Genomic DNA, 250,998 nt, shown 5'->3' on the forward strand with positions numbered 1-250,998 from the left:
GAAGTTGATGGTGTAGCTGTACCTGAAGTTGATGGTGTAGCTGAAGTTGATGGTTTAGGCCTTCGAATAATAAAGCTGTCGAAGGAACCTTTGCACAGCTGCTTTCTTTTCTCATTATACATCTTTATTTAGAGGTCATTTGCATTTTCAAGTCCCTGTTAATTTTAATGCTTTGTTCTGTTATTGGATCCACTTCAGAAAATATGTTCATTGCTTGCTTCATATAATATCCACAGACCTCTCGCCTTTTTCATATCGTTTTAACACATTTTGTTTCTCGGCTAAGTTTATACACTTTCTTTTAGCTTTTGATCCAGCACTACCATCACTTGCTCTTTAGCTAATGTTGAACAGGAACACAAAAATGCCGTAAGCAACCTGAGAAAGTTTTTCTACTTTTCCTGTTCAGATGCGTGAAAACAAAAGGCCCACCAAGCTGCAACTGTTTATACTAGTGAAGTTGACTTCACCACTCACAAGCCCAGCAGCCTCCGTGCGCAGGCCGTGTTTTTTTTATTTTTTTGTATAATACATATCCGGATTTAATTATTATTTATATGAAAATGTAATTTTATTTTTTATTCCATTTTCGTCGTAAATACAAAGAAAATAATGGTGTAAATTGAATGGGTCCTAAATTAACTAGGGTCTTAAATATGAATCATCGTTAGTAGAACCGTCGTTATCGGAGGCTGTACAATAATGCTATTAAGAGGTACGGGTATACCTCATATGACATTGTTGAAGCCAATGAGTATTTAACAAGCTTAATGATATTTTCATTATAAAGTAATGTCATGGCTTTCTCAAGAGCATTATTTTCCTTCTTTTTACATTGATACTATCTAAATTATAAACAAGAAATGTATTAGTCAATCTCCAATCCTAAATAAATAACCAATTAAAGCATATTCGTCAACTCTTCCTTATACAGTGTTACCAGAACACCCGCCTCACATCGTGCAACTGAATTTGGACGAACTTCTGCTGTTGACTGTACAACAAGATTTGTTACTCAAAATACTGTCTGACCCCTCCTACTTTAACCACATATCTTGGGGTCAAAGAGATTAAACCTACAACACCTACCATGTATTAGGGTAAGATTATGGTTAAATAAAAAAGGTGAAGCCTTTACTCACAGCCAGTAAACCCTCAAATTTAATCTTGTTAACTCATTTGTAAAACCAGAAGGATTACATGTTGAAGTTACATCTAAGGAAGCAAAAGACATTAATTATGGCAACTAAACACACAAGCAAGTGGTCCTGGGTTAGGTTAGGTTAGGCAGGGTGAAACTGTGACTAAGTTTCTTTACAACACTTGGTTGTCTACCCAGCAGTAACTGGGAAAATAAATGTTACTCACTTGCAGATTGTGTTCTGGGGTTATGATTAGCTACCTATATACTGTAGTTGGTACATTGACCATTTTTTTTTTATTCCATGACAGTGGGTCATGCAGCTCATAAACTTAAGGTGTGGTTGTTGTGTTGGTGACAGCTTCTAAACTTTAAAGAAATTCATGCCAAGGTGGACCTAGGGGTTGGCCAGCCTTGAAAATGAGGGGTAACCATTATTACATAAGCAAAAATCCTAAAATGTTGGGTTATAGGATCCAACAAAAATATGAGGTCACTTGAACCTGAAGCCTTTTTCTGGCATACAATGCATCACTGTATAAATGTGCAATGGCATGGCAGCATAGAATCAAAGCTCTTCATTCAGCAACTATCTGTTCTTCTCTACCCACACAAGGGATCACAGCTCAAGATTGAAGAAGCCACAAGTCTAGAAAACTGTGAGGGGAAACTTTTTCAAAGTGAGAGTTGTGTACTCTTGGAACTATCTGCCAGTGTTGTGACGGCACCGAGTGTGAGCTCTTTCAAAACCAGACTTGACCAACACTGGAGCAGGTTCAGGCACATTCAGGAGCCGGTGCATGTCCAGTACTTGCCAACAGTGTGTAACAGTGGTGAAGAGGATAAAAAATATATAATATATTCCTAGGAACCTAAGGAACAAACTAAAAGATTGACACAAATTTCCCAATCCACAGCATCAGTCATAAAATTCAGTTATATGAACTACTTAGTTATCACTGACTACAAGCACTCTAAAAATAGTTGCTGAACTCTTATGTCTGATACTTTCAAAATCTATTTTCAGCAATTTCTCGGACTCTTTTTAAACACCCGAATGAGTATAAAGGAGGTCATATAAAACCCCTTTCAACAAGTAAGCACAGTATATAAAACTAAATACATAAAATACAATAGTTGTCTTTGTAAAGTAATTATGGTACAAAGAAATTAGAGAAGCAAATATGTGGATACAAGGAAAGATTTGTGGAGAGAAAAGAATCACAGTAGAACGTCAATATAACACAAGATAGGTTCCAAGAGAGGTCCTTTAAACTGAATTCGCACGAAATTGAAGTGTTGTTTCAATGGAATAATTTAGTTTGGTATTTGAGAGAAACACAAAATACTAAAAAGACTGAGAGTCTACCCAGATGCACCTCAGCCCATCTCCTAGAAAAACAAAACATTGTTTTTTGTTGTATTGTTAAAACAAACACTCATAAATCAACACAGCTAAAATTATGGGATGCAATATGGTCTGTTTACTGGCTGGGAAGATGGGGGTGATATGTCTGACAGTTGATGCCAAGGTCTAGTGCTTATTTATTTATCTGTCCTTTAGAGTGACTAAGTTTTTCTCTTATAAAGTGTCACTGAACTGACATGGGAGAATATAATTAACATTGCTGGAATTCTTATAATATAGTGATTAGTTTGAATATAAACATGCTATAGCTCGCATTAGACATACAAATTTTAGTTCTAATTTAAGAATTTTACTACTGTACAAGGAGCAAAAATTTTTATCTCGTGCTAAATATATGGCGTTTATATTCAGATTATTCGCTATCTTGCAAGGATTCTAGCAATACAAATTATATTCTCCTAACTTTAGTCTGTGACATTATATAAGATCAATACTTTAAGCCTAAAACACCAAACCCTGGCTGGGAAGATGGGGGGGAGGAGGTGACAGTGACAGTTGTGTCAAAGATCTAATGAAGTATTTATTTGTTTATTTATGTCCTTTAGATTGAGTTTATGTTTTTTGCTTATAAAATGTCACAGAAGTGAACAGGGAGAATATAATTTACATTGCTGGAATTCTTATAAGATAGTGATTAATTTGAATATAATCATGCTATAGTTTGCACTAGACAAAAATTTTAGTAATCATTTAGTAAATTATTTTGAGTACATGTACAGTACAGCTTTGCCCTTAGGACAGTGTAGCGTGCCTAGAGAAACATTAGGAGCAAAATGTTAAACATAATGCGCCAGATTGACTAGCGCAAAGTAGGAAAGATTCGCTTTAAATTAAAACATTTTCCTTAATTGTGGGTGTCGCTTTAAATCAATAATCTTATATTGAATTGCTTTTAATCGACGTTCTACTGTAGCAGGACCAAGTAAATTAATGATTGAGAGAGAGGTAAATAACTGGACACCAAGTTAAAGAATGTTGTTACAGTATACAGTGTTAATACTGTACTCAGGAAAAACAATGAAAGAATCTAACATTCATTTCTCCATTTCCCATCTCTACTTGTTTCCATCACCTTTGTACGCATTAGCTCCCTGACTCGCCCCCAACTGACACCCACATCTCTTTACAGTATCTTTTCATTTTAAGCCTTCATAATCTCTTCAATCTAAGAGACCTCATGTATTTTAAAAGCTCAAAATGCTAATACAAGTAGATGTCAATTGTTTTGTCTAGTGCAAATTATAGCATGTTTATATTCAAATTAATCAGTATGTTACAAGAATCCCAGCAATGTTAATTATATTCACCCAGGTCATTTCACTGGCTGTTTATAAGAGAGAAGCTTAGTCACTTAAGAACTGATAAATATACACGCGTTAGACCTGGGCCTGTGCCAACTGTCAAACGTACTGCCTCCCCTCCCCCCACGCCCCCTCGCTCGCTCCCACCCTTTCTCTCCCCCATCTGCCCGGCGTTGCTGGAATCCTTGTAAAACAGTGAATAATTTTAATATAAACGTCATGTATTTTGCTCAAGAGATAAAAATTAATCACCTGTATCACATTACAGTAGTGATTTAAGAGTAAAAGTGTATATGTACGTATATAGTATTCCACATACACGTAAGTATAAATACAAAGTTTATGTGATGATCGGACAACGTCCATTTCGGTTAATGCCACGTTTCCAAGAACGTATCCAGGAGGGTTAACCAGCGTATGGCTGTATATATATATTATATTATTTTTATGTCCATTAAGTGAAAAAAATTAAACAAGAGGTCTGTCTGTATAATATTTGCAAAAAGAATTATAAATATTAGCTTAAAATAAATATACAGTACAACTTTGTATCAATTGTAAAAGCATAAGTATACTCACCTACAGAGCAGTATGTTATCTTTGTCAGAAGATTGTCTCGTGTCACAGGTTCACCCTCTGCAGGTGGAGGCTCAATGAAAGTTTGGCACACAAAACATACAGTAAGGTCCACACGAACGCATTTCCCATCATTCTGGAAAAAAAGGACAAAAATTTTATATATACATTCAGGATGCCCCCCCCAAAAGTAGAAAAGAAAAAAGTAAAACTGTTTTTACACCCAAATAAATTTAGAAATGTAATAGAGTTTTAATCCTATGTGATGTAATATCTCTGTTAGCCGGAATCCCTCAAACCCAGAAATATCCATTAGCTGGAATTGAAACTTGATCAGAAAATCATTCCCAAAGCCGGAATTTTCAAAAAATTTCCAGTTTTAGGAACAAATTTTTCGAGGTTGAAAATTGACAAAATTTTCTGAAAATGTCTTGAATAAAGATTTTGGGGGGGGGGGGGACCTGCCCTAACTCAATGTCAGGTGAAGGTAAGGTAGGGGATTAGTGGTCTCATATTACTGACCTGCTGATGGAATGTCAGGTCACCCTTTTTAGGGAGGGGAATTAGTGGGTCTCATGACCTGAAGATGTCTTCAATAAACACGAAACCTTAAGTATTTTTAGAGAGATTGTGATAAGTATAAATGAGCAAAGTTGTATCCCTTCAACATTACATTACATATTATTTTAAAATATGGAGTGAGAAAGCAGAAAGGTGTGAGTGATTAGAGAGTTGGAGTGGAAAGGAGTGATAACATGCACCAGTGTTGCCAAACGATAAGCTCCTCAAGAGCTGATCTTTTAATTCGCCTCCATGCAGTCACACAACAAGACCCTCACTGGATGCTTGTTGTCTAATTCCCGGGTGCGTGTGTGTGTGTGTGTGTGTGTAATAATAATAACAATAATAATAATAATAATAATTAATGGTTTGTTGAAGGAGCGTGGCAGTCGGAAGGCTGAAAATATACAGTTGCATAATTGGGGAATGGGTTTCTTGATTTACAAATAATATACAAGTAACATAAGTGATACAAATGTTATATATAATAACTAGGTGGGGAGAAGGTCACACTACAGGGTATTTCAACATAGTACAGGTTGTACCTCTCTAGTCCGGCAACCTCAGGATCCTGACCGGTGCCGGACCATGGAAATTCACCCTTTTCCTGGACAGATAGTGACTTGCGCTTAAGTTAGCATCACTTTCACTGCTTCGTGGTCTCTTTGAAGACATATTGAAGGGTTAAATGTCGTACAGTAGCTTCTCAAATTTTACGAGTTTTTAATTCACCGTTTTTTATTTGGACACACAAAAAAACCCACTTCATAATTAAAAATATTGACTGCGGAAACTTGAATTTCGACGGGTTTGAACAGCTCGCCAACGTTCAGACGACGTGCACAATTGTGTAAACAGCGTCATTTCTCTTATGTACAAAAGATTCATTATTGTTTATTACTGAATGTCTTTTTTATTGAATTAATGTTTATGTGTGCAAAATGAGCAATACAATTCAATAATAATACGTAGAATATTAAAACACACGAGGAAATGAGACAGCATTGTTTTCGTTGATAACAAAACCAGTGACTGACTGGTTCTACATATAAAACAAGAAAATAAGACCCTGGTTGAAGCTGTAGTAAAATTAATGTAAAAAATTAATATGGTTGTTTTAAATAATGTTATTTAATGTTAATAAATAAAACAATAAAAGTAGCAAACCATTAATGTTAAAGAAAAAAGTGAGACTGCGCGTATGTAAGTGAGCACATGTAAAAACATATCGTCATTACTCTACATAAGAATATGAAAGCAACACTTATTTATTGTTCATATATATTGAAGGGTTAAATGTTATACTCTGTACTATATAGACGAACAGAGAGAGAGAGCCGAACTGCAAGATGTAAATGAACCTTAATTTCTCGCGGCTTTGTTGTTGTTGTTTTTTTACGGGAATTAGCCCACCCAGGCACAGGTCACCACCCACATTGAGCCTAAGGCAAAAAATGCAATACTCCAGTAATAATAATAATAATAATAATTCAGAAAAGTAAAAAAAAAAAAAAAAAAAGAGAGAGAGAAGCTTCTTATCTACCTATTGGACAAACTAAAATCGTTCCGGACCACGGGAGCTTCCGGACCACAGAATGCCGGACTAGAGAGGTAAAACCTGTAACAGTGTGTTATCGCCACGCACAAATTGTGCGCACCGGCCACATGTTAAGTGAAGAAACTGTTTATAACTCAGAATAGCTTACTAAGCGAGATGGAGCTGGTAGCAGCTGTGTGACTGTCTGAGGGACAGTCTATTGCCTTCTACTGTAAAGGCAACATCTGGATTCTCGCCCACAACATTTTCCTGCAGGACAATATATTTGTTCTCGTTGGTCGAACCCTAGACCCCAAAATGTGAGTGTGATTGTGAACTGTTGAATCCTCTGAGAACTCTAAATAACTTTAATAAGTGTAATTATGTACTGTATATTGATCATATTATTCAAACTGTGTCCTGATGTACCATCAGTTGTTATATGTGAATTGTATTCAACAGGTTTTGACCGAATTATGCTCATCGCGTCAACGACAAGGGTCTTATTGTCCTCCACAAACCAAAATTGCTCCAATGAGCGATTACAGTCAAAACGTGGGTCCTACAGTCTGCCGATACAGTCTACTGAGAACTGGCGAGTGACTCGACCGTCAACGGACCTTCAGCGGGGCCCTTCCCCCCGGCACACCCCGCAGGAGAGCGGGGACGCCTTTGTGTGAATTCGTGAATCATCGACTAAAGTGTGATGCCTATAATATAATAATAGTTAACCCCAGCGAAAAGGGGATTGTAGGTTGAGAGTGTGTATAGCACTCGTATGTGTATGTAGAGAAGCGTGACGCCTCTGTAGGTGGGTCCAGTGTCAGAAAGGACTGGTCTTGGTGCCAAAATTGTTCGTACGGGCGCGCGGGAGTGTTATCGTTCATTCCAGACAGGCACGCCGCCTGCTGGGAGGACCGCGTGTCAGGAAAGAGTGAACTCTGTGTCAATAATATTCGTGCGAACATGCGGGAGATACAGTGATCAAAGCGTACCAGCCAGACTAGATCAAGTTTAAGAAGGCTGGTGTGTGTGTGTGTGTGTGTGTAAATAAGAATGAGTGTAGTGCGCTTTCTGTTAGGAAATAAAGGGTTGTGAAAGTTAGGTAACGTTGTGTAAGTAAGTAAGGGCGCCGCAGTAGTGTTTGATACATCAGTTGTGTAATGAGTCCCTACAGTGATTGTGGGGTCTCTGTGGTCGTGTTAAGTGTGACATCACTTACTGCGTATGGCACGTCACGTACTTGAGGGATATCACTCGTGCATATGTCACGCGCTTGTGTGACGTCACGCGTGCGAATGGCACTGTTTGTGTAAAGTCACTCGTGCGTGTGGCAGTTTGTGTGACGTCATTCGTGTATGGCACTGCGTGACGTCACTCGTGTGTATGGCACGCATGAGTGTGTCACTCGTGTGTATGGCACGCATGAGTGTGTCACTCGTGTGTATGGCACTGTTTGCGTGACGTCACTCGTGCGTATGGCGCTGTTTGTGGGCCGTTACTCGTGCGTATGGCACTGTTTGTATGACGTCACTTGTGCGTATGGCACTGTGTGATGTCACTCGTGCGTATGAAAAGCATCAGTGTATTGGGTTTTATATCTAGAAGTGTAAGCAATAAGAGTGCAGAGGTCTTATTGCAACTATATCTTGCGCTAGTCAGGCCGCACCTCGATTATGCGGTTCAGTTCTGGTGCCCTTATTATAGAATGGATATCAATTCACTAGAGTCGGTGCAGCGAAGAATGACGAAAATTATTCTGGGACTTAGAAACCTTCCATATCAGGATAGGTTAAAGAAACTAAACTTGCATTCCTTAGAAAGACGAAGAGTGCGGGGAGATATGATAGAAGTATTCAAGTGGGTGAAAGGAATCAATAAAGGGGATATAGATAAAGTTCTTATAATATCCGAGCAGGATAGGACTCGGAGCAACGGATTTAAGTTGGATAAGTTTAGGTTTAGGAGGGAGATAGGAAGGAACTGGTTTACAAATAGGGTGGCGGACGAGTGGAACAAGCTTAGCAACTTTTTAGTAAGTGCGGGAACTCTGGAAAGTTTCAAAAGGAGGCTAGAAATATTCATGGATGATAGAGAGTGGTAGTAACTCTCGACAGGAGCTGCCATGCACACTTGCACAGGCCAACCGGCCTATTGCAGACTCCTTATTTTCTTATGTTCTTATGTTACATCTCCAATTGTGTGATATCAGTGATTGTGGGACGTCACCATGAGTAGTAGCCGATACTAAGCATTACTGCATACATTTATCGAGCAAGACAGATCACGCTCGTTGTTCTGGCAGTCATGGACATGGAAGGGAATGAGTAAAAAAATTAGGCAATGTCGCGTCACACCCACCCCGCCAAGGCAGCGTGAGATAAACCTGTCTCCTGAGAAGAGAAGGAACCACCAGACGGAGGGATTGAGGGCCAATTATGTGAGCAATACCAACAGACGCAGCAGATGTTTGCTCACATGACAGCGATGATGCAGAACGTCACCAAAGGTATGACTCGACTACAAAGTAAGGGCAGCATAGAACTAAGTGATAGCAAAGCCAACCTCCAGAAGGAGGACCTCAAAAGAATAACTCAGGAAGCCATAGCCACTGAGATACTGGCTGATGCAGCATCATACTTCACCCAAAACATCATAGATCCGGAGCGGCCTTCTACACCCAAGGTCAGACCCTCCTATGGAGACTTTCTAATGACTGCTCCACCCTACAAACAGAGCTGGTAGCAATCTCAAAGGCCCAAACAAACCACATTCACCACCTTCTCCGGGTCATCACATGATACCCACCACCCACATTGCTTAGCAAGTATCCTCCCCTACAAGTGCGGACCCCAGTTCAAGGGGCGCGCCACTCCGAAACTAACCACGTCCAAGAGTTGGGGTTGGTGGCAAGTGTTCACTGACCGATGGTCCGCTTACACTTGCAAACCTGCAGTATCCTTTCATATCTGCAGGTAGGACCACCTCCATCCCAAATCCGGCCTGGCTGCTCCAAGAGCTCCAGCCGGAACCACCAAACGGGCCGCCTACAGACAAAGGCCCGCGTCGGACTACGGTCCGACAATCTCGACAACAACAACAACAGAAGATGGCGGAAAGGTGTTATCACTACCAGAGACATGACCTTCCTCAAACCGAAACTGACGAAGAAACGCTATATACTCCAAGAGGACTCCTAGCGCTCACCTTAACCGTGGAGCCGGGAACATTTCACCAGGGGGAGCGCGGAAGTACTTCCGAGCATCAAGCTCACTCACCGAAACCACTAACGTTGATGAAGGACCAAAAGGACAACCCGCCGAGGTCCGAGGGCTGGGTGAGAAAACTGTTAGAAATTATGAGGTTCTCTCAGGCCGACGCTGAAGTTCAGCAGCGGAACTTGTGGTGAATACTGGGAGTTCAAGGGACCCTTCGGGCGACACGTTGGGATGCCGCAGATACTTGATGCTTTGAAATTAGAGACACTTTTCGTCGCCTACGCCAGCTCTGCTAAGGACGCTTTGCGAGGATGCCTGCAAATACAAGATCCCAAAGCATGGTACAAGGAAGCATTGGACATATTAGAGAAACGTCACGGCAACAAGCACACTTACGTCTGTCAGCTAATAAGGTCCAACTGTGAGACTAAATGACGCGAAAGGCCCCCAACAGTTCTCAGACGAACTGTGGAATTGCATGAGGAACTTGAAGATTCTGGGAGAACTATATCAGATTGACAAGTATGAATCAATACATACGTTAGCTGAGAGATTCAAGGGAAAGATAAGGGACGACTATGTGGATAAGGTGCATAAATACCAAAGGAAGCAAGGGAAGCCTCCTGGGATTGAGTGGATGTTGGAATTCACTATGGATATGGTCGACAAGGTGGAGGAGGCCCCAAGGAACAAGGACTGGAGGAACCAAGCAGAATATATGCAGACTCACCCTCACGCCAATCCTCATCGAGGCAGAAACTTGTGGGTCTGGTGACATCAGGAATAAAGACAACCAGAGTAACGGACGATGAACGCTGCTCATTATGCCGCGGAGATCACCTTCTTCAGATGTGCCGGACATTCCTCATCATGTCCACAGGGAAGCAAACTTCCCTCGTAAGGGAAGAACGTCGCTACTTCGTCTGCCTGGGTCGTAATCACCGGATAACGGAGAGCAGCCAGAAGATGGTATGTGGTATAGATGGATGCTCTGGAGTACACTCGAGGCTTCTGCACTTCACGGGAGTTCCGACGAGCAATGGCAAGGCGCAACGGGGCGAAGTTGAAAGAGAACACCAGACCAGTTTCCAAAGGGTGAAGAGAGCAATCACTGGGGGCACTTCCCTAATAGACATATCACCTGACCACAAGCGACCTAGAATGAGTCAAATGAAGGCCATTATGCCACCACCGGAGTCAGCAACTAGTGGAGCTAAATCATGGAAGACCGAAGCCGGTACAAGCACCATGGGGAAAAGGACTGGGCGTACACAAAGCGTGCTGGTGACCACGAATAGAGGAAATCCACATAAATAGGTCAGAGAAACCATAACCAACAACGGAATTGATGATCGGCGTGAAGAACCCAATGATTGCGAATTGTGATGGCAAGAGTCCAGCAGAGTCACACTTCCAATAGTGAAAGTCAGGATGGAGGAGAAGAGCCAAGAGGAGAAGGAGCAGTGGTCACCGGAGCTCTCTTGGATTCAGGCAGCAACCAATCATACTGCACGCGTAGTCTAGCTAAGCGGCTGCAGGCAGAGGGAAGACCAGTTTTTTTTCCTCTCCATTGGCACGATCATTAAAGAAAGAAGTAGTGTAAACGCCGAAGAGATCAGTGTAAAGGTGGTTAGCGTAGGAGTAAAAAAGAGCCGATCCATCACTATCTCCTAGGTCATTGTTGTTGAGAATCTACAGTCTTCTCTGAGAGTTTTCGGTCAAAGACACCCAAGACGTTAACATGTGGGAACACCTCCCAGGTACTGCACTACGCCAAGCACCGAAAAGAGTGGATCCCCTGATAGGTCTGGATGTACCACAAGTATTAGTGCCGTTAGAAGTAAGGACCGAGAAGGACGGAGAGCCATTTGCAACACGCACCCTTCTGAGCTGGACTATAAATGGACCGCTCAGAGTGGTGAGCCGTGATCAACCACTTTGTCGGAGTGGCAACATTAAATTTGGAGACAAATCTGGAAAAAACAAGTCAGGCACTTCTGAGAATTTTTACCCAGCCTACAGTAACGATGATCCCGTCCCTGTCGTAGACAAGAGAGTCCCGATGCAGTGGTCAACGTCAATTACTCAAGTGGACGGACACTACAAACTTCCAATCCTGTTTCACCATGAAGAACTGGAACGCCCAGACAATAAGAAGCTTGCCGAACAGCGATTGGCGGGACTGAGAAAAATGCCTCTAAAAGAACCCAGGGCTCTCTCAGAGGTATCAAGAAAAGATGTGACGTCTAGTCGACGAGGGCCATGATGAGCGAGTCCCACATCAAGAACTCGGTGTTGCACCCTGGAAGACCTGGTATCTCCCACACCACCCTGTGTTGTATCCCAACAAGCCAGAAAAGGTGAGAAAAGTTTTGATTGTGCAGCTGAATATGAATCGATGTCATTAAACAGCCACGTGATGCAAGGGCCAGACCTTAACAACAATTTGATGGGAGTCCTCATCAGATTCATACAAGGAAAGGTGGCACTCATGGCTGATATCGAGGCAATGTTCCACTAAGTGCGAGTAGTACCCGAACATCGTGACGTCTTACGATTCTTATGGTGGACGGACGACCAGCTGCCAGGGGCCCCACCACTTACCGAATGACAGTGCATCTCTTTGGAGGTATGTGTAGCCCTTCATGCGCCGGATATGCGCGCTACAACGAACATTCCAAGATTACAGGGAAAGTCTCCATGATGACATCAAGAAAGCGAATCGTAACTTCTACATTGACGATCTGCTTCTCTCAGTAGATTCGCCGGGGAAGGCAACGATAATTACCCATTGACTGAGACAGCTGATGAAGAAGGGCAGATTCAGACTTACGAAGTGGGTCTGTAATCAAAAGGAAGTCCTCAAGGCAATTCCACAGACAGAGAAAGCCGTGGGAGTAAGGGAAGTAATTTGAAAGACGACAGGCTCCCCACTGAACGAGCGCTGGGAATCCTGTGGGACCTGGAAAAGGACGAACTAGCGGTCTGGGTCCAGATCCCTAAGAAATCGGAGACGAAACGAAGCCTTCTCAGTATGGACAGCTCCATATATGACCCACTGGGACTCATCGCTCCAAACGTCACAAGAGCCAAAATTATATTCCAAAATGAGTGTAGGCGAGGTGCTGGGTGAGATGAACGAATGGATGAACAGAACAGGGTGGCTTGGCGAAGATGGCTAGATGAACTTCCTAACCTATCACGGGTACACATTCCACGGTGCTACTCACCCGAGGATGCAAATCCAGTGGCTGCCGTGCAACTACACCACTTCTATGACGCCTCCCAACAAGCGTTTGGAGCTGTATCGTATCTGAGGACCACGTGTGAAGATGGAACCCACCATATCTCCTTCGTGTGTGGCAAGGCCAAGCTAGCCCCTCTGAGACAGCAGACCATACCTCGACTCGAGCTCTGCGTAGCAGTACTGGCTGCTAAGGCAGACAAACAACTACGACGAGAACTTGAATTACAAATAGACAAATCAGTGTTCCGGACAGACAGTACGGCAGTCCTTCAGTACATACGAAACACCGAAAGACGCTTCCATTCCTTCGTGGCCAATCGAGTGGCAACGATACACGAGGACTCCGATGCGGAACAATGGCACCACGTGAAGTCGGCGCTGAACCCAGCCGACGACGCTAGTCGTGGACTACATGGAGCAGAGCTCAACGAGGAGGGCAGGTGGATTCGGAGACCTGTTTTCCTCTTGTTGGAAGAGGACAGTTGGCCAAAGAGTCCAATGAGGATTCCAGACCTCACAGACAGAGACCCAGAGGTGAAGAAGGAAACCACGGTGCTGACGACAAACGCTGACCAGGGGGAGGGTATCCACGATGTAAAGGCCTGGGACTTAGGGTAGGAAATCCCTTACCAGACTAATCAGGATCTTAAAAAAGGAAAGTCAAGGACCATGGTTTTCCGAGGAATAACAAACAACCATTTGAGATTGACATCTCTTTACTATAAAAAATATAACACAAAACTCTGACACCACTCAACAAACATCAAATAACAATTACGGGAGTCAAACAATTAATGGAGTTAAACGATTAATGGAATCAAACAATTAATGGAATCAAACAAATTAATGGAATCAAACAATTAGTGGAATCAAACAATTAATGGAATCAAACAATTAATGGCAGTCAACAACTGATAAAATCGAACAATAAAAGGGAGTCAGCAATTAATGGAATCAAACAATAGAATCAAACAATGAACAGATATTTCCTACGGCAGCGGCACTGGGGAAGGTTCTGGAACATATTGATCCACTCTCAGGGGAATGGTCCTCACTTGAGCGACAGCGGCCGATGTCTTGATATGGCAGGAGAACACCAGGGCACAGACGGAGGAGATGAACTGACGGTCATGGTATGGGGTACAGAGGATTGATAGTTGATGGGTGAAGGTCTGGGGACACAGCCCATGAGTCCCGAGCCTTTGATGAGATCACAGCCAGAATTTGACAAACAGCGGGGGAGGTAGTGACTGCATTGAGGCTGAGAAGGAACTGCCCCGGTGACACTGGTAACAGCGACGTTATTACCTCCATCCACACCCCCCCCCCCCCAAGTGGGGGTCGCGCCAGCAAACAAGCGAGTAAGCAGCGGTAACGAGCAGGAAAATCGTTTCCGCCCTTACACTCGATAAGCTATGGGCCAGGTATTCCTCGTGGCATCGACTTCTGAATAGCGTAGTATGGATTAGAAGGTTTTATAAAATGGCGGCTGGGGAAGCGAAAGAACAAACATCACCGAAAACATCGACTCAAGGTCAACAAATTGGAAGATGCGAAGTTAGTCGTCTTAAGATTTATGTAAAAGAAAGGATTCCCTCGAGAACTCGGAATGTTACAACAGGGAACACTCGTGGGAGGTAGCGACATGAGTCGACTGGAACCTCGTCTAGACTCAGAGTAGGCGGCCGACTGAAATATGCTGCTCTCCACCCAGACCAGAAGAATCCCATACTGTTGCCGAGGGACAACAGGATCACGGGGCTCATGGTGAGAGAGGTACACTCGACTAGAGCTGGACACTCAGGACGAGAACAAACTCTTGCCATAATACGTGGGACATACTGGATACCTAGGTGCCGCAAATTACTCGACCGCACAATACGTACGTGTCTGACTTGTCGGAGAAGCAACTGGAGACCTACCCACCAACGCCAAGCCGACCTGCCAGAAAATGGAAGCATGCCCAATTCATCATGGACCAATTTTGGAAGAGGTGGGTAAAGAAATATCTCCCGACACTACGTCAGTGACAAAGATTCTTCAAAACTCGCCGTAACCTCCACGCTGGGGATATCGTCATCATCTCTGGACAACCCTTCCCCAGGAGTCAGTGGATGCTAGAGAGAGTACTGGAGGCACTACCGAGCGCAGATGGCCTAGTGCGAAGTGTTAAAGTGAAGACAAAGGACTCAGTGTAAATAAACCCAGCGACGAGACTCTGCCTGTTGGAAGGGGTCGTAGAGTGACTCTAATGGTAGACCGTAATTTCGTGTGAAGCCCGACAGGGGGAGTGTTATCGCCACGCACAAATTGTGCGTGCCAGCCACATGTTAAGTGAAGAAACTGTTTACAACTCAGAATAGCTTACTAAGCGAGATAGAGCTGGTAGCAGCTGTGTGACTGCCTGAGGGACAGTCTATTGCCTTCTACTGTAAAGGCAACATCTTGATTCTCGCCCACAACATTTTCCTGCAGGACATTATATTTGTTCTCCTTGGCCTAGTCCTAGACCCCAAAATGTGAGTGTGACTGTGAACTGTTGAATTCTCTGAGAACTCTAAATAACTTTAATAAGTGTAATTATGTACTGTATATTGATCATATTATTCAAACTGTGTCCTGATGTACCATCAGTTGTTATATGTGAATTGTATTCAACAGGTTTTGACCGAATTATGCTCATCGCGTCAACGACAAGGGTCTTATAGTCCTCCACAAACCAAAATCGCTCCTATGAACGATTACACAGTGCAAAAAGGTAAGATTGACTGGGAGTGAATACACTGGTTGATTACAAGTTATTGATAATGTTTACAATTGTTGGGACTGGGCTGTTCTTTTCGCTATCAGTTCCTGCTTGTATGGGCTGGATGCGGTTGTGGTGTTGAACAGCAATTCTTGGACGAGGGATCTCGGGTGGAAGTAGGAGCCGGTGTTGAGGACGGTGCAGAAGTTTCTCACCAAACTTGCAGATGAAGTCGTGGTGATGGTCAGAGAGAGCCGAGAGGGTCAGTGTGTCGAGCGCTTCTTGATATGTGGAGTAGGAAGTGGAGAGAATAATCTTGCATGCCCTCTTTTGCACTTTTTCTAGGTGTTTACGTTGTGTGGCATTTAGGGAGGAACTCCAGGTAGGGGAGGCATAGGTGAGCTTGGGAAGAATGAATGTTGAGTAAACACTGAGGAGCTCGGACGCAGGAACTCCAAGGGACTTGAGTGTTTGAGTGTGTGTGTGTGTGTGTGTGTGTGTGTGTGTCTGTGTGTGTGTGTGTTTGTCTTGTGTGTGTGTGTGTGTGTGTGTGTGTGTGTGTGTGTGTGTGTGTGTGTGTGTGTGTGTGTGTGTGTGTCTGTGTGTGTCTGTGTGTGTATGTCTGTGTGTTTGTGTGTTTGTGTGTGTGTGTGTGTGTGTGTGTGTGTTTGTGTGTGTGTGTGTGTACTGTGTGTGTGTGTGTGTGTGTGTGTGTGTGTGCTGTGTGTGTGTGTACTGTGTGTGTGTGCTGTGTGCACATGTATCACATACATGTGCACACAATACTAATAATGTGTGTGTGTGTGTGTGTGTGTGTGTGTGTGTGTGTTTGTTTGTTTTGAGCTTGCCAAGCACACTGTAGGATTTGATGAAGTTGATGAAGAGTTTGTTCAGGAGTCAGGTGGTGAGGTTGTAGTGGACTCCATCCCCTACAAAGGACGACTGAGCCCCTGCGCGCCTACCAGCCAATCAGCGTACAGCCAGCCGTGCCGGTAGACCTACTCCCCAGTGCGGACGCACACGTAGCAACGCTAGGACCAGAGTGCCTGGCCTCCTCCTCTGTGATTGGCCCTCTCGCTACGCTCACCCCAAATCCTGATCCTCGTAAATTGTATAAATACGGCCATGCCTGGACAGGGAGAGCATTCTACACTCGGCTACTGGACCAGCAACATCTCTCACAGCTCCTCACCACTCAGCTTCCTCAGAAACCTCCTCGCCCTACAGGACCTCTGAGCAAGTTTCTCCTCACCTAGTCACTCCTAAGCACTGCGCTGTACAATAATATATATACAGAAAGCGCATTGCGAGTTTCTGTCCTACCTCATTCCTGAGTGTGAGATATCTACATGTACGTACATTTGTGTGGCCATACAAAGAGAATTGACAACTGGCCACATACAGTACGCTACAAGCTGTTGAGAAGCGCTTGGCAACACTCATTTCCACTCCAACTCTCTAATCACCCACACCTTTCTGTTTTCTCACTCCATATTTTAAAATGTCATGTAAAGTAAAGTTGAAGGGATACAACTTTGCTCGTTTATACTTATATCTGCACCTGTACTTACCACAATCTCTCTAAAAATACTTTAGGTTTTGTGTTTATTCAAGACATCTACAGGCCATGATACCCACTAATCCTCCACCCATGAAAGGGTAACCTGACATTCCATCAGGTCAGTAATACTATGAGACCACTAATCCCCCATCCTACCTCCACCTGACATTGTGTCAGGTCAGGTCAGGTCCAGGAGACCCACTAATCCCCCACAGCTCCATGGGAGTGGAAAATAACTGTCTTTGCTGTAACACACAGCTTCATTCATGCCCATATCCTCGAGATTTTTAATTTTTAAATATATTTATATCACCAAGCTCTTAGATAAACTATTCTAGATTACTATAGTAAAGAAATGAAGTTTCTAACTTAATTAGAACTGTATTTACGGATTCCAGTAATTTAGACTCGAGGAAAACATCAATACCCAGAAACATTCTGGGAAATTGGGCTAGTATCTGTCTGTGCAAGATGCATATTTTAGACACTCGGAAACTTTTCCCAGTAACCGGAAAAGGTTCAGGGGATAAGGAATTTTTCCAGGTTTGAGAAAGTCATCTGGTTATCCGAAAATCTCTCATCCCCGGAAGTGCCCTGCATCAACTGTTCCAGCTAACGGGAATGTCAATGTATTATGAGAGGTGTTAAAGCCTGTGGTATAATTAGTGAATTTATGCCTCATGGTTTTTTTTTAAATTGGTATATACGTAAATCTAAATGTATAACATGTACTGTAAGTGCAAGTCTGTACCTTGTCTTTGGTTTATATTTACTTTTATTACTGTCCTGCACCATGGATGAATGTAAATTTTTATTATTTTTACATTCACTTCCATATCCAAATTGTAATTGGTATCTTAGATTATGTATGTGACAAGTTGTGTTTATGGTCTTCAGATCCACACATAAATATTGCATGTATCTGATATTTTAGGTGTGTGATCCCAAGGTCCACTGCACCCATGTTATAATTATAAGTCATTCATTAGTTTCCCAAATTCACATATTCACCAAACTGTCAGTTTCAGAGATGTGTGACCTTGAGAAGTTCTAACATGTTTTATAAATCTTCAAATTCCCAATTCCTCTAACAAAAAACATCATTAAACTATGCCTGAATTTAAAGGGTCAAACCATGGCAGAGCTCACTAGTTCACTCACTCAAATCACATACTGCTCAGTAATGTCTCTGTTAATCAAACAAAGCACCAAAAACAGACAGGCAAATAGCATCATGGGTACTGGTGTTGAGGAAAAAAAAAAGGTATTTGTATACAACAAGAATTTCCAGATTTGAAAATTACAAAAAATATACATTTAGACAAAGTAATTGTAGTCATTAATATTTTTAAAGTGGCCCTCCTTGATATTTGACACTGACTATGTTTTAGCTTCATTCTAAGTACTTTTTTTTGCACTGATCCAATATTATAATAATCTGCCAACTGAGACCTGACAAAGTCTCTCTGCAATTTCAGCTGTCCAGTACTTTATTGAACTACTACTCGACAAAAGAGCATGGAGTGTACAATAATGTCTTGTTGCTCACAAAGAATTAATCGTATTACTTCACTATGACTGACAAGTATCAAGTCTTTGATTACCTCCTATCAATTACACAAGATATTTTCCATCTATTCTGTCTACAATACACACTACATTCACATCCCTTTTCCCACATATTAGTAGATCAATACTTACTGGAGCATCTGGGTGTTCTGTGGATTGGTTACAAACGATCCACGTGTCATGAGCATTTCCATTGGCCGGATCCGTGGAGGGTATCTGTCGTATGTGTGACCAGAAGAGAGCATCACGCTGTGCTGTTGGCCAGACTCTCTTATGTAGCTGCAGGAAAATCAGTGTATCATCCGATATCCTGTCCAGAACTGTCATTTGTTCAATACTAGCTGAAAAAGGAAAGGAAGGTTGTAAATATAACAACTCACTATCATAAATTTACATTGCAAATTACATACGCAGCAACATTTAAAGGAGCATAATAGCTAACAATATTTGACCAGAAATATACCATCGATCTTTTAACTATCCCAGCATGCTAATACATTTCTATCCTCCTTATTGTGTTGCTTGCATACTATGACTGACATAGAATACATGGATTACTATGTCCTCCATAAATATTTGCAGAAAATCATCGATTCATAATTTTTAAAGAAACAGCTGGTGCAGACAGGTGTCTGTTAAATTTATTCAATTTGCCAAACACCGAAGATAATATAAGCATAATTTTTGTTTAACCTTTCCTCCATTCTTAAAACTGAAGGATAGCAAAATTATTTAAATAGTATAGTACAGTCGGCCCTTAACATACGCGGGTTTATAATACACGGATTTGCAAATACGCGGATTGCCCCGCCGGAGGAATATTCTGTACATTGAAGTACAGTTGTACCCCACTTAACGCGGTCAATTGAACCCAGAGGGTCCCGCGTTAAGTGAAATCCGCGTTAAGTGAACAACAGAACATATGGGATTAATTCCAATAGAAACCGGCCCGACCCCCAAACTCCACTTTTTGAAGGCACATACCTATGTTGTAGTAAAAATAACATCTTAATTTTATGATGGTACATGCACACAATTAATACTTAAGAGAAATAGAGAAATACAGTCGCCAAGTTAATGTCCATTCAAATAATGGACTCAACTCCCTCCCCCTCTCACACTACACGCTTGGGGAAAAACCACCTCCCAAATTTTAAGGAGATATAACCTCAAACTAAAGTTAGGAAAATATAATTGACATTGCTGGATTCCTTGTAAGACCAGGAATATTTTGAATATAAATGTCATATATTTGGACAAAAGATACCATAGTTACCTAGAGAAAATTTTTATCTAAAAATTGTAAGTTTAAAGCAAAATATATGATGTTTATATTCAAAATGATCACCAAATTATAAGAATTCCAGCAATGTAAATTATATTCTGACCGGGTAATTTGTATGAATTTTATGAGCTAAAACAAATATCTTCAGTTAATAAAAAAAAAAATAATCTTCACAACACTATCTGTCAATCAAAGTACCCCACCTTGCCTCCCCCCCTCTTCCAACCGCGCGGTCAGTCCCAACCCTCCCCCCCACCCCCCACCAATCCTCCCTTCCAGGGTTTTTAACATTTAGTATTAAATAATACCTCAGATTAAAGTTAGGATAATATAATTGACATTGCTGGATTCCTTGTAAGACCAGGAATATTTTGAATATAAATGTCATATATTTTGCACAAAAGATACCATAGTTACCTAGAGAAAAAATTTTATCTAAAAATTGTAAGTTTAAAGCAAAATATATGATGTTTATATTCAAAATGATCACCAAATTATAAGAATTCCAGCAATGTAAATTATATTCTGACCGGGTAATTTGTATGAATTTTATGAGCTAAAACAAATATCTTCAGTTAATAAAAAAAAATAATAATTCTTCACAGGGTAACAGATGGTCGGTCGGTCGGTCCCTCCCTCCCCCCCACCCCCCACCAACCGTCCCAAGGAGATGTGTGGGATAACCACTAAATTTTAATAAATAATACCTCAAACTAAAGTTAGGATAATATAATTGACATTGCTGGATTCCTTGTAAGACCAGGAATATTTTGAATATAAATGTCATATATTTTGGACAAAAGATACCATAGTTACCTAGAGAAAAATTTTTATCTAAAAATTGTAAGTTTAAAGCAAAATATATGATGTTTATATTCAAAATGATCACCAAATTATAAGAATTCCAGCAATGTAAATTATATTCTGGCCTGGTAATTTGTATGAATTTTATGAGCTAAAACAGGCAGTCAGGCAGGGTGGCGGGTGGGGCAAATCTAAAAATAGCGTCTCGGACACTCACCGCGTATATGTGGAAAAAATCCGCGTTAAGTGAAAGTTCAGCTTTGGCAAGGCACCGCGTATATGCGAAAACGCGTTAAGTGAAACCGCGTTAGGCGGGGTAAAACTGTAATTGAAGTACATTCAAATCGCGCGCCATTCAACTCGCGCGACACCGAACACGGGACACCGCCCGGTCCCGCAACCTCACACACACACGCATAGCTCTCCCTCACTCAGTTAGTCTCGCTGTAACCACGCTTGTGTTGACATCAGCATTGTAGTTGCAAAAATATTACATTTCTGTGAATGTATTATATCAAGCACAGTATGAATAGAATATCACTAATATAAGAGTATTTTAACCGAAAACTACTAAAAAACCGAGTAACATATCTTGAACATCGGAAGGTTAGGTAAAATCTTTTGTTTTCATGTAGTTTATCCTAATTTACATTGAAATGCATTACGTTTCAGAAAAACTACTATTTATTTCTGAGAACATGGAAATGTAATATTTTGCTGAAATGATGTACGTATTACAGTGGAAAGTGCCGAAAGCAATGACTCGCTTTCTTTCTTTCAAAAGATGTTACCGTAATCGCTTTTCGAATGGTTTTCAGTTAAAAAACTGTTGTATTACAATAATATCCTATCCTAATTCACTTGTGATGCAACAGTTTTTTTTAACTGAAAACCATTCGAAAAGCGATTACGGTAACATCTTTTGAACGAAAGAAAGCGAAAGTCATTGTTTTCGTCACGATTTTATCCCACTTTCCACTAATACGTACGTCATTTCAGCAAAAATATATTACATTTCCGTGAATGTAGTATATCAAGCACAGTATGAATATAATATCATTGTAATATAACAGTATTTTAACCGAAAACTATTTTACATTGAAATACATCACGTTTCAGCAAAACTACTATTTATTTCTGAGAATATATTCATTCAGGCACAGTTTAGGTAAAATATACATGTGCTGTAACATTTTTTTAATTGAAAACGATTCGAAAAACACGTACCCTCTAGCCCTGTTCAAGGAAAAGACTGGGAGGAGATGTTTGGTGCTTAAGACGATGACAAGGAAAATGATTTTGATGGATTTTAATAAAAATATTCAGAAAGACCCTGGCACTGTCAAGGAAAGTGGCTGCTGAAGGCTTCCGGGACATGGCAGAGGACGAGATTAGGGAGCTAATTGAAGAGCACGACACTGAGCTGACCGAGGAGGATCTACAGGAGTTAGTAGACTCAGGCAAGGAAGAGGAAGCGAAAGGGAAAGAGGATGAGGAAGAGCACCAAGAAATAACGTTGGGGAAGTTGGGGGGAGATGACCAGGAATATTGAGGCACTGAAAAACCTGGCCTATAGTATGGACCCCTCCATGGTGCGTGCCCTGAAATTCATGCGAGGGATGGATGACGTTTTCGCTCCATACAAAAACATCATGGAAGAAATGAAAGAAAGAGACGACAACTCCCCATCACCATGTTCTTTGATCACCGAAGAAGAGATTTAACACCATCAATCACTGGCGGCAGTGAGGAAGCAGCTGAATCCACAGTCGCCCCCACTTCACCACCCGTTACGGAATTGAGTGACGATGAGCCCGATGACCCCCGTCCTGTCGCCGAGGATTGGTACTGTACAGTAAAGTGAAATTTTTATCTCTTTTTTTTTAATAGCTTTTCTTGCCATGTTTATTCTTTGTAAAAATGCACAGCACAGTATAGTTCAGTACTGTACATAGGAAGTGGAGGTGCAGTTATTCACAAAACATTTGTGTTCGTTGTCGGCAGTAGTGACGGTGAGGAGGGAGCGGAGGGAGCGAGTTGGGAGGAGTGGTGACCTTGGAAGCGGGAGCAGGGACGAGTGGAGATGCCAGCCAGTACATTACGGGTGTATTAATTGTTTTTATAGCTATTTTTGCATTTTAATATTAAGTATTGTACATTACGTTTCAACAAAACTACCATTTATTTCTGAGAACATGGAAATGTAATATTTTTGCTGAAATGATGTACGTATTACAGTGGAAAGTGGGATAATATTGTGACGAAAGCAATGACTTTCTCTTTCTTTCGTTCAAAAGATGTTACCGTAATCACTTTTCGAATGGTTTTCAGTTGTGGGATTATAAGGCTAATGATAGAATAGAATATTATTGTTATACAGTACGAGTACAACAGTTTTTTAATTGAAAACCATTCGAAAAGCGATTACGGTAAAATCTTTTGAATAACGAAAGAAAGCGAAAGTCATTGTTTTCGTCTTTCCTCTGTAATATGTACGTCATTCCAGCAAAAATATTATATTTCCATATTTATTTCTGAGAATACTTATATTCATTCAGTCACAGTTAAGGTAAAATATACTTGTGATGTAATATTTTAATGAAAATACGGTATCGTAGTTTTCTTTTGTTTCAAATTTAATTAACAAAGATTGATGTTTCAAATGTAATGAACAAAAATTTATGTACAGTATCTATAAATAAACTTTAAAAAATGAATACTTTGTTTTTACATCGTCCTGTGCTACCATACCATGGATTTGGCTACTTTGGGCTTGCAATGATGACGCAAGAGATGTGCCCTGGCAACTGTACCGACACTCACAGCTGGTGGTGCGTTGGTGCATCGTTTCCATTGTTTACTGGTAGTTACTGGTAAATATTTTTCAACCTAACGAAACTATTACCCGTTTAGAGGTCGACCCCCAATTTTTTGCCAAATAATTTGGTCTTAAAAACTTGAACTACACACAGGTATATACGGTAAATAAGGACATGGGGGACCAGGTTTTTTTTTTTGGGGGGGGGCAGCACATATACGCAGATTTTTATCATCCATGGGTATCTCTGTTACGTAACCCCCGCGTATGTTAAGGGCCGACTGTACTGTATATGTAGTTTCTCTCTAATTACTTTGGTAACTATAATCATGCCGTTAAATTGTGACTGATTGACTGACCATCACCTGACGTCAAAATAGCTGGGGAGAGATACTTACAGGCAGATTTTCTTACTGGATCACCGAAAGATAAAATTTATATTTATACAGTAGATACAGTATATTCTTTCAGTGAAGAAGAGCCCGGAAGGATAAAAAGCATCATTCACTAAGTGACTTGAAAGCAGAGGATATCAGTCACTAAAGATCTACTGTTTTCCTAGTTAGAAGATGAGCGTGCGTGGTCGCCATCCAGACCGTATAAAAATTTGCCCCAAACACAATATCTGAGAGACATAAACAAAATAAAAGTCATTCGATTTCCTCACCGTGCTAAGAAGTATAAATACCAAATATAAAATCCTCGTGGCACTTAGTATTTCAGCTATTACAACACAAATTAGAAGAGCTTTCCTTGTGCATATTTACAGCTGATTCGCCAGGCAAGAAAATGACGGTAGCAGTGCGTGTGATGGAGGGTTTTGAGAATTGCAATTAAATGCCAGGTAGCAACGTTTCCTTCTAGTATTACGTATTTAAGTAATTATTAGATGTTTTAATTGCCTGTATGTTGGCCTGGCGAGTTAATGCAAGGCATTTACATACCTGGGTATAAAGCTAGACGTCCCATGCTGGACTATATCACAAAAACAGGTTTTTAGAATTTTTTTTTTAAATTAAATAATACTTACTGTCCCATTCAAATCTAACATCAGGTGACCAAAAGTGGTGAGCCATCTCGTGTGCTGTTGCTCCTCGTACTTGATGCACAGCTTTGAGAGGATCAACAACCAACCCATCTTCCTCTAGTTCACGCCGATACATCTTCATCTCGCCTTCCTCAGCAAAGATTTGCCATATCCCTCCTTCAACACCTTGTTGAGCATAACCTAGCTGCTCCATTGTTAGTTTCTCAATCTGGCAGAGGATGTAATATATTTTCAGCTTCCTAATTCACAATCATAACATAATTCACATTATTTTTCCATACAGCATGACAACTGCATTTCCATTAAGTTACTTTATAAATTCAAGATTTTAATGATGAAATATACAGTGAATCAATCATTGCCATCATCATCATCACTGCTTTACCTCCACCTTCTTCACTTGTGTGGGTTAGTCATGATTACCTGATAGTGTGGCATTCTGGCTGCCATCAGGCAAATTTGTAACAAGTTTTATGGCTGGATGCCTTTCCTTTATCTAAACTACCTGTAGGTTGTGAAACACATTCAAAACAGTTACTACTATTGGAAACTTTCATACCTCATACAAATTTCCATAAAACTTTACCTGTGGCCAGAGAGGATGTGTGGCTGCAGGTTTCTGAGGAGCTGCCAACTGTTTCTGTCGTAGGCGTTCCCTGAATTCCTCTTCTTCATCCATTTTGTCCAAAGCAGATTCCACAGCATCAAAGAATTCGTCTTCTCCTATTACACTGTGTGGCCCTTCCTGCAATGAATCACAGCATTGTTACTAAATAATAAATTTTTACTGTCAGATATCACTTTAGTACTTCCTTTATCTATATACAGCATTCTCCTGAACTTAGTCATTATGTTAAATAGATACAAGTTAACAAAATTACTTATAAATCAAATGTAACTCTTGAACTTAATAAACCAATTCCAGACATAGTATTTCAGACTTATTTTCAGTGATTTTCAATACAGAGACAAATACTCTCCAATGTGTTTTCATAGAATAGTTTTAATATAAAACCAATTAAAAAAAAAACATGAAAAAAATGGGGATTACCCCTGAAATCTAATTATATAACTAAGCTTAAAAAAATTACTCAAGAATATGCCTACTAAGCTTCCAGGCTTTGGAACCAATAGAAGTCCTAGTCTTAAGCAGTTGGAGCTACTTAAAAAATCAGCCCAACTTCCGGCCCAAAAAGAAGTCTGAGAACCTAAAGTTGTCAATTAGGGCTGGGAGCAAATGAGTCGAGATTAAGCATATGCACTATCTGTTCTTATACAGGCCCAATTTGTAAAGAAGGAGCCAATACCATCCTCATAATTGGTTGACCTCCAAGGAACCTCCAAGGAAAACCCCAAGGAGGAGGGTTTTTATGAAATGGATTTTCAGAATTAATTCCCCATTTTCAGCCTGATGCCTGTTAAAAATTATCCATAAATATAGAAGTCTTCAAAAAATAAAGGCGAGGTAGAAGGAAACGCAAGAGCTGTGTAACACACACCCCAGTAACTCAGCAAGAAAACTATTTAATTGGTCCTGTAACTTCCATTTAAAACCTTTCAAGATTACTTTCAGGACCAAAAACCTCTTTCTTAAATCCCTTAAATTAGGACAGTCACCCATCTGGAAATCATCTGACAGACAAGAAATGGAAACAAAGACTGAATTAAAACTTCTACCTTGACCTGGTGATATAAGCAGATAATGAAACACATTCACTCCAGAACACCACAGCACCACCCAGAATAAAAATGGTTTCCCAACTGCTGCTATATAAGAGGACAGGACATGATACATACAATACATCATTGCTTTCCTCTTTACAAGTCTTTCTAAACAATAAAGGAGAACAAAATTTAATTATTCCAGCAAGATAATGTGATGAAACAGTCAAGTCATCAACAGGGTCAAAAGAAAAAAAAGTAAAAACTCTGCCCACTTGATGGCACCACAAATAACTGACAACAGAATAATGCACGTGAATGTAGAACACAAGTGAAATTGCACTTGCAACCTAAGCAAAGACATACTGAAGTTACCAAACATTGTAAACAGTGCAATTGTCATGTAGCATCACCACAGACTGTACATCCACTAGTGCTATATAAAAGGTATAGGCTTGACTTACCTTATAGCCCAACCTGCTATTAACAGAAAAACAGTTGATTTGGACCTGGTACTAGAAATCCAGTATTGCTGACAACAAACAAAAACCTCCTTAGCTCTCAACATTCATTTCCCAAGGCAAGGGTTACAACGGGTCAGCTGGACTAATTAGTGTCAGCTGTAACGTTATAGGTTACCCTGAGGTGCATCCCACAAATGAGATGAATAAATATACTGTATAAGACTGTTAGGGGTGACAGTAGTCTATAAATATATATATCTTGTGCATCCTCCTAATTAGTAAACATTAAGACTAGTTCTCAGTTTTATCCACATTGTCTTTTCTGTGAGAGGGGCCCCCCCACCCAACTAATCACTTAAGCAGTGTTTCTGCAACTGACAGGTACTAAATATTTTTCTTTTCACTCCAATTTGAGAAAAAAAAAATTCTTACCAATTGAATCAAGCATATATAATAGGATTCATGTTTTTGCTGTACTGTACAATACATTTCAATTTAAGAGACCATCTTATTATACATAACAGTACAGTAATATGATCCCCATTAACCAATTTATTGGGCTATTTAGGGACTGACATTTTACTAACGAACACTCTAAATCATTCTATTTTCCTCTTAATGTAGAAGTACTAAGTAATATACAGAATCTAGACCATATTTGATGAATGGTATATTTCTTTCTTATATAAAAAACAAACCTCATAATCTGGTCCTCCCATGACTACCATTCTTCTTGCATTTGGTTTTTCTTGTGCATTGTCAGCAAGAGCATACTTTAGCCTCTCCTCCAATCGTTTACGCTTTTCTCCCTCACGTTCCAGTCGCCTCTTGAATGACTCTTCACGTTGGTTCATAACTTCAACACAATGACTTAAGGTGGTCAGGATCCCAGCTGTTGTTGCCTAAAATAAATATATGCCATTTTTAAAAACAATAAATAGTCCACAATTTCAGTAAAACAACCCTTTTTTTTTAAACAATTAAAATACCTTTCATGCTATATTGCAGGGTGAACATTACACCATTATCTAACACACAAACACACAAACACACACACTCAACTCCTACTTTGCTGTCACTCGGAATCGAGTATGACGATCATCCAGTTATGATACAATGTGATACAATGAAATGAGTTATTGAGGATGTCACCTTCATTGGGCAGCTCTGAGGTGACTAAAAAGGCCGATACGGGACTGACAGGGTCGATCACAGATGTTACACGTGTGGAGAGCTACATCTAGTGCGGGAGGGGTGGAGCCAGTGTCTTTCCAGCGCTGGTGCTTGTCTGACCTCGGTATGCAGTCGGGCTAACTCGAAAATATTGACACCTTCTTGTGTGGTGCTCCTCCAAGCGTTACGGGGTGGAGTAATCATCTCCCAGGTGAGGGGGTCGATTTGGCACCCTTTCAGGTTTGTCTGAAGACTATCCTTACACCTTTTCAGTTGCCCACCAGCGTTACGTTTACCATTCGTTAGGTGACTGTAAAGTAGATACTTTGGTAGTCTACTGTTGTCCATGCAGGTAACATGGCCAATCCAATGTAGTTGTTCATGAATAATGGTAACCTTGATGCTCCTACAGTTGGTGTTGGCAAGAATACTGTCATTTGTTCTCTTGACTTCCCAGTGAACTAAGAGGATGGAACATAGACTACATTGGAGAAAGTTTTCAAGTGCCTTGAGGTGCCTCCTGTATGTGACCCATGTCTCACTGCCATATAGCAGGGTGGGGAGGACCACTGCTCGATATATGTTTAACTTTGTAGATAACTGCATCTCCCTACAGCTGAAGACACGGGTACAGTGTCTGCCAAAGGCTTGAGATGCACATCTGATCATGTGCTGAATCTCTTCATCGATGTCTGCGGTGGTGGACAGGTGGGAGCCGAGATACTGAAAGTGGGTAACATTAGAGAGAGTAGTACCGTTGAGCTGGATGGATGGTAGAGGTGTGGCTGAACCAGGGGCAGGCTGAAAGAGAATCTGAGTCTTGCGAACATTCACCTCAAGGCTGAAGTGTGCATACTCATCTGCGTAGGTGTTCAGGAACTCCTGAACATGGGTGAGGTCGTCTGCATACTAAAGTTCAGTAATGGAAGCTATCAACACCTTTGTTCCTGCCTGGAGTCGTCGTATATTGAAAAGACCCTTCATCCAGTACTCGATGTCCACCGCGCTGGCTAAATTGCCACTGGCACGAATAAAGGCCGATTCACACTATCCATCATATATTGGTAACATCACGGATCGACAACGGTCCGTCAAAATTTCTTACATGTAATCAAATGGAGCTGTTCATACCTAACCGGCATGTCACCGTCACGTATCGGTTCGGTTCGGTTCCATTCCGTCACGTTCGTGCTAGAGAGCAGGCGGGAGAGTCTACAGCTTGATATAGTCCTAGCTGATTTATTCACATTTGTTTCACTTCATGGATGAACAGCTCATTGAACTGGTTCACAGATATGAAGAACTATATGATATGTCCCCCCTCCCCCCTCCAAAAAAAATAAAAAATAGCGATAAAGTTTATCAGGACAGACTGTGGAAAATAATAGGAGAGGAAATAAACAAACCAGGTAAGAGATTATCCTTTATTGTTACGTAACACTGCATTGTTTAATTTAACTATAGTAAAACCTCGATTAACCGACTTTTGGATTAACCGTCGATCCCGAACCCCCTAAAAAAATTAAAAAAAACTAAAAAAAAACGGGGATTAGCCCACCCGGGCACAAGTCACTGACCCACATCGGGGCCTGGGGGGCGATAATGTAATAATAATAAAAATGATAATAATAATAATAATAATAATAATAATAATAATAATAATAATAATAATAATAATAATAAAGAAATGCAAAAAATGAAAAAAATCAAGAGTGACAAACAATATACCTGTATGTATGATGTGTTGTCAATAGCAAGAGAAATAATTGAGACCCTGCAATTGTGTGTAAATGAGGCAGAAAGTCAGATCAGCAACCTGGGACTTGGTCACAATTTTTGTGATGCCACATGTTCTTTGACTTTTCCATTTTTTATTCACGGTTTCTGTGCTGGTTCATAATTATTTACTAAAGTGGTTAATGTTTAAAAGCAAATTCTATTGAAATATGAATGGCAAATGAACAAAAATGAATATAGGAACTTCAATGAGGTAGGTTAGGGATAGGTACTTTGAAAATGTATGTTTCATTTCCATAGACTTTATTTACTATTAACCGACCTTTTGGATTATCCGTCGGCCCCTTCCCCCCATATGTGGGCGGTTAATCGAGGTTTTACTGTACTGCCAAGGTATAGAGCCAGATGGGCTGATAAAGAATTGTTTAAATTTCTCTCGCATAAAAGGCACGTTGATTGGCATTTCCCCCTTGTCCAGCCAAACCAGAAAAGTTGTTTTCTAACCTTGAAGGAGTGATGCTTTTAATGTCTGTCATATCTTGATCTCTAATATAATTGTGCAAAATACAAGTTGCAAAAACAATAATGTCAGCATTCTCAGGCAGTACTTTGAGAGTCCTTGAATAAAGTCCAGTACTGTATTCTCCCTCAGGTTTTGTTTCTTAAACACTGGTGAATCCACAGTCTCTTCTTTTTGTTTTTCTCTGCTTCTTCCTCATCCAAAAGAAGTGCAGTAACTGCAAGTTTCTTCTTGCTAAATGAATATAGTGCCATTTTTACTCAGAAGCTACACATCGACTCACCGATCGCTGACGGAACGGTGATGGAAGATGTGAAAGCTCGCAGTTTTGACGAACCGTTGCCGATACGTGAAGGATAGAGTGAATTGGCCTTAAGGAAGGCGGCCAAGAAAATAGAAGAGGGAGTTGGTGCCAGTACACATCCTTGTTTTACCCCCGTTTGGATGGGGAAGAACTCAGACTGGGTGCCATTGTGCAGGACACTGCCGTTCATGCCATAGTGGAATTGCCTTACAATGGCGATGAATTTTGGTGTGCAACCAAAACAGCTAAGGGTTCGTCAAAGGGTTTCCCAGCTGACCGAGTAGAAGGCCTTGGTTAGGTCGTTGAAGGCCATGTACAGGTCACGACGGTGTTATCTGCACTTTTCCTGTATCTGGTGGGCAGCAAAGATCATGTCAGTGGTGCCACGTGATGGTGTAAAGCCACATTGAGATTCTGGGAGGAAGTTTTCTGCCTCGGAAGAATTGGGCGATAATCTTGCCAGCAAGGGACAGCAGCGAGATCCCACGGTAGTTGCCACAGCCTGACCGGTCTCCCTTGTTCTTTTAAATATTGACAATGGAAGCATCTTTAAGAGCTTGGGGGATTTCCACCATTTCCCATATATTCTCCAGGAGAGAGTGGAGACGGCTGGTAAGCAGAGGTCCTTCTGCTTTTTTACACCTCAGGTGGGATTCCATAGGCCCCAAGGCTTTGTTATTCTTCATCTGTTTGATGGCAGTAGCTACCTCATCCAGGGATGGAGGATAGTTGAGGTGGGTCAGCTTTGGATGCTAAGGGACTTGCTGGGTAATCAGGACATCCACATCAGTGTTTCGGTTGAGCAGTGAATGGTAGTGTTCTTTCCAGCGCTGAAGGATGTCTTCATCGTCTTTAATTATGAAGTTAACGTCAGATGAGCGGAGGGGGCCTGCCCCACGAGTGGTTGGCCCATAAAATGTTTTAATATAATTGAAAAATTTGCTCATCTTGTGCTGATATGCAAGTTTTTGTTTCACATGGTTTATTTATAAACCAGTTGTTTTTTAGATTGCGAAGTTCACGCTGGGCTGCCGCTTTCTTCTTGTGGAAGGTATCAGCTTTGGTCCGAGATTGAGGGTTGTTCTGCCAGTCAGTTAAAGCAGCATGTTTATCATTAACGCTTACATTGATTGCCGGGCCATTTTCATCAAACCAGTCCTGGTGCATTCTTCGATCTGGTCGAGGGTCTCTGCAGGTTTTTGTCATGACAGTGTCGAGAATATCCCATTCGGCACTGAGATTTGTGTTGTTTGATGTTGGGTTGTGTATCAGCCCATGTTCGAGCTGCTCTCTGAAAGCATGTGCTACTGCTGGATCCTCCAGATGCTTAGTGCTAAAACCTCTTCTGAAGACTTGCTGCATTTGCCATTTTGGGGCAACGTGAAGTGAGAGCTTGGCTCTAACAAGCTGATGATCAGTGTCATAGTTGTCTGAGCCACACATGGCTTGGGTGATGAGGACATCTCAGCTATCTCTTTTTCTGACAATGAGATGCCATTGTTTGGATCATGGGTGTTACCACGAACCCTTGAACTTGTAGGCTTGCCTAAACAAGGTACAGTGGTCCCTCGGTTAACAAACGCCTCGGTTAACGAATTTTCGCTTAACGAATTACCTTCCATAAGAATCTTCAATTCGGTTAACGAAAAAAAATTGATTAACGAAATCCTTACGAAAATCACATTTTGTTTTGAACATCAGCTGATAAGCTGAGGAGGTACTCAGCCAATTCAGTGATCTCTTCTATGTTTACATTCAAACTAATCACTATCTTATAAGAATTCCAGCAATACAAATTAAATTCACCCTGGTCACTTCTATTAAATTTTATAAGCAAAAAACAAAAACTCAATCTAAAGGACATAAATTAACAATTAAATACTTCACACCACAGGCGCCAACTGTCAAACATGTCACTGTCACCCCTCCCTCCCTCCCTACCCTCCACCTTCCTGAGAAACGTTTGGGTAAAAAGACTAGGATTACAGGTTTAAAAATAAATAATACCTCAGACTAAAGTTAGGATAATATAATTTGCATTGCTGAAATCCTTGCAAGACAGGGAATAAATTGAATATAAACGTCATATATTTTGCACAAAAGATAAAATTTTTGCTCTCCCTAATAAAATTCTTAAATTAGATCTAAAATTTGTATGTCTAATGCAAATTTTAGCTTGTTTATATTCAAATTAATCACTATCTTATAAGAATTCCAGCAATGTAAATTATATTATGGCTTTACTTTGTATATACTTTTCTGTGAGCTGGAACCAATTACCCAATATTGTAACAATGGTTTCGGTAAACGAAATTTTCGGTTAACGAATGACCTTCTGGAATGAATTGTGTTCGTTAACCGAGGGACCACCGTATTGGTGATAGTGAGGTTGTGTGCATCACACTTACTGAGGAGTAGGCCATTGTGGTTACTCTTGCCCAGTCCATTTCTCCCAATGATACCGACACATGTCAGCATCTCTGCCAACTCCGGCACCTCATTTTCATCTCTCAAACCCGGGAAAAAATCCTCCATCCCCGGAATTTTCCGGGTATCGAGAAAATTCTTTCGGAATTTTCCAGAAAATGTGCCCCTCGGAAAACACTTTTCCGTGTTTATTCAAGACATCTTCAGGCCATGAGACCCACTAATCCTCCACCCAAGAAAGGGTGACCTGACATTCCATCAGAAGGTCAATAATATGAGACCACTAATCCCCCACCCTACCTCCACCTGACATGCTTCAGGTCAGGTCAGTTACAAGACCCACTAATCCCCCACAGCTCCATGGGAGTGGAAAATAAGTCTTTACTGTAACACACAGCTTCATTCATGCCCGTATCATATGGATTTTTAGTTTTTAAATATATTTACTTAAAACCAAACTTTTAGGTAAACTAATCTGGATAATTCTAGTATAGAAATGGAATTTCTAACTTAATTAGAACAGCTTTTACAGACCCCAGTAGTTTAGACTCTCAGAAAACATTCCCTAGCACCCAGAAACATTCTGCGGAAGTGGGCTAGTGCAGTTTAGACACTTAAGAAACTTTTCCCAGTAATTGGGTTTGAGAAGGTCGTCTGGTTGTCCAGAAATCTCTCATCCCCGGAAGTGCTCTGCACCAATTGTTTTGGCTAACAGGGCTATCACTATTGATATTCAGTCAAATTGACCAAGGGCATCTGAGAATGCCATGAGATGTTGTTTCCTCTAGAGTCCTTATGCCAGCAGCATCTGGTGTTCTTAGGGCTCGGCAGTCACCCATCCAAATACTACCTATACCAAACATTGCTTAACTTCACTGATTGGACAAGAAGCGGTGTTTATACATTACTAAACCTTGTTGCAAAATGTGCAGCATAACCACACAAATAATTTTCTCTCAAAATTTTTCTTACTCTATATCTATCTACTGAGCTAAAGTGAAAAGAATTCAAATTACTGTACAGTACTGACCTAAGCAAGAACAATAGATATCCAGTTTTCCAGTACCTATGGGGATTGAGAGGTGCTGATTAAAAAGATTTTCTGGTTAGATAAACCTCATTCTTAGGATCCCCCCAATAATCTTACAATGCACAGTGCTACAGGCTGACCTTGCAAATTCATGTCTCAGAAAAATAAACTTCTTTCACACTTTTTCCACTGTATATTAATGATATAGCTTAGAAATAAAGAAAATATAAAGCTATAAAATAAGAAAAATTAAGAGCATGGGTGTGTATGTGTGGGAGTGGCTGCACGTGGAGGTGGTGGGTTACTGTGCTTTAACTGCGTGGCCGCGCTCCCTCCCAATGTGACATCATGGCATACGCACAGCCAGCGCAGCAGCCACAGGTCTACGAGTCAGCTGGGTGACTGTCTGAACTGTGTCATGTTGCCCAGAAGATGGTTTGTGTGTGGAAGGAGATTTTTTTATATATAGAATTTGCATTATTGTATTTTGTGATATGCTAATTATTGATTTTATTGTTTATCATAGCAATAATTATGGCAGCTCATTCCTATTGTGTGTGGTATTCAAACTTATGATTCTAGCCGATTTTGGAGGAATTTCTACAGTATTTTATATTATTATTTCCTTTTGGTGTCGGTTACATGGATTCCAGATAATTGGGATTCTACTGTACTGAAATTGCATTTCCAATTTCTAACTCTATACATGACTGATTCTAAAGACCGTTCTCCAGATAAACTCATCCACACTATTTTATCAACATCTTTTCAATGGTAAAAAAACCTAAAACCAAGAGTAACTTATTAGCTTGCAACTTACCTTGAAAGTAAGAGCTTCTCCACGGAAATCTAATGCATAAGCCCCATGTTTCTGCAGAGATTCTTTGTTCACATGAGGGTGAGGATGATGATCAGGTGAAAATTTCCTGCCCCCAGCTTTAGGAGATTCTCCAAAGCCACATTCAGCAGCCACAGCTAGTTCAACAGCACCATCTTGCTCTGTATCATGGCCATTACCTGTGGTACAGCACAGTATATTTAAAATCGTAAATATAGTACAGTACTGTACTGTATCATTATATATTAAAACAAGCAAATTTATTTTATCCAAAGATCATAACCCAAAATATCCTCTCTACCTGAACTGCCAGAAAATTTTTTAACAAATATCAAAATTAGTTAGAACTTCCTGAAAACAGACCTGAGTGTACTGGTCACACAACATACAGATGGGTCTGAAAGCTAGCAGTAAGTTTTTCTGGCACTGTAGAAATCCTTCCCTCCTATCCAGAATGCAGTGCATGCTTCTGCTTATATTTGTTCCTATTTAAGCAAATTACTGAATTTATCAACTCTGCTGTTGCAGCACCTACAACTTTATTTAGATTTTTGTCCAATTTATTTTGAAATCTCTTAGCACTGTATTTTTCCACAATATTTTTTTAGGTTTTCCAATCATATAAATCAAATACTATTTCAGTTCTTTTTGAAATGCAATGAATTTAGGAAATAAAAATTAGCTCCACATAACTCCATACTGTACTCCCAATAGCCACAATTTAAAAATTAACAATATTGCATATACAACCCCACAAAATAGATGAGATCTACAGCAGAACCTCCATAAATCAGACTAATCGGGGCAGACCCCAGTCAGAAAAATGTGAATATATAGGGGGGGTAGAGATAACACTGCTTATATGAACTGTTTAAAGAAAATAAGTTGATGTTATGTTATTACTGCACTTCAACAACTCAAGTCTTAAGGTGTATAACAAGGTTATTAATAGAATATTACATCGAATGTGAAACAAAACTCTGTGGGTTGAAAATCAGACATATAAGTCTGGTTGTCAACAACTGTTGTAACTGAGATGATTGTTATTTACTGTAAAGTGTTATATGTAAGTAACCACAGAATTTGTCTTATGAATAAAGAGAAAACTGTATACTGTACAGTACTATAAAAATAAGAACAAATAAGTGTAGGAGTATATTGTATGTGGAAGACAAATGTTTATCTGGGAGCAGCTGGGGGAGGGAAGGAGGGTAGCATGGGTGGGTGCTCTCTCCCCCAAGATTCCTTTAACACTTCATTATGCAGTCTCACCATAATTCTCATATAATTTAGGATCATTTGGTACTTACTGAAGATGTTATATTAATCATGATGAACCATAAACTATAAGAGGCCAATCATATGAGAATATAATACTGAATCAATAAATAAATAAACCTGACAAATGTGGCAACACCCGGTCAGCCCCAGCCTGCTAACATACTCAAGTGTCTTAGTTCTCAGTAGGCCTATAGCAAATCTGATTAGACCACTGTACAGTATTCAGTAAGTGCTGTTTATTTAAGATTTTTTTATTAATCATCCCCATTTCTTTTTCTTTTTTTATTTATTTTTTTTTTTTATTTTTTTTTTTCTGGTGACCCGAACATCTCAGAGTCCAAAAAAAGCGAATTCCGATATATTGAAGTCCGATTTATCAAGGTTTTACTGTACTGTACAGGTACCGGACTATTTGACCACCAAGATTGGTACCTGAGGTGAACTGGTTTCCTGGATTTACCATACAGCATTTCTGGTTCTGAGGGAGGGAAGGAAGGAGGGAGGGAGGGAGGATTTTATGGACCAATCACTCATGGCGCAGCGCCCCTCTGCTCATCCTACAGTAACTCCCTAATTAAAGATGATGAAGGCATGCTTTAGTGCTGGAAAGAGCACTACCATTCACTGCTTAACAGAAACACCAATGTGGATGTCCTGACTACCTAGCAGGTCCCTCAGCATCCAGAGCTGACCCACCTTAGCTATCCTCCATCCCTGGATGAGGTAGCTACTACCATCAAACAGACGAAAAATAACAAAGCTTCAGGGCCTGATGAAATCCCAGCCAAGGTGTATAAAGCAGGAGGACCTCTGCTTACCAGCCATATCCACTCTCTCCTGGAGAATGTATGAGAGAAGGACAAAATCCCTACCATGGGATCTCATTGCTGTCAGTAGCTGGCAAGATTATCGCCAGAGTCCTCCTAAACAGACTCCTTCCTGGGGCGGAAAACTTCCTCCCAGAATCTCAGTGTGATTTTAGACCATCACGTGGCACCACTGACACGATCTTTGCTGCCCGCCAGATACAGGAAAAGTGCAGATAACAGCGTCGAGACCTGTACATGGCTTTCATTGACCTAACAAAGGCTTTCGATTCCGTCAGCAGGGAAGCCCTCTGACAGACCCTCAGCTTGTTTTGGCTGCCCATCAAAATTCATTGCCATTGTGAGGCAGCTCCACGAAAGCATGAATGGCAGTGTCCTGCACAACGGCACCTAGTCTGAGTTCTTCCCCATCCAAACCTGGGTTAAACAAGGATGTGTCCTGGCACCAACTCTCTTTTCCATTTTCTTGGCTGCCTTCCTTACTTGTGCCAGTGCCAATTTACCCAGCAGGGAGGACATCCAGTACTGGGTGAAGGGTATTTTCAACATAAGACGACTCCAGGGCGGAACAAAGGTGTCGGCAGCTTCCATTACTGAACTTCAGTAGGCAGATGACCTCACCCTTGTCGCTCACACTGAACGCGACCTACAGGAGATCCTGAACACCTACGCAGATGCGTATGTACACTTCGGCCTTGAGGTGAATGTATGCAAGACTCAGATTCTCGTTCACCCTGCCTCTGGTTCAGCCACATCTCCACCATCCATCCAGCTTAATGGTCCTACCCTCTCTAATGTTACCCACTTTCAGTATCTTGGCTCCCACCTGTCCACCACCGCAGACATCGATGAAGACATTCAATATCGGATCAAGTGTGCATCTCAAGTCTTTGGCAGACTCCGTACCCGTGTCTTCAGCTGTAGGGAGCTGAAATTATCTACACTACATACCTCCAAACCAATCAAGCCAAACATCTCTACCTTTGAAGCTAAGTAAATAAAAATATTTTATTATGTTAAAATTATTATTTTTAAAACATTATAATAAGTATTTTGTCTCAATGAACCACTGGAGTGAGTGTGCACCAACAACAGTTGCTGCGGACCACCGGGTCACTGGCACAACCTACGTTGCCTCAACACACCGGCCCCAATGAACTTTAAGGATCTGAGATAACTTATAGTTAAATAATTTCTTAATATAATGTATTATTAAATAATTAACATATGTTTCTAAGGTTAAAAGATATCATATAAATTTTTTTTGAGTGTTGTGTACAAAATCATGGTCCTATTTCCATTCTTTCTCATGGGATTAATTCCCTGCATTAAGTGGATTCATTATCAGAGGCGCTTTACCTGTCCCAGTTAATCGCAGATAACGAGGAGCCCCTGTACTGTAATCTTTTTCTCTTCTATTTTTAATTTCTTTTTATCCTTATTTTTTCGTCCCCTAGGCCCCATTGTGGGTCGATGACCTGTGCCAAGGTGGGTTATTCCCCGTAAAAGAAAAATCCTCAGGTACTGAGTGGTTAGGCAGTATGCACTGTCACAAACCACTCGTAAAAATGCTGGCGAGAGAGTGAGGAGAATCACCCATCATGACAAACAAAGACTATGGCAATGCATTGTTGTTGGAGCAAAAAATTAATTCTTTTTGACTTTCCTTTAGCTAGCCTTTAAAATGTGTTAATAGATGATGATAATAAATTGGGGTAAATTACCACAAAAATTAGACAGAGGCAAGTACCTGTGCTACACACAGATGTCGGCTGTTTAAAACTGAGGCCACCGAAGCAATACCAATAGAAAAGCATTGTGGCCAGTTTCAAAACTAACCAGTTTAAAAAACAACCGTTTCTGGTAAATCTGGCTTCCTAGAAACCAGATAAATGGCCGAGTACCTGTTATATTTCTTCATCTACTTGGATTTTTACTTTAACTAGCATTGCCTACTTCATATTAGCTTAGGAATAGTGTACGTACCTAACTTAATGTTACCATCCGTAACGTCTTTCTAGTCAAATGGAATGTGTCACACCCCATGGATTTTTAACAGAGGAGGTTATATTGTATCTCATAATATATATTTTTTATTTATTTCAGCAGCAAAAAAGAGATAGGAAAATAATGATCCATATCTTATCACCTATAAACTAGATCTGTATGCAGTAGCTTTTTAACACCATTACCCTCCAGTTATCAAAAGTGACTTCCACCTACAATAATTTGCACTCAAAATCAATTGGGGTCCTTCTCCTACCCACGAGTAATTCCTCGGCAGAAGTGGTGGATAGTACTGTACAGGGGAGGGGATCCCCGGGTTACAAACGGGTTCCGTTCCTGAGAACGATCGTAAGTCGGATTTGTACGTAAGTCAGAACACATACTATGTGCATACTGTACTTACAGAATAATGCTTAAAATTCCACTATATCATAGCCTAGGTCCTTATATACCTTATATACCTCCTTAAATTAAACTCTAAGTTCATTTTTGGGCAGAATGGATACTGGTTGACCAAATAATATCACAGTAACTTACATGTGGCATCAGTGTTCTTCAAATCCTTGGCAGTGTCAGCACAAACATCAAAATATGACTGTAAAGTGTCCATCTGCCTTAAGAGAATATCTCGGTAGGTCTCAAGCTCTGCTAACTTCTCTTTCAACCCTAAAAATTAAAAATATCAGACTATTTGTAAAGAGTATCTGATAGATTTAGATTTCATATAACAATAACCTGTATTTTGTAACTACCTGTACTGTACATTATTTCATATAAAACATATGATTTACTTATTTTATTTTGCATAACATAAAATTCATTTATCAAGTTGCCAACCCACACAAGTTAAGTAAACTTAGGTATAAGAACATATTGTAGCAAATTACTGTAGTTGTGTTTGGCCTTCTTAAAGTAGCTTCAAAATTCTTACACCATAATACAAAATTAAACTATTAATCTAAAGGCAGCAATATACAGCACAAGAACTCAATAAAATGAAAGTAAAACTGCTGTGAGATTGCGAAAGCTCACTGACCTTTTGATTTCTTAAGTGAAGAGCCAGACGTTGTGGAGAAGGTGTTGGAGGTGAGTGAGATGGTGCTTCCATGTCGCCGAAGACCCTCACTTTCCAAATACTCATGAAAATATATGAGCAACAATCTTAGTCAATTAAACTGAACATATACATAGGCCTAACTTTTCTTTGTATTCATACCAAATAACGTGTCACAATTTTCCAAAACACACATAAAGAAACAAAAACTAACTAAACATTAAACTTGAGTGTGATTAATTCAAGAGTACAGTACAGTACTCTAGTGAGGGATATGTATTAAAAGATAAATAAACAATGCATTCACAATTAAAGATAAATATCAATCAAAACCTCATCCTTTAAAGCCATACACTGTCTTCCCCTTATCTTACAATGTTAATAATAATACTGATATTAAAAATAATAATGTCTCAATTGAGTCCACCTTCTTCAGGGAGATGAATAACCAAATGTATATACTGTACGTACAATAAATAAGCTGTCTATGAAAAACAGAGCCTAAAAGGAACCTTCACATGTGGCTCTAGATTAAAAAAGGCAATATGGATCATTAATGTTATACTATACAATGCCATATTTGAGCCAGTAATCAGAAGTAACAATAAGTTGTCAAAATATTTCGGCTCTTCCAACTTTATGACTTTAAAAGTCATTAATAACATTTGTCCTGTAATTAAATTTTTGCTTTCATTGGAGTAGTAGGAGTTCTTGGGAGGTGAATAGATAAACCTAATCAATCTGTGCAGGAGAAACCGGACTTTGCTCAACTGATAATTAACACAATTCGTTCCACAGTCGTTCGTTAACCGAATCTATTATTTCAATGGGATATTGGGTAATTGGTTCCAACTCACAGAAAACATACATACAAAGTACTGTATACCGGTAATAGAATTAACAAAACATTAAATATGAACTAGATACAGTACAGTGTACTGTACAGTATACAGTACTGTACAATAATATATAAAAAACAATAGAATACTATATTTTAACTTACTTTGAGGTGTGTATGTCGTATTACCGACAGCTTTGTTTACATATCAAACAGCTGATTGTAGAGGTAGTCGATGATGACATGCCATATTCTTTACAGAGTGCATTGGTTCTAATGCCTTCTTCATGTTTCATAATAATTTCTGCACTGTACTGTATATTATCATTATGTGAACTAAATTTCAGAATGACCAATAATTTTAATGTAAAAATGCAAAAATATTCAAGAGACCAACAAACTGGATGTTCACTGCACTGTAAACAAAGTTAAACTGAGAAGCGTTGTTGGGTGATTCAATCAGCTGATGAGCGCAAAAAAACTGTTCCCTATACAGTACTGTATATATTATCAATATGTTTACTAAATTTCAGAATGACCAATAATTTTAATATAAAAAATGCAGAAATATTCAAGAGACCAACTTTTTTTTTTTATTTACTTCATTGGAAAACGAATGTAAACATAGAACCAATTACTGTATTGGCGGACTAGCCGATCAGCTGATAATGATAATAATAATAATAATAATAATAATAATAATAATAATAATAATAATAATAATAAAAATAATAATAAATAAAAAATAAAAAAATAAAATAATAATAATAATAATAATAATAAAAATAATAATAAACAGTTTATTAATAGAGTTGCAGCTGGTGGCAGAAAATATACAGACTTACATTTGAGTTAGTTCGTTAATCGAACTGAAAATCCTTGTAGGAGCTAATCCGTTAATCGAACCGTTAGTTAACCGAGGGACCACTGTACAGTATGAGTACAGCTCCTACCTGACTTACGACCTACTCGACCTACGTCCACCCGGACTTACGACCTGCTCTCCGTAACGACCATCCTCACATACAACCACGAGGTCGAGACCAAAAAATTTTTCAAATGACATGCGCATTTTCTCTACCGAAACGTTTCCGTCCCATACGAGAGCGTGGCTTGGGTCACCGCGTGGGTACAGCTCCCAAGCAGTAGTATTTAATTGACTTTATAATGACTAGAAAGCGTAGAAGTGAGAGTGGTGGTGGTGCTCAGAAGAAAAGGAGACAGTCAATTACTTTTGAGACAAAAATGAAGATAATAATGCAGTATGAAAACGGAAAAACTGTAGCAACAATTTCACACGACCTAGGCTTTTCGCACTTGACGATATCCACTATTCTGAAGGACAAGGAACGTATTCGTAGTGTAGTGAAAGTATCAGCACCTATAAAGGGAACTATAATTACGAAGAAAAGACAAGGTCCCATTCACGATATGGAAAAATTATTGGTGATATGGATGGAAGACCAAATACAGAAGCGTGTACCCTTAAGCCTGTTAACCTTACAGGCTAAGGCAAGAAGCCTGTTTGAAGCCTGAGGAGCAGGCAGGAGATGAGTGCGAACAAACCATCACAGCAAGTCATGGGTGGTTTAACAGATTTAAGAACCGCTACAGTTTACATACGTTAAGGTGAGTGGAGAGGCAGCTAGTGCTGCTGTTGGTGCTGCCGAAGCTTTTTAGGAGGAGTTGGATCGTGTGATTGTGGCAGGAAATTATTTGTCTGAGCAAATATTCAATGTGGATGAAACTGGATTAGTGTGGAAGCACATGCCTGAGCGAACATACATCCACAAAGAGGCGAAAACAATGCCAGGATTCAAGGCATTCAAGGACCAAATTACACTTCTGTTGGGGGGGAATAATGCTGGTTTCAAGATCAAGCCCTTCATGATCTATCATTCAGAGAACCCCGGGTCTTTTAAACATGTCAGCAAGCACACACTACCAGTGTTTTATCGCAGTAACAAGAAAGCCTGGATGACCCTAGTACTGTTTGAGGATTGGTTCATGAATTGTTTCATTCCTCGAGCGAAGGAGTATTGTCTGCAACAACGGATTCCATTCAAGATTTTGCTGATTTTGGATAATGCTCCAGGACACCCACCACACCTGGACGACATGCACCCTGATATTAACCCTTTGGATGCGGCATGCGGGTAAACCCGCAAAAAATATTATATTAATTAAATGCGACAAGCGGGGATATCCCACGGCCTTGAAAAAACTTCCCCAAATGAGACGACATGCGGACATATTATGTATTGAGGTATAGGAGTATTTCCTGAATGCAATATAGCTTATTTTTGTACTACTGTATTTTGTTTGATATTATCTGAATATGTAATACATATCTAAATTTGCTGTTTAGTAACCAAATTGATTAAATTTATTTGCCATATACCAGACATTGATTTATACCAATTTCCTGCATTTTTGGGTATAAATGTCATTTTTTCTCTAAAATTTGCACACATATGTGAATTTTTGTTCCAGATTTGGAAAATATACTAAAAGTTCTCTAGGAAAAACATATAGAAAATGTGATTATATGAAATTCATTTTTGGCAGGATAATTGACACTTTTCAGGAACCGCCGCGAAATTTAATTACGCACCTAAAGGGCTAAGGTAGTGTACATTCCACCTAACAATACCTCTGTCATCCAACACATGGATCAAGGTGCTATTGCTGCCTTTAAAGCAAATTATTTACGTACGACCTTCGCTCAGGCTGTTACTGCTACTGAAGGTGAGAAAACGCTCAAGAGAGTTTTGGAAGGACTACAACATTTTGACATGTATAAAGAACATTATTGCAGCATGGGATCAGGTTACACAACAGTCCATGAATGGAATATGGAAGAAAACACTGAAAAGACATGTGAACAGTTTCAGAGGATTTAATGAAAATGAAGTTATTTCTGAGATTAGTAACAAGAAAGTGGAGTTGGGTTAACAGCTGGAGTTAGAAATTGATAATGAAGATGTTGAACAGTTGGTTGAAAGTGTAGCAGAAGAGCTAAGTAACGAGGACCTTATCGAACTGGAAGCACACAAAAATGCAGAGGAAGAAGCGAGTCGAAATGTAGAAGAAGGACCTGCATCCCCCAAAAAATTTTCAGTGAAGCAAATGGCAGAGGCATTTGCTACAATTATTAAGGGGATGCAAATGTTTGACGGAATGGATCAAAATTATGAGCGTTTTGACAAAGTTGACAGAATAGTCCAAGATGCACTTGCTTCCTACAGGGAAATTTGTAACAAAAAGAAAAAGCAAACTGTGCAGTCTAAATTGGACATCTATTTTAAGAAATCCCCCATTGCTGTCTCCTCACACCCCACCAGTGCTGCCTCTTCACTCCCTCAAGATGATCCAATACCTTCAACCAGCAAGTTTCCCCTGTACATAAACCTGTCTGAAGAAAGCGACATTGATGACCCACCCAGCCCTGTCTCCTCCTCTGCTTCATCCAATTAATATAGTCTCCATGATCCTGTAAATAGAAAATTATGGGGGCCCCGTGTGCATTCAGCTGACTACATTAAAGGTAAGTGCTCAGTCACACTGTATCCATTCCTCATTATTTATTACTTTTACTGTACTGTATTTCATTGTAGATTTTGTGTTTTTTTTTTTTTGTTTTTTTTTATCTATGTCCGACTTACGACCTGGATTTGAGTACCTAACCCCGTTGTAAGTCGGGTAGTAGCTGTATACAAGCATGAAGACTCTTTGTCAATCCAAAACCTAAACCTCTTAACACCACAAAATGTGATTATATTTTTTTATGGGCAAGTTCATCTGCTTTCTGAAACTTAAACTTGTGTCAAAATGCACACTGAAATTTCTGATATCTTCAAGCAATGCAGCCTCCAAAATCAAGTAAACCAAAAACATCACTGATAATATTAGTCAGAATGCTGCCAGTAATTATGATTTCAGTTTTACAATCATGCAACTTTCATTTCTCCTTGTCACCCATCACCTAGATCGATGTCAACCAAAAGAGATGCCGTTTGGTCCTTTGTCTGCAATGTTCATTGTTGGTAAAAAATTGTGTATTATCCACATAAAAGTGGTACTGTACTCATCATTATATGATTCCAACAGAGACAAAAACCACAAGAGTAAATGAACCCTGTGGTACTTTGCAAAGAGGTCAATTCAGTTACATACTCAGAGTACAGTTCACTAACTGGTGGATAAGACTCAAGTAAGAATAGAACACTCCCTTGTAAGACAATAGTTGAAAGGTCACCAACCAACATTTGGTGACTGACAGTATCAAAACCAGCTAATAGATCAAGCAGAATCAAGAGGGAGGACTTCCCAGAACAGGTTTTAAACACCAAATTATCTTACACATACATGCATCTGTTTCTGTTGAGTGAAACTTTCTATAGACAGACTGACCCATGGGAATTTACTTATTTCACTCCCATTGAGGAAGTGAGTGGTCAAGGTTAGAATGCTCCATTACTTTATACAAAAAAATAGGCTGGAAACCAATAACTTACCTCATTTTCCCTATTAAGCGCTAGTTTCTGGAGTTTAGTTTGAACTAAAGTCTTTGTAGATAACAAAAAAAATATCCTATTCTTTTTTCTTTTCTTTTTACGGGGATTAGCCCACCCGGGCACAGGTCACTGACCCACATCGGGGTCTGGGAGGCAAAAATTTAATAATAATAATAATAATAATAATAATAATAATAATAATAATAATAATAATAATAATAATAATAATAATAATAATAATAATAATAATAATAATAATAATAATAATTGTAATAATAATTCAGATAATTAACATGTACAGTGGTCCCTCGGTTAACGAGCGCCTCGGTTAACGAGATTTCGGTTAACGAGTTACCTCCCATAAGATTCCTAACTTCGGTTAACGAGCAATCCCTCGATTAACGAGTTTCTTACGAGCCGACCTCAACATGTTTCGCTTGCACTTGGCGGTCAACCAGCTGTAGTATTAAGCCGCCAATACAGTAATCGGTTCTAGGGCTTAAATTCCTTACTATTTTAGTAAATATCAAGAAGTTTATACTATTCAATAATTTTAAAAGTTTAATATTAAATTTTTTAGTCATTTTAACAATTATTGAACATAATTGAAGGTAAGATCTCTAGTTTCTGGCGAGACATCCAGCCTTTTAACTCACCAAACAAGCGTTAATCTCTCTCTGTTTTCAGTGGAGGTAACATCTTGCTTGAGACTCTCTTCAACTAAATGCTTTTTTTTTCTGTGTTTCCAAGCAAATTATTGGTCATTTTGAAATTTATTTTACAAATTGACAATACATAGCGCAGTGCAGTGTTATTTTAAAGAAAATATTCTTTATTTACAACTACAGTAGTTTAAACTTAATAAATCACGTGTTGACATTGTTTGAATCCAGCATGGGGCCAAAGAGATCAAGAAAAGCGATTTCAATCCAAACCAAGCAGGAAATCATTAAGAAACATGAAGAAGGCATTAGAACAAATGCGCTATGCAAAGAATATGGCATGTCGACATCAACTGTGTCGACAATTCTTGCACAGAAAGACAAATTTAAAGAAGTGAAAGTGAGAGACAAATCTACCAGTGTTTAAAACTAGATCCCTAATTGCAGAAACTGAGAGGTTACTTCTCATCTGGATTAGGGAAAAACAGATGAAAGGTGATTCAGTTTCTACTGAATTCATTTGTGAAAGAGCCAGGGAGATTTACGAACATTTAAAGACAAATCAACCTAGTTCTTCAGGAACAGAATTTGAAGATTTTCGGGCCACCAAAGGCTGGTTCGAAAAATTTAAGAAAAGAAGTGACATTTTCAGTGTTATTAGGCATGGTGAAGCTGCTAGTGCTGATAAGGAAGGGGCAGCAAAATTTTTAGTGGAATTTAAAGAACTGATGGAAGAAGAAAATTATTTCCACAACAAGTGTTCAATGTAGACGAAACTGGGCTGTTCTGGAAAAAGATGCCCAAAAGAACATTCATCAAGAACATTCATCACCAGAGATGAAGCCTCACTCTATTGCTTGGAGCCAATGCTTCAGGGGATTTCCGACTGAAGCCTAAGCTTGTCTACCACTCTGAAAACCCCAGGGTGTTCAAGCAACATAAAGTGGTAAGAGCAAAGCTTGGAGTTTATTGGAAGTCCAACCATAAGGCATGGGAGACAAGACAGCTCTTTAATGAATTGGCTGTTGAGGTGTTTTGCCCTTCTGTCAAGAGCTACCTAACCACCAATAAACTCCCTTTAAAGGCTCTTCTCCTCATGGATAATGCTCCTGGTCATGACCCTGAACTTGCCAGAACTTTGGAGTATCAATTTGACTTTGTGAAAGTGTTGTTTTTGCCTCCAAACACTACATCAATCATACAGCCAATGGACCAGAATGTGATCAGCAACTTCAAGAAGTTGTACATGAAAATGTTTAGGAGGTGTCATCAGGCAACTTCCAATGATCCTGAACTAACACTGAAACAGTTCTGGAAGACACAATTCACCATCCTGGGTACGTCCAGGGTGTCATCCGCGAATAATAGAGGAATGCGAAATAAAAATCCGTGAACTTGGGGGGGCCCCCCTGTACAGTATATGCAAATAGCGACTGTGTTAAAGATACCGACTTGGACAATTTTATTTATCATCCGATTTTCATGATTTTTATATATGTCATGTATATCTATACAGTATTGATTATATCCAAATTTAAAGCATTTTGGTTGGTTTTTTTTTTAAATAATCAAAATTTCAAGAAATTTCTTGTCGATATTTCTCTGCTATCCCACAAAGAATTTTCTTGCAAATTATTTATGTGATAGTTATCAACATGATTAACAAATTGTTGGAATAACCTCTTTTTTTTCTTTTTTTTCTATTTACAATTTTTTCTATTTTTCATTGTACGTATACTATATTCAACCTCTCATATTCTATATTTTTTTAATAACAAAAAAGTGTGACAAAAAAATTCTTCGTATTTCTTTGCCTTTTCAATTGAAATCTTAATTTTGAAAATCGGTCCATAAATAGTGGAGAAATATCTGAAAATGTCTATAAAAAACATACTTTTGAGTAAGAGCACGAGAGCAAGGGCTGTGGCAGGCAATGAATCTACGTCTGATAGCTAAGACAGACAAGAGCACACTAGCTTATCGTATTTGAGTACTATTCCAGCTGCTCCTCCTTCCTTCCTCCACATCACAGTAACATAACAGAAAGATGCCAGATAGTGCCAAAGAAACCAGAAGTAAATTAACTTTTATAGATTATTTTCTATGAATATTTTACTTGAGCACTAGACTAGAGGTTGTTGAAACGCAACAGAATGATCTTAAGCACGCACGTGAGAGTGGTGGTGGTGGTGGTGGTGGGGGGGGAGGGGGAGGGAGGGGGGATTTAACTGTCCATTTAATTGCCAAATCTCCATAAATAACTATGAGATTGTGCGAGTGGCTACTGGAAGGGTGCATAAAGCTATGAGAATTTGTTGAATTTTTTTATTATTTTAAATATTTTTCGACCATCTCGCCTCATGTGGTTTCCTTAAACTTTCATTTGGCTTCTTATTTACTGGTTTGGGAATACAGTATTTTTTGTTGAAACTTATTTATTGGTATTATTTTTATTCATTCCTCACATTTACTGGTACTGTATATATTATTTTAAGAAAACTTTGACTACAGGAGGAAAATAATGTACACACAAAAGTTTTTCCCTAAATACTCTCTGCTAAAATAGGGGGTGCATCCTATATAGGCGTGCATCTTATATGACGTAAAATACGGTACGTTTAGCCGCGGATAGCTCGGAATTTGATATTACTCGGAGTGACAGTAAAATACTCAACTGTAAATTATTTTTTATTATTTTTTATATAACTTACAATATTCCGAGACATGATGACGCAATCTCAGAATGGCATAAGTGCAACCCACAGAAGATTGTGGGAGGGTCTGCCCGATCAGCCGTGCAATTACGTGTCAGAAGGCCTAGTGTAAAGATACCCACCCGCAGTCACTCTACTGTACTTATTTTTTCACGTATTTTGTGCAAAGTGCTATTCCACCTGCAGGGAAAATTTAACCAGTATACATGTACAGTGGCTAAAACAACTATCTGTGCAGGTGGGGGTCGACATGCTCCAAAATTTTACGTGTGACTAGTGACAGCCCCCAAAGGCCAAAATTTATCGTCCAAGGTCTCATACTGTTTCCCACAAAGGATGCACAGATAGTTGTTTTAGCTACTGTACAGTAGTATTTAAGTGAATAATAACAATTAAATCTGATGCTGTAAGAGCTTACAATACAGAATTATATTGTACTATATACTGTACTGTTGTGCAGTGAACCCCATCACCACCTCTGACACTAGCCAAATGGCACCACAAGCTTGAATTATCCCCATTCCTCTCCTCCAGTGCTGTTAAGTGTAATTTTTTTTTAAGTTTTCTGATTATGGTGGGTTATTTTGACCAAAAAGTTGGGTATTAGGGTGGGATAAAAGTGCCTTGATAACTCGTAAAATTAGATAACTTGGAATGGTTAGAGCCCCATATATTCCAAGTTATCAAGGGTTACTTCTGGACAACACTGATCTGATAATGACCAAAAGAAACTACTGTACTGCAAGTCCTAACCAAAAATATTTAGAGAACACTCGATCGCCTGTGCTGATTTAGTAGTCAATGCAGTGAGTTTCAAACAGTGATTGTCTTGGGTGTGTGAAGGAGGCTTTGAAAGGAACGTCTAAAAATATATACATATACAGTGGGGTATGCTATAACGAACGGATCCTACTACGAATATTCCTATAACGAACGGTTTTACCTATAAAATTGAGAATGCTATAACGAACGAAACTCCTACAACGAACATCATTTAATTTTTTTTTTTTCTAATTTATTGTTTTTTATTACAAATATTAATGATATTCTTTATTTCAGGGGTTTAGATGCATATTTATGCACTTTTTTACAATTTTTACAATTTTATATTATATTTTTCAGTGTTAAGTGGTTGTATTTGGGGGCCTGGAACAGATTAATCCTATAACGAACAAGGTTCTAGAACCAATTAGATTCGTTATAGCATACCCCACTGTAGTTGAATTAGCTACTCAAAAGTGAATCAATATATGCAAGAGGCCTTCTTACCTTGTGCTGCTCAATAGCATCAACCCACTGGTGCTTCTCCTCTTCTGTGTTAGTCCGCAGGTACCACACACAGTCATTCAAACAAACGTCAAATCGGCATTCATCTATCTCGTGAGGCTGAAAATGCAAATAAAATAAAAAGAGTATCTGTTACTGCACTCACAAAACTTTTTATTTATGTTTCATAAGATTACCATCAGTAAAGTATGAACAAGAAACAGAGTAAAGCATGGCAAAGAAGATTTCAGGATGTGCCATCAACAGCTTTGGGAATGGGAAAAAAAAAGAAAAGTGATATATGCAAGTGTACTGTACATGAAAGTGAAGTTCCTTAAACTCTTTTGTATAAATACATAACTACGTTTCTAGAGTATCTGTACAGATGAGTCAATAATGTGAGCAGTACGGTATCAATAATATCAATAATTAACTTTAACTGTATTAACCCTCTCTCGCATGCCAACGCGATTCGTGTCATACTCATGATAAGACCAACTTCGCCAGTGACACAAATCGAGTCACCAAACTTTAAAAAGCAACTCTCGAGGCCCATAGGAAGGGACCATAATGATAAATGCACAGTATTATCTCAGCAGTCAGACCGTGAGTGTGGCCCGTGTCCACTTAAATTTCCATAACTCTGTGCGGGCTGCCTTAACTCCTGGATTACAGTGCTTACCCTACTACTTGAAATAATTTCTTTTTTGTGTTAGATAAGTGAAGTGATGGTTGTGTAATGTAATATTTTTTTCATATTTACAGAGAAAATGTTTCGGTTTCAAGTCATTACCGTATCAGGCTATACAACCTCGTTATAGTGACAATGTCTGGGAAAAAGTCTCTGAAAGAGGATGATTTTCTAGAACTCCTGTTTAGGGATAGTGAGGATCAAGTGGATAGTGATAATAAAGAGCCTGACAGTGAAAATGATCGTGATAACAACAACGAAAGTCACGAGTCTGAGGGAGAAATTGTGTTTGTTGCATCCACGTTATCAAGTGCCTCACCACCAGACTCCCTCTACCACCACCACCGCACCAACAACGTACCACCCTCACTCTTCTTCACCACAACCTTCCACATCCCAAACACCTCCTTCATATCTCCTGCCTTATGCAAGCCTCATACCACCCACTACCTCTCAACATTTAACAGGAGAGTCCGGTTTAAGGTGTAGGTGCTTTTAATTTTGGTCGATTATTATGATATATTCTTGTCATCAATCAAGGATCATATGTACATCAATTCTAGCCCCATAGCTCCCTTCTACCCTTTCAAAATTTTCAACCCTCTACACATTTTCTCACATTTGTCTAAATTTTCAAGGTATAATTTCTCCATTACTTCTTTCTATTTTGCCTTAAAATTGATACCTGTAGTTCTAAGAGATCTTGTATCGCCACTGAATTGTCCAGGGCCATTTGTTTGTTTTTGTCTTTGGTTTTAAGAATAAAAATTTCAAGTTTGGTTGAAATTTTGTATCAAAATATCAAGATAAAATATTCAACCAAAAATAAATATCACAAGATAGAAAATATTGGAATCTGTAGTTGTGTTGAGGAAAGGTTCTTCCTGTGCTGAGTGTTTGTTTCGCTAAAATTGGTCACAAACTGGCAGAGAACTGTCAGTCTGAGTGTTAGAAAAGTTCATTTTAAGATACAGGCCAATAAAGTTTCTCAACCTTTCTCCCCTGTGTAAGTGATCATTCTGAGCCAATTTTACATGTAATATCTTGTTTGTTTGTTTTTGTATTTTTACATCTCCAACTGAACTCCAGTTATATTCTTTATGTGAGGTAGAGGGGAGGGGTGGAAGGCTGGGGCTGGGTTGCCTCAGGTGCCCACTGAGACGGCTGTTACTGTCTTCAGTTTTAGTGGTTATTTTCTTCTTTCATCCTCTTGGATTTAGCAATGCCCTTGGCACGTGCTTCCGTTTGTTGTCTTTTATGTTTTGAATCACATGCCATCCTGATATTCGAGGAGAGAAGCCTGGTACAGCAGTACAGCAGTACTCTACTGCACCAGCAGAGTACACACCTCTCCTTGACAAGGTCCGAGACTCACTGATAACACTGTGTCCACCTCCCTACACTTACCAGAGAGGAAGAGAGTTGCCTGAAATGAATTTCTAAATTTTTTTGTGCCATTTATTCCATAATTTTGGGGGAAATTTTTTACCACAATCATTCATGTCTACCCAAGGGGATGTAGGAAGGTGGGGCGAGGGGGGGGGAAGGAACCATACATAACTGCATAAATATTACGAATATTACCATAAAACTCCATCCAGGTACAGCCATATGCAACATTGTTGCTCGGGATTTTTTTTTCATATTTTATTTTATTTTAATTATTCTTATTTTTTTTTTTCATCGATCTATGCCAGACGCTCCCCTTAATACTTGCCAAAGGAATTTATCTCTAATGCACCAGCAACTGGGGTTTCAATAGTATATGTATTACTAAAATAAGAAAAAAATAAGCATGTTCCATGATATATACAAACAAAATACAGGTTGTACCTCTCTAGTCCGGCAACCTCGGGACCTGACCGGTGCCGGACCATGGAAACTGCCGGACCATGGAAATTCACCCTTTTCCTGGATAGATAGTGACTTGTGCTTATGCCTGGAAGCACTAGCACCACTTTCTCTGCGTCATGGTCTCTTTGAAGACATATTGAAGGGTTAAATGTCGTATAGTAGCTTCTCAAATTTCGCGAGTTTTTAATTCTTAACGTATTTTATCGGAACACACAAAAAAATAAATAAATAAAAATTTTGACAGCGGAAACTTGAATTTCGACGGGTTTGAACGGCCCGCCAACGTGCAGACGACGTGCATAATCGTGTAAACAGCGCCATTTCTCTTATGTACAAAAGATTCATTATTGTTTATTACTGAATGTCTTTTTTATTGAATTAATGTTTATGTGTGCAAAATGAGCAATACAATTCATTAATAATACGTCGAATATTAAAACACACGAGGAAATGACACAGCATTGTTTTCGTTGATTACAAAACCAGTGACTGACTGGTTCTACATATAAAATTGAAGAAAATAAGACCTTGGTTGTAGCTGTAGTAAAATTAATATGGTTGTTTTAAGTAATGTTATTTAATGTTAATAAATGGAACAATAGAAGTAGCTAACGATAATGGTAAAGAAAAAAGAGAGATCGCATATGTAAGTGCGCATGCGCACACGTGAAAACATATCGTCATTACTTTACATAAGAATATGAAAGCAACACTTATTTACTGTTCATATATATTTTAATTAATGTTTCTGAATTTGTTTTTATTGAATTAATGTTTGTGTGTGCAAAATTAACAATACAATTTATTAATAATACGTGGAATATTAGAGGAGACGAGACGGCTGCCGGCATTGTTTATGTTAAAGCTTACAAAACCAGTGACTGATTGGTTCTACATATAAAACTGAAGAAAATAAGACCCTGATTTTAGCTGTAGTAAAATTAATGTAAAAAAATTAATATGGTTGTTTGAAGTACCTGTAATGTTATTTAATGCTAATAAATGGAACAATATAAGTAGCTAACCATTAATGGTAAAAAAAAAAGTGAGACTGCGCGTATGTAAGTGCGCACATGTGAAAACATATCGTCATTACTCTACATAAGAATATGAAAGCAACACTTATTTACTGCTCATATATATTGAAGGGTTAAATGTTGTACTCTGTATAGACAAGCAGAGAGAGAGAGAGAGCAGCCGAACTGCCGGATGTAAACAAACCTTAATTTCCCGCGGCTTTTTTTTTTTAAGGGGATTAGCCCACCCGGGCATAGGTCACTGACCCACATTGGGGCCTGAGGGGCAAAAATTTAATACTCCTGTAATAATAATTCAGATAAGTAAAAAAAAAAAAAAAGCTGCCTATCTACCTATTGGACAAACTAAAATCATTCCGGACCACGGGAGTTTCCGGACTAGAGAGGTACAACCTGTATTAGATATTGTGTTACTTTCTTTTACTATATGACAATCATGCGATGCGGTCAAACGCCCGCCAGCATGTATAAAAAAAATTGCAAAAAACTCTGAAGACTTGCATGAATTTTATCAGTGCCAATCTCTTAGTTATTGTGTTGGCTACAAGATGCAATATAATTTATATCGACATTAAACATTGGCACAAAAATAATAAAAAAAAAAAAATTGCCATTTGAGAATCAGTTGTTTGCTATTTTCTCAAAAACTGTTTGTCATATCAGAAATCTGATTACTGCATTGGAAAGCTCAAAAAATTCTGCTTCTAGCAGTGTATAGTACTTACACAGTTGGCGGTTGTGAATGTATTGGTGTGTATTTCTTTTCTCATGTTTATTAGAAGTGATGAAAAATAGCTATATACGTACTTGTATTATTCTTTCTTTTTCTTTTTTGGCTAATGTTGCAGAGCAATCAGTTATGAAGCTAAAGATATATGACTTATGCCAATAAAAACAAGTTCTGGGGGAAATTGATAAAGCAAAGAAAATATTCACCGTGCACTGTCTCGCCTGCCCTGGGGACCTCAGAGATGTGATCTTGGAACTGGAAAATTTAAAACTTCTCATGCACGAGAGGGTTCAAGGAATTAAGGGAATTGATACTGTAAAAAAAATACCAAAGATGACAAAAATATATTGTTAAATGTATCCAGTGCACACATCAATTTCTGATATGTTCTCATCTGGCCAAAAAATTCATACCTTATAGGATATCTATGAGAAATAATCCTGTAGATACAAGAGTCCAACTAAATAATGTGAGTTTATATTCTGTAAAGGTTTTCTAATTACAACAGATGGCTTACCTTAACATGAGCTTTGTGAACACTTATAGATCCTCGACAGCCAAATGCTGTCTCATCATGGTTCCTGTAGTAGCTCATGGTGCCATCCTTCAGCACCATGTACCGGTTCTGCCAGCCATGTATATAGTTGGTCCATTTGGACACTGTACCCTGGAATATAACATTTGAAGTTACCTACACTGTTGAGACTATAAACCAAAATGTACTCTACATGCTACATGCAATTATGAAACACTTGAAAGGAGTATAGACTAGAATGGAATAACCTAATAATTCTAATGAAATACTGGTAGAACTTCATTACCATATTCAATTTCTATACATATAAGGTGGAACAAGTAAATTACACTACGCTTTACAAGATAAATGTTAAAATCAATAACTCAACACAAATTACTGTATATAACTGGGTCAATATTCTGTGTGTGTGTGTGTGTGTGTGCAAGTGATCCCAGGCCTAACCAGACCAATACTTTGATGGAAGCCAACTCCAGTTCTCTCCTAAACATGTTCCCACTTGACTGTAAAGATAATGAGAACACATTCTGCAAACCAGGTCTTGTGCAGGTCCTTGATAAATCCTTAAATGCCTTAGATAACAAATCAACATAAAAAGTAAATAAAATTAGTCTGGATAATGTACACATACAAGTTCTTAAAGAATGAGGACAGGTTATTATTCCTAGAATTCACCTTTAACTACATTAAAATACATAATCTTGGAAATGCCTCCAATATCAATCAGTCTACAACAAGGATCTTTAAAGAGTCCTACCAAGAAGTTTGTAAAGTCAGTCCTAAGCATTGATATAAGTACAGTACAGGCTTCATTAAGTCCATGATAAAAAGGCAACACTGCAGAAGCAGAGAAGATTATCATCCCCTAACCCTTTCTGACTCATACAGTATAATATATTGTACCAAAAATGAGAAAAAGTCAACTTACTCTAAAAAGGGTAGGGAATATAAACACTTTAGACCAACCACTGAAGGACTACCAGTATTCATTAAGGCTACTACTATAACCAATAACTTTTCCCTCCGAAAGCCCATTTGATATAAGGGCCTCAGGGTAAGTCCTATGCCTTATGGTCTGCCAGTTTAAATACATATTCCTGTAGGACAGTGTAACTTATTTTTGTGGATTAACTTTACACACATTGTTACAGTACTTGTGCACCTAGTTCAATTAAGTTTACCTGGATTTCACTTTTTTTCCTCCATAAACCAATTAATTCTCATTGTTTTTGTCAAAATAATCCACTCCCTTCTGAATGAGCAAAAATTCCTGAAGTACTTCCCTACTTTCCACACTGAAGCACAGAGAAGCACAAAATACCTAGTGAATAGCAAATACTGTAATACTGTATGTGCAGGTCCACTACCCCTAAGAAAAATTCATATCACCTTACAAAACGTCCTTAATAGAACTTCCTATAACCCAAATGTTAAGTATCAAACTGAATATTCTTACTCCACACACCAGATACTGAACTGGTTAACAATACAGTCCCAAAGGAGTTACTTACATTGTGAGGCTGGGAGCTACCCTTGGTCACAAGCGAGCAGGTATGGTCGGCGCCACAAACAACCATCGGCTGAACAAGACAAATGGACCATCATACAGTTGAAATAACTCTTGTACCCCGAAATAAATAACGCCTTTATGAAACTGACATAGCAGGTACTGGGGGTGATTCTTTTAGTGATTCATCAATGAATTGTAGTAATGATGAGTTGGGAAACAAGCAGCCACAGTACATTTTATGATCTGGTTGGCAGGAATTGGAGGGCATCCCTGAAGATTGCATTAGCCACTTAGTCATTGGGAACGGATTCTGGTGAGAATTATGTTCCCGGTGTATTTGCGTTTAATGGTACAGTACCAACATTTACTGTACTTGATATTTGGCACTTAATGTAATACAGTAGATGCTAAAAAAAAATATGTACAGTATTGCAGTATATTAAATAAAAACCATTTTCCCATACCATGTTATAAATTGACACATTTCAAACTAATATTTTTCAGCCCTAAAGCACAATAATAAATAAATATATGGCTAATATTTGAGTCTTGACTGTTGCTAGTTTGGCTAACAATTTTGGTCTCATTTTGCTCAATATGTGATGCTTAATGAAATGTAATATACTGTAGTCGTTTTTTGTGGAAAGGCTAAAAAAAAAATTTTTTCAATATCCAAGTTTGAGAAGTTTTGTCAGCGAGGAAAGTGATCGACTGAAGATGGTATTGTCCCAGCCCCCCGAACTCTTGATCATTCTCCGCACCAGTCACGTTGTGACCATTGTGTAAACACGTGATTAAGGTTAGGTTAGGTTATGACTGGTAAGGTTATGATTTGGTTGTTAGCTATATCTTATTTATGTAAACGTGTTCAGGTATGAAACATCATCCAGGACAAAATCACCAAACTAATAATACAAAAATTGATGTAAAACTTTGTTATTTGTTAGAACACTAGAAAGAAGTGGTTAATTGTCTGGTCACCAAACATGGGGCTGAAGCCAATTTTGGCTTCTCGAAGCCACTTTTGTTTTGTCTTGGCTTTAGGTTTGGCTTCAAAAAACTTTAAGGCTTCAGCTTCAAAGCAACAGACCTGGTTTCGGAATATCTTCTTTACACAGACACACTGACAAATTGTGACATCACAGCTGACCTGATCTGACTTTTCTGTTCCTACATGACCTGACCTAAGAGAGCCCAGGTGTTTCCTACAGCCTCAATGATGTCACAGCTGATCCCTGCTAATGACCTGACCTGACCTGACCTGAACCTCATACAACTACAATGAATGGATAAAATTAATGATAAATAATGAATGACATAAATCACGTGACCGATCGCCCAAGCGGCTAACGAGCCAATCAGTGGTGAAGAGGATAAAAGTAAAAGGTAAAGTATAAATCAAAGAAAACAGAAAATTAACAAGATAAATTGTTGCTATAAGTAACATTTTTCAGTCTAAAAGGGGCCAAAACTTACTCCAATTACACTCAGCTGCAACTGAGAGTATCACATGTATTCCCATCAACATGCAAGGTACAGTACATACAGTACTGTACTGTACGGGCAGGGCTGCATCAAGACATCTAGGACCCTGGCCCCCCCTTAGCCCTCTGCTCTACTTTTTACAGGAAAAAGGAGGACATTGTTCATTTCAAGTAATGGCTATTCATTTGGCAAAATATTTTTATCATGAAATCAACTAATAAAGTATAATTATTAATTGTATTAAAACCATTTCTTGCTAATTTTCCTTTCAAGTTTCAAGTTGGATATACAGTAAAGGTAACTCGTGTTTTACGTGCGTCTGATTTAAGCGTTTTTGGAATAACTCGATTGTTCAATTAACACCAAAAGCTAATTTACACGCACCTATTTTTGAAATAACAAGGTCAAGACAGTTTAAATTTGCCATGTGTATTCACCTGGTCGCCTGGCAGTGGAGTCGCGTGTAATGCCTGGTGAGGTGCTGGTAAATTATTACTATAAAGTCAGTCATATCAACAATTTTAATATTATTATTATTAATAATAATTATTATAATAATGTAATAATAAAGATTATTACTACTAATGATGAAGATAATGATGATAATGAAGTATTCTGTACAACAACTGTGATGACGTCCAGCAAGCTTCCCGCATATCGCTTTCTCAGTTCACACCAGCACTACTTTTTTTCTCTGTGCGCTCATTTGCATTGTGTGTTTATCAGGTACAGTACCTTTTTATTGTTAAATGCTGTTTTGCCCATTGAGAATGTCTGGAAAACATCCATCTGCCTCCTCTGGGGCATCTAAAGCTAAAAAGGCAAGAAAAATAATCGCAATGGACGTGAAATTAGATGTGATCAAACGCCTTCAGAGAGGAGGGCGTGTGTGAGAGGTTGGCCGCGTGCTTGGTTTAAGTGAGAGCACTGTTCGTACCATTCGAGACAACGCTGAGAAGATAAAGAACAGTGCTCAATCAGGGGCATCTGAAAGTACAACAAAAACCTCTTATGCTCCGAGTTCTATAATGGAGCACATGGAAAGGATGCGGAGTATGTGGATTGAAGATCAAAATCAGCGCGACGTACCAGTCAGCATATTGCTAGCCCAGGCAAAAGTGCGTGCAATCCATGAAGAGCTACAGAAGGATGAAGAAGGCCCAGTGAAACCTTTCAGTGCTAGTTCTGGTTGGTTCGCTAACTTCAGGCGAAGATACGGGTATCACAATATCAAGATGAGTGGGGAGGCTGCATCTGCCGATGCTGTGGCTGCCGAGGAATTCATCAGAACTCTGAAGGGTATTATTGAGGAGGGAGGCTACTCTGCAAAGCAGATTTTCAATCCGGATGAAACTACTCTATTTTGGAAGAGAATGCCAGCACGAACGTATATCTCTCGCGAGGAAAAATCAGCACCACGTTTCAAGGCCGCTAAGGATCATTATACAGTACCTTATTGTTTGGAGGTAATGCTGAAAGTGACTGCAAATTAAAACCAGTAGTGGTGTACCACTCTGCAAACCCACGTGCTCTCAAGGGTTATTCTAAACATCTCTTACCAGTTCACTACTTTTCAAATAACAAGGGGTGGATTACTGGTAGTCTTTTCTGTGACTATGTTGTGTCAAAGCTGAAAGATGACTTACATGAATATTGTGAACGTGAAAATCTTTTTTTTTTAATATTAATGTTTGTGGATAACGCCCCCGGACATCCACCTTCAATTCAAGATCTTTGTGAAAACATTCAAGTTGTCTATCTTCCACCAAATACGACATCCCTCATTCAGCCTATGAATCAAGGAGTGATCAGTATATTTAAGGCTTATTATCTCAACAAAACATTTGATGCTGTAGTGAAGGCTACTGATGATGGTAAAATGGCTGTTAAAGAATTCTGGAAATCTTTTAACATTAGAGACTCTATAATGTTTGTTGGTGAGGCATGGGACAAAGTTAGTCATTCATGTATGAATGGAGTTTGTAAAAAATGTGTCCGCATCTTGTGCATGACTTGAGAGGTTTTAGTGTTGAAAGTGATCTGTTAAACCAGAGAAAACATTGAGAGTTTGGCAAAGAAAGTAGGTCTTGAAGAGGTGGAGTTAGATGACGTGCAAGGGTTAGACTCACATTAAGAAGAACTTTCGCTCCAAGATTTGCTTGACTTAGAAAAAGAGCGGGGAGATGAGGGAGTGGAGAAGAAAGAGGGGCCTGAGGTCGTTTGAACTCTAGCAGCAAAGCAGTTGACAGAGGCATTCACTTTAATTGAGCGTGGTTTGGCTATTATAGACGAAGACGATATAAATAATGATCGTAGCTCAAAAGTGAGTAGAAATGTGCATTCGGCTATGCAGTGCTACAAAGAAATCCTGCAAGAAAAGAAAATGAAAACCACCCAAAAGACATTGCTCTCATATTTCATGAAATCTGGCAGCAACGCATCTCAGCCATAGACATCTGGCATCTCCAGACCACAGCCTACCTCAACCACCGACTCGCTCGTACCCTCGCCTCCACCTCAGTAGCCTCCCCCCCTCAACTCTCCATTATGCCACCTTTGTCAAGCAAAAGTTGCCAGTCATCAATGTAAGTGTTATTTAAGATGTATTTACTCTTGTTTTTCCTTTATCAACTGTTTTTTCTTTATTAATGAGTAAGGTAAGAGAATATTTATTGTTCGTACCCTGTATGGTATATGATGGTTCCCCTAACCTGTACCATTTACCATTCTTATGGGAAGATTATGTTTAATTTACGCGTTTTTGAATTAAGCGTGATTTTCAAGAACGTAACCCCCACGTAAAACGAGAGGTGGGTGTATTTATTACCAGCAGTCATACCTCACTTTACGCGGTTAATGTAACCCACAGGGTACCGCGGAAAGTGAGAAACGCGTAAAGTGAATAACATAACATATGGGATTAAATGAAATAGAGACCAGCTGACCCCCAAACTCCACTTTTTCCAACACAATACCTATGTTCTAGTAAAAATAACATCTTAATTTTATGATGGTACATGCACACAATTAATACTTAAGAGAAATAGAGAAATACAGTCGCCAAGTTAATGTCCATTCAAATAATGGACTCAACTCCCTCCCCCTCTTCTCACACTACACTGCTGGCTCTTCCCTCTCTGAGAAATTTTTGGGGGAAAACCAGGTATAGTAATAAATAATACCTCAAACTAAAGTTAGGATAATATAATTGACATTGCTGGATTCCTTGTAAGACCAGGAATATTTTGAATATAAATGTCATATATTTTGCACAAAAGATAACATATTTACTCAGAGTGAACATTATATCTAAAAATTTTATGTCTAATGCAAAATATATGATGTTTATATTCAAAATGATCATCAAATTGTAAGAATTCCAGCAATGTAAATTATATTCTGGCCGGGTAATTTGTATGAATTTTATGAGCTAAAATAAAAATCTTCAGTTAATAAAAAAAAAATATATTCTTCACACGGTAACAGATGGTCGGTCGCCGGTCCCTCCCTCCCTCCCCCCACCAACGTCCCTACTAGATAAATGTGTGGGAATACCAGACTGTTTACCTTTTTAGTAATAAATAATAAATCAGACTAAAGTTAGGATAATATAATTGACATTGCTGGATTCCTTGTAAGACCAGGAATATTTTGAATATAAATATCATATATTTTGCACAAAAGATAACATATTTACTCAAGAGTAAACATTATATCTAAAATTTGTATGTCTAATGCAAAATCTATGATGTTTATATTCAAAATGATCATCAAATTGTAAGAATTCCAGCAATGTAAATTATATTCTGGCCGGATAATTTGTATGAATTTTATGAGTTAAATAAATAAATTATACTTCACCCGTGTAAAGGGGTACACCCACCGCGGAATGTGAGCATCCTGGGTTCTGGCAGGGCACCGCAGAAATGCGAAATGTGGGACCACGTAAAGTGAGGGTTGACTGTATATATATATATATATATATATATATATATATATATATATATATATATATATATATATATATATATATATATATATATATATATATATATATATATATATATATATATATATATATATATATATATATTATATAGGAAAGAAGAAAACACGAAGTTCCCAAGCGCTTTCGTGTAATTCACATCTTCAGGGGTGAGTACAGACTAGAGAGAGAAATACAAACCAAGGTGTATATATACAGAGGAGGGTGAGACCAGGTCCACAATGGTCAGGTATTAGGTAATGACCCTACTAATCTTTAAATAGCACACAACGGTTGGTGGTCAGGTCAGATGGTCAGGTGACCCGGCCTTCTCACCTGGTTACAAATCTTCTTAATTACAAAATTGTCCAGCTTGTACATGCCGTTACTCAAATTCATGTTGAATGCTTCGGTATGTTTAATAAGACTAGATTCTATGATGTTCCTACTATCAATTGAATTACATGGTAATATTGAGGAGGCATTATCCCAGTCAATGCAATGCTTGTTATCCCTCAAATGAACAAACAGAGCATTGGATTCCTGGCCTGTCCTAACACTGTATTTGTGTTGTTTAATTCTAGTTGCAAGATCTTTACCTGTCTGGCCTAAGTAAAACATATTACATTCCTTGCAAGGAACTTTATAAATGCAACCAATTGTGTTGTTGGGGGAGTTCTTGATTAACATTTGTTTAACAGTGCATGAGTTTTTAAATGCCACATTGACGTTCCAGGTTTTTAGTTGTGAAGGAATGTGTGAGAAATTTTTGTGAAATGGTAATATTAAGATATTCTTATGGTCATGGGTGGGCTTGGGATCAGTTCTATAAAAAGTTTTCTTAGTAATGTTTAGGCATTTGTCTATGAAAGATCTAGGGTATTTAAGGTTTGAGCCAATATCAATATATATATATATATATATATATATATATATATATATATATATATATATATATATATATATATATATATATATATATATATATATATATATATATATATATATATATATATATATATATATATATATATATATATATATATATATATATATCAATATATATATATATATATATATATATATATATATATATATATATATATTTAGTATTTTCCTATACAGTACAGTAATCAGACAGTAACAGTATAGTACTCTTACTATTCTTGGCTAATATGGAGGACTTTACAGCCGCTTCCTTACTAACTTTAAGGTGCTGAATCCAAATCTGATCTCAGATTTGCTCCATCACGTAACGTTTTTGCGCTATCGGTATTCCCTATTTTGATGGATTTCACCAAAAATTCCGTTTTCAGAGTTTTTTGCAGGTTCGTGTCTAAAAATTTTGGTGGTTAATTTATATAACATAGTTATTTTGAACTTGTAATAAATCTAACTCCTCTTTTTTATCATTTTCAGGTGAAAACTGATAACCTGGCAATGGCTTCAACATCCCAAAGACGGAATTGCTGCAATGACCCAGATATATTCTGCTACATCTGTGGAAGCTTTACTTTGAAAAGTCAAAGGCGCAACATCACCAGTTTTGAGAAGAGAGTGTACCTCGCTTACTTTAAAGTACCACTTGGAGGCCAGGACAAAAGTTGGGCTCCTCACAAAGTGTGCAAAACCTGCCTGGAAACTTTGCGATCCTGGTCTCAAAGAAAGAATGCTAGACTTCAGTTTGGCGTGCCTATGGTTTGGAGAGAACCAACGAATCATTCAGATAACTGCTACTTCTGCCTCATCAATGTTAAAGGTTTCAATAAGAAAAACAAACAATACCTGCAATACCCAAATATCCCATCAGCCATACGACCAGTTCCCCACAGTGAAGAAATACCTGTGCCAGAATTTACTGAGCTACCAGAGATTGAGGATATAGACGGAATTCACCTGTTTCTACTGATGAAGATGAAGAGACTGATCTTTTCAAGCCATCTGGTGAAGATTGTGAAAAGCCAACGTTGTTTACTCAGTCAGAATTGAATGATCTGGTCAGAGATCTAAATTTGCCAAAACAGTCTGCTGAATTGTTAGCTTCCAGGCTTCAAGAGAAACGACTCTTAAAACCTGGCACGAGTGTCTCCTTTTATCGCAACAGAGAAGAGCAACTGCGGAAGTACTTTCATTCATATGACCAGAGATCCACACTTCCTTGCAACAATGACTGAGGCACAGGCAAGAACTTGGAATGCTTTCTCTAATGTGGTGCGGAACTTCTTAGGGAACAAGAAAGCGGACAACTATCAAGAAATTGTGGAAGAGCTGCTCTTGAGTTTACAAGCACTTGGATGCAGAATGAGTATCAAGGTTCACTACTTACACAGTCACTTGGACGAGTTTCCAGAAAATCTGGGAGAAGTGAGCGAGGAGCAAGGGGAGTGCTTTCATCAAGACATTAAAGTAATGGAAGAACGTTACCAAGGTCGATGGGACTCGAACATGATGGCGGACTACTGCTGGAGTTTGATTAGAGACATTCCAGAAGCTGTACATAAGAGATCGGCCAAAAAGAGGAAGTTTATGTAACTGTAACTTGATCTTAATACTTGCACTATTTCTACCGTACATTAATTGTTTTTTTTTCACCCTTCAATGTTACATTTAAATATTATATGTGCATTAACTTTCCAATTTTATATTAACAATTTTTGGTTATAGAAAAATACAAATTATAATGCTGAAAAAATTTATGTATACATGTTTAAACCATCAATTTTGATCCAAAAGTTTACGTTCCCCAGCAAAAGTGCAATATGGTATATCGCAAAAACCTGATGTGATAGACAAAAACCAAAGTCATATTTGGATTCTGCACCCCAAATTTACTTAAAATCCGTTTAAAAACCTTGTGCCAGAAAAATTTTGTTGACCGGTGTTATGCTAGATTAGGTTAGGTTAGATAATATTAGGTTAGGTTAACTTGAACTATATAAACACTTTTTAACACATTTGCCATAACTATGATACCGTAAGTGTCCACTATAAAACAGTGAAATTGCGGCATTTTTAAATTCGTTCTCTATGAAAAATCAGCAGTTGTGAAGTCGTAAATAATTACCAGTTGTATGTATTGTAGGTTAGGTTATTTTTTTTTTTTTTGTGTTTTGGTGTTTTATTCAAATCTGACCTCCATTTTTGTGCAAATAAGTAGCTTCTGTTACAAATGAAACTGTTCATTTTTTTGGCAAAAAATTTGCACAAGAAATGAAGGTCAGATTTTATTAAAAAAACAAAAACACCTATTATCGTATCATAGCTCGACGACAGCCAATGGACAACTATTTGCCATACGTCCTAGCCCAGTTTTTGGAGCTTACCTGCTACTGTGGTGGAGGACTAAATGATTTCCACACTTAGGACACAGTCATGATGCTGGAAGGACACCGTGAACTTGTAATATTTTTATTGCTTCACTGTCGTTCTCATAAACTCGCTGAATAACATTTAGGTATGGGAGAGAACACATCACATGCCATCACGAAAGCCTTAAAAATTTGAAAGTGTGCAGTGGAAAGCTGTTTCAAAATAATTGGCTAGCCAAGTCACATGACACGATACTTGAAAGTCCCTGGTTGTTATGTTGCGAAGAGGAGGAGGAAAGGAGACAAGTGACTCTGGCAACATGGTGGATACAGAACTATACGCATAAAAATTTGTGAAATACTCCGTTAATATTGATTTGCACAAGAAATTATATGAAGTCGGATGTTTCTTTTTTTCTAGTCTTGTGTCTGTAATATATAAAAATTGGAAACCTGCAGAAAACCAATGGACAAATATTCTTGCATACCTCAACTAGATATATTAAGAGACTTTTTGATAGGAACAAAAGTTGTTCCACTCATTGAGGACAGCTTGTAATTTTTACTTTTGGTTAATATATAGGACTAACCCATAAGCGAGCTATTTTTATTACTGTTTATTTTCTTACAATATTTTCATCAGCGAGTTCTGATATGATAATCATTTATTGTGGAAATTGTTCGTTTCATAGGTAATTAGGCACCTAGGCGTGCACTAGTATATATTGCGGTTGGTAATGAGGCCGCGCTTAGCTGAGGCGCTTTTACCGCGCCCGGGTCAGTTTGTTTTTCAACATGTCATGTGAAGGATGTCACCAATCTTACAAGGTCTAATTTGTGAATTTAGGGGTAAAGACAACGAGACCCTTCAATTATTTAAAGATCATGGCATTGTTCCTTTACAAAAAGACTGTCTATTTTCTCACATTATTTTCATCAATGAGTTGTGATATGATAATCATTTATTGTGGAACCCGCCAACACAGTAAATCCCTCAGCCGCCCGGGGTGCATAGCGTCGATGCGGCTGTATCATCTCATGTACAGAAAATGCCTCAAATTTCACCATGCCATAGCAAGTTTTTTGTTTTAATATAGCAGGGGGCAGAGCCCACCAGTAAGGTAGTTAGGTAAGGTTAGGTGACTTAGGTCTGTTCTTCATACCCACAAATGTTAAGTAACGTTTATTTTTTAAATATCAAATTTTTTGCATATTTCCACAAACAACAACAGTGTCCACTATAATATAACAGTGAAAATCAGGTGTTTTCATATTTGTTTTTTCAATCAATTTTGCTCATTGGTTAGTCCTATATAATACCTTACTTTTATACTTTTATCCTCTTCACCACTAATCGACTCGTTAGCCGCTTGGGCGATTGGTCTCGTCTCTGTTACACAATGTTGGCAAGTATTGGGCATGCACTGGCTCCTGAATGTATCTGAACCTGCTCCAGTATTGGTCAAGTATGGTCTTGAAAGAGCTCACACTCGGTGCCATCACAACACTCTCTGGCAGATTGTTCCAAGAGTTCACAACTCTCACTCTGAAAAAGTAACCCCTCACATTTTCAGGACTTGTGGCTTCTTCAACCTTGAGCTGTAGCCCCTCGTGGGGCGAGCGTCCACCAGTTCCAGGTAAGGACACTCGACTGAGTAGTGCCCTTTGAGATGTTTATACACCTCAATTAGGTCGCCCCTTGCCCGTCTGTTGTATAAACTGTGCATCATCTCAGAATGGGGAGGTAGAAACTTGGTTAAATTCAATAGTAATAAAACTCAGTATTTACCAATTACACTTTCCAAATTAGATGATCTCCCACCAATCACATTTCAGGAGGCTATCATTCTGCCAAATTCTAAAATAGACATGCTAGGCCTCACTATTTCCCCTAATATGTCATGGAAGCCACACTCCACAACATTGCTGAAGCTGCCTCCCAAAAGCTGGGAATGCTGTACAGATGCTGTAGCTACTTCTCTCCTCAGCAGTTGCTTCAAGTATATAAGGGATTCATTTGTCCTAACTTGGAGTACTGCTCTCATATCTGGGGTGGCTCTTCTTCTGTCCAACTGTTAGATAGGGTGGAATCAAAGGCATTTCGTCTTATTAACTCTTTTCCTTTAGTTGATAATTAATCTCTCTTCCCTTTCTCTTCGCCACAATGTTGCTTCACTCTCTCTCTTTTACAGGTACTTTAACGGGCAATGTTCAGTGGGTTTGGCATCCTGTATACCGCCGGCTCATAACACACGTCTTGCCCGCGGTGCCCACCATTTCTGTGGATGTCAGTCACACTAGAATAACCCAGTATAGTACTTCCTTCTTTCCTACACAACCAAACTGCGGAATGCTCTGCCTTCTTCTGTGTTTCCACACTCATACTATGTCTCACTTCAAAAAGCTGGTTTTCCGGCATCTTTGTGGTGTAGATTAATATAACCTTTTCATTTTCTATTTTCAATTTCCTTTTATTCTTATTTTTTCGCCCCCTAGGCCCCGATGTGGGTTGATGACCTGCACCCGGGTGGGCTATTCCCCATATATATAAATAAATAAAAAAAACAAAAACAAAAACAAAAAAACAATGCAGGCTCTTAATCTCTCAGGGTAACTGAGGTGCCGAAGTGCTGGCACCAAACTAATCTAACCTAACCTATCCTAATGTAACCTAACCGATTCCCCGGATGACTGAAACTAAAATGATACCGAAACAGTAGTGGATCAAAAGGAAAAAATAATGGATAAAAGGAAAAAATGACTCATGAAAGGAAACTAAAAAAGGTGAATTTATAATTTCACTGTTATTAATATGTATTTCATAATGTTTAAACAATTCTAAGACATTTTTCTTCTATAATATTTCCACCGGAAATTAAGGAATGGGTTACCTGAGTGGGTAGTGAATGTGGAGACGGTGGAAGAGTTTGAAGCAAAATTACATTAATACTGGAAAAATCAAGAACAAGTATATAATTATAGGGCACAAATATCTGCCACACGCAGCCACCGTCTGAGTAGAGACAAGGCTATTAAGCCGGAGTCACAGGCGTGAGCTTCTTCCAGAAGATCATCTATGAGTATCTTTGAGTATTACCTTTGCTCCGTCACAAGTGTCACCATGTCTTGTTTACATCTGGTGGAGGAGGTCTGACACCCGCTCACGCATCGTTCCAGACCTCCGTGTTCGCTTTTTAAGCGTCTACAGCGCATGTGCGGAGTGTGAATTGGGAGTTTCTTATTGGCTATAGCGATAGGAGTATATTTATTGGGCAAAATTTTTTTGTTTTAACCAATGAACAATGAGTGGGTGAGTCGGGAGCAGAGATTTGAGTTGGAAGAGCTGTGCCAACATTGTGAGAATGATTATTTTGTGCCAATTGCAAAGTTACACCAGAAAAATAGTGAAGCAATTTCTATTTTTTTTTTTTTATAAAACACAGTGTATTACCGAATATAGTTCTTTGTCCACAGTGTAATAACCAGTGTACACTGTGTGAAGAACAACATATTTGGCGGAGTCACAATAGTTTTACAGATTACGGTAAGATGTGGGGAATGAAGAATGGGGGTTAGGTTAGTTTTGTTGGTTGGTTAGTATTTTATTTATTTGAAAAAGAAAGAAATGGAAATCAAATTCGATCGAAACTCATCAAAACCATAGGAAAAACCTATTTTTAATATAAAAATAAAGACTGGTGTGATACTATAAATTGACCCCAAAAAATTACCCCAAATATACATATGACACATAATTCTGAGAAAATGTCATAAATGGTGCGTTAAATTGTTGATACCTCACCTGTAATTCTGTGGGCTGTCTGAGGGCGTAGTGGTGTGGATGGGCGTCTTCCTCACTGTCTTCATCACTCAGTGTCAAGTTCCCATAGTCCTCTGACATCTTGCCTGCCTTCACGCCTTCACCGGTAACTAGATGATCCAACTCAGGTAGAAATAAAGACTGTCATGAGTATTAACTGAACTATTAGAGATCAGTTTACACCTGTCTATGCTGTGAATGATAATTAATCCAAACAATTCCGTCATAAATAACAGTAGACAGAAGCGCATCGTCAGCGGGAGCCAAACCCTCTCACACGCTCCCTGGGACGACGTGAACACCATTAAGGACGTACACACATCAGGGAGACAAGGTACTACAAGTTTGGACAATAGAATATTATTATTAAACTTCCAAATACAACTCTTTTAATTCTTATATGTATTTTTTAACAGAGGAACGTAATATAATAAAATTTGTTATTCGTCTACTGAAGCCACATAACGCGTAGAATCTTCAACATAAGGGCCACATTCCTGAACGAAAAATATTGAGAGTACAATGACAGATATGACAGTCACACTCTTCACTCGTGAACATAAGAACATAAGAAAATAAGGAGTCTGCAATAGGCCGGTTGGCCTGTGCATGGCAGCTCCTGTCGAGAGTTACTACCACTCTCTATCATCCATGAATCTATCTAGCCTCCTTTTGAAACTTTCCAGAGTTCCAGCACTTACTACAAAGTTGCTAAGCTTGTTCCACTCGTCCACCACCCTATTTGTGAACCAGTTCCTCCCTATCTCCCCCTAAACCTAAACTTATCTAACTTAAATCCGTTGCTACGAGTCCTTTCCTGCTCGGATATTATAAAAACTATATCAATATCGCCTTTATTGATTCCTTTCACCCACTTAAATATTTCTGTCATATTGTAGTGGATTTCTCCCCTACAAACGCTTGTAGGTATTCGTGATATAATGTTGTCTAGCACTCAGGATGGATGGAAACTCTAAGGTGGTTTTCTCGTATAATATAAGTTATATGCTAGACAGTCTGGTGCTGGAGGTGCCGTGTGGTGAGGAGCTGCTCAGTAGAGACGTTCGGTGAGTAGCGTGTTGAAGGAGGTAGATGTGCAGGAGCTTCGTTAAAGAAGATGTTGCCTGTTGCTGGCCTCCTGGTTGAATGAATGCTGACAGCGTGGAGCTTGCTGGAGGAGGTGTTGCTTGTTCAGGAAGATGGGCAGAATGAGAAAGCTGGTTGGTGAGGAAGCTCAGAGAAGGACAGCTGGTGGGTCGCCATGCTCGCTGGCGGGAGCAAGGACCGCCAGGCAAGCGAGGAGAAGCGAGGGCTGCCAGGCAGCGGCGGAGGAGGAGGTGTTGCTTGTTCAAGAAGATGGTCAGAATCAATCTCACTGGAGAGACAGAGCTTATATACCCAGCAGCCGTGAGTCATCTATGAGTCATGTTGGGAAAACCAGAGAAAGTCGCCGGTCTTTTGGTTCCGTTGCTAGGTTACCGTACCATCTGGTGTCGCCGCTCGCTTGGTTGCTAAGGAAAGCGTCGCAGGTGGGATGCAGCTACGCAGTTTGTAGGGGAGACGTCCACTACACGCTGTTTGTCACTGCGTAGCCGACCCCGGGAATTCCCCAATGTATGCCTCGTGGTCTGGGTCAACCAGCACCGCCATACTTCACGGAGGTCAACTACTAAGCCACGCCTACCCCCCGCTATTTAAGACCTGACCTCGTGGTGATCTCTCTCTTTCTACCTACACCAACCAGCCAGCAACACCTCCTCCTCCTCCTCCGCCTGCCTGGCGGCCCTCGCTCCCGCCGGCGAGCATGGCGACCCACAAGCTGTCCTCCTCTGAGCATCCTCACCAACCAGTTCTCTCTACCCAACGCTTGTAACCATGCTGCCTTCCCAGCACCAAGCTGCATTGTACATCCAATACAACATGTATACAGAGAGCACATTGTGAGTTTCCTTTCTCCATCCCATCCTGAGTGAGAACCAAATATCTCATACCCCACAATATCTCCCCGCACTCTTCGTCTTTCTAGGGAATGCAGGTTTAATTTATTTAACCTATCTTGATATGGAAGGTTTCTAAGTCCCGGAATCATTTTCGTCATTCTTCGCTGCATCGACTCCAGTGAATTGATATCCATTCTATAATAAGGGCACCAGAACTGCTGAACCGCATAATCGAGGTGCGGCCTGACTAGCGCAAGATATAGTTGCAATAAGACCTCTGCACTCTTGTTATTTACACTTCTAGATATAAAACCTAATACTCTGTTTGCCTTATTTCGAGCATCGCACTGTTTTCTAGGCCGTAGGTCCGGGCTTACAAGTACCCCTAAGTCTCTTTCACAAGTCGACCTCTCTAGGTTGATGTTGTTAAGGCTGTATACCAGTGGTTCTTAACCTAGGGGGCGTCAGTAATTTCCAGGGGGGGGGGGCGCAAGCCCTAGAGAAAAAGTAGGAATTATTCTAATTATAATTATAGTTTTTATTCTCTTAACAAGAGCGTGGGCTAATATTGAGAAGTTTATGAAGAAATGCAAAAGTATCTCCTTATAACTTTAGTTTTCTATAGGCTACTTTTTTTACTTAGGGCTTGTAGTGGATTTCTCCCCTACAAACGCTGTTTGTCGCTGAGTAACCGACCCCACGAATTCCCGTGTATGCCTCGTGGTCTAGGTCAACCAGCGCCGCCTTACATGACGGAGGTCAACTACTAAGCCACGCCTACCTCCGCTATTTAAGACCTGACCTCGTCGTGACCACTCTCTCTTCTTCTAGCTACAGCCGCAGCAACCAACACCACCTCCTCCTCCGCCTGCCTGGCGGCCCTCGCTCCCGCCGGCGAGCATGGCGACCCACAAGCTGTCCTCCTCTGAGCACCCTCACCAACCAGCTCTCTCTACATCACGCTTGTAACCACGCTGCCACTTCCCAGCACCAAGCTGCATTGTACATCCAATACAACATGTATACAGAGAGCACATTGTGAGTTTCCTTTCTCCATCCCATCCTGAATGAGAACCCCAAACAACTTGTTCCCCACAAATGGTGACCCCGGAGATTCGCACTCACACAGGATGGAGGAAAAACAGATCACATTCCCAGTCTTCAAGCAACATGGAATACTGGCTTATCCACCCAGAAGCAGCTCTCATCGGCTCTACAGCTACTGTCTCTACACCGCAGGTTAGACACCCTAGAGCAGCTCTGCGACTCTAAGCAGACAGCCGCTCCTCTTCCTGCCCCAAGCACCACGTCCTACCGACCCCAACACACCCGTCCTGCCTCAGACGCCATCCCGGCCCAGCAGTACCCCCTGTCCCTGCTCCTGACGCGGACCCACACACCCCTCTTGTCTCCCTCAGGTACTCCTTGCTACTGTCTTGCACCCTGCTGCTGTCATGGACCCAGCTGCTGTCATGGACCCAGCTGCTGTCACGAGCCCTCATCCGCTTCTGCTGACGCAGCCCCTGCTCCTGACCCAGGCCCATACACCCCAGCAGACGCATCTGACGACTCTGTACCTGCCGTGAGGGAAGCACAACATTCATCGCCTCCACACACCCTCTTTCTCCCTCTCTTCTCCAACAGATCTTGTGTGTCTAGACAGTTGCCTCCACTAGCGGCCGGCTCATCCATGCCCTCGCCGTTCTGCCTCACATGTGCCATGCAACACTGCAAACAACAAGTCTCCTACACCGCCTGGAGGGAAGGAGGAGGGAGTATTGCAGTGGATTTCTCCCCTACAAACGCTGTTTGTCGCTGAGTAGCCGACCCCACGAATTCCCCAGTGTATGCCTCGTGGTCTAGGTCAATCAGCGCCGCCTTACATGACCGAGGTCAACTACTAAGCCACGCCTACCTATTTAAGACCTGACCTCGTCGTGACCACACTCTCTTCTTCTAGCTACAGCCGCAGCAACCAACACCACCTCCTCCGCCGCTGCCTGGCGGTCCTCGCTCCCGCCAGCGAGCATGGCGACCCACAAGCTGTCCTTCTCTGAGCACCCTCACCATCCAGCTCTCTCTACATCACGCTTGTAACCACGCTGCCACTTCCCAGCACCAAGCTGCATTGTACATCCAATACAACGTGTATACAGAGAGCACGGTGTGAGTTTCCTTTCTCCATCTCATCCTGAGTGTGAACCCAAACAACCCGTACCCCACAGGCTTACCATTTTCTGTACTTATTGGCCCCCCTCCCTATCCCTCGAAACCCATGGGGGAGGGGGGTTTAACTCATCCTGGACCTGTATACTGCTCGTTGGTGACTGGTGAGCCCCGTTCTCTCTCAGTCTTCTGCACCCGTCCGTGGTAATAATTCCTCTTCTATAACATTTACTCAGTTAAGGCTGTTGAGGTATGTTTTATCCCAGTTGTTATATTTACCTAAAAATAGTAAGCAGCCATAAGTTTATTGGTGAATTGTAAACAAGCATGTGTTGCTCTGTTGGTTATTCGCAAGTTTTGAATTCCGTTTGTATTTTATCAGAAGTTGGTGGTGCTTAAAATCATGTGGTGGTAACAGGTGGTTATGGTAAAGTTGTATTTATGATGATATTGATTTGTTTCTTAATAATCATGTGTTTATGATCATGATGTGTTTACTATAATGTTGTGGTGTTTGTTAATATTTACTTAATAATTATGTGGTGGTGTTTATGATCATGTAGTGGTGCTTATGATCATGTTGTGATCATTGATGTTTGTTAATGATCATGTGGTGTTTATGATCATGTGATGTTTGTTAATGATATGGTGGTGTTTATGATCATGTATGATTGTAGTCACTTGTAGTGTTTACGAACTTTACGATCATATGTTTGTTATTGATCATGTGGTTGTGATTATCATGATGTTGTGGTGTTCATGAGCACGTGGTGATGTTTATCTTACCTTACACGTGCCTTATGTTTTGTTCATAGATGCAAGGGGAACGTGGAGGGAAGGACCAATTCCTAGAGGGGGCGTGGTAGTAAAAAGGTTAAGAACCACTGCTGTATACATTGACAGTATTTGTTCTTCCAATATTAAGTACGCTGCACTGGCTGGTGTTGAATTTCATTTGCCATTTTCCTGACCACTCCTGCAGTTTATTTAAATCCTCCTGTAGGGCATTAGCATCCTGCCCTGAATTAATCTGCCGCCCTATTTTAGTGTCATCCGCAAACTTGCTTATGTCACTGCTGATCCCAGTATCGAGATTGTGTATGTAGATTATGAACAAGAGTGGGCCCAGTACTGACCCCTGGGGAACCCCACTGGTTACACAGCCCCATTCAGATTTAACACCATCTTCGCTTACACTATGTGTTCTATCGGTGAGCCATGATTTTATCCAATTTAAAACTTTCCCCTCGATACCATAGCGTTGCTCATAAACATTATAGATGTAACCACCAGTGATATAAATAATTTTGTCAAACCCTTAATTACGTATTTTATCTGTGAAAAAATCCTATTTGGCATAACGTAAAATTAACTGTGAATATCCTCAGATTGTTGTGTAACACCTTGTACACAGTGTGATGAAACAGGTCGTCAGAACCTAACTAGGCTTTATACATCTTACTGTCCTACAGCAATACAATAGGATCTGAAACAAAAGGCTATAACAAAATGAGCTTATAAAATAATGAAACATAGAAGGGACACTCAGGCGTATCATATGTCCCAACGGGACGAAGAAACGGCATTAATTGAGACAATGTGAAAAGGTCCTAGGTGTGTACGTTGACAATGAGCTGAAGTTCTTGCCATTGCGAGAAGGTGAAACAGGCAACTAAATTATTAGGTCCGTCCCTCGTAACGATCTTCAAGAGTGAAGTGCTTCCCAGTCTGGAATACTGTCACCCCGTCTGGTCCCCGAGATATGCCAGGGACTGTTAGTTGATTGAAAATGTCCAAACGAGGGCCACCAGACTGGTGCCTGCACTGAGGCATCTTAGCTACCCTGAAAGATTAGAGCGCCTGAAATTGCCGAGCATATACTACAGACAGGCAAGGGGAACCTAATTGAGGTGCATAAGCATCTCAAGGGGCGCTACTCAGTCGAGTGTCCTTACTTGGAGCTGGCGGTCGCTCGCCCCACAAGGGGTTACAGCTCAAGATTGAAGAAGCCGCAAGTCCAGAAAACTGTGAGGGCAAACTTTTTCGGGGTGAGGGTTGTAAACTCTTGGAACAATCTACCAGAAAGTGTTGTGACGGCACCGAGTGTGAGCTCTTTCAAGACAAGACTGGACTAACACTGGAGCGGGTTCAGGTACATTCAGGAGCCGGTGCATGCCCAGTACTTGCCAACAGTGCGTAACATAGACGTGACCGATCGCCCAAGCGGCTAACGAGCCGATCTTTTGGTGAAGAGGATAAAAGAAAAGGAAAAATAATCAGAGGCGTGACCGATCACCCAAGCGGCAAACGAGCCGATCAGTGGTGAAGAGGATAAAAGAAAAAAAGAAAAGAAGTGACCAATCGCCCAAGCGGCTAACGAGCCGATCAGTGTTGAAGAGGATAAAAGTAAAACAAATAAAACGTACAGTCTGCAACCCCCCTCCCCAACAGCGACAGCTGTCACGCACCACGTGTCCCACAGGTGTAAGTACGTAAAAGGAAGATGAGAGTTTTTGATAAGACATGAGGCATAGGGAATCAGGGGCTATAGAGACCTGAGAATAAAACCCATCAACCACCAGCTGCACACCCTGGCCAGATAGAAAGTTCAGAGCAAGAACTCCTTCAAATACTCCCACCAGGCACGGCAGGCAACAACAACAACAACCATACATGGTTCCCCAAAAAGTTACCAAATCTCAAAAGGTCAATTACCACCCCCGATCTATACGGCCAGGCAATAGACAACATCCCTTGACTAGCATCCACCAATAGGGTCAGCGGAATACGAAATAAGGCCCTCAAAACACCCAGATATGGGATAGGGCAGGCTGCCTGTGGGGTACGGGATGTTGGTTCACACTCAGGATGGTATGGAGAAAGGAAACTCACAATGTGCTCTCTGTATACATATTGTATTGGATGTACAGTGCAGCTTGGTGCTGGGAAGTGGCAGCGTGGTTACAAGCGTGATGTAGAGAGAGCTGGTTGGTGAGGATGCTCAGAGGAGGACCAGCCTGTGGGTCGCCATGCTCGCCGGCGGGAGCGAGGGCCGCCAGGCAGGAGGAGGAGGAAGAGGTGTTGCTTGCTGGTTGGTGTAGGTAGAAAAGAGCTAGGTCACCACGAGGTCAGGTCTTATATGGAGGGGGTAGGCGTGACTTAATAGTTGACCTCAGTCATGTAAGGCGGCGCTGGTTGCTGACCTAGACCACGAGGCATACACTGGGGAATTCGCGGGGTCGGCTAGCCAGCGACAAACAGCGTTTGTAGGGGAGGAATCCACTACAATACTCCCCCCTTCCCTCCAGGCGGTGTATGAGACTTGCTGTCTGCAGGGTTGCATGGCACATGTGAGGCAGAACGGGCGGTGCATGCCACATGTTAGACATGACGGCGAGGGCGTATATAAGCCGGCCGCTAGTGGAGACCACCTTGTCTAGATACACGAGATCTGTGGGAGGAGAGAGGGAGAAGGAGGGTTGTGGACTCGATGAATTTTTTTGCTTCCCTCGCGGCAGGTACAGAGTCCTCAGATGCGCCTGCTGGGGTGTGTGGGTCTGGGTCAGGAGCAGGGGCTGTGTCAGGAAGAGGGTCTATGACAGCAGCAGGGTGCGGGACAGTAGAAGGGAGTACCTGAGGGAAAAAAAGGGTGTGTGGGGCCGCACCCAAGTGCATGGGCCGCGTCGGGTGCAGGGGCTGCCAGGCAGGAGCGGAGGAGGGTCCAGGACAGTGGCAGGGAGTTCTGCTGGGCCGGGGGCGGCGTCTGAGGCAGGACGGGTGTGTTGGGGTCGGTAGGACGTGGTGCTTGGGGCAGGAAGAGGAGCTGGTGTCTGCTTAGAGAAGCAGTGCTGCTCTAGGGTGTCTAACCTGCGGTGTAGAAACAGTAGTTGTAGAGCCGATGAGAGCTGCCTCTGTGTGGATAAGCCAGTCTTCCATGTTGCTTGAAGACTGGGAGAGTGATCGGTTTCTCCTCCATCCTGTGTGAGTGCGAGTCTCCGGGGGTCACCATTTGAGGGGTACGTGATAATGGTTCACACTCAGGATGGGATGGAGAAAGGAAACTCACAATGTGCTCTCTGTATACATATTGTATTGGATGTACAGTGCAGCTTGGTGCTGGGAAGTGGCAGCGTGGTTACAAGCGTGATGTAGAGAGAGCTGGTTGGTGAGGATGCTCAGAGGAGGACCAGCTTGTGGGTCGCCATGCTCGCCGGCGGGAGCGAGGGCCGCCAGGCAGGAGGAGGAGGTGTTGCTTGATGGTTGGTGTAGGTAGAAAAGAGCTAGGTCACCACGAGGTCAGGTCTTATATAGCGGGAGTAGGCGTGGCTTAATAGTTGACCTCAGTCATGTAAGGCGGCGCTGGTTGCTGACCTAGACCACGAGGCATACACTGGGGAATTCGCGGGGTCGGCTAGCCAGCGACAAACAGCGTTTGTAGGAGAGGAATCCACTACATGCTTAGTGCCTGTACCGACACACGTAACTAACCCATGACACAATCCTAATACACTATTAGCTTAGCTAACAAGGAGGGCCACCAGACTGGTGCCTGCACTTCGGTACCTCAACTACCCTGAGAGATTGGAGCGCCTGAACTTGCCTAGCTTATACTACAGACAGGCAAGGGGCGACCTAATTGAGGTGTATAAGCATCTCAATTCTCAAGGGGCACTACTTAGTCGAGTGTCCTTACTTGGAGCTGGCGGACGCTCGCCCCACAAGGAGTCACAGCTCAAGATTGAAAAAGCCGCAGGTCCAGAAAACTGCGAGGGCAAACTTTTGCGGGGCGAGAGTTGTGAACTCTTGGAACAATCTACCAGAAAGTGTTGTGACGGCACCGAGTGTGAGCTCTTTCAAGACCAGACTTGACCAACACCGGAGCAGGTTCAGGTACATTCAGGAGCCGGTGCATACCCAGTACTTGCCAACAGTGTGTAACAGAGACGTGACCGATCGCCCAAGTGGCTAACGAGCCGATCAGTGATGAAGAGGATAAAAGTAAAAGTAGTGTGGTTATCTATGCGAGGCAAGACCTAAGAGCCAGCCAGGTGAGGGTACAGGGAGAGGATGTTTTTGAAGAATCAAAGTGGTGTAAAATTAAATTAAAAGGGGAGAGACTTACTTATTGCCGGGTGTATCTACAGATTCCCGAACTGTAGCATACTAAATCAAAGGAACTTAACCCTAGCCACCTCCTTGTCATCGGGAACGTTAACTATGGCGACATCGACTGTAGAAATGAGACCACGCCAAATGACTTAAATAACCCCGCTACTCTTTTTGTAGAAATAGATAATTCTCTGCTCCAACAGTAACAGCTTTCTGACTATTCTTTTTGGTTACACCGACTTGCTACGGACCACTGTCTGTACAGTATATTTGCGCTGTCTAGGCAAACCCTAAACCAAGGTGACGGTGACAATGAATTTACGGAAAAAAATATACCAATGAACTTTTATGGGGATTAGATACTCAGAAATGTCTAAATCTGAATTCTTGAACTGAATCAGCTCTTATTAAGTCAACAGTGTTCCTTTTCATCCTGCTCAAGTTACTTATTTACTTTTGAAATAATTATTATAAATACATTTAAACCAAAGTAATTTAATAAAATAATGCTCGTGTGAATTCAAATAATAGATTATAAGTATAAATTAGTTTATTTGCTTTATATAGATTTGTGTCAATCAAACTTTATACCGGATGTTACCAAAGCTTAACTATATACTTCTGTAGGTTTAATGTGGTGTTGTGTATTAACTTAACGTATAAATATGCAAAAATTGTCTAACTATTATTACTTTAACTGAGCACAACACTCAGCTGGTTCTTGTCAAGTACCCAATCTATTCATTCTTACCTTTTTTATTTGGTTTCCTTGTTATTATGACTTTCTAGAGTTTTACCTTCGCAGTGGATATTTTGCCGTGACCTGCTAAGTTCCTACTAGCGCTATTTTACCGTGAGTGTGCTCTGATTGGCTAAGTACTTTCTGTTTAATATGACGGGGGTTCCTTCCCCCCACCCCGGCTAAGAAGTTAGGTAGGTTTCTTTGGTTGGTTAGGTTAGGTTTGTCGCCTCTTTTTATAATAACAAATTTCCATGGACAACAGAAATATGGTTAGGTATTTTGGTAAATTTTTACTTTAGGGCATGAGTCCCTAGGGGTTCACCAAAATGTTTTTCTAGTGTATTTTAAACGAATCTGACCTTTATTTTTGGCGGAAATTACTGTACTTGTTTTTGCCCCACCCCGATCCCCCAACATTAATGGGGGAGAGCCTGGGAAATCGGGGTTTTTGGGTGGGGGAGAACACGAAAATGAGTCATCTAACCTAACGTACCTAACCTAACAACTTAACTTAACGTAACCTTACCTGACCCCTAGCCGTGGACCCCCGGTAGGCCTAGCTTAAACTAACCTAGCCTATCCTAACCAAATGTAGCCTAACCAAGGCTGTAGGAATTGGATAGCATGATAGTCTTTCTCGTAAAACTCTGCAATAAACTTAAAATAATCTTAGGAGCACAAATCACATCCAACCTCCACCATGGCCATTGTCAGACTGGTGATTTAAATTCAAATCCGTACCCAGCTGTTTCCTTTGAAAAAATTCAAATGTGATTGGTCGAAAAAAAATCTTGTGGTGAGATCGATACATCATTGGTCCCGATTGGATGACATGATGTAAACACACTCATAATTAACTCGGTTTCATGCAGATAACATCTCTTCACAGAGACGAAGACTGAAAAGTACGTAAACTCAATTAAATTAAATTTTGACGATATTTTCCATTTCTGCCTGGTATATGTGGGGTTCAAACCAGAATAGGGAGATCTAAATGTTTCAGTAGTTTATAACTTTGGGGCGTGCTATGTCCGAAAGTAAAATAAAACTGGTATGCTTACAGCTGCACAATGATCAACTCACGGCAAAATAAATGCCAAATGCCGCCAGTCACAGTCAAATATGATTCTCGCATTGTTCGCTGGTAATGGATGATTAGCCAATCAGAGCGCACTCACGGTAGAATAGCATTAGTAGGAACTTAGCCGTTCACGGCAAAATGTCCACTGCCTTAATTCTTTCCCGCTGATTGCTGCACTTAACAATTTTGTTCTGGCTATAGTCAGATGATTTTATTCAGGTTAGGGAAACCTCTAGGGAAAACTTCTGAGAACACCAATACCATCGGAAGGAATTGTTCAATTTCGTTAATTTTTTTTCACATGTTCTTATCATTACAGTAAGTATTTTTGTTATTATTTTTGTTTCGGTCATCCGTTGAATCTTAGGACTTTAGGTTGGTTTAGATATAGTTCCTGAGTTCTGTGGCTAAGTTAGGTTAGGTTGGTTAAGTAAGATCAGAATCATTCAAAACAGAAGGATGACCGAAACGATAATTATACAGTATTTTCAGAGACGACAACACTACCACTGGAAGGAGTTATTTGATTTCGTTCATTTTTTCAACAAATGTTATCATTATCGTAATTATTTTAAAATAGGTGACATTTATTAGAGCCTGACCTAACCAACCATAAAAACCTACCTAACCTTATCTAACTTACTAGTAAAGGGACCTCTGCCCCCATTGCCGTATTAAACAGAAAGTAATTACACTATTTTAATGTCTGGTGTCAATGAAAGCAACTTTGTTCAGGCATCATGGTGTAGTTTTACATTTTTGTGGATGTGAGAGTACTGTCTGCTCGGACCGAGTGGGTCGGTTGTAAACAAACTGAACAAGTGCTGACTTGGCAGATTTTTCGAAGGAGTATTTTTGGTAATTAGTTAATTTCTTCATGCACATAGACATAATTTTTGTGTCATATGATTAGTTTTTCAGTGTTGTACCCCACAATTTCCCTCATCATTCATGTCCTGCCCACTACAGGTGATTTTTTATCATAGATGGGAAAAAAAAAAAAAAAAGATAAAGTCGAAAATTTTGCAGTGACTATATTTTGTGGTAGAGTCTATACAGGTATATGATATCTCAGACTGTCAAATCATGCGGTGGATCTTTATTTATGTAGGACTTCAGTGGTCGTTCGCATTTACAGTGCTAGAGAACATATTGTATTTTAAATGGGTGCTTTCTCAGTCATCCCTACTGCCATCTAAGGATTAATTCTTATTATATTTAGTAAAGGTGGAAATAGAAAAAAATAATAATATAGAGAGAATACTGCCAATAATCTGGAACAGTATTGCATGCTAACTAGGAACTCTTACGATATTTTTGCTAGCTATTAGCCCAAATTAGTTGTGTACCTTGACTACCTTCTCTAGAACATATCACCATGGAATGGTAATTATTGACGACTGACCCGACAGCTATTTTTCATAGAAAATGAATTTAAAAATGCTGCAATTTCACTGTTTTATAGAGGGCACTGTCCTAGTTTTGGCAGATGTTTTAAAAGGTGGTTATTTTTAAATAAGACCAGACCTTAGTTGATAAGAAAAAACAAGCAGCAGAAGCAGTCTTAGAAGACCTCAACAACCTAAGCAAAGAAACCTACCTAACCTTACCTAACTTCCTAGCCGTGAGGCTCCACCTTCCGGACTCCCTGGCATATTAAACAGAAAGAACTTACTATGGTGTGGTGTAATTTTATGTTTTTTGTGGATGTGAGAGCAGCCACCCGGACACTGTAGCTCATAAACATACACTGGCGACTGGCATCGTTTGGAGATGATTGGCTGTGTACCGCCGCATCACCGCCGAGAAAGAGAAAGTAATGTGCGCCTAGTCGCCTAAATATCTAGCAAAGGAAGCAATTTCCCCCTAAAATTATTATCACATCAGAACTCTGATGAAAATATAATCAGAATATAAACAGCAAAACAATAATGCATCAGCAAGTTAGACAATATTAACCCTTAGAACATAAGAGAAGCTCTGCTGCTAAGAGCCATATATTGCTGAAACATGTTATGTATTGCATTGTATTCCCCAGCCTCTCCCTGGGTAAGCCAGAGAGGCAATTGGGAACATGCACAGTATAAATGTGGGTGAGAGTCCTCTGAAAAGACTATTGTATGTTGCACATTCCTACCTCAGCATTTTCCTGTTTTCTATTTTGGCACTTAGCAGATTATGGTCTGGAGCTCCTCATATATGCTTCCCTACGTAATGAAATCGGCAAAAAGTGCCCGAGCAATACTATTGCTTACGTCACTTTAACCACGTTTTGTCACATCTGTGGAGAGGACTCCAAAATTCACTTGCCATGTCCACCATGTTCATGATATAGCTCAACATTGTTTCTATTTATAGAAAATTTCTCCTTAAGAATATTAAAATATAATATAACTAGCATTTTTGGTTAGGTTAGGTTAAATGGTAAGTTTGGTTTGGTTTGATAGTTGGTAGTGCTGTATCTGTTAATTAAAGACAAAAGAAATCATAAAATTTATATATCACACAAAGCAAATCATTTTCATGAGTCAAGAAAGTATCTATGTTTTATAATTGTGAAAATCCTGAAAAATTATGAGGATTTGCAGTTCTTGTAGTACAGTATTATTGTTGCAATTTTTATTATCCTGAACACTAATCTACATTAATACTTATAGCTAAGCATTTCTTTCCCTCCACGTGAATTGTAAACCTGTACAGTCTAAGTACACTTTATATACCCAGTACTGTATATAGGTGCATCACTCTTTAAAGCAGTGTTACCAAATTAGATACGTAGCAATACTTAATTGTTCCTGTGCACCCAGACCACCTACAGTATTTTCAACTATTCTGCAATAATATATATTTTTTAAACTTCTTCCTTACCTTGAGAAAACTGTAAATAAAATGCTGGAAGTTGAATTTTCATACTTTTATTTTTCCATACTTTGCTGGTAATTTTTCTTGAATTGTACTGTAAGAGACAAATCAGTTAATACCTTTTCTGCAGGCCCTCAAAGAAGCTCTTTTCTTGTGGACTTGGACAGTGAATTTAGCCTTGTTTGAACCCTAACTTTTCTCAAAACCTTTCACTGTACACTATAAAAACTAATATTTGTGGATATTTTTTACCCATAGAAATAGTTGTGTTTCCCTAAACAGGACTTTCACATTTATTATTAATTTTTTTTTTTTTTATATCTTTCAGTGACAGTTACAGATCATAATGGCCCAACAAGGCAAACAGCCACAAGGTCGGGAAGCACTCCTTAAGTCTTACAATAGAAGACTTAAAGATGATGTAAAGTCCATCCTTGATAATTTTATGGGTAAGTGTAAATAGTGTAGTTAAAGTATGTTACTTACCTTTATAAAGTATGTTATATTCTTCTTCAAAGCTGCTGATTTTTAAGATGACTATTTAGAAAGAAAATATTAATTTGGAATTTTCAATTTCATATTTGTGATCAGTTTTGTTAAATGGGGACATATTTACTCTCTTTGCTGTCACTCAGACTAGAGTATGAGGATCATTCAGCATTGACAAGGTGGTGGGAATCTTATTAGTCAAGCACTAAGGTGGCTAGGGAGGCTAACATTGGATCATTCATGTCATATCCAGAGGTTGCATTTGTGCCAAGACTCCTACTGGATTATTGAGAATGTTGATATGGCACCTTTTTTGTTTACCATGAATGTATCCATGTCTTTTCCATTGCCCATCACGACTACTGTGCTTGGTTTTCTTTAAATGGCTACAGCATAGCTGCTTTCAAGGGCAGATCCAGGGGGAGGTCCTGGGGGTTTGCCCCCCTTTTCACCAGAAAATTCCAATATCTTTTCTTTCATGCAGTATTGTATGGCTTTTTTATACAGTAAAAAGTATTTACTATTGACTTCACAATATCTCCTAATATCAAGTGCACATGGCTTCAAAATGACCTCAAAAAGCCCATGCTATTGGTCAATTTAAAAAAAAATTCTGGGTTGGCTCGCTGCGCTCGCCATGTTCCCTTACCCACAACTTCTTGACCCCCCTTTTGATATTCCTGGATCTTCCCCTGGCTTTGGTGGTCTACATCCATCCATGAAAGTAACATGTCTGGTCTAATATAGTTAAAGTTGGATTATGTTAATGAGGATGATAGCATTTGTCATCCTGCCTTCCCAGCAGACTCAGAAGATAGATCAGAGGCATAATCTGGTGTGACAAATGGCAAAGTCAATTCCATAAATGTAATTGTGTTCCATGGCAAGCTTACTTTTCCAAGAAAAGGTATAGCTTGTCCCCTTTTCTGTGAGTTGACCTTCATATAGCAGCCAGGATACAATTGTGGCTGCTATGTTGATGTTATATCTAGACAGCTCCTTTCCTCATAAAGGCTGTTTTCCTCTTAGGGCACTCACCATATTTAGATGGGTCCTAACATTCCATACAATGGCTGTAAGAGGTTCTGTATTCTGTTTGTCACAGAGTTATGTGTGGGAATGGATATACAGTTATGTGTTTTATTTTCTTACCATAGAGTTCAGGTACCTTCACACTGGTTACTCACCCAGGATATTATGGTGTATCACTATGTAGAAATTCACTCCACTACCTGACATTCTATGTGATTTATACTTGATAAATGATGAATTAATGAATTCCATTAATTTACAACATCCATCTAAGTTATTAATTATACTTTGTAATAACCAATCAGTCATTACCTTTAATAATACTGTAATAAGATAGGGATCACAGGTATGGGCAGATAATTGCACTTACATTTATTTGGCAGGGTTCCATACACTGATTTACAATTTGCATGGATAAATGGGTCACTCACAGTTATGCCATAATAAAAGTAATTTTGTAAAGAGGGAGTTTTCAACCTAGGAACCGTACATTTAATTACACTATTATGGATTGTATGGATTGGCTTAACAGAGCCTTAATTCCTCAAGTGTTACATTTACAGAGGGTACTTTACTGGGGAATATAACCACTTAGGTTTACTAGGCCAGCCTGGATTGCTCTTGTTACAAACAGGCCTTCACAAGTGATCTTCTTTTCATGGGGAATAATAAAACCTTGGGTTGGCACACACAGTCTCGGGTCATTGAAAGTCATCATAACGGTGTTGCGGCAGGATAACTATGTAAGGCTTGGGGTTGGCACACACACAATCTCTTTTCACTGACAATCCTGTAGATGGTGTCACGGTAAAGGACTTTGTGTAGCGCCCCGTTCCCTTTAAGGCAGGAGGTTTTAACTAACCCATGGTCTCTGGACCTATTGGCTAAAAATGTGGTTTTGGCGGCGTTAGACACAATGAACAATACAACACAGTCCCCCCCTCCCTCCCCTCATAGCTTGGCTCACATAACCACAAATGAAATAGTGATGATGGAGTTACAGCTCGCCCGGTGTCTTATCTCCAGTAAAACAAACATTGGAGTAGGGATGCGTGAGTAAGCCTAATGCAACCCATGACACGGGTTTGATTTACAATTACATTTTTTTTGTGATTTCTGACTTTTTTGAGATGACCTAACAGGCTGTGACTACTTAGTCAGGAGAATAATAGAATGGCAGGCTATATTTACAGAAGGGGACCTTTTTATGTAAGGAGAGTAGAGTGACTCCTAAATAGGGCTGCTCAGTCACTCAGACAGGACTTGGTTGCATTTCTGCCTAAATCTCGGAATATAAATGGACCTCGTATCTGTACTGTATTGCCTATATACCGATTATTAACTAGGACTCCTGGCTATCTCTATACTGTACAGTGATCCCTCAGTTAACGAGCGCCTCGGTTAACAAAATTTCGGTTAACGAATTACCTTCCATAAGATTCTTCACTTCGGTTAACGAGCAAACCCTCGGTTAACGATTTCCTTACGAATTTTTCCCAACATGTTTTCGCTTGCATTTGGCTGCCCACCAGCTGTAGTATTAGTCCACCAATACAGTAATCGGTTTTAGGGCTTAAATTCCTCACCATTTTAGTAAATATCAAGAAGGTTGTACTATTCAATAATTTTAAAAGTTTTATATTAAATTTTTTAGTAATTTTAACAATTATTGAACATAATTGAAGTACAGGAAACTAGTTTTTTGCGCACCAAACAGCCACTCAACACACCAAGCTTGGCGTCAGTTTGTTTATCGGTTCAGAAGAAGGAACATCTTGTTTGAGACTCTTCAACATAAACGCTTTTTTTCTGTGTTTCCAGTCAAATTATTGGTCATTTTGAAATATATTTTACATATTGACAATATATAGCACAGTGCAGTGTTGATTTAAAGAAAATAATCTTGAATTACACCAAGTGAACTAAAATTTTATGGGTGAAATGGCGGCATGGGGTGACTTCTCTTCCACCCCAATGCCTTCTCTTCTCCCTTCTCCTCCACCCCCATTCTAATTCCCATCATCATAAACCAGGAGTCTTCTGCATGCACACCTCAAAGTAAGTGTACTTTACTGCATTTCTTTTTTAGTTTGTATGTAATTTTTGGTGAGTTGGAACCAATTACCCAAAAACCCATTGAAACAATGGATTTCGGTTAACGAGCAACCTTCTGGAACGAATTGTGCTCGTTAACCGAGGGACCACTGTATATCCCAGTTGCTGCTCATCTTTCTAAGGCTATGATCATCATGAATAAGAGTGGGATGAGCTCAATGGTAACTGCATGTGATTAATGTACCAGTTGCAGTCATGAATTTTGGCTCTCACTTTTCTCATCTGGTGTTGAAGGTAGCTGTAACAAATGGGGAGGAGGGGTGTCATGGTGGACTGCTGATAGCTCAGTTGTAGGATTCTGCCTGAGTAGCATGCCCATTGTGCATTTTTTTAATCTCCCAATGTAATGTAGTTGTTAGGTCCCCTTGTTGGTCAGCCTTTGCTGCTGTATAAACATCTGTTATCCAATGTGCTTGACTGCAGAATGCCATAAAATTTGTTTCTATCAGCTACTTCACCGTGCCTTTCATTAAAAGATGTGATTGAAATCTTATTTATATTTGAGAGTGATTGAGTACTGGTCAATTATGACTCATTCATTATAAAAGTGACAGGCCATTGTAGCAACATCACCATTTTATGTGTTATATTTTAAATTACTGTATTACTGTTTCATGATATATTTCAATTTTTACTTAAAATATTCAACACCTAATACGAAGCTCCTTTGACCACTAACCCGGCCAGCAAAGCTCGCCATCAAACCGTTGTCCATTTCTCGCAACAGCCAAAATCCTGCGGTTTGCTGGGCCGTCTGGCCAGCAAAACGACCAACATGTTGGGAGGAAATTGCCCAGTGTGCCACTGCCTTAACCAATGCAAGTGTGGAAAATGGCTGTATGATAATGATATACAGTCAACCCTCGCTTTACGCGGTCCCACTTCACACGTTTCCACGTTTACGAGGTACCCTGCCGAACACGGAATGCTCACTTTCCGCGGTGTGTGTACCCTTTTACGCGGAGAGCGGCGCGAGCAGGGTGCGCACAAGGTCGCCCAGTCATCAAAACATTACCGAGTTCTTCACCCGCCACCCACCACAGCCGGCCCAAGTCAGTGATAGTGAGGATATGGACTTATATGGACTTTGAGGGGTTTGACAAAGAGGCCCTGCAAGCCTCTGTGGTGGATAGTGATACAATTGATACAAGTGATACAGGTGAGGGCCAATAATCTGCCCTCTGCCTCGGAACCAAGCCCCCATCCCCGTGTGCCCAGCCATCTTTTCTACTAATGTAAGTGTTAAAAAACCTAATATTATTGATATTTCTCTTAATTATTAATTGTGTGTGCATACCATCATAAAATTAAGAAATTTTTACTACAACATAGGTATTGTGTCTGAAAAAGTGGAGTATGGGGGTCGGCCCGGTCTCTATTTCAATTAATCCCATATGTTATGTTGTTCACTTTACGCGGGCCGCCGTGGGTTCAATTGACCGTGTAAAGTGAGGGTTCACTGTATATTGTATAGTAGACATGAGTGTTTTGAAATTATTGTGTCATTAGTTGAATGTTTAGCAAATTTTTCAGATAATTTTATTGGTAGTTTTATCATTAGTTATTTAGAACTATAGTAGATCGTCAGATTAATTCTGGAATGTGAAAAAAATAAAAAAATTTCAGAGATTGTGAAGCTCGGGGTAGTAGAAGAGGAGACACAGATCGGAAGAATGACTCAGGTGGAGGAAATAAATTTCCAGATTCAAGTACGATCTGCTAATATGGTAAGTGAACACATTATGTACAGTATGAGTGAATTTTAACTGTATGACTGGATTGAGTATGGTTTCTATGCCAGTCATACAATTTTAAGACCATACTATTTCTAACAATTTGAGTAGTGAGAATAATGTGGTCTCTTCATAAACTTCGAGTTACAGTACCAGAATTATTGTTCTCATTACATTTAGTCAGTGTCCATCTTTTAGAACCACTTACCTGCAAGTTTCCAAGAACATTTGCAGCCAATGTTCTGTTGTTCTTCTTGTAAATACTGCAATTACTTTAAGCCAATTTCCAGGTCAGAGCAGCAGAATCGTTGATGAAGCTGGTTGCAGATGTTAAGCAGTACCTCATCCTTAATGACTTCCCTTCTGTCAATGAAGCCATAACTCAAAACTCGCAGATTTTCAAAACAAGGAGTCAAGAAGCAGACCAGAAGCTGATGGCATTGCGGGATGACATGGCCTCAGACCTTTATGAATTAGAAGAAGAATTTTATTCCTCCATATATAAAGAAAAGTGAAATTATCAGTCAGTATATTAAAAGGTGAATTCTCTTCTGTATGATTTTGAATAAAAGTTGTTTAATTTTGTATAGGGCAATTTTTTTATTAAAGAACCATAAATAATTCCCATATACTAAACACTCTTTCAGTTAGGAACCTAGTATTTTGTGTACAACAAATGAAGCCTAATGTTACAGAAAGATGTGACATGGTCCACACAATTGATCACCCTAAATAAAGCACTGAAAGTGTCCATCACCTTGTTACAGACACAAATTTATTATTTGCAGCATGCTCTCCAACACATAGAGTGTAGCATTTCTTTGGGAACTGTTGATCGTGTCACTAATTATTGCTTTTATTTCACCAAGGGTGCATGGATTTGTAACATATACAGTACTATATAATCCAAATATCCCCACCAACTGGAATCTGGCAGCGAGGTGGCAATACAGTAAAATCTCGTTACACAAGAATTCGATGATACGAGGTTAAGGAATTTGGACCTTATTCGCTATACTATACGAACGATATTGTTTGATGATACGAGAAGCGAGTACAGTGACCACTTGGGTTAGTTATACTTCAGACTTTTTTCTGCGAAAAAGCCATAATTTTGAGAAACATAATAATGTACTCACTTTGTACTACACTAAAAGACTAAAATTTTTATCTCTTGCCCTTAGGACAATTATTTCTTTTACTTTTTCCACAATACCTGTATGTATTTAGGATGGTGTGTGGCTACAGTGCCATGATAAATCACTATTAAGCATTATTACATCAGTAAATGCTAATAATAACAGTAAATCCAGAGAAATATGGCAGGGAAGGAAAAGAGTTCCACGACTCATTAACTAGCAGTCACATGAGTCATTCCTCTTACCCGCACCAGTTGCCAGGCGTACGATCGAAATACGTTTGGGAGAAATACATATTTTGTAGTCTAATTTGAAAATGGTGACGGATCCAGTGATAAAGAAATTATATAAACCATGTATTTACCTTTGATAACATAATAAGAAACATTGTACTGTAACATTACTAGAGTGAATGAAATATTCCCACAAACACCAATTGACAACTGTTTGTTTCCCACCTCCCGGCCAACCAGCATCCACGGGCCTAAAATATTCTTTGCTCTGTTTACCCAGCCGAGTAGTCGTAACAAGCAGTGACGTAGATGCGCCAGTCCTAGCACCCCTGCTTTACCTGCCTACCGTCCTCCCCCCAGCCACCCTCTCCCTTGGCGCAGTGTTTGAATCTGCTATCCGAGTTTGTCTGCTGGTACTGAACCTCATTTATTAACTGTGATTGCTCTACTGTGTCCTGTGCTGCCTAAGCATTATGCTGCCATACAGTACTTTGGGACTTGCTTATTATTTTAAAGGCATCCCAAACCTAGTGTAGTGCTATAGTCATACCTCCTAAGCATTCAACAAGTTCAACCACCACACCAGTTTTTAAGCGTTCACATGTACCTATTTCTTTCTCAAAAAAGAAAGAGATAATTGATATGGATAAGTGAGGTGAACGGGTATCCAATATTTGCCCTATATTTGGATTGTTGTCATCCACTGCGTGTACACTCCTGAAAACTGCTGACAAGATTATGGAAAAGGCTGGTAGTACTGTGTCCAGTGCAAGTGTGCAGGCTACTTGTAGTTGCGATTGTGTTATGGAGAAGATGGAGAGGTTACTTCGAGTCTGGGTGGAAAACTAGAACCAGGCCTCCATACCACTCTCCTTGGCAATTATTAAGGAAAAAGCATGTGCATTGTGGAGGCAGTGTAAGAATGAATATGACTCACAGGTTGCTAGTGGTGAAGGTGAAAGTGAGAGTGTGGAACAAGGTGCTAATGGTGATGGCACAAGTGCTGGAAGCAGTGGTGATAGCGCCCGTGGTGCAAGCAGTGGTAGACACAAATGTGGTGAAATTACTGTCTGCACTACTTTCACTGCTAGCAATGGGTGGTTGGTTTTGCACAGAGAACATGTGACCAACCTTCACACCTACCTATGTAAGTCTACCTGTTGTACTGTACATGTTTATTTCCCATTTTTTTGTGCCTTTGTACCATATAAATAATTTCAGTATACTGTATACAGTATTACCTTTCTAGGGTTGTGCATATGCAAACTATCCTGGTTAGAAAAAATATGTCAGTGTTGTCGGTGCTCGGGAACGCATCCCTATATAACCCATGTATTATTCCCTCCGTATATGAGTTTTTGCTAAACAAGCAGACTCCAAGGAACGTATGTACTCATATCATCGAGATTTTACTGTAATGACTTGGACACTATATGGACCTGCTTCCTTTTTTTCTCGTCCGCCATCCAATTTCTGTGGTGTAACAGCACTTGGCAGGTGCATGTATTTTTTAACTTTCACACAGCCTGTTTCTCTGAACTGCTTCACCAGTTTCCATATCACTGATTTCGAGGGTTTTGTATGACCACCAGAGCGACTTTTAAATGCAATTTAAAGGATACATTCTTGATGTAAAGTTCAACAAGAAACGCGTGTTCTTCCACAGTGAGAGCTATGGCGTGACCGAGTAAAAACCGGTAAATACCACTGATGAGTCACGTGATACCTGATAACTCGTAGGTTCATGTCAGGTCTTTCTGTAACATAAAGCTTCATTTATGCAAAACATTAGGCTCCCTACTGATATAGTTTTTAGCGTACAGTAAATCCTCTGTTAACATTGTGGTTACGTTCTTGTAAACTGTGACGTTATATAAAACAACGTTAAGTGGATCAATTTTTCCCACAACAAACTTACGAATTAAGTGGGTTATGTTCCCAGCCTCCCTTCACCCCTATACTAGCATGCATTATAATTAAGACAATGTAAACAATTTGTAAATACCTGTATATTCTGGACTGTAAATACATATAGCACAGTAAATATAAACTACAATAATGTTACTTAACATTTAGTATGATATATTATACTCACCGATGGCCAAAGATGAAGCAAGCGAGCGGTGGGAGGTGAGGATGGTGGGAATAACAGAGACCCAGAGGGCCCTCCTTATTCCCCCTCTGCCTGGGGATTGTCTTGTGCTTCTCATGCTATCTGATTTCCTCCCTTCCAAAAAAAAAAGCAGCCAGTGTTAACTGCCTGGTTTGCTGCTGCTTTTCTTTGTATAGTTCATAGTAGCACCGAAGATTCTCAATGACATTTTTTTTTTTTTTTTATTGGGCACCCCCCCTACATCCTTGTGTAAGGTGAAGCGCAGAAGCGTTAACAGCACCCAACAGGGAAGCATGCTAAGTTCATGCTTGCCTTTATGTCTCACGAGTTAAGGGCGTAGGAGCCTGAAGAGTCAGTGGTTTATGTCATGAAATTGGAAGCTCCAACAACTTTCCCAGAATACGAATTCGCAACTTTCGATTTACACCAGGTACCTACTTTACTGCTAGGTGAACAGGGACTAATGGGGGCTAGGGAGTAAGTCCAAACAACTTCCACCGGCCCGGGAATCGAACCCGTGACATCTCGCTTGCGAGGCAAGAACGGTACCGCATCTACCACCAGTCCCCCACAATCCGGTGCACTTTAGTTACATTCTCTATTAGGGTCATCTTCACTGCAAGACTGATGCTTCTCCTTTACTTCTTGCAACTAACACTACTCGCAAAATCACTTGCTGGTCATTTTGAAGCCATTTCAATGGGCAAAGTAGAGCAACAACGTAAACAAGGTGAACATGAGGCACACAGAACACGCGACACATCCACACTTGGCAGAGACGTAAGGGAGACTGATTCTCTGCAGTGACAGTGTACAACATCAATAAGCAAGTAAGGGAAAGTGTTGCACAGAACAAAGTACGATAACGAATTTACATAATGTTGTGTGGAGCTTTGGTATAGAAATAGTATGGACTTAATAACAAAACAACATTATCTGGGACTTTAGGTGAGGACTTACTACAGTACTATATGGAAATTACTTAGGGCTTTTTAATAAAAAAAATCACCCTTTACAGTATATACGTCATTATCACCCCCTTCAGGTTTGTTCGGAAAAGAAGTAAATTACTATGCATCCCTTACATTTTTTATTTATGCTATACAATCATGCCACGAGTGTGAATGACATCTGGATTATGGAAAGAGTAAAGCTTTCCCGTACCATTGGTGGGTGGCCAGCACAGGTCTTGGGAAATGTGAACATTTGTCTGTGACCTTGTCTGTTTGCCAAGAGCTCCAATTAGTGAATGTTTTCAAAGTGGTTGTTGAACAAGTCCTATGAGCCATGACTTTGTTATACGATTCCTATTGTACTGAATTTGTTTGGAGGCTGATTTATATAATCTTTGATCCTACAATTTTCTTGTATTGTGGCTGGTCATTAAAAAGTACTGTGCAGCATTATAAAATTAAAATGCTTTTGGATATGTAAATCTGCTCATTGGTTGTGAATCAGCATTCTTTGTTAATTAGCACTGATTAAACATTTCCATGATACGTTTGACCTTTTACATTAAAAATGACACATAATTCAGGGTTCCTTTCCACCCATCATAACTTTTATGAGAAATTAATAGCTATACAGCATTACAGACCAGGTGAACCCTGAAGTGAAGTTCCCCCGTAACTACTCGCATACACATAATTGCAATTGGCTTTCTTAATTACCGCTAACTGGGAAAAAAAAATTCTGTTTAAGGATTATAATAATTTTTACCTATACTGTACAGTACTGTATGTACAATATTTGCTCATATATATATATATATATATATATATATATATATATATATATATATATATATATATATATATATATATATATATATATATATATATATATATATATATATTAGTACATTAAAAATTCACCCTAATTGAGAATTCAATCTGGACAAATAACTAAAACAGTGAATAATTGCTACTTTGGTCCAATTACACACTGTCTGCTCAGCCTAATTGGCATGTGGCATATTAAAAACTTCTGCAATGGCACAGTTGCAGACAAAGTAAAATTATCACCATGTGGGATAAGATTTGAGTAAGCTAATAGTTGGGTGGAACAGTTGAAATTATGAATGAGAGAAATCACGGTCAGGTGAGAAGGCATTGCCCTTAAGTGCTGTGCAGTTATGAGACACAAGATGACATGTTATTCATGTGTTAGGTAGTAAATTACAGTAGTTGTGTACTATTTATCATTAGTTAGGTAGATTTTTTGTTATTTATGAACCAATTTCACGTTTTGGGGATTTTCTTGTCATTGGGGAACCGCACCCTATTTTTCCCATACAGTAAACCCTTGATAACTCTGCATTTTATAACTTGAAATTTCATATAGCTCGGCATGGATATGGTCTCGGAATGTATTACAGTATAACTCGGGAAATGCCGAGATATATAAAATTATCTAGAATAATCTCAGCATATCTGGCCACCTGCATCACCTACCAGGCACCTGTGTCACCTACCATGCATCTGTCACCTACTATGATGCTTCATTCTTCACCTGCAGTGCTGATAAGTGTTACTTTTTTACATTTAGTAATTCCATGTATACATATCCGAGTCGATAATTTTTTATTGTTGCATTTTTGTAGGGGAGGTGGGGGGGGAGGAGGAGTGCCTCGATACGTTGAAATTTGGGATAACTCGGCAAGGGCAGAGTATGTGCCATGTTATCGAGGATTTACTGTACTGTTCTTTTATTCAATATATGAAAATTCACTTTAGGATTTTTTTTTCAGGAACCTAACCCATTCGTATAGAGAAGGATACTTGTAATATGAAATTTGTGAATGTTAAGATTTTCAGTTTTATGAAGGTCTTACTTTGAAACATGAAATGATGGGTTGTTTTGTCAAAACAAGGGTACCTTTACTACCATCATTATGATCACACCACTACCCCACCTCATCCTACAATCACTACTTGACCAATACTACCAATACCATGACACCATACTACCATTTATGACCATACTTCATCTTTACATAAGCACCAAGCCAATATACCACACCACACCACACTTCTATCATGACAACACCACATAGCCACATATCACCAAACCACACACCACCACTCCACATTACCATTTGGACCACATCACATCACCACATCATAAATGTTACACCACATCACATCACAATCACTACCACGCTACATCACATTACTATCATGACCACACCCCATCTGATCGCTCCCGGACCACCACCAAACCAATTATCCAGGTGGTACTGTAATATGACTAGCAAGGGGCTTACTGCCCACCTAAACTTATCCACTTGGTGATGTAGAGGGTTTTGAGAGATCAGTGCAAGTCTCATAAATACAGTACAATATCCTGTTCTGGCAATATTTGTTCAAGCTCGGTTATGATGTCTCCCCAAACATTAAAAAAAAATAAATATAAAATCCAATGTAGGTCAAAATATGTTGTAGATTTTAGTACATTACTTTGGTAATTTTTAATAATCAAGCAGAATTTCTGAAGTAAAGCAATAAACACTGACAACTGAGAATTGAACATAAAAATCTAATCAGCTCAACTTGTGCCTCTGGTTACTGAACTGTGTAATGTTCCCTGTAAAACTGCTTTAATGTGTATGATAGCCATCAACAATTACGTGATCCACCCAGTCTTTACTGTACTCGGCAATTAATTGGGGAAAAAAAAACTTTATTCAATCTGTGCACTGGATCACAAAGTAGTGATCAGTGTTCCTATTTCAAACACTTTTTTCATCACCATAACATACTAATGCAAGAAGGAAAAAAGTAAAACAATGAAATATGTTTCTATATATCCCATTAAGTAAAGAAATCCAGCTTTTGATGAATTCTTTTGCAAATTTTGTATGAAGTAAATATTTATTGGTTTTCAGTTATCTTCCACCTTGAATAAAGTGACTTAGGTAAAAAATCTGTAAGTACTGTACACCAGCAAACAACAGTGGCATTAACAACTCAATGAGCCAAAAACAAGCACACAACACATAACGGTATCCTACCATTTAATAATATGACTAAGATTAACAGCAGTACCCCTCATGGGTTTCTTGTTTAAATCTGCAGTTAAAGTATCCCGTGTATGCATAGCACCATACAGTATAATATATCCTACATTTACAGCAAGCTGAAAATGTAAAATTATGCTCAATATTTTGATTATTGGCCCATTGTTAATGCTTTTCCATAGTTATAAAGGATGAACCATAAAAAGCCTTTCAGATTACAACAACAGCCACTTACATCTTACAAAGACATACAGTACTGTACTAAGTATTTTCTTCTTGGAACCTATGATTTTTTTTTATTCATTCCAAAAGATATAATGTGCATTGTCCCATACTATCCATAAGCCAAGAAATCTAGTCAAAACCATTAATACCCAAAAGCAGACTAAATTATTTAAAACTGAGGTTCTTAGAATATGAAATTATAGAGATTTAAGAATCTTTTTCCTTTCTTTTTCCATCAATATTGTCTAATGGCAAATTTTTTATCCTTTGACAATCTGTGCAGCTCTGGTCTTTCCTGTATTAATTATGTCAATGTTTTCAAGACAGAAATGATCAGCTGCAAACTTGTGCTGAATATATGGCTCAACAGAAGGCCCAACTGAAAGAGTTTAAGGCAAAACCAGCTTTTTTGTGTCAATCAATCAGATCACTAGTTTTGATAAAACATTCTTTGATGTTTAAGTAGAGGAAGTTTATGAATAATAGGCTGACAAGGACCTCAGCTGTTGATGTATCAGGAAATATGATTTTGTCAATCAATTTTGCTACTGAACCTGGACAGCTTCTATCTTCAAAACCTTGGCACAGTTATTCCAGGTACAACCAAAGCTGAAGAAGTTATTGAGAGACCAGTATTCCCATGTAAAACTACAAATGATTTTACAGTGCTGAGGGGAAAAATCCAAGGCCAAGGCTTCTGATCTTGCCAGTTTCTGATATCTGTGAATCCTAGTTGTCTGAAACACAGGTCCTATTTGTGGGCATTTTTGTTATTTTTTTTTTTTTTTAATTTACAAGGCTGTGTTTCCTAAGGATGTAACTTGCATACTCAAGAGAACATTTCCTTTATCCTAGGCATAAACATGAGGGTAATCACCTGAGCACAAATAGAGATCAACACTACCAAACCTCTATGGTTTAAGGAAGACTAGGATCAAATGTAGTGTTCTCTGTATCCATCCTACTTAAGAAAAAAGTAAGACTGCTTTACTGTTGAAACATTATCTATTTTAATGATCAATAATTTTAATCAGAATGCCATTCCACAGCCTACTCACCTGTATTCTTTCCTACAATAGTTCTTACAGAATAATTTCCAAATACTGTACAGTTACTTCAGTTTTGCACATTCATCTACTTCAGTCCCTCCTTTACTGTTAACCAAATTTAAGTTCCCTTTTGTATATATAAAAACAAGGCTAGATCATGTATGCTACCTCCCAAATCTTCACTGGGTGGTGACAGTGACAAGCCTAGGGCCTTGACAAAAAATTAGGTGAATAAAAATTGGCTACAGTATGTGTATACCAAAACTATAAAACCAAACCCACCTGGCTGCAAGCTCCAAATCTTATTTAAATGTGTAGGGAGAAGTCCATGGTGCTCCCACTTTAACATCATAAAACCAATAAATTGTCCTGATAAATTTTATTCATAGAGCAAGAAAAATAAGAGTGCCTGACAAAACTGTGAAATTATAACACTGATGATTTTCTTGATGTTCTTCCTGTTCAGCATTACAACTGACAACCCACAATTATAAAAATCAAGCTATGGGATGAAATTTATCAAAAGAGAAAGTTACTATTATTAAAGCTATAATATATATATATATATATATATATATATATATATATATATATATATATATATATATATATATATATATATATATATATATACACACACACACACACACATATATATATATATATATATATATATATATATATATATATATATATATATATATATATATACACAATTCTCCGAATTTACTAAATAATGAAAAGAGGCAAGGCAGTGATATTTAGAACAGTTCTAGCAGGACATCACCATCACCCAGTACAGTAATGTTACATAGAATGAAAGACTTAAAAACTTTGATAAAGTTCTTTAAGTGTTTTGTTTTTTTATAATTTATAAACTATTTCATATTTATAAGTTATATTTACATTTACATTTTAATATAAAAACGAGTTAAAATCTAAGTTTCAAATCCTACTTATAAACAAAAGGAAGCAATTCAGCAACTAGTGAGACACTTGGGGTTACCTTTATGAAACCCTTCCACCTTGTCAATTACTTGAAATGTCTATCCAGTACACAATATTTCACAATTCTTTGGCCCACACAAATGTAATCTCCAAACATTATGTATACTAGTTTGTAAAACTTTACACCGACCTATAAAGTTTTTTCTTGTGTTCTTATTTGGCTAGTTCCCTTTTGTATCAATAAACCTGTCTATGTAGTACCTCAATTACCATATATACCCCCATCAAATATGGCAAAACAAAAACAAAAAATTGTGAAAGCTCACTTATGATAAAAAAAAAGTGACCAGTTAAAGAGTGCAAGTGAAATAATATGTTTAAACCAACTGAGAAACATAGGCATTTTAATTTCACTCTTTCCGTTGTACAATACAGTAAACAAAATCTTAAGCCAATCTTCCTCCTATGACCTCTAACATTCCCAATATTGTGGGGTTAGTGAAAATCTTTAACAAATAATTCATATCCAATAGAGGGCAAGTCTAATTTACAGCCCCCAATAGGGAAGTTTACAAGATTTTATCTTAAAGTACAGTACATTATCCCCATAAAAGATATATATAAAGCAAACAAGGAAAAACTTTGACAAACTTTTTAAAATTAGGTTACCTACTGACTTCAAGCAAAAAAAAATGAAGACAGGGAACTTCAAAAAGCTTTTGCATAGGTAATGCGTTACAATAAAGGTCTGTGGTGACAGGACTAACCAATCTTAGTCATGCTATCAAGATCCACCTGTATTGACTGAAAATATCAGAGAAAACCTTACCATTCAACTTTTCACCTGGACAATGTGTAGATAATGATCCCATGTGAATTGTCTCATAAAACTATTTTAATGTTTCATTCATGAAGACTTCAATGTTTGTATCCTTCATCAAATTTTTCCATCAGTTCCATTGTTTCTTATCATTCTCAGATATTGATGTTAGAACTGATATGATGTGCAGAGTTCCAGGTAGGCAATAAAAAGCATATGAGCCCAACATGCAATAATTAAAATTTGACACTAAAACAAAGAAAAATTAAAAGGATAACCCCCAAAATTTTTGAAGCTTGAAGCAAAAGTAAAACTAATATGCCTCTAGATGTATTCTGAAATATTTTGAAAAGTTCTGTAATTTTCTTTTGTTATGTTTTATTTTCCTTCAAAAGTTGATAAACAGTACACCATCATTTATGATTTTAGATAAAAAAAAAAGCATATGCTTCATTCAACACTAGCTAGAACTCTACATAAAAATGCTAATTTAGTATATCAGGGAGTACATGCCTATACAAATACATTTGTCTTGAGTTTTTTTTTATAAATTTCCTTTCAGCAGTGTGAAATTTTTTTAATGTTTTTAAGGTTCAACAACAATGTCAAGAGAGTGAAACTATACACCACAATATTAAAATCAGATATGTTGCTCTAAACATATTAACTATGGCTGCAAAGTTTGAGAGAAAGTTATAAACTGCTGCCATTTATGATGAAGTTAGAATTCATAAGCAACATGAAAATAAAAGGTTTGATGTTTGAAAGAACCTTTTATACTTCCAATGTGAATCAAAAAGAGTATATTTAGACAGTATATATATATCATGGGGGGGAAAAAGCATAAAGGAGATTCTGCGCTTGGGTAATCCCACACAGTGGGACACCATCAAATACAGAGAGAAGGAAGAAGAAGAAAAAGAAAAAAAGGCACAGCATTTTTTACCTTCATAAATTCATCTGAAGTGCAATTCATTTTCATAGTTACAAATGCTGGACACAGCATGAAAGACTTAATTTTTATACAAAGTTTCAGCCTAGCCAAGTCTGAGCAAGGAATCAGTTGCATCTAATATTTCACATATCATAATATATAATAAAAAATGGTAACATAAGGTACTTTTGCTACCTGTGCCAAGAAGTCCTTCCATCGTCCTAGCTGGATGTGGCCAGTGTCCAGAGTCTAGCTTTTAGAACAAGCAGTAGCATACAACCCATATAAACTACACCATTCTATCTGGGTTATTTACATACCAGGCTGTGAATAGCAGCCTTCTGTAGAGGCAAGAAAAGTTTTTAACACCTACATCAATGTACAAAATTCACCGTCAAACAGGCAACACACTGTACATACCTCACTCTGGAGTGAAGTCAAACATCTGGAGGAGGGTTTCATCTGTGAGTGTCAACCTTTAAGGATTTTTCAGTAAAAATTACTTAAATTATTAAAATAAGAAAGAAAACAATGCTGGAATAATGTTTCCTCTCTTAGGCCAACAATCACAGGTCTTTCCACAAATTATGAAAAAACAACTAACAAATCTAAGAATTAAGCAACATAGCTATACTCGTCTGTAGTGTTAGGGGTGCGTTCAAGATACTGTTTGTCAATTAGCAGTTCTATACACTTCTTGATCATTGGGATTTGTGGTGCAAATCTTGCTCGGGATTGGCTGATGACCTGTCGAAATAAAATTAGATTTAAGATCAAGCAAATGATCAGCAGTCACACAGCCAGTACAGAGTGACTAAAACTCTGATAACAATAAACTGTAAAGTAAATACTGTATTAAATAATTACCAAATACTTTCTGGGGCATTCAAACACAAATGAACCAATGCTAAACATCCAACCCCCCACATTTTAAAACTTTTTGATATACAGCATGCCCTTACAATTTGCGGATTTTTAATTTGCGGCCTTCGATTATTCGTGGATGACACCCTGGATGTGCCCATGAATGTCTGCAGGTAGTTTTAAAAAGTTGGCGGCATTTTCACGGCCTGGACGGGGAGCCTGTGAGTTTTATGGCGTCCTGCAAGGTGTCTCTCTTGTCCCAGGTGGCTGGGCCACGTCCACTCACTCCACCACAGTGACAGTCTGGGTCAAACACTTGTCCATTTTGAGCGTGTGCTGCTCTGTTCTCTTAACAACTGTCCTCCTTGTGCTTGTAATGACTTCCAAATGCCCTCAATCACCTTCATCCAGCCACAGGAAGGTGCCCAAATAAGTGAAGAGAGAAAAGGTCATGGATGTCTCCCATACGTATGCCTGGCAACGGGAGTGGAGAAGGGGAGTGAGTGACTGCTAGTTAGCTCATTGTTTGCAATTGTAACTCTCCTTGCTCCCTACCGTATTACACTGGATTTACTGTTATTATTAGTGTTTTTAATAGAATAATGTTTCATAGTGATTAACCATGGCATTGTAACTAGGCAATGTAACCACCAGGCTACTGGGCCAAGCTGTGAGGTGTTATGGTTTTTTCAACTTGTATTTTTTGGGTAAGTATACGTAACTTTCTTCATTTATTTTTACTCGGTTACAGGCACACACCATCCTACATGCATATTGTGAAGAAAGTACAGTATTGCACCACAATTACCAACATTCTTCATGTTGGGTTGGCTAGTTGGCTACAAAAGAAATTCTGTAGGTTTGATCTACATATCGACCCAACTGGAGCCGAGATGCCATTCGTTCTAGAGACAGTAATTTTTACGAGGAAAAAATTGCCACATGGCAACCCAGCCAACCCAACTTTAATAACAAAGCATGGAGTTGACTTGAGGGTAGACTCTCACATTTTTTCTACATTTGTTTCTGATTGTATATATGTATTGTATTGTATGTATGTGTCTGTGTAGACACACACACATAAAATACATACAAATAAATAATAAAGGGAAAATCCTCTCACAAATAATCAGAAACAAATGTATTAAAAATATTGAGTCTCAAGTCCAATCCGTACTTTGTTATTAATAAAGCCCGGAGTCAACTAGAGGGTAGATTCAACACTATTAATATGTTTGTTTCTGATTATTTGTGAAAGGATTTTCCCATTATTATTATTATTTGTACAGGAGGCCTCCCAAATTCGTGGATTTTTATTTTGCGGTCCTCTATTATTTGTGGATGACACTCTGGATGTACCCAAGAATGTCTGTGGGTAGTTTTAAAGTTGCCGGCATTTTCGTGGCTGGGACAGGGAGCCATTCATTCCAGAGACAGTAATTTCCATTACCTGTATTGTAAATACCGTATATCTCGGCTTATAAGACGGAATTTGAACATTAAAAAAATCTGCCCAAAGTTAGGGGGTCGTCTTAATCACCAAGTATAAAATTCTTAACTCTTAAATATTGTGGTTTAGTGTGTCAAGAGTGGTGATGGAAACATCGCAAGCCACTCACAAGGTCCTACCACTAATTATTTTATACTGAAACTTACGTTTGGCAAGCTGGATTCAAATTAAGATTACCGGTATATTAAAATAATAAAAATGTATTATAAACCTGTCTAACATACCGTGAAAGAACATTATACCCCTGTAATAAACACAGCTATCATCACACACCCCTCCCCACGCCCCCCCCCCATTTGCCAGTGAGGAGACAAGAAAGGAAAAGTGACCGCGAGATTGGGCTATTTTTAGCCATGGAGGTGGTCAGTAATGCATATCGGTATATTTACTGACAATAATACTTATCTCCTATAAATAATTAATTTAAAATTTAATTTTTTACAAGGAATATTCAGAAAATGACTGCATTAATTCTTAAAACTACCGACAGTTAAATACAGATGCTTAAGTGACGTCACTAGTGTTTACACTACACCAGCTGGTAACATTTGATGCCATTACTTGAAGTGAATTGGCCTTATTTTAAGTAACTAACCATAAATAAATACAAAAAGTAAAAAAAAGATCAAAAGTGAGAAATAATATACTGTATGTATGTTGTGTTGTCAAAGTTAGAGGAACAATTGAAACTGCAATTGTGTGTGAATGAGGCAGAAAGTCAGGTCAGCGCTGAACCTGGGACTTGGTCACAATTTTCGTGATGCCATATGGCAGCAGGATCTACCATTAGACAACACATTATGCTTCCAATATCTTCCCAGGCGGTAGTATCTACCTGTTTGGTAGCTGCCTACTACCTACACAATTTTTAGTAATATTACTTTGATACATGATAAATTAGACAAACACTGAAAATAAACATCAAATTTAATTACCAAGACTCTTCCCATTGGCAGCTGTAAGAGGGGGAGATGGGCTATTTTTATCCTGTCTTTGTGTCTGAAGTGGCCAGTAATACCATATATTTACTGATCATAATACTTATCTCCTATAAATAATTAATTTAAATTTTATTTTTTACATAGAATATTCAGTAAATGACTTTTAAATAAATAAACAAATAATTTGGTAAATCTATTTCAAGTACAGTGACCCCTCGTTTAACGAACACCTCGATTAACGTAATTTCGATTAACGAACTGCCTTCCATAAGGATCTTCAATTCGGTTAACGAAAAAAAATTAGGTTAATGAAGTTCTTACGAACCGACCTCAACATGTTTTCGCTTGCACTGACCGGGCAACCAGCTTTAGTATCAGTCCGCCAATACATTAATCGGTTCTAGGGCTTAAATTCCTTACTATTTTAGTAAATATCAAGAAGTTTATACTATTCAATAATTTTAAAAGTTTAATATTCAATTTTTTAGTCATTTTAACAATTATTGAACATAATTGAAGGTAAAGTGACTAGTTTAATGCGCGGCATCCAGCCTCTTAACACAGCAAACAGGCGTTAGTCTCTCTCTGTTTTCACTGGAGGTAACATCTTGCTTGAGTCTCTCTTCATCTAAACGCTTTTTTCTGTGTTTCCAAGCAAATTATTGGTCATTTTGAAATATATTTTATATATTGACAATATATAATGCAGTGCAGTTTTGATTTAAAGAAAATAATCTTGAATTACACCAAAGAGCTAAAATTTTATGGGTGAAATGGCGCCATGGGGTGACTTCTCTTCCACCCCAATGCCTTCTCTTCTTCCTTCTCCTCCACCCCCATTCTAAATCCCATCATCATCATCATCATCCAGGAGCATTCTACATACACACTTCAAAGTAAGTGAACTTTTCTACCATTTTTGTTGAATTTAGGAAATTTTCGGTGAGCTGGAACCAATTACCCAAAAACCCATTGAAACAATGGTTTCGGTTAACGAACTTTTCGGTTAACGAACGACCTTCTGGAACGGATTGAGTTCGTTAACGGAGGGGTCACTGTAAATGGAAAATAAGGAAACAAATGTTATTTACCAAGACCCTTCCCTCTGGCTCAGGGTGAGATGGAGGGGAGATAAAGAAGGCTATTTATAGCCCGTCTTTGTGTCTGAAGTGACCAGTACCCTAATGCACCATAAATAATTCATTTAACATTTATTTTTTGCACATATATTTTGTTGTATATATATATATATATATATATATATATATATATATATATATATATATATATATATATATATATATATATATATATATATATATATATATATATATATATATATATATATATATATGTTTGTGTAATAAATGTATGTAGTAAGTATGTACCGTAATCTTTTTTCACTCAAATCCTAATGAAACACCACAATTAGAATACGGTGGTAGCTGTTGTATAAACAGTGGGAACACAGTCCCACCACCGAGACGAGGGAACACTCCAACCACCGATCGTCTCGTGTGAAGCAAGCGTATGAATTAAAGAAAATACTTGCAGTGTGTTTAATATGTTACAGTATACAGTATTACCCCGCCTAACGCGGTTTCACTTAACGCGTTTTTTCATATACGCGGTGCCTCGCCAGAAGCGAACTTTCACTTAACACGGATTTTTTCCACATATACGCGGTGAGTGTCCGGCTCGAGACGCTATTTTTAGATTTGCCCCACCCCCCACCCACAACCCTGCCTGACTGCCTGTTTTAGCTCATATAATTCATACAAATTACCCAGCCAGAATATAATTTACATTGCTGGAATTCTTACAATATGATGATCATTTTGAATATAAACATCATAGATTTTGCATTAGACATACAAATTTTAGATATAATGTTTATTCTGAGTAAATATGTTATTTTTTGTGCAAAATATATGACATTTGTATTCAAAATATTCCTGGTCTTACAAGGAATCCAGCAATGTCAATTATATTATCCGAACTTTAATCTGAGGTATTATTTTATACAAAATGTTAAAATTTATTTTTTTCACCCAACCTTTCTCTTGAAGGGAGGATTGGTGGGTGGTGGGGGGGAGGGTTGGGACTGTCCATGCGGTTGGAAGAGGGGGGGAGGCAAGGTGGGGTACTTTGATTGACAGATAGTGTCCTGAAGAATATTTTTTTTTTTATTAACTGAAGATATTTGCTTTAGCTCATAAAATTCATACAAATTACCCGGCCAGAATATAATTTACATTGCTGGAATTCTTACAATTTGGTGATCATTTTGAATATAAACATCATAAATTTTGCATTAGACTTACAAATTTTAGATAAAATGTTTTCTCTGAGTAAATATGTTATCTTTTGTGCAAAATATATGACATTTATATTCAAAACATTCCTGGTCTTACAAGGAATCCAGCAATGTCAATTGTATTATCCTAACTTTAGTTTGAGTTATTATTTATTAAAATTTAGTGGTTTTCCCCCAAAAATTTCTCAGAGAGGGAAGAGCCAGCAGTGTAGTGTGAGAAGAGGGGGAGGGAGTTGAGTCCATTATTTGAATGGACATTAACTTGGCGACTGTATTTCTCTATTTCTCTTAAGTATTAATTGTGTGCATGTACCATCATAAAATTAAGATGTTATTTTTACTACAACATAGTTATGTGTCGTCAAAAAGTGGAGTTTGGGGGTCGGGCCGGTTTCTATTGGAATTAATCCCATATGTTCTGTTGTTCACTTAACGCGGTACCCTCTGGGTTTTATTGACCGCGTTAAGTGGGGTACAACTGTATTATAAATAAATAAATAAATAAACAAATAAATCGGTAAATCCATTTCAAGTAAATGGAAAAATTTTACTCGACACCGACATTAGTTCCAGTTTCTGGTAAATAGCAGACGCTTCAGTGACGTCACTAGTGTTTACACTACACCAGCGGGTAACATTTGATGACATTGCTTGAAGTGAATTGGCCTTATTTTAAAAAACCAAGGATGGTTGGTAAAGGACTACTGAGTCAGTGGGTAAGTGTCACATTTGGGGTACTGGTCTTATACAGCGAATAGAGCTCAAAAGCTACTTTTTAAATGGAAATTTGGGGGGGGCCGTCTTATGCACCCCGACGCCTTATAGGCCGAGATATACGGTATTCACAAATGTAGCAATTCGAGGCCATTTTGAGACCCAAACCCCTGTGAATTATAAGAGCATGCTGTATAAGGTTATTTTAGATCATGAGTTCACCAACCTATTTTTGGCTTACTATGATTAATGAGTCATGAGATAAAGAGGTCAGTAAAATCAAGGTCAAGATCATGGAACATGTCAAGGCTCTTATTGGTCCCTTTGGGCAAGGCCATTGTAGGTTGAGAGTAAAGTAAGTTTAGGGTATTATATGTTAAGAGGGGCAGTGTAAGTTAGGAGTAGGTCAAGGGTAGTACAAGCTGAGAGCAAAGAAGGCCAAGAGTACAAGCATCCCACAGGTTACGGAAGGTACGAATCCTTGAAAATTTGTCCGTAACGTGAAATTTCATCACGCAAAACCAATTTTCCCATTGACTTCCATTATATAATTGGAGATGCTTTCCCAAGGAAATATTTTTGGCAAAATGGCATAATACAAGCACATTTAGGAATGAAAATATATTTTTTAACACATACAATTATTATTTTATGATATACATGTAATATGATAATAAATATACAAAACACTTTAATTTAACTTAACACAAACGATGTTGAGTGCTACATTAGGTGAGGTGGTGAGGTAAGGTGGTGCAATCGGAGTTACTGAAAGGGAGAAGGAGGTGCACTACTGGCTCCTGCCTCGCCCTGTACAGTATTGTAGCAACCACCAAGAAATCTACACGAAATACAGTAAAGTGTATAATTTCTGTGAATTTTTTTCCTAATAGTATTGAAACAAAAATTTACCCAATTTCCGTAAGGGAGAATTTTTTGTCCGTGTCCCGAATTTACTGGTCATAATTTACAAAATCCGTAGGAGCGAATTTCCATAACCCGGGGGATGCCTGTAGTGATGGTTGAGGGCACTGTTCTTTCTTTATCAAAAATAGAACAATAATTTTAAATTAAACCTGGATCAGACTGTGCTCCTGTGATCAACTTTCTCACTCTGGGCTGTATTTCTTGAGATCATTACAATGATTCTTACTGATCCAGTTGTCTTATGTCAATCTAAACATTCCCCCCAATGCTCTTCACATGTGTATGAGAATATTCTCCACCTTCTTCTCGGGTTTCTAATAAAGATTAACACAAACTTTGCACCCCTATTGTCTCATCTTAATCACTATACTGTACACCAATAATTCATATTGAATAAATGACATCACTTATGTAGCATTAACTGGGTTTTTTTTTAATGTGCACACTATCGGCTGAAGTTAAAATTAAAGGAAGAATTAGAGTAATATAATTTTTCACCAAATTTAAAGTGCCAAAAATGAATGGTACCTAGTAGTCTGTATTTACTGACAATGCCTAAATGGCCATTTTTCTTAAATAAACTGAAAGATCACGGAGTCTGTTGCTTTATATTCTATAAAAACAACTAAGCTTTAGTAAAGGTAATTTTTTTTCTAATTCTTCATATTTCTTAAAAGCCTTTGAAGTAATGAAACTTTGCTGATTTCACAAATAAACAGGTTTAATGGTCTACATCCAATAAGTAATACTATGGTCTTGGCTTCCTCCATGATCTGACCTTGACCCTGATACTACTATCACATGAACTGTTAATTATGATTCAGTGCACTATAAATGAAATAAGTGGTTTCATGGCTAATAATGACCATGTACACCATAATAATTAAAATCTAAGAAAGTAAGGTGTTGATTTGTTGATTCCATTGGATCATATATGCTAGAATAAACCTTGTTTTCCAGCCCACTATTTTTATTAGAGAAACTACATTTCATAGCTAGATGTTGAAAATAGAACTTAAATCATAATATTCATGTCCTCTATATATCTAAGAATCTAAGTACCTACCTGCAATATCTGAAACATTTGCAAAGAAAAATATTTAGATACTTTTATTATCCTTTGCAATGCATTACATTAATCCTCTCGCACATGATGATGCGATTCGCATAATTTTTGTGATAAAACCAACTTTACCGGTGACGCAAATTGAGTCACCAAGCTTAAAAAAAAAATCGCCAAAAATTAAGTTTTCAACAGAATTGTATCATATTTTGATGGGTCATAGTAGCAAGTATGTTCTATCTAATTAACTAATTGGCAATCTCGAGGCTAGGTATACAACCTCGTTATACTGACAATGTCTCGAAAAGTCTCTGAAGAGGATGATTTTTTACTTACATGAATTTTATCAGTGCCATTCTCTTCATTATAGTGTTGGCTACAAGATGCAATATAATTTATATCGTCATAAAACATAGGCACAAAAATAATCAAAACAGATAAAAAAATAAATAAATACCATTTGATATTCAGTTGTTTGCTATTTTCTCAAAAACTATTGGTCATATCAGAAATCTGATTACTGCATTGGAAAGCTCATAAACTTCTGCTTCTAGTAGTGTATAGTACTTACACAGTTGACTCAGACAAATTTGAGCTAGGGGGTATATTAGAAGTGACGAAAAATAGCCATATACAGCCATATACTCGCATAGCATGCCCTGACAATTTGCAGATTTTTAATTCGCGGTCCTCTATTATTCAAGGATGACACCCCGGATGTACCCAAGAATGTCTGCGGGTAGTTTTAAAGTCCGGCATTTCGTGGCTGGGACAGGGAGCCATTCATTTTAGACAGTAATTTCTTTTACCTGTACAGTCAGTCCCCGACTTACAACGGGGTAAGGGACCGACGACCAGGTCGTAAGTCGAAAATGCAAAAATAATACATAGAAAATCTAAAATGGGTGTCTTTTTCTTCTCAGCACCACGAGAACTCTCACTTTTACGCTTGCCAGCCATTTTAAAGGGAATTACAAACGAAAATTTTGTCAGTACACAGCGCGATCACTAACGTTGGGACTCAAAAATACGTAATTTGACAAATTTTTTGTACAACTGTGGCAGTCCTATGGCCGGGTGGTCGTAAGTCGAGTAGGTCATAAGTCGAGGAGTACCTGTATTGTATTGTATACAGTGGTCCCTCGGTTAACGAACACAATCCGTTCCAGCAGGTTGCTCGTTAACCGAAAAATTCGTTAACCGAAACCATTGTTTCAATGGGTTTTGGGGTAATTGGTTCCAGCTCACCGAAAATTGCCTAAACTCAACAAAAATGGTAGAAAAGTTCACTTACTTTGAGGTGTGTATGTAGAAGGCTCCTGGATGATGATGATGATGATGGGAATTAGAATGGGGGTGGAAGAGAAGGAAGAAGAGAAGGCATTGGGGTGGAAGAGAAGTCACCCCATGGCGCCATTTCACCCATAAAATTTTAGCTCTCTGGTGTAATTCAAGATTATTTTCTTTAAATCAACACTGCACTGCATTATATATTGTCAATATATAAAATATATTTCAAAATGACCAATAATTTGCTTGGAAACACAGAAAAAAAGCATTTAGTTGAAGAGAGACTCAAGCAAGATGTTACCTCCAGTAAAAACAGAGAGAGACTAACGCCTGTTTGCTGTGTTAAGAGGCTGGATGCCGCGCATTAAATTAGTCACTTTACCTTCAATTATGTTCAATAATTGTTAAAATGACTAAAAAATTGAATACTGTATTAAACTTTTAAAATTATTGAATAGTATAAACTTCTTGATATTTACTAAAATAGTAAGGAATTTAAGCCCTAGAACAGATTAATGTATTGGCGGACTAATACTAAAGCTGGTTGACCGGCCAGTGCAAGCGAAAACATGTTGAGGTCAGTTCGTAAGAAATTCGTTAACCGAATTTAAGAATCTTATGGGAGGCAGTTCGTTAACCGAAATTTCGTTAACCGAGGCATTCGTTAACCGAGGGACCACTGTATATGTGTGTGTGTGTGTGTTGAAACACACACACACACATTTATAAAATACAGGTAAAAGAAATAATTGTCATAAGGGCAAACACATAAAGGGAATATACATTTCTTTGCACACAAGTAAAAATGTAACCACCCCCCCCCCCCCGTAAGCAAATGTTATTCACGGATTTGATTATTCGTGGCCATTTTGAGACCCAAACCGCCATGAATTATAAGGGCATGCTGTACAGTACTTGAATTATTATATTTTTTTTCCTTATGTTGCAGAGCAATCAGTTACGAAAGATATATGGAACTGGAAAACTTTAAGAGTTTTATCTCATGCGCAAGAGGGTTAATAAGCACAGGATACAACTTATAGAAACACTTTGCAATTTGTAATGTTAATTTACATTCAATGAGACACCATTATTTTCTTGATTTGTAATCAGTGTGAATCCAGTTTAAGAATAGTAAGAAAGATTAATAAAACCATCAAAAGAAATATTCCCATTCAAGTTGCAAAAGACCCTTCAGGAACAAACCCGGTCCAAAAAATTTTAATTGCAGGTTTTCAGATGAAACTACATTTTGTCACTGTGGACATCTTTACAATACAGTGATCCCTCGGTTAATGAACGCCTCGGTTAACGAATTACTTTCCATAAGAATCTTCAATTCGGTTAACAAAATTTTTACGAAATCATGTCAAAATGTTTTCGCTTGCTCACCAGCTGGAATATTAGTCCGCCAATACAGTAATCGGTTCTAGGGCTTAAATTCTTTCCCATTTGAGTAAATATCAAGAAGGTTGCACTATTCAATAATTGTCCAAGTTTTATATAAATTTTTTTAGTCATTTTAACAATTATTTAACATAATTGCAGTACAGGAAACTAGTTTTTGGTGCGCCAATCAGCCACTTGACTCATCCACAAAGGCGTCAGTTTGTATCTCTGGTCAGTGGAGGTAACATCTTGCTTGTGGCTCTCTTGAACATAACTATTTTTACATTTTTACAGTACAATTATTGGTCATTCTGAAATTTATTTTACATATTGACAATATGCTGTATAGTGCAGTGCAGTGTTGATTTAAAGAAAATACAGTAATCTTGAATTACACCTAGAGAACTTAAAATATTATAGGTGAAATGACAGCATGAAGCATGGGGTGATTTCTCTTCCACCCCCACTTCCTTCTCTTCTCCCTTCTCCTCCACTCCCACTTCTAATTCCCATCATCATCATCAACCAGGAGCCTTCTACATCACACCTCAAAGTAAGTGTACTTTACTGCATTTATTTTTACTTTGTATGTAATTTTTGGTGAGCTGGAACCAAGTACCCAAAATCCCATTGAAACAATGGTTTCGGTTAACGAACGACCTTCTGGAACGAATTTTGTTCGTTAACCGAGGGACCACTGTATAAAGAAATACTCTCTTAATTTTCTAGGAAAGGCAGGGGAGCAAAAAGAATAAATACCCAAAGCAGGACATTCATACTATAAACAAACTGTGATCTTCAAGGATGTAAAAAATTTCTAATAGTACTAACCTCTTGAATAAGCATGGTGTGTTTGAGCAGTTTCCGTGCTTTCATTATCCTAACTATTGCTGCTTGAAGGTATAGTTTACGATCCTCCTCAACCGCTGAATGAGTCTGCTCTGCTTCATGTTGCTGCTCCTTCTGTGGCGCCACACTGATCTTGAATTTGGTTCGTTTATTACTGTAATCGGTGTTGAGACGCACAACTGTGTCATCCTGGAGATTCTGCACAGAAAAAAGGATACAAGAGCCTGATCTACTATATGTAAGTCAATGCAAAGGATAGAAAATGAAGATATAAAAACATTGACACAAAGATTATGTTGCTGGAACTTTCATCTAAAAAAATTAGTCATTCCTCTGAAGCTATCTGTTGAATTGTACATGCTTATTCACAATATACTGAACAAATCTTATAACCAAACAGACTTATTTAGTACTTATGCTGGTAGACTGTTGTGTACAGGAAACTATAATGCCACCTTACCTCAGCATCTGTCAAGAGAAGCTTGCTGTCTAACAGTGATTGTAGGAACTTTGTGAATTGCTCTTCATTGAGGTGGGTGTGTGTCTGAAGTTCGCTGCATGTAAGGCTATCCACCTGGGAAAAATATAATATTCTAGTGACTAAACATAATTCCAATGTAAAATAAAAAAAAATTAAGGACTGATCCTGAAATCCTGTCTTATGGCAGAGCCTAGAACACCAATCCAAACAAAAGGAGCCAACCCTGAACAAACTTTCCTGTGGAATTGGTGAAACAAAATTAGAATTGGATGATTATTTGTTATTACAGTACAGTATTATAAAGGGATCTATGGAAGGCTAAACACCTATAGAAAAGATCCAACTAAAAACATTCCCAGACAGAGAATCTACCTTGACAATCAGCTTCCATGCAATAAGGACTGATGTAATGAAGCAGGAAAACTTGTAATACAGTCAACCCTCGCTTTACGCGGTTTCACTTAACGTGTTTCCACGTTTATGCGGTATCTTGCCGAACACGGAATGCTCACTTTCCGCGTTGTGTGCACCCCTTTACGCGGAGAGCGGCTGGCGGTCCTCTTGCGCCGCGCCATTTTTGGATCCAAACCTCCCGTCATCTCTCCCGCCATCCGCCATGTTGTGTAAGCGGCGCGAGTAGGTTGCGCAGTGTATGTCTTTGTTGCGTTATCGGTGACGCCATATGACGTAGCGGACTGTGATTGGGCAAAGCATCCTTACCTCCCTCCCCGCTAGCTGTGATTGGTTTAATGTACTATGACGTGACCCGCCGCGGGAGCGTTCAAGCCCCTTGACCTACCCGCGTCAGTTACACCCCTCCCGGCTACACCGTGTATATCGGTATCCATTGTTCCATAAGAATGGCTTCCACCGGACCACCACCACCACCACCACCACATAGAAACCTTGCATTACCTGGATCCAGCCGCCCTAAGCCAAAGAAGACACGACGTTCCTTAAGCTACGAAATCAAATATAAGATCATACAAGAGTTGGAGAAAGGAACAAGACAGGTTGATCTCGCGCGCCAGCATGGTGTTAACGAATCAACTATCAGGACAATTAAGAAGGATGCAGCCAAGATAAAGGAGCACATGAACATCACAAAGTCTACAGGTGCTTCTATGATCAAGTATTGCCACAACCAGGTGCTTCTCAAGATGGAAAAATTACTTGTGAGCTACTTGGTGCGTCAGGCGCGACGGAACATGGCGGTGGACACGCTCTCAGTTAAGGAGTACACACGTGAACTGTATGCTGCAGTGTCACGAAAGATGGGAATTACAGAGCCCAAACCCTTTAATGCTTCCTCTGGGTGGTTACAGAGGTTTAAGAAGAGGAACAAGATCACCAATATCAACATTGGTGGTGAAGAAGCTAGTGCTGACCGTGTTGAGGCTAGGGAATTTCCTCCGTTTTTACGTGAGATTATGGAGGAAGGACAGTACACCAACGACCAGGTGTTTAACATGGACGAATCTGGTCTTTTTTGGAAAAAGCTACCTTCCAAGACCTTCGTTGTGAAGAATGCCAGCAAGTGTCGGGGCCGGAAGTTGCAGAAGGAACGCATCACCGTCCTGTTTACCACCAATGCCTCCGGTACCTGTAAGCTTAAGTTATCGGTGATCCACACAGCACGCAAGCCGCACGCCTACAAGAGCATGGACATGACCAAGCTAAATGTCCACTGGCTGACCGCATGTAAGGCGTGGATGTTCTCTACTCTGTCCCTCTCCTGGTTTGATGACTGTTTTGTTCCCAATGTGAAGAAATTCTGTGAGCAACAGAATGTGCCATTCAAGATTTTGTTGCTGCTGGACAACGCACCAGGACACTCGCCCCTACTGTTAGATAGTCACCCCAATGTAAAAGTGGTCTTCCTTCCTCCCAACACTACGTCTATAATACAGCCCATGGACCAAGAAATGATCTGTAATGTAAAAGCTGCATTCTCTGCTAAAAAATTCAAGCTCCTGAACGACTACACCAAGGAAGAGTTGCGTAACCTGAGTGACACCAACACCGATAGCAAGAGCGAAGACGATGAGGATCAACAGTTGGCAGAGCAAGAAGTACTTTTGAAACAATTTTGGAGAACATTCAACGTCAAGAAGGCTGTGGACTTCTTGGTGGAGGAATGGGATCAGCTGTCTGTAGCAACTGTTCGTTACGCATGGAGACATGTGTTGCAAGGTATTCTGGGTGTTAGGCAGAGTAAATCTGTGACTGGTGAGGTTCAGACTGTTGCAGTGGCAAAGGACCTTGCCAGAGAAGCTGGGCAGTGTTACAGCTGCAGGCTTCTCTGAGAACACCAACGACGACATCCTGGAGGTGATAAGGGATCCTGATGTGACTACCGACGAGATGGTAGATGATGATGACGTCAGTGAAGAGGCAGGTGGTTCGTCATCCCAAGAAGAACGCCACTTATCCCATAGTAATGTAAGGGGTGCCATCGAGTGTATTGAGAAAGTCAAGCTCCTCCTTTCCGATGACCCTGACGCTAACAGGTATGAAATCTTCACTACCCAGCTGTTGCAGACTATGGAGCCCTACATCAAGGTTTATCACGACAACATAAACACCAGCCGTCAGCAAAGCATAACAAGAGTTCTTTGCCCGCAACCCACCACAGCCAGCCCAAGCCAGTGATAGTGACAGAGGCAGAGACAGTGATGATGACTTTGAGGGATTTGTCAGGGAGGCAATAGTAAGTGTGGATGACACCGATGAAGACTCACCTGAGGGCCAGTAGCCTGCCCTCTGTCTCGGAACCAGCCTCCATTCCCCTACGCCGACCCATCTCTTCTACTAACGTAAGTGTTAACCCCAACCTTGTTTTTTTCTAACCTAACCTTCAGTATATTATTCTCTTATTGATTGTTCCCTTCTATATTATGTGTGTGTGAATACCATCATAAAGTTAAGACGTTATTTTTAGTAAAACGTACGTACTGTGTCGGGAAAAAGTGGAGTTTGGGGGTCGGCCCAGTCTCTATTTCAATTAATCCCATATGTTATGTTGTTCACTTTACGCGTTTCTCACTTTACGTGGGCCGCCGTGGGTTCAATTAACCGCGTAGAGTGAGGGTTCACTGTACAGTAATTTGAAAAAAAAATAAATAAAAAATAAAATATTTCATTAAGGAAAAGATTAAGAGGAACTCTTGATAAACAAATTGGTTAGGTTCCTAAAAAATTAATTCGTTAAAGTAAATTTTTGAACAGTAAATCCTCGACAACCACGTATTCTGGGTATCCACGGTTTTTACTCAATACCATTTTATCAACCACGGCAATGAATTTTCAGTACAGTGTCTGCGGATTAATGTGGCATCTTTATCAATCTGCAGTCTAATTTATTCCTCCTGCATGTGACAAGAATATAAAAAAAAAATTTAATAAAATTAGGTACAGTATATCTAACCGAAAACACAACTTGAAAAATAACAATAACACAGCGTGGCCTTGTAGGGAGAAGGCTAGGGGGATGTAGCAAAGTACAAGGACTGTTTAACTTAGTGACCAGCCATGTCCACACATACACACCCATGCTCTTCATTTTACCTATTTTATAGCAATATGACATCTTCAAGGAGATATACAGTAAGTCCTCACTTAATGTCGGGGTTACGTTCTTGAAAATGCGATATTAAGCGAACAACGTTAAGCGGATCAATTTTCCCCATAAGAAATATATAAAATACGGGAGTTACGTTCCTGAGCCTCCCTTTGTCCCATGAAAAAAGTTACATATACAGAAAATCATTGCCATTTCTATAGAGAATAGTATATAGAACTACAGTACTAAGTTTGTATTGGTACTCACCGATGGGTGGGGGTAGTAGAGCGAATGTGTGGTGGGTAGTGGAACGAAGGAGGAGGATGGCGGGAGCGGAGAAGGAGGGTGGGAGCAAAGGAAGTCGGGAGAGGAGGAGGGTGGCAAGTCACTGAGACTCTGCGGCTGCCTCCTCCTGCTCTGACTGGGGTTCCCCCGCCGCTGCTTGCTCCTCCTCCGTTGTTGGCGGGAATGTCTTGGCAGCAACCGTATATGAACTGGCAGCTTCACCAGTCATCTTTACTGTATGTTGGGGAAGTTATACCGATGCTTAAATTGTTGAAACCATCCTTGGCTGGCTGTAAAGGTCTTTTCCTTCGATCCTTCACCTTCTATTTCCTTCATGTCACCAAAGAAGGATCTGGCCTTATGCAGGATAACCATAAGGCTCACAGGGGCATTCCGTTGATTCTGGTCCTCCAACCACATTGCTAGCATCTTTTCCACCTTCTCTATCACAGTGCCTCTAGTACAAGTCATCTTAGCAGCACTCAGAGAAAAACCACTTCCAGCACTAACCTTAATCTTGTCAGCATTGGTCCGGATAGTACACACCGTTGTGGGGGTTAGACCAAGCACAGCGGTTATGTCCACAGCAAGTTCCCCTTTTTCAAATCGGGTTAATACATCCATTTTCATAGCAAGGGTAATGGTCTTACGTTGCCTCTTCACTGCACTAGCATCAGTAGCACTTGATGGGCGCTTGGAAGCCATTTCGAGTGATTAAAGTATAGTTTTAAAGCAAAAGCACTTAAGCACACGCGAATGATGTGAAGTCGTAACAGAGACTGGCTTGGCGTCACTTGGGGACGCTGTGACGTTCCGCGAGTGAAGGCAGCACGCTGAGCAGAGAGAGCGTAGCATGGCCAGACAAGAGCGGGTGATGCACCGTAGAAAGTAGTCCGTGACGACGCAAAATGAAGTACAGTATAGTCTTCATTTACGTGGTCAATTGAACCCGTGGAGGTCCGCGTAAAACGAGAAACGCGTAAACGAAATAACAGAACATACAGTATGGGATTAATTGAAATAGAGACTGGGCCGATCCCCAAACTACACTTTTTCCGACACAATAGTACGTTGTAGTAAAAATAACATCTTAATTTTATGATGGTATGCACACAATTAATATTTAAGAGAAATATCAATATTATTAGGTTTTTTAACACATACTTAGTATAGAGATGGCTGGGTACATGGGGATTGGGGTTGGTTCTGAGGCAGAGGGCAGATTATTGGCCCTCACCTGTATCACTATCCACCACAGAGGCTTGCAGGGCCTCTTTGTCAAACCCCTCAAAGTCCATATCCTCACTATCACTGACTTGGGCTGGCTGTGGTGGGTGAAGAAGTCGGTAATGTTTTGTTGACTGGGCGACCTTGTGCGCACCCTGCCCGCGCCGCTTCCAGCATAAATGATGGAATGAACCGCGTAAATAAAAATTGTCGATTTGGCAAGGTGCCGCGTAAATGACCAAGCGCGTAAACCAAATCCGCGTAAATCGAGACTATACTGTAGTATCGCATCACCAGGACATTAAACGAATTTTGGGTCTCTAAAGTTCAGCGACGTAGTACCGAAACAACGTTAAGCGGGACGATATTAAGCTATTTTATATGTATTTGACTTATATTTAATTAAATGTACAATACAGGTATTGTTTCGTAAAGAAACAGGCAACTTAGTTAGGCTTTGACGAGTATTTATCTGTGGCTGTGAAACCTATCTCCCTATTTCCCATAAGCCTTTAGTCTTGCCAACCACAGGGTTTTTCAGGAACCTAACCCCCACAGTTGGCAACGGACTACTGTACAGTACAGTGGTCCCTCGGTTAACGAACACAATTCGTTCCAGAAGGTCGTTTGTTAACCAAAACCATTGCTTCAATGGGATATTGGGTAATTGGTTCCAGCTCACAGAAAAGTGTATACAAAGTAAAGCCAGAATATAATTTACATTGTTGGAATTCTTATAAGATAGTGATTAATTTGAATATAAACAAGCTAAAATTTCCATTAGACATACAAATTTTAGATCTAATTTAAGAATTTTATTAGGGAGAGCAAAAATTTTATCTTTTGTGCAAAATATATGAAGTTTATATTCAAAATATTCGCTGTCTTGCAGGGATTAAAGCAATGCAAATTATATTATCCTAACTTTTGTCTGAGATATTATATAAAATAAACACCCTAAAGCATAAAGAAATCACCAATCTTTTGTCTGGGAACACAAGGAGGGAGGAAGCCAGCGAGCGTGGGAAGAGGGGGGGGGGAGCAGGGGGGGGAGCGGGAGGTGAGGTGACAGATAAGTGTCTGGTGAAGTATAATTTGTTTATTTACTTGAGATTTGTGTTTTTAGCTCATAAAATTCATAGAAATTACCCGGCCATAATATAATTACATTGCTTGAATTCTTATAAGATAGTGATAAATTTTAATATAATTAAGCTAAAATTTGCATTAGACATACAAATTTTAGATCTAATTTAAGAATTTTATTAGGGAGAGCAAAAATTTTATCTTTTGTACAAAATATATGAAGTTTATATTTCAAAATATTCCCTGTCTTGCAAGGATTTCAGCAATGCAAATTATATTATCCTAACTTTAGTCTGAGGTATTATTTATTTTTAAATCTGTAATCCTAGTCTTTTTCCCCAAACGTTTCTCAGGAAGGTGGAGGGTAGGGAGGGAGGGGTGACAGTGACATGTTTGACAGTTGGCGCCTGTGGTGTGAAGTATTTAATTGTTTGTTTATTTTTTTCTTTTAGATTGAGTTTTTGTTTTTTGCTTATAAAATTTAATAGAAGTGACCAGGGTGAATTTAATTTGTATTGCTGGAATTCTTATAAGATAGTGATTAGTTTGAATGTAAACATAGAAGAGATCACTGAATTGGCTGAGTACCTCCTCAGCTTATCAGCTGATGTTCAAAACAAAATGTGATTTTCATAAGGATTTCGTTAATCAAATTTTTTTTCGTTAACCGAATTGAAGATTCTTATGGAAGGTAATTCGTTAACCAAAATTTCGTTAACCGAGGGACCACTGTATAGCGAATAGAAGAATATACTGTTAAAATAGTTCAGTTTAAAAAGTATAAAAATATAAAATAAATAATAATAATAATACTGCATCATACACCAAAAACATGAAAACGGTTCACAAACAACAAAAATCTTACCTAATTAATGATAACTAGTACAAAACTACTGTAATTTACTACCTAACACATGAAAAACATTAATAAAATACCTGTACTGTATAACTTTCGTACAGTACCTTATGGGAGGGCAGTCTGGGTTTGCCACCACAAGGGGGTGAAAGAGGCTAGCTTAGTAAGGACCTTAATCAGCAAGATGAGGAGGGTTGTCAACCTCATCACTGCTGTCTGCCAAGGGCACCACAGTCACACCAGAGGTGGAAGGAGTGAAAGAAAATCCACTGGTGGAGGGAGTGGGACTGGAATTTGAAGATGCAGGAAGCGGTTTGAAGGTGGTGATGGGTCTGAAGGAGGAGGATATGGTCGGTTGTCTTGCCTTGTTCTTCAGCTGTTGTTGAATCTCAGTGTAGACTTTGATGTCTCTCTCCATACTAGAGGCAACTGCACCACTCCTTTCCCTGAGAGGGTCCTTGGCACGGTAAAAGTTGAGCCCCTTACAAACGAGGTCAAGGACCTTACTGATAACCTTGAGAGTGAGCTGGATCTCAGGTAGCTTTTCTGGCTGGTCCTCCTCCTCTTCATGAAACCTCTGCTGCTGGAGCTGCACGAGTTCTTCATTGGTGAGGACCTGGCTGTGTGACTAGAGCAGATCCTGGACATACCCCCTGTCCACCTCCTCAAACCCAACCTCTTGGGCAAAGTTAACAATGTCCTGCTGCTCTTTTCCCACAATGTCCTGCTGCACATTTCCCACATCACCAAGTCCAAGAAAATCGTGCATGCACTCGGGCAAATCCTGCACCACACGCCGTTCATGGTTTGCTCTGACATCTCCTTCCAAGACTCATTGATGTGGTCAATGGCTTTCTTAATATTGAAGACATTCCACAATTCCTTGATGCTGGTCTAGTTATCTGCAGTCTGGTGCACAAGATCCCACATTGTGTGCTGAAGGCAGTAAGCCTTGAAGGTGGAAATGACACCTTGATCCATGGATTGGATGAGTGAGGTGGTGTTAGGTGGCACAAACATCACCTCGATGTTGGGTGGGTGTATAGGAGCATTGTCAAAGAAGATGAGGAATTTGTTGTCCAAGTTGTTCTTGGAACAATACTCCTTGCACATGCTTGAGAGGTAATTAATTACGAAATTCTGCATCAGAGCCGTTGTCATCCACGCCTTCTGGTTGGAGTGCTAAATAACTGAAAGATGCTCCTTGTAGAATTCCTTACGAGTCCTAGGATTTTCTGAGTGGTAAACTAACTTCAGGTCACCTTCAGCATTACCACCAAGCAAAAGGGTGAGCCTGTTCTTGGCTACCTTAAACCGGGTGCAGTCTTCTCCTCCTGAGCAATGAAGGTACGTATGTGACGCATTGTGACAGCACCCTCTTCCAGAACAGCCCAGCACCTTAGGTGTTGGCACTTGTAGCTTCCACGGTCAACTTCAAGTTGTGTAGATTTGCCCAGAATTGGCCTTGAAATCACTCACGATGGTTACCTGGTCAGATGTGAGGTCACACCTGCAATCTTCCCACAATAACAAAGCCTTCTTTTTGATGAAGAGGGTGCACAGGGGGCAGGGGCATGTGAAGTCTGGTCTTCTATCTCCAGTTGGAGAAGATGCTCCATGTTATCCATCACAAAGTCACAACTATGAGTTAGTCTGCTTGCTCCTACACGTGTGATGTTTTCAGCTACTTGCTTGATCTCATCAGTTTGCTTATAAATTGTGGCCACAGTAGAAACAGCCAAACCAAGATCTTTCCCAACTTTTGTAAAGCCATTACCACATTCTTGACACTTTTTAACCTCCAGCTTTGGCTCAAGAGTTACAGCTTTTCATATTTTCTTTGATGTAGTATGGGTAGCCGAGGATTTAGCAGAACACTTGGATGCCACAACGAAAGGTATAACAAAAGGATGGCATGAATACACATGGATAAAGAGGGATCACTTCACACATACACAATGAATGGCAGATGGAAAGACGCGGGAGGGAGGAGGGTTATGATTAATGAGTGAAAAGATGTCTCTGCGTATCTCTCCCCAAGATGGCCGCCCCAGCTGACTTCCAGGATGCTATTTGAATTTTTACCAGGATCCAAATTCGCATAAGTGGGGAAAGCTTTCGTATCTCAAAATACAGTAGTGGTGTCAATTTAGGAAATTCATATAAGCGGATATATGTTTCCAAAATGTTCATAAAGTGAGAGATACCTGTACATGAAAACACTGAAAATTATAGGCATCCCCCGCATTACAGAAGGGTTCTGTCCCTGAAAAATTGACTGTATCGCGAAATTCCGTAACGCGAAACCTATTTTCCCATTGACTTCCATTATAAAACTGGAGATGCAGTCCTAAGGACTTTTTTCGGCCCCAAAAAAGTAATTCAAGCACTTTTATGAATGAAAATAAACATTTATAAACACATTCAATACAGTACATTAAATAATTTATGATATACCTTCTTAAAACGTCAAGTTTAATATCCAATGTAATGCCTTTGCGGCTTCTTTTTGCACTACTGCAGTCACTTCCACTTGATGGCCTCTTTCCAGTCATCTTGAATAAGGGTAATGCACCGTGCTGTACTGTACTGTATTTGCTGTATGTTTGTAAAAGTTAAATCCAACTGCTGGGGCGCGAAACATGCGCGCACACTGGATGTAAACAATGGAGTGACTCCTCGTGGCGATGCCACGCTTGGCGGTAGCAAACACCAATAAATCCACACCTAACAAATTATAATTTTTAAAAAAAAATTACAGCTTTAGTGATTTTTTTTAATTGTTAAAATTTACCCCAATTTCCGTAAGGGCGGATTTACGGGCGGTAATGCGAAATTATTGGTCATAATTTACAAATTCCATAAGAGCGAAATTCCGTAACCCGGGCTTCCGTAACGCGAGGGATGCCTGAATCTATAAATGCATGATGTTCCTACCCTGTAGTAGATCACTATGCTCTCAATGAAAGAACAAGGGAACCAATAGCTCCTTTAGATTAAAGTGAAATCATTCCAAGGCCCACTGCCATCAAGTCCCTCAGAAATATGGATACCACTCCCATCCAAAGCTTGATGCATCAAACAAGTCTGGTTTAGGAAGTGTCCAAGGTACAGAATAGGAAATTTTGTTTGTTTGCCTCAATTCTTCAAGAAAGAAAGCAAAACTAAACTAACTCATTTCAAATTAATAAATTTAACTTGAAACAATTGCAAGTCTTGAATAAAGCAACCAATAAATTGGAACATCACTCTTAGCAAGCTAATGAATAAGATATATATTCATATAAAAAAATAGTTAAAAATTTTACCTTCTCATACATGAGCAACATAGCCATCTGGAAAGTCGACATGGTGATGAGATATGTCCGTTTGCTGTGGCTCACCTTCAACTCTCCTGTAAAAGATAAGAATGCTGTTAAAAACCTTTAATCAAAGATTAAAAAAAAAAAAAATCTTATTTATGAGGGGCAAAATTAAATAATATTCAAAACCAGCTTACTGAAATAATAAAATTATTGCTAAGATACACCTCAAGTGATCAAAATTAAAAAAAAATAAATGATATGCAAATTCATTGAACAGAATCATTGTTAAATGGTAAACTGCAGTCTCTTAACACTCCTGTGCGCCACCTAATTTATAACAAGTACCCCTCCAACGCATGGGCCAGTTGTGACCTTCTTGCACGGAAGAGCCACACTGTAGTACAGGTTGTACCTCTCTAGTCCGGCATTCTGTGGTCCGGAAACTCCAGTGGTCCAGAACGATTTTAGTTTGTCCAATAGGTAGATAGGCAGCTTTTTTTTTTTTTTTTTAAACTTATCTGAATTATTATTATTATTATTATTACAGGAGTATTAAATTTTTGCCCCTCAGGCCCCAATGTGGGTCAGTGACCTATGCCCGGGTGGGCTAATCCCCGTAAAAAAAACAACAACAACAAAGCCCCGGGAAATTAAGGTTTGTTTACATCCGGCAGTTCGGCTGCTCTCTCTCTGCTTGTCTATACAGAGAACAACATTTAACCCTTCAATATATATGAGCAGTAAATAAGTGTTGCTTTCATATTCTTATGTAATGACGATCTGTTTTCACATGTGCATACTTACATACGCGCAGTCTCACTTTTTTTTCTTTACCATTAATGGTTAGCTACTATTAATTATTGTTCCATTTATTAACATTAAATAACATTACTTCATGCAACCATATTAATTTTTTTACATTAATTTTACTACAGCTACAATCAGGGTCATATTTTCTTCAGTTTTATATGTAGAACCAATCAGTCACTGGTTTTGTAATCATTAACGAAAACAATGCCGGCAGCTGTCTCGTCTCCTCGTGTGTTTTAATATTCCACATATTAATGAATTGTATTGTTCATTTTACACACAAACATTAATTCAATAAAAAAAAATCAGAAACATTAATTAAAATATATATGAACGGTAAATAAGTGTTGCTTTCATATTCTTATGTAGAGTAATGACGATATGTTTTCACATGTGCGCACTTACATACGCGATCTCTCTTTTTTTTCTTTACCATTATCGTTAGCGACTTCTATTGTTCCATTTATTAACATTAAATGACATTACTTAAAACAATCATATTAATTTTACTACAGCTACAGCCAAGGTCTTATTTTCTTCAGTTTTATATGCAGAACCAGTCAGTCACTGGTTTTGTAATCAACGAAAACAATGTCGTCACATTTCCTCGTGTGTTTTAATATTCTACGTACTGTATTATTAATGAAATGAATTGCTCATTTTGCACACATAAACATTAATTCAATCAAAAATACATTCAGTAATAAACAATAATGAATCCTTTGTACATAAGAGAAATGACGCTGTTTACACGATTCTGTACGTCGTCTGAACGTTGGTGGGCCACTCAAACCCGTCGAAATTCGAGTTTCCACCGTCAAAAATTTTATTTTTATTTTTTTTGTGTGTTCCAAAAAAAAAAGTTGAACTAAAAACTCGCAAAATTTGAGAAGCTACTGTACGACATTTAACCCTTCAATATGTCTTCAAAGAGACCATGAAGCAGAGAGAGTGGTGCTAGTGCTTCCAAGCTTAGCACAAGTCACTATCTATCCAGGAAAAGGGTGAATTTCCATAGTCCGGCACCGGTCAGGTCCCGAGGTTGCCGGACTAGAGAGGTACAACCTGTACTATCTATTTTTTCTTCAAATAGATTTTCAGCAAAAGGTTCATTTTTTCCTAAGATAAAACCAACTATATTATACAGTAGGGTCAAGATATATCGCGAGATGGGGTCCAACGATGTTCACTATATACTAATTGCGATATATATAATTACATGTAATCAATGGGGAAATTAGGGTTAGGTTATGGAGGCCCAAAAAATTTACTAAACTTGACTTAACGGGTTCATTTTCTTACTAATTAAAGCATCAATAAACGCTAGACTCGGGAACAACAGGCTATTTCAATGTCAGTATCAATATCAAGGAACACCAGACTCGGCAGCAGACGATGCACTGCCACCCTCACCGGACAATCCCACACCTACATAAACGAACACCAAAAATATTAGTTACAGTATTAAATCTTTTCCATTAAGCTTTCCATTATCTTCACGTCACTCGCAACTCATTTACACTCGCTTTAAAAGTCGTAATCTGCAGCAGAGTCGGCTGCTTTCTTGTCACTCACTCAGAAAGACTGAGCGGGCGAGAGTGAATGCGTGATTGAGCAGCCACGGTGGCGCCTTTGATGAGCAAATAACACATTTGTTTGCCGTGGAAGTACATTTGAAATATTTCTTGCCCGATTCCCTCACGAAATAAAAAAATTATCACCAGATAGAGAAAAATTTTGATAATTTTGGTAGCCGCGATATAAAAAAAATCATTATATAAAGTCGCGATATATCCCGACCCTACTGTACGTACAATTGTTTGCTCTTTCACATGAAACAAGAAAAAATGTAAAGAGAATAAAGAAGTTCAGTACTGTAATATTTTTGAAGATGCTGAAATCATGCATTACAGTTTTCAATACTGTACAATCAACTTGTGTTTTAGCCAACAAACGACCAAGTAAGGACAATAAGTGTTAGATAAAAAAATAATAATATTTATTGGTGAAATAAAAAAATCATATAAGTAATAATAAAGTTGGTACTTGTAAATTGAAAAACAAAAACCAGAAACAAAAACAGAAAAATGTACAGTACAGTACAGTACCTAAAGCTGTTTCCAAAACTGTTCACTCTCTTTTCAGTTTTTGCCCACGATATCCCCGTTAGCCGGAACACTTGGTGCAGAGCAATTCCATGGATGAGATATTTCCAGCTAACCAAATAACTTTCTCAAACCAGGAAAAATTCCTTATCCCGGAATCTTTTCTGGTTACTGGGAAAAGATTCCGAGTGTCTAAACTAGACATCTTGCACAGACAGACACTAGCCCACTTCCCCAGAATGTTTCTGGGTGCTGGGGATGTTTTCCTCGAGTCTAAACTACCAGAGTCCGTAAATACAGTTCTAATTAACTTAGAAACTCCATTTCTCTACTATAATAATCTAGAATAGTTTATCTAAAAGTTTGGTGAAATAAATATAGTATTTGAAAATTTAAAATCTATATGATGGGCGTGAATGAAGCTGTGTGTTACAGCAAAGACTGTTATTTTCCACTCCCATGGAGCTGTGGGGATTAGTGGTCTCATATTACTGACCTTCTGATGGAATGTCATGTCACCCTTTCTTGGGTGGAGGATTAGTGGGTCTCATGACCTGAAGATGTCTTGAATAAACACGAAAGCTAAAGTATTTTTAGGGAGATTGTGATAAGTATAAGTATGAATGAGCAAAGTTGTATCCCTTCAACATTATGTTACATAACATTTTAAAATATGGAGTGAGAAAACAGAAAGGTGAGGATTAATAGAAAGTTGGAGTGGAAATGAGTGTTGCCAAGTGCTCAACATTAACTCACTACCACTCAGTCATACAGTAAGACCTTCACTCCTCATGCTTGCTGTCTTAATTCCCATGTTGGAGGTATGTGAGTGGTGTTGGAGGTCTGTGAGTGGTGTTGGAGGTCTGTGAGTGGTGTTGGAGGTGTGTGAGTGGTGTTGGAATGTGTGTGTGGGAATGTGTGTTTGTGGGAATGTGGGTGTGTGGCTGTGTGTGTGGGGAGGGTGTGATGTTGGGGTGTGTGAATGGTTATTGGAGGGTGTGCGTGTAGGTGGTTGTTGGAGTGTGTGTGATGTTGGGATGTGTTTGGTGTGTGTGTGTGAGTAAAGATGGTGTGGGTGATGTAGAGGTGTGTGGGGGGTGTTGAAGGGTGAGTGTGGGTGGTTGTTGGAGGTTGTGCGTGTAGGTGGTTGTTGGAGGGTGTGTTTGTGTGGGTGGTTGTTGGAGGGTGTGTTTGTGTGGGTGGTTGTTGGAGGGTGTGTATGTGTGGGTGGTTGTTGGAGGGTGTGTTTGTGTGGGTGGTTGTTGGAGGGTGGTGTTGTGTTTGTGTGGGTGGTTGTTGGAGGGTGTTTGAGTGGATTGTTGGAGGTGTTTGTGTGGTGGTGGGATGTGGGTGGTTGTTGGAGGTGTGTTTGTGTGGGTGGTTGTTGGAGGGTGTGCTGGTTGTTGGAGGTGTGTTTGTGTGGGTGGTTGTTGGAGGGTGTGTTTGTGTGGGTGGTTGTTGGAGGTGTGTTTGTGTGGGTGGTTGTGGAGGGTGTGTTTGTGTGGGTTGGTTGTTGGAGGGGTGTTTGTGTGGGTGGTTGTTGGAGGTGTTTGTGTGGGTGGTTGTTGGAGGGGTGTTTGTGTGTGGTTGTTGGAGGGGTGTTTGTGTGTGGTTGTTGGAGGGTGTGTTTGTGTGGGTGGTTGTTGGAGGGTGTGTTTGTGTGGGTGGTTGTGGAGGGTGTGTGTGTGGGTGGTTGTTGGAGGGGTGTGTGTGGGTGGTTGTTGGAGGGTGTTTTGTGGGTGGTTGTTGGAGGGTGTGTTTGTGTGGGTGGTTGTTGGAGGGTGTGTTTGTGTGGGTGGTTGTTGTGTGTGTGTGGTTGTTGGAGGTGTGTTTGTGTGGGTGGTTGTTGGAGGTGTGTTTGTGTGGGTGGTTGTTGGGTGTTGTTGTGTTGTGTGTTTGTGTGTGTGGTTGTTGGAGGTGTGTGGGTGGTTGTTTGTTGGAGGGTGTGTTTGTGTGGGTGGTTGTTGGAGGGTGTGTTTGTGTGGGTGGTTGTTGGAGGGTGTGTGTGTGGGTGTGTGGGTGGTGGGGTGTGTTGTGTGTGGGTGGTTGTTGGAGGTGTGTTTGTGTGGGTGGTTGTTGAGGGGTGGTGTGGGTGTTGTTGTGTTTGTGTGGGTGGTTGTTGGAGGGGTGTGTTTGTGTGTGTGGTTGTTGGAGGTGTGTTTGTGTGGGTGGTTGTTGGGTGGTGTGTTGTTGTTGTGTTGGTGTGGTGTGGTTGTTGGAGGGTTGTGTTTGTGGGTGGTTGTTGGAGGGGTGTTTGTGTGTGTGGTTGTTGGAGGGTGTGTGTGGTTGTTGGAGTGTGTGTTGTTGTGTGGGTGGTTGTTGGAGGTGTGTTTGTGTGGGTGGTTGTTGGAGGGTGTGTTTGTGTGGGTGGTTGTTGGAGGGGTGTTTGTGTGGGTGGTTGTTGGAGGGGGTGTTTGTGTGTGTGGTTGTTGGAGGGGTGTTTGTGTGGGTGGTTGTTGGAGGGTGTGTTGTGTGGGTGGTTGTTGGAGGTTGTGTGTGTGGTTGTTGGGGGTGTTTGTGTGGGTGGTTGTTGGAGGTGTGTTGTGTGGGTGGTTGTTGGAGGGTGTGTTTGTGTGTGTGGTTGTTGGAGGGTGTGTTTGTGTGGTTGTTGGGGTGTTTGTGTGGGTGGTTGTTGGATGTTTGTGTGGGTGGTTGTTGGAGGGTGTGTTTGTGTGGGTGGTTGTTGGAGGGTGTTTTGTGTGTGTGGTTGTTGGAGGGGTGTTTGTGTGGGTGGTTGTTGGAGGGGTGTTTGTGTGGGTGGTTGTTGGAGGGTGTGTGTGTGGTGTGTGTGGAGGGTGTTGTGTGTGGGTGGTTGTTGAGGGGTGTGTTGTGTGGGTGGTTGTTGGAGGGTGTTTGTGTGTGGTTGTTGGAGGGTGTGTTTGTGTGTGGTTGTTGGAGGGGTGTTTGTGTGGGTGGTTGTTGGAGGGTGTGTGTGTGTGTGTGGTGTTTGTTGGAGGGTGTTTGTGTGGGTGGTTGTTGGAGGGGGTGTTTGTGTGTGTGGTTGTTGGAGGGTGTGTTTGTGTGTGTGGTTGTTGGAGGGGGTGTTTGTGTGGGTGGTTGTTGGAGGGTGTGCTTGTATAGGTGTGTGATGTAGGGGTGTAATGTTGGACTGAGAGTGTGGGAGTCTAACCTTATGGGGGGTGAGGGGGGACAGCCCTGTGGTCACTTCTCCCCCATTCAAGCGTGGCTAATTGTGATAGGGAGATGAATTTTATACCATAATGATCCATAATAAATTCTCTCCAAGACGTTTCCAATACAACATCCTTAAACAAAATATTTTGATATGATATAAAGATGGGAATTCCATTCTTTAAAATAAATAAATAAATAAATAAATAAATAAATAAATAAATAAAAACGAAAGAAATGTTGATACTGGGGTCAATAAAATCAATTCTTATTTCGTTAGACACACCATTTTTTATCAAAATAATCCTGAATGCAATGTCAGGTCAGCCATTGTTAGATGGGGGATTAATGGGTCTTATGACCTGAAGACGTCTTGAATGACATTAATTTTTACCTATGAGTTACTGTATATGTATACACAGTACTGTACTGTATTGTATATGAAGAGTACAGGTACAGTGGGGTCTGCATTTACGTGGTCAATTGAACCCGTGGAGGCCCGCGTAACACAAGAAACACGTAAATGAAATAACAGAACATATGGGATTAATTGAAATAGAGACTGGGCCAACCCCCAAACTCCTTTTTTTCCGACACAATACGTACGTTGTAGTAAAAATAACATCTTAATTTTATGATGGTATGCACACACAATTAATAATTAAGAGAAATATCGATAATATTAGGTTTTTTAACACTTACGTTAGTAGAAAAGATGGGTCGGCACACGTGGATGGCGGCTGGTTCCGAGGCAGAGGGCAGATTAGTGGCCCTCCGGTGAATCACTTTCACTACTCGCAGAGGTTTGCAGGGCCTCCCAGACAAACCTCTCAAAGTCCATATCGTCACTATCACTATCACTGACTTGGGCTGGCTGTGGTTGTGGTGGGTTGCGGGCGAGGAAGTCCTCAATACTACGTTGACGACTAGCATTGATGTTGTCGAGATAGATCTGGATATACGGCTCCATAAATTTCGTCAGATGGTTATTAGACGCTTCATACCGATGCTTGTCTGGGTCGTTGTTAAAGATGAGCTTAATTTTCTCCCCCAACTCTATGATTTCCTTCACACAATCATGGCTTGGTCCAGGTAATTCAATGTTTTTCTCTGGTAGTGGGGGTCCCGCGGAAGCCATTGTGAGGGGAATAGCGGGCACAAGAGAGAACTGTCTACGCGGACTGAGAACAATGAGACAGGCCCTGCTAGGTCAGCGACTTCTTCCTTCCCGTGGCAGGGCACGTCATATTACATTAAACCAATCACAGCTAGCGGGGGAGGGAGGTAAGGATGCGTGGCCCAATCACAGTCCGATACGTCATATGACGTCACCGATAACGCAACAGCGACATACTGCGCAACCTTACTCGTGCCACTTGACGGGATGGTGGGCCGCTTGAATCCAAAATGGCGCGGCGTGTCTGAACCCTCCAGCGACTCGTCGCGTAAATGACCAAATTTACCACATAATTAAAGCATTTCGATTCTGGCAAGGCACAGCATAAATGACCAAACGCGTTAACCAAAACCACGTAAATCCAGACTCCACTGTATTAATAAGCAGAGATTATTACAGTAATGTATCTTTACTAATTAATGAAAAACAAATAAACAATATTGTATCATGAATGAAGCGGTACAGTACTGAAGTTGGTGGCAAACAATCATTAAAGCTATCCTTTGGGGGGGGGAATCAGTCACATTTACCCTCCCTTTCCCACAGCATTCGTTATAAACTAAATATTTGTGTTAGAGAGATGAATTTGTAAGGCAATGTCTGATCTAAACCTCACAATTTTACTATTTGTATTGAGGACACCATGATTTAAGTATATGTGTAATTATTCTGAGCTAATCAAACAACACTAGGAAACCTTGTTATGATCTCTGGAGAGAGAAAGAGAGAAAAAAAAAAAAAAGAAGCCATCCAACTATAGAAAAAAATGAGTTTAAGTAACATGAATACCGTAACAGCTTCAATACCTGTACCTTAAGAGACCAAACGCATTGTTCCATAACCCATGTTTAATAAGTGCATGACAGAGACTTCACATGTCGCTTAATATCATGATATTTTTCTTCATGTTTTACCTCAAGAGGATATTATAACTTCAATGTACAACAACTAAAGCAGCTATAAGAGATGGCCAGGTCTGTTACTATGCAATGTATATCATTAAAACAGTACCAGTTTATTTTAAACAAACATACTAAGCAATGCTCAAGAAGTAATAGCTCTTTATTCTTCCCATGGGAAAAAATGAGAAATTCATCACTATACCTGTATGTTTATTCTTGTACAAAGGCAAGTTAGAAGAATTTCATGTTGTAAATAGATTGAGAAAATTTGATAATGATAAAAAATATCAAATCTGATGGGCATGGATTATAACCAGATTTAATGCACAACAATGATGAAAACACACAGGTAAGGTAAAAGATACAGCAGCTCTTACCTTGACATAAATGATGTAGCCATGTAAGCTTCCTACCATTAAAGTGCTTGTGATAAAAACTTTCAAACTGCAAAAAAACATAAAATATATTAATAAGAACTATGATTTTGACTAAAAATACAATTTCATGACATTTCAAATGTATATGTTACGTTTTTGGGGCGAAATTGGCTATTTTGCAAAATGACCGGCATGCTTATTGGTAATTTTGCAAAATAACCTACAAACAGATAAGCTAAAGTAACCTAACCTTATGGTTGAATAAAGTTAGTTTAGTTAGGTTAGCTTAGCTTAGGTTAGGATAGGATGACTTGTGTAGCTTGATACACAGTTAAGTGGTCCTGTTCTTGTTTCTTTTTCTTTTTTTAATTTGGACTATGTGCTGCCCTAACCACAAGGTTAGATTAGTTTGGATTATCTGCATGTAAGTTATTATGCAAAATTACCAATATGCATGCCGGTCATTTTGCAAAATAAACAATTTCACAGAAAAAAAAGTAACCTATACACTACAAAGTGTAAACATGTCTATATGTAAGACTTGTGTTATGGTTGGTTATCATGGATAGGTGAATGGCAAAGTATTTGAGAATACATTTGGTGAGGCAAGAATGTCTGATTTTACTGTAGCAGTTTAGTGTCTTTAACGAGGAAATAATAAAAAAAACATCTAGGTTAAAGGCTAGAAATATGGGTCAGTATAAAGAGTGAAGAAAATTAAAGATACTGTATGGCGATGACAATTTCACATGACGAGACAGCAAAACTGCAAGACACAAAGTGAAATTAGTACAGTAGTGTGTATAAGATGAAATTGGAGTCACTGTAGACTGTACTGTATTTGCAGTAATAAAATTTTAGTTTTTCAAACATGGGACTATATTATCAGCTCGGGACTTTATGCATCCCATCCTAGTCTGGGGGCATAAGCTATATTCTGTTCACTCAAAGCTTGCAACTGAAGCCTAGGATCAGTTTGAAGCAAGACAGCTGAAGAATAACTACATTTCTTATAATATTAATCTATATTGTACTTATAGTTTGACATTTTAAGCAATAACTTTTCTATGTTGTGAAATGTACTGATAATAAAACTGTAATGAAGAGAACATGAACATGATAAACAAATTGTGGGATGTACAGTCATATGCAAGATCATTTAGCTTGAGATTTCCCTATTGGGACTGCCCATGTTTTCTTTTCAAGAAACGTAGTGAATCCTCAAGGCGAGAGCAATGCTCACGAATATGACTGAAATTATCGTGAGAAGAGGGTGGGAGCCCTAAGCAAACCCTAAGGATAAATCAATTAACATAACTGCAATTACAAATATGTTGCAAGGCCTCTAATAAAGTAAAAAAAAAATAATCATCATACATATACTGTACAGGTATGATGAATTTCGCAGGGGGACGGATATGGCGATTAGACATTCATACCCCGAAATTTTATACAGGCATCCCCCGCGTTACGGAACCCTGGGTTGCAGAATTTCGCTCTTATGGAATTTGTAAGTTATGACCAATAATTTCGCGATACGGCCCGTAAATCCGCCCTTACGGAAATTGGGGTGAATTTAACAATATATAAAAAAAATCACAATATAAAATTATTTTTTTTTTTAAATGATAATTTGTTAGGTGTGGATTTCTTGGTGTTTGCTACCGCCAAGCGTGGCATAGCCACGAGAAGTCACTCCATTGTTTAGATCCAGTGTGCGCGCATGTTTTGCGCCCCAGCAGTTGGATTTAACTTTTATAAACATACAGTGAGTACTCTATGTCTGTCTTTGATACCCCCAAAATGTTCTACACTAATGAGGGTATACGCAAACACTTGTTATCTTGAAAATAGGTTCTTATTCTCGTACGGGAGACAAATACAGAGGAACAAATAGACAGTGGCTTCCACGCCATAAGGACTAGTGATCTCAACTCCATGTATCACTCCGCGCTGGCATGCACAGATGCCAGCGTTCACATGCTGAATACATAATATGTAAATATGGTAATTCACATACATAACATGGTGCATAATAAATGGAAACATTACATAGGATTAATACATGTTCTGTAATACTTTACTATACATAATTAATAGAGTAATATAAGAATACACAGCTTAAGGTACTACCTCGTGTCCATATTATACAAGTACAGTACAGTGCATTACCCTTATTCAAGATGACTGGAAAGAGGCCATCAAGTGGAAGTGACCGCAGTAGTGCAAAAAGAAGCCACAAAGGCATTACATTGGATATTAAACTTGACATTTTAAGAAGGTTTGAAGCTGGAGAAAAACTTAGCCAGATTGCAAAAACATTAGGTCTTGCTACTTCATTAGTGGAAACAATGCAGGATAATAAGGACAAAATTAGGTCAAGTGCTCAAGCTGCTACTCCATTAACTGCTCGAACCTTGTATTTTCATCTAAGTGATGTGATGCTGAATATGGAACGACTCCTGAGTGTCTGGATTGAAGATCAGACTAAATGCAATGTGCCACTAAACACTATGGATATTCAACAGAAAGCCATAAGTTTATATAATGATTTGCAGGAAGAGGAAGGTGCATCTTCTGAGGTTAAACCTTTTCTGGCTAGTAAAGGTTGGTTTGAAAGGTTAAAGAAGCGCCTTAATTTACACAACATAAAAATGAGCGGTGAAGCTGCCAGTGCTGATACAGATTCTGCTAAGAAATATCCTGCTGAGCTGAAGAAAATTATTGATGAAGGAGGTTACACACCAGAACAAGTGTACAATGTGATGAAACTGGGCTTTTCTGGAAGTGCATGCCTGCTAGAACTTTTATTTCCATTGAAGAAAAATCAGCACCAGGCTTTAAAGCATCCAAAGATCGTCTAACACTTCTTGTGGGAGGAAATGCTTCAGGTGACATGAAATTAAAGCCCCTACTTGTGTATCACTCAGAAAATCCAAGGGCTCTCAAGGGCTATGCCAAGTCCAATCTACCTGTGATTTGGCATTCCAATAAGAAGGCTTGGATGATTATGACCCTTTTCCAAGACTGGTTCACTAGCTGTAGAAAGATATAATGCCAAGCGTAACATATCTAATAAAGCATTGCTCCTCTTAGCCAATGCACCAAGCCACCCAGTAAATTTAAATGATCTTTCTGATAATGTGAGAGTGGAGTACATCCCCAAGAACACCACTTCCTTGCTGCAGCCAATGGATGAAGGTGTGATTGCTAACTTTAAGGCATATTATCTTAGGAAAACTTTTTTGCAGCTCATAAAAGCAATTGATGGTGAGGATAAACCTACAATTAGGGACTTCTGGAAAAAGTTCAACATCTTGGATGCTGTGGATAATATAGTCGAGTCATGGGATGAAGTGAAAACCTCAGCTATGAATGGTTCATGGAAATACATATGGCCAGAGTGTGTCCATGAATTTCAAGGTTTTTCACAAGCTGAAAGTTTACAGCAAGTTCAACAAGACATTGTGACACGTGCAAATAATGTAGGCTTTGAAGAAGTCATAGAAAATGATGTGGTTGAGTTGCTAGAGTCCCATAGAGAAGATTTGACTTATGAAGATCTTATGATGCTGGAACAAGAGCGAGCTGCAGGACAAGAAGAGGATGTAAAATCTCCACCCACCCCACTTCAGTTGACAACAAAGGATATGTCTAAAGGGTTTGCACTAATACAGGAAGGTCTGCAAATCTTTGCTGATAACGACCCCAACCGTGAAAGGAACATCAAGATTGCAAGAGCAGTTAACAATGCTCTCAGTTCCTACACTGAGCTGTACAAGGAGAAGGTGAGCTGTAAACGTCAAACAAAATTGGATGAGTTATTCACCCTCAGAGAAAAGCTGAAAGCAGATGATGAAGCAGATGATGATTTACAGGGCAGGGCAGAAGAGTGTAGTGCCCCTCCCTCTCCCTCCCAATAACTCCCTTTGCACCACCTATCCTCACCCAACATCTTTTGTGGTGAGTACAGTACAATATTTTTATTTATTCCAACTGTATTTCTCTTCATATTACAAGTATATCATAAATTATTGAATGTACTGTACTGTATGTGTTTATAAATGTTTATTTTCATTCATAAAAGTGCTTGAATTACATTTTTGGGGCCACAAAAAATTCCATAGGAACGCATCTCCAGTTTTATAATGGAAGTCAATGGGAAAATAGGTTTCGCGTTACGGAATTTCGCGATACAGTCAATTTTCCAGGGACAGAACCCTTCTGTAATGCGGGGGATGCCTGTACTTCACGTTTGTTAACCAAAAATCAGACTGCCAAATTTGAAACCCATCTGCAGACGACACTACAGCAAATCTCATTCAAGCCTCCAGGTATGTTTATCTCGGTTGTATTTCCAATAGATAAATGATTATTCGATGGTTAGTTCAAAGAAAAATAGAACAGCAAATTGTGAATATGGAGGAAGGTTTTACTATGGAAATATCCCTTCAGTTTTGTTGACGTCTTTAGGCCTACTGTAATCTAACACACACGTGTGAACTCACCTGCTACTAATATAGAAGATACATTTGATAATTCTACTGATTTAGTACAGCATATCTTTATTTTTACTGCCCATAACTAACATTACAGTATGGGTTTAGACACACTGCAGGAAGATTTCCTTTTAGTTGTAAAAATTTTTACTGGTGATATATTATATCAGATAGTATCCGAAATGAATGAAATATTTCAATACTTGTAGCATACAGGTATTAGCTTAGGTCAGGGTTGAGTCAATACTGATGCTGAAGTCTTCACTTTACCTCACACTCACATGTGAACTCATTTATTACCAGTTCATCATCAGTATACAAGATATGTACTATCGTGCACCAAAGTCGTGTCCACTACCCATCCACAGTGAGGATTCGAATAGCCTTGAGTCTGAAGTTCCGAAACAGCTGGAAGTACTGTGACCCCGACATGGGTAGCCTTTTGGGTGGCAGCGGCGTGGGGGAATAGAGGGGGCGGGGTTGGCCTGGCCTTGAGGCTGTGTGTAGGTGGAGCATAACATCATTAATTCATAAACGCGATAACAATAAGAATGTCATGAAGATAGTTAATATTATTAAGCATGGTGAGAGATGTGTCAGGGTAAATAAAAAGCACTACAACGACCATATCTCTGCCATTCCTTGGCCTCTGACACGGTGAGACATTGAGCACAGTAATTAATTCTCCGAGCTACCGGTAGCTGATCCGAATCCCTGAAAGTTGTTACTAAGGTTGGCAAAACACTGGAAACATGCGAGGTCTCATTCCTACCATTATCGTCACCAACAGGTAAGTCACATTAATTTGTCAGCATAGCCCATGTCATCCTTATACTATTACAGGGTGTCCCATGAGTGACAGCAGATATTTGTAGAGGTGAAACAATATGTGTTATTGAGTTGAAAATCTTCTACACATAAGCATTTTTAGGTTTACTTTAGAAGTGAGGTGGGTTGTAAAAATTAAGCAGGGCAAAAATTTTGCCATGTTATATTTTATTTTTCTTACCAATTGCAGCCATACTATGTGCTGTTGTAATCCTTATTGTGGTGGATTACATAAGGCCTATTAATAACGTGAAATCCGTTTGAAGACACTGTAATGTTCCGACTTGCATTAAACAACATCATACATTCGAGTTCCCAAATCAGCGCCTAGCCTCCCCCACCTCCTACCCACCCAACTATCAAACCTCAACGTTTGAGCATCGTGGGATTCCACACCTAAACACTGTCGACTAGCATTCTCTCCCCACTCCCCCTCCACCATCCCCCCACTCCCTCCTCCCTTCCCCACCTCTTCCCTTCATCCCTCCCCAAGACTAACGTCAGTGGGCATTCCATCCCATCATTGCAGCTTCCCACAGAACCCCCAACCCCTCCCTATTCTACCCATGGTGACAAATTGGACTACTGTAATGAACACTCCACCAGAACCGACTACATGGCTTCTCCCCTTGTATTTAGAGTTAGCAGTAGTGTTGTGATAGCACAGTGAACTTACCAAAGACCAGACTTGACCATCACTGAAGCGTGGATTTAAACATTCTGGAACTTCAGTGAATATTCTTTGTAAAAAAATAAATTTTAAATGAATTATTTATAGGAGATAAATATGTCGTAACTGAAAATTGTCAGAAATATGTAAAAACAGTGGAAAACCATATATTTTGATTATTGGCGAGGCTAACCACCTATAAACAATTAATATTTGGCGATTGGCATAAGTCCTGGTAAAATGAACCAACAAGTCAAAAGCTAAAAATGATCAAATCATCAGTTTATCATGGTCACCATCAAAACAATCCTCTCGACATCACAAAACTATTCTGAATAGATCTAAGAATTGGCCATATCGCGTTGGCCGCATAGCCCAGCTCATGTCTTCCCCTAATGGAGCCCCCACCTATATGCTCCAACTGCCAAACACAAATAACAGTACAACATATTCTCATTGACTGCCCTATTTATAATGGGTATCAAACAGTAATGCTTCACTAACCCTACAATGTAAGATATCTTAGCAGACCCCCAAAACTTTCGAAGTTCAGTTTTGACCTTTTGAAATGCTGTAATCTCCTCCAAACAATATAACTTACTAAATTATAGAAACACAAATATATGTTAACTAATCCCTCTGGCGGCCTAGGAGGGGCTTAAATGGGTTGTGGTGATTGGTTAAACAATCTTGATGATGATGATGGGCCATGGGTGGTGTTCACTCTACAGTAGCAGGGGTGGTGGTGGAGGTTTGGGGGAAAAAATCACTACAGTTCACTATGAATACATGAAATAGGAAGGGTTTTGCAGGCGTTGATCAAAAAGATTTTAAACGTTATATAAGGTAGCAATACTAACCTAGGTGTTACTATATCCATTAATTTACTCTAGTATGTAAAAAGCCTGCATCAGTTACCACAATATTACTCTGCCATTTCAGATATGCCTGCAGAGACTGGCGAGCAATTTCGTAGGAAGTGATTGCTGAGCAAAGGCCAAATCATGTCGAGGATGTGGAGCGGGGCAACTGTGCGAACATTGCTCTCGAGTGGGGGAGGGCACCAAAGGCGATTAGGAGGTGGATCGCGATTGGGAGGAAAGAGGGGCTCAGTGGAGCGAAACCTGAAGCAGGAGGCCACGAGTAGCGTCGGCAAGGATGGATGCCATGATAAGTGGCAGCTGCAGCGGCATTCCAATCACGGGCATCAGTGGAGCATACACAAGAAATCTGGGCCTCAACTGCATGCATATGGCGGCGCTGCGACGCGCGGGATCCAGCTGCCATATTCCAGCTCACAAAGGGTGGCTAACACCTACTCACAAGGAGTGTCGACTCGGCTTTGCATTGGAACACCTTCACATGGAGAAGAATACTGGAGAACCATTATATTTACCGATGAAAGCGATGTTCAGGTCAGTGGGGCGAAGCAAGGCAGTGCTGGCTGACCCCCAACCCTGCAGCTACCATGAAACACATTCAACATGGCGCGGTGGTGGTAGGGTGTCAGTGTCATTCTGGGGGTGGATAAGGCCACATGGGCCAGGTGAACTGGTCCAAGATCAATGGCGAGCAGTATGGGTATACCTGGAACAAGTGCTAACTCCTCACACAGTCCGTGCTATGGCGGTTCCAGCCCCACTACTCAGGCTGGTTCATGACAACAGTCCATTCATACCAGCAACATAGTGAGACTACCTCCAGGATCACCCTGAAATTAGGGTCATCGACTGTAACACTAGGATGTGATATTAATCCGATTGAACATATTTGGGCCATGATGGCGTGGATGTGGGGCGAGCCTGGTGTGCAGCAATAGAGGCCAAAAGCTTCGGCGTGTGGGAGGTATCGTCGGCGACCAGGGTGTGTGCCTGAAGCTGGTGGAGCTCCATCCTAATAAGCCTTGATGAAGTCACAGGAGTACGGCTGGAACAGTAGGACTATTACCCCGAATGTACGGCTGGGGCAGTTTGGTTTTGGTATTTGTTTGTAAATACAATTAATATATATTAACTCACCTACAGTGTTATCTTAAATCCATGTCATAATGATGTCTTAAAACTATATAAGCATGAAAATTCATAACAAAGTAACTTAACAGACACAAATTATGTATTGTGTGGTATACAATAGTCTGCCTGCTGCGATAGGTGTTTTGTCGCACCTTTTAATGCAATTTATCAGACACATTTACCTTAAAACGGAAACCGCTCATGATGTTCAGCGCACAATGTTAGGCCCAACCTGAGCACACTCCAAAATATATGGAAACTTGTACGTTTGGGGTGTTTAACACTGGGGCTAACAGGGACATGCAACTGCAGATGCTACTGTGGGTGTTGTTCAGTCATGGGTTGAGAGAACCCATGCAAGACCATGAATAATGCTACCACGGCCACCTCAAGAACACTACGAGGAGAGGTTGGCCAAACCTTCTTCTCTATCAACAAAAAGAGCTGAGAATGGGATGTATAGAATACGTCAGTGTGGTAACCTGAAACAAAAGTTCACATGGATTAGATGTGGGTCACTGGTGGTGGTGGTTGTAGTTGTGGAAAAGGCCAGTCCACTTTGCCCCCCCTCCCTCACACACACACACACAGACTTTCAAGGTCATGAGGGGCAGTGGTTGGAAGCGTGGAAAAGTGGAACAGTCACTAGATTAGGTCTGAATACTATTTTACAATACTGATAACTTTTCACTCCACTCTTTTTAACATAAGCATATAATTATATAATATTGCATATTATCACAAATATTTATTAAGCCAAAGGATGGGTGGAATATAAATATAATAGTACCATAATCTCTCTTTGTCGAATAACAACAAAATTGTGGCGTGGTGGATGGTAAGACTAACTGACCCAAGGCCCTTCACCCTGATCCTTGCATATTTCACTTTTATCATACTATATTCCTCTTTAAAAGTATCATTGTGACCTGAGCAGCTTAATAAACTTTTTAGGGCTTTTTGTTCCTTGACTTCTGGCCTTCAAAAGCTGGCTGTGGTGGCGTGGACTTAAAGGCAGCTTGAGGGGTATGGTGGTGCAATGGCAAGTAGCCTGCCTCTCATCAGCACCCACCTCCTCTATTACCCCCCACACACACACTACAGTGAGGCTGACATCTGTTGGCGATAGCTGTTCCGAGCAAGGATATTCGAATCCTCACTGTGGCTGGGTAGTGGACACGACTTTTGTGCATGATAGTACTTTGTACAATACAGTACAGTATAGTGTACCTGTATATGATAATTCTATTGATTCTGTATATCTACATTTGATTTTCATTGCCCACAACTAACAGTAATTGTGATCAGCTGTTGTGTACAGCAAACAAACATTCCCTTTTTTCCTATGTTGGCAGACCTGGAACAAGTCCAACGCAAACACGTGAAATGATCTTGAATACAGCCGGTAAACTCCTTCTCGCCATGTGACATCATGCAGCGTGATGGAGGATGTCACTGAAATTTGGTACTCTTTCTATTGTTCTCTTCATAATATACTTGTTACTAGAGCATTTCATAGGTTCAATTTTGCTTCCCCAAGTATTGAAATCATCAGAGATCAACAAAGAAAGGTTATTATCCCTAAAACATCATAATATTAATTACTAAAGAACTGTAGTTATTCTTCAGGTGTCTGTCTGCCAACCAATCAGCTGCCATCCTACAAACTGACCCTAGGCCATTGTTGCAGGCTTTGGCTGTACAGACTGTAGTACCTGTAGCCCCATCTTCTTGTATTCAGAAAAATAATATATATATATATATATATATATATATATATATATATATATATATATATATATATATATATATATATATATATATATATATATATATATATATATATATATATATATATATATATATATATATATATATATATATATATATATATATATATATATATATAAAGGAAATGTAAATGTACTGCATAAGGATACAAAGAGATTGAAAATACTTTGAATGAAAAGGTACCTGGATGTTTTTGTTATGTGAAAACAAAGCAGAAGGATAATGGGGAGAAGTGATGGGACTAAATTTTACACCTGGGGTGCACTACCCACTAAAAGGGTCTTGGAGTGAGCCCTACGTGTTATAGGATGATCAGTGAAAAAATAATTCTGGAAGGGTATAACTTAGTCTTGTGGTATGTGTCCAAGCACAGAATTATGGCATTTACACATCTAACTTAGCTACACCTAGCAGGATTTCATAAACCCCATTTTATGTACCAATAAAAACTATTTTTTTACTAACAACCCAACCTTATTCAATCAAACAACAAGCCCCCCTGAAGGATTTCCCAAAGGTCTCCTGTTGTGTATTTGACCTCTTGCCTACATCATAAGATGTCACAAACTGAATAACTGGTCTTACATGAAATTGTGATACAAAACACTATTGGGTGGAACATACTGTAATTTATTCAAAAGATATGACCGTTTCAGAGTTGCACAAGGTGAAGTGTCCACATAGCAAAACAATCGTGTAATTTGGAAAACTACATGTTAATAACTTACTGTTTGTACAGATTTTTCCAGTTCTTGAGGCACAGCAAATGTTGTGATGCTTGTCTGCCCCAGTGGCCAGGCACCCGCCTGCAGCAAAGACATGGTTACACAATTAGTTTTTAACATTTCTCCTTGACATTATAAACATTTCAATACCTCAAATAAAATCACAAATACTGTACCAGTAATCAACAACATTATGAATACACAAACTAGCCTGGGCTTTACTTCTTACACCACAACAATATCCCAGCTCTGCTTACTGTTGTGTCATATATACCATATAATGTGGCCTATAAGTTGATCTTTCAAGCTCCAATTTTTTTGTTCAAAACTAAGGGTCATCTTATACAACAGGTATAAAATGTCAACCTCTAAGTATGCTCCACCACAAGCATCAGATTTTCACTTTACCTTACTGGTAGGTCTCAAGTCACTTTCCCAGCACTCAAACAAGTTTTACCTAACTATAGCATTTTTCCAGAAGGGTAACTGTCACTGAACTCGGCCTCAGGTCAGTGATTACACTAGTCATACCGACATCTGTCAAAACATTAAAATATCTTTTGGTGTGAACTACAGTGCTTTACAAACAAATGTTACTAGGGCAGTTACTTGTAGTATTTGTTGTTAAATTATTTAAAAATGCAATTATGGTACAGTATATTCATGCAATGCACTTGGATTTTGTAGAAGTTTACATGAATGTGGTGTAAAGTTACAATACAGGCACCTGGGAACAGCTGCCTGGCCTGCTGCAGCTTGGCCAGTGTTGCCATCACCGCCAGTGATTCAGAGGCAGAGTCAGCAGACCCATATAATGAATGATCTTTTTTGTCTGATAATGATGAACCAGAATTTGAAGGATTTTGAAACTTGGACAGTTTACTTTGGTATTAAATATTAACTTAACTTTTAAAATTCTTTTATTTTGTCCATTAATAATATAAAATACATAAAAGGTCTAAGTCAAAGATGAAATTCGCTTTCGAATGAAGTTTTTTCATTATTTCTTTGTTTTGTACCAAACTTAAACAAACAGAAACAAATGACACCAAACATATAGCACAATAGGTAATGAACTACAGTTTGTACGGCTGGACTTATCCCAAATCATTTATATAACTGATAAAACTCGAAATACTGTAAATATGTGCAGTCTGTGGGGAGGTAAAACACTCGAGGGAACAGCCACTGGACTTGGCGGCCACATTGATGGGTGATCAGCTGGACACTTGACTCGTACTGCCAGTACAGTAGAGTTCGCATTAGAATACTATGACACACAAATTAACTATAACTTGTCCATCATTGGTTGAGATTTTCATTCATTTGCACCATACTTCTTTACACTTGATGACAGAGGATGAAAATGTTAAACCTCTACATCGCTTCTTAATATTTCGTAGCATATATTATTACTTAAATCTTGTCACAATGTAGTGTTTAAGATGGGGAGATGCCAATATAGTTATATTTCCACTACCAGGAAAATTGTGGAAAATTCAGGGGATGAAGGATTTTTTTCCGGCTTTGAGAGTCATCTTGTTATTCAGAAATCTCTTTATCCCGGAAGTGCTCTACATCAATTGTTCCGGCTAACGGAATTATTGCCGTACTGTATTTCATTTTGGTGCTGGGTACCGTATATACTCGTCTATAATCCTGATTATTTGACAACAAATCGTTAATTTATGATATTCCTCGTTTATAGGTCGACCCAAGTTTTTGAGGGTAATGGAACAACAAAACCTTCAGTAAAAACACTCTACGTCCTATAAACTGAGGCTTGCCGTGCCTGAAACACCGAGCGCCGAAGGCAAATTGTTTACCATTTATTATTACGGCACTTTACACTGAAACGCGGGTAGTTTCAACAGAAATATTGTATATTTCCATTCAAGTATTTATTCAAGTCAATTAGGAGGGAATATTATTGTAATACAACAGTTTTTTAACTGAAAACCATTCGAAAAGCGATTACGGTAACATCTTTTGAACGAAAGAAAGCGAGTCATTTTTTTTTTTATTGGGCACTCCCCTACATCCTTGTGTAAGGTGAAGCACAGAAGTGTTTACAATGCCCAATAGGGAAGCATGCTAAGTTCATGCTTGCCTTTATGTCTCATGAGTTAATGGCGTAGAAGCCTGAAGAGTCAATGGTTTATGTCATCAAGTTATTGGAAGCTCCAACAACTTGTCCCTGAATACGAATTTTCAACTTTCGATTTACACCAGGTACCTACTTTACTGCTAGGTGAACAGGCACTAATGGGGGCTAGGAAGTATGTCCAAACAACTTCCACCGGCCTGGGAATCGAACACGTGACATCTCGCTTGCGAAGGCAAGAGCGGTACCAGTCTACCACCAGCACCCCCGAGAAAGTCATTGTTTTCGTCACGATTTTATCCCACTTTCCACTGTAATACGTACGTCATTTCAACAAAAATATTACATTTCCGTGAATGTATTATATCAAGCACAGTATGAATAGAATATCAATAATATAACAGCATTTTAACCGAAAACTATTAAAAAAACACGTAACATCTCTTGAACATCGGACGGTTAGGTAAAGTCTTTTGTTTTCGTCATGTAGTTTATCCTAATTTACATTGAAATACATCACGTTTCAGCAAAACTACTATTTATTTCTGAGAATATGGAAATGTAATATTTTTGCTGAAATGACGTATGTATTACAGTGGAAAGTGGAATAAAATCGTGACGAAAACAATGACTTTCGCTTTCTTTCGTTCAAAAGAAGTTACCGTAATCGCTTTTCGAATGGTTTTCAGTTAAAAAACTGTTGTATTACAATAATATTCTATCCTAATTCACTTGTGATGTAACAGTTTTTTAACTGAAAACAAATTGAAAAACACGTGTACCATCTAGCTGATACGGCAGAGCCCTGGTCGCGGATGCTTTGTTTTTGCATCAGCCCTTCTTAAGCAGCCTTTAATTTTAGCGTACATTGAAATTGTGTTTACCGGTATACAGTAAAACCTTGATTAACCGTCAATCTCGAATTCCTATTTTTTTTTTTTACGGGGATTAGCCCACCCGGGCACAGGTCACTGACCCACATCAGGGCCTGGGGGGCGATAATGTAATGATAATAATAATAATAGGAATAAATAACCATAAAGAAATGCAAAAATTAAAAAAAAAAATCAAGAGTGAGAAACAATATATGTATGTTGTGTTGTCAATAGTAAGAGAAGCAATTGAAACCCTGCAATTGTGTGTAAATGAGGTAGAAAGTCAAATCAGCAACCTGGGACTTGGTCACAATTTTTGTGATGACATACAGTACTATATGTTCTTTGACTTTTCCTTTTTTTATTCACGGTTTCTGTAATGGTTCATATTTATTTACTAAAGTGGTTCATGTTTTAAAGCAAATTCTATTGAAATATGAATGGCAAAAGAACAAAAATGAATAGAGGGAATTAAATGAGGTAGGTTAGGGAAAGGTACTTTGAAAATGTATGTTTTATTTCCGTAGACTGTATGTATTATTAACCGACCTTTTGGATTATCCGTCAGCCCCTTCCCCCCATATGTGGTCGGTTAATCAAGGTTTTACTGCATTCTTATTTTCTTGCTTCTTATTGTCCAGAAATATGACAAGTTTGTATATAATACAATGTTACGGTACTTTTAATTTACAAGTATTCATTTTTAAAAAATACAGAAAACACCAAACAAATACCAGTACGGATATTTGCGTGACTCTCCCGCCAAAAACGACCAAACAGCTGGTACTCTCTCCCTCAGCCCTACCAAAAATAGCCCAACGACATCTTTCTTGTTTATTCTCTTCCAATTTCTCACTTTAACTGGTATTTTCTATTTCATATTGCCTACATCAGATAAACTACAGTAATTGAGGTTAGACACTGCTATAAATTTGATTACCGGGTACTGGCAGAATGCCGTTAGAACCACCTGACCCTACCAACAGTGTTGCAATTGAGACACAGCATATTTTTTTTTTTTTTTTACATTTTTGGAGTCTCCATTTCTGTTAATTTTTTTTTATGTGGGGTTTGCACAATAGTAAACTGTTTTACCTACTGTATTGTAAAACGATTTGGGAAAAGAAATACAGTAGTCGGTAACTTAAAATTTTAAACGGAAAATCTTGAAACTGGCAACTATGTGTAGATGACCTGACTCGCATCATATTATGTCATCACGAGTAGCCTACGTGTATATTTCAAATTGTGTCTTGTTATAGTGTAAACGTGCTTGACCCATATTCTCTTCAGCATGGATTCAAGAAGAAAGTTCACAGCAATGTTCAAGCTCAGAGTGATTGAATATACAGAACAGACTAACAACTATGCAGCAGCAAGGGAATTTAAGGTTTCCGAAAAAAATGTTAGAGACTGGAAAAAGCTCTTTGCACAACTTAAGCTTATGCCGAAAAACAAATGTGCTAACAGAGGAAAGTGTAACAAGTGGCCACAGTTGGAAGTTGAAGTGGCAAAGTATGTCAGTGAAAACCGACAGAATGGATATGGTGTTTCCCAAGGATCAATTCGAATCTTTGCCTTGAAACTAGCAAGGAAATTAGGCATCACAGATTTTAAGGCGAGTCATGGTTGGTGCACAAGATTTATGAAAAGAAATGATTTTGTACTGAGACGGAGAACGAAAATATCACAGCGTCTTCCACAAGAACTTGATGACAAGGTTATTGAATTTCATAGGTTCATAATCAAACACCGGAAGGAGAACTCATATAGACTTTCGTGTATTGGAAACATGGACGAAACGCCCATGAATTTTGATATGCCAGTCAGTCAAACAGTGAATAAAGTTGGTGAAAAAACAGTTTTAGTTAAAACTACTGGACATGAAAAATCAAGATTCACAATTGTGCTATCATGTATGGATGACGGCACAAAGCTGACGCCTATGGTAACATCTAAAAGGAAAAAAATTCCAAAGCAAAATTTTCCAAAAGGTATAATCATCCATGTGCACGAGAAAGGATGGATGGATGAAGGCGGCATACAAATATGGCTTAAAAAAGTCTGGAACTTTCGACCAGGAGGACTGCGCAAAGAAAAAAGTCTTCTTGTGTGGGATATGTTTCGGTCACATTTTGTTGACAGTGTTACTGTTGGGATTAGGAAGGAAAACACTGATACAGCTGTGATTCCTGGTGGATTAACAAGTCTTGTCCAACCACTGGATGTTTCCATAAACAAACCATTTAAAGATGCGGTAAGAGTGAAGTGGAACAACTGGATGATAGAAGACGATAAGACATACACAAAGGGAGGCAACATCCAAGCTCCATCACAAGCAACATTATGTGAATGGATTGTAGAGGCCTGGGATACATTCAGACCAGAAAATATGGTGAAATCTTTAAAGAACTGTGGGATTTCGAATGCTCTTGATGGAACAGAAGACGACTTGTTGTGGGATTATGAGGCTAATGAGAGCGTGATTGAGGATGAAGATATTGATGATCCTATGGCTGATGATGGTGTTGATCCATATGACGATGCTGTTCAAGGAGAGGACTGGGAGGAGCTGTTTGGTGCTGAAGACGATGATAAGGAAAATGATTTTGATGGATTTTAATGAAAATATTCAGAAATATGGTATTGTAGTATTTATTCAAGTGAATCAGGATAGAATATTATTGTAATACAACAGTTTTTTAACTGAAAACCATTAAAAAAGCGATTACGGTAAAATCTTTTGAACAACGAAAGAAAGCGAAAGTCATTGTTTTCGTCACGATTTTATCCCACTTTCCACTGTAATACGTTCATCATTTCAGCAAAAATATTACATTTCCATATTTATTTCTGAGAATATATTCATTCAGGCACAGTTAAGGTAAAACATACTTGTGATGTAATATTTTAATGAAAATATTTAGAAATGCGGTATCATAGTTTTCTTTTGTTTCAAATTTAATTAAAAAAGATTGATGTTTCAAATTTAATGAACAAAAATTTATGTATCTACAAATAAACTTTTAAAAATGAATAATTTATGTTTTACATCGTCCTGTGCTACCATACCATGCATTTGGCTACTTTGGGCTTGCTATGATGACGCAAGAGATCTGCCCTGGCAACTGTAACGACACTCACAGCTGGTGGTGCATCATTTCCATTGTTTACTGGCAGTTACTGATAAATATTTTTCAACCTAACGAAACTATTACCCGTTTAGAGGTCGACCCCCCAATTTTTCCCCAAAAAATTTGGTCTTAAAAACTCGAACTACACACGGGTATATACGGTAGTTCAATCTGCCTGTTACCTGGATACCGGATAGTCAGGATTCTACTGTACAGTAAACCCTCGAACACCCAGACCCAGGAAATCGGGATTTGGGAAGATCCGGACAAAAAATTTGGGGGTACTGGGTTAAGAAGCCTCCTAGAAGTTTCCCTAAGAAACATTCCCAAACCAGAGCAACGAACATTTAAGGCCCGTGGGCGTTAATTGACCCGTCAGTCAGTTGCTTGGACACAGGTGCCCGAGGAGGTGGGAAACATAAATAGAGTTGACAATTGTTGTTTGATGGAATATTATTTCATTCACTCTAATAATGATACAATGTTTCTTATTATATTATCATAGGTAAATGCATGGTTTATATACGGTAATTTGTTCATCACTACATTAGTACTGTATTTTTGGTGTTTCTAATATCATTTATAATTCACCGGAAAATTCGGACAATCTGCTTTTCCAGACAGGTGGTCCCCCCTTTTAGTCCGGATCTTTGAGGGTTCAATGTATTGCCATGATCTTGAAAAGTAGGGTAGGAATTGTCATCGTGTAGCTTGAATAGATGAAGCCATGGTATGAATTTGTGGGACCTAGATGAAATCATTCATTACTAGAAGAAACTATTGAATAAAAAGACAGATGGACAGATAGATAAGTAAAGACAATGTTCATCATGAATTAAGGGGTAAAAAATAAAGAAGTTAATACAAAAAATATGAATGACATTTGTATTCGCAATATAGAGGTACAGTGTGTGTAAAAAAAAAAAAATCTAAGTTTTGCAAGATTTTTTCCCACTTTGGCACATGGGACACCAAATCAAGTGCAACAAAAGACTCTCCCTCCTTTACTTGTACAGTGTACTCCCCTTCCACAACATGACCCCAAGATATCCCTCCCATTTACCTAAGTCATTTAACTCACCCTAATAACAGACATCAGCAGCAAGTTCAGCTCTAAAAACAACTTGACACAATTAATTCCTTAACACACACACACACACACACACACACACACACACACACACTCTCCACTGTTTCCTTGATGTCTATCTTAATTAATTCGTCAACCTCCTCCTCTGTCTCACCTTTTCTCCAATCATCCACTTTAGAAATACAAACTCTTATTACCAATCTTTTGCTTCTGATTCTCACATTATGTAGATTGTGTCTTTGTGAAGGCTGGTCAGCTCATAGTCTGACACTCATTTCACTTCTATATCTCTTTCTTATGTCCATATTTCTTACTCTATACATACTATTCACTCTAAACTCCACTCCAAATAATATGATTTCTAAGTTGCTGCTTCCTCTTGTATCTACAGTCCATGCCTTACAACCATACAGTTTTGTCTGCTGAACTATTGCCCTCCTCATCCCCATCCTTGCCTCCTTCAACAAAGTACTCTCTCTCCATATATCTCATAATACCCCAACTCACTTCTTTCTTTCAGCTATTCTAATACTCAATTTGTCATCCACTGTGCCATTTGCTGACACATCTACTCTTACGTACATCAAACACTTTTATTCTTCTATTCTAATTTAGGTGGGTCAACTCACCCATGTGGGTGGAGGCTAGTACAGTAATACAGCATGCCCTTAAAATTCACTGGGGTTTGGGCCTCAAAATGGCAGCAAATTGGCAAAACCATTAATATCATTTACTGACCGGAGGGAAGGGGATACATTTTTCTCGTGTGCAAAGAAATGTATATTCCCTTTATGTGTTTGCCCTTAGGATAATTATTTCTATTACCCATACTGTGCGCGCATGCACACACACACTTTGTCTCCAGCCTTCATAGGGTGAGGATGTCGGCGCTGCCTGTGGTCTCTTGACCATGGAGACAGCTGCCAGCCTGGTTTGTCGGGCACTCCCTTTCCCCAATTCCTCCTCCCCATCTGGATTTATCAACATCCTCCCACCAATAGTACAGTGCAAAGATTGACCATCAAACCACAAGTGATATACAAAAGTGACAATTTCAACTCGAAAGAAAGAAAGAACTGTTAGAGCGACAATCAGTGCTTAGCGGTCAATGATGACCTGACCAGACCAGACACACCCTGTCCACCATACACTCTTCATTTATTTTCATCCATTTACATGCACACACCATACTAAAAGAAATGTAAAAGAAATACTGTAAATGACCTTAGTGCAAAGCTGGAGTGCACATGTACTAACTTCATTACGGTACTAAAATTGTTATGTCTAGTGCGAATTATAGGTTGTTTATATTTAAATAAATCAACATCTTACAAGAATCCCAGCAATGTAAATTATATTCACCCAGGTCATTTCACTGGCTTTTTATAGGAGAGAAGCTTAGTCACTTAAGAACTGGGCCTGTGCCAACTGTCAAACTGCTCCCCTCCCACCACTCTCCCTCGCTCACTCCCTCCCTCTCCCCCATCTGCCCAGCGTTGCTGGAATCCTTGTAAAACAGTGAATAATTTTAATATAAACGTCATGTATTTTGCACAAGAGATAAAAATTAATCACCTGTATCACATTACAGTAGTGATTTAAGAGTAAAAGTGTATATGTACGTATATAGTATTCCACATACACTTAAGTATAAATACAAAGTTTATGTGATGATCGGACAACGTCCATTTCGGTTAACGTTACGTTTCCAAGAACGTATCTAGGACGTTAACCAGCGTATGGCTGTATATTTGAAATCCACACAATTACATATGAATGGTAAGATATATAATCAAATACTATAAAATACTCTCACCATTTTAGTGTGATCCCTGTCCCTGCTACCCCTTGCTCAGCGTTGCTATGTCGGGATTATATCTGGACACCTTAAGTTGCACACACCCCTCGGAGTGATCAGTTGTAAGTCGGCTGCGATGAGGATTGAGGATATTCTTCATGTGTGAAAATATCTGCTCGCATAGATATGTCGATCCAAAGGTTGAAAACAGTGCGAAGGCAACCTTCTTCATGCAATCAAATTTCTCTGGTAGGATGCCCAGCAGCTTAGGATGGAGGCCTCATGATCACTCACAGTCGTTTCAAGTGATTTACGAAATTCCATGAACTTTACTACCCATAATGAAGACAACTTAAAATCGATCAGCTGCTTCTCCAGGTCCCCAATTTCTATCCACTCAAATAAAGACAAGTCCAAGTCACTCTCCTCAAAGTTTTCAGGTTTAATTAAAAAGGAAAACATTGGGCCAATGAGCTGGAAATCTTGAAATCTGACAGAGTACTCTGACTTCAGTTCTTGCATATACACTGCAATCTCTATAACGTTCACAGGATGATGTGCTGACCACCCCTTCAGGTGCTTGAAGTAGCGGAAAGTTGTAGTTTCAATATCCACCAAGTAAACTGCCAGCTTTGCAACAAGAGCCTTCCAAGTGTCATACAGATCCACAACCGTTTGTCCTGCGGATGAAGATTAAGGTCACTGAGGTGTTTGGTGATGTCTGAGAGAAACATAAGTTTCACTACCCATTGGTCATCTTCCAGTTTGGGGTATTTTTTGGCCCTTTTCTTTCAGAAAGATCCTGATTTCATCAAAGCATTCCACAAACCATTCTAAAACCTTCCCGCAACTTAACCACCTAACACTGGAGTAAAGGGGTATGTCTCCATATGCACTATTCATCTCATCAAAAAAAGATTGGAATTGTCTGTGTAAGAGCAGATCGTGCAACCAAAAAATTCAGTTTTTGTCACGGTGGGCCAGTGGCCATCACTTTATTGAGATGAGAGTTTGAAATTCTGGCGCACAGATTTTCTTGATGAATAATGCAGTGTAACTTCAGGATGGGGTGCCCGATTTTATCCTCAATTAGCTTGGCAAATCCTGTGTGTTTTCCTACCATAGCAGGAATGCCATCCGTTGTAACTGCAAAAATTTTTTTTTTAATATCAACCCCTCTCTCCTTAAAATGATCAATGGACATTTTAACAATGTCATCTCCCTTGGTAGTACCATGCATAGGTCTTAGGCACCACAGCTCCTCGTGTACCTTCGTGTCACTGTACCTTGCGACAATAACCAAAAGTGGTATTGTATATCATTTATATCACACTCTCATCAACAGTAATACTGAACACAGTTGCATTTGTTAATGCATCAGTTTGCTGTTCTCTTATACAGTGGTCCCTCGGTTAACGAACTCAATCCGTTCCAGCAGGTTGTTCGTTAACCGAAACCATTGTTTCAATGGGTTTTTGGGTAATTGGTTCCAGCTCACCGAAAATTGCCTAAATTCAACAAAAATGGTAGAAAAGTTCACTTACTTTGAGGTGTGTATGTAGAAGGCTCCTGGATGATGATGATGGGAATTAGAATGGGGGTGGAGGAGAAGGAAGAAGAGAAGGCATTGGGGTGGAAGAAGTCACCCATGGCACCATTTCACCCATAAAATTTTAGTTCTCTTGGTGTATTTCAAGATTATTTTCTTTAAATCAACACTGCACTGCATTATATATTGTCAATATGTAAAATATATTTCAAAATGACCAATAATTTGCTTGGAAACACAGAAAAAAAGCATTTAGTTGAAGAGAGTCTCAAGCAAGATGTTACCTCCAGTGAAAACACAGAGAGACTAACGCCTGTTTGCTGTGTTAAGAGGCTGGATGCAGCGCATTAAACTAGTCACTTTACCTTCAATTATGTTCAATAATTGTTAAAATGATTAAAAAATTGAATATTAAACTTTTAAAATTATTGAATAGCATAAACTTCTTGATATTTACTAAAATAGTAAGGAATTTAAGCCCTAGAACCGATTAATGTATTGGCGGACTGATACTAAAGCTGGTTGCCCGGTCAGTGCAAGCGAAAACATGTTGAGGTCGGTTCGTAAGAAATTCGTTAACCGAATTTTTGTTCGTTAACTGAATTGAAGATTCTTATGGAAGGCAGTTCGTCAACCGAAATTTCGTTAACCGAGGCGTTCGTTAACCAAGGGATCACTGTATTTGCAGCCATGTCTGATATGCGCCTCTCTACAGTCCTGGCTGCAGCAGGCATTTCTTTTATCCTTGAGATGATTGTGTGTTTGTTTGGTAAATCATTAAATAAAACTTGAGAGCTGTTGAGAAAGGCCTCCTTTATGTAATCCCCATCAATAAATGGTTTTCCATGTTTAGCAATACAGGTACACTGAGAAACTGTGTAGCTGGCCTCAGTTGCATGAACTTTGTGTATACTCAAATTTCTCATAACGTTGCTTTGTTTTTCATAGCTGGATACTGCCTTCTTAATTGCTTCAGCCTTGTCTGCATTGTCCTCAGATGTCTTCTCATGCTTCGTTTCATAACATCTCTTTACACTTGAAGTCCGACAAACAACATTCTCGCAACACAGAGCACACACAGCTTGACCATTCTTTAGAGTAAATCCAAAGTCTTTTGTCCAAGAGGGTTGAAACGATCGAACATCTAATTTGGCTTTCTTGGCAGCTGCCATTGTGGCTACTTAATTATGAGTAACTTCTGTCACCGCAGCTGAAAGTACACTGACCGTGCCTGACGGTCTGAATAACCAGTTACCAACTAGAAATAAAAATTCCTGCTAATAGAAAATCCAGTAGATTGAATACTACTGTAATAGAAAGATTATAGTGTAATTTTAATAGAAGTGATGTAAATACATATTCAAAATAATAAAGCATATAATTATACTCCAATTTCTTAGATATAGAAAATATCCGAGAAAAAGAACACAAGGCGAGCTACCTATTTTGTGTAGCCAAAATGGCAACACTGGATCTGACGCGACACAGGCTATAGCTGAGTGGATACAGGACGAGTGGGTTCTAGCTTGAGCTCATGTCACTTGCAACCACACATCTTGGCTCTTCCTTTTCCTGATCCAGTGGTGCATGTGTTGCAACGACTGGGGAGGGAGAGTTGCAATGGTCTGCCAATAGCCCAGTTTGTTGGGTTTCGCCTTAGTAGCCTGTCCATCATGCATTGCCTTTGTCTGCCGGTGTAATCGTTGGGTTCCCACGGTGGTCACCTCTTCCGCCTATACCGCCGTCGGGGTCTTGTTGGAGCTCTGTAAGCATGTCTGCCTGATGCGGGGCTCCATCGCAGATTTTTCAGTCAGGGTTTACTCCCGTAGCCTTATACCTACCAAGGTTAATCCGCAAGGCAGCAGGGAATGGTTGGTAGGCGCCAGGACGTGTCCACATGCCAGTGGGCCTATGTCCCGTCCCTCTGGGGCCCACTGCTACTCCGAGATCCCCTGCTGGTCTAGCCTGGGCCCACGAGGCACTCAGTTACCGTGTGTTGCCACGAGGAGGCACAGCAGGAGTCTTGATGGTGAAGAGGCTGTGTACTGGCAGGGGAAGACTTACGCAAGTTGCTTCCCTGTTCGCCACGACGGCTAGCCAGAGGTGGTAGCTGAAAGCGAGAGGGAGCAAGCAGTGCTTACACCTTCACACTAACATAATGCTGCCACACTAGATGCATTTCACCACCCTGTGCGCAAACACACCCAACCGCACATGCATGCACGCATGCACACACACACACACACAAAATAATAATAATACAGTAATGGGAAAATCCTCTCACAAATAATCAGAAACAAGACAACAAAATGTATTGAAATGTAGAAAAAAAGCGAGTCTACCCTCAGGTCAACTCCATGCTTTGTTATTAACCCTCTTAGCCTCGCGACGCTAACGTGGCATCCAATGGGCTATATTTTCAAATAACTCAAAACTATTCAGTTAAACTGACTGAACTTTGGATGCCATTTGACAGATGTCGTTTTCTTTGTGTGGGCCTCTTTTCACATTCCCCGAGAAGGTCTTGCTCACCGTGTAAAGTGGCGTGTGGTGTCTCTCTGGCCATTAGAAGGAGAGGACGGTGCACCGCTCGGCCCTTTAATTATTCCATGAGTTTTTGTATTATATTATTTTTCCCTATACCACGATATTCTCCAGGCTTTGTTCTTTATTTTGGTATATAGTACATATCAATGAACACCATAATACAAGGAAAATGTGAATGGAAATCTTGATGTTACTTAACATTTTCCTACTTTTTCAAGCTAAACTCGAAAAAAGTGGCTTAAATTTCAAGAATTTTCAATTTGTTATGGTTTCATACAATTTTTCAGACAATTTTATGCTAGAAGAGATCCCATTACAATTAATAAAACAATTCCATGGCTGTGAAATGAGCCCTGAAAAAACTAATATTTTTCCAAGATTTTTTGGCAAAAACCTCCGAGGCTCAACGTAAGTTTTCATGCACGTTTGTGTCTCAGGCTCCGAGGTTGCGAGGGTTAAAGTTGGGTTGGCTGGGTTGCCATATGGCAATTTTTTCCTCGTAAAAATTACTGTCTCTAGAACAAATGGCATCTGAGCTCCAGTTGGGTCGATATGTAGATCAAACCTACAGAATTTCTTTTGTAGCCATCTAGCCAACCCAACATGAAGGTGTGTGCATGTAACCGAGTAAAAATAAATTAGGAAGTTACGTATATCTACCTGAAAATCTGAGTTGAAAAACAGCCATAACACTTCACAGCTTGGCCCAGTAGCCTGGTGGTTACAAAGATGAGCTAACCTAGCTACAACGCCATGATTAATCACTATGAAACATTATTCTATTAAAATCACTAATAATAACAGTAAATCCAGTGTAATACGGCAGGGAGCGAGGAGAGTTACAATTGCAAACAATGAGCTAACTAGCAGTCACTCACTCCCCTTCTCCGCTCCCGTTGCCAGGCATACGTATGGGAGACATCCATGACCTTTTCTCTCTTCACTTGTTTGGGCACCTTCCTGTGGCTGGATGAAGGTGATTGAGGGCATTTGGAAGCCATTACAAGCACAAGGAGGACAGTTGTTAAGAGAACAGAGTAGCACACGCTCAAAACGGACACGTGTTTGACCTCGACTTTATTCCACAGATGTTAAAATCCTAAGCAAAAAAAAGAGGCATACGAAAATCCTGAGGGTGTTAAGTCTAGGCTTAAAATTACAGTGGGTTTGGTATTCTTAGGTAACTTGAGTCAGAAATCCCCCCTCCTCTGGAATTTTCCACCTTGCAATATAGATAATACAGAACCCACAATAAGTCTGGGTCAGAGGAAGTTTACTGTATAAAGTTTACTCCTTGAACAGGGATTCTATGTTAATACAGACTCCTCTTGACATGCAATTCGGGATGTTTCACTGCAGTTTCAATACTATGGTGAAGCATCAGAACGTAAAATTCAACCATGATTTCCAAAAGAAAATTTCTTACTGTATATTATGTTAAACACCAAGTCTCTGACACTGAAACATATTAGTAAATAATAATTGAAGTGTATTCTAATAATCTATTTGTTGTTCTAATACTGAAGTAAAGGTGTGTGTAAACAACAATGAAATAATTGACTGCAGCCTCACTTAAATAACATGAAGGTCTTTTTAAAGTATATAAATTGTAAATACCTAAGTGATAACTCACCTGAAGAACATTTATAGAGAAATTGATGCCTAGTTCAATATTCTTTGCCTTAAGGAAATCGTTGAATTTGTGGTTTAGATCAGAGCTGACAGACATGTCAGTGAACATACGATGGAGTTTACTGGTGTATTCATACCCACACGCTTGCTGTTATGGGAAGAAAAAATATACATATGAATAAAATCTTGGGAAAAACATATTAGGACACAGAAAAAGTCATAATCCTTACATATAAAAGAAGTTCAAACACCATTTTTCCGGATGCTTGAGAGTTACTTTTATAAATATGCATCTCAAACTCAAGAACATCGTCAGAGTAAATGTTACAGGGGTATATAAAAGGAATAGAAGGTAGTAAGTAAATTATAAAAGGAATAAAAGGTAGTAAGTAAATTATAAAAGGAATAAAAGGTAGTAAGTAAATTATAAAAGGAATAAAAGGACAGTAACTGTACTATACTGTACAAGGAATAAAACAGCATGCTGGATGGATGAGGCGGTGATAGCGGTTACACCAGAACACTCATTCAAGTAAGTGGAACTGCAACTGCAGCACCCAGGGTGTTTGGCCAACATGAAAGCAGAGCCGTAGATAGAGAGAGTTCGGCCAACTGGACACCATGTTGTTATTCAGCGGGTGGGAAGTCTTCTCAGGCTCTCTCCCACACAGTTTATAAACATGTGTATCCAACTGTAAACATGTATGACAATTTTACTGAATAAACATCATCACCATCATTCACTACATTACGAGTGCAAACTTCTTCATCAGTTCATTAACAACATGGCGCCCGCATGTCACTGAGTTGACCAAACTCTCTCTATATGAACGGCTCTGCATGGAAGACACACACAGTGCTCTAGTGGCCAGAAATAGAACCACAGGCAAAGGGGCACCAAATTCAAAACAATTTTCTTGATTTTTTAAATGCGATTAGACATTACTTACTGGAAAATGACTGCCGGTTGCTTTGGAGTTCCAGATGATTATTTGCTGGATATATGAGGTTATACTGTACTGTAATAACTCCATCTATATAATGTAATGAGTGAGACATAGACCGAGAACATGCATTAGGCAGTAATTAGTTTCAGATGACACTGTTGACAATAAAGGTTCACCTTAAGCCTATTGATCATGGCTTCCTCCGAGTCCATAGACTGACTCTGCTGTTGAATGAGACGCTTTGCCAGCATCCGTGCGTAGAACTTTTGATATACATCCTTATCATCGATGTATTTGAATATGGTGATGCTATGGCCCAGCTTATCATCTACTTCACTTTCATTGAGGCCTTTGGTTGATTTCTTGAGGAGAGTATCACAATATCTGTAACAGCAATATAATAATTATTTCTTATTGAAGATTCAGTTACTGTAACACCTAAATATTCACAAGAGTATATACTGTACCTGAGTAACCTGTGAAAAAATGAATCTGCATATAACTTATCAATGTAACTCCTGAGGCAAAATGGGTGAGGTTCCAGGGAGGCCAGTTTGCAGAAATAATCATTATTATAACTCAAATACTGTACGCACTTAAATATTAGTTAGATATTGATAATATTAATCCAATACAGCATACAGGCATCCCCCGCATTATGGAACCCCGGGTTGCGGAATTTCGCTCTTACGGAATTTGTAAGTTATGACCAATAATTTCGCGATACGGCTCGTAAATTTGCCCTTACGGAAATTGGGGTAAATTTTAACAATTTAAAAAAAAAAATCACAATATAAAATTAAAAATTTTTGTTAAAAATATTAATTTCTTAGGTGTGGATTTCTTGGTGTTTGCTACCGCCAAGAGTGGCATCGCCACGAGGAGTCACTCCATTGTTTACATCCAGTGTGCGCGCATGTTTCGCACCCCAGCAGTTGGATTTAACTTTTACAAACATACAGCAAGTACAGTACTGTACAGTACAGTACGGTGCATTACCCTTATTCAAGATGACTGGAAAGAGGTCATCAAGTGGAAGTGACCGCAGTAGTGCAAAAAGAAGCCGCAAAGGCATTACATTGGATATTAAACTTGACGTTTTTAAGAAGGTATATCATAAATTATTTAATGTACTGTATTGTATGTGTTTATAAATGTTTACCGTATTACCCCGCCTAACGCGGTTTCACTTAACGCGTTTTTTCATATACGCGGTGCCTCGCCAGAGCTGAACTTTCACTTAACACGGATTTTTTCCACATATACGCGGTGAGCGTCCGGCTCCAGACGCTATTTTTAGATTTGCCCCACCCGCCACCCTGCCTGACTGCCTGTTTCAGCTCATAAAATTCATACAAATTACCCGGCCAGAATATAATTTACATTGCTGGAATTCTTATAATTTGGTGATCATTTTGAATATAAACATCATATATTTTGCATTAGACATACAAATTTTAGATAAAATTTTTTCTCTGAGTAAATATGTTATCTTTTGTGCAAAATATATGACATTTATATTCAAAATATTCCTGGTCTTACAAGGTATCCAGCAATGTCAATTATATCATCCTAACTTTAGTTTGAGGTATTATTTATTACAAAAAAGGTAAATATTCTGGTTTTCCCACACATCTCCTTGGGACGGTTGGTGGAGGGTGGGGGGGAGGGAGGGACCGACCGACCATCTGTTACCCTGTGAAGAATATTTTTTTTTTTTATTAACTGAAGATATTTGTTTTAGCTCATAAAATTCATACAAATTACCCGGTCAGAATATAATTTACATTGCTGGAATTCTTATAATTTGATGATCATTTTGAATATAAACATCATATATTTTGCATTAGACATACAAATTTTAGATAAAATGTTTTCTGAGTAAATATGTTATCTTTTGTGCAAAATATATGACATTTATATTCAAAATATTCCTGGTCTTACAAGGAATCCAGCAATGTCAATTATATTATCCTAACTTTAATCTGAGGTATTATTTAATACAAAATGTTAAAATTTATTTTTTTCACCCAACATCTCTTGAAGGGAGGATTGGTGGGGGGTGGGGGGGAGGGTTGGGACTGACCGCGCGGTTGGAAGAGGGGGGAGGCAAGGTGGGGTACTTTGATTGACAGATAGTGTCGTGAAGAATATTTTTTTTTTTATTAACTGAAGATATTTGTTTTAGCTCATAAAATTCATACAAATTACCCGGCCAGAATATAATTTACATTGCTGGAATTCTTATAATTTGGTGATCATTTTGAATATAAACATCATATATTTTGCATTAGACATACAAATTTTAGATAAAATGTTTTCTCTGAGTAACTATGTTATCTTTTGTGCAAAATATATGACATTTATATTCAAAATATTCCTGGTCTTACAAGGAATCCAGCAATGTCAATTGTATTATCCTAACTTTAGTTTGAGGTATTATTTATTAAAATTTAGTGGTTTTCCCCCAAAAATTTCTCAGAGAGGGAAGAGCCGGCAGTGTAGTGTGAGAAGAGGGGGAGGGAGTTGAGTCCATTATTTGAATGGACATTAACTTGGCGACTGTATTTCTCTATTTCTCTTAACTATTAATTGTGTGCATGTACCATCATAAAATTAAGATATTATTTTTACTACAACATAGTTATGTGTCTTCAAAAAGTGGAGTTTGGGGGTCGGGCCGGTTTCTATTGGAATTAATCCCATATGTTCTGTTGTTCACTTAACGCGGATTTCACTTAACGCGGGACCCTCTGGGTTCTATTGACCGCGTTAAGTGGGGTACAACTGTATTTTCATTCATAAAAGTGCTTGAATTACTTTTTAGTGGCCGAAAAAAAATCCTTAGGAACGCATATCCAGTTTTATAATGGAAGTCAATGGGAAAATAGGTTTAGCGTTACGAAATTTCGCGATACGGTCAATTTTCCAGGGACTCAACCCTTCCGTAACGCGGGGGATGCCTGTAGTCTCACAATTGACGAGTTGAAGGTTCTGGGTAAACAAGAAATACACTCTGCCACGTCCGTAGAGTGATACGGTATATATAATTTGAAATAAAAGTTTCAAGTCCTGCTATTATAGTAGTGATAAGTTTATTTCTCTAGAAACAGGGCCGCCATTTGCAATGACGTAACCACTTATCCTGCAGACGACGTACGGATGGAGATACGAGTCAATTGAGAAGTAATGACATTGTCTGGACTTTGTTTTGAGAATTCCTGATGCCAGGTAAACATGACAACATAGTGCTGTTATTGTTTTGATGATTCACTAATGAACCACTGGGATATATCATCAAGACAGGGAGACATTCGTTCTAAAGACAGTAATTTCCTTTACCTGTATAGAGTATATGTGTGTGTGTGTGTGTGTGTGTGTGTGTGTGTGTGTGTGTATGTGTGTGTGTGTGTGTATGTGTGTGTGTGTGTGTATGTGTGCATGCACACACACACACACACACACACATACAAATAAATAATAACAGGAAAACTCTTTCACAAATAATCAGAAACACATGTATATTAATAATGTTCAGTCTACCCTCAAGTCTGCTCCGTGCTTTATTAATAACAAAGCACGGAGTGGACTTGAGGGTATACTCAACATTTTTAATACACATTTGTTTCTGATTATTTGTGAAAGAGTTTTCCTGTTATTATTTATTTGTATGTGTTTTGTTTGTGTGTGTGTGTGTGTGTGTGTGTGTCTACACACACATATATACAATACAGGTAAAAGAAATAATTGTCCTAAGGGCAAACACATTAAGTGAATATACATTTCTTTGTACACTATTCAAAATTTAACCCCCACCGGTCAGCAAATGTTATTCGGGGCCATTTTGAAAACCTAACCCCCGCGAATTTGAAGGGTATACTGTACTTCATGGAATCCAATGACCGAGAAGCAAATGACTGAGAGGAGATACTTAAAACTTTTTTAATCATCTGGCCTTGTCCAACTGGATAGAGTAGACTGCAATTAATTTAACTGCCCTCTCTGAAGGGAAACAAAAGGGTGTTTAATGGTACTATTCTCACAGAACATTTGTAGACAATCTGTAGATTATAAAAAAATCTAAATAAACTAGAACTATTACACAGTATTAAGGATACATTCAAACACAATTCTGATCAGTACACACCACTTCGGATGTCTGTTAGGTATGATTCATATTCTAAGCATTACAAAATAATTTACCTTGCAAGGAGCTCTGGAGATCGACAGTTAACTTTTGTGGTTCCTCTGTGGTTAACAACACTCTCAAAGGCTTTGTCAAGGGCCCCAACAAACTGTTGGTCATTGTGAAACACATCAGTAATCATGGTACGGTATTTCTTGTGCACTTCAAGTAGGCTCTCCACAAACTGAGCAGGAATCTGTAAAAAAAAAAAAAAAAAGGACATAAATATCATGTTTAATGCCTTTGCCTTTAGCATTATTAGAAAATTAATACTTTTGTGAGTATTCAGTACAGTGGTCCCTCAGTTAACAAACACAATTCGTTCCAGAGGGTCGTTTGTTAACCAAAAATTTCGTTAACCGAAACCATTGTTTCAATGGGATATTGGGTAATTGGTTCCAGCTCACAGAAATGTATATACAAAGTAAAGCCAAAAATACATAAAGTCAGAAACACTCCTAAAATTCCCCTAAACCACCCTTAAATCACTATATATATCGTACATATACACTAGAACTCTTAAATCACGACTGTAATGTGATACAGGTGATTAATTTTATCTCTTGTGCAAAATATATGACGTTTTTATTCAAATTATTCGCTGTCTTGCAACGATTTCAGCAATGCAAATTATATTCTCCTAACTTTAGTCTGAGATATTATATAAGATAAACACTTGAAAGCCTAATGAAAGCACCAAACTTTTGTCTGGGAAGGCAGGGGGAGGGAGGGAGGGTAGGAGGAGGGGGGGCGGGAGTTGAGTTGTACTTTGACAGTTAGGGGGAAGGTCTGGTAAAGTATTTAATTTACTTATTTATGTTGCTCATAAAATTGTATATAAATAACCGGCCAGAACATAATTTACATTGCTGAATTCTTATAAGATAGTGATTAATTTGAATATAAACAAGCTATAATTTACATTAGACATACAAATTTTAGATCTAATTTAAGAATTTTATTAGAGAGAGCAAAAATTTTATCTTTTGTGCAAAATATATGACGTTTATATTCAAAATATTCGCTGTCTTGCAGGGATTCCAGCAATACAAATTATATTCTCCTAACTTTAGGCTGAGATATTATATATGATTAAAACTGTAAGCCTAGTGCTTTTCCCCAAACGTTTCTCAGGAAAGGTGGGATGGAGGGAGGGAGGGAGGCAGGGGTGACAGTGACATGTTTGACAGTTGGCGCCTGTGGTGTGAAGTATTTAATTGCTAATTTATGTCCTTTAGATTGAGTTTTTGTTTTTTGCTTATAAAATGTAATAGAAGTGACCAGGGTGAATTTAATTTACATTGCTGAATTCTTATAAGATAGTGATTAATTTGAATGTAAACATGCTATAGTTTACACGAGACAAAAATTTTAATAATCATTTAGTACATTATTTTGAGTACATGTACAGTACAGCTTTGCCCTTAAGACAGTGTAGCATGCCCAGAGAAACATCAGGCGCAAAATTTTAAACATGATGCACCAGATTGACTCGTGCAAAAGAGGAAAGATTCGCTTCAAATTAAAACATTGTCCTTAATTGTGGGTGTCGCTTTAAATCAATAATCTTAAACTGAATCGCTTTAAATCGACGTTCTACTGTACCGTATTATACAGCAGGGAGTATTAAGGAAAAAACTTTTGTGTGTATTTTCCTCCTGTAGCCATAGTTTTCTTAAAATAATATATACAGTACCAGTAAATGTGAGGAATAAATAAAATTAATACCAATAAATAAGTTTCAACAAAATTACTGTGTTGCCAAATCAGTAAATAAGAAGCCAAATGAAAGTTTAACACAGCCTCCGTTTGCATACATTCTCTGTTTCAACATAGTAACGTAGACCAGCCGGGATGCCGATTCTCTAGCAACACCCCCCCCCCTTCCCCATACTCTGTGACCCTCCTCCCCTCCCCCACTCAGCCGGCTAACTCGTGTGCAAAGAAATGTATATTCCCTTTACGTGTTTGTCCTTAAACAATTATTTTTTTTACCTTTTTTTCACAATATGTATTTAGGATGGTGTGTGCATGTTAATGAGTAAAAATAAATGAAGAAAGTTACGTATATCTACCCAAAAACATGAGTCGAAAAACAGCCATAACACCTCACAGCTTGGCTCAGTAGGCTGGTGGTTACAAAGATGAGCTAACCTAGCTACAATGCCATGATTAATCACTATCAAACATTATTCTATTAAAAAACACTAATAATAACAGTAAATCCAGTGTAATATGGCAGGGAGCGAGGAGAGTTACAACTGCAAAAACGAGCTAACTAGTGGTTACTCACTTGCCCCTGTTGCCAGGCATATGATCGAAATATGTATGGGAGAAATACATATCTTGTAGTCTAATTTGAAAACGGTGACGGTCCCAGTCATAAACAAATTATATAAACCATGCATTTACATATGATAACATAATAAGAAACATTGTAATGTAACATTACTAGAGTGAGTGAAATATTCCCACAAACAACAATTGATAACTCTTGGGAACCCGTGTCCCGCGCGCTGACGCCTTGGTCCCTTAAAATTTAGCTCAAAGTAGACATGTCATCTCAGGACCAATTTTATCCTACTTTTTTTTTTTATTAAATTTTTTATTATTTTTTGGCAAATAATTTTGTCCAGCTTAACCGATATCCACCTTAGCGGGGTCCGCCTTAACAAGGTTTTACTGTATAAAATTTTTTTGTATTTAGGAAGTAACATTAGCTGTGATGGGATGTGTAAGGAAGAAATTAACATAAGAATAAGACAAGCAAAAAAGGCATTTAATAATCTTAAAGACCAAATGAAAGGGGACATTAACTTTAATTTGAGAAGGCAGCTGCTGAAAGGCTCTATATGGAAAGGACTGATGTATGGGTCAGAAGCATGGACACTTTCAGCAGACACCAGAAAGAGGTTGAAGGCCTTTAATATGCGGTGTTATAGGTATATGCTAAGAATAAGCTCCACTGATAGGAAAACAAATGAACTAATAAGATTGGCAAAATCTTCAAGAGAAATACTTGAATGTACAGAAAATAAAAATAACAACTTTGGTCATATAATTAGGGATGAGAGGATAATAACAAAAATATTAATGGTCAAAGTTGAGGGTAGGAGGGCCAGGGGAAGGCAGAGACTGAGATGGATGAATTAAATAAAAATATGGGTCCCCAGAGAGATAAAACCTTGAAGGATTGGTAAAAATAGCCTGAGCATGTTTAGAGTACATATAGGACTGTGGTCGCCAACCCTCAGACATGAGGGTGGTACTCTGATTGATTGATAAAGGCAGAACTTATGATAATATAACATATTCAGCTGAGAAAATCATGAAGCTTTACTGCCATGCTTTCAGACAGCAAGAACAATGACTAAATGGTGGTAAGAACTATGATAGCTCATGGTTAACAGAGGCACATTAGAGAAACTCACACTCAAAGTTGGTGGAAATCTATTGTACTGGACCATGAATTATTTTATTTTCTGAAACATATTCTTCAATATTCTACAACACACCCTCAAAAATTCCTATGCTATATACAGGTATTATGTAGTTGGTATATTGTTTAATGAACTTGTCCCATCTAAGAGTGAAGCAAGCTTAATACAGAAAGGTAGATGAATATGTAATATGTTTAATACAGACTGATACTTACATTATCTCCCTTAAGGTTGGTTATGGCCTGAAGGCCTTGTTGTTTTATATGATCCTTGAGGTGGTGAACGAGTTGTGTCAGTCCACTGGGTACTGGTCGTAATAAAGTGTACATGTTGGAGAGGTCTCTGGTACGTTCAGAATTTACCATAGATCCAGTCTCGGCATGAACGGTGGACAGGTGGTCAGCTACCATCCGATCCTGGACCTCTTTCACTACCTTCTGATGTGAACTGAAACAAAAAAAATCTTCAAGTTACTTAAAATTATAAACAGGGAGTAAGAAGACCAAATATCATCAGCACTCTGATATACATCAAGATGTTGTTTTTGTCAAACATGGTCAGACTGGCATATGCCAAATAATGGGTTATAATGCACTATTTGACTGTACTGGGGAGGGTACTGCTTAATTTCATCAGGATAGGGGCAGACTCTTGAGTGTTCAATATTTTCACTTCCAAACCCCCATTAATGTGAGGTTCTGAACTGTATATACAGTACAGTATTATAATTAATATACCAAAGGAAATGTGGAGAACTACTCCTCAAATTCTACTCTCTAGCTAAGACCTTAGAGAGTGGCTCTTACTAATGAACAAGACATCTTGGGGAATCTAGGACAGAAGACTGCATCCCTGGTTCGCTGGCAAAAAAGTTGTAATCTTATGATCTATTCCTTAAAACTATGTGCAAAAGCTACGCAAGTGCTGTTTTAGAGGAGTATCTACTTAATAAGTACTGTACAAACATTGTTCAGTGATAAGTCAGGAATAAAACTCCATCTCCTAGTTGTGTTTCCTTCACTACCACACAACCAAGTACTGTACACAAAATGTACCAGGCTTTAACTTGCTTTTTTGGATTTAGATTACAGTTGACCATCCCCAAACTCAAGGGAGGAGGGTGTCTGAGCCACATGACTAGGGGTTTAGCTATAAAACAGCAATTAGATGATTGTGTAATACAGACTGATAATTTTTTCTCAAGCTATCTCTATAAATCAACTTTGGTACAAGTCATGAAGGTCTCACCTTGGAGGGAGGAACTTTGTTGCTCGCAACTCCTCATCAGTTAGTCTGGCAATGACACGCTCCATGTACTGAGATACATTACATACTTGAAGTTGGGAGGATGCCTCTTTACGATAAAATGAACCACTCTCGCTTAGTAATTCCCCTTCAAAAATTGTTTCATATAGCTGAAAGAGACAGGGATGAAAAATTAAAATATCAACTAAGGTCATGCTGCCATACTTATGCTAATGGACACCCTATTGTGTTAGCCAATATATAAACTGAATTTCCAAAGGCAATTGAAAAATATTCACTCTATATTCCTAGCAGAATTTAACTTTGATCAAGAATTCGTAACTTTATGATATTAAACTAAATAAATTCTATAGGCAGTGGTTTCTGGGTTGCGATTATGTTTTCAGGGGTAGCAGTGATGTCAACAACAATGTTAATAGCTGTAGATACAGCTTCAAGAAAAGCTAATGGTACCATTGGGGTGGGTGATAGGGAATAGTTGGGAGCATTACAGAAAAGGTGATGGGTTGTAATAGTTAATGTTAAGGGTGGTGTAAGTGGATATGATTGTAGAGATGGAAAAGATTGTGGTAATGACAAGGGTGGCTGAAAATAGGTTAATTTTTAAGTTTAGACATGTTGATTCAGGAGTTGGTGTTGTAGTGTACTGCATATGAAATGATCACAGTGGGGGGGTTGATGTTGTTGGGGTAGATCAGGGGTCACCAAACTACGGCCCGCGGGCCGGATCCGGCCCGCGACATCAGTTCATCAGGCCCGCCAGTTTCACAAATCTCACTAACCTTTTTTGCTGCTTAGTTTGTGAGATTCGGATAAGTACACACTAGGTCTGATGTAACTATCTTTTTGCTAACGTCACCTTCTTTGATAAATTTTTAGAAAATAAATATGTTGGTTGTCTTTGTTTTTGGTACATTGCACGCCACTCACCCATGATTAACATGGAATGCTAAACTTAGTTTTTCGTCTTTTTTCCCAGAGCTTTCGTTCTGGCTTGCAAGTATTGAACAGAATGATTATGCGGCCCGCGCTCGTCATTCTTTCAGTTATCCGGCCCACTGTGAAAAAAGTTTGGTGACCCCTGGGGTAGATGATAAGAAGGAAAGTGATACTGGTGGAGGATTATAAAGACACAGTGGTGAATTTGGAGGAGAAACAAATTTTAGTATCATATTGGCTAACTCATTGTATTCGACACTGGAAAAATAAATATATGAACAAAATGACCAAGCAAACAGAAACTAGTTGAAGACAAATCTGAAATTCAAAAAAATACAGTTTTAAACTACTGTACTATACCTGTAAAGTAGACTTCTTTTTATACATATTAACATCGACGAAGGAGTGAATAACACCACGAATGGTGGATGTGGGGGCATCTGTGGTCGCTCCCATACGGTCCTGCTGAATCCCCGAGAGTAATACCCCAACCAGACGTGACTGTAGTGGTGTGATCATATCTTTCTGCCATATCTCTAACCCAAGTTCACCTGCATAAAAATGTACAGTGATGCATTGAGAGTGTAATGAGCTATTAAGAGGGATATATATTTACTTTATAGTAAGATTTAGTGCACTTATCCCTCTTACATGTTGTAACTAATGTAGATTTGCCAGAGAAATAGATGTATTGGGGGTGGGGTTGGTTTTGTGACACCCCTCAATAATTCTTCTTGTGGGTACAACCATACAAGAAATGAATAAACAACTAAAAATTGACAAAAAAATAAGAGTAAAATTGGCCAGAATACAAAAAATAATGCAAATTGTACCCAAATGGATGGAAATTATGTATATCCCTTAAAAACAAGCGTAACCACAGAGCAAACTGAATTATATCTTATAAATAAAGCTAAATTTTGTGGATACACTTAAGTTCTTGTGGTAACATACATATGTTTACACCCCCAATCAATACTTCCTAGCGGTGTCACTGGGATGACTAATTACAGGAATATGAGAGCAGAATTCAAATAGAATACAACAATAAATAAAAGATTCATAAGCTGGGAACACACAAAAAATTTAAACATGGAATTTTCACTTGAATGTAACCAAGTGAAATTTGAGCAATGGCAGAAAGCCAGAACTGAAACCTGCTATTTACTTCAAACGTAGTTGTGAGTAAAGAAAGAATGAAGAATAATGCAAAATATATATATGCTTGTAGGATTTATTATTCTTTAAAATGTGATATTGATAATGTAGAAACGGAAAATTGCAATGAAAGTGTGGCAATTATGTTAACTAGCTGCTGACTCTACTGTGAATCAAGCAATCAGCATCTGTCCAGCCACACTGCATCATACTGGAAAAAGTCTAAGTCTTAAAGGAAGACTTACCTATTTCTAGAAGCTGTTCAGAGACATCCATCTGCATCGTGCCATATGTAAGATCCGCATCACTAAACTTCTGCTTCTGAATGTGTTGTGAATTTAAATATCTGTAAAATATAATGGCAAATTATAATCCACATATGTTAGCTAGCTCATCTATATAGTATTCTAAAATTCATTACACAATGACAAAATAAATACATAAATAAAATACAAGATGAAAATACACATATTTGTACTTGCAAGAGGAATATTACCAATATACAGTACAGGGTATAAACATAAAAAAATTTTTTGAGGGTATGATCAAACACAACTGATCGAAGTACAGTAGAAGTACTGTAAAAACTGTCATCTTCCAATTATCATTTTCATAAGATTCATCATATAATCCCCAAAGGACTTTCAATTTCACCTCAAAAATTTCTTGAAGAATGTATTACAGTAGAAACTTGATAAATCGGACTAATTGGGGCAGACCCGTCCACAAAATGCGAAAGCAAAAAAAAATGTATACAGTACAGAATACGGGGCCGGGGGATAACACTGCTTATCTGAACTGTTTAAAGAAAATCAGTTGTTGCTATGGTATTATTGCACTTCAACAACTCAGGTCTCAAGTGTATAACAAGGTTATTAAAAGAATATAACATCAACAATAAAAAATATGAAACAAAACTCTGTGGGTTGAAAATCAGACATATAAGTCTGGTTGTCAACAACTGTTGTAACTGAGATGATTGTTATTTACTGTAAAGTGTTATATGTAAGTAACAACAGAATTTGTCTTATGAATAAAGAGAAAACTGTATACTGCACAGTACAGTCGGCCCTTAACATACGCTGGGGTTAGGTCACAGAGATACCCGTGAATGTTAAAAATCCGTGTACTTTTGCTGACCCCTCCTAAAAAACCCTGGCCCCCCCCATGTCCTTATTTACCGTATATACCTGTGTGTAGTTCAAGTTTTTAAGACCAAATTACTTGGCAAAAAATTAGGGGTCGACCTCTAAACGGGTAATAGTTTCGTTAGGTTGAAAAATATTTACCAGTAACTACCAGTAAACAATGGAAACGACGCACCAACGCACCACCAGCTGTGAGTGTCGGTACAGTTGCCAGGGCAGATCTCTTGCGTCATCATAGCAAGCCCAAAGTAGCCAAATGCATGGTATGGTATGCACAGGAGTATGTAAAACATAAAGTATTCATTTTTTAAAGTTTATTTATAGATACTGTACATAAACTTTTGTTCATTACATTTGAAACATCAACCTTTGTTAATTAAATTTGAAACAAAAGAAAACTACGATACCGTATTTCTAAATACCGGGTATTTTCATTAAAATATTACATCACAAGTATATTTTACCTTAACTGTGACTGAATGAATATATTCTCAGAAATAAATACCGAAATGTAATATTTTTGCTGAAATGACGTACGTATTACAGTGGAAAGTGGGATACAATCATGACGAAAACAATGACTTTCGCTTTCTTTCGTTGTTCAAAAGATTTTACCGTGATCGCTTTTCGAATGGTTTTCAGTTAAAAAACTGTTGTATTACAATAATATTCCAACCTAATTCACTTAAATAAATACTACGATACCATATTTCTGAATATTCTCATGAAAATCCATCAAAATAATTTTCCTTGTCATCGTCTTCAGCACACAGTTGCCAGTTTCAAGATTTTCCGTTTAAAATTTTAAGTTACCGACTACTGTATTTCTTTACCCAAATCGTTTTACAATACAGTAGGTAAAACAGTTTACTATTGTGCAAACCCCACATAAAAAAATTAACAAATGGAGACTCCAAAAAAAAAGAAAAAAAAAAAAAAAATGCTGTCTGAATTGCAACACTGTTGGTAGGGTCAGGTGGTTCTAACGGCATTCTGCCAGTACCCGGGAATCAAATTTATAACAGTGTCTAACCTCAATTACTGTAGTTTATCTGATGTAGGCAATATGAAGTAAAAATACCAGTTAAAGTGAGAAATTGGAAGAGAATAAACAAGAACGATGTCGTTGGGCTATTTTTGGAAGGGCTGAGAGAGAGAGTACCAGCTGTTTGGTCTTTTTTGCCGGGAGAGTCACGCAAATATCCATACTGGTATTTGTTTGGTGTCTTCTGTATTTATAAAAATGAATACTTGTAAATTAAAAGTACCGTAACATTGTATTATATACAAACTTGTCATATTTCTGGAAAATAAGAAGCAAGAAAATAAGAATATACCGGTAAACACAATTTCAACACACGATAAAATTAAAGGCTGCTTAAGATGGGCCGGGGCAAAAACAAATCCTCCGCGACCAGGGCTCTGCCGTATCAGCTAGACGGGACACGTGTTTTTCGAATCGTTTTCAGTTAAAAAACTGTTGCATTACAAGTGAATTAGGATAGAATATTATTGTAATACAACAGTTTTTTAACTGAAAACCATTCGAAAAGCGATTATGGTAACATCTTTTGAATGAAAGAAAGCAAAAGTCATTGCTTTCGTCACAATTTTATCCCACTTTCCACTGTAATACGTACGTCATTTCAGCAAAAATATTACATTTCCATATTCTCAAAAATAAATAGTAGTTTTGCTGAAATGTAATGTATTTCAATGTAAATTAGGATAAACTACATGAAAACAAAAGACTTTACCTAACCTTCCGATGTTCAAGATATGTTACTCGTTTTTTAATAGTTTTCGGTTAAAATACTGTTATATTAGTGATATTCTATTCATACTGTTCTTGATATAATACATTCACGGAAATGTAATATTTTTGTTGAAATGACGTACGTATTACAGAGGAAAGTGGGATAAAATTGTGACGAAAGCAATGACTTTCGCTTTCTTTCGTTCAAAAGATGTTACCGTAATCGCTTTTTGAATGGTTTTCAGTTAAAAACTCTTGTACAGTCGGCCCTTAACATACGCGGGTTTAGCATACACGGATTTGCAAATACGCAGATTGCCCCGCCGGAGGAATATTCTGTACACTGAAGTAATTGAAGTACATTCAAATCGCGCGCGGCACCGAACACGGGACACCGCCCGCTCCCGCAACCTCACACACACACGTATAGCTCTCCCTCACTCACTCAGTCTCGCTGTAACCACGCTTGTGTTGACATCAGCATTGTAGTTGCAAAAATATTACATTTCCATGAATGTAGTATATCAAGCACAGTATGAATAGAATATCACTAATATAACAGTATTTTAACCGAAAACTATTAAAAAAACGAGTAACATATCTTGAACATCGGAAGGTTAGGTAAAGTCTTTTGTTTTCATGTAGTTTATCCTAATTTACATTGAAATGCATTACGTTTCAGCAAAACTACTATTAATTTCTGAGAATATGGAAATGTAATAGTTTGCTGAAATGACGTACATATTACAGTGGAAAGTGACGAAAGCAATGACTTTCGCTTTCTTTCGTTCAAAAGATGTTACCGTAATCGCTTTTCGAATTGTTTTCAGTTAAAAAACTGTTGTATTACAATAATATTCTATCCTATTTCACTTGTAATGCAACAGTTTTTTAACTGAAAACCATTCAAAAAGCGATTACGGTAACATCTTTTGAACGAAAGAAAGCGAAAGTCATTGCTTTCGTCACGATTTTATCCCACTTTCCACTGTAATACGTACGTCATTTCAGCAAAAATGTTACATTTCCGTGAATGTAGTATATCAAGCACAGTATGAATAGAATATCATTGTAATATAACAGTATTTTAACCGAAAACTATTAAAAAAACGAGTAACATCTCTTGAACATCGGAAGGTTAGGTAAAGTCTTTTGTTTTCGTCATGCATTTTATCCTATTTTACATTGAAATACATCACCATCACGTTTCAGCAAAACTACTATTTATTTCTGAGAATATATTCATTCATGCACAGTTTAGGTAAAATATACATGTGCTGTAACATTTTTTAATTGAAAACGATTCGAAAAACACGTACCCTCTAGCCCTGTTCAAGGAGAAGACTGGGAGGAGCTGTTTGGTGCTTAAGACGATGACAAGGAAAATAATTTTGATGGATTTTAATGAAAATATTCAGAAAGACCATGGCACTGTCAAGGAAAGTGGCTGCTGAAGGCTTCCAGGACATGGCAGAGGACGAGATTAGGGAGCTAATTGAAGAGCACGACAATGAGCTGACCGAGGAGGATCTACAGGAGTTAGTAGACTCAGGCAAGGAAGAGGAAGCGAAAGGGAAAGAGGATGAGGAAGAGCACCAAGAAATAACGTTGGAGAAGTTGGGGGAGATGACCAGGAATATTGAGGCACTGAAAAACCTGGCCTATAGTATGGACCCCTCCATGGTGCGTGCCCTGAAATTCATGCGAGGGATGGATGACGTTTTTGCTCCATACAAAAACACCATGGAAGAAATGAAAAGAAAGAGACGACAACTCCCCATCACCATGTTCTTTGATCACCGAAGGAGAGGTTTAACACCATCAATCACTGGCGGCAGTGAGGAAGCAGCTGAATCCACCGTCGCCCCCACTTCACCACCCATTATGGAATTGAGTGACGATGAGCCCGATGACCCTCGTCCTGTCGCCGAGGATTGGTACTGTACAGTAAAGTGAAATTTTTATCTCTTTATTTTAAAAGCTTTTCTTGCCATGTTTATTGTTTGTAAAAATGCACAGCACAGTACAGTTCAGTACTGTACATAGGAAGTGGAGGTGCAGTTATTCACAAAACATTTGTGTTTGTTGTCGGCAGTAGTGACGGTGAGGAGGAGGAGGAGGCAGAGGAGGGAGCGGAGGGAGCGAGTTGGGAGGAGTGGTGACCTTGGACGCGGGAGCAGGCACGATTGGAGATGCCAGCCAGTTCATTACGGGTGTATTAATTGTTTTTATAGCTATTTTTGCATTTAAATATTAAATACTGTACATTACGTTTTAACAAAACTACCATTTATTTCTGAGAACATGGAAATGTAATATTTTTGCTGAAATGATGTACGTATTACAGTGGAAAGTGGGATAAAATTGTGACGAAAGCAATGACTTTCTCTTTCTTTCGTTCAAAAGATGTTACCGTAATCGCTTTTCGAATGGTTTTCAGTTGTGGGATTATAAGGCTAATGATAGGATAGAATATTATTGTAATACAGTACAAGTACAACAGTTTTTAACTGAAAACCATTCGAAAAGCGATTACGGTAAAATCTTTTGAATGACGAAAGAAAGCGAGTCATTGTTTTCGTCATGATTTTATCCCACTTTCCACTGTAATATGTACGTCATTTCAGCAAAAATATTATATTTCCATATTCATTTCTGAGAATACGTATATTCATTCAGTCACAGTTAAGGTAAAATATACTTGTGATGTAATATTTTAATGAAAATACGGTATCGTAGTTTTCTTTTGTTTCAAATTTAATTAACAAAGATTGATGTTTCAAATGTAATGAACAAAAATTTATGTACAGTATCTATAAATAAACTTTAAAAAATGAATACTTTATGTTTTACATCATCCTGTGCATACCATACCATGGATTTGGCTACTTTGGGCTTGCTATGATGACGCAAGAGATCTGCCCTGGCAACTGTACCGACACTCACAGCTGGTGGTGCGTTGGTGCATCGTTTCCATTGTTTACTGGTAGTTACTGGTAAATATTTTTCAACCTAACGAAACTATTACCCGTTTAGAGGTCGACCCCCAATTTTTTGCCAAATAATTTGGTCTTAAAAACTCGAACTACACACAGGTATATACGGTAAATAAGGACATGGGGGGGCCAGGGTTTTATAAGGGGGGGGGTAGCAAATATACGCGGATTTTTAACATCCACGGGTATCCCTGTTACGTAACCCCCGCGTATGTTAAGGGCCGACTGTATTACAATAATATTCCCTACTAATTGACTTGAATAAATACTTGAATGGAAATATACAATATTTTTGTTGAAACTACCCGCGTTTCGGTGTAAAGTGTCGTAATAATAAATAGTAAACAATTTACCTTCGGCACTCGGTGTTTCAGGCACGGTAAGCCTCAGTTTATAGGACGTAGAGTGTTTTTACTGAAGGTTTTGTTGTTCCAATACCCTCAAAAACTTGGGTCGACCTATAAACAAGGAATGTCATAAATTAACGATTTTTTGGTCAAAAAATCAGGGTCGACCTACAATGCTGATGTCAACACAAGCGTGGTTACAGCGAGTCTGACTGAGTGAGGGAGCGTGGGGTGGCGTGACGCGCGTGTGTGTGTGTGACGCGCGATTTGAATGTACCGGTACTTCAATTACTTCAATGTACATAATATTCCTCCGGCGGAGCAATCCAAGTATTTGCGAATCCGTGTATGCTAAACCCGCGTATGTGAAGGGCCGTATATTGTATGCGTAGGAGTATATTGTATGTGGAAGACGAATGTTTATCTGGGAGCAGCTGGCAGAGGGGAGGGAGGGGGGGTAGCATGGGTGGGTGCTCTCTCCCCCAAGATTCCTTAAACACTTCATTATGCAGTCTCACCATAATTCTCATATAATTTAGGATCGTTTGGTGTCAGATTGATAAAATATTATCCTAAAAGAATCAACTTTCCTGAAAAACGAATCGCACACTGAACACCATGAGTCATTTGTTTACAAAGAGCAAACAACTGATTGGCTTACCACAATGTCTGTCTTCAACACTTAGTAAATTAATACTATACAGTTGTGTATTTATCACTTAATAAATACTATTGCAGTGTATTTATGACCACTTAATAAATACTATTTTAGTGTATTTACCACCACCTAATAAGTAATATTGTAAAGAATTATGCATTTGCATATACCCTGGTTTATTCATTAATCATTTGTCTAAGTGTATAAGTAGCCAAATTGAGCCATCATATAACACTCAAAGGTAGTAAATGTTTTTAGTAAGGTATCTTCATATCAAATACTATACAGTGTGTTGTAGTGACCCCTGTTGTAAGCTAGTCTGCAGAAAGCTCTCACACGAACACATCTTCAGTAAATAACCTTCTGATACAGCTTATCCTTTTATTTTCAAATCATATTACAAATTACATACAGTAGTGTATTTTTTCTCTATTGCTGAAGATGTTATATCAACCATGATGAACCATAAGATATAAGAGGCCAATCATATGAGAATATAATACTGAATCAATAAATAAATAAACCTGACAAATGTGGCAACACCTAGTCAGCCCCAGCCTGCTAACATACTCAAGTGTCTTAGTTCTCAGTAGGCCTATAGCAAATCTGACTAGACCACTGTACAGTATTAATTAAGTGCTGTTTATTTAAGATTTTTTTTATTAAATCCTCCCCCCCCCCTTTTTTTTTAGTATTTCTGGTGACCAGAGCATCTCAGAAGAGTCCGAAAAAAGTGAATTCCGATACCCTGTACAGTACATTGAAGTCCAATTTATCAAGGTTTTACTGTACATGTTTACTAATAGTCAAAATATTCCACCATGTTTCAGGGCAGAGCACAAGCAATGAGAAATAGCATTTATCATACTAAATATCCAAAGGTGGGCAGTTGCGCCACAAAAAGTTGTGGCGCAACTTGTGCCGCAACTTTTTTGGTTGCACATGCAGATGCGCCGCACATTTTTCCAGAGAGTTGCGGAACTGGTTTCGGCACAACTTTTACAAGCATTTTCAAACGCAAAATGCAATTTTTTTTGGCAATAATTGAAAATTGGAATACAACCGCAAAAACAAACGGACATCCCTAGAGCCGCGCATTACGAAAATTTCTGTTTCTGACGGAATGATTCAGCATACATCATGATACGGGTCGGGTAGCATATTTCTGAACTGTAAACCAGATGAGACCCCCCCCCTCCGTCGCTCCCCTTTCATCTTTCACATAAACTCTAGTTTCTAGAGTTTATGTGAAAGATGAAATCTGGCAACTACAGCGAAGGAAGGGGAGGGAGGAATGATTCATATTATAACAAGTCAGGCAGTCAGTGGCACTGCAGTTAAGGCGTCAGTTTCTTGTTGTTTTGTTTCTTGTTATTACTGGTATTATGGATTGTTTTGTGAAGAAGAGGAGTCTGTGGTCGGCAGCAGTGATCCTGCCGACCAGGACATGGACACGGAAGTTGAAGTGACTGAGACTGTTGACAGCCAGTCCACTGAGACTGAGGCCAGTGGCAGTGAGGCATTTTTTGTAATTTTGTAATAAAATATTTATATTAACTTTTTTGTATCAATTATATTTTGTTTTACCTGTAAATAGGCATATTTTTTTTATTTTAGTATTTGTTTATTTTAATTTTTTTAAAGTTGCGGTTGAGCTAGCGGCGAAACTTTTCGAAAATGGTTGCAGTTGTGGCGCAACTATTTCAGCAGAGTTACGGTTGCGGAACAAAAAAAAAAGTTGCACGTGCCCACCTCTGTAAATAACAATGAAAAAGTTAGAACACTTAAAGACATGCATCATACCTGAGAGGTGTAGAATGCTGGTACTGTACTGTGCAGTATACAGTAGTTTCAAAACAATCCATTATGCTAAAATAACTCAGAATTAAAAAATGAAAAAGTTACATCCAAATTCCTAACCAAAATAAATCTGCAAGTGAAAGACAAGGGACTTACGAATAGAGGTTGTTGAGGTACTGTGTGCCTTCACTAAACTCCAGCCAGAAGCGGTGGTACTCTGCCAACAAGTTCTCTTCCCGCTGCTTGCTTACCTATACAGTATATAAGTATTATCACTTACACCACTGTACAGTATACAAGTGTTATTGCATCTTACTGTATAGTTTATTTTACTCATTTTTGAGAGCCATATCCCACTTAGCTGAGGGGGTTGCCAAATTCAAGAGCAAAAACACATTATATTATATTACAGTACAGTACAAATATTCTATGATGACACAGAAATTCTTAAGATTGTAAGAAAATGCCCTTCCAATAAAGCAGAGATGAACCATGCATATCATTATTTACTATCAACTATAATAACACAAATGTTCAACGGAAATAAATTCAAAATTTAAATTGTATCATATTACTCTTCCTTGAGAATGTAAAACATCTGGTCTCGAGGATTGGAAGAGGTGCTTTCAATAAAATTATCACAAACAGGTGCACAATAAGACAGTTACGTATATGCCTACACCGGGAGAGTGAAAAAAAAAGGGAGTTGAAGAACAGCTCTTTATTATAAAAATCAGAAGTTAAATGAAGTTAATGTATTTTATCATAATACTGTACAGTACCTCTAGAATACTTGAGTAATCAATTTAACACCTGTCAAATTAGTAATGGTCAGTGAAAAATATGATGGTATCTGTACTACATATACCTTATCTTATATTCAAGAAAGACTATATAATAATCAATGACAACAAACAAACGACGTGCATTCATTATACAGTATATACCTTAGAGTAAAGTTCTCGAACATGATTTTCAAGTAACTTCTTTGTCTCTGCATACAATTTTTCTGCAAGGGGCTCTGGAAAGGCCACACACAGTGAGTACACATCAGAGAATCTTTCGTTCCAGATGCTGCGTTTGATTGAATCCATTGTGACAACTTGCTGCACAGTCTCCAACAAGCCTCCCCATACTTCATCAAAATTCACCGCACGAGGCTTTAATGACATCCTGTCAGCCTTAAAAAAGAAAAGAAAAGTAGAATATGAATATTAGTACTGTACTGGAAAAGATTTTTTTTAAAACAACTGTTTGATAACTAAAGTACAAAACACTTATAATCCTAATATGCTTATACTGTACAGTACAGTATACCCATGTACACAGTATAGGTTCCCCTCATGTATGCTGATATTGTTCTGTATATAAGCAAAACCAGTACAAATGAAGAAGGGTTCCAAAGTAGATTACAAGGTGTGGGAAGGGAGGGGTGCATTCCCAGCCATTGCCAAAGTTCTCTTCTCAATTTTCAGGTATGTTTACTCTTGATCATCAGCCCAGAAAATCAAGTATCATAATCAAACCAATGAATTATTCACCAATTGCAAAATAGAAATAGCTTTATAATGCCTGGCGTGGCTCCTGGTTAGTGATGATGATGATGCCACAGTGATCAGTCCCAGGGGCAAATATTGTAGACATTTTTTAAAGCACAAATAGTTTGAACACCATTATGTTAATAAGCCAATTCATATTAAGAGTACTACAGTGTTACAATGTTTATAAAATATGAGGCAAACAAGTGAAAATGGAAAAACTAAATTGAAGTAAGTGTCATTTGCATTTATGTTTCCAGTGAAGTACTTGTAAATGGAACAATTGGTGATACCATAATCTAAGCTACTATAGGTATTTATTGCTTCTAAGCCAACACACATCTATTATAAGTAACATCTGGTTATTCTTTAATGCTGTAGCTAAAAAGAAACAACTGTAGTAGTAATTTGTGTAAGCATTAAAGATTATGGATTACTAGCACGTATACAGTATTTGTATGTGCATTAAGGCACGCAAAATGGGACAGGACAATCATGAGCATATGTAACAAACAATCAATCAAACAAACAATCAATCAATCAATCAATCAGAGTACCATCCTCGCATCTAAGGGTTGGCGTCCAGTCCTGCACTCTAAATGTTCTTCAGCTATTTCTACCAATCCTTCAAGGTTTTATCTCTCTGGGGATCCATTTTTTTTATTTCATTCATCCATCTCAGTCTCTGCCTTCCCCTGGCCCTTCTACCCTCAACTTTGCCCATTAATATTTTTTTTATTATCCTCTCATCCCTAATTATATGGCCAAAATAGTTACAGTATTTTTATTTTTCTGTACATTCAAGTATTTCTATTGAAATTTTTGCTAATCTTATTAGTGCATTTGTTTTCCTGTCAGTGAGGCCTATTCTTAGCATATACCTATAATACCACATTTCAAAGGCCTCCAACCTCTTTCTGGTGTCTGCTGACAGTGTCCATGCTTCTGACCCATACATCAGTCCTTTCCATATAGAGCCTTTCAGCAGCCGTTTTCTCAAATTGAAGTTAATGTCCCCTTTCATTTGGTCTTTAAGATTATTAAATGTTTTTTTTGCTTGTCATATTCTTGTTTTGATTTCTTCCTTACACACCCCATCACCCTATACAGTATAGTCTGCATTTATGCGGTCAGTTGAACCCGTGGAGGTCAGCGTAAAACGAGAAACGCGTAAACGAAATAACATAACATATGGGATTAATTGAAATAGAGACTGGGCCGACTCCCAAACTCCACTTTTTCCGACACAATATGTACCCTGTAGTAAAAATAACATCATAATTTTATGATGGTATTGACACACACATAATATCTAAATAAAAAACTACAAATATAAAGGTGTTTAACACTTACGTTAGTAGAAGAGATGGGTCGGCACACGTGGATAGCGGCTGGTTCCGAGGCAGGGGGCAGATTAGTGGCCCTCCAATGAATCACTATCACTACTCACAGAGGTTTGCAAGGCCTCCCAGACAAACCCCTCAAAGTCCATATCCTCACTGTCACTATCACTGACTTGGGCTGGCTATGGTTGTGGTGGGTTGCGGGCGAGACTAGCATTGATGTTGTCGTGATACATCTGGACATACGGCTCCATAATTTTCGACAGAAGGTTATTAGACACTTCATACCGATGCTTGACTGTGACTTTGTCAAGGATGAGCTTGATTTTCTCCCCCAACTCGATGACTTCCTTCACATAACCATGGCTTGGTCCAGGTAGTTCAAGGTTTCTCGGGGGTGGTGGGCGTCTAGCGGAAGCCATTGTGATGGAATAGCGGGCACAAGAGAGAACAGTATACGCGTAGAACTGAGAACAATGAGACTGGCCCGGCTAGGTCAGCGACTTCTTCCCTCTGGTGGCAGGGCACGTCATGTTACATTAGACCAATCACAGCTAGCGGCGGAGGGAATGCGTGGGTGGTAAGGATGCGTGGCCCGATCACAGTCCGATACGTCATATGACGTCAGCGATAACGTAAGACTGACCTAATGAGCACCCTCCAGGCGCCGCTTCCCGCATAAATGATGGAATGAGCCGCGTAACTTAAAATTTTCATTCTGGCAAGGTGCCGCGTAAATGACCAAACGCATAAACAAAATCCGCGTAAATGCAGACTATACCGTACACAAAATTTTCCACTTGCATACGTTCCCAATTGCCTACCATAAATTTAATTTTAGGATTTAAATTTGGAACAACCATTAATCTATACAGTACAGCATTAACTCTTAAACCATATATTTCACTTTTTTCCACTAATCTGCTAACAAATTTTTTTTAATGCCTCTTCACTATCTGTGATAAGAGTACTATCATCAGCATAGTGTATATTTGATATTACTTCACCATTAACTTTTAATCCTTCATTATTACTCATAACTTCTCATTAAGAATTTTTAATACCCGGTACATATTATACAATGTTGGAGATAGAAAGCAACCTTGTCTTACTCCTTGTCTAACTGCAAACCACTTAGTAAGTTCATTATGTACTAACACTGCAGCCTCCCATTTCCTGTAAAGATTTTTTAAATTCTAATATCTCCATTATATAATGTCAATTTTTTCCCAGGATATCCATAAGTTTATTGTGCTTTACCTTATCAAAAGCATTTTTAAAATCAATAAAGCGTATACCTGTATACAAATTTCTTTGGACCACTAAAGCTCTTCTACTCAAAATTCTCAAGCCAAATTCAGTGTAACTTCTCGAGTTCCTTTTCCCTTTCTAAATACATTTTGCTTTTCAGATAACTCATTTTCTATTCTAAAGTTTATTCTACTTAAAAATTATGTTTAATAAAACTTTGCAGGCATGACTTATTAAGTTTATTGCTCTAAACTAGGTGCACTCTAAGGCTCCTGGCCTTATGAACCACAAGGAAAGTCTCCTTTCAAGTACAGTACAGTGTATATACAGTATAGAATTACTGTACATATTTTAGTCAAACATTTTATCTCATTCTTGCCCATTTGTTTTATAAATTCTGCTGGAAGCTGATCAACCCCACAAGATTTACAATATTTCATTTTCACAGCTGCCTCAACTTGTTTACAAAACTGACATTTCTATCCTTATTTACCTTTCGGTTCTTATCTCTACTTTATTCTTATCATTGTAGTGATATCTCCGTTAGCCGGAACAATTAGTGCAGAGCACTTCCAGGAATGAGCGATTTCTGGGTAACGAGACAACTCTCTCAAAGCCGGAAAAAATCCCTCATCCCAGGAATTTTCCAGATTTTCCCGGTTAACGGAAAAATGTTCTCGGAAGTTCCAGAAATTGCCCATTATATCATCTCTTGAACCCGGAAAAATAGTCCCCCATCCCAGAAATTTTCCAGGTACCCTAATGGAAAATTTTTCTTGGAATTTCCGGAAAATGAGCCCCTCAGAAATTTTCAATTTGCCTATTGGAGAGTTCCAGGTTCGAGGAATTCCGGCTAAGGGAGACACTACACTACACTACTTATAATTCTTCTACGTACACTACCCATCTCTCGTTTACTTCTGCCTCAAACAGGATCTTAATGTCTTTGCCTTTACTAGTCCGACCACATTTATTTCCCTTTCTGGATCATTTGTTTAATCTTTCTCTACATTTCCATAAAATTATTTCTCCAGTCATCATTTTTGTCGATCTATTTTATTTTATTTAAAATTTCATTTTCCATCCACTTACTTTTAGCTGCCTTCCTCCAATGTCCTATAAGCATTTCCCTAGTATCTAATATTACTTCTTTGTAATAATTAAATTGTTGTCCTGAAAATCTATTTTTTTTTCAATTTCATATTCTATCCTTGCCCCTATTTTGAGCTTACCTAAATCACATTTAATTTTGTCCACTGAAGGATAAAATCCATCTTCCAGCCATCATATTTGGTTCTTATCAATTCCTTGCACACATCATGAGTAGAAAATCTACCTAAATATGAATTTAATGTTTTGGTTATAGTTTTGTAAATGTACAGTATACAGGAACAAAAGGATTAACAGTAAAAAAAAAATAATAATAAGCAACTAGCATGTACCTTGCTGAGGATCCAGGCAAGCGCATGAGCAGTATTTTATTTAATATTTTGCTCACGTGTAATACAGTATTCCCTTAAAGCTCGCTGGGGTTAGGTAAAATGGACCCGTGAGAAAGCAAAATCCACGAGCTTTTCATGCCAGTCCCAGGAGTGTGCAAAATACATGCAGAATATAAATAGCTATAGGCACACGTATAACAACATTATGTATGCATAAGGCAATGTAATAAATATTAAATAACATAAATAAATAAACATACACATGAAGTAACAGTGTATGGACATTAGGTCCATACAGTGTTAGTTAGTTGTGGTAATGACATTGCAAGGACAATACCACTGAAACGTCAGCTGATCTGGTGCACAGGATGTAAACAATCCCTGTACTGGGCAGTTCCTGGTGAACATGCCCGGTACTGATAAATATTTGTAATGTGTATACCGTAGGTACCTATATGTATGTATAATTATATCCTTTTGCATTAAATTAGGTACTGTAAATTTTATTAATAATACCAACAAATGATTGATCATTGGTCCATAAAGTGATAGCGAGCTGTGGTAGTGAGAAACATGATACCATATAGCTAGTGACTTGGCTTTGCCAGTACAGTAGGCTATCAAATCTGCAAAAAATCTTTTTCCAAAATACACCTTACAAATTATAGGGTGCATCTTATGACCTGGGAAATATGGTGCTCTGTACTGTAGTGTTGACTCCTCTTGATCTCTGGCACACAGCCTCAGATTTATTTCATATATTTTCCATGGCAATCTGTGAGTTTCTGAGAGAGACAAGATTTGAAAATGCGAGCTTTAAGGGAATACTGTACTGTCTGGCTATTGTGTAAAAGGTATAAATAACTAAACAGTCCTTATACAGTATAGTATTCATTATTATTTAAGTTTTTGATTACTGTACTATCACAAATTTCATTTGTTTAGTCTATGAATCTTCTTCCGGCAGTAATCACTTACACAACAAAAGAACACACATACGAAAAGTAGATAGTGGCCCTGAGTATTCATGCAAGCTTCAGCAATTAAAATAAAGAAAAAAATCACTGAATTACATCTGATTTTAGAAATAATGGACAGCTAAATGACTGTCCAAGCACCAAGTGGTTCAATCCTGTAAAATCAGACCAAACTGTACTGTACTGTATATGCACACTTTAGTGTAAATAACATTCATGGTACAGTACGCCAGGATAATTAGCGGATTTTTATTTTGCGGTCCTCTATTATTCGTGGATGACATTCTAGATGTACCCAAGAATGTCTGTGGGTAATTTTAAAGTTGCCGGCATATTCGCAGCTGGGACAGGGAGCCATTCGTTCCAGAGACAGTCATTTCCTTTACCTGTATTGTATATTAATCACAAAGTACAAAGTGGACTTGAAGGTAGACTAAACATAATTAATAAACATTTGTTTCAGATTATTTGTGAGAGGATTTTCCCATTACGTGTTTTGCGCACGCACGCGCGCGCGCACACACGTACACACACTACTGTACATATATACAATCAGAAACAAATATATATTGATAATGTTCAGTCTACCCCCAAGTCTGTCCCGTGCTTTGTTATTAATAAAGCATGGAGTGGACTTGAGGGTAGACTCAACATTTTTAATATACATTTGTTTCTGATTATTTGTGAGAGGATTTTACCATTATTTTTTATTTGCACACATATACACACAAACACACTAGGTAAAAAAATACAGTGGTCCCTTGATTAACGAAGTCCAATTAACGAAATTTCGGTGAATGAATTAGCTCCCATAAGGATCTTCAGTTCCATTAACGAACAAAACTTTGATTAACGAAAGCCCTATGAGAAAAACGCTTTGTTGTGCGCATCTACGTTTACATTCGTTTCCAGTGGAGTAAATATCAAGAAGGTTGTGCTCTTGAATATTTTTGCATTTTTTATATTAAAATTATTAGTCATTCTAATTTAATTAACATACAGTGAACCCTCACTTTACGCGGTCAATTGAACCCACGGCGGCCCGCGTAAAGTGAACAACATAACATATGGGATTAATTGAAATAGAGACCGGACCGACCCCCAAACTCCACTTTTTCAGGCACAATACCTACGTTGTAGTAAAAATAACTTCTTAATTTTATGATGGTATGCACACACAATTAATAATTAAGAGAAATATCAAAAATATTAGGTTTTTTAACACTTACATTAGTAGAAAAGATGGCTGGGCACACGGGGATGGGGGGTTGGTTCCGAGGCAGAGGGCAGATTATTGGCCCTCACTTGTATCAATTGTATCACTATCCACCACAGAGGCTTGCAGGGCCTCTTTGTCAAACCCCTCAAAGTCCATATAAGTCCATATCCTCACTATCATTATCACTATAACTGACATAGGCTGGCTGTGGTGGGTGGCGGGTGAAGAACTCGGTAATGTTTTGATGACTGGGCGACCTTGTGCGCACCTTGCTCGCACCGCTCTCCGCGTAAAAGGGTACACACACCGCGGAGAGTGAGCATTCCGTGTTCGGCAGGGTACCGCGCAAACGTGGAAACGCGTTAAGTGGGACCGCGTAAAGCGAGGGTTGACTGTATTGATAATATATACAGTACAGGGAACAGTTTTTGTGTGCCAATCAGCTGATAATCACCCACCAGCGCTTCTCAGTTTAACTTTGTTTACAGTGCAGTGAACATCCAGTTTGTTGGTCTCTTGAATATTTTTGCATTTTTACATTAAAATTATTGGTCATTCTGAAATTTAGTTCACATAATGATAATATACAGTGCAGAAAGTATTATGAAACGTGAAGAAGGCATTAGAACCAATGCACTCTGTAAAGAATATGGCATGTCATCATTGACTGCCTCTAATATCAGCTGTTTAATATGTAAACAAAGCTGCCAAGAATAAGACATACACACCTCAAAGTAAGTTAAAATATAGTACAGTAGTACCCAGATTTACGCAGTCAATTGAACCCACAGGGTACCGCGGAAAGTGAAAACCACGAAAAGTGAACAACAGAACATATGGGATTAATTCCAATAGAGACTGGCCCGACCCCCAAACTCCACCTTTTCGACACAATACCTATGTTGTAGTAAAAATAACATCTAAATTTTATAATGGTATGCTCACACAATTAATATTTAAGAGAAATACAGTCACCAGGTTAATGTCCATTCAAATAATGGACTCAAATCCCCCCCCTCTTCCCAGCTCACTAGCTCCTACCTCTCTGAGAAATGATTGGGTGAAACACTAGATTTTAACGTTTAGTAATAAATAATACCTCAGACTAAAGTTAGGATAATATAATTGACATTTCTGGATTCCTTGCAGGTCAGGGAATATTTTGAATGTAAACTTCATATATTTTGCACAAAAGATAAAATATTTGCTTTGTGTAAACCAAATTATTACATTAGGTCTAAAATTTGTATGTCTAATGCAAAATCCATGATGTTTATATTCAAAATGATCAATATCATATTGTAAGAATTCCAGCAATGTAAATTATATTCTGGCCGGGTAATTTGTATGAATTTTATGAGCTAAAACAAATATCTTCAGTAAATAAACAAAGAAATATTCTTCAAGGACACTATCTGTCAATCAAAATACCCCACCCCCCCTCCCTACCAGAGAAGCGATTGGGAGAAAAAAGTGTATTTACATTTTTAGTAATAAATAATAACCCAGACTAAAGTTAGGATAATATAATTGACATTTCTAGATTCCTTGCAGGTCAGGGAATATTTTGAATGTAAACTTCATATATTTTGCACAAACTATAAAATATTTGCTTTGTGTAAACCAAATTATTACATTAGGTCTAAAATTTGTATGTCTAATGCAAAATCCATGATGTTTATATTCAAAATGATCATCATATTGTAAGAATTCCAGCAATGTAAATTATATTCTGGCAGGGTAATTTGTATGAATTTTATGAGCTAAATAAAAAAATAAAAAATTATACTTCACTGCGTATATGAGTAGATACACCGCGGAAAATGAAAGTCCGGTTCCTTCCAAGGTACCGTGTAGTGTAAATGAGAAATCGCTGAAAGTGAAACCGAAACCGTGTAGCTTTGTAAAGCTACATGGGGTAATACTGTACAGGTATTCTATATTTTTTATTTACTATTATACAGTATACAGTACAGTAGTGTATTTAGTTTATATTTAATGTTTTGTTAATTCTATTACTGGCATAGAGCACTTTGTATGTACTTTTTCTGTGGGTTGGAACCAATTACCCAATATCCCATTGAAATACAGGGTAATAGATTCAATTAACAAAATTTTTGGTTAACGAACGACTCTGTGGAACCAATTGTATTTGTTAATCAAGGGACCACTGTAATTGTCATAAAGGCAAACGCATTAAGGGAATATACATTTCTTTGTACACAAGTAAAAATGTCCCCCCCCCCTCCCCCCCGGTAAGCAAATGTTATTGGTGTTCACAGATTTGGCGATTCGCGGCCATTTTGAGAACCTAACCCCTGCGAATTTGAAGGGCATGCTGTACTGTATATGCACACTTCAGTGCAAATAATACAACCGAACCAAAAATAATGATACAATAAATGACAAAGTAATGCAAAAATAAGCTGCAAAATGATAATTCATGGAAATTAAACAGGAGACAAGACTAGAAGTAATGTGAAGAAGTAAAATGCTACTTGTACCATGGTTTTAGAGCAAGACAACAGGTGTTATTTCACAGTATTATGGTTTTAGATGGTCATTAGGACGTGGGTCAGGACAAGGATAAAATACTTGTAAGGATAGTTCACCAAGCACTTGTTGTACCCACAATGCACAGCTCGGTGACGTCTCTCTTGTAAACACGTATCATCTGGTAACATACGTGTGTGCCAGCGTCTGCACCCAGGACCAGTGTATCAACAATTAAGGTTATTTGTGCAATATACAGGTGCACCAACAATGCTCAAATCTCAAGTATTACAGATATCCCAGAGATAAGAAAACTTGTGATAAATGGATAAATGCCTGCAAGAGTTCTGATAAAATAAACACATTAGACTAGCCGAGAACTTGTTTGAAAAGAGTTCATATTTCTTTTGTATCTCCTTAATTCTGGAATGTTTGTCGATATCAGGTGTTTACAGGAAGGCTAGACACTCATCTTGCTATATGTGGCCAAAAAAGAACTCTGAACATATTTAATAATCTTAAAAATTAAGTTAAGAACACAGGTACAGTAGGCTCTCGCCAATAACGTCTAATAGGTGCCTGAAAAACGCCGTTATTAGCGAAAACGTTATTTGTGTGACATTAAAATACATGTAAAAAGGGTTTGTTGGTGCCGCCACCCCAAGAATTTCACCGAATTTTTCCCCTTAGAAGCCCTCCTAACACTTTTTGATCGCTGAAATAAAAAAGAAGCGTTATTTACTCATCAAAATATAGAGTTTGAGTAATATAACACTTAGCTTGGGGGAGTTTTTGAGGTGATTGTTCCATATCTGAGGGCCGCTAAGACTTGCACTGTCTTTCATTCTACAAGCTAACCATTTCACAAGAAAATGCTGTTATCACTATCAACCTGTTTCTATCACTTTCATCATTCATAGCTCGCCTCGCATTTCCATCACTACCGAAATATTTCTTAGCCAGCGCAATACTCTTCTTGGTCTCCTCAAAGTTCCTCTTAATATTTCGCACTGTAGACTCAGGACGGTTCAATTTCCTCACAATATCAATGTTCCATGCACCACTTACAGTGAGCTCAACAATCTGTTCTTTTTCCTTGACCAAGTAGGCACGCTTCTTGTGGGTTTGTCTCTTAGATTTGGGATCTTTTTTCTCATTCACTTTAAAAGTTCCCGGGCGTTCAGGCAGCAAATCATTCCCTCCACCACCTCCCCTAACCCCCACAGGCAAAAATGCGGAAGCCATTATTGATCACCGACCCTAGCAACCACTGGTTATAGAGGAGAAAATCTCACATGTGGGCGCAGCGCTGTATTCCACTGAGCGTGTGTGAGAGTGAGATGGAGCGGACAACTACGTCATCAACATGGCGGCAAACAAACGCTATCATTGATGCACGCGGATGCTTCCCGCAAAATCTCCGTTATTCAAGAGAATCCAGACGTTATTATCGAAAATGGGTATCTATTGTAACTTACCGTTATTGTCGAAAACGTTATTGTGGAAGTCGTTATTGGCGAAAGCCTACTGTACGTGGGTTTCAGGTGTCAACACCGTGCTTGTTTCAAGACGCAAAGGAAGATTTCTTGTGGTTTCTTAATTCTGCAATGTCAACCAATATCAGGTCATCCAGAAGACCATGAGACATTGTTCTTGTCATGTCTGACAACAAAAACAATAATAATATTGCCCAAAATATAAGAAAAACGAAGAGTGACATCACTTAATTCACCGGCGACGATCGTGATGCTTAACGCCGAGAAACTTGCTATATTTCTTAAGTATACATTGTAAGGCAATATCCAGTTTTCTGGAGTACCCTCAGACATTTACCTTGCCATGTCTGGCAAAAGGAAAATATCTGAATTGCTAATAAGCTCAAAAATTGAGTTGCTTCATCCATGCCATCAGCAAAATGTCCAGTGCCCCTCCTGGTGTTTCCTTATAATATTTTGCTATTTTTTTTCTTCTTTTTTTGCTATATCATTTTTGGAGGACTGCTCACAGAAATGCCTTAGCCTTATGAGTTGTCTAAAGTTAAGGCCCATGGTATCGAGGGGAAAGTTTTAAATTGGATAAAATCGTGGCTCACAGATAGAATACAGAGGGTCAGCATAGATGGTGTTAAATCTGAGTGGGGCTGTGTAACCAGTGGGGTTCCCCAGGGGTCAGTACTGGGCCCACTCTTGTTCATAATCTACATAAACGATCTAGATACTGGGATCAGCAGTGACATAAGCAAGTTTGCGGATGACACCAAAATAGAGCGACAGATTAATTCAGGGCAGGATGCAAATGTACTACAGGAGGATTTAAATAAACTGCAGGAGTGGTCAGAAAAATGGCAAATGAAATTCAACTCCAGCAAGTGCAGCATACTTAATATTGGAAGAACAAATACTGTCAATGTATACAGCCTTAACAACATCAGCCTAGAGAAGTCGACTTGTGAAAGAGACTTAGGGGTACTTGTAAGCCCGGACCTACGGCCTAGAAAACAGTGCGTTAATGTTCGAAATAAGGCAAACAGAGTAGTGGGTTTTATATCTAGAAGTGTAAGTAATAAGAGTGAAGAGGTCTTATTGCAACTATATCTTGCGCTAGTCAGGTTGCACCTCGATTATGCCGTTCAGTTCTGGTGCCCTTATTATAGAATGGATATCAATTCACTGGAGTCGGTGCAGAGAAGAATGACGAAAATGATTCCGGGACTTAGAAACCTTCCATATCAAGATAGGTTAAAGAAACTAAACTTGCATTCCCTAGAAAGACGAAGAGTGCGGGGAGATATGATAAAAGTATTTAAGTGGGTGAAAGGAATCAATAAAGGGGATATAGATAAAGTTCTTATAATATCTGAGCAGGACAGGACTCGTAGCAAAGGATTTAAGTTAGATAGTTTAGGTTGTGGAGGGAGATAGGAAGAAACTGGTTCACAAATAGGGTGGTAGACGAGTGGAACAAGCATAGCAACTTTGTAGTAAGTGCGGGAACTCTGGAAAGTTTTAAAAGGAGGCTACGTAGATTCATGGATGATAGAGAGTGGTAGTAACTCTTGACAGGAGCTGCCATGCACAGGCCAACTGGCCTATTGCAGACTCATTTTCTTATGTTATGTTCTAAAAAATGAAGCAAATGTCAACCAAGGCAAGGCCATAGTCCTTGGTCACCCTCTGGTCACTATGGGTAGTGTGATGGAGCTGAAGTTTATTTCACATTACAGCAGTGTGTCCTTACTGTTTATTGTCCTTGGGTAGGGTAAGAAAGGGATTTAATGTAAAGTGTGGAAATACCTCACGTGCTATTTTCACTAAAGTGAGCAAATACTCAGTTTGTATTTGTTTCATAAAAAATACAGTAATGGCCCATTCTTTTATTCATTTATATTACGTTTACAATAAATTTGTAATATTTTAGTAAGAGACTTTGTTTATTCAAAGTTCTGTAAAGGTAATAATCCCTACAATTACTTTAAGTTGTACTGAAGAACCTAGATATGTTATCATTATTATTCCAAAACAATTTCATCAACCATCAAACAAGCCAAGGGAGGATTACACCCTACAACACATCCTCTACCTGTCCTTGGTTGATGAGAGCCTTGTGTCCGGGTATTAGAGGCCAGGAGACACATTACCTGGTGTAGTGAGTGGCAGCGAGGAGACCAACAGCTGATCCAGACCCCCAGCCTCTACCTCACCCCCGCCCTCACACCCACACCCACCCACACCCCAACACTCATACCTTCATCCTCCCAGAAATAAACCCAACTCCATATACTGAGACAATATTCACTATACAATACCTGAAGCAGCTAGAAATAGATAATAAAATGCATGTAAACAATCCTTGGTGGTGGCCTGTCGTCTAGCAATGTCGTTATGCCTTGGCCAATATTTCTTATATATTACTTTTATATCAAACAAAAAGGATTATTATGTTGTATTATATATTTTTTTATTAATATTTATTTAGTAACTTTCAACTATTCAATACGCACTAATTTAACACATTCATCCGGTAAATAAGTAATAGCCATAAAACATATTATAACCAAGGAAACATTATATCATTACAAGTTTTATACATCGTGTCAAGGAAATTTTTAATGATAACACAAAATATCGCAAATTTTAGTGAATCACATGGTTATTATAGTTGAGTGTTGTGATAGAGGCGACTGATGGTCTGTGTCTCCATTACAGGTTTAACTCTTGAGTGATGGCGCTGTGTAGGGCTGCCAGGACACTTACTACCTCGACTATAGGTGAGCCTTTGGGTTTAGAACAGGACATCAATGGAAATGTCTTAAACGTCTATCTTTAGCTAAAATACAGGCAATGTTTATGTATGGTGAATGATAATGTATACAGTATGGCCAGTGGATATCTTGCCATAACCTGGGTAATTACTAACTAAATACTACTTTACCATGAGTGTGCTCTGATTGGTTAATTGTCCATTACCGTGACCATGACATCATTTATTTCGCCCTGATCGTCGTGTAGTTGTAGACATACCTAACCATGTTTCTGTTGTCCATGTAAACTTATCATTATAAAAGAGGCGACATTTACTAGAACCTGACCTAACCAACCAAAGAAACCTACCTAACCCTCTAACTTCCTGGCCAGGAGGTGGACCCCCCCCCCTCCATCATATTAAACAGAAAGTACTTAGCCAATCAGAGCACACTCACGGTAAAATAGTGTTAGTAGGAACTTAGCCAGTCACGGCAAAATATCCCATAACGTAATGTATATGTGGAATCAGTATATGTAGGTTTTACTGAATGACTACTTACGAGTATATCGATTAACTCGTCAGAATCATTGTGCCGTTTCACTGACCTCCATGCTAAATGGTTAAGCACATAACAGGCTACAAAAAAATTCATACGCCAGCCAAAGAAACCTACCTAACTAGTCAGACCCCTCGCCATATACAGCAGAAAGTACTTATTTTGATATCTGGTACAGTTGGGGAAATGTGTTCCTACACCGTTATGGTAACCTGTCTCTAAACAGCAACTTTGCAGTAGTAGTGTCACTACTTATAAATTAATGGGTATTTGTTGCGTAACGACTGACGTGATTGGTGGATAGGTTTGCTATACTGTAGAACTAGGTCATATGGGTTGCCCATTTGGAGACACGGGTTACCACGGGGTGTAGGAATACATTTCCGCAACTGTACCAATGAAAACAGCTTTGTTGAAGCTCAAACTGAGTGGCTTGGTTGTTGCACTGAAACAAACAAAGAGCAGATGACAACACACGCCGACATGGTAGGTTTTTGAGAGGAATATTTAGGGTAAATACTGTAATTAATTTCTTCACATACAAGTAATATAAAGACATCATTTTAGTGGCATTTGACAGTTTTTAACGGTGTTTTATCCTGCAATATTCATTACAAACATGCACAATAGGACTAGCATAAGAGTAGCCACTGTGAAAAAAAATTGTGATATTTTGGAACTTGGAAAAGTCTTTATTTTACTTTAGGTATTAATTTAGTTTTGGTCATCCGGGGAAATCTTCGGAATTTAATCCCCACCAGAAAGGGGGGGGGGGGTCTGGGGGAAGCCCCTTGTTGGGTTAGATATAGTTCCTGGGTTCTGTGACTAGGTTTGGTTGGATATCTAATTACAGGGATGACCGTAACTATACTTTACTGATTGGTGTGTTAGTAACATCTCTGTTCCACACTTGTTGGCATGTACTAGCTCCATAATTTACAGTAGTATCTGTACTTGCTCCAGTGTTGGTCAAGTCTGGTCTCGAATGAGCTCACACTCGGTGCCGTCAAAACGTTCTTTGGCAGGTTATCCCAAAAATTCACAAGTCTTACTCCAAAAATAGGTAATAGTTTAGACAAGTTGTGTGTCTTAACTACCTACTGTAGGACATTTCACCATTGGACCTGAATGCTTTCTTACCTGTGATATCACTTGTAGTAGTAGGCAGCTACCAAACAGGGAGGCACTACTGCCTGGGAAGATATTGGAAGCATAATGTGTTGTCTGTTGGTAGACCCTGCTGCCATATGGCAGCATATGTTTTATCTGCGGAAAGGATTCCAAAACCCACCTGCCATCTCCATTGTGAACATAAGAATGGGGGAAACTGCAGCAGGCCTATTGGCCCATACTGGGCAGTCCCATTTACACCCAACCCCTATCGCTCATATATCTATCCAACCGATGTTTGAAGCTATCCAGCGTATTTGAGTTAATGATGATGTTTGGTACTTGTTCCACTCATCCACTACTCTGTTTCCAAACCAATGTTTACCTATATCGTGCCTAAATCTAAATTTGTCTAATTTAAAACTATTGTTACAAGTTCGCTCCTGATTGGATATTTTAAGTACCTTTGTAATGTCACCTTTGTTTAGCCCTGACTTCCATTTATACACCTCGATCATATCGCCCCTCACTCTACGTCTCTCGAGGGAGTGCAAATTAAGATGCTTTAACCTGTCTCTGTACTCGCAAGGTTCCTAATGCCCGGGATTAGTCTTTTCATTCTCCTCTGAATTCTTTCTTGGGATTCTATATCCATTCTGTAGTGCGGTGACCAGAATTGAACTGCGTAATCCAAGTGAGGTCTCACAAGCGCAAGATATAGTTTTAGGATGACCTCGCTAGTCTTGTAACTAACACTCTTTGTATAAACCCAAGTACTTTGTGAGCCTTGTTTCGAGCAAATACACATTGTTTACTTGGTTTAAGATTATCATGACTACTAGATATTTCTCACAGTCGTATTAATCTATAACATCATTGTTCATCTGGTTTCTCGGTTTACATCTCCTAGACTAAGTACTTTACATTTGTCCACATTGAATTGCATCTGCCATTTTTCAGACCATTCGAAAAATTTTATTGTCTTCCTGTAATTTTGCAGAATCCATGTCAGATTTAATTAATTACTCGCCCTATTTTAGTGTCATCAGTGAATTTACTTATGTTGCTGTCTACGCTGATATCTATGTCGTTTACATATACAGTATATATAATAAATAATAATGGTCCAAGTGCTGAGCCTTGGGGTACTCCACTATTGACGTTACTCCAATCGGATTTACTGCCATTAATGCTCACTCGCTATTTCCTGTCCTGTAACCACACCCTAATCCATTTTAGAATATCTCCTCCAATGCCATGAGCGTCCACTTTTCGTATTAGTCTTTCGTGGGGGACTCTGTCTAAGGCTTTGCAAAAGTCAAGATATACCTCATCATAGTCATGCCCGTCGTCCAATGATTCGAAAACAGCTGAAAAGAATGTTAATAGATTAGTTAGACATGAATGCCCACTTGTGAAGCCATGTTGGGAATCATTGATCAACTTGTGCTTCTCCAGGTGGTTCTTTTCGCACAATATAACTGCTGTATTTTAGGTAAGGTAAATTTGATATTACAGCATCGGTCACTCATATTTTGCTCCAAGAGAATTTGTCCTGCACTGTACTCATATACAGTACTGCACTACTGTATGCTGATTTTAAAGTCATGGGACAAAAGTACAGTAAGTTAGGTTTTAAAGTAGAGTAAAAATATTGGGGTAATTATGAAAGACATTATGTTCACTGATATTAAACAAGATCTTTAAGGTTTCTTGAGTTAAATTTCAATCAAACTTTAATTTAGTTAACATGTGAAGAGGAATTTATCCTAGACTGCTGTGTTTCTGACTTTATTAATTTATTGCAGAAAGACGTCTACAGCTTAGTAGCTTCCAGCAGGCTTGGAAAGATCGTGGCAGAGAGGAGGCTGTGGTTGTAACTGATGATGGGAACACTATTGTGTGTTGGCATCCTGAACCTCAAGTGCCATATGAAATGACTAAGGTACTGTATGTGTATTGCAGAATAGCATTTGTCTTGAACTAGGTGAGTTTAGGTCTGTTTGTATAACTATGATATACTGAAATGTACTGTAGAGACAAATTTATGGTACAGTACAGTATATGATTGTTTTGTGTATTCAGTGGCTTGAAAACAGTCTCAAATAATTTATAAATATGCAGCATAAAATAGATCTGAAATTAAGTTTTGTTGAATGTGGTGTGTTTGTGAACAGTGTAATAAGTTAGTAGAATTTTGGTAGTACAGAGTACTGTATACAGAGAAGAAGCTTGGATATCTGAGGTGATGAATCAGTGGATGATCTTGCTTGTATTTTAATGAGGTGATGAAAAATATTCTGGTAATGGCAGTAAATTGTGTCAGCTCTTCACATTGTTGTTTTTATTTGGGTTTATGAATGAGCTAGGGTAATGGTAGAAAAAGTATACATAATACCAATATTAGAGTTTGAGATTAATTTTTTTGATTAAGCCCTAGTACTTCTCCTCTTGCTTACTCAAGGGAAGAAGGGGTTAAGTGTTCATACAGCCCCCTGTGATGTCAGTTACAGTTAGGGTGGATTTGATATTTACTCCAATTATACTAGTCTTCCAAACTTACCCATCACAGTGTCTCTTTAAAATGAGAGACACTTTGTACAACAGTTGCCTTTCTGGAGGCTAGAAACTGTTCTTGAACTAAGTTGATTCAATCAGCACATGCCATGACAAGGAATTGATGCAATGTTTTAATGAGAGAAATGGATATGATTATTTCTGAGAGCTGCATAATAATACAAAATATTCTTAGTCAATTCTGCAATTTCTGTCTAGTCATAAAAGCAGATGATTTCATGGATGTAGAGACATACATACCGGTATATTGTGTGAACACAGACACATGGAAAGAAAAGTTACACAAGAGGAATGTCTTTTTTCCTACCATTTCAGCCATTACCCCAGACAACTCAAGAATCAGACTCAATATTGAAAGTTCAGTACAACAAGGAAATGAAGCATTTGTTCCAGAAGAAGCATCCATTTTTCATCAACAAGGATCTCCGGGAACTCACTTTTACTACAAAGCATCGATGGTTCCCAAGGTGAGGAAGACTAAGCATTCATTATAAAAATCATTGTAGAATGTATTACTACAGTATTGCGAGAAATAATGTTGGTTCATGATAATGCTAAAGTTCACTCTTTTTGTTACACATCTGTTACCATGATCCATTCGACTACCTGTGTAGAACTCAGTTGTTTGTACTGAACTGTAGTTCTTAGCAAGTCATTCAGTTTTGGGGAAATTACCCTCACCCTTATAATTTTATTTAGTAATACATTAGATTTATATCAGTCAGTTAGCTCTCTCCTTTGTTAATATAATGAAAGGAATATAAACTTTACAAAAGTTTGATTGGTTCCTCTAAATTAGTTCAATTGTCAAAAGCATGTTTTTTTTTATTACATGATTCCCCTTGTATTATCCTTCTCTGTACAATGTATTAAGTTTTCTTTACACAGATAATTTGGTTAAATTAGCACAGTACAGTATATGAGGCATTGCAAGTACCAAGGGCAAGCTGACAAAAACAATGTTTTGTGAAAACCACATTGGATTTTTTAACTATTTTAGTTATTACTCAAGCAAATTTTTATTGAATTTCGTAATTTGTCTTATTTTGTAGGTTTGGGGTAATAAATCATGAATATGTCTGTGAAAATTTTACAACATTCCGTAATATGCCTGATTGTTAATGGTAAAAACTACCTGTACAGTAGTAATACAAAGTAATAAAATATTTTATGAGATGGATTTACAATTTGCTGAACTTTAATGAAGATATCAAAAACAGTCAAAATAGGTAATAATGAAAACAGTCATGTAGACATGGTGAAGTGCACCGTAATATAAGCCTTAATTTGATGGGGGGAAAGGGTAAGAATCCTGTGTTCTTGGGTCGCACATGACACGTTCCTTGATAAGAGAGAGGAATTTTAAACACTACTGAAGGTACATTAACCTGATATTGGAGTTGTAGAACTGTTGAACAGGAGAATCGACCCAAAGAAATGTGTTCAATATACAGCTACCGGTACTCCCCGACTTACAACCACCCGGACTTACGACCGCCTCATTTGTACCAAAATTTTGTCATTCTATTTTATTTTCCTATGTCAGTTGATATTAATACTGAAGCGGGGCCTTCTCGGATGGGTCCCACTGGTCGGGAAGGTTGTGGACCCCAGGGCCGACCTGATCATCATCAAGCTACTGGGGCCTCAACTGACGCCACTACGGTTGCTGGAGGATCGGCTTTTTTCACGCTTCATTTCTCCAACATTCGCGGACTGAGATCCAATTTTTCTTCTGTGGAGCACCATCTATTAACCTCTTCCCCCGATCTCTTACTACTCTCCGAACTTCAACTGACCAAAGCAGCTTCACCCAAACCTTTTCAAGTCTCTAACTACAACCTTTATACCTACTTCTGTTCTAAGGGAGGTGTATGCACCTACTGCAATACACGTACACCTATAGCCCGACTCACGGATCTTGAATCTCCCCTTTCTGATGTCATCTGGCTCAAAATATCTCTACCTACTGTGACTATTTTTCTTTGTTTCCTATACTGTTCTCCCAACTCTACCAACTATTTCGAACTCTTTGACTATCTCACTTCTTGCCATGAGTCGTTGCTATCCACACACCCCAACACTGAGATCCTCTACCTAGGGGATTTCAATGTACTGATGGCTTGGCTCTGCAAGGGATGACCCAGGTGGAGCTGAGGCACTCTCTTTTTCCTTACTTAATGATTTGGAACAAATAATCAAACACCCTACACGCGTTCCTGATCGACACGATCAACTTGCTAACATTCTTGATCTTTGTTTTACCTCTAACCCCCTCACACTATTCATACTCAATTTTTGCCCCCTTAGGGTCTTCTGATCACAACCTTATTTCTATTAAATCAAACTGGGCACGACCACCTCCCCCACCCCCCTCTAAACGTCAACTATGGCACTATCGGAGGGCAAGCTGGCAATCCTTGCGAGAATTCTTCACCGACTTTCCTCGGGATGAATGTTGCTTTTCCACTCGGTATGCCTCAGTATGTGCTGACAGCATTGCTGGGGTTATACAGGGCGGTATGAGTGCATTTATCCCATCTTCTACCAAAACTTTCACATTACAATCATGGTTTGATCGCTCCTGCTCTCTTGCTTGCAGGGTGAGAGATAGGGCATATCGAGCTATGAAACTATCTCCTCCTATTACCCACACCTCTTTCATTACTTCTAGGAATCGTTGTAAGGCTATTCTTCGTAGGGCCAAGCGGAATTTTATTAAAAGAAAGACTGCTGTCCTGACTAATTCTTCCTCTAGTAAATCCTTCTGGTCCTTAGCTAAAAACATCTGTAACAACTTCTGCACGCCTTCTTTTCCTCCCCTCTTCCGTCCCAATAACTCTATAGCCAACTCTCCCCCTGAGAAAGCCAACCTCTTTGGCACCTTATTCTCCTCTAATTCCACCTTAGACGATTCCCACTCTACCCCTCCTACCCCTGCACCTCCTACTGAACCTATGCACTTTCCTATAATCTCCACTCGCAGGGTTGCCGGTGTGTTATCCAGGTTGGATGTGAGTAAGGCGCATGGACCGGACGGAATACCCCCTCGTGTTCTGAGGGAGTGTGCTGAAGCCCTGGCCCCTGTGCTTGCTCGCCTCTTTCGCCTTTGCCTCAAAACGAAAACTTTTCCTTCTTCTTGGAAGCATGCCTTGGTTCAGCCCATCCCGAAGAAGGGTGACCATTCTAATCCCTCTAACTATCGCCCCATTGCCCTAACTTCATCCCTCTCTAAGATTTTCGAAACTATCTTGAACTCCATTTTCTCCATCACCTTGAACGCCTTTCTCTTTTGTCGGATCACCAGTATGGCTTTCGCCAGGCGAGATCTACTGGTGATCTGCTCTCCTATTGCACCCATCTTTGGTCATCTTCTCTTAGGGATTATGGGGAAACTTTTGTCGTGGCCCTCGACATCTCCAAAGCATTTGACAGGGTATGGCACAAGTCTTTGCTATCTAAACTTGCCTCTTTTGGTTTCTCTCCCCCACTTTGTTCTCTCATCTCGAGCTTCCTTGAGAATCGATCCATGGCAGTTGTTGTCGAGGGATCGATTTCTCGCTCTTTCTCTACCAATAGTGGTGTCCCACAGGGTTCTGTTCTTTCACCAACTCTCTTTCTTCTTTTTATCAATGATTTACTTCACACTACAACTAATTCTATCCATTCTTACGCCGATGATTCTACTCTTCACTCTTCCTCACATTTTCCCCTTCCTCCTAACTCTCAAACTAGATATGTTTCTAGAACTGATATCATTACTTCTATCAACGCAGATCTGTGCAGCATCTCTGAATGGGGAGATACAAACTTGGTTAAGTTCAATAGTAACAAAACTCAATATTTACCAGTTACACTTTGTAAAGTAGACAATCTCCCACCAATTACATTTCAGGACGCTATCATCCCCCCAAATTCTGAAATAAATATGTTAGGCCTCACCATTTCCTCCAATATGTCCTGGAAATCACACATCCTTAGTATAACTAAAGCTGCCTCCCGAAAGTTGGGAATGCTGTACAGATGCCGCAGCTACTTCACTCCTGAGCAGTTGCTCCAAGTATATAAGGGATTCATTCGTCCTAACTTGGAGTACTGCTCTCATATCTGGGGTGGCTCTTCTTCTGTCCAACTATTAGATAGGGTGGAATCAAAGGCATTTCGTCTTATTAACTCTCCTCCTTTAGTCGACAATCTCTCTCCCCTTTCTCTTCGCCGCAATGTTGCTTCACTCTCTCTCTTTTACAGGTACTTTAACGGGCAATGTTCAGGGGATTTGGCATCCTGTGTACCGCCGGTAAGGCCGTGGGTTCGTAACACACGTCTTGCCCGCGGTGCCCACCATTTCTCTGTGGATATCGGTCACACGAGAATAACCCGTTATAGTACCTCCTTCTTTCCTCACACAGCCAAACTGTGGAATGCTTTGCCTTCTTCTGTGTTTCCATGCTCTTACAATCTGTCTCACTTTAAAAAGCTGGTTTTCCGGCATCTTCGTGGTGTAGATTAATACAGTATAACCTTTTTTCTATATTTTCAATTTCTTTCCGTTCTTTTTTTTCGCCCCCCAGGCTCCGTTGTGGGTCGTTTGACCTGTGCCCGGGTTGGCTAATTCCCGTAAAAAAAAAAAAAAAAAAAATCTTGAGCTTGCAAAGTCTGCCTCTCGCCCTAGGTTTTATGATGATACCAAAGTCCGATCATACCACATTGTTTATAACAATTAACTAAACATTGCTATCATGGGATTGCTGATATTTTTTGTATGTGTCATATTATTGTTTCAAAAATCATTTCTGCTTTTGCTTCTTTGTGCCAATTCCATGTAAGGAAATGGATACTTTAAATACTGTACTCTATTTGTAATATGACTTGTAACACATTCATATTTCTGCAGACAATGTATGCTGGTAACTGTACAGTACTGTACTTTTTTTGGGGGGGGTTCTATACCTTCTTCATAAATGATTATCCGTGGTTTGCATTGTCAACAATTTATATTTCCTGTCACAATAGCATTTTGTGCCTCAATTCATATCGGTGATCTTACCACTAAAGTCTTAGGGGAAAATAAGTACAGTATACCTGCATTTCCTACAGGTTTGATATTGGCCCTGTAATTGGTCTCTGAAAAATATATACTGTACATGTTTTTGATATATTGTTATAACATCCAGGTTTTAAACTATGGAATGTTGTTATTCTAAAAGTGAAACTACATTTTATTAAATTTGAATTATTTTTTTCAGACCAGAGAAGCGCTTTGCCAAGAGGAATCCTCCTCGAGACAGAGAATATTTATGATTATGAAATTCCAGAGGATATTAGAACAGTCCACTCTTCTCTTGCAAATAAAAAAAAAGAAAGTACAATCCATTAATAACTTTAATAACAATGCTCCTATACTTACGAACGAGGTACATTCCTGAGGCTTGTTTGTAAGTCCGACTTTACTCTGGACACCAAACATATTTTAAAACATTTAAAGATTATAGATATTTAGTACAGCTATATTCGTAAAACCTGGCTCACTCTTCTCCTCTTAGGTAATGTTTGTTCTATCTGGTATTTTCTTCAAAATAATCCAGTCTCATCCACATTAAACACCTGTTCTGGCAGGTAACCCCCCTCAATGATGATGATTGTATCTCTGAAAGTTTATAAGTTGAACCTTCTTAAGTAGAGGAGCACCTGTATACATTTCTTTGCACACAAGTAAATATGTAATTCTCCCCCAGTCAGCAAATATAATTCGTGGATTTGGCAATTCGCGACCACTTTGAGAATCTAAATACGGTGAATTTTTAGGGCATGCTGTACTATGTACTTCAGAAAGAGAGATACTGAAACTATTTCACTGTGTAAATATTTATTAATAAAAGATTTGAAGTAATGTACAAGAATTTTATTTAAATACTCATGAACCATGCATAACTCCCATGAAACTGTACACTGACGTGGGCATCTGGAGAACAATAGCGGTACTCCAGCATACAAATCGAACTAAGGCAATTATCAATTCATGTCCTATTTATTCCTTACACAACTAGTTTGCTCTCTGCTTTATTACAGATTGCTGAAAAGAAAAAAGATAAATTTTAGATTATCACACAAACACTTGAGACAAACTAAGAATAAAAAAAAAAAAAATAGTGCACAGGTTCTCAAGTGCCACATTGCATTTTATTAAGACAGTAAATAACACAAAATACGAATAAGAATTAAATTTGTTAATTTGTATTTATTGAAGGGAAAAAATCATGTGTTTTAAGTATTGAGTAGATGTGTCAGCATATAGAAGTGAGTAAAGACATGAACCACAGAGGACCTGCAGGAAAGAAAGTACTGTAATGGGTCAAATGAAAAATGTGTAAAGAGAAATAACCATGGCAAAGATGGATGGATGAGCTGTTATTATCTGGGTGTGAAGCATAGGCTCTTCATATATCAGAAACAGCAATGGTATGCTTGAGAGCAATATGTAAGTAGCTACTTAAGGATGCAGAGAATAAGTAGTTCCATACAGAAATAAGATGTTAAAGAATGAAATACTGGGTTAGCTAGTGGATCTGGGACTGCTCAGTCAGTGTGAAAATATTAAGAGAATTGGAAGTGAGTGCTTGGTTAAGTATACAGTGGTCCCTCGATTAAAGAACACAATTGGTTCCACAGAATCGGCTGTTAACCAAAAATTTCGTTAACTGAATCTATTATTTCAATGGGATATTGGGTAATTGTTTCCAACTCTCAGAAAAAGTATACATATAAAGTACTGTATACCGGTAATAGAATTAAAACATTAAATATAAACTAAATACAGTACTGTACTGTACAGTATACAGTAAAGCCTCCGATAACAACGGTTCGACCAACAACTTTTCATATTCAAAACCCTAGTTAATTTAGGACCCAATTCAATTTACATCCTTATTTCATTTGTATTTACGATCAAAATATAATAAAAAAATAAAATTACATTTTCATATAAATAATAACTAAATCCCAAAATGTATTATAAAAAAAAATTACTGTAAAAAAAATTAAGAGCACCTTGCACAAAGAAGATGCCTTGCTAATGAGTGGTAAACAACAGTCGGAGCTTGGCGGGCCTTTTGTTTTCCCGCATCTGGAACAGGAACGGGAGAAAAACTTTCCCAAGTTTCTTACAGAATTTTTGCATCCCTATTCAACATGAGCAAGAGAGCAAGTGATGGTAGTGTTGGTTCAAAAACTAATAGGAAGTGTATAAGCTTAGCCGAGAAACTGGATGTATTAAAACGATATGAAAAAGACGAGAGGTCTGTGGATATTATATGGAGCAAGCAATGAACATATTTTCTGAAGTGGAGCATAAACAGAACAAAGCATTAAAATTTAAATAAATGCAAATGACCTCTACATAAAGATGTATAATGAGAAAAGAAAGCAGCTGTGCAAGGTTTTTTCAACAGCTTTATTCGAAGGCCTAAACCATCAACTTCAGCTACACCATCAAATTCAGCATCATAAACAGCTTCAGCAACAGCTTTTTGAAAAGCTGCAGCTTCAGCCAGAGTTGAACCTGATGACTTCGTCATCTGAGTAAAAACTCGCACAATATTCATTGGCTGTCCTTATGTTTTAGACTTTACCACCAATGGGGAGTAGAATTTTTGTTTTACATTCGTAAATATTATGTAAACATATATGAACAGTAAATAAGTGTTGCTTTCATATTCATATGTAGAGAAATGATGATAAGTTTTTACATGTACTGTACGCACTTAATGTTCATACTTTGGCGTTCCCAATCGTCTCGCTTTATTTCTTTACCATTAGTGGTTAGCTATTTTGTGTTTCATTTAACATTAAATAATATTACTTAAAACATACATACAGGTAATCAATTTTTTTTTAATTAAGTTCACTACAGCTACAACCAGGGTCTTAATTTCTTCAATTTCTTATGTATAACCATCGTCACTCACGAAAACAATGCCGTCTTGTCTCCTCGTGTATGTTTTAATATTCTTTAATTTTCTTTAACATCAGTGGTTACTTCTACTGTACAACAAATAACATTAATTAACACAAACATATTTTTTACATTAATTTTACTACAACAACAACCAGGGTCTTATTTTCTTCAGTTTCAGGTGGATAACTGACATTGTGGGTGTAAACACTGACAATAATGCCGTCTCTTATCCTCTTGTGTGTTTTAATATTCTACGTATTATTAATGAATTGTATTGTTAATTTCGCATATATAAAGATTAATTCAATCAAATACATATTCAGCAATAAACAATAATGAATCTTTTGTACATATTCTTAAAAAGATATATGACACAGCATCCTTAAATGCGCACGTACGGTATATTTTGGCGCTAATCTATCTCTTTTTTTTTCTTTGCCATTAGTGGTTAGCTACTTCTATTGTTCCATTTATTAACATTAAATAACATTACTTAAAACATATTTATTCATTTTTTTACATTAACTTTACTACGGCTACAACCAGGGTCATATTTTCTTCATTTTCTCGTGTAGAACTATCGTCCCGGACTCCGGGCTGCAAACATAAACAAAAACAATGGCGTCCCATCTCCTCTTGTGTGACCATATTATTATTAATTTACATTGTATAAGGTACATTCAGAAACATTATTTAAAGATTATAGTTTGCAATTTTCATTAATTTTATTGTTTTGGGGGGAAGAGAGGGTAAAAAGCCACACAAAAAATATGAAAAGGTCACACTTGGGAACGCATCTCATTATTATTGCTTTATTTTAATGGTAATTAATGATTCACCTTACACTGCAATATTGGAGGACATATTAAAGTCATTATTCGAGGCTTTACTGTACTGTACAATAATAAATAAAAAACAATAGAATACTGTATTTTAACTTACTTTGAGGTGTGTACAGTATAGTCTCGATTTACGCGAATTTTGTTTACACGTTTGGTCATTTACGCGGTGCCTTGCCAGAATGAAATGTTTGAATTACGCGGAAAATTTCATCATTTACGCGGCAAGCGGCTGGAGAGGTACAAACCCGCCGCGCCATTTTGTATTCACGCGGTCCATGCTTCACCATACGCGGGAAGCGGCGCAGGCAGGGTACGCACAAGGTCGCCCAGTCATCAAAACATTACCGAGTTCTTCACCCGCCACAGCCAGCCCAAGTCAGTGATAGTGAGGATATGGACTTTGAGGGGTTTGACAAAGAGGCCCTGCAAGCCTCTGTGGTGGATAGTGATACAATTGATACAGGTGAGGGCCAATAATCTGCCCTCTGCCTCAGAACCAACCCCCCATCCCCAGGTGCCCAGCCATCTTTTCTACTAACGTAAGTGTTAAAAAACCTAATTTTATTGATATTTCTCTTAATTATTAATTGTGTGTGCATACCATCATAAAATTAAGAAACTATTTTTACTACAACGTAGGTATTGTGTCGGAAAAAGTGGAGTTTGGGGGGTCGGCCCAGTCTCCTTTACAATTAATCCCATATGTTCTGTTATTTCGTTTACGCGTTTCTCGTTTTACGTGGACCTCCACGGGTTCAATTGACCGCGTAAATAGAGACTATACTGTATGTCGTATTCCCGGCAGCTTTGTTTACATATCAAACAGTTGATTGTAGAGGCAGTTAATGATGACATGCCATATTCTTTACAAAGTGCATTGGTTCTAATGCCTTCTTCATGTTTTATAATAATTTCCATACTGTATATTACATTATGTTAACTAAATTTCAGAATGACCAAGAATTTTAATGTAAAAATGCAAAAATAATCAAGAGACCAACAAACTTGATGTTCACTCCACTGTAAACAAAGTTAAACCGAGAAGCGTTGGTGGGTGATTCGATCAGCTGAAGGGCACACAAAAACTGTTCCCTGTTCTGTATATATTATCAATATGTTCACTAAATTTCAGAATGACCAATAATTTTAATTCAATAAATGCAAAAATAAACAAGAGCACAACTTCTTGATATTTACTCCACTGGAAACGAATGTAAACAAAGAACCAATTACTATATTGGCAGACTAGCTAATCAGGTGATCAGCTTATACCCACAACAAAGCGTGTTTCTCATAAGGCTGTTGTTAATCAAAGTTTTGTTCGTTAATGGAATTGAAAATCCTCATGGGAACTAATTCATTAACTGAAATCTCGTTAATTGAACCGTTCGTAATCGAGAGACCACTGTACTGTACATTAATTAAAAAAGTTCAAAAGAGATACAGAGAAAGACCAAAAAGGAGATGGAAGAATGGAGTGAAGGACACATTAGAGGTATGGGAACATACTTCCATGAAGAAGCAGAGCAGAGAGCATGGTGTTGAGGGATTTTTAAGGAAGGACCTGCTGTTGTTGGGTGAAACCGGTTTTTACCGAGGAAAAAGGTTCAATAGATTTGTTGTCGTGTTGTGGAAAGGGAATACCACAGCTGAACACATCATCTACAGTGTTAAGAACAAGTGAATGATAATTAAAGAAGGAAAGAAATTAACATGAACTTGTTAATGGCTTGAAAAGGTTAAAAAAAAAAAAAGAATATACCTGTACAGTATACTGTACATTATATATAGAGTACTATTTACTCAAAAGGACTTGTTGATCCCCTGTAATACCAACATTTACTGATACTCACAACAAGTTAACAATATTTTCAGTATTAAGATTATACAACAAAGTAAAACTTAATCTTTTTATTTAATAATTTCACATAATTCTTACCAATCGTGATAAATCCACACACTGAGTGAAATTCTCCACCTCTTTTGCACATCGAAGGGACTGCCGTGGGTGGTCTTGATAACAGTTCATAACAGCCTCTTGATGATTTTGGCAGATAGGGGAACAACTTGCTTTCAAAAACAACTTTTCAACATCTTTAAGAGCAGCAGTGGCTTCCTCTTCTGACAGATGGGCCATCTTAGTGAACTGTTGGGGGAAAATGGTTAAAGGTTTACATTCTTAGTCTTAGCATACTTTCTAAACCACATAAAGGAACTTCCTAACTTACAGAATGATCAGTTTAAAATGACCACTAAACAAAAGTCAAATATTGTAATTAAAATATGCAATACCTGAACAAGTCTAAGCAACGAGAACTGTGGTCAGATTTATTTTACGCAGTAACTCCGATGACTAATACACCGAAAATACCCTAACTACACAAAACAAATTAATAAAAACTAAGTACACCTACAGTAAGTCCTCGCTTAACATCTGGGTTAAGTTCCTAAGAACGTGACGTTATACGAAACAACGTTAAGCGGATCAATTTTCCCCATAAGAAAGAGATAAAATATGGGAGTTACGTTCCTGAGTCTCCCTTTGCCCCATGAAATACATTACATATATAGAAAAGCATTGTCATTTCTATAGAAAATAATGCAGACATATACAACTACTGTACTAAGTTTGTATTGGTACTCACCAATGGGCGGAGGTGGTAGAGTGAGTGTGTGGTGGGTAGTGAAACAGAGGAGGCGGATGGCGGGAGGGGAGGAGTATGGTGGGAGGGGAGGAGGAGGGCGGAAGGGGAGGGTGGCGATTCACTGAGAGACTGCGCCAAGCCGAGAGAGCATAGCGTGGCCAGACGAGAGGGCGATACACCGTAAAATGTAGTCCGTGACGACGCAAAACGACGTAGTATCGGATCACCGGGACGTTAAACGAATTTTTGGTCTCTAAAGTTTAGCGACGTAGTACCAAAACAAAGTTAAGCAAGACGACGTTAAGCGCGGACTTACTGAATGCTTTTAAAAAAAAATTTCCATAAGGGTTTAATGTTATAATTAAAGATTTATCATTTGAGGATTATCTACAAAACTATATCCTTTGTTGACCTATTTCATGAGTATTGTACATTGATGAAACCAATTGCCCATTTCTTACAGTATGTTGTTCTCCATAAATTCTATCTCAAATTATAGAAGGTGTAGAATTCTTTTCTTCATTTCTTAAAACTTCATGTTTTTGCACATTCAAATTCAGATTCAAAAGATTAGCTGAAAGCACTGTAAATGTAAATAATTACAGTAGACCCTTCCCATTCGTAGGTTTACGAATCGCGATTTCGGCGATTTGCGGTAAGCAGTTGGTGGCTCAGGTGGCTAGCATGCAAACCTTCTCCCGCAGCACAACAAGTCACCCCACGTGCCCGCGGCGTCTCGTCTCGCTCTGTTTACCCTCACCTAGTACCCATGACCTAGCATCCCGTGTCATACTCTCAAAACTTTCGTGTTTCATTGTGAAAATTTACCCTAAAAGACTGCCTAGTGTCAGTATTAGTGATGCTAGTGGAGTGAAACATAAAAGGCAAAAGTCAGTGATGTCCCTGGCAAAGAAAATTTAGTTATTAGACAAGTTATAAGAGGGAATGAGTGCTGCTGCGGTGGGCGGTTGTTTGGTGTGAACGAATCCACAGTGCAGTGCATAAAAAAGAATGAACAAGCAATTCATGATTCTGTTCAAGCCAGTGCTCCTGCAAGTGCTAAAGTGGCGCAGGTTGTTCGTGACAAGAACATAGTAAAAACAGAAAAGGCACTGAACATTTGAGTTGAGGACCATCACCGCAAAAATGTTCCAATCGACAGCAAAATGATTCGTGAAAAGGCTAAAAGTCTTCATGCTAATTTTTCGAATCAACAGGTGAAGGGGCTAATGAAGTGACTGAACCAACTTTTAGTGCCAGTAAAGGTTGGTTGGAGAATTTTAAGAAAAGATTCTCACTCCATAACGTGAAGCTAACTGGGGAGGCCACATCAGCTGACCACACAGCCGCAGGTGCATTTCCCGCCAAACTAAAGAAAATAATAGAAGAGAAAGGGTATAGACCAGAGCAAGTGTTTAATGCTGATGAATCTGGTTTATATTGGAAAAAAATGCCTGGTAGAAAACACATTAACAAGCAGGAGAGGCGTGCCCCTGGGTTCAAGGCAGCCAAAGACGCTCATCTTTTGTGGCAATGTGGCTGCCCACATGATCAAACCTGGCTTGCTTTACCACTCAGCAAACCCTAGGGCTTTAAAGGGAAAAAACAAGAACCTTTTGCCAGTGTCTTGGCAGTCCACCAAAAAGGCACGGGTAACTGTGCAAGCATTCCTGGACCAATTCCATAAATGTTACATCCCGGAAGTGTAAAAATACTTTGCTTCCAAGAAGATGGAATTGAAGGTGTTATTATTGATAGACACTGCACCAGGCCACCCAGAAAGTTTACAGTTTAGCCATCCAGGTGTGGAGGTGGTGTTCCTACCCCTAAACACCACTGCTCTTACCCAACCTCTCCATCAGGATGTAATACGCACCTTCAAGGCATATTATACACGCTGCTCTTTGGATCGTATCCATAGTGCCAAGGATGAAGACCCTGACCTTGATGTTATCAAGTGTTGGAAGGAGTACAGCATTGTGTACAGCATTACCAACATCAGTGAAGCATTCAATGAACTCAAACCAGAGACAGTGAATGCTTGTTGGCACACCTTATGGCCTGAGTGTGTGAATAACTTCCAGGGATTTTCATCCATAGTAAAGGATGTGAATGACATTGTGAGTGTTGCACGTCAGTTGGGTGGTGAAGGGTTTGTGGACATGGCTGCTGAAGACTTGGAAGAGCTGACTGATGGGCATGGAGAGGAACTTACAAATGAGGACTTGGAAGAGTGGGTGAAAAGTGCCAAGGAAGATAAAGAGGAAGACATTATGGAATTACAACAAGAAGGTTGGAGCTTGGAAATTTTCGATGAACTATTTTGTCAGGTAAAGATGGTGAATGATTTCATTGTTGACCACGACCCTTCCATGAAACGCAGCCTTAAGATGATCTGAAAAATCAACCAAGTATTGTTTCTCTACCAGGAGATGTTTAAAGACCTCAAGGCCTAGAGGAAACAACTACCAATCACCATGTTCTTTTCAAGAAAAAACCAGCCACTACCATTGCCACTCCACCCTTCTCCTCCTCCTCCCAGCCACAGCCCAGCCGCGCGCTGCTCCACCTCCCAACTGCGCGCCACCTCCACCTCCCAACCGCGTGCCGCTCCACCTCCCAACCGTGCGCCGCTCCACCTCATAACTATGTGCTGCTCTACCTCCCAACCGCGCGCCGCTCCACCTCCCAACCGCGCGCCGCTCCACCTCCCAACCGCGCGCCGCTCTACCTCCCAACCGCGCGCCGCTCCACCTCCCAATCGCGCGCCGCTCTACCTCCCAATTGCACGCCACTCCACCTCTCGATTGCGTGTCACTCCACCACCCGCCTCACCACCAACCACCACTGATTCACCCTCTCCAACAGTGATCCTGATGAACTTCCACATATGAATGTAAGCACTGTACAGTATTGTGACTTAAGTTTCTCATACACAGTGTAGATATACCTGTATATTAGTGCAATAAGGTATACAAGTGGCTATTCGCGGATTTGCCAATTTGCGACACTTCTTGGAACCTATCCCTTGCGAATGGCAAGGGTCTACTGTACTTCATAATGGCCTAGTCAGTAAAGCATAGAAGAAGCAGTGGCATTCTGCAGAAATAAATAGATTTCCCAATGTAATAAGGAACATGGCATACAGAATGAGAAAACTAAGTGGTCAACTGCAGTGACGAAAGAGAAAATGTAATTTCACACACAAAGAAATATACTGGGTATCCACAAACTAAGAAGGCTTTGTGAGCGATCATAATACAGTAGTAAAGCTTTTCACCCCCAGACCCCGTTGTGGGTCGATGACCTGTGCCCGGGTGGGCTATTCTCCGAAAAAAAAAAAAAAAAAAAATCTCCCCAGCACTATTCTTTTACATCAAAATCTGTTTCTTCTTCCTTCTAGAACTCATCTTCAGCCAAAACTGTTATTTATCAGGAAACCATTAGGTCATCAGAATTTTATTTGCTGTTGGTCCTTCTCTGGCATCTCCCTGATTTTTTACTTACTTCCTTTTCTCTGGCGTCCATTTTATCTCGCCAATTAAGGTTGAGTTTTTGTATCTCTTGTTCTTTCTCTTCTCGTAAACGCATGACCATTAAGTGGGCTTCCTCTGCATATATTGACCAAGGTGGTATGTTTCCTGCTGGCTGAGAAAGTGTAGGTGGTGGCCCAGCTCTGCAAGACATCATCAAATTAAAACATAATACTGTTTCCATAAACTTCTGAGCACAGCAAATGCCATTCAATACTGAACTTAAAACTAATTACTGTAGTACAGTATATGTATTATGTCATATCCTAATAACATTGCCCTATTATTAAGTTCTTTTTAAGAAAAGTCAAGTGATCGTCAAGTAGCCTACAATGGAGACTGTGACATGTCACTGGACCAATTATTGCACTGAATGGCTTAGAACACAGAAAATTCTGGTTTAACCTGTTGAGGTTTACTTTGCATTTTAAATATTTGTGTATAATATTAAAAATACCGAATATAGATTAGTAACCCAAAAGCCTTCATTTGTTTTCAATGCAGATCTGTAGGCTACTGTAGATTATCTTCTTGACATATACAATACATCAGTCAAAAGTACAGGTATTATTTACACGATATATAAATGTTTGTGCTCAACACATGGTGGTACATACTGTACTTGAAAATTTATTAACACAATTAGTTACACCAATATCCTCTCTAACACAATTGCATTAAACAATAACATTAATTTATTGTGTAAATTAGTGCAGGTATTTTTGTTCAATACAAATCCTCCGACAATGACACAGGTATTTACAGTGATCCCTCGGTTAACGAGCGCCTCGGTTAACGAGATTTCGGTTTACGATTTACCTTCCATAAGATTCTTAACTTCGGTTAACGAGCAATCCCTCGATTAACGAGTTTTTTACGAGCCGACTTCAACATGTTTTCGCTTGCATTTGGCGGTCCACCAGCTGTAGTATTAGTCCGCCAATACAGTAATCGGTTTTAGGGCTTAAATTCCTTACTATTTTAGTAAATATCAAGAAGTTTATACTATTCAATAATTTTAAAAGTTTAATATTAACTTTTTTAGTCATTTTAACAATTATTGAACATAATTGAAGGTAAAGAAACTAGTTTCTGGCATGCCATCCAGCCTGTTAACACACCAGACAGGTGTTAGTCTCCCTCTGTTTTCAGTGGAGGTAACATCTTGCTTGAGACTCTCTTCAACTAAATGCTTTTCTTCTGTGTTTCCAAGCAAATTATTGGTCATTTTGAAATCTATTTTACATATTGACAATATATAATGCAGTGCAGTGTTGATTTAAAGAAGATAATCTTGAATTACACCAAGAGAACTAAAATTTTATGGGTGAAATGGTGCCATGGGGTGACTTCTCTTCCACCCCAATGCCTTCTCTTCTCCCTTCTCCTCCACCCCCATTCTAATTCCCATCATCATCATCCTCATCCAGGAGCCTTCTACATACACACCTCAAAGTAAGTGTACTTTTCTACCTTTTTTGTTGAATTTAGGCAATTTTCGGTGAGCTGGAACCAATTGCCCAAAAACCCATTGAAACAATGGTTTCGGTTAACGAGCAACCTGCTGGAATGGATTGTGCTCGTTAACCGAGGGACCACTGTAATTGTAAAGCTAAACAGTAATTGGTATCTCAATTGTTACAAATCATAATCCTGTGATTACCTTACACAACCTAACTCACCCTGTGATCCAACAACAATATTAAGATGGTTCCATGGTGACTATTCACTCCTTGGCCCACCCAATAACTTAGGAGGCAGTGGCTCCTGTGAGGTTAGATTAAGTGACTTAGTTCGACACTTGTGAGAGGTGTACGTTAAAACAGAATGAACTTTCTAAATTTCGTGTTAATCCAAATTTAGCTGTGCATCTAAAAATCCAGTTTTAGAGTTTGTAAATTCTTGTACAACCTGCTAGAAGAATGATTTTGTATCACGCGCATCTCAGGTCACTTTAGGTCTCGGGGACCATGGACCCTAATACCGTACCTGAATGTCATTACCTTGTCTCGAAGAACATAAGAACATAAGAATGGAGGAAACTGCAGCAGGCCTATAGGCCCATACCAGTCCCATTTACACAAAACCCTATTGCTCATGTATCCATTCAACCTATGTTTGAAGCTATCCAGCGTATTCGAGTTAATGATGATATTTGGTAACTTGTTCCACTCGTCCACTACTATATTTCCAAACCAATGTTTACCTATTTCACGCATAAATCTAAATTTGTCTAATTTAAAACCATTGTTACAAGTTTGCCCCTAGTTGGATAGTTTGAGTACCTTTGTAATGTCTTCTTTGTTTAGCCCTGACTTCCATTTATGCACCTCCATCACATCGCCCCTTACTCTACCGTATATCACGGCCTATAAGGCGGCGGGGTGCATAAGACGCCCCCCCCAAATTTCCATTTAAAAAGTAGCTTTTGAGCTCTATTTGCTGTATAAGACCAGTACCCCAAATGTGACACTTACCCACTGACTCAGTAGTCCTTTACCAACCATCCTTGATTTTTTAAAATAAGGCCAATTCACTTCAAGTAATGTCATCAAATTATACCCGCTGGTGTAGTGTAAACACTAGTGACGTCACTGAAGCGTGTTGGGAGTGTTCCCTCGTCTCGGTGGTGTGACTATTTATACAACATGTGGTTCAACAGCAACCACCGTATTCTAATTGTGGTGTTTCATTAGGATTTGAGTGAAAAAGGTTACCAGTATGTACTTACTACATACATTTATTACACAAATATATATATATATATATATATATATATATATATATATATATATATATATATATATATATATATATATATATATATATATATATATATATATATATATATATATATATATATATATACTGAATATACTATGTACAAAAAATGAATGTTCAATGAATTATTTATGGTGCATTAGGGTACTGGTCACTTCTGATGGGCTATAAATAGCCTTCTTTATCTCCCCTACATCTCACCCTGAGCCAGACGGAAGGGTCTTGGTAAATAACATGTTTGCTTATTTTCCATTTACTTTAAATAGATTTACCGAATTATTTGTTTTATTTATTTATTTATAATATACTGTAATATATTAAACACACTGTAATTATTTTCTTTAATTTATAAACTGTTTTGCGACAAAGGAATGTTCTCCAGTAGTGTTTCATTAGGATTTGAGTGAAAAAATATTACGTACTTACACAATTGTTCCTCTAACTTTGACAACACAACATACATACAGTATATTATTTCTCAGTTTTGATCTTTTTTTTTAATTTTTGTATTTATTTATAGTTAGTTACTTAAAATAAGGCCAATTCACTTCAAGTAATGGCATCAAATATTACCAGCTGGTGTAGTGTAAACACTAGTGACGTCACTTGAGCGTCTGTAATTAACCGTCGATAGTTTCAAGAATTAATGCACTCATTTACTGAATATTCTTTGGAAAAAAATAAAATTTAAATCAATTATTTATAGGAGATAAATATTATTATGAGTAAATATACCGATACCGGTATGCATTACTGACCACCTCCACGGCTCCTCACTGGCAAATGGGGGGGGGGCGTGGGGAGGGGTGTGTGATGATAGCTGTGTTTATTATAGGGGTATAAATCTCTTTTACGGTATGTTAGACAGGTTTATAATACATTTTTATTATTTTAATATACCGGTAATCTTAATTTGAATCCAGCTTGCCAAACGTAAGTTTCAGTATAAAATAATTAGTGGTAAGACCTTGTGAGTGGCTTACGATGTTTTCATCACCACTCTTGACACACTAAACCACAATATTTAAGAGGTAAGAATTTTAAACTTGGTGGTTTAGACGACCCCCTAACTTTGGGCAGATTTTTTTAATGTTCAAATTTCGTCTTATAGGCCGTGATATACGGTACATCTCTCGAGGGAGTACAAATTAAGATGCTTTAACCTGTCTCTGTACTCAAGGTTCCAAATGTGATTACTAAAATTCTAGGGCGTGGCAACATAGTGGATACAGTGCTTGCCTCTCATCCAATGGATCACTGGTTCGTACCGAATTCATCCCCAGTCCACCCAGTTGTCAATGAGCAGCTAACTTAATAGTTGGAGAAGTGATGGGAGTTAAGAGCAATGCTGGTCACACTACCCTCATGTGAACCAAAACCATTTAATAAGTGATTTGTTTCCAAGCTGTCCCTAATGGGCCATTTGGCCTCTGGGATCCACTTTGTGACAGAAATTATAAATTTAATAATGAACATGGTTATGCAAACTTTTGACTCTTCATTTTTGCTGTTGATACAATGAACATTCGCTGATAATCATACTCAAATTTTGTGTTAGTCTATCTATAATAGAAGTCACTATCACACACATGCATGGTTCAGTTTTCACCACCATAAATTTAAACAAGATTGTGACTAGCAACGATGTTTTAAACAAATAAACAAGCTAAAGCCTAATAAGTTACCAGGTCCCGATGAGATATTTGCCAGAGTATTAATGGAATGTAAGGAACTATCAAAGTGAGGTATGCTAAAAACTATGAGGTAAGAGTTTTATGAAAGAGCAAAATATTTAACAGTAATTACAGTACAGGAAGTTAAATAAAGTTTTGGGTACGGTATTGATGATAAATTCTTGTGTTACACTTACTTGACTGCCACCTCAAGATCTGGAGGGGATACTGTAGCTGCTGCAGGAGGGGAGGCAGTTTCAGGTAGTTCCTTTCTTGGGACTTCATTTACTTCAATTGGTAGAGACAATGATGGGGAAACTGTGATGGTTTCAGCTGATGGAGGAACTGTTGCTTCTGATGTGGCCTCAGCTACTGCTGGAGCTGTGTAGGAGAACATAATGATATGCCATACTGTGAAACATGGATGTATTATAATTAATATACCCAAATTATTATTAAGTTATATTACCTGTGTTTCAAACTCAATTGTTTACATTAAAGCCATATATATATATATATATATATATATATATATATATATATATATATATATATATATATATATATATATATATATATATATATATATATATATAATATATATATATATATATATATATATATATATAATATATATATATATATATATATATATATATATATATATATATATATATATATATATATAGTGTGTGTATTTATTTACGAAGAGCTACAGTATTACCAATATTTCAGAAGTGAATAATAAAATCCTTACAATTAAACATTTGCCACCAACAAGCAATGTACATATTAGTAGTTAACTACAAGCATTGTAAGTCATTCCAAAGGCCTAGAAATGCATTAGATCAATAAAGTATGTTTCACGTGAGTTCCACCAACATACCAATATCTAGCACATGACCACAACTAACAAGTCTAAGTGCCAAACTTTTGACCGTATCTGAAATACAATCATACCAAACAATTTTTGGTAATGAAACTATCTAAGTGACAAAACCAGGCACCTCATACTAAGCAAATGACTGTAAGGTACAGTACATGGCACCACCAGACATGTGCCAGTGCCAGGTATGTGGTGTTCATATGTATGTTCCAGTACCAGGTACAGTATGTGCATGACACCAATAGATACGTACACAACAGTATTGACACAAGCATGTACTGTACATGATAGTACTAGGCATGAGACTGTACCAAGCTTGTGACACTACCAGGCACATAAAAATAATCCAGCTTGACACAGTTCAGTGCATGACATAAATCAGGTATGAAACAATCCTTGGCACATTACCTTACTACAGCATGTCCTTCAAATTCGTGGGAGTTAGGTTCTCAAAATGGCCACAAATCGCCAAATCCGCTAATAACATTTGCTTACGAGTACATATTTACTTGTGTACAAAAAATGTATATTCCCTTTGTGTGTTTGCCTTTAGAACAATTATATCTTTTACCTGTACAGTACTGTATTGTATATATATATATATATATATATATATATATATATATATATATATATATATATATATATATATATATATATATATATATATATATATATATATATATATATATATATATGTGTGTGTGTGTGTGAAAGAATCCTCTCAGAAATAATCAAGAAAAATTATAAAATGTTGATTCTACCTCAAGTCCACTCTGTGCATATTAGAGCACAAGGTAGACTTGGGGTAGACATTACAAAAAAAAATTTCTTATTATTTGAGAGTATTTTCTCATTATTATTATTTTTATTGTGTGTGTGTGTGTGTGTGTGTGTGTGTGTACACACATATATACAGAGTAAAATAAAGTACTATCTCTATGAATGAACTCCTAGCCTGGCCACGAAAATGTCAGGAACTTTAAACCTATCCTTAGACATTCTTGGGTACATCCAGTGTCATCTGCGAATAATAGGACTGCAAATTAAAAATCCATTGATATCGAGGCGTACTGTATATAACAACAGAGGTGTAGCAGTACCATGTATGTACCAGTTCTAGAAACATAGTAGTGCCAAATACAGTACAGTACTCATAGTGTGCAGCATTATATAAATGAAGTCCTGGTCATGTTACAGCACTAGACAGGTTAGTCCTGGACATAACTCCGCATTACAGGCCAGAGCACGAGCCACAAACCAGTTAGCCTTAGGATTACAGGATGGAGGGAATGGGTTAGGTTCCTAGCGCATGCAAATTTGTCTCACTTTTTTGCCTTAACAGTTCAATAAAAGTTAGTGTACAGTATATTATGTATATGAAGATTTCAATAAAAGCCAATGTATTTTGCATTAATATTTCAGCAAAAGTCAATTTATCTTGCATTAATAGCTCAACAAAAGCTAATAAATCCTTCAGCATTAATACTTCAGCTAAAAAGTATTTAAAGCATCTTACCATTACAGTACTACAAATTGATAAGGTCAGCCTTATTTAGGTATAAAACCAGAATGTAATGTTTCCAAAGATAACACCAATAATCCATTGCAAGCTCTGAAATGATACAAAACACAACTAAATCCTCTGAAATGGTAACTTCATTTTCTCTTCATAAGACAAAAGCAACTATGAATGCCTTACCTGAGTTCACTTCTCATGTCTGGTTTAAACTTTAGAGAAATATTAAAATTAACTTACATGTTTACTTCAAGATCTTTTTCATGTTAATGATGATAAAACTGTAGGCAATTTTGTTATAAGCATTCACAAGCCATTGCAGATTAAACCAGCAAATTCAATCACAAAGGAAAAGAAAGTCCCACAATGAATGCGGGAAAAAAGCATACACAATGTATACAGACAAATATTCATGGCTGAATAAAAAGTTCATATTCTCAATAAAAAGAAGTTAGTAGAGCCAGTATAAAAAGAAAAAACTAAGAATAACAGTGACAGTAAGGTCAATAAATAATGGAAAGATGCACTGAGAAAAAAAAAATAATAATAATACAGTGTACTAGGGGAAGCTTTAGTCTCATCAATTTTTCAGTTCACCTTCAAGATTGATACACATCATACCTTACTAAGAAATAAAAGTGAATAGTTCAAGGGATAGAAAATTAAACACAAGAAAATGGAAGGATCGGATAGGGAGAGGCACTGGACATCAGGGAGATGAGCATCCAGGAAGCAGCTGCGTGTGTATGAATGATTGGTAAGCATGGCATCAAGCGCGTTTTTGGGATGGACGTACTGTTAGGTTACGCTAAGATACAAGAATAAACCAGATGGGTATCTTAGGATCTTGTTGTAAAATATGAGGAACATAATTTAACACATCTACTGAAGCAGTCGAGTGCTAAATTGAAAAAGAGTGTTTGATAAATGAATTTGGTAACTCTGATTTACTATGGGAAAAGGCTTACAGGAGAGGTTAGAAAAATTAGATACAAGTACCCAACAAATTCCCGAGTTTTTTAATGTTTATGTTTCCCAAACTTAGTTCAAAATTAGTGTGCATAACTGTTGTCCAAATTTACATCCTTTGAGTTTCCTGTCTAATTAGACTTCACAATTTCTGATATAAAATGTGCAATCAACTTATAGTACAAGTAAGGGACCATTTACCCAGTGTTCTGGTATCCAGAATGCCCCCCCCCCTGCTATATTCTGGAACAAATAATTTAAAATGAGTGCCGCAAGTAATTCCTGGGCCAACCGGGGAGATTTCCAACCAATCCCCACCTATGAGCTACAGTATATGTAATACAGTACAGTGACCCCTCGTTTAACGAACACCTCGGTTAACGTAATTTCGATTAACGAACTGCCTTCCATAAGGATCTTCAATTCGGTTAACGAAAAAAATTTCGCTTAACGAACTTCTTACAAACCGACCTCAACATATTTTCGCTTGCACTGACCGGGCAACCAGCTTTAGTATCAGTCCGCCAATACATTAATCGGTTCTAGGGCTTAAATTCCTTACTATTTTAGTAAATATCAAGAAGTTTATACTATTCAATAATTTTAAAAGTTTAATATTCAATTTTTTAGTCATTTTAACAATTATTGAGCAAAATTGAAGGTAAAGTGACTAGTTTAATGCGCGGCATCCAGCCTCTTAACACAGCAAACAGGCGTCAGTCTCTCTCTGTTTTCACTGGAGGTAACATCTTGCTTGAGACTCTCTTCAACTAAACGCTTTTTTTCTGTGTTTCCAAGCAAATTATTGGTCATTTTGAAAATTATTTTACATATTGACAATATATAGTGCAGTGCAGTGTTATTTTAAAGAAAATATTCTTTATTTACAGCTAGTTTAACTTTGAAAAATACGTGTTGCCATTGTTTGAATCCAGCATGGGGCCTAAGAGATCAAGAAAAGCGATTTCAATCCAAATAAAGCAGGAAATAATAAAAAAACACGAACAAGGTATTAAATCAAATGCGCTATGCAAAGAATATGGCATGTCGGCATCAACTGTGTCGACAATTCTTGCACAAAAAGACAAATTTAAGGAAGTGAACGTGAGAGACAAATCTACAAGAGTGTTTAAAAGTAGATCCCTAATCGTAGAAACTGAGAGGTTACTTATCATCTGGATTAGGGAAAAACAGATGAAAGGTGATTCAGTTTCTGGTGATTTCATTTGTGAAAGAGCCAGGGAGATTTATGAACATTTAAAGGCAGATCAACCTGGTTCTTCAGGAACAGAATTTGAAGATTTTTGGGCTAGCAAAGGCTGGTTCGAAAAATTTAAGAAAAGAAGTGACATTTTAAGTGTTGTTAGGCATGGTGAAGCTGCTAGTGCTGATAAAGAAGGGGCAGCAAAGTTTTTAGTTGAATTTAAAAAACTGATGGAAGAAGAAATTATCTTCCACAGCAAGTGTTCAATGTGGACGAAACTGGGCTGTTCTGGAAAAAGATGCCCAAAAGAACATTCATCACCAAAGATGAAGCCTCTTTACCTGGGCATAAACCCATGAAAGACCGTCTCACTCTACTGCTTGGTGCCAATGCTTCAGGGGATTTCCGACTGAAGCCTATGCTTGTCTACCACTCTGAAAACCCCAGGGTGTTCAAGCAACAGAAAGTGGTAAGAACAATGCTTGGAGTTTATTGGAAGTCCAACCGTAAGGCATGGGTGACAAGACAGTTCTTTAATGAATGGGCTGTTGATGTGTTTTGCCCCTCTGTCAAGAGCTACCTAACCACCAATAAACTTCCTTTAAAGGCTCTTCTCCTCATGGATAATGCTCCTGGTCATGACCCTGACCTTGCCAGAAATTTGGAGTATCAATTTGACTTTGTGAAAGTGTTGTTTTTGCCTCCAAACACTACATCACTCATACAGCCAATGGACCAGAATGTAATCAGCAACTTCAAGAAGTTGTACATGAAGAAAATGTTTAGGAGGTGTCATTAGGCAACTTCCAATGATCCTGAACTAACACTGAAACAGTTCTGGAAGACACAATTCAACGTCCTGGAGGCTGTAAAATTGATTGTGTCATCATGGCAAGAAGTCTCCACTAGAACCCTCAATTCTTCATGGAAAGCACTGTGGCCATCAGTAGTCCATGATTTTGAGGGATTTGAAGATGACACAGTTGGACCAGGAGATTGTGTCCATTGGTCAGTCATTGGGCCTTGAAGTGGAGGAGAAGGATGTGGAAGAGCTTGTGATGTCTCATGAGGAGGAACTTACTCCTGATGACTTGAAGGAACTGGATGAGATGTTACGGGTAGAGGCTGACAGTGGTGAGGAGGAAATTGAAAGTGATGACCATATGTCAGCTAAACAGTTGAAAGATGTGATTTACCACTGGGAGAAGTTCAGGGAACTGACTTCAAAGCACCCAGAAGTGGAAAAAACTGAACTAACTTTGTGTCATGTTGAGGACTCAGTGGTCTCCTTCTTTAAACATAAGTTAATGGTGAGGAGGACAGATGCCCCACAGACCACAATTGACACTTTCTTCAGTAAAAGGCAGAGGGAACAAGATGCTAGCCCTCAGCCTTCCACTTCAAGAAGGAGAGAGGATGTTCATGGTGGAGAATCTGTCAGTCCAGAGGTTCCTGACATTTTCATGGAAGGTGACTCACCTTCCAAGAAGCAGTAAAATGCTTCTCCTCCACCTCCACTTCCTTCTCTTCTCCCTTCTCCTCCTGCACCTCCCACTTCAAATGCACATCATCACCATCATCCAGGAGCCTTCTACATACACACCTCAAAGTAAGTAAATTTTTCCGCCATTTTTGTTGAAGTTAGGAAATTTTCGGTGAGCTGGAACCAATTACCCAAAAACCCATTGAAACAATGGTTTCGGTTAACGAACGTTTCGGTTAACGAACGACCTTCTGGAACGGATTGAGTTCGTTAATGGAGGGGCCACTGTATTATGGTTATTCTTTAACTCATATTTTTGGGTAGATACTGTTTATGTAATTTTCTTCATTTCTTTTCTAAGTAGCCTTCACACTCAACTTTACATACAAGAAGTGAACAAAATATCACAAGGTACTTTATCAAGTATTGTTCAACTGGTAATTTTGGGTAGATACATGTAGTTTTCTTTGTGTTTTTTTACTCAGTTACATGCACACACAATCCATACATACAGAATGTGCAAATATAAATAATTGTCATAAGGTATAAAGCTTAACGTATCTATGGGTTTACATCTGTGAAGCTGCGTGGTCTGAGTGAGTGTGGAGGTTGGAGGGTCCACAGTGGAGCACTAACTTGTATCATTGTTGCTGTTTATATGCATACTATTTTAAGTTTTAATGTTACAGTGTACTGTACAGTTAAAGCTACTTTTAGGGGTGAATCTAGTGATCTAAACCAAGACTTCACAGCCAGTTACAGTGTGTTTACTGTATATTTTAGGCCTGGCACACCTAATGCTGGAAAACAAACCCTATCCGGCAAACCCCAGGTCCCAAGCAAGCCAAATAAATGGTTCCATACCTGTGAGTGATATATATATATAACATTGTCTATCTTACCGAAATGCTGTACAGAGATTCTGAAGTGTCAAGCATCTGACTGCACTAACCATATCAAGTGAGAATAAACAAAGACTTACTGCAGATCATTGCTAGCCTCAAGTGTACACAGATGTGTTAAATATTGTATAAAAAAACAATCTTAACACATGACTGAAATGTGGATCTGTATTTGAAACACTTAAATAGTAAATTCAGCAGAGTATACAGAGGGTGGTCCCCAACATACGAACGTCGGCTGATATGAACAGGGCTAAACTTAAAATTTAGTTTTTTAATTACCTGGGCTTTTTTTTTTACTTTATTTACTGGATATTGTCATTCTATTTCTTCTGTTGTCTTAAGTTAAGTGGTTTTAGGTTTATATGAAGACTTCGGCTATGATATTTTGCCCCAGCATAAGTTACTATACGAATACACTACGAAAATGATACGGAGTTTGAATTAACGAGTGCAGATTGATGGAATCACATTAAGATATTGCAGCATGAAGGCAAAGGTTGGTAGAGTAGATGAAAAAAAATTCAATCCTGACATAAGGACAAAATTAATGCAGAGAAAAGTAAGAAAGGATTTGGATGGAGCTGTGAGGCAGTATAAATTTATAGAAACAAAACCTGTGTACAGTACTGTATGTCAGAAAGGTGCAGAGGAGGAGGGGAGGGGAAATAAAAGAATAAGGTGGAAGGACTGGCTAAAGGATTACCGTAAGTGAAAATTGTGTTAATTGTACTAGACAGCGTAAAGTTGTACAACAATATGGTGTACACTAATGAAGAAGCTACCCTACTGAATAGTGGAAAACTGATTCTGTATTATAATAAGAGTTTGTATCAACTTCAGTCAATTAAGTACTGTACAAGAGAGGTCATAGCTTATGAACATATCAGTTGAAATAAAAGACGACCCCATTCCCATGCTGCTCTCTACCCTACAAAGTTCTAGTTGCAGTTTTGGCAGAGAGTTAAATAGTATCCTACACCTACTTTCACCTCCAACAGGAAAAGCAGCTGCCAAAAGCATTTCACTGGAAGACAATTGCACTTGTTCTAAAATGACAATTGCTTCTATAGTGACTGCCGCTGTTTCTTCGACGAGAGGATCTACTGTTTGAGCGGAGGGGACGAGAGGATCTACTGTTTCAGCGGAGACAAGAGGATCTAATGTTTCAGCGGAGGGGCTCTGTGGCTCAGATGATATAACAGACTCATCTAAAGACAAAGAAACCTGAGGTTCACAACTTTCAATCATAGCAGACTCCTGTGACTGAGAAACATTATCCAGAAGTGCAAGAGGCTGCAGGTCAGCATTTTCAGCCACATTTTGCAGGACAGAAGGCGAAGGCTCAGAGACATCAACTAAAATACCCGAAGGAGTATCTACTGGCACATCAGCCAAAGGGTGGGACTCACCCGTGGCTGCTGGCTCAGGAACCAAAGACTCTGGGGCCGCAGGCTCAGATACCACAGGGTCTGGGGCTGCTGGCTCAAGGATTGAAGATTCAGGAATCAGGGGCTTCTGAGCAATTGGCTCAGGAGCCACAGGTTCAGAATCTATAGGTGTGGGAGCTACAGTTTCTGGAACTGGAGCAAGATATGTGACTTTAGGAGTCTCTGGAATATGAGGAATGGGAGTTATAAGTGGTGGGGGCTCAGGGGCAGGGGCCACTGGGGCTCGGGGTGGTTCTGCGGCTGCTGCTGGGCCAGGAACCTCTGCTGCAGTTTGCTGACCTTCTATTTGACCTCGAAGTCGGTACGCTAATGACTCCGACAACTGCAAAGAAAATAATACAAATGTCAATGCGTGGATAAAAATCTGCAATATGTTTGCAAAACATACAAGAAGTGTACATATGAGAACATAAATAGTTACAGATAGAAACAATAATCCCACAATAAAGTTAGCAATTAATTAACATTTTTACCATAAAGAAAGTGTCAATGTTACAGGGGGTGCCCACATAAATATAGGTAATATGTACTGGTACTGGTAGGCAATAATGGCCTTGAAGCTGACAGTGGGCTTGGATATGAGCCTAAAAACCACCCGAATCCTTAAACTGATACCTGTGTCAATTGGCACTGCACGTCAATTGATGTTTTCTGTCTTCGCACTATAATTTTAAGTCTGCAGTGTGACGTCACTCTGAATGTTGCATTGCAATAACCTTAGCAGCCCCAGCAGGTATCTCCTTCCTCTTTGTCAATGCTTTGCTTTGCATCACAGAAGAAATATGTCTATCAGCCCCTCATGGTGTAAGTATCAAGCCTAAGCATGCTATATATCTTACACCATTAAAATGGCAGAAAACTTTAGAAAATGATGCCTCACATGTGTTGAAGAATCTTTTAGGGAGTTTCATGCCCTAAAAAACAAAAAAACAAACATGAAAAGTGGTCAGTGTAAATAATAAACTGTATATAAATATGCATATATATACAGTGAAGAAACATTTATTTTATACGAGTGTCAATAAACATTTTCAAGTAAATACACACTTATAATATGTGTTAATAATACTTGAGCTAAGGAACAATAATACAAAGTGTTGTAAATTTGCTGGATGAAGGAACTTTATGAGCCTGCCAGACCTAATAAAACCGAGAGTACGTATTGTACTTTACTCATCTTCTATTGTGTTTTGCATGTATGCATACATAATAACAATTACATAAAGTATATTTTAAAATTCAAAGAGCAAATTTTTAGCACATAGCAGACGTACCCAGTGATAAAAAAAAAAACACACACACACACACACACAGAGAGAGAGAGAGAGAGAGAGAGATTAATACAGTACAGTTGTCAGTAACCAACTGGTCTACAGGAAGATTTGCTGTGCATTTACCTCAAACATGGACAGATCTACAGTCCTCTGGCTGCCTAACCTTAGAGTAGTGCTCACACCTCAGGTACAAAATTACAGGTAAACAAGTCTATACAAACCTACCCAACCATAACTACTGTACGGTACCACAATCTACCTAACCTAACCTAAATAATCATCATCCATCCGTGGATAGTAGGTCTTGTGGATTTATCTTATCTACAACAAATCTTATATAATAAAAACATTCATTGGAAGTGTTCATGTGTATGGAAAGGATAATGACACTGGTGGTATTGGGAGGCCACTACATTCATGTACTGCCAAATTATAATTATTATGAAAACTGCAAATCCTATGATTTGTCATTTTTTGGCAATTACGATGTTCAATAAACACTGGCTTTCAAGCTTATAACTAGGACGGTAATTTTCTAGTAGTTTTTTTTTTATGCTGATTAAGGTGGCAATTGTTATTTCTTAGGAAAATCAGGTTTCCTCCACATTAAGTAAGTACCCTGTACTGTACAATGACTAGGTTCTTTTAGTTATGTTTTTAACCCCCACATTTTCCCTCTGCTTTGAAACACTTCCCATTTTGATGGGGTCAACACTGCCAGTCGGAAATTTCATTACTTAATAATTATGCATTCCCCAAACATTCAATATCACCACTGTGCAGTATTCAGCATGAAAAACTGCATTAAAAAGTTTTAGTTTTTCGTGTCTGATTCATATGCTAATACAGAGTACTGAAATGTATCTGTGAATTATTTTGTCAAATATTACTATTCGTAATGCAAGAAAGAATAACTTATCATCATTGTCTAGACAAGTGCACAGAACCTATTAGAACCTAACTAACTTCCTAACCTGTGCATTATCATTTTGATTTTCTTAATAACCACTCAAACAACATCTAAAAGAAAAAAATTATGAATTCAACCCACTACAAATCATAATAAATATGGCATGACCGATGAGATCGTCGTTCATTTCTTGACATGTAAGCAATGACCACTCACGCTCCCATATAGCAGACGATGTGAACCAAATCATGCTCGCCATGAAAAATCTGACAGCACCATAATTATGTTAAGTAATTTATTTCTTCACCTACAAAGCATGCATAGACATGAAATAACTGCCATTTGATCTGTGTTCACTGTGTTTTAACCTCATTATTTTTCTCTCCTTTCATGGCCTGCCCACTAACAAGTAATTTATGATCAAGGGATAGGCTAAAAAATCAGTAAGGAAAAGAAAAACAAATTCTACAATGTTCTCTGTTTGATATTAATACTCAGTATCATCCAAAGAGCAACTGTGCAAAATATGAAAGAAATATATAAATGTATTTGGGTACTAACCGTCTGCTCCACCTTTACCAAATTTTCTAAAGCTGCTGCAGCTTTTAGTGAACATGAAATAGGAGCATTAATGTTTGCATTCCTCCTCCTGATCACATAAACAACAGACTGAAGCTCAACAAACAACCACGCAGAGAGAATTTTGTCAACAAATTCATAAAAAAATCTTTGGGTCCCTGGACCAGTGCAAAGTATTTAAGATTTTTTACCATTATCACCAGGATGCTTTTTTAGGTAGGAATCGACCCCGATAGGCGAGTGGCAGATAGGTTAGGTTAGGTTAGGTTAGGTCAGGAACTATATCTAACCTAACCAGGGGGACCCCCCCCCCCTTTCTGGTAGGTGTTAAATTATACCCAAATTTTTTTTTTACCTGGTTGGCCTATGCATGCCCAGTATTTGCTAACATTGCATTTTTAATGGGGAATAGCCCTCCCAGGCACAAGTCATCAACCCACAATGGGGCCTAGGGGGCAAAAAATTATGAGTAAAAAGTTTAAAAAAAATAGAAGAGAAAAATATTATATTCAACTACACCACAAAGTTGACGGAAAACCAACTTTTTTGAAGTGAGACAGATTGTATGAGTATGGAAACAGAAAAAGGCAGAGCATTCCACAGTTTGGCTGTGTGAGGAATGAAGGATGTACTATAACTGGTTATTCTAGTGTGATCGACATCCACAGAGAAAAGGTGGGCACCACGGGCAAGATGAGTGTTGCAAGCCCACGGCCTTATCGGCGGAACACAGGCTGCCAAACCCACCGAACATTGCCCATTAAATTACCTGTAAAAGAAAGAGTGAAGCAACATTGTGGCAAAGAGAAAGAGAAGAGAGATTATCAACTAAAGGAAGAGTGTTAATAAGACAAAATGCCTTTGATTTCACCCTATCTAACAGTTGGACAGAAGAGCCACCCTAGATATGAGAGCAGTACACCAAGTTAGAACAAATGAATCCCTTATATACTTGAAGCAACTGCGGAGGAGTGAAGTAGCTACAGCATCTGTACAGCATTCCCAGCTTTTAGGAGGCAGCTTCAGCAATGTTGAGGATGTGTGGCTTACATGACACATTAGGGGAAATGGTGAGGCCTAGCATGTCTATTTTAGAATTTGGCAAAATAGTCTTGCACCAGTCTTTCTTTCGCTTTTATTAATATGTAATTCGTAATATTTAGACAATTCTAAGACATTTTTCTTCTATGATATTTCCACAGGAAATTAAGGATAACCGAGATAAAAAAATTTCAATAATATTACATTTTCTCAGTCACAAGTTTCGCCATGTCTTGTTTACTTTTGGCGGAGTAGGTAGTATTGCATTGGTCTTTATTTTGATATGAAAAATAAGTTTTTCCTAAGGAATCTGATGAGTTTCTAACGAATTTGATAATCAATCATTTCCGTCGGAAATAACTAGGTTTTAAGACCCCCCCCACCAATCATAACGGGAAAAAGTTAATTTTTTCAATAATTATATAGGACTAACCCCCGAGCGAAATTTATTGAAAACAATTATAAAAACCCCAGATTTTCATTGTTATATTATAGTGGACACTGGTGTCGTTTGTGGAAATACTGTATGTTAAAAATTGGATATTTTTAAAATAAACGTTACTTAACATTTGTGGGTATGAAGAACAGACCTAACCAACCTAACCAAACAAACCTACCTAACCTTACCTCACTTCCCCAGTATATTAAACAGAAAGAACTTACTAAAATACCAACAAACCAAACCAAAACTATCTAACCTAACCAGGGGGGCCCTGAACCCCCCTTTGTTCATGCCCCCACATCTTACCTTAATCTGAAAAATAATTAGGTTCATCTGGGTCATCAATGCACATGCGCTGTAGACGCTCAAGAAGCGAAGACGGAGGTAAGGAGCGATGCGTGAGGGGTGTCAGGCTCCTCCAAAAGTAAACAAGACTTGGCGACACTTGTGACAGAGAATGTAATAATATTGAAAAATTGTTATCTCGGTTATCCTTAATTTCCGGTGGAAATATCATAGAAGAAAAGGTCTTAGAAGTGTCTAAATATTACAAAATGCATATTAACAACAGCGAAAGAAAGACTGGTGCAAGACTATTAATTCACAGGAGGTACGACCGATCACCTCAGGGGCTAACAGGCAGATTTGTAGCGAAGAGGATACAGCAAAAAAACGACACTTGTGGTGCCACTGTTCTCAATATTTATCAATCATTCAACCAAACAAAAAATACACACAAGGTTTGGTGACTCCATTATGTAATAGCCAAGTCCTAAATTATATTCAGGAAGCCTCTGCTACAGCTGGCATTTTACAAATGATTATATAAAATTATATAAATAATTACCAAATGACCAAGATAAAAAGAGTCAATGTTTGTGTTGGTGCTCGGCCGGTGCCCACAAATAAAAGCTGACCTCTACTTAATACATCACAATGTGCAAAGAATAATAAATTAGGATAAAATACAACCAGTTTTTGTATAACATTATGAGATCATCCACAATCCAACTTTTTTCCAGCAAATTAACACCCCATTCACGTACTCCGGGACTGATATGGAAACAGCCGTTGCATGAGATAGGACTACTAACCTTGATGACACCGGCCTTGTCATCATTGACCAATGTGATTTTCCTGGTGCTCTGGGTTGTACCCATTGTGCCCGCCTCACATTAACACGCTAACTCCAGGTCACAGCAGGTGAGGACACATCCCGAAGAACAGTAACTTGCTCCTCCCTCACCTCACCCCGGCACCGCTCACTGTGCTGCCGCCTGGGAACGTCTCGCCCAACCCGGCCCCGCCATTTTTAAATACTCAGCCAATATAAACATTCTAATTACCTCGACACAAGACCTTACTCAGAATTTGGTTAACAGAGATAAATACATAAACTCCTTTGCCCACCACCCTGTGGTTTTCAAATAACTGGAATGAAAATATTAGACAATTACTATTTGTAATAAATTTCAGGAATGGATAGGCCTACACAAAAATTTCATGGGAGGGAGAGGTAATAGTGGACGGGCGTTTATTGAAACATAATAATCGTCCTACCACCTCTGTTGACTAGGAAAAGCCAGAGTAGAAATAGGTGAACAATATCATCGGTATTGTATCGACACGTTTCTAGGTGATGGGAGAACCTAAAAGTTCCTTCTCGGGGGAATTATGATGATTATAATTTGCCGGTTTGAATAAAGTTGGGTCTTTGTTTTTACAGCTTGGCAGTATTTTATAATTATTTTTTTTCTCTTCTATTAAACAGTATTGTAGTATTTTATGAATATCTTTTTTCTCATGACCGATCGCCCAAGCGGCTAACGAGCCGATCTTTTGGTGAAGAGGATAAAAGAAAAGGAAGAGTAATGAGAGACGTTGTGGGGGTATGAGATATTGGTTCACACTCAGGATGGGATGGAGAAAAGAAACTCACATGTGCTCACTGTATACATGTTGTATTAGATGTACAATGTAGCTTGTTGCTGGGTAGGTAGCATGGTAATAAGCGTTAAGTAGAGAGAGCTGGGTGGTGAGGGTGCCCAGAGTGAGGTCACGCGGGAGCGGCGGCCGCACGGCTAGCGCAGAGGAGGTGTTGCTTGCTGGTGGCACTGGGTAGAAAAGAGACTGGTCACAGCGGTGTCAGGCCTTATAAGACGGGGTTAGGCGTGGGTAGATAGTTGACCCCACGGAGCTTAGGCTGGGGAATTCGAGAAGGTTCGGTGCTTGTTGGGGAGGAATCCACTACAATACTCCCCTTCCCCTCCGGGCGCGGCGGGAGGCTGGAGGTTGGCAGAGTTGGTGCCACATGTGAGGCAGAACGGGCGGTGCGTGCCACATGTGAGGCAGAACGGGCGGTGCGTGCCACATGTGAGGCAGAACGGGCGGTGCGTGCCACATGTGAGGCAGAACAGCGAGGGCGTGGATGAGCCGGCCGCTAGGGGGGGCAACTCTGTCTAGATACACGAGATCTGTGGTAGAAAAGAGGGAGAAGGAGGGTTGTGGAGGCGATGAATGTTGTGCTTCACTCGCGACAGGTACAGAGTCCTCAGATGCGCCTGCTGGGGTGTGTGGGCCTGGGTCAGGAGCAGGGGCTGCGTTAGGAAGGGTGTCCATGACAGCAGCAGGGTGCATGACAGCAGCAGGGTCCACGACAGCAGCAGGGTGCATGACAGCAGCAGGGCCCACGACAGCAGCAGGGTGCATGACAGCAGCAGGGCCCACGACAGCAGCAGGGTGCAGGACAGTAGCAGGGGGTACCTGAGGGAGAAAAGAGGGGTGTGTGGGTCCGTGTCAGGAGCAGGGGCCGCGTCAGTAGGAGCGGTAGGGGGTACTGCTGGGCCGGGGGCGGCGTCTGAGGCAGGACGGGTGTGTTGGGGTCGGTAGGACGTGGTGCTTGGGGCAGGAAGAGGAGCGGCTGTCTGTTTAGAGTAGCAGAGCTGCTCTAGGGTGTCTAACCTGCGGTGTAGAGACAGTAGCTGTAGAGCCGATGAGAGCTGCCTGTGTGTGGATAAGCCAGTCTTCCATGTTGCTTGAAGACTGGGAGAGTGATCGGTTTCTCCTCCATCCTGTGTGAGTGCGAATCTCCAGGGGTGACCATTTGTGGGGGTATGAGATATTGGTTCACACTCAGGATGGGATGGAGAAAAGAAACTCACAATGTGCTCACTGTATACATGTTGTATTGGATGTACAATGTAGCTTGTTGCTGGGTAGGTAGCATGGTAATAAGCGTTAAGTAGAGAGAGCTGGGTGGTGAGGGTGCCCAGAGTGAGGTCACGCGGGAGCGGCGGCCGCACGGCTAGCGCAGAGGAGGTGTTGCTTGCTGGTGGCACTGGGTAGAAAAGAGACTGGTCACAGCGGTGTCAGGCCTTATAAGACGGGGTTAGGCGTGGGTAGATAGTTGACCCCACGGAGCTTAGGCTGGGGAATTCGAGAAGGTTCGGTGCTTGTTGGGGAGGAATCCACTACAATACTCCCCTTCCCCTCCGGGCGCGGCGGGAGGCTGGAGGTTGGCAGAGTTGGTGCCACATGTGAGGCAGAACGGGCGGTGCGTGCCACATGTGAGGCAGAACGGGCGGTGCGTGCCACATGTGAGGCAGAACGGGCGGTGCGTGCCACATGTGAGGCAGAACAGCGAGGGCGTGGATGAGCCGGCCGCTAGGGGGGGCAACTCTGTCTAGATACACGAGATCTGTGGTAGAAAAGAGGGAGAAGGAGGGTTGTGGAGGCGATGAATGTTGTGCTTCACTCGCGACAGGTACAGAGTCCTCAGATGCGCCTGCTGGGGTGTGTGGGCCTGGGTCAGGAGCAGGGGCTGCGTTAGGAAGGGTGTCCATGACAGCAGCAGGGTCCACGACAGCAGCAGGGTGCATGACAGCAGCAGGGCCCACGACAGCAGCAGGGTGCATGACAGCAGCAGGGCCCACGACAGCAGCAGGGTGCAGGACAGTAGCAGGGGGTACCTGAGGGAGAAAAGAGGGGTGTGTGGGTCCGTGTCAGGAGCAGGGGCCGCGTCAGTAGGAGCGGTAGGGGGTACTGCTGGGCCGGGGGCGGCGTCTGAGGCAGGACGGGTGTGTTGGGGTCGGTAGGACGTGGTGCTTGGGGCAGGAAGAGGAGCGGCTGTCTGTTTAGAGTAGCAGAGCTGCTCTAGGGTGTCTAACCTGCGGTGTAGAGACAGTAGCTGTAGAGCCGATGAGAGCTGCCTGTGTGTGGATAAGCCAGTCTTCCATGTTGCTTGAAGACTGGGAGAGTGATCGGTTTCTCCTCCATCCTGTGTGAGTGCGAATCTCCAGGGGTGACCATTTGTGGGGGTATGAGATATTGGTTCACACTCAGGATGGGATGGAGAAAAGAAACTCACAATGTGCTCACTGTATACATGTTGTATTGGATGTACAATGTAGCTTGTTGCTGGGTAGGTAGCATGGTAATAAGCGTTAAGTAGAGAGAGCTGGGTGGTGAGGGTGCCCAGAGTGAGGTCACGCGGGAGCGGCGGCCGCACGGCTAGCGCAGAGGAGGTGTTGCTTGCTGGTGGCACTGGGTAGAAAAGAGACTGGTCACAGCGGTGTCAGGCCTTATAAGACGGGGTTAGGCGTGGGTAGATAGTTGACCCCACGGAGCTTAGGCTGGGGAATTCGAGAAGGTTCGGTGCTTGTTGGGGAGGAATCCACTACAATACTCCCCTTCCCCTCCGGGCGCGGCGGGAGGCTGGAGGTTGGCAGAGTTGGTGCCACATGTGAGGCAGAACGGGCGGTGCGTGCCACATGTGAGGCAGAACGGGCGGTGCGTGCCACATGTGAGGCAGAACGGGCGGTGCGTGCCACATGTGAGGCAGAACAGCGAGGGCGTGGATGAGCCGGCCGCTAGGGGGGGCAACTCTGTCTAGATACACGAGATCTGTGGTAGAAAAGAGGGAGAAGGAGGGTTGTGGAGGCGATGAATGTTGTGCTTCACTCGCGACAGGTACAGAGTCCTCAGATGCGCCTGCTGGGGTGTGTGGGCCTGGGTCAGGAGCAGGGGCTGCGTTAGGAAGGGTGTCCATGACAGCAGCAGGGTGCATGACAGCAGCAGGGTCCACGACAGCAGCAGGGTGCATGACAGCAGCAGGGCCCACGACAGCAGCAGGGTGCATGACAGCAGCAGGGCCCACGACAGCAGCAGGGTGCAGGACAGTAGCAGGGGGTACCTGAGGGAGAAAAGAGGGGTGTGTGGGTCCGTGTCAGGAGCAGGGGCCGCGTCAGTAGGAGCGGTAGGGGGTACTGCTGGGCCGGGGGCGGCGTCTGAGGCAGGACGGGTGTGTTGGGGTCGGTAGGACGTGGTGCTTGGGGCAGGAAGAGGAGCGGCTGTCTGTTTAGAGTAGCAGAGCTGCTCTAGGGTGTCTAACCTGCGGTGTAGAGACAGTAGCTGTAGAGCCGATGAGAGCTGCCTGTGTGTGGATAAGCCAGTCTTCCATGTTGCTTGAAGACTGGGAGAGTGATCGGTTTCTCCTCCATCCTGTGTGAGTGCGAATCTCCAGGGGTGACCATTTGTGGGGGTATGAGATATTGGTTCACACTCAGGATGGGATGGAGAAAAGAAACTCACAATGTGCTCACTGTATACATGTTGTATTGGATGTACAATGTAGCTTGTTGCTGGGTAGGTAGCATGGTAATAAGCGTTGAGTAGAGAGAGCTGGGTGGTGAGGGTGCCCAGAGTGAGGGCACACGGCTTGAGGGACGCCAAGGTCGTTGGCAGGAGCGGCGGCCGCACGGCTAGCGCAGAGGAGGTGTTGCTTGCTGGTGGCACTGGGTAGAAAAGAGGCTGGTCACAGCGGTGTCAGGCCTTATAAGGCAGGGGTAGGCGTGGGTAGATAGTTGACCCCCACACCATGGGCGGCGCTGGAGGCGTAGGCTGGGGAATTCGAGAAGGTTCGGTGCTTGTAGGGGAGGAATCCACTGCAACATGACCGATCGCCCAAGCGGCTAACGAGCCGATCAGTGGTGAAGAGGATAAAAGCAAAAAGGAGCGTTTATTTCAATGTTTCAATAATTATACTGTGTACATAGTGCAGTATTTTCGTTCCTCCAGGTTAATTTTGTTTTATTGATAAATTTTTTCTCTAATACTGGAATTATTTACTGTATTAGAGCATCCTACTGACTCTTTAATAACAGTTCTGGCAGTGTTACCTTTAAGTATAGGCATGTGTCTAGGTCCAAATACCATTGTAGACTACATATTTGGTCCAATTCAGCAGGAATCTATGAACCCACCATCTATGTTTCATTGTCCGTTTTTCCTTTGATTTACACAAAATCTTATATAAAACCAGGATTTTAACAGCAAAACATCCTGTTCAAATAAGGCTCATAGCTTCGATGCACTAGGAGCCATCTTTCCTGTCCTGTTCCCACTAACAGAATGACAGCTGCATGCAAATGGAAACAGGGTCTCCATTTCTCAGGGCAATTTAAAGCAAAAGCATACTGCAAATGCATATATGCTTCCTAGCTTAAGGCATATTGCTAAATTTTTGGAACAGCTAGAATAAAATCTAAGTGATCCCAGTTAAACTGCATCACAAAAATTATCTTAAAAGCAGCTGTAGTTGGCTGGTCTCCTCCTAATGGGAAGGAAGACTTTTTCAAAATGTGCACCCCAACCTGTGGATTTTCTCCTTACTTTGATATCCGTTATGTATAATATTGCAGTTTTCTTTTTATGGTATAGTGAAGTATGGTAAATATTATGTAATTTACAGTGGTACCTATACAGCTCCTCCCCGACCTACAACCACCCACACTTACGACCTGCCTCAGTCATACCAAAATTTTGTCAAATTACGTATTTTCGAGCTCCAACGTCAGTACACAGAAAAATTTTCGTTTGTAATTCACTTAAATATGGCTGGCAACCTTAAAAGTGAGAGTTTTGTGGTGCCGAGAAGAAAAGAGACACCCATTTTAGATTTTCTATGTATTTTTTCAGCATTTTCGACTTACGACCTGGATTTTGGTTCCTAACCCCGTCGTAAGTCGGGGAGGAGCTATACTGTACTCCTCTATATGACAATCATGTTTCAAAGCACTCTTCCTGTAATTCGGTTTTCATTTTTTAATATACACGGTATAAAAAAAATTTACACTTTCTGTACACTATATAAATTTATATGACTGACATTGTACTGTTCTTTAAGTGATTTCTGATGTGAGTATCTTCTTGTGGAAATAAGTTATTAAATGAGATCATATGTTGAAATGAATAGAGGAGAGGGGATATTCCCAGGTGGAGTTGGTTAGGTTACCAGATTAAATGTTTCATTCTTCCAACACTGATATCTTGTAGAGTATCTCATTTTTCTACTCATTACTCTCATTAGAATTCTGGCCACTTATCTTCCTTTCAACAACCTCATACATTGGTTTCCATGTTGAATATCCAATTTTCTGTGGTCATCCATGCAAGTGGTGTACAGTCAGTTCTGCTATAACACGATAGTTGTGTTCTTGTAAAATATCGTGTTATAGAAAATCGCGTAATAGAAATAACAGGGCTTATGGAGAAAATAGGGTTAGGTGCAGATTACTACTCGAAATCGAAAAAAAATTAGTAGTTAGCCTAACACAAAGGATAGCACAGTCTAAATAAATGTTACATTCATATCTAATAATGAAATCATACAGTAAATGTAACACTTTACCTTGAAAAAATATGAATATATCTTGATGGGGGAGAAGGGTGATTTTGAGGTTGATAACATTGAGCTTCTCTTCAAGTGTTATATCCTTTCTTTTACGATCATCACCGGGAATTCGATCACCAGAACGCTTCTTGGAGATATTCTTCTTTACCATATTTACAGTTAATACCACAAAATTGTTGAAATAGTAAGCAAAAATCACGTTACAGCAAACAAGAGTTTGCGTTATACAAATATCGTTCCTCTATTCATAAATCGCGTTAGAGCAAATTCGCGTTATCAAAACACGCGTTATAGCAGAACTCACTGTACAGTGGTTATTGCTGCTGTCATGGCACACTCAGAGATTTGGAATACAGTACTGTACTGCATTTCATCATATATTTTGAGAAAAGAAAACAAAACTGCTTTTATTGCAGTTCTAAAAAGTTATAACTTCCAACTTGAGAGAAAATATGTTACTGTACTGTACTCACATTATATACAGTTCTGAAAAGGTAGATCAATTTGAGAAACGACTGCTGAAAGGCTCTACTGTATATGGAAAGGACTGATGTATGGGTCAGAAGCATGCACACTTTCAGCAGACACCAGAAAGAGGTTGGAGGCCTTTGAAATGTGGTGTTATAGGTAAATGCTACGAATAGGCCTCACTGACAGGAAAACAAATGTACTAATAAGATTAGCAAAAACTTCAAGAGAAATACTTGAATGTACAGAAAAATAAAAATAACTACAGATACTTTGGTCATATAATTAGGGATGAGAGGATAATAACAATAATATTAATGGGCAAAGTTGAGGGTAGGAGGGCCAGGGGAAGGCAGAGACTGAGATGGATGAATGAAATAAAAAAAATGGATCCCCAGAGAGATAAAACCTTGAAGGATTGGTAGAAATAGCTGAAGAACATTTAGAGTGCAGGACTGGACGCCAACCCTTAGATGCGAGGATGGTACTCCGATTGATTGATTTAGTAGAAAGTACAATTTGTGTTTTAGTTAGAAAATTTCATGAGCTAAACAACAGGGTACTGATGTGATTTGGGTCCTTAAAAATTGGAAAAGGATAAAGATGTCACTTCAGTACATATATAAAATATTTTAAGATTTATGAAAATGTGTAACAGACAAAACAAGAAAATATTGTGCCAGGAAAATAAAACTGAAATTAAATGTATTTTCAACAAAAGGTAATTGTATATTATTATGTTAATTTGTCTATAAGTATTTTATTAAGATCTTTGTGAGTTTCTCAGTTAAACTCTGGAAACAAAACCTGGATGGATTGATGGAAGATATACTTGCATACAAATCTCCCGCCACCCATTTGTTGAGCAAGGGATAAGTTAAGTGGTCAACAGGAAAAGGATGCTCTGATTGTAGTGTAAAACACATTGACTATGGGTAAGGTATGGTACATTGAACATTTGATTATCAGAATACTCACAGATGTCAGTAAAGTAGAAAATTTACTAAAGAAATTTACTTTGCTCTAATACCTTTGAAAATATGTGCCAAACATTAAATGCCAAGAATAACTTTAGCAGACAGTAAAATGTTGAAAATAAAAGGGATTCTATTCATACCTGAGAATTGCTGCCCTTTAATTAATCATTCACAACCTACTGTACTTTATGGCATATAATTCTACCTAACCCAACTCCAGAATTAAAAATGTTTTTGTGTACTTAACACATTATCATTAGTTTTAATTAATTAAAAAATAATCAATGTAAATATAAAAGCTCGATTTATAACAACTGTACTGATGATGATCACCTGAGGCGAGTAACGTCAGTATTGCAGACACCCAACTCATCAACGGTAGCTAAGCAGTAACCATTTCTGAACTCTTACAAGCATTACAATCAATGAATGACATACCTGCAACGTATATTTTTAAATCTACAAATACCTGATACAAATGAAGATTTACATATATAGTAACTTTCTTCACAGATTTGCATGTTAACATAGCTGGCAGGATTGTAGCCAGGTTAGACTTGTCACTATAACCACCAGGCTACTGGTGTTATAGTTGTTTTTCATCTCATATTTTCAGGTAGATATATGTAACTTACTTTATTTTTACTCAGTTACATGCACACATCATCCAACATATACAGTGGTCCCTCAGTTAACGAACACAATTTGTTCCACAGTCGTTCATTAACCGAATCTATTATTTCAATGGGATATTGGGTAATTGGTTCCAACTCACAGAAAAAGTATACATACAAAGTACTGTATACCGGTAATAGAATTAACAAAACATTAAATATAAACTAAATACAGTACAGTATACTGTAAAATAATAAATAAAAAACAATAGAATACAGTATTTTAACTTACTTTGAGGTGTGTATGTCATATTCCCGGCAGCTTTGTTTTCATATCAAACAGCTGATTGTAGAGGTAGTCGATGATGACATGCCATATTCTTTACAGAGTGCATTGGTTCTAATGCCTTCTTCATGTTTCATAATAATTTCTGCACTGTACTGTATATTATCTATGTGAACTAAATTTCAGAATGACCAATAATTTTAATGTAAAAATGCAAAAATATTCAAGAGACCAACAAACTGGATGTTCAATCCACTGTAAACAAAGTTAAACTGAGAAGCATTGTTGGTCAAATCAATCAGCTGATGGGCATACAAAATCTGTTCCCTGTACTGTATATATTATTAATATGTTAACTAAATTTCAGAATGACCAATAATTTTAAGATAAAAAATGCAGAAATATTCAAGAGACCAACTTTCTTGATATTTACTTCACTGGAAACGAATGTAAACATAGAACCAATTACTGTATTGGTGGACTAGCCGATCAGCTGATGAGTACTGTACAACAAATCGTGTTTGTCGTAAGGATTTCGTTAATCGAAGTTTTGTTCGTTAATCGAACTGCAAATCCTTATGGAAGCTAATTCGTTAACCGAAATTTCGTTGATAAAATCGTTTGTTAACCGAGGGACCACTGTATATCATGAAAAAAAAGTAAAAGAAGTAAAAGTCCTACGGGCAAACGTGTAAAGGGAATATACATTTCTTTACATAGGAGTTAGCTGGCTAGTTCAGTAGGGGGGAAGGGGGAGAGGGAGAATCAACAGAGGTGGTGTCTGCATTGCTATGGTGAGCCAGGGACTATATGCATATAGCGACTGTGTTAAACTTTCATTGGCTTTTATTTATTGGTTTGGGAATATTGTACAGTATTTTTTTTTAACTTATTTATTGGTATTATTTTTATTCATTCCTCACATTTACTGGTACTGTATATATTATTTTAAAAAAACTATGGCTACAGGAGGAAAATAATGTACCCACAAAAGTATGCCGTAAAATATGATATACCAAGTTGGAAAATTAAATTCTGAATGAAATAACAAGCAAAACCATAAATATTTAATAATTTTGATGTGCATGAAGATACAGTACAGTACTTTTAAATAAAGAAATTTCAATAAAAGAGAGAACTAAGTCAATTTCAACCCTATATAAAACTGTGAAGGTCAAGGGGGGATATTACATATACCATCGACCTCCTTCCTCCATTGTAGCCATCTCTAGTTGTGGTGGCCATCAGGTAAAGCAATTTTGACAGTGGTCCCTCGGTTAACGAACGGTCCAATTAATGAAATATCAGTTAACGATTTAGCTCCCATAAGGATTTTCAGTTCGATTAACGAACAAAACTTTGATTAACGAAAGCCTTACGAGAAACACGTTTTGCTGTGCGCACCAGCTGATCGGCTAGTCCGCCAATACAGTAATCGGTTCTTTGTTTACATTCGTTTCCAGTGGAGTAAATATCAAAAAGGTTGTGCTCTTTAATATTTTTGCATTTTTTATATTAAAATTATTAGTCATTCTAAAATTTAGTTAACATATTGATAACATATGAAGTACAGGGAATTAGTTTTTGTGCGCCCATCAGCCGCTTGACTCACCCGCCAAAGCTTCTCTGTTTAACTTTCTTTACAGTGGAGGAAACATCGAGTTTGTTGGACTCCTGAATAATTTTACATTTTTACATTAAAATAATTGGTCATTCTGAAATTTAGTTAACATATTGATAATATATAGATCAGTGCAGTGTTGATTTAAATAAAATAATCTTTAATTACAGCTAGTGAACTTAAAATATTATTGGTGAAATTACTGCATAAGTATGGGTAAGAAAGATGATTCCCCTCAGTGTTCCTCTCCAAAAAGGAGAGAGGATTTTCATGTTAGAGAATCTGTCAGTCCAGAGGTTCCCGACATTATTATGGAAGGTGACTCGCCTTCCAAGAAGCATTAAAATGCTTCTCTTCTCCCTTCTCCTCCACCCCCACTTCCTTCTCTTCTCCTCCTCCACCCCCCACTTTTAATTCTCATCTTCATCAACCAGCAAAATTCTACATACACACCTCAAAGTAAGTGTACAGTACTGTATTGTACTGCATTTTGTTTATACTTTGTATGTACTTTTCTGTGAGTTGGAACCAATTACCCAATATCCCATTGAAATAATAGATTCGGTTAACAAAATTTTTGGTTAATGAACGACTCTGTGGAACCAATTGTGTTCGTTAACCGAGGGGCCACTGTATTTCACTTTTTATCAAATTAAGAGAAATTAATTCAAATTAGACAAAACAAAATCTATACATAAATTAAGATCTTCAACGACTGCAACAAAATCATCACTCGTATGGTCTTAGTTCCATGGGCTACAGTACTTCACACACAAAGCACAATGACACTACACTATGATTGTTGCTGCTGAGCTTGCCATTTTTCAAACTTTTTCTTCTGTGCCTCCATTAGCTTGGTCAACTTCTTCACTTGACTCTTTGTTATCTCCTTCCCTTCCTTGTCATGTGTTGGAAGACCATTACTGTCCCACTGAGAGTAGTCAGGAGTACGGAACATATCCTTGGGATCTTTTGGTGCTTCTGTCGGTTGCTTGGCCACTTGTTCTGCTTTCTTTTTAACCTTTTCTTGTCTCCTAGCTTCCTCCTGATCTTTTTTGGCCTGTATTTCCTGCATCAATTCTGCTGCATCAACCAATTTAATGCTTGGGGTTCCTGAAACAACAGTTAAGACATTGAAGCCAAAATTCCAATTATGGACTAAACTTTCACAGAATTTTTATTACAATACATAGTTATATAGAAAAATAATCACTTTATTTTTTAATGTTCTATGTAAACAATTTCTTTTAAAAATTTCAAAATATAAATTAACTCTTGTATCTAAGTTACTGACCTCCTTCTCTATCTTCTAATCTGACACCAAGGGGTGGCAAAAGGTCATCCCTAATACTGTCACACAGACCCAGCAGCTGCCCCTGAAGATCTTTAATATCCTTTTCTTTATCACGGGACCACTGCCGCAGCTGCTCTCGGATGCTGGCTACAACTTCTGCTACAGCAACCAGCTTCTCTGAATCCTGAGGAAACATAGGCAAGATTAATCAATACTTGTATACAAATTATGTTCATTACTGCAGTGAATAATGTGAATTTTGTCCATCTTTACAATAGAAGTAACACATATTGTAGACTTCACTGAAAACAATTATTTTCATGCATGAGAGACTTAGTGCAGGAGAAGGAAGTGCAACATTTATTATATACAGTATATGTTCACACAACTTTAAAAAATAAATAGAATCAATATTTCAAAATATGAAACTTGGACTACAAAAATTACAGAACACAAGTAGTAAATCTAAACAGTGTTCAAAGTCATCGCAATATATTGTAAGAAAGAGAGGAAATGAAACTTATGACTGCAACCAAAGAAGCCATAGAACTGTATGCATAAAAAATATGAGAAAAATTTAATGCAAAACATATATGCATAAAGAGAGAGAAGCCTATCATCTCACCTGGCCTCCAGACACAGCTCTATCACCAACTGGGACTCCAAACATACTCATTAACTTGCCTATGTAGTTGTTGATATTTAGCAACAGCTGTGAATTTACCTGGGTAATGAGAAGAGAATTAGAAATAATATATATGAAGAGAAAGTAATTGGAACATTTTCCAATTTTAATTTATCTATATCAAAACTAAAATTTCATTATACTGTACAAAAACAAATGGTATTTGGAAATTATTCCTAATATGTTTTTGCCTTAACCTCTAAGATGATGCCTATAATAACTAAGATGACAGAATCAGATACAAAAATATATTTTGTGAAAAATAAGGTTCAGTTCTCCAATGACAAGAAATCCCCCAAAGCATGAAGTCGGTTCACAAAAAATAAAACCTTCCTAACTACTGTGATGATAAATAGTACACAACTACTGTAACTACTACGGAACACAGTGAAAACATTAATAAAATATTATCAAGATAAAAACATGCAGCTAAAACCATTAGGAAAAGCTAAATCAAAGTTTAAAACAAACGCAATTTGCATAGATGCTGGCTGAGTGGCCTCAACATTTGCCATAGCAAGGCAGCCCAGCTGGGTTGCTGCCTCTGCTGACACTGCTCCTCCCTCTTGCTTTAACACAAAAATATTTCAATTTCCTTTGTTTCCGACCTTATGATAATTATTTTTTACCTTTTTTTGCACATTATGTATGTAGGATTGTGTGTGCATGTAACCGAGTACAAAAAGTGAAAAAAGTTAAGTTTATCTAGCCAAAATTATGAGCTGAATAATAAGCATAACATAACTTCCCTCTCAGCCTACTAACTTAGGTAGCTCACCAAGAAATTTTCATTCCCTTTAGTTTGACCTTTTGATAATTGTTTTTATTTTTTTTTTCTCTTTCTGTATGTAAGATTGTGTGTGCAAGTAACTGGGAATTTTTTTTTTATATATATACACAGTCATGCGCCGGTTAACGTCCAACCGAACGTCCGATCGCGCATACGTCCGTGACGCCTGCTGGGCCACCACTCCACGACCCCCTGACAGAGACACGATGATCCTCCCCATACTGGTCAGATATTATGTGCTAAAGGAATATGCTTCCTTGATTAGGCTTTTTTTAAACATTTGCCTCCTGGTGTAATGTTAACCTACATCTATTGAGGATAAAATCTTTCACCTATAAATTGACAATAACACATTTGCTGTAATCAGACATATCTAGTTGCCTCAACAATTGCAACCCTAGTTGCAATTGGGGTTGCAATTTCAAATTCTGTGGCATTACTAAGTATACAGTAATACCCCGCTTTACACGGTTTCTATACATTTATGTGGTACCCTGTCAGAACTGGAATTCCCACTTTACGCGGTGCATCTACTCATATACGCGGGTGAAGTATAATTTTTTTATTTAGCTCATAAAATTCAAACAAATTACCTGGCCAGAATATAATTTACATTGCTGGAATTCTTACAATTTGATGATCATTTTGAATATAAGCATCATAGATTTTGCATTAGACATACAAATTTTAGATCTAATGCAAGTATTTTGTTTACTCAGAGGAAATATGTTATCTTTTGTGCAAAATATATGACATGTATATTCAAAATATTCCTGGTCTTGCAAGGAATCCAGCAGTGTCAATTACCGTATATACTCGTCTATAGTTCGAGTTTTTAAGACCAAATTTTTAGGCAAAAAATTGGGGGTCATCCTATACATGCATAATTGTTTTGTTAGGTTGAACCCGTGCATGATGGGAAGGGCGAGGAGCAACTTTTAGCTTCAGACATGAAAAATATTTACCATTTACTGCCAGTAAACAATGGAAATGTAAAATATGTACCAATTAGTAATGAAAAGTTGTGCAGTTCCTTCAGCAAATGCTCACCAACTTACAATAGGCTAAATTACCTTACAACGTGCTTTCAGTAGTCTATGTTGAAGTTCTTAGCACAGGCTAACTTATCATATCATATACGGTATCACAGTTCTCATTGATCTACAAAAAATACCGGTAATAAAAACCTTTTCGATATTTCACACTTAATATAATACCCGGTAATCTACTTCAACCTCCTATTGTTTACAACGACGCATGACGCACCACCAGCTGTAGCGTCAGCTAGACGGTACAGGTGTTTTTTCGAATCGTTTTCAGTTAAAAAACTGTTACATCACATGTATATTTTACCTTAACTGTGCCTGAACGAATATATTCTCGGAAATAAATAGTAGTTTTGCTGAAACGTGATGTATTTTAATGTAAAATAGGATAAATACATGACGAAAATAAAAGATTTTACCTAACCTTCCGATGTTCAAGAGGTTACTCGTTTTTTTAATAGTTTTTGGTTAAAATATTGTTATACAGTATTACAATGATATTCTATTCATACTGTGCTTGATATAATACATTCACGGAAATGTAATATTTTTGCTGAAATGACGTACGTATTACAGTGGAAAGTGGGATAAAATCGTGACGAAAACAATGACTTTCGCTTTCTTTCGTTCAAAAGATGTTACCGTAATCGCTTTTCGAATGGTTTTCAGTTAAAAACTGTTGTATTACAATAATATGCTATCCTAATTGACTTGAATAAATACTACGATACCATATTTCTGAATATTTTCATTAAAATCCATCAAAATCATTTTCCTTGTCATCGTCTGCAGCACCAAACAGCTTCTCCCAGTCCTCTCCTTGAACAGGGCTAGAGAGTACGTGTTTTTTTAATCGTTTTCAGTTAAAAAACTATTACATCACAAGTATATTTTACCTAAACTGCGCCTGAATGAATATATTCTCGGAAATAAATAATAGTTTTGCTGAAATGTGATGTATTTCAATGTAAAATAGGATAAAATACATGACGAAAACAAAAGACTTTACCTAAGCTTCCGATGTTCTTGAGATGTTACTCGTTTTTTTAATAGTTTTCGGTTAAAATTCTGTTATATTACAATGATATTCTATTCATACTGTGCTTGAAATACAGTATTACCCCGCCTAACGCGGTTTCACTTTACGCGTTTTATCATATACGCGGTGCCTCGCCAGAGCTGAACTTTCACTTAACACGGATTTTTTCCACATATACGCGGTGAGTGTCCGGCTCGAGACGCTATTTTTAGATTTGCCCCACCCGCCACCCTGCCTGACTGCCTGTTTTAGCTCATAAAGTTCATACAAATTACCCGGCCAGAATATAATTTACATTGCTGGAATTCTTATAATTTGGTGATCATTTTGAATATAAACATCATATATTTTGCATTAGACATACAAATTTTAGATAAAAATTTTTCTCAGAGTAACTATGTTATCTTTTGTGCAAAATATATGACATTTATATTCAAAATATTCCTGGTCTTATAAGGAATCCAGCAATGTCAATTATATTATCCTAACTTTAGTTTGAGGTATTATTTATTAAAATTTAGTGGTTATCCCACACATCTCCTTGGGACGGTTGGTGGGGGGTGGGGGGGAGGGAGGGACCGACCGACCATCTGTTACCCGTGAAGAATTATTATTTTTTTTATTAACTGAAGATATTTGTTTTAGCTCATAAAATTCATACAAATTACCCGGTCTGAATATAATTTACATTGCTGGAATTCTTATAATTTGATGATCATTTTGAATATAAACATCATATTTTTGCATTAGACATACAAATTTTAGATAAAAATTTTTCTCAAATTAACTATGTTATCTTTTGTGCAAAATATATGACATTTATATTCAAAATATTCCTGGTCTTACAAGGAATCCAGCAATGTCAATTATATTATCCTAACTTTAATCTGAGGTATTATTTAATACTAAATGTTAAAAACCCTGGAAGGGAGGATTGGTGGGGGGTGGGGGGGAGGGTTGGGACTGACCGCGCGGTTGGAAGAGGGGGGGAGGCAAGGTGGGGTACTTTGATTGACAGATAGTGTCGTGAAGATTATTTTTTTTTTTATTAACTGAAGATATTTGTTTTAGCTCATAAAATTCATACAAATTACCCGGTCAGAATATAATTTACATTGCTGGAATTCTTATAATTTGGTGATCATTTTGAATATAAACATCATATATTTTGCATTAAACATACAAATTTTAGATAAAAATTTTTCTCTAGGTAACTATGTTATCTTTTGTGCAAAATATATGACATTTATATTCAAAATATTCCTGGTCTTACAAGGAATCCAGCAATGTCAATTGTATTATCCTAACTTTAGTTTGAGGTATTATTTATTAAAATTTAGTGGTTTTCCCCCAAAAATTTCTCTGAGAGGGAAGAGCCGGCAGTGTAGTGTGAGAGAGGGAGGGAGTTGAGTCCATTATTTGAATGGACATTAACTTGGCGACTGTATTTCTCTATTTCTCTTAAGTATTAATTGTGTGCATGTACCATCATAAAATTAAGATGTTATTTTTACTACAACATAGGTATGTGCCTTCAAAAAGTGGAGTTTGGGGGTCGGGCCGGTTTCTATTGGAATTAATCCCATATGTTCTGTTGTTCACTTAACGCGGGACCCTCTGGGTTCAATTGACCGCGTTAAGTGGGGTACACCTGTAATACATTCACGGAAATGTAATATTTTTGCTGAAATTAGGTACGTATTACAGTGGAAAGTGGGATAAAATCGTGACGAAAACAATGACTTTCGCTTTCTTTCGTTCAAAAGATGTTACCGTAATCGCTTTTCGAATGGTTTAGTTAAAAAACTGTTGTACTGCATTACAATAATATTCCCTCCTAATTGACTTGAATAAATACTTGAATGGAAATATACAATATTTTTGTTGAAACTACCCGCGTTTCAGTGTAAAGTGTCGTAATAATAAATGGTAAACAATTTGCCTTCGGCACTCGTGTTTCATGCACGGCTAGCCTCAGTTTATAGGACGTAGAGCGTTTTTACTGAAGGTTTCGTTGTTCCATTACCCTCAAAAACGTGGGTCGAACTATAAACGAGGAATATCATAAATTAACGATTTCTTGGTCAAAAAATCAGGGTCGACCTATAAACAAGGGGGGTTATAGACGAGTATATACGGTATATTATCCTAACTTTAGTCTGAGGTATTATTTGTTACTAAAAATGTAAATATACTGTTATAACCCAAACATTTCTCTGGTAGGGAGGGAAGGTGGAGGTAAGGGGTAGGGAGGGAGGAAGGGGCCCAGGGAGCAGATGGGAAGAGGGGGTATTTTGATTGACAGATAGTATTTAGGTAAGTATATTTAGTTTATTTACCGGGTATTGAAGATATTTGTTTTAGCTCATAAAATTCATACAAATTACCCGGCCAGAATATAATTTACATTGCTGGAATTCTTACAATTTGATGATCATTTTGAATATAAACATCATAGATTTTGCAATGGACATACAAATTTTAGATCTACTTTAAGTATTTTGTTTACTGTGAGCAAATTTGTTATCTTTTGTGCAAAATATATGACGTGTATATTCAAAATATTCCTGGTCTTGCAAGGAATCCAGCAATGTGAACTATATTATCCGAACTTTAGTCTGAGGTATCATTTATTACTAAAAAGGTAAATATTCTGTTTACTCCCAAACATTTCTCTGGTAGGGAGGGGAGGTGGGGGATGGTGGGGGAGGGAGGGACCCACCGACCCAGCTGGCATGGTGGGAAGAGGGGGGGAGGCAAGGTGGGGTATTTTGATTGACAGATAGTGTCGTGAAGAATATTTTTTTTTTATTAACTGAAGATATTTGTTTTAGCTCATAAAATTCATACAAATTACCTGGCCAGAATATAATTTACATTGCTGGAATTCTTACAATTTGATGATCATTTTGAATATAAACATCATAGATTTTGCAATGGACATACAAATTTTAGATCTACTTTAAGTATTTTGTTTACTGTGAGCAAATTTGTTATCTTTTGTGCAAAATATATGACGTGTATATTCAAAATATTCCTGGTCTTGCAAGGAATCCAGCAATGTGAACTATATTATCCGAACTTTAGTCTGAGGTATCATTTATTACTAAAAAGGTAAATATTCTGTTTACTCCCAAACATTTCTCTGGTAGGGAGGGGAGGTGGGGGATGGTGGGGGAGGGAGGGACCCACCGACCCAGCTGGCATGGTGGGAAGAGGGGGGGAGGCAAGGTGGGGTATTTTGATTGACAGATAGTGTCGTGAAGAATATTTTTTTTTTATTAACTGAAGATATTTGTTTTAGCTCATAAAATTCATACAAATTACCTGGCCAGAATATAATTTACATTGCTGGAATTCTTACAATTTGATGATCATTTTGAATATAAACATCACAGATTTTGCATTAGACATACAAATTTTAGATCTAATGTAAGTATTTTGTTTACTCTGAGTAAATATGTTATCTTTTGTGCAAAATATATGACATTTATATTCAAAATATTCCTGGTCTTGCAAGGAATCCAGCAATGTCAATTATATTATCCTAACTTTAGTTTGAGGTATTATTTATTACTATACCTTAAAATCTAGTGGTTTTCCCCCAAAAATTTCTCAGAGAGGGAAGAGCCAGCGAGTGTGAGAAGAGGGGGAGGGAGTCGAGTCCATTATTTGAATGGACATTAACTTGGCGGCTTTATTTCTCTTAAATATTAATTGTGTGGTGTACCATCATAAAATTAAGATGTTATTTTTACTAGAACATAGGTACTGTGTCGGGAAAAAGTGGAGTTTGGGGGTCGGCCCGGTCTCTATTTCAATTAATCCCATATGTTATGTTGTTTACTTTACGTGTTTCTCGCATTTCTCTCGCTATACGCAGGTCTCACTGTAGTGAAGCCTCTGGTGCACTCTAAGATTAAGAGAGAAAACGGAGGACTCAGGCGTCCTGATGTGAGAGAAAACGGACTCGTATGATGGGGACCAAATAAAAAAAAGCATAGCTACATGTTTTGTGGACTATAGTATTAAGCGTACCCTTTTCATCACTGTAATAAACCTAGCCATGCCTATGTGTGTTTATGATATTTACCATAACATTATATATATATTTAGTGGGTATAAATAGTCGTACAATGGGAAACTTGGGGTTGGGTCTTGGGTGCCTGGAACCAATTAGAATAAATCCCATAGGTTCTGTACTTTCGTTATCGGCGGCGTCCCAATTAGGCGCGATAACCAAGGGATGAATGTACTGTACTGAATATACTTGTGACACTGGCCAGTTGCTTCTGGTATTATGGTACAGGGGTACCAAGTGACAGCACTAGGATCCCACTTCCTCTATCAAGGAATAAACAATTAAAATTTAAATTGAAAAAAAAAAAAAAAACAAAAAAAAAAAACCAATCAAATAATGGGACCTAACGAACCTAAATGGCCCTAGAGCGGGGACAGTCACGTATGCATCGCGTATTCTTATAGATTGTGCGGCCAGGCGAACGTTATCTAGTGAATTTAGTCAATATTGTACAGTAACAATGGACCTAAGTGGAAACCTGTATCGTACATGTACTAAATGATTATGGTACTAAAATTGTAATGTCTATTGCAAATATAGCTTGTTTATACAGGTATTCAAATAAATTACTATCTTACAAGAATCCCTCCAATGTAAGTTATATTCACCCAGGTCGTTTGGGTGGCAAATTATGAGAAGAGCTGAGTCACTCTTAAGTAATGATAAATAAACACGCAGGCAGGCCTTCAGCGCCACCTGTCAAATCTTATCTCAAATAAATAAACAAACAAACAAACGCCAGACATTCTGTCACCCCCCCCGCCGTCTTCCCACCACCCTTGTGTTCAAGATGAAACATTGGTGATTTCTTTGTTTATTTTATATAATATCTCAAGACTAAAGTTAGGATAATATAATAAACAATTTCCATCTTTTCAGCTACTGTTCTGATGAACTATCATTATCTTCCTTGTAATAATTATATAAATAAATTGCATAGATGTATTTTCACCAAGGTTGTTCAATATTTTCTTGGATAGGGTAGTAAGAGGTGAATGCAAAATACAGTAGATGGAGGGAGGTGCAGGTTTGATTGACAAAGACAGAGGGTGAAATTGAGGGATAAGTCAGCTGCTGTTTGTAGTCACCCAAATAACTATCTGAACTTGGGGGGGGGGGGGCCTTCAATGAATTTCAGAATGAACACTGGTAGGGTTGTCAAAATCCTTCGTCTATTGTGTCATATTTTCCCAACACAATTTTGTAAAGATAGTTTTTTGAGTAACTGTACATGGTGTCTTTAACCCATTGGCTGCAGGAGGTTACCCTAAGCTGAATAAAATTGTCTGGCAATAGTCAGACTAAAATGGCAAGCGCGTGAAATGCAGCAAAAGGGTTAAAGGAGAGAGGTGTTAAACTCAGAATATGGAAATCATAACACTTCAACAAAGATGCCAAAAATAATTATACCCCTGTAACACTGCAGGAATGAGCCAGTTTCATATTTATGAAGAGAGCTAGACACTACACACCAATCTTTGGCAAAAATCTGTTGTCCACCAAGATCGTCAAAGAACCATTAAATATTTAAAGCAGAACATAAGATCTCAATTTAACAAGATCACCAAAGACACGCTTATGAGAGTTAAGGCATTGTATTCATGTAGAATCAACATGTGTTCTTAGGAAGATGGTGAAATATTAGACTCCTTGTACATAACCCTGCTCTGGTTAGTGATACCGAAGGTGAAGTTATACGATTTTGAAAGAGAATGTGGTATGTCGAAGTTAATAATGAAAGTGAAAAAAACTAGTGATGAACTACTTTACATACATTCACAGAAAATTACCTATACCTACAGTTTACTTTAATACTTAAACTTTGGAAATAAAATGCTATGAATCACTTCCATTTAAAACATTTATCAAAATAATAAGGAAGATGGTAAACTTTATAAAACATTTTACTATCAATAAATTAAACCATTAATCTAATTACCTATATGTATGTCTATCAGCCTATTATATCTTCAATAACTTCTTCAGTAAACAGCTATGAGATATTTTACTTTACCTTAACATTGTTGTTCATGTACTTGTTGGCTTCTGTAATGAGGTCCCGTATATGATCCAGTGCTGTTCTTGTGTCGATGTTGTCGCACAGAGCTTTATGGACACTAACTCTGAATGAAACACAAAACAAAAACATTGTTATGAAATTCCTATCACAGTTTGGTGAAGCATTTACACTCCTAATCAATTCCATGTATTTGAGAAAAGTGATACAAGTACACCACCGATTTTCCGGTACCCTTGGTTCCAAAGCCTTGCCTGATTATCCGTTTTGCCGGACCAACCGAGGTCAGGTAATAATAATTCAACAATACACCTCTGAGCCACTAATTATACTCCTCCTGTGTCTCTAAAGCACCATGGACTGCTAGAAACTTAAACTAAACAAATACTAAATGTAAATTAAATGTGAAAAAGCCATAATTTTAAGCAACATTACTGTACACAATTTGTACTCAAATGCACTACACTAAACTAAAAAGTTTTATCTCGTGCAAACTATGTGATGTTTATACTCAAATTAATCACTCTCTTACAAGGATTCCACCAATGCACTTTATAGTCAGCTACATTTTATAAGATAAAAACTTTAAGCCTAAAACTATCTTCACCCTGGCTGAGAGGGG

At 38.8% G+C, this 250,998-nt stretch overlaps 6 protein-coding genes across 13 annotated transcripts; 2 read left to right on the forward strand and 4 right to left on the reverse strand.

Annotated features, from left to right (window-relative positions):
- Window positions 1-4,450: 4,450 nt before the first annotated feature.
- LOC121856741 (ceramide transfer protein-like) lies at window positions 4,451-69,408 on the reverse strand (the record flags this gene model as incomplete). Its single annotated transcript, XM_042352432.1, is given in 12 exon segments — window positions 4,451-4,583; window positions 19,019-19,227; window positions 24,824-25,049; window positions 25,428-25,586; window positions 27,666-27,869; window positions 34,979-35,175; window positions 39,649-39,777; window positions 40,148-40,247; window positions 50,166-50,282; window positions 54,992-55,141; window positions 56,521-56,589; window positions 69,100-69,408. Coding segments are annotated over 12 exon segments (1,792 nt in total), but the record flags the coding sequence as incomplete, so codon positions are not given.
- An 8,643-nt stretch (window positions 69,409-78,051) lies between these two features.
- LOC121856739 (mediator of RNA polymerase II transcription subunit 22-like) lies at window positions 78,052-88,971 on the forward strand. Of its 7 annotated transcripts, none has more exons than XM_042352430.1 (4): window positions 78,052-78,113; window positions 83,346-83,466; window positions 88,280-88,380; window positions 88,677-88,971. In XM_042352430.1, exons 2-4 carry the CDS (start codon window positions 83,364-83,366, stop codon window positions 88,899-88,901), a joined length of 429 nt encoding a protein of 142 aa, XP_042208364.1. In that variant the 5' UTR covers window positions 78,052-78,113; window positions 83,346-83,363; the 3' UTR covers window positions 88,902-88,971. The 7 variants fall into 7 exon arrangements, with proteins under 7 accessions (XP_042208364.1, XP_042208360.1, XP_042208359.1 ...); XM_042352426.1 differs by lacking the exon at window positions 78,052-78,113 and adding an exon at window positions 78,209-78,271; XM_042352425.1 differs by lacking the exon at window positions 78,052-78,113 and adding an exon at window positions 78,515-78,632.
- A 9,022-nt stretch (window positions 88,972-97,993) lies between these two features.
- LOC121856737 (cullin-2-like) lies at window positions 97,994-191,083 on the reverse strand. Of its 2 annotated transcripts, none has more exons than XM_042352421.1 (16): window positions 190,998-191,083; window positions 177,877-178,110; window positions 177,086-177,180; window positions 168,470-168,570; window positions 167,427-167,617; window positions 166,110-166,276; window positions 165,077-165,308; window positions 161,439-161,617; window positions 157,412-157,619; window positions 156,290-156,436; window positions 141,563-141,640; window positions 131,035-131,101; window positions 122,535-122,620; window positions 112,190-112,303; window positions 111,712-111,927; window positions 97,994-100,612 (listed from the first exon to the last, which is right to left on the reverse strand). In XM_042352421.1, the coding sequence occupies exons 2-16, from the start codon at window positions 178,099-178,101 to the stop codon at window positions 100,481-100,483; spliced, it is 2,238 nt and encodes a 745-aa protein (XP_042208355.1). In that variant the 5' UTR covers window positions 178,102-178,110; window positions 190,998-191,083; the 3' UTR covers window positions 97,994-100,480. The 2 variants fall into 2 exon arrangements, with proteins under 2 accessions (XP_042208355.1, XP_042208357.1); XM_042352423.1 differs by lacking the exon at window positions 190,998-191,083 and adding an exon at window positions 190,830-190,850.
- Window positions 191,084-191,315: 232 nt separating this feature from the next.
- Window positions 191,316-201,227, forward strand: LOC121856743 (39S ribosomal protein L42, mitochondrial-like). Its single transcript, XM_042352434.1, has 4 exons — window positions 191,316-191,459; window positions 194,912-195,048; window positions 195,996-196,147; window positions 200,927-201,227. Exons 1-4 carry the CDS (start codon window positions 191,414-191,416, stop codon window positions 200,979-200,981), a joined length of 390 nt encoding a protein of 129 aa, XP_042208368.1. The 5' UTR covers window positions 191,316-191,413; the 3' UTR covers window positions 200,982-201,227.
- Window positions 201,228-201,533: 306 nt separating this feature from the next.
- On the reverse strand, window positions 201,534-229,048 carry LOC121856738 (vegetative cell wall protein gp1-like). Its single transcript, XM_042352424.1, has 6 exons — window positions 228,863-229,048; window positions 223,484-223,844; window positions 215,306-215,489; window positions 210,629-210,797; window positions 206,416-206,622; window positions 201,534-201,753 (listed from the first exon to the last, which is right to left on the reverse strand). The coding sequence occupies exons 1-6, from the start codon at window positions 228,926-228,928 to the stop codon at window positions 201,724-201,726; spliced, it is 1,017 nt and encodes a 338-aa protein (XP_042208358.1). The 5' UTR covers window positions 228,929-229,048; the 3' UTR covers window positions 201,534-201,723.
- A 10,190-nt stretch (window positions 229,049-239,238) lies between these two features.
- On the reverse strand, window positions 239,239-250,482 carry LOC121856742 (cysteine--tRNA ligase, cytoplasmic-like; the record flags this gene model as incomplete). The annotated part of the gene is given in 4 exon segments (XM_042352433.1): window positions 239,239-240,537; window positions 240,719-240,902; window positions 241,344-241,442; window positions 250,374-250,482. Coding segments are annotated over 4 exon segments (712 nt in total), but the record flags the coding sequence as incomplete, so codon positions are not given.
- Between the last annotated feature and the right edge of the window lie 516 nt (window positions 250,483-250,998).

This window comes from Homarus americanus, unplaced genomic scaffold (genome assembly GCF_018991925.1).
Source record: "Homarus americanus isolate GMGI-L3 unplaced genomic scaffold, GMGI_Hamer_2.0 scaffold10135, whole genome shotgun sequence".
In the NCBI taxonomy this organism is placed as follows: domain Eukaryota; kingdom Metazoa; phylum Arthropoda; class Malacostraca; order Decapoda; family Nephropidae; genus Homarus; species Homarus americanus.

Bases quoted from the DNA above. Each gene is read 5' to 3' on its own strand.
- LOC121856739 (XM_042352430.1), top strand. From the start codon at position 83,364: ATGGCCCAACAAGGCAAACAGCCACAAGGTCGGGAAGCACTCCTTAAG. The intron at 83,467-88,279 runs GTAAGTGTAAAT...AAAAAATTTCAG, and splicing joins CATCCTTGATAATTTTATGG to AGATTGTGAAGCTCGGGGTA. The intron at 88,381-88,676 runs GTAAGTGAACAC...GCCAATTTCCAG, and splicing joins AAGTACGATCTGCTAATATG to GTCAGAGCAGCAGAATCGTT.
- LOC121856738 (XM_042352424.1), bottom strand. From the start codon at position 228,928: ATGGGTACAACCCAGAGCACCAGGAAAATCACATTGGTCAATGATGAC. The intron at 210,798-215,305 runs GTAAGTGTAACA...GATGTCTTGCAG, and splicing joins GATCTTGAGGTGGCAGTCAA to AGCTGGGCCACCACCTACAC. The intron at 201,754-206,415 runs GTAAGAATTATG...TTTTCTTTTCAG, and splicing joins GTGTGGATTTATCACGATTG to CAATCTGTAATAAAGCAGAG.
- LOC121856737 (XM_042352421.1), bottom strand. From the start codon at position 178,101: ATGTCATTAAAGCCTCGTGCGGTGAATTTTGATGAAGTATGGGGAGGC. The intron at 168,571-177,085 runs GTAAGTCCCTTG...TATATTTTACAG, and splicing joins TACCTCAACAACCTCTATTC to ATATTTAAATTCACAACACA. The intron at 122,621-131,034 runs GTAAGAGCTGCT...TATCTTTTACAG, and splicing joins GCTACATCATTTATGTCAAG to GAGAGTTGAAGGTGAGCCAC.
- LOC121856743 (XM_042352434.1), top strand. From the start codon at position 191,414: ATGGCGCTGTGTAGGGCTGCCAGGACACTTACTACCTCGACTATAG. The intron at 191,460-194,911 runs GTGAGCCTTTGG...AATTTATTGCAG, and splicing joins ACTTACTACCTCGACTATAG to AAAGACGTCTACAGCTTAGT. The intron at 195,049-195,995 runs GTACTGTATGTG...CTACCATTTCAG, and splicing joins TGCCATATGAAATGACTAAG to CCATTACCCCAGACAACTCA.